Source organism: Lontra canadensis, unplaced genomic scaffold, assembly GCF_010015895.1.
Source record: "Lontra canadensis isolate GAN:19392208 unplaced genomic scaffold, GSC_riverotter_1.0 scaffold3, whole genome shotgun sequence".
Lineage (NCBI taxonomy): Eukaryota > Metazoa > Chordata > Mammalia > Carnivora > Mustelidae > Lontra > Lontra canadensis.
The window spans coordinates 23,119,037-23,407,394 of record NW_022630997.1 but is presented as its reverse complement, the minus strand read 5'-3'; the positions used below and the strand labels follow the sequence as shown (position 1 = coordinate 23,407,394).

The following is a 288,358-nucleotide window of genomic DNA, read 5'->3' as shown; positions in this document are numbered from 1 at the left end:
ATGGTCTCCTTATTGGGTCAGATATCATTCCTGGTCCAATTAGTATATGTGCTGCTGAAGTGAGCACATTCCTGGTCCAATTAGTCATGGCTAAAGTCAGATGGCATCGAAGTGACTGTTGAGGGCTATCTTGAAGCCTTTGGGGGCCTGTTGGGAACAGCACTCCCAAAATGACAAATATGTTTGGAAAGCAGTCATCCAAGGTCATTTTTGCTGGCTATAATGGCGGCGGGAGGGGCGGTGGTCCTCTGGAACCAGAGGGAGCACACAGCTTTTCTTAAAGTTGGAGGTGTTCATACTCAAGATGAAACTGAATTCTGTCTAGGCAAGAGATGGGCTTATGTGTACAAAGCAAAGAACAACACAGTGACTCCTGGTGGCAAACTGAACAAAACCAGAGTAATCTGGGGAAAAGTAACTCATGTTCATGGAAACAGTGGTATGGTTTGTGCCAAATTCCAAAGCAACCTTCCTCCTAAAGCCACTGGGCACAGGATCCGTGTAATGCTGTGCCCTTCAAGGATTTAAACTTAGTGAAAAGTAAATAAAGGTGTAGATTTGTTCTTTTGTATTTTTGTTAAAAAGAAAGAGAAATGACTGTTGAGGGCAGCGGCACTGGTAAATGAAGCAGATTCATCCAGAAGGCAGTGTTTGTAAATAGGCACTCTGCAATCGTTTTAGTACTGTGGTAGTGTTTCTTTTCACATCAGAATCTTGGGGACACCCATGGCTGTTCCTGACCCCCATGGGTGTTGTGACCTACCCAAAGTCAGGGATGGAGGTTGGAGAAGCCAGAACTGGATACAGGAACCCAGTCTTTTGTGGTTGTTGTTGTTGTTGTTGTTGTTTTTAAATCCTAGTTGTCTGTGAACACAAATGAAAGTAAAACCAAGAAGGGAGAGCTCCCTCCTTTGGATTCCCTGGCATCCCTGCTCTGGAATCCGTGTGTAACCCCAGATATCTGGGTTCAGGGTAAGCTTGGGCCAGAGTGAACTCTTGGTGGTGATTAAAAGAAAAAGTGCTGGGGTGCCTGGGTGGCTCAGTGGGTTAAAGCCTCTGCCTTGGGCTCGGGTCATGATCCCAGGGTCTTGGGATCGAACCCCGCATCGGGCTCTCTGCTCAGCGGGGAGCCTGCTTCCCCTTCTCTCTGCCTGCCTCTCTCTGGCTACTTGTGATTTCTGTCTGTCAAATAAATAAACAAAATCTTAAAAAAGAAAAAAAAGAAAAAGTGCTCTATGTGAGTAATTTTCAGGCTGACTGTCATGGTGGAACGTGAGTCTGGGAAGACTTGTTGGCAGACTTCTGTTTAGAATGGGATCATGATCTGGATCCACGAAGAGCAGATAGATTTGGTTTAATCCTTCTAGAGAAGAGGGCTGGGGCCATAGAAAAATTGAAGAGGCCCCAAATTAAGCCCAGGGTGTTCTTTTCAGAGAGAGGTTAGCTGAGAATTACATCTTAGAAGCCCAGGTGCGTTTATGAGGAGATGGAACATTGAGTATTTGAGGAAAACCAGGAAAGCCATTGAAAGCCTGCTGTGTTTTGATCAGGTGGAATCACAGATGGCAGGTTTTGTAAGGCCAGTAACTGACAAGGCTGGTGCTGGCTGTGCAGGTGGGTGAACAAGAAGTTGAGTGTACAGACTTTGGGGTCAGACAGAACATTCTGGAACAGACATTCATTTTCTTCATCTGTAATATGCAGATAATATCTAATTCTCAGGGATGTTAGAGAACTAATATTTTATCTGTAAACTAGAAATGTTCACTGTTATTATACAGTCCTTGTCATCAGAATATTTGTTCATGACCATTGATAAAACACATTACCATGCAATATTTCACTTGGCTTTTGCCATTTGGAACTGCATTTTCTGACCATAGCAATGAGCAGAAGTTAGGGCAGAAGGAAATCGCTTTCACTACTTCCTTTGAAGTTACCTTTTTTTGGAATTCATTTTAATCCAAGCTCAGAGCTTCTGTGCTGGAGTTGAGGGCTGAAACCCCTGGGGAAGACAGGACTTGACTAGAAGTTCACACTAGAGCTCTGAATCTCTGATATAAAAGTTTTTCTTATGAGATATGTTTTTGGTGGGAAGGTTGGGGATGGTGGAAGCAGGGGTGAGGGGTAGAGGGAGAGAGAGAAGCAGACTCTGCGTTGAGTAGGGAGCCCAACGTGGGACTTGATCCCAGGATCCTGGGATCATGACCTGAGCCGAAGGCAGATGCTTAACCAACTGAGCTATGTGCCCCTCACAGGGCTCCTTTTTAGACAAAGATCTCATCAGCCTCTTAGGAAACTAGGGAATTCTGTTCTACATCTAGTCAAGGAAGGGTACATCCAATGCTAACTTCTGTTTTCTCCCCTTGACTTATCTAGACACCTTAGAGAAGACTGGGTTAGACAAAGAAGGTAATTATCTTCAAATGTGTGGAAGGCTGGCACTTTGGACAGTGGGATTTAGATTTGCTCTGTATAGCTCCAAAGAACAGAGCAGGGGTCAGTGGCTAGATTCTTGGACAGCAGATTTGACTTCTGAATGTGATGGAATTTTTTAAAATTGCCTTATTTTTTTAAAGAGAATTTATTTTTAAGTAATCTCCATATGAAATGTGGAGGTCAGACTTACAACCCCAAGATCAAGAGTCGCATGCTCTATTGACCAAGCCAGGCAGGTCCCTCCACAAAATTTGCCTTATCTTTTGGAAAAGGCATCATAAGCACATTGTATAAAATATAAAAGTGTTAATGCCAAGTAAGCATGTGAATCAGTAGAGATGGTTGCACATTGCTGGTGATCAGGAAAGGTACAGGTGCTCTTGGGAAAGGTGATCATTTCTGTACTCCTTGGCCTAGCCCTCCACCTTGAAGGATTTATCCCAGAGGAATTGTTATGCATCAGGAGAGGTACACAAGAATGTTCTGGGAAGGAACATCGTGAGAGCATCAAAGTGGAAATGACCATGTCCACCAACAGGGGAGTGGGTAAATATAGTATTTTCATAAAATGGAATAATATATAGTGATGGAAGTAAAAAACCTGATATATGCAACAATATGGAAAATCTTAGAGGCTTAATGTTGATATGAAAAGAGTAAGTTATAGAAGACGGCACAAAGCATGATGAAGTTTTTATAAACCCCAGATCAAGCCAAATGAAACAATATATTGCTTAAAGCTGTATCTGTATGGTAAAATTATTCTTAAAAGATAGTAAGAGACAGCATTGTTCATAATGACCAAAAGAGAGAAACAGCCCAACAGTCTTTCAGCTCTAATAAGTGATAAATATGGTATATCCTTTCAGCTGATAGGTAATAAAATATGGCACATCCATATGATGGAATATTATTTGGTAATAAAAGGAAGCAAAATAATTGATACATGCAGCAACATGGATGAATTTTGAAAACATCATGCCAAATAGAGGAAGCCAGTTGCAGGGATGCCATTTGTTTGAAATTAATGAATAAATCCAGAGAGAGGGGAAGTAGATTGCTGGTTGCCTAAGGGCTGGGGTGGGGGCTTTTGGAGGGAATGGGGAGTGACTGTTAATGGGTGTAGGGCTTTTTTGGGGAGTGATGAAAATGTTTTAAAATCAAGTCTAGGAATATACAAAAACCATCAATTTGTACACTTTAAATGGGTGAATTGTATGGTGTGTGAGTTATAGCTCAGTAAAGTTATAAAAAGTAGTAAGAGAATAATAGGCATGAAATTCAGGAAGGTGTTACTTGTGAGAAAAGAGGAAATATACATAAGAATGGGGTAGAGGAAGAGCCCACAGGCAGCCTTAATGGTGCTGAAAATGTTCTAGTGGCAAGGTCCGCTCTCTGGGGGTATTTGTCTGCATTTTTTATTTTAAAAAACTATACTACACCGCCTGCATGTACGTTGCACATATTCTTCTGTAGATGTCAAACAATCCATAATAAAATTTTAATCTAAAATGTACAGAAAGGCATCAGTAAAACTAGGTCTTACTTCGCTTGCTAGTTTGGAGGCAGCCACTATGGTCTGTTTCTTCTGTGTCCTTCCAGAAAATAGGTGTGTTTACACACACGACACATGGATACATCTCCAGAAGGGCCCGCATGCTCTTCACACTGCTCGCACAGTTTCAGAGAAAAACTTGCAGAACTTTCGAAACCTGCATACAGAGTGGCCTTTGTTGTGTGACTGGCTGGGAGGTGTTCAGTCCTACCGGGGAAACATGCATGTTCTGACTTTACACTAGCCCTGGTTAGCCTTGTAGCTGGGTCCTTTGTTGCGTTCAGGCCTGTGAAACAAAAAGTCTACCTCATCTAGAATGGTACCCCTCCATCATCCTGTATCCCCGACCCTCCATTACTTTACTTCCTAGCACAACCTGGCACAATATATATGCATTTGTTTTGTTGTTTGTCGTTCATCTCCCCCATTAAAAACCAAGCTCTATGACAGCAGGGACTTTGTTCCAATAGAGCTGGATTGCAAAACTTTGTATATAACGCTGCTCTGCATCTGGGCAAGTCTAGTGGTTGGATGAATTTCTACAAGTGGAATTTCCAACTCCAAGGGTCCATACATTTTTGATTTGGAGAGATAATGCCAGCTTGGAGGGATCAGTAATGATGAGCAAAACTGAGCACCGTGGAAGAGGCTGTTCTTGACACTAGTCATGCCTATTCAGTCCCTAGGCTTGTGTCTAGCTGTCAGTGTTGTGGCCACTGTTCCTTCTGCAAGTGGCAAACTGGGCTGTGTGACCTGCCGGGTCCTCGAAGATTCAGAACACAATGGTAGATGCAATCCTGTTCTTGGCTAAATGCCAGACATGTTTGCAACATGAAAATATAAACCTTAAAATGTTCCATCTTAGCTCTTATTTTTAAATTTTAAAAATTCATATTATAGTGTTTTGCGGAGACAGGAGGAAGGTTTGCTTTATATTTTTTGGAACTTTTTGAAGGTAGGTGGTATAAAACATTTTAAAAAGTGTCACAGTTGTACCTTTTTTAAAAATGTGTGGTCAATTATTTGAACTTAATTTACAGAAATTAGTTTTTATATAATGATTAGGGTGTGGGGGGTGGGTCAAGAAATATTGTATAACTTATTGTTTTAAACTTTATTGGCTTCTTTTTTCCCCTTGTTGAGTCTAGTCAATAATCCACATTCTACAGCCACTCAAATGTCAAAATGTTTCAAAAACATTAAAAAAAATCAAGAAATGAATAGAAGCGTCCTTGTTCTTTAAATTATTTCTGTGTTACCCTGAACTGTAAGTGAACCCTCCTTGCTTATAAAAGAAGCAGCTGTTCATGCAATTGAAACCATGGTTCATTACCAGCTGACCTCGGATTCAGGAGTAAAACTTCCTCTATTTTACTACGACTATTCAGACAGACACTGGAGATAAACAATAATCAAAATCAGGATGGAACTTGACTGGGAAACCCTCTATGTTCTTTGGCAGAATTATAGCAGCTCTTGGATTGCCAGGAGTGAGGCAATGTGAAATGACCCTCAAGCATTCCCTTCTGAAATGCAGTGGGTCCAGGCTGCGAGCTCCGAGCAGACAAAGGCTGATTGTAACGACTTCTTAAGCATATACTTATAGAAACATTAATTATCACCAACCCTATTTTAAACATTTATAGAGAGTCGAGATGAAAGGGCCCTTTTATATCCATTTTTATATTCCCCCTTACGAGAAAGTATGATTACAGAGTGTTGGTATTTTTTTTCCCCCCTCTCCTTGGAATTCTTATTTCTGGGTCTTATTCTTAAAATACTGAGTTTGGTTTGAGGCTTATGTGCTCACCACAGGAGACATGAGGAGATAGGAGGGAAAACCAGTGGGTAAGTGGATGGGATCATGGAGGAGACACGATATGGGATGGAAGGGGTGGGCACCTGCTGCGTGGAAATGACCCATTTTTGAAAGGTGGAATGCCAATCCTAGGCTGAAGTGGCTGAGGTCTAAAGCAGTGGTTCTCGAACATTAGAGCCCATCAGAGCTGGGGTAGGGCTGCTTTGACAATGAACCTTAAGGGGTCCCACCCCCAGGGAATTTGATTCAGTATATCTGAGTAGTATGTTAACCAGCGCTCCCGCTGATTTGGGTGCAAGGGGCTTGTGACCACACTTGGAGAGGAAACCGGCTTGAAGGTTAATTGTTCCCAGCATGTTCCTCAGAAGACCTGCAGTCATGGGTCTACTCAGCCTGCATTTGTATACTCTCTTTCTGGAATCCAGCCCTACTGTTTTCCTCCCCTATCTCCTCCATGGCATAGTGCATCATATGCTAAAAAGTTGGCTCCAAAAATGGTCTGCAGCAGGCTATGTGTAAGGGGTTCTTGGCTGAGGCCATCCATGAAGAATGCTTCGACCTCTTGAAGTCAGTCATAATTCTTTATTGTCATTAAAAAAGAGAGAGAAAGGGAAATTTCAGGCTGAACTATTCACTGACAGGGAGCAGATATCCTTGGCTGTGGAAGGCTGGACTGAACATGGTTGGGTAACAGAAGGACTGGGCTTGCCTGGCTGGGCTGGTAGTTCGGTAGGCACAGCGTGGAGAGGGGAGCCTATAGAACGAACCAGGCTGCTTGTCTGAAGAAGTCAGGAGGCTCCCCAAATTCCACTGAGCCTACAGAATGAGACTGAACTCCGCTCCAGTTTTGCAGTGCCCGCTCTGCCCCTCACCCTCCTCCTCCTCTGCTCCCATCACCAGGCCCGGAGCACGCATGGCTGTCAGTACTTCACCTTCTCATCCTCGGCTCTGGTCACGTGAACACGTATGACTGGAAATCCCAAACAGGGTGTCAAGAGCCCAGGAATTAGCCATCCGTTGGGTCTAGTCTCTCTTCTGTTCAGTTCCATAGTGTCTCAAAAGAGTCAGTGGACCAAGGCCCCAGACACTTGTTCTTCTCCCTCTTTCTGCCTCCAGCTTCCTGCTGCTGATGGGGGCTGTTCCACCAGATAGGAACCTGTGATCTTTACTCTGAAACAGAGTTCTTTCCTGACATTGCCAAAGCCGGTGGGGCTCCAACGGAGGACTGAGAGAGGGGACTGTTATTTGTTAGGTACCTACTGTGCGCCAGGCGTTTTGCATCTGTACCACATTGGCCCCTAACAGTAACCCTGAAGGGTAAGCAGCAGCATCTCTAGTTATAAGTGGGGATCCAGAGGCTGAGGATTCTATGGCTTGCCCAAGATTATATACATAGGGCTAGGATGTGTGAGGTAGAGAGAGGACTTCATGCTTTCTCTTTCTTGTTGCTTTGATGACTCATCTAACTCTGAAGAATTTACTGTAGCTGCATTTTATGTCCATTTAGGAGTCAGTGTAGTGGAGAGGCTAGGAATTGGGCTCTGGAGACTGGTTCATTAGGGTTCTGCCACTCATTAGCTGTGTTCTGTTTCTCAGTGTTCTTGGGATAATGAGAATAATGAAAATATACTACTTACCTCTTAGAGTTTCTCACCCTCCAAGAGGGGAATCATAATACCGCTTAGCTCACTTTATAGGGTGTGAAGCCCAGGAGTGATATCTTTGGACAAATAATTTGTAAACGATGTTTCTCTGTCCTCATCTGTGTATCCAGTATTTATTATGAGCCTGTCAGGCTGATCAATCATTATTACCATGTCTAAGGTTCTGTAGGGGAACACATTTTTTATCTATGCCCCAAAGGTATTTATTGTCCAAGAATAGTAAGAATAATATTACTTAATATCTGTTCTGTACCAGGCATTTTATGTTTATTATCTCACTGGATTAGTATAATAGTTGTAATGAAGTGACTTATCAGCCTATTTCATACTTTATAAACCTCCTCATGGAGGCCAAGTAGCTTGTTCTCCATCCAGGACAGACAGCTGTGGGTCAGTGCCAAAGCCAAGTCACACCCAGACTCTAATGCCAAAGCCATTGCTCTTGATTGCTGGTCAAGGAGAAGAATGTATTTATCTGTGAAAGATCACCCACTAATTGAAGGTGGATGTGGAGCCATTGCTCCAGCCGGAATGATTGAAGAGGACTTTGTGGGGGCGCCTGGGTGGCTCAGTTGGTAAAGCGTCTGCCTTTGGCTCAGATCACGATCCCAGGGTTCTAGGATCTAGCCCTGTGTTGTAGGGCTCTCTGCTAAGTGGGGAGCCTGCTACTCTCTCTCCCTCTGCCCCTAGTGCACCCCCATGCTCACTCACATGCTCTCTCTCGCTCTCAAATAAATAAATCTTTTTAAAAAAAGATGACTTTGTGGAGGGGCAGGATGTAGGAAGTTTCTGCAGACTGAGGGGAGAGGGAAGCAGTTCCTGGTGGGGAGGGGTTATCAGTGAGGAAGGTCAAGGACAAGGTAGACAGTGAGGACAGTCACAGATGCCACTACCACCCCTGATCTTCCCCACAGCTCCATGAAGGAGGAGAGACAGGGATGATCTTTTCCATTTTGAAACAAAGGAATCTGAGAGAGGTTATGTGACTTGCTCACTGTCACCCACTTACTAAGTGATAGAAATAGGTCCTTAGGCCCCTGGACTCCTTCCATTTTACAAGCAGCAGGGGAGCACAGAAGTTAGACGGGTAGAGTATGGGAGATGGGGCACAGACCCTCTTGTCTGAGGTATGTGTTATTTTCATTATTTGTTTAAGAGCAGCATTCTTAACCTTTCCATGTGCCACAAGCTCCTTTGGCAGTCTGGTAAAGTCTGTGGATTACTTTGTCAATGATTTAAAAAATTTTTAATTAGGGCAAATACACATAAGATAAAGTTTATCACCTTAACCATTTATAAGGGCACAGTACAGTGGCGTCATGTATGTTCACACTGCTGTGCAGCTATCCACAGAACTCTTTTTATCTTGCAAAACTGGAACTCTCTATATATTAAACACTAATTCCCCAATACCTCCTTTCCCAGCCCCCGATAACCACCATTCTACTTTCTATCTCTATGAATTTGTCTACTCTAGGTACCTCATATAAAGGGAAACATACAGTATTTGTCCTTTTGTGACTTTTTTTTTCACTTGGCATAATGTCCTCAGGGTTCACCCATGATGTAGTGTGTGTCAGACATTGCTTCTTTTTCAAGTCTGAATAGTATTTTGTTGTATGTATATACCGCGCTGTGTTTATTTATCTGTCAGTGGACACTTGGGCTACCTCTACCTTTTGACTATGGCAAATAATGTGCCAGATAATGTTTTAAAATGCACAAAATTATATATATGTGTGTGTGTGTGCGTATTAGATATCACATGATCACAAAGGAAACCAATTATATCGATATAAAATTATCAGTGTATATTTTAAAAGCAAATTGTGACATAAAAATGCATGAGCTCCTTTACTAATACAGTAAATAAGATATAGAAGCATAGCCAATAACTGCCTTAATTTTGAAATGGCTATGAGTGTAAATAATATTTTGATATATGTACAGTAACTAGAATATGATATGACAGTATCTGTGATTTTAGTTACAAAGTCCCAGGCTCTACCAACATTGACCATCAAAGGAAATGCTAAATCGCAGTTAGAGATTTGTGAAAAGGAAGAAGTGATTATTTCCTGTACAGGTCTGGGAGGCCCTGGAGTTCTCACAAGTCCTGGGAAGTGGGAGCAGCCTGGGGCCGAGAAGAGATCACAGCTTTGGGGGTTGGAGGAAAAGTTCTTTGGCCATCCTAGCCTGAATTGAGGACCCCACCTTCCAACTTCTTGGTTTGGGGCAATCTTTCCCTGGCTTAGCCGAGCTCTGTGAACTTGGTCAGGTTGTTTAGCCTCTCTGAGAGTCAGTTTCCCCAGTTGTGATTAGACACCAACACGCATCCCTCAGAAATGGAGGCTTGCTATGAGTCCTGGCGCTCCTTTAAAAAGATGGATAAAACCAGGTGAGCATCTTGGTCCAGGTTTATCTAAATCTCAAAATCCCGTCCTCCATCCATAATGGATGACAGGATGGCAGGCTCTTTACATCCATGCTTTCCAGAACCTCATTTTCTTCCTGCCAGCCAAGGTAAACAACACAAGGCCAGACCCTGACTTTTCCTACCATCCTAGCCTTTTGGGAGCCAAGATTGGCATCTGTTTTCACAGACCCTAAATTGTCTAAAACTTTTACATACCAAGGGGTGGTCTGGCATCCCACCAGGGGTCATAAAAGACCATAGCCGGCAAAGATAGGGGATCAGCAGGGTTATCCTTGAACAATTAACTAGAAAAAGGAAGCCACAAAGGGAAGTTTATATGCGGGTGTCCAGGCATTTCAGCAGTGTGCCTTAAGATAACCAAATCCCTGGCCAAGGATGATGGATGGGAATTCGCCAGATTTGTGGCTTGCTGCATTGGCGTGGCCTGTTTGATATTGAACATCTCTTACTATGATACTTTTCCACAGTCTGTGAAATGGAATAAAGTTAGCGAGTTCACAAGATTGCGGACTGTTTGAGACTATTGGTGAAAGTTGCTATCCACACTGAGCTGAGGTGTTCCTGGGAGGGGATGGGCTGGCTCTGCACCCCAAGGTCTGCTTGCATGAGTTGATGTGCATAGCATTTCCGTGGTTGGTTGAGGGAAGAGGGTGCAGGGTTTCTTTGTCATTGTTATTTCTGTCGGGAGTGCCTGGGGGAGGAGGAAGAACAGAGGAAGTGGTCACTGTTTTTGTCCCCCTGTCATAGAGATGGCCCTCTGCCAGGGAGACTTTTTGAGACTGTGCCCAAGTGCTGTTGGTTCAGAGCCCAAGGGACAAAATGTCACACTGAGCAGGGAGAGGACAAGTTGCCCCCACTCCCCTTCCATTCTGCCGAGACTGAACAGCAGCCCTGCAGGTCCAAGGGGACCACCGCAGAGTCCCTGCAGAGGGCAGTGGTGTAGTGGGGACAGGGCATGGTGCTTCTCGTGGGGAAGACCATGAGCAGAGTCCTTTGGGAATTCTGAAAAAATAAGTGTTGGGAGAGAGGGGACCTAAGGCCTAATTTGATGAGCAGGTGGGGCTGGGAGCTGGTAAGAGTGAACTATTAACTAACTCAACATTACCTCATTTGCACCACTTCTGCTTGGAGACTGGGACATAATAAGTAAAGCCCCAGCCTCATTTTAAAAAACAGAAAAAGAAAAAGAAGAAATTCCTCTTCTTTTTCTGAGTCTGGGGCATAATGAAGTATTACACGCATAACGGCTTACTAGTAATGCTGTGATTGTTGAGGGCTCGCTCTTCCATCAGCTGTGTCAGAGAAGGGTTAATAGGGTTAACTTGCTGCCTGTCAGAGAGCTGAGACTCAGGCAGGTTTCTCTGGTCTCAAAGCTCATACTGCCTATTCTAAGACAGCTCTTCCCTAGATTTGCCTTTGATAAGAAGAAAAGATCTTTAATAAAATAAACAGAACTACTGTATGCCCCAGAAATTTTACTGCTAGGTATATACCAAAAAGAACCAAAGACTGATGATCAAACAACAATGTGTACACAAATGTTCATAACGGCAGTGTTCACAATAGCCGGAATGTGGAAATAACCCACGTATCCACAAACCGATGAATGGGTAAGCAAAATGTCGTCTGTCCACACAATGGAATATTATTCAGTCATTAGAAGGAATGAAGTACTGATACATGATAGAATATGGATGAACTTTGGAAACATGGTGCTCAATTAAAGAAGCTGGTCATAAAAGACCACACATTACATGATTCCAAATATATGCTATGTCCAGAATAGGCAAATCCATGGAGACAAAAAGCAGGTTAGTGGCATAACACCCTCTAAGTCCATCCATATGATCACAAATGGCACTGTCTCACTCTTTTTATGGCTGTGTAATATTCCCGTACATAAACCACATATTCCTTATCCATTTGTCTATTGATGAACTCATAGGTTGCTTTCATATATTGGCTATTGTAAGTAATGCTGTAAGAAACATGTAAGTGTATATATCTTTTCAAATTACTGTTTTCATTTTCTTTGGGTAAATACCCACTAGTGAAATTATGGATCATGTGCAAAAAAAAAAAAAAAAAACAACAACAACAACAACAAAGAACAAAAAACAAACAAACAAAAAAAACCAAAATCGGACCTAGAAATACAGAGAATGAGCTGATGGTTGTCAGAGGGGAAGAGGGTGGGAGGATGGGAAAAATGAGTGAAGAGGAGTGGGAGGTACATGCTTTCAGTTATGGAATGAGTAAGTCATAGGAATAAAAGTATGGCATAAGGAATATAGTCGATGATCTTGTATATGGTGACAGATAATGGCTGCACTTGTGAGCATAGCATAATGCATAGACTTGTAGAATCACTGTGTTGTATACTTGAAACTAATGTAACATTGTGCTACAAGTAACTAATGTAATTGGGTTACTAATGTAACATTGCATTAACTATAGTACCACCCCCCCAGCTCAAAAAAAAAAAAAAAAAACACAACAGATTAGTTATTGCCATTGGCTGGGGGGTGGCAGATGGGAAGTGACTGCTAATGGGTACAGGGTTTCTTCTGGGGCATGGTGAAAATATTCTGGATTAGACAGCAGCAATAGCTGCACGACATTGTGAGTGTACTAAATGCCATGGAATTGCACACTTTAAAATGGTTCAAGTGGTGAATTTTATATTACATTTATTTTATCACAATGAAAAAGAGAAGAAAACAGCGAGGAGCAAATATTTCAATAGAAAATATTAAGCACATTTCAGAGGCTTTTTTCTCAACAGCCTATTTTCTCAATATTTAGTACAATAATGTGTCCCCCATCTTGGAACTGGTTAGGCAACCTGACCTCAACCGAGCGCTGGTGGGAATCAGGAAGAAAACGTGGCTTGGAGGGCTTCCTTCAGTGCTTGTGAAGGGAAGAGCTGGAGGGCTAGCTGGAGCTAAGTCCATTTGTGTATTATTGCATGCCTCGCTCCTCGAGATTCTCAAGAGTTATCATGACAAGGGTAATTCCACTCTGGGTCTCTAGAACACCAGTTTAGGCCTCTTGATTTGCTTTCTGCCTTGTTATGTTGCAAGTCACATGTTCCTTGATTCCTTCTTAGAACTTGGAAGATTTTAAAGGAGTTTTGGAGGGCAGACCCAGTTTCATGATATAAACTCACATTCTCCAATGTGCCTGCTTAAGACATGACTCTGAACCTAGGACCACGTGTTGAAGGACAAGGGATCCACCGAACAGCGACAACATCAGATATGGCCAGATAGGATGCTGGCCCTCAGGTTTTTCAACTGTAGCTATTATGAAAGTCAAATATAATAATGTGTAAAAAAGCATTTTATGAATGAAGATTTTCTGTGTAAATGTTAGCCACTAATTATTGTGTTGGCTGCAAGAATTCCTTGTGCTAGCTCATAATAGCAGCTAACATGTACTATACATACGCACCAGGGACTAGGCTGGCACTCCATACAATGTCCTTGTACACAGAGGAGGTCAGGTGTATTTTAGTCCCAACTAGCGAGGGAAGCCACTGAGGGACAGAGATAGTCAATAGCTTATCCACGTCCAAGGCCCTGGAGCCAGTACGTGATGGAGCCATGGTGTGACCCCAGCAGGCTGGTACAGTCTGCAGCACTGCCTCTTAGGTATGGTACATCTCATTCTTCGTCTAACGGCCGGGAATAAATCAAGCTGTAATCAACACTTTTGAAGTGAGTATCCTCAGATGAAATGACACCCACAATCACTGGCGTCAGTGGAAAGCTGGTTGTTAGCATCTCTTTACAAACTCACAGCCAATACCATCCATTTCAGTAGCTTAAAACCAACTGTAGTGGGACTATTTATACCAGGGACATTAGCAAATCTTTCCAATCAGGGTTTTCTCCTTTTCTTCCTCCTCCTCCCCTCTCCCCCTAACCCCCATCTTTTCCTCCTTCATTAGAGAGCCTGTTAACATTTACTAGTGTATTGCTGGCTGCAGTGTACTTCTTTTCTTTTTCCCTTCCCTTCGCTTCTCTTCCCTTTCCTTCCCTTCCCTTCCCTTCCCTTCCCTTCCCTTCCCTTCCCTTTCTTTCAAGAGAAAGGCAAGGGAGGGGCAGAGGGAGAGAGAAAAATCTTAAGCAGTCTCCTCATCCAGCGTGGAGCCTGATGTCGGGCTTGATCTTATGACTCTGAAATCATGACCTGAGCCGAAATCAAGAGTCACATGCTTAACTGATGGAGCCACCCAGGCCCCCCAGCAACATTTCTATTAGCAGATAGAATTACTAATCATATCTGACAATGATAATAAAAACATTTTTCCTTTATTTGCAACTTGCAAATGCAAAGGGATTTCTCTTGGTGAGTATCAGTTTTGGAAGGATTGAAGGAAAATCCTAACAGAAAGAAAACTGAGGGCAGCCCCTGGATTTGTGCTTTTCCTGGGCTGCTTCTGTGATCTCTGAACCAGACACAGGACATCTAAGTTGTGTTGTCTCATCCTTCAAACAAGGTAGGTAGTATGTAATATTCTTGTCTGAGTTTTAAGCCGAAGGAAACGGAGCCATAGAGAAGTAATCTGCCTGAGCTAGAAAGTGGCAGAGCCGGAATTGGAGTCCAGAACTCACCCTCTCAGCCACCAGGCTTTATGACGTCAGTATCTTTGTTTTCACTATTTCCCTTAAGTACTACTGTCAAGGATCTTCTCCAACATCCTGGCAAAAACTTAAGGTCGTGGGAAAAGCCACCGAAGCCAAACCATGTCAGTGATTTGCTCGCAGATTTAAAAAGCCCCCCTATGTTCAGTCTTGTCCTAAGATGTCAGGGACCCCCGAACTAGCAGGAGCTAAGAGAGGAACTGGCCCAGGGCAGGAGAAAAAATGGGACCAAGGACTCTTCGACCTATATTTTGAACACCTATTATGTGTCAGGCATCATTCATTCAGGGCACTGAGGATAAAGAAAAGCCAAAACGGTTAAGTCTTTGCACTGAGTGGAGCTTTTCCCCTACAACAGCAGTAATGCACATTTACTGAGTCACAGACATACTAAGCTAAGCACTCTGCTGATCATCAATACTCACCATTTCACCTTGTCCTTGAAGCAGGATGCTGGGCTAAGAGCATGACCAGCTGGTAGCCTTGACAAGTTACTTGATCACTCTGTGGTCATTTCTCAGGTGTGTCAAATGGGGATAGCATGATAACTACTTCACCAGTTGTTTGAGAATGAAATGAAATGATAATATGTTTAAAGGTGCTTAGCGTAGTTTTTCATATGTGATCAACCATCTGTGCTAGCTTTCATTGTTAATAAATTTATAAGATAAACACTATGATTAAAATTTTTTATTATTTCATACATTTTCTCAATGAATTTAAACTAAAAAAACAAAACAAAACAAAATAGTTCACGCATTTCTTCACCCCCTCATCCTCCAGCTGTGGCAGTTGCTAATCTATTCTCTATATTTATGAGCTTGGTTTTTTACATTTTATTGTATCTTTTAGATTCCACATATAAGTGAGATTATACAGTATTTGTCTTTCTCTTTCTGACTTATTTCATATAGCATGATATCCTCGAGGTCATCCAAGTTGCAAATGTCAAGATTTCATTCATTTTTATGGCTGAGTAATATGCTAGAATATGAATATATATATATATATATATATATATATATATATATATATATATAGGAATCCATTCGTTCATCAGTAGGTACTTAAGTTGTTTCCATATCTTGACTATCATAAATAATGCTGCGATGAACATGGAGCTGCAGGCATCTTTTTGAGTTAATGTTTTCATTTTCTTCAGATAAATACTTAGAAGTGGAATTGCTGGGTTATATGATAGCTCCATTTTTAATTCCCTCTGTACTACTTTCCATAGTGGCTGTACCACTTTGCATTCCCACCAACAATGCATTCTCCACATCCTCGACAACACTTGTTATTTCGAGTCTTTTTTTTTTTTAAGATTGTATTTATTTATTTATTTATTTGACAGAGAGAGAGAGAGAGAGAGAGAGAGAAAGATCACAAGTAGGCAGATCTGCAGGCAGAGAGAGAGAGGGAAGCAGGCTCCCCGCCGAGCAGAGAGCCCAATGTGGAGCTTGATCCCAGCACCCTGAAATCATGACCTGAGCCTAAGACAGAGGCTTAACCCACTGAGCCACCCAGGCGCCCCTCTAGTCTTTTTTATTTTATTCATTCTAACAAGTGTGAGGTGATATCTCACTGTGGTTTTGTCTTGCATTTCCCTGGTGATTAGTGATGTTGAGCATCTTTTCATGTACCTGTTAGCCATCTGTATTTTTGCTTGGGAAAAATGTCTATTCAAACCTTCAGCCCATTTCTTAATCAGATTTTTAACATGTTCTTTAAGATTTGGATAGTAGTCCCTTATCAGTCATATGTTTTGTAAATATTTTCTCCCCTTCAGTACGTTGTCTTTTCATGTTGTTGACGATTTCCTTTGCTGCACAGAAGCTTTTTAGTTTGATGTAGTCCCACTTGTTTATTTTTGTTTGTGTTGTTTGTGTTGCTTGGAAACCATGGTCAGTTCCATTTTACAGATGTGGAAACTAAGGTTCAAGTCTCACAATTAACACTGAACACCTAGCCACACTGTCCTGGGAGTATCCAAATGAGAAGCACAGAGGAACGAAGTGGAATAGGCTGGGTGTCTCTTGCTGAGCTGGGAGAGAAAGGAAGGGAAGGAGGAAGGCAGAGAGAGAAAGTCTTTTGCAGGACTATGGAATGTAAGGTGAAGCAGTCTGGGCACCGACTGCCAAGTATGAATGATCCTGGAAAGACCAGGCCTGATCTCTAATTGGCCTGAGCTCTGGGCCATCTCCTTTGAGAAACCTTTCTTCACTGCCCCCACTCCCGCCATCTCCACCTCCCATCCCCACTGTCCCCTGCCACCCTGGTTAGCTTGATCCTCAACCTCAAAACCCACATTCCCACAGCTTCATAAGGCTATCCCTTTCATAGTAGACACACACACTGCACTATGACTATCTGTTTGGGTCTCTTTGTGCCTTTGGATGCCAGAAATCCAGTCATCTCTCTAGTCCCAGCACTCAGCACTCCTGGTAGGGGCGCATTAGATGTCAGTTAATCTGGACAGAGCTGCATTTATAATCAGGAAGAGAGTAAAAGTCTGGTCTTTCACCTCTAGGAGAAGTTTATAGGCATACACACTTATTTACAGAAAGGAGTAGAGCATCATGGCCTTTCCCTACCAATATTTAAACGACATTAGTAGGAAGCTCATGTTTCTGCACTATACAGAGAAAATTGTTTTAGAGTTTAAGTCCTTTAATGGGACCTTTGAACAAGGTGTCCGAGTTGCTCAGTGTTCTAGAAACATCACGGAGCCCAAATGGACTGCCTGTTGCTTGGATGTACCATGATTTTTCTAACCTTCAGAGAGCACTTAGGTTGTTTCCATTCTGACCCTTCCAAGCAGTGCCCTGAGGGTCATTTCTGAACCTACAGCCTCACACTCTGGTGAAGTGCATTCCCAGAGGGGAATTGCGGGGTCAAAAGCATTCTCATAAAGGTTCTATTTTAAAAACTCAAATATTAGAAAGTGCTTATGTGAAACCTTGGCTACTGACAGTTACCTCAGAGGCAAATACCTCAAGTACCTTTTCCTCGGACGTGCTGTTTATCTGTTCTGACTCAACATCGGGGTTCACAACTCTTCACCTGGTTATCTCTGTGGTTGACATTGCAGCAAACAGCAGGAATGCCCAGGAGAATGTGTCAAGAGAAAGGAAAGACAAAGTCAATGGCAAGAACAATCACATTGAAGAAGCTGAAAGAGCAAACGTGGCTTGGGACCGAAGGGAATGTATGGCTGAGCCAAAGGAAGAGGGAGAATTAAGCTAGTTTCTACCTGAAATAAGGATCTTATAAGGGTTTTCCTCTGAAAAAGCCAGAATACTAGTAAATAGCAAGATTCTAGTGGGAAAAGCAAGGTTCTGAAGTAGGGAGAAATCCTGAGGATCCGTCTCCTTCTGTTGTAGGGGAAGAGATGAGGGTGGAGGGGTTCACCACCCTGCTGGAGGCTGTGTGGCTGGAGGGCAGTGTTGGGAGGCCGGGCTCATTGTGAGCACTCGTTTTGCCTTCTGGGCTGCGTCGTGGCCTCCAGCCTTCCTTCCATTGGTCTCCACTTATCCCTTTATAATGACTCTACTTAGGCAATATGGATTATTCATTCAGAGCTGGAACTTCATTTTCTCATTTCACTGAGTTTAAATAGAGATGACAGGGCCTATTCTTCATGTGTAACAATCAGAATCAATTATGACTCTTTTTTTCCCTCACACGAAAAAACACACCGTCCTTTTTAGAATGCAGTGTTTTCATTCTATGGCATAAACAGGCCAGTGAGAACAATAATATGGCAATAAAACCCCCAGAGAAGACATACGCTGAATGTAATCAAGTAAGCCCAGTTATTCAGGGTTGGAGAAATAATGCTATGGATACAAAATAAAGAATAAAAATAGCTCAGAGGACACTGAACTCATAGGTACGAGTCAGGGCACACTCATGTGTTTTCAGCCCAGTGGTATGATCAGCTCCAACAAGCTTGATATCTTTCTGTCTTTGGAGGTCCAGATAGCAAGTGCCTAGATAACTTCCTTGGTATTGAACCCAAATTTACAAAACTGCCCAAATTGTGCCTCACCAGACCAGAAAATTTTCCCACTTCTCCTCTCTAGCAGAGAAAACCCAAGTCAAGAGCTACTATAAGCATTCGTTCAATTAATTACTCACCCATCCGTCCATCCATCTGTTGAGTTCCTACTACGTAGGCATTCAGTTGGTGAGTTTGGAAATAGCTTCTTAATTGGAAATAATGGCCAAGTCCTGACTTCTGTCTTTATGATATCCCTGTATAATTTTTCCTTTTTATAGAGGAGATCCAGTCCTCTGAGGTGTTTGTCCATCTGTGGAATTAAAAAGTGATGTAGTTGCTCTAGAGGTTTGAAGCAAGAAACATAATCGAATATAGAAGGGAATCCCATTCTTCTTGTACTGCATCTTTAAAAAGCCCCTTTTTTCCCCTTTCCTTTTTTTTTTTTTTTTTTTTAAATCCAAGAAGGAATATTTGCCAGTAAGCCTTTCAGTGAAGCAGAAAGAATTCCAGTGGAGTGAACTGCCTAAGAACACAGTCCTTATTTAGGAAAGAAATACTCTCAGAGGGCCATTTCTCATGGATCGATGATCCTGGCTTGATTCTGTACTGGAGGCAGCTGACAGCAGTGCCACCGGGAAACGGTATCCTCAGACACCTCAGGTGCTCTGGCCACGGCCCTGCCGTTGACCTCTCTTGGCAAAACTGTGTTTCAGGTTTTAGAGACTAAGGAACCCAGACAGAGTGTTTACCTGAGATCCTAGAATGAGTTTAGAGCATGTCACTATCTGAAACTGAAAGAAAGAGAAATGACACAAAATGTGTAAGATTAACAACCTCCTTGGCTGTAAGATCTGCAAGGACAGGGATTGTGTTCATTGCTTTAGATCTAGTGACTACCAACATGAGGTTGAGGGCTCAACACCTATTTGTTTAATTAATAAATACTACTGCTGCAGTCTTCCCAGGAAATAACCCTAGCGTCGAAACCACTAAGCAATGACAACCACATCAGACTTGGAATGAGAAAGTCCAAGACTGATTTCTGGCATTTCTACTTAAAAGCTGCGAGCATCAGTTTTCACATCTGTAAAATGGGGTCAGTAGCATCTCGCTCACAGAGCAAACAGGAGGATTATATCATATAGCATATTCAAGAAGCCTGAGCACAATGCCTGGCACAGTGATGTGTGCTTCATAACTGTGGGGTCTGTTAAATAAAATTGGAGGACTGCATAAATCTTAGCAGGAGGCTACAGTGACTCTGAAAAGAAATCACCAATTCAAAATGTAACCATAGTGAGAGGACCTGGGTGGCTCAGTAAGTTCAGCATCTGACTCTTATTTCTGCTCGGCTCATAAGCTCAGGGTCATGAGATCAAGCCCCTTCTCAAGCTCCACGCCCAGCAGCGAGTCTGCTTGAGATTCTCTCCCCCTGCCCCTCCCTTTGCTCACACTCACAAATGCTCTCTCTAAAGTAATAAATAAATAAGTCTTTTAAAAATGAAGTAAAATAAAATGTAACCAGTGAAAGAGAAGCTAAAATCATGAAAATGCCAGCCTTTCCTAAGGAAGCATAATGGCAGACACATTTGGTAAGAATACAAAGACTATTTTAACAAGAGAATCCGTGGATAAAATTTGATAGTATTCATTTTGTCGGTTATCAGTGCAAACTTTTATTTTCATCTGAACAAAACAGCTTTTCTGAGTTATCAGATGATGGCTCGTGAAGATTTTCTTTCAAAGTTCTTGTTAAGAAAAATTTTCCAAAACTTAGAAATAAGACAAACAAGTTATTGCATGCTTTGTTTCAATGTCAGAGAACTGTCTGACAAAATAACTTTACGACTCTCTGATGCTCTAAGGAATTATCATTTTGTTTGACTTACTATTTATTATCTGCTGGAGTCTAAATGTATGTGTCTCTCCAAAATTCGTATGCTGAAGTCCTAACCCCATTGTAGCTATCTTTTGAGATGGGGTCTCTAAAGAAGGGCTTAAGGCTAATGAGAGTGAGGTCCTGATTCAACAGGCTTAGTGTCCTTATAAGAAGAGACACCAGAGATCTCTCTCTCCCCATCACCCCACATGCATGCATCCAAGAAGGTCATGTGAGGACATAACAAGAAAACGGGCATCTACAAGCCAGAAAGAGAGCCCTCACTGGAAACTGAAGTGTCCAGGGTCTTGATCTTGAACTTTAAGCCTCCAGACCTGTGAGAAAATAAATTTCTGTTGTTTCAGCCACCCATTTGTTGGTATTTTGTTATGTCAGCCTGAGCTGACTGAGACAACTGTTGCTTAAAGTCCAGACTCTGTAATTTTTGAATATTAACTTGTAGAAGACTGAAAAGTTGTTTTTTCAGTAGGGATGTAAATGATTTCTATTTATAGAAAGGAGAGCCCCCAGGGTTACAGTTTTATTAACTTGTAGGACATTAACCATTTTTATGTAATGTTGTAATCTGAGCCTCAATTTTCCTGCTCTGTAAAATGCCACTAATAGCTTCTCTTTCACAGTGTTGCTGTAGGATTAAATATAAGCACCTTGTATTTGTAGGCACTGCCTAGCACACAGTAAGCTCTCAGTTAAATTACTCTCACTATGATTGTTGAGATCAGAGGTCCACAGCCATTTTGTTAGGTTTGTTTAAAAATATTAGTGGCAGGGGGGCGCCTGGGTGGCTCAGCTGGTTAAGCAACTGCCTTCGGCTCAGGTCATGGTCGCAGAGTCCTGGGATCAAGTCCCACATTGGGCTCCCAGCTTCATGGGGAGTCTGCTTCTCCCTCTGACCTCCCCTCTCATGCTCTCTCTCACTCTGTCTCTCTCTCGCTCTCAAAATAAATAAATAAAAATCTTAAAAAAAAAAAAATAGTGGCAGGGCCGCCTGGGTGGTTCTGTTGGTTTAGCATCTGCCTCTTTGTTTCGACTCAGGTCATGATCTCAGGGTTGTGAGATCCAGCCCCATGTTGGGCTCCAGTGCTCAGTAGGGAGTCTGCTTGAGATTCTCTCTCTCCTTCTCCCTCTGCCCATCCCTTGCCTACTCTCCCACACCCCATATAAATAAATTAAAACAAAACCAGTGGCCACCAGGTAAAGGCCAGGATATCTCACATATTTCAGATTTTGACTCCTTGTAAAGGATCAGGCAGCACAAGGCTTAAATACCCACATGAAAGTCAATGACTTTAAGTGGGTGGCATCTTCCCTTTGGGTTGGGCAGGGATTGTTCCACTTGCCATAGGCCACACCCAAGTCTTTTGTTCCTTTGTGTTACCGGTCTTGACCTTAAGGTTTCAGTGTCTGGGTTAGAACATCATCCCCGTTAAAATAATTAATTAATAAATTAATAATTAATAAATTAATTAATTAAAATTAAATCGATTTAATTAATTAATTAATTAATCCCCTAATTAAAATAACCTTCACAGTTTCCAGAGGCTTCTGAATCTTGACTCCTACCCAGTAGAACTCTAATGGTACTTTAAGGAAGCTTATAAAGGCCTCATGGTTTAGACTGGTGGTATGGGAGGTTTTCATGGGACATTGCCCCCTTCTCATATGTTCCTCAGCCCTGCAGGAAGGGCATGGTATGCTTGAGCTGAGTGCTAGGATAGGACATCTTCCTGATGGTCTCTGAGATTGTCCTATCCTGGCCAGACATTCTCCATGACTTAACAGCTTGTACTTGAGCACTGGACCAGCTGCTGAGAACAGCTGACTTTAATATCGAGCTCCCACCTATGCCAGCCACTTGAGGGGGACCATCCTGTAGAACCCTTCAGACCATCTGAAGTAGGCATCACAGGTCCATAATCTGAAATTTCAGAGCTCTAGAAACCAAAATTCTTTTTATTAAAATTTCAGGTTAGCAGGTTAGCAAAGACTGACCTGAACCAGCACGAAACCATTTGCAGTCTTTATTTCTCCCACTAATGTAAACACTCACATTTTGCTATAGAAATACTGATGTGTTTGATACTGTGTTCTGCCCAATACCTGCTGGAGACTGGCATTCACATTGAACTAACTTACCTCCTTCCTTCCTTCCTTCCTTCCTTCCTTCCTTTTTAAGATTTTACTTATTTCAGAGGGGAGGTGGGGAGACGGAGAGAGAGAGAGTGATAGAACAGGGAGAGAAGCAGAAGGAGAGGGACAAGCAGATTCTGTGCTGAGCATAGAGCCCAACCTGGGGCTTGATCCCATGACCCTGAGCTCATGACACGAGTGGAAATCAAGAGTTTATGGATTAAGGGACTGAGCCATCCAGGCACCCCTCACATTAAACTTTCTAAGCTTAGAACACACCTGGCTCCAAGGTTTTGGATAAAGTATTGAGAATATATTTTAGTAAAACAAACCCGCACCACTTTACAGAAGAGGAAACCATTGAGAACATTTTTTTAAAAATTCAAATAACATCAGAATCCTAGAGGAGAACATAGGCAGTAACCTCTTTGATATCAGCCACAGCAACTTCTTTCAAGATATGTCTCCAAAGGCAAAGGAAACAAAAGCGAAAATGAACTTTTGGGCTTCATCAAGATCAAAAGCTTCTGCACAGCAAAGGAAACAGTCAACAAAACAAAGAGGCAACCCACGGAATGGGAGAAGATATTTGCAAATGACAGTACAGACAAAAGGTTGATATCCAGGATCTATAAAGAACTCCTCAAACTCAACACACACAAAACAGACAATCATATCAAAAAATGGGCAGAAGATATGAACAAACACTTCTCCAATGAAGACATACAAATGGCTATCAGACACATGAAAAAATGTTCATCATCACTAGCCATCAGGGAGATTCAAATTAAAATCACATTGAGATACCACCTTACACCACTTAGAATGGCCAAAATTAGCACGACAGGAAACAACATGTGTTGGAGAGGATGTGGAGAAAGGGGAACCCTCTTACACTGTTGGTGGGAATGCAAGTTGGTGCAGCCACTTTGGAGAACAGTGTGGAGATTCCTTGAGAAATTAAAAATAGAGCTTCCCTATGACCCTGCAATTGCACTACTGGGTATTTACCCCAAAGATACAGATGTAGTGAAAAGAAGGGCCATCTGTACCCCAATGTTTATAGCAGCAATGGCCACGGTCGCCAAACTGTGGAAAGAACCAAGATGCCCTTCAACGGACGAATGGATAAGGAAGATGTGGTCCATATACACTATGGAGTATTATGTCTCCATCAGAAAGGATAAATACCCAACTTTTGTAGCAACATGGACGGGACTGGAAGAAATTATGCTGAATGAAATAAGTCAAGCAGAGAGAGTCAATTATCATATGGTTTCACTTATTTGTGGAGCATAACAAATAACATGGAGGACATGGGGAGATGGAGAGGAGAAGGGAATTGAGGGAAATTGGAAGGGGAGGTGAACCATGAGAGACTATGGACTCTGAAAAACAACCTGAGGGTTTGAAGGGGCGGGGGGGGCGGGGGGGGAGGTTGGGGGAACCAGGTGGTGGGTATTAGGGAGGGCACGTATTGTATGGAGCACTGGGTGTGGTGCAAAAACAAGGAATACTGTTACGCTGAAAAGAAATTAAAAAAAAAAATCACACACAAAAAAATTCAAATAAGTGTTTTACTCTAATGATCACCCATCAGGCAGTCTGATCAGCCCCAGTCTGCATGACCTGGGGCATGTCATCTCTCAGAACCTCAGTGACTCCATTCATAAAAGGAAGGTAGAAATACTAACTGGCTGTTGCCATGCACTTCATATGCTTCAGGTTATTTCATTCTCTCTAAACCATCCTATAACATAGGCAACACTGTTGTCGCTCCACCCTATTTTGTTGATGAAAACCCAGAAGTTCAGAGACCCCATCTCACGGGGTTCAAGGGTCCTTGCAGCTCTAAAAGGAGTCTGTCTCTTTTGTATTCCTATTAGATTGCTTACTGAATAAAGTGTCTGGCCCATTGCACCTCTGGGTCCCCACATTCCAGCAGTCATCAGCTAGACAGGCTGGGATATCTTTGAAAAAGGTGTTTAGAGTTCCCTACCTCTCACCCCCCAGGGGAGCCTTCCAGCCATTCAGAGACGTCTACTTTTGAACTATTGCAGGCATTTTCTAAAACCTCATTTTCCAGGACTCAGAGGTCTGTCTCTCCTCCTTCCTGCTGTAAAGGTTTCTGCAAGTAGGTGCAACATTTCTCTAGGGGCTTTCAGCTCCAACAGGTCTGACCCAACAGGCCCAGTTCCTCAGCTCCTGTTAATGAGGTCTGTCCCTCCTCCTTCCTTCCATCTTTTCTAGGTGATTGCTCTTCCTCTCAGGATGCAAGAGAAATGATAAGAGCTTCAGGGTTGGCTTGGTGTGGGAACCCAAACCTCACTGAAAGAGTGTTGAGGGCCATGCTGGAGGAGCTATCACCCTCCAGCCAGTTGAAGTGACCAGGAAAGGTGTGGCTCATTCCCATAATGTCATGTTTTTCAGCCTCACTGCTGGAAGGAAATGTCTCTTGGCAAGAAATGCAGTGGTTTGATTTGAGAGGTCACCTGCCTGTAATCCACCAATGAACAGATGCTACATGGGGGAAAACAGCACCAGGGTTTGATGTCTCTCTTCCCATTCTGTACCTTTCTGACTTTGGGCAAGACAGTTGAACTCACAGAAACTGTTTTATTATCTGGAAAATGGTGATAAAAATCCCTAGTTCTGCCTATCTCAAAGGACTGTAGGGAGAATCACAGTAGTAATGGATGTGATAACCTTTGTGAACACCACATAACAATTACAAGGTAAGCCTGAGGGCAGTGGGTGGGTTAAAGCCAAGGATGAGGAAGAAAGATTGTAGGAAGTAAGCTTTTCAAGGAGTTGATATCAAAAGTTCAGTAGACTGAATTCCAACAGACAGGTGATCCTGGGCTTACACGTATATTTCCAACACATATCCCTTTTTCCTGCATCAAGATGATTGTGAATTATTGGGTTTAAGAATGATTGGGGGATTTTGTTTCTGTGTATCATTTAAAGTGTTTTCATCCCTGAAGATTATGGTTTGCACAAGAAATGCAACAGGAGTGAAAAACAATAGAAACAACAGATAGTAGAAACAAACCTGCACCTACCTTCAGTAGTGAAATTATCAGAGACAAATTATAAAACAAGTTTATTTATTACATAAGTTATAAACTTGAACATATTTGGAGGGAATAATAAGCTCTAAAAAAAATCTAGCAGATATGAGAAGAACCAAATAGAACTTCCAGAAGTAGAACATATAGGAACTAAAGTTAAAGACACCATAGGTTCATAGACAAGTTGGGGACTAATCTAGCTGGGAGAAGGTGAGCAGCAATGCCTGTCATGGAAGGAGACCCTAGGCTTGGTGTAATTGGAGCTGTAGGTGGTGGGGGAAGGGACATATAAAAGACCTCTGGAAACTGGACTTCTTAGAGCTTCAGGGATCTCAAAGGTGTTGGCTTCTTTGATAACTATGGTAACATCAGCATCAGAGCCAGATTCTCAGAAGCCAGAAGCCAGAATTTCTCTGGGCAAAATGGAAGAGAGGTAGCACAGGGAGGCATCACGAGCTCTCACTAAGTCATTGAGAAGTAGGGCACTGTCCATATGTCATAAATTGCAACTATGATGTGGAATAAGAAAGAATAATTAGCAAACTCAAGAATCACTCTTAAAAATCAGCTCTAATTAAATGAAGGCCATTTTGTGTTTTACAACTGCAGAGTCTTAAAATTTTTAAAGCTAGGAATTCAGATTCATGAAGTCTTTTCAGGAGGTGAGACTTCTTATCAAAAGGAAAGGCCTTGTGAAAAGAATGGAAACATATATCCAAGGCTGGAATCATACAACTTGGCACTTGGGAGAAACCACAGAATGACTGTAGGGCAACCCCTTCATTTACAAAAGAGGAAACCGACCAAGAAAGAGAAAGTATGGCAGATCACACGGGCGGTCTCCTAACCTCCACTCTGAGACTGAAGCAGTACAACCCACCAGAGCAGTTTCCCTTGGCTCAGATTGCCAACATAAAAAAATGTATAAACTGTGAATGGGGTTGGTAATGCTGGCCCATCTAGTCAATGATTGGTAAAAGCCAAAAAATAGAGAAATGAGGGCTTGTCTGAGTAAAGAGAAGTGAGTCTTCCAGGAAAGGCTTGGAGGAGATGAACTTTGAAGCAAGCCCTAAGCCTGGACACTGTGTATGGAAGGCAAGGGTGCTGCAGACAGGGAAAGTGTTATAAGCAAAGGTCAGGAGGGGGTGCAAGCACATCGGCTTAGTTGATTCATTTATTCAATAGATTGTTATGGGGAACCAGTCATGTGTTGGGCACAGCACAGAGACAGGAGATGGTCTCTGGTTCATGCACATTATGGTCCAGCTGGCTGGGAAGGAGAGGGAAGAGATTGTTGAAGAATTTGTAATATGTTTCCTGGGGAGAAAGAAGAAACCAGCAAAAGAGTTGATAGAAGAGTAAGGGCAGCAGCCTTTCCTGCAGGAAGTGAGCAGTGCCAGCGCCGTGGCCCCGCACTTGTGTCCTGGTGCACACCCGGAAACGGTTTAGCGCTGAGGACTGTGGGTGACGCTCTCTGCAGCACCCGGTTCCTGCTAGGGCTCACTTCCTACTTGCCATCAGTACTGGCACAGCAGGACCCCCCAGCTCCTTGGCTCTCGGGCCCTCCAGAAGCAGGCAAAGTGGGGAACTGTGGGTATTTCAGGGTGCTGGCATTGTGGGTCTTCTGTTTCCTTCTGTATGTGTCTGTGTGCTTTCCAAGTTTTCTCCCTTAAATAGGCACTGTCTGAGAGTCAGAAGAATAATGAAAACAACTTCTTATAAGGTATTTATTTAAATAACTGATACCAACCACAGGGGTCAAACGCGTTGATACAAAAGAGATAGCCGCAATATATTACTGAGTGGGAAAAAAGAGCAAGCCACAGGACAAAACCTAGAATGTGGTCTTATTACTGTAAAAGTTTCTCCATATGTACTTGATTATATATACATAGAAAGTTCTGGAAAAACCTACACTAAACTCTAGTCTGGAGAGGGGGAGTTTTGCTTTTATACTCTCCTATAATGTTTGAGTAAGTGTGTGTTACTCCTGCCATTTTTAAGCCAAAAAATACAGATATTGGGTATCATTTATTGGGTTGATCAGCTCTGGGTACCTCCCTAGCACGTTCCTCTGTTCTCTTGGTGGCTTCCTCTCAGTTGTCCTACTCTGGGCAACAGGGAACAAGACCCTTCAAGTCACTCAGGTCTGTGTGCAGCCCACCCAGACAGAGGACTTTAAGGATGGCACCTATCTTGGGCTCCTGGGAGGTCTGCACCTCCTTCAGGGGTGGTCAGATGGTTATTTCTTAGGTTCCTTTGTGGCTCTGCCCAGCTTTCCTAGTCTAGAGAAGTGCTCCTGAGAGATGGTGACGGGGAAGGGGAAGGGAGCCCCTCTGGCTAGTTCTGCTCCATGTGGGGAGGGGTGACTAGTGAGCCCCACCCCGCTGCAGCCAACCTCTGGGGCCTGTGTGAGGGGGGCACATGGGTGAGGGGGGGTCCACACAGGCTTCCTCCCCCACCCCCACTCCCTCCTTTTCCTCCTCACCTTCTGCCCAGCCCAGGAAGGAGGTGGAAATAATTAACACCTAAGTGGAAACTCTTTCACAAGGGTTTGTGAGCTCCTCCATGATTTTGCATTTTAAACCTTCTGTTGCTAATTGTGGAATGCAAGCCTTTGTCTTCTCGGACAGGAAGGGCTGACAATAGAAATCAGGTGAAGAGAGGTGGGGGTCCTGTTTGTGTCCAGGCCCCCCAAGTGTCTACCTTCCCAGCAAGCCTGGTGCAGATTAAAAAACAAAAAAACAAAAAAACGAGTTTGGGGTGTCACCCTTAACAGTTGGTTTCTGGAAGTGAGCCATGTAGACTGTCTGTGACCTGGGGTACAGCTGTCTCCTCCCTCAGCAGGCCCAGCCTGGCACTCCTGACCTTAAGACAGCTGGCCTGTGTGCGGCAGGGGCTGGGGGCCCGGAGGTGGGTCTGAATCCTTTAAAAGGGGCAGAGGACTTCAGAGAGCAATGAGCAGCATTTGTTGGGAGAAAGTTATAATTCTGTTTTCAAAAGTTTCAAAAGTGAAGAGCAAGTATCCCTCTTACTGCCTGTTCCCAAGTCCCCCCACCCCACATATCTGTGTGTGTGTGTGTGCGCGCGCGAGCTCGTGTACACACATTTAATGGTAGTCTGCAGGACACACTTGTTCATGGGTTTTTTCACAAAGCAATACTTTTCTGGCCTACTTCCTTGCTGTGAGACCTGTTAATGTCATTAATTTCCTTGTGCTCTGTCTCCTTCTCTGGAAAATGGGGGATAGTCGTGGAGATTAGATGAATCAGTTCGTGTGAAGTCCCGGGACCAGGGCCCAGCCTACAGATAGGGCAGCTGTTACATTATTGGGAGCATTGGAAACAAGTGAAGGATTTTAATGTGTGTTCGCCCAAGGAAAACCCCAAGATACAGAATCTTTGTTTGAAGGTGTGTAGGGAGGTTGAGGGTGTGGGTGGGATGGGTGACGGAAAAAAAGGGAGAGGAAGACTTATTGTTATAAGGAAAAATGATGATTGATTTTGAGACTCTGATTCCTGGAGACTGAGAAGTTGACCCAAAGAAAACACACAAGGACAATAACAACGAAGCTCCTGTTATTACCTCTCTGCCTTCTGCCAGGTGCCAGCAAGGCCCATGACACCATGACATGACACCTGATTGGAGGGTGGCCACAAAGCCTTGAGGGCAGGTGTTGTGAAGTCCAGTGTATAGTGGGTTAACTGGTCACAGGAAAACACTTAAGGTGACAAACTTGATCCTTGGAGTTTCCTGTTTATGCCGAACACGCCTCGTCCATTCCCGTGCAGGTCAAGGCTGTACGTTTCATTTGATTCCACACTGTTCTCTGTGGGCGGCTCCTTGGTTCTCACTTGCTCCCACCACACGGTCTGTGCTTAAAACAAAACCCAAGTAGGGGAGTTACTGACCTCCTGCCTCATCACTACCTCATTTATTGATGTTCCACAGGGATTTTAAGGCTGATTCTTTCTGGGGATAAAATGTTTTATTTCTCAGCTGGATGACACACTGCCTTGGCTTCTTAAACATGGCATGGCTAACTTCATTTGATCTCTTAATCTATCCGTGAGGCATCACCACTGCGCTGCCGCCCTCTTTCTGTGCCTTTGACCAGCCTTTCTGCCCTCTGTGGGTTTACTGTGGCAGGCTCCAGTCAATGTCCTTAACACGCCGCACTCTGAGATTTCGGCAGACGGCCAGCCTTGATGGAACTGTGCATAAAGCCAGAACTGACAAGGGAGGATGGATCCTCTGAGGGAAGGAGTGACTACTGTTAAGAGGCATTTTTTTTTTTTTTTTTTTAAGTTCAATTCTGGGTTCTTCGCACAGGTAGCTGGAGGTGCAGGAAACCTAAGCCCATGGTGAGTGTTAGCCATCCATTCTGCCCTTCTAGCTGGTTTGGGAGCAGCAGTGAGGCAGGTGTTAGCAGGAGGTGACATGAATGGCTGGTGACACCCAAAAGGTGTTTTGTTCCTTTCCTGGAACATCCAAAAGGGTTTTGTTCCTTTCCTGGAGGGCAGGAGGACAACATGGTACCTGCCCTGGAACCTGGCCTCCCTGCAGGAGGGTTGCTGGTGGTTTGGGGGCCTGGCAGGCAGGGAAGTTGGCCCCTGGGGATGTCCTGGCTCTGCCGGCTGTTCCCGAGACTCTTCCCGCTCCCTCCCAGAGCAGGCTCAGGGAGAACAAACGGACAGGGACGATCTTGAGCAAATACACAACTAAAAATTCCATGGATGGGTTTTCTGACGAAAATAAGCCATAGGAGAGATTGTTTAAGGAGTGGGAGTGGTGCCGTTGTAAATTTCACCCGGTTACCCTGGATCTTTTGTTCACCTCCTTTGCTTGCTGTTCTGTTGAGTTGTACTTGCAGATCTTGGTGAGTCACGTACACTCTGTAAAGCAGGAAAGTAACCTTTTTATTTTTATTTTTTTTTTTTAAGATTTTTATTTATATGACAGATCACAAGTAGGCAGAGAGGCAGGCAGAGAGAGAGGGGGAAGCAGGCTCCCTGCCGAGCAGAGAGCCCAATGTGGGGCTCGATCCCAGGACCCTGAGATCATGACCTGAGGTGAAGGCAGAGGCTTAACCCACTGAGCCACCCAGGCGCCCCAGAAACTAAACTTTTATGCTCACAAACGGCAAACACTTGCTTTGTTTCTCTCCTACTTAGTTGATGGCACTTATTTTGGCCCTACAGAAATTGTACATTTTTTTGTAGCCACATATATCAGTTGTTCCCTTTTGGTTTATGGGTTTCATAGTCTGCTTGGGGAGTTCTCCACTCTTAGATTATACATTTTGCATGTTTTCTTTGAGACATTATATGGCTTCCTTTTTACAGTTTAAATCCTGCCTCCAATTAAAATTTTTTTGGGGTGTGAAGGACCGAGGTAGGGGTCTGACTTCACGATTCTGCCCAGCTGATCGGCAATGACCCCAAATCATTGACTGAATGATCTGTCTTTGTTCACGGAACGAAAGTGCCACTTTTATCATAAACGAAACTTCCACATGTACGTCAGTCTATTTATGGTCCCTTCCTAATTTGTTATACTATTTTTTTCTCCGCCTTAAACTGTTTTAATTATTGTCGTTTCATGATGTGTTTTAATAACTAGTAGGACTAGTGCTGCCTCATTGTTCTTCTTTAGCTTTTCTGCAGATATTCTCCCATGTTTGTTTTTCCAGATAAATTTTAATACCACTTTAGAACCCCCCCACCCCTAATCCTTTTGGTATTCTAACTGGAAATGCATGGAGCATATACATTAATTTAGGGAGAATGACAACCATTTCCTCTGATTTTCTTTTATGAACCTCACTAGAACCATAAAGTTTTCTTCCAATAGATCTACAGACTCTGGTTAAATTTGTCCCTTTGAATTTTATTTTTTCAGCCACCATAGCAAATGAAATGTGCACTTTTCAGGTTTTCTAACTGGCTGTGTGACTTCAGACAAACCTCTCACCCTTGCTGGGCCTCAGTTTCCTTGTGCACAGAGATGGGAGCGTGTGTCTGGGATCCCGTAGTCTGAGGATCCCTTAGTCTGAGGCTGGTTGAGGGTGTGAAGTGGTCCTCCAGGCTCTGTGCAACATGCTGGTATTTTCAGGGGCAGCTCTGCCCTCATTGCATTTTCATGAGAAAGACCCAGGGTCAGTTCAGTTTCTCTGGTCCCAGCTGTGCAAACAAATACCTGGGTCAACCCTAATTGGAGCCTCTGTGAGTCCCCTGCCCCCTCCAGGGGTTCACCAAGACTCAACTGTGCCCCAACTACACTCTCCCTGCAGGCTGGGTATGCCAGGGGAGGGCCGGAGCTGTCCCCCACACTCAGCCACCCATTACTGGGCTAGACACAGTGCTAGCTTCTGGATGGGGCCATTGGCTGTTTATCTGATCGGGATGGACCACTGTGGATAATTCACACTTCCAAACACAATTTGTGTTTCGGGCTTGATTCTGAGTTTATATTGGCCTCCTGTGTTCCCTGAGCCAATGAACTGGCCAAGGGTCTTTTCTCCAGGGTGCCATAAGGGGACACAGCCAGGGTATGCGGCAGAGATGCTAAGTATTATTTGGAGAGAGAGGATGCTCAGAGAGGGCACTTCTTAGGGAGACAAAATTCTTCCAGAGACTCAGGTCAGGGCTGGCAGCCTGGGGAAAGCCTCCCACTGGGCAGAATGTTGTCCCCACTTTCCCGCCAGAGTGCACCCTGCTGAGCTGAGGGCTAGGTGACAGGCTCACACTCCTGGCTAATTCCGGGAGGGACACATTGACGCCATTTAGCCTAATTGTTTCTTTAATTGAAAGTCAGCAAGATAAGCACAGTTTTCTTTCCCATGCAAAAGAGGCTTGAACTAGAAGAAACAAGCCAGAGGCGTAAGAAAACAGATGCTAGCTTTAGCCTGGCTTTGGGGACGAAGAGCTTTGTGCCTCTGTACTCTTGCATCATAATGTATCTGAGTTAATTTGACTGGTGGGGTGCTTCGTTAGCCAAACACTTTAATAGGATTGAAGGAGGCTACTTTCAAGCCTTGCCTGGATAAGAATGGACAAGCTAAGCCCTCTTTTCTTTAAGGAAATAGCCCCCACACTTGTGCAGGCCAAAATAATTAAGTAATTAGCAAAGGCATTTGTCAAAATGCCCAGTGAGGCTGACGAAAATGACAGCTTTGAGAAGGATGAAGAGCTTGCAAATAGCATTTTCTCCCAGCTCCGGGCTGAGGTCAGGCCTGGAGCCTGCGAGAAAAAACGCTTGCCTGGGACTCCAGGGTCCCAGCTCAACCTTTAGGGTTCAAGTTCACTTCCCTGTGGCAAAAACCAAGGTCCTATTACTAAAGAGGCTTTCTTGAAAGAAATTTGGAACATCAAAGGGCTCTAACACCAGAAAGTGAGTGAAAAATAAGGGAGTTATTTTCCTTTTCAAAGGATTGAAACCGTTAAACAGCCAAGTCCGTGGTGGAAAAAGCATTTTGTGGTTTACTGAAATTGAAAGACTGGGGAAGTAGCTCAAGGTTATAAGGCAGTCATCACCATCTACAGGGAGCTTACTCTGCACCTACTGTGTGCAGGGTAGATTTCTGGGTTTTCTTAGGGCAGGAAGGATCTCTACCCCTCCCCCTTAAAGATCTTTATTTGTTTATTTTGACAGAAAGAGAGATAGCGGGAGAGGGAACACAAGCAGAGGGAACACAAGGAGAGGGAGAAGCAGGTTTCCGGCTGAACAGGGAGCCGGATGCAGATACGGGGTTCGATCCCAGGACCTTGGGATCGTGACCTGAGCCAAAAGCAGATCCTTAACCACTGAGCCACCCAGTGCCCCTGGATCTCTGCCTATGGCCAGGAGTCCATGGGACTTACGGTGTTTGCCGTTGTGGGGTAGCATAAAGATTGGTAAATCAAGGGAGATTCTCCCAACCTAAGAGAAAAGCAACACTGGTGGTAATAACCAGTTAGGGCCCCTTCAGCCTGTCATCACGTGGTCTCTCAGTCAGTGCCTACAGCAGCCCTGTGATGGTGGTGTTCATTTCCCTCTTTTAGTGGTTGGGAAACTGAGGCTCAGGGAAGTCAGGAAACAGAGCTGAAAGGTGATGTGAAGGAGAAGGCGAGAGCCATGGAGTCCCAAGGATCCAGGTTGACAGCAGATTCTGCTTCTCCAGAAATAAGCACTGAGGAAAGGTCATTGGATTTAGAGGCTGCAGTTGGCTGTGTCTGGAGGGCGGCACAGGGGGGAGTGACATGGATGCTCAGACCATGTCGCAAGAACAGGGTATGAAGAGTGGGTCTTCCAAACAAAGCCAAGGGGAGAAACCTCATCTCTGGTCCAGTTGTGGGTGTTTCCCAAGCCGGGGCTGAGGAGAGATGCATGAAGAGAGGAAGGGTTTGAAGACGTCAGAGGGAAGGAGATATTTGAGAAAGACAGGTCCTTGCTGGAGGAGGTAGTGCAGCTTAGAGTGGAAGTTGCCTTGCTGTGGTGGGAAGACAGGGAGGAAAAACTGAAGGAGGGACCATGTTAAGCTGCTGTGGTGTTTGAAGTTAGGAAGGAATCAATTTGGAGGTACTTTGAGGGGTGGCGAGGAGGAGGGCCGAGAGGACTTAGGTGCAGAGGAAGTGGCCGACATGGGTTCTGTCTGTGGAATAAGTCACGGTAGGCCAGGAGCGCATGGGGCTGGGTGAGGGAGGTGATGGTGTGTGGTTGTGGCTGGGAGCTTGGAGCTCAAGATCGTGAAGGCTGCGTATTGCCACAGGTATACTTGGCATCCAGGCCAGGGCTGGGGTGCCTAGACTGGGGACACGGGATCTGAGAAGGCCAGAGTCCAGGGGTCCTCTTCATGAGTACTGCCTGAATGATGGCGGGGCAAGAGCATGTCATCAGCTACTGGCGTCTCCCAGAAAAGAGACCAAGGCAGCTGGGAGAAGATGAAAGCAAAGACAAGGGGAGATCCGTGTAAGGGGGAATTCTCAGGGCAGTGGTGGTGGCCTAAGGACCCAGAGGACAAAGTGAAACTTTGCCTCTTCTTTTCAGAGGTGGTAAGAAATATCAGCACTTTCGGGTGTAGGCCAGCCTTGCTTCTAAATCCTGGTACTCAACTTACTAGTTGTGTGACCTTGGAAAATCACCTGGTATACCGTTGCGTTTTAAAACTCATCTACAAAATGGGAGTGCCACACTCACTCATGGGGTGTGCGTGAGGATTAAATAAGCTAATGATTGTAAGCATCTGGAGCAGCACCTGGGGCATAGGTGGTGCTCAGCAAATGGCAGCCATCAGAAATGTTTGAACTGGAAGAGATCTCGAGTCGTCTATCCAACAAATGAGGAAAAGGAGGCCCAGAAAGGTTAGGGAAGATGACGGAGTTCCCATGAGGTCACACAGTGCAGGACTCTAGTGGAAGCTACATGTGGGACTGGGTGCAGGTTGGGAAAGATTCCGGAATCTTCAAGGGCCCCAGCCAGGCACTGGCTCTGGGTACAGAGTTGGGGGGGGGTTGCACATTGGGGGGTGGAGGCAGCTCTTTCCAGGGTGACGAGTGCTCCCAGGGACATAAAGTTCTCCTTCTACGAGTCATTGAAGATGCCTTGTCTGTTTGCTCTTGATCTAAACCCCACGCATTGGCCTCCCTCTTTGGTGTGTTTGCCTCTGGTCTCCAACGTTGGACCCGTTGGGGCAGCACTTTCTCTGCATGGAGATCAGTCTGCGGGTGACAGTGCTTACTTATGTGTGCCTAGTGTCTGATACAAGTGAGTGCTCTGTAAATACTTACTGAATCGATGAATGAATAACCTCTTCCTTGTTTTCGGTGGCAGCTCATCTCTCTGTTCCCCTCTACACTTGGTTGGCTCTGCGTAGGCGAAGTATCCAGGTTCAGGAGTTCGACAAAAGAGGATTTAAATCCCACCTTTATCACTTAAGACTGGTGACTTTCTCCAAACTGCTTCACTTCTCAGAGCCTCAAATTCCTCATCTATAAATGAGGATGATAATATTTCACCTTCTCTGACGATTCAGGGAAGCGTGGCTGGAATGTCCTTAGCATCATGGCTGCAGGGCACTCTCCGTAATGCTGGCTATGTTTTGTTGTCATCATAGCACTGAGTATGGCAGCACACATAAATTTACCTTTTCTTCGTTTTTTCTTTTTAAACTCTAGAAAGTACTACAAAGAACTGAAGACACATCTGTCCCTGTTTCCCACCTCCAGGCCCGGCTTCACACCCACTTGGTTCAGTCCTGCAGTGAAAAGAGCCAAGCAGACCATCCCCTGATTACGCCCCGGAGGCTCTTCCTGCTCAGGCTGGGTTTGCCCTGGTCGGCCGGCCAGATAAAGGCTCGCCGCAGACAGCCCTGGGGTTTTGGGGTGCTCACCGCCAGCAGGAGAAACCCTCTGCATGGAAATTACTTTAATTTGCAGTTAACAAAAGGCAAATTGCTGGCATTTTTTTGCTCAGAGCCTGGAATGTAACCTTGTACAACTGCCCCAGACATTCCAGGTGACAGCTTCCATTAGCCTGGCCCAGATTTCTAGTTGAAAGAGGGGGGAAAAAAGAACATAAGTAATTTCACAGGGGGCAAAATCCCCAATCATGATTTCATCCTACCAACTTCTGTTACTTTGAATTCCCTCTCACCCTTGTCAGCATACAAAGCAGAGTCCCTGGAGGACTCCTAGCATGTGTGTGTTTTTCTTTGCTTGACCTCCAACGGTGTGTTGCCACACTTCACCAGCCTGTCTTTTTCGGCTTGATGGGAGACATCTTATGATCTACCCCGGTCTGATTTGTGTGTGATTGGCCAGGAGGTCGTGAGGCCGGGCCTTCTTGGCTATATTCCTTTGCACGATGTCTGGGATGTTGTAGGGTCTCCACATATTTGTTGAAGGAATGAAGGGGTAAATGAATGGACGGGTAGTTTCCAGTTTTTCCCAAGGCCAGAGCATCGCTGTCTGTCTAGTCAGACTTCTACAGCATTCCAGAAGGAAGGGCATCCTTTAGTTGCGGTGCTAGTCACCTTCCACTTAAAATATGTCCCAGGGATGCCTGTCTGGGGCGGGGTTCGGTGGAATGCAGCCTGAATGGAACGCCTTCTGGGCCAAGTGAGAACATGAGGCCGCTGCTGCCATCTTGGGGACAGTATGTGAAATACAGCAGTGACCCAAGTGGCCTTTGCACCCTTCCATTTCTCCCAAAGAAATCTTGGCTGATTTTCCGATGGAATATTCTCTTTTGCAATGCATTAGACCACATTTCCAGATGTATGATTAATCTATTTATATTCCTCTGTTGAAATTGTCATCATCATCATCATTATAATAATAATAACAACACATTTATTGAATTCTAAGCACTGTGCTAAGTGCTTTATTATCAAAAAACCTTCTTAAGGGGCACCTGGGTGGCTCGGTGGGTTAAAGCCTCTGCCTTCGGCTCGGGTCATGATCCCAGGGTCCTGAGATAGAGCCCCGCATCGGGCTCTCTGCTCAGCGGGGAGCCTGCTTCCCTTCCTCTCTCTCTGCCTGCCTCTCTGCCTACTTGTGATCTCTGTCTGTCAAATAAATAAATAAAATCTTTAAACAAAACAAAACAAAACCTTCTTAATACCTGAGCTATTATTACCATCTGTATGGCAGAGAAAGGAAATTGAGACTCAGAGTGGGTGCACGACTTGTACTTGGCTAGGAAGGGGGACGAGGGAACCAGAACTGGACCCCAGCCTGTCTGGCTCTGGACATCCAGTCATATCATGTTTTAATGGTTTGTTTGTGTGTTTGCTTCCCCAACAAGACACTGAGCACCATGAGAGCTGGCCAGAGCTATTGAGTGTGGGGATCTGATGTATCTCTGTGTACCAGCTATGCACCAGGACTGTGCTAGATGAGGAGAATGTAAAGATCTCTTTAACTGGGGGAAGGCATTCCTCGTCTGTTTGTGCCACAGGGTTGCAAAGCCACGGGAAAGACATGGATACTGTTCTTGGAGTATACTTTGTAATAAAGATTGACAGAGGTGGTGAGTGTGTGTGTATTGGGGGGATTAGCAGTTTAACTAGCTATTTACAACTTTATTTTTGTATGAACTCACCTTCCTAGCACTGCTCAGATAAACCATAATTGTTATTAAATCCACCCATCTATATGTTTCTTTGCTCCTTACCCTGGAGCACTTTACGCAGAGCCCGTGTGAGAAGCAGTTTACTGGCAGCTGGGGGTTGGAGAGGGGATAATGGTAGCCTCTCTCTTTGAGGTTCTCCAGGATGGAAGGGACCCACAGAGTCTATATTTAGAGTTGGACTACCCCAAGTAAGTCCTCGTGTTTGATGAAAATGTATAGGCATTGTGCACTGGTGTTATACTAGACAAAGCACCAAAATCTGATTAAAATAAAAAGATTGTGAAATGGAATGCCCAAATTGGAATAAATGTGTCAATTAAGGCAAGATCTTTACAGAGCTTCACACTTGCACGTAAATCCCAGGCTTTAAGTCTATTTCCATGTGTATTAAGGTCCTTGGGGTAAAAGTTCATCGCATGCCCATGCATCATTCCTTCCTACGGAGGCAGTGTCACACGGGGTGACTGAACTCAGCACAGCTGTCCTTCCTATTTTATTCAAGGACTTAGTAAGGAGCATTCATCGTGGGCCAGGCACAAGACCGGGTGCTTCAGGAACACAGAGATAGGAGGACAGGGGCTCTGTTCCTGTTGGCTGGCAGATGGCTCAGCTCTAAGTACCAGCCTCTGTGAAGTAACACCTGTAGGAGCTACAGACTAACATGGCAAGGCAGGAGAGGAAGAGAGGAAAGGAGAATGTAGGAAAGAGAAAGGGAGAGGGGAGAAGAGGAGGAGCAAAGAGAAGAGAGAGGCTCTAGGCAAGGTGATGGAGATGGCCCCCAGAGGCCTTGGAGGCCCCCCTGAAATGTCCATCCTAGGGGCTTGGACTCCACTTGAACAAGCAAGTGGCTTCTTTGGGTTCTTCCTAAATGCCTGGCGGTGGCCATCTCCCCACAAGTACCACAAAGATAGCCTGCCAGCTTCCTTGTGTCCCTGCACTGGTATCTTTGTCCTGAGGTCAAGACTGTTGGGAAGGAAGTATTATCACCATTATTAGTATTTTTATGCCATCATGGGCGCTGAATGTGCCAGTCTTCCCAGGCAGCAGGGGCTGGGCATGTAGCCAGATCTGGAGTGATAAAGCAGGTGCTGATGGTGGCATCCTTGGGTGAGAGAAAATGTCTGAAAGAGGTAAGACTGGGCAGTGTGGGGGGTGGGGTACTGACAGAGCACAGAACCATGGCATCGGCCTGGACCCACTCCTGTGCTGAGAAGACATGGCTTCCAACTAGCGTAAGGGGCTCCCAGATGCGTCCATCTGCAGGTGGGGCCCACGGGCTTGGTGCACCCCCAGTCTGTGAGGCCAGACCTCCCCCCAGAGCATCACCATTCAGCTGGTGATCAAACATCTGGTGGGTAGGAAAAATACCTGGGAAAGGATTTAAAAGCTGTACTCTTTCCTGAATAGTTACATGTGACAGATGTAACAACATAGTCCTTGAAAGGAACGTGCTTTCTCATCATGCTCTGACTTTTATTAAAAGCTGTTAAAAAGGTATTTCTCTACTTTATAAATAATAACACCACCACCAACTTAACATTTATTGTGGACTTAGCAAATGTGAGGAACTGGATGAAGATCCTGTGGAGACATTTTTATCACCTCTTGTTTTAAGAAATCACTTTGCTTTTTCTGAGGATCTGGCACGTTTTTTACCAACCAGCTAAGACCAGCCATATATTATTGTTTCCTTCACCTTAGCGTCCTGGACATTCCAAGTCACTTTTTACACCGAAATAAGAGCAACCACGCTGACTCTTAGAATTGATGTACTTGTCTTTCTTCTCTTACCCTTGTTTCAACATCATGAAAGCTCTGTCTTCTTCTAGGGATTCACTTACAGAAATAATGAGAAACTCTTTCATGTGTTCATCCATTCATGTATTCATCCAATGACGTTGGGCGAGCAGGGCAAACACCATCTTGCCTTTATAATGTTAACAGCTTAATACACCTAGAGGCCCCAGAATGCAGGCAAAGAACTTGGTGCATGGATGTTTAAAGCAGCATTACTTAAAATAGCAAAGAACTGGGAACAACACACATCCAGTGAGAGGGGATTAATTCAAGTACAGTAGATGTGTATGATGGAATTTTAAATGGGTTATAAATTAGTTTTGTGGGCGCCTGGGTGGCCCAGTGGGTTAAAGCCTCTGCCTTTGGCTCAGGTCATAATCCCAGGGGTCTGGGATGGAGCCCTGCATCGGGCTCTCTGCTCAGCAGGGAGCCTGCTTCCTACTCTCTCTGCCTGCCTCTCTGCTACTCTCTGTCAAATAAATATAATCTCTAAAAAAAAATTAGTTTTTTTTTTTTCGGATATGTGGAAAAATGTGTAAGGAATATAATTTTAAAAGGGGGAAGAACAGCAAACTATAAAATTAGAAAGTTGTGAAGGCAAGGGCAGGGAAGTTCTGGGGGCAGGATCCTAACTTTATATCTTAAAAAAAAGACTAGAAGGAAGTATTACATAATACTAACAGTAGTTCTCTCATAATCATGATGTAGATATATTTAATTTTCTTTTTTTTTCGCATTTTCCAATGCTTCTATCATGAATATGTATTAGTTTTAAAATCTTAAAAGCAATGATGAGAAAAAAGAGGAATTTCCTAGGCCATGTGTTTGGGCCTTGTAGGCTGTAGGTATAAAGGGAGCAGTGTCCCTTGGATTTCCCGTCTGCAGCACCCATCTTCCCCGTGCTCACTGTGAGCCGGTGGGAGCCGGGAGGGGAGGCTCACCGAGGCACACGTGGAATTAGTGTGACTAGGAAGGTCAGCTGGTTTTACTCTGGGAGCTTTATTCATTCCCCGAGACGAATGTAGCATAGGGTTGATTAAGCGTCCTGGAATGAAAATTACAGTACAAATGTGGCCCTGTGGGGAGAAAGACAGTCATTAAACAGTTGAATTTAATCCTTAAATTTTTGATCCCCCTCGTTGGTTTTGTTACTGTTTCATCTGACCTAAGCTATGTTGGCAGAGATGAGGAAGTGGCATCCGCCAATGGAGTGGCTCTGGGCTCAGATCATCCAGGTCTCAATCCTGACTCCGCTACTCAATTGCTTGACGGTCTTTGGCCTCTCTGAACCGTAGTCTTACCGAGAAGAGGACCGGCACAGAACCTACTCAGTTGAGGGGCCACGGCGATGAAATGATGAGAGAATGCAGGCCCAGGAGCCGGCCGCTGCAGCTCAGTGTTGTCCCCTGTCCCACCCGGCGCCTCCGCGTCGCTCCTCTGTAGGCACTATGCAAACTCTCATTTCTCAGGTTAGGGCTGGCCCACGCACGGGACGCCTTTCTGGGAGGCGGAGGGCAGGAGGAATAAAGAGACAGGGCACTTCTCCCTCTCTGGTTCTGCTTTGGGCGGTGTGGCTTGTAGTGCCTACACTCCCCGCGCCCAGGTCCCTGTTCCCCTGGGACAGTGCCCTGCCTCCTCGTCCCCCCTTCCTAGGGGAGGTACTTCACTAAAATCCCTGATGTGGACTCTGTTTCCTGACTAGACTCTGGTATTTTTCTCTCCTTTTTAAGATTAAAAAAAAAAATGTTTAAGTAATCTCTACACCCAGTGTGGGGCTCAAACCCACAACCCCAAGATCAAGAGTCACACGTTCTCCCTCCTGAGCCAGCCAAAAACCCCAGACTCTGACACTCTTTTGACCTTCTTTCTACCTGAGGTTTTGAATGACGGTGACAAACAGCTTTTAAACGACTTACTGTGTATGTTCCCAGACCCACCCTGCCATGAGTGTGAGGGCTTCAAAAAGCCACTCGTCATGTTTAACCCCAACAATGACCCGATCATTTCGGGAGAAGCAGCAACTTTTAAGATTTTTGAGAAATTACATATTGATTCCAAAAAAGTGTCTTTATAGGATGTACAAAATATAAATAAGAAATATAAATAATAATGATGCCACAAACAGGCATCTCTTTATCCACCACACAGTTAAAAGAAACATTTACCATTATCTTTGCCCCCCGCCTCCCGGGGGGGAGCCCCTCCCTGGTTCCATCTCTTCCCCTCCCCAAAGATCTCCATCTTCCGGGGCTGACAACCCTTTGCTTGTCTTTGTAGATTTACCATGTCTTAGCCCGCTAAACAATATGTTTGGTGTTACACATGTTTTTAAATTGTCTATAAAAGAAAGAATGCTCTAGGGATTCTTCTCTGACTTGTTCTCCCACCCAACATTGTTACTAAGCATGACCTGGGTGGCTGTGATTCATTCCCAGTTCATTCATTCAGAGCTTTGTAATAATGTTGTTATAGAACTAAAGCTCACTGCGTTACGCAATTGCTGTTAATGGATATGAGGGTCTCTCCAGGGTTCTGCTCTTTCAAACCTGGTATCTGTTTGCTGGTGCCTGGTGTCGATGTTTCTCTAGGGTAGAAGCTGAGGCGTGGAGTTGCTGGGTCACAGAGCAGAGAATGCCACTGTTAGCAGATAAGGCCACATTGTTTTCCACAGTGGTTTTAACCAATTTATACTCCACCAGCTGTGTAAAAAAATATATGTTGTTCAATCCCTCATGAGTCTTTGAAGTCAGACTTTTAAATTTTTCGCCCATCTGAGGGGTGAAGAAAGATACCTCATTGTGGCTTTACCTTTGTATTTTCCTCCTTAGTCATCAGAGTGAGCTTCTTTCCATATTGGCTGTCCACCTGTTCTTTTCTGATGGGAGTCTGTTTGAAAGACCCTAATTGTACTTCCCTGGAACCTGAGGTTGTGGCTGACTTGGGGCATCTGGGGAGGGTGAGAAGGGTCCAGGAGGGAGGGAGGTGCTGCCCTGAAGTCCAGAGCAGGGCAGGGTCATGGCTGTGATGGGGGAGACTGCGAGAGCTACCCAGCCTGGGAGATTCCAGATGATTTTTTTTTTTCATTGTGAAATATTAACAGGCCTTATAATTTCTTAAGAAAAGCTCAAAACATGATTTTTAATATAAATTTTTCTTATTTTTAAAGTGTGGACACCTAATTCAAAAAAGGCAGTTTGGGCCAAACAATTCTGATCTGTGAGTGCTGCATTTAGCTAATCAAAGACCCTTGTGTGACCTGCACTTGGCTTCTGAGACAGGATTCACTCCATGGTCAGTCAGCAAGTATTACTGGCCTCTTGGATCCACGGGGAGTTGGAGAAGAGGAGGCCCCTGAGTTCATGGAAGGGTCTGTCTGAAGGGACCTTTCATTCTCTGCCCGTTGTTTTTACGGCGGTAAAACAGACGTGACATAAACTTAGCATTTCTCGGTGCGCGGCTCAGCGGCACCAGGTGCGTTCCCGTGGCCGTGGCACCATCACTGTTCTCGCAGAGGCTTTTCATCTGGCAAAGCTGAAACCGTCCACATTAAACAAGAAGCTCCCTCCACCCCCTGTCGCCCCTCCTCAGCCCGCTGGTGACCATCAGTCTCCTCCTGTCTCCCGAGTTTGGTAGTCAGGGCACCCGTGTCGGTGGGATGGTACAGCATCTGGCTTACTCCACCGGGCACAGTGTCCTCCTGTGGGTCTCAAGGCATCTCAAGCCTCATGCGATCCTCAGCTAAGCTGCAGCATGGCTCACAGTTTCTTTCCTTTCGAAGGCTGGAGAATATCTCATGGTATCCCCATGCCCCATCTGCTTTACCCACTTGTCTTTTGGTGGACACTGGGCTGCTTTTACCTTTTGGCTGTGTGCATGCTGCCGCCCCAGGTTTCTCTGCTCAAGCAGGTTGGAGTCTCTGCTCTCAGTTCTGTGAGGGAATATGCCCAGAAGTGGAATTGCTGGAAAATACAGTCATTTTGTTGGATAAGCCAGGGGGACTGGCTTATTCCCTCAGCACTTTTGCCTGCTTTCTCTATTTAAGAACGTGCAGTTAGAATTTGGGGGGAAATCAGCATCATTTGGGATAGCGGTGATTTGCATCCTTTCTCAGGCTACACTTTTGAAAAGCAGAACACGGATGAAACCCTTGGGCCCATGTCTGTTTGGCTGTTTTTGTCCTGTGGCAATGAGGGCGATGATTAAGATACTTACTCAAATTCATTGCATGCTTGCTTTGTCCCAGCACCATTCTAAACACTTCTGGATATTTTAAATAACGTTATGTCTATAATCATTCTGCGAGGATTATCGTCCCAGTTTTACAGGTGAGGAAACCAAGCCCAGGGCAGTAGAACCATGAACTATGCTGGGACAGACAGGCTCATTGAATTCAGCATTTACTTTCACAGAGGAGGGAAAAGATGCTGAAGACAGTATACCCCAAGTCACAGTGTTATACTGTGATCGACTCGGCTGAGCTCACAGGCTTCCAGACGTCTGGAAACCCCTGGCCCCACACTCTCGCTGCCTTGAAGACAGGATTCCATCCATTCATTTTGTTTATCCTCTTGACCCAAGCGAAACCCCTTCGGAGAGGCTGCCGTGCGGCACTGGGATCCAGCTGGATATTCCTGGTCCTCTTCCTGATAATTACCGGGGCAGGACTTAGCTGAAATATGACGGGGAGAGGATTACGGGTTTGGCTCTAGGATTTTGTAAAAACACATGGAAGTAGCGCATTAATATTAGTCAGGGGCTGAATGGGCCTTTTTAAGAAGTTGAGATAAACTTTGGCAAAATCAGGTTGCCCTGAGAAACATTCAATTTAATGTGCTCAAAAAATTGTAATTTTTCTTTCTGTTAAGTTTATTTAGATAGTAAAAATCTGGAGTCTGTATCCCCTACGAAGTTGCTCCCCTGAAGTTATGAGTCTGACCATACACATGGCAGGCCTGTGTTTTTCATTACATTCCCTTACTCGTTAGGTCTTGTAGTTAGTCCGTGTTACACGTTTCTCTTGTGTTTTTCTTGAACTTCATGAACTCTTGCATTTCATTTCAGGGATGTATATCCAAGGGAAAAGCAGCCTTCCTTTGATCTTCCTTGGGACACCATTATGTTTAACCTAAGAAAGATTAGGGAGTTGCCATTCAACCCTGAACAAACACAAAACTCGGCTACAAAGATGGCGGGTGCTTAATCTATTTACAACGTCGACTCCATTATGAACTAATTCCACAGCAAGCAGACTCTGAAAAGCATTCTTTGGAATGGAATTCCCATCTGCTTTGGGAGGCTACGTGCATATGGTCCAGAGTACTGAACATATTGGCCTCACAAAGAAATGTATTTAGCATGAAATATTTAAACTGTAGAGGGTTTTTAAACTTTGAAATCATTGTCACTGTTGGTTCCCCACATGGCTGTCAAGTTGTACTTTCTCTGAACTGAACAGCAGTTTCTGGAAAGCACCCTTGCCTTCTACTTGTATTTGTAATAACATCTGCTCAACAGTGGTGAAACAAGTCCGTTCCAGTCTTTGGACAAACAATCCCCTGAGCCGGGGTGAACTCAGAGGGGCAAAAAGCTACCACTTGGCCAGCAGCTGGAAAACCAGACTGCTCAGCTCCCTTCCGCTCCTTTTCCAAAATAGGCTTCAGAACTCAGCCCACCTTTTAAATAGCTCTTTAGCAATGTGCAGGTCTAATTGTGACATATATATATTATATATGTAATATATATTATATATATAATTTATATATAAAGGTATTATATATATTTATACATATAAATATATATCGGTTTTTTCCCCTAGTCCTGAAATGAGAAAGGAAGAACAAAACAAAATCAAATGTTAGCCTGTCAGGATTTTCAGTTCCCTGTCACCCCCAAGACATTGATGGAGATTTATTTTCCTAATGAAGGCTCCAACAGTAATGGTGGCACTTGCTAGAATCAGTTAGGACTAAGTGGTATTTAATTCACAGCGAAGCGACAATCTGACTGGACTGTGATTAGTTCCAGCTTTTAGCTATCATTTATAGGTCACCAGGCGGCTAACGACCTCAAATGAGGGACCATTATCTTTTGACAAGATGAAGCATTTTTCTGGGGGGGATGAGAGGAGGGGGAGGGGTGCTACACAGAAAGCCAGCTTAATACTCTCCCTGGGAATTATTTCGTTCCTAGTAGAGCTCCATAGACAGTTACTCAAAGGAACCATGCTCGCGCATTCCAGTTAGGTCTGTGGAAGGCAAGGGAGGAAAAGACTTTCCTTACAGCCATCCGTTGACCTGCTCAGCAGGAGAGGTGAGGGTCTTCTTACTGCCCTCTGCTTTATTGCACTTCATGGGCATGCGTTCTTTACAAATTGAAGGTTTGTGGCAACCCTGCGTCGAGCAAGTCTGTTGGTACCATTTTTCCAACTTCATTTGTTCTCTTTGTGTCATCACATTTTGGTCATTTAAAACTTTTTCATTTTTATTATTCTATTTCTTACAGTAATCTACGATCAGGGTTCTTTGATGTTACTATTATAACTGGTTGGAGGTGCCATGATTTGCATCCATTTAAGACAACGAACTTAATAAATGCGTGTGTTGACTGCTCCACCGACTGGCTGTTCCCCCATCTCTGTCTCTCCTCAGGACTCCCTATTCCCTGACACACAATATTGAAATCAGGCCAGTTAATAACCCTATAGTGGCCTCCAAGTGGAAGGAAGAGTCGCACATCTCTCACTTTAAATCAACAGCCAGAAATGATCAAGCATAGTGCGGAAGACATGTCGAAAGCTGAGAGAGGCCGAAGGCTAGGCCTCTTGAGCCAGTCAGTCATGTTGTAAATGCAAAGGAAAAATTCCTGAAGGAAATTCAAAGTGCTACTCCAGTGAACACGTGATGAGAAAGCAGAACAGCCTTATTGCTGATACAGAGAAAGTTCTAGGAGTCTGGATAGAAGCTCCAACCAGCCACATTTCCTTAAGCTAAAGCCTAATCCAGAGCAAGGCCCTAGCTTTCTTTAATTCTGTGAAGGCTGGGAGAGGTGAGGAAGCTACAGAACAGAAGTGTGAAGCCAGCAGAGGTTGTGTCATGAGTTTAAGAAGCCATCTCCATGATAAGATTAGCCAAGACAGTGAAGGTAGCTGCATTCAACAACAGATTTTTCCATGTAGAGGAAACAGTCTTATGTCAGAAGAAGATGCCATCTAGGACTTTCACAGCTAGAGTGAAGTTAGTGCCTGGCTCCACATCTTCCAAGGACAGGTTCCCTCTCTCGTTAGACTAATGCTGCTGGTGACTTGAAGGTGAAGCCCATTTACTCTACCCCAAATCCTAGCGCTCTTAAGAATTATGCTAGATCTGTATTCACCAAGCCCTCGGTATCTCCGAGGTATGCCTATATTCCTTGGGGGAGGCACTATGGGAGAGTGTATTGGTGGGGTTCCCTGGAAGGAAGGCTAACATTCAGCCTGCATGTACTGGTGTGGCAGTTCTAGGTTGGTAATAGCCATTCTCCACTGTGATGGGGTAAAGCCTCTGCTCTGATTGGCTCGTGTCAGGGCCGTACTGATAGTTAAATATTCAAAATAACAACCTTGCCTGGAGAAAGCTCTTTTGGGGAGTCTGTTTTTTTTCCCTCTAAGAAAATCTGCTTAAAGTGAAATTGTCTGTCTCCCTTTCATCATTAGTCTCCCCTAAATTAGCTGAAAGCTGTCGGCAGCTTTATTAATTACAAGTTTGTTAATTATAAGCAAGATGATGTAATGTTCTAAGAAAGTAGTGGTTTGAGGGTAGGTCCGGTGTGACTCCAGAGGGTTAGGAGTCGAGCTTGTCAATGCTGAGGCCATGATGACACTTGTCAACCCTGTGACAGGGAGGGCCCGGAGTCCCTAAACTGGAGCCGTCGGAAAGCACTAGAAGCAAGCAGGTGTTGCTGCCACCAGCCACACATACCAGCTTTGACACTTGCTGCCTGAAATGGTAGGAATGAACCTGTTTTCCTCCCTCCTGATTTTGAGACCCCCACCTTCTTTCTCGGTCTTGAGGAGTTGGAAGGCAGTCTTCTAGCTTGCTTTTCTCCTATTTAGTGAGTCTTAGAAGGAAAAGAGTCTGCTTTTATTGCTTTTTGGAACCAGAACTTCAGATGTACCAGTGTGATGTAATACTGGAAGCTTCCCTGAGTTGAGTACCAGCCAGGCCTCAGATATATAAAGGAGCTCTCCATACACGATTCCATTCAGCCCTCACCTTAATCCAGTGAGGAGGGCATTATTGTTCCCAGGATGCGGATGAGTTTGAGGCATGACCAGGGATACAGATCCAGGCCTGCCGCTCTCCGGCACCCTGGGGTGATCTCACAGGTGTTACCTCTGTCCTAAAGGAGCTTACAGTCTGTTGTGAAAACAAGCCACGCCTAGATCGTTACAAGGTGAAACTAAGTATAGCATATTCCTCAAACTCAATCTCTCAGTTTATTGTTATGAACCCCCAGTGTTGGTTTATTTTTGTAAATTATTTCAATATGCATAAATACAAATCTTGTATAAGTTCCTTACACTGCTAATATTTTGGTGAATTTCTTTATAGACACCCATATATTTGGGGGCTTATTCTATATAGATTTGTATTATGATTTTTGGGGTTGTGTCTCACATATTAGCATTTTCTGATGTCAGTAACAAAATTTTAAAAATGGATATACTTTCATCCTTGCACCAATATAGGGATTTTACCATATATTTAACCATTCCCCTCTAGTTGGACATTTAGGTTGTCTCTGGTTTGTACCATTAAGAAGCATACTATCACATCCATTTTTGTACACGAACCTCTGGCTGCCTTTCTGGTCATTTCCTTGGAATTAATACTTAGGAGAGAAATTACTGGGTCAAAGGGCATAAACCTTTTTTAAAGGCTTTTAGTATATCTCTCCAGGAAGGTTGTATTAATATGTTTGCATGTGGCATTGTAGGATCACATTGGGACCTAAGGGGTGTCAGGAGAAAGTGGCATCTGAACCAGAACTTCAAGGGTGGGCAGGGCTGCTACCAGAGCAGGTAGGTGGAGGCATCTCGGATGGGTGATAACATGCCCAGACTCAGGGAGGAGAGTAGAAGGTGCCTGGGGGAAATGGCGAGCATTCTGATTGATTTAGTTATGCTGTGGCTCTCAACCATTTTATGTGTCGAGCCCACTTAGAATGTTAAAATTTGGGGGAGAACATAAAATGTTCAAAATAGGAAACAACTCGGCAATAATGCAAAGACAGTCACCGCTGTGGTATAATGTTATCTAAATGCCCAGAAGCATCACCATTATGGTATGATTTCTTGTTCCCCCTGGTTCTGTGTTTAGAATAGAACAGTTTGTTGATCTCACCATGGTCTCTTGTAGTATCAGGACAATGTTCTGGAAGGCACGCTGACTGGTTTGCTGTTGGCATGAAGCCATACTGGTTGCTACTGTCATTCTTTACTTGACCATTCAGCTCCATGCCCCTCTTGACAGTCTTCCCACCGGTGGCATAGTGTGGTGGTAAAGAGAAGAAGGAAAGAACCCAGACGGCCTGGGTTCAAATTCCAGCTTCTACCGTTTATTGGTCGTGTGGTCTTATGCAAATTACTTCACCTTTGTGCCTTCATTTCTCCAACTGTAAAATGGGGTTGATGTTACCTCCCTTTATAGGATTATCTTGAGGATTAAATGAGTTAATACACATAACGCATTTAAAACAATGCTGTGCATAGAATAAAAGTACTTTTAATAAGCATTAGCTTTTATTATTTATTGTATTTCTTCAGTATGGCCCACTGGCTAAGATTTGGCAGCACACATGAAAGCTGTATGGCCTAGTGGTACGCTGTGGCATTCCATCTCGGAGACCCAGAGGACGGGGAACTGCCTCCTTCCCGCTCAGCGCACAGCTACAATGAACGGCTATGTGTCAAAGGTGAGAGGTTTTTATTTGGGTTCATCACAGAGATTGAATAGAGTCTCATGACATTCATCCATATAAAATATCTTAAAAATAGTTGCAGGCATAAATAAGAATGACTATTTTATTTTATAATGCACAGTCTTTTTTGTTGATTACAAATAAGAAGTATATGAAGTTAAGATGCAGAAATTGTCTAATTTGATTTCGGCAATTTCTAAAAATTGAATTATAAAATTACAGACTCATAAAAAAGATGCTTTTTAAATGGAACCAGCCACCTTGAAAAATATCCTGAAAAATATGGTTAAAACTTAATACTTCAAAGATAGAGAACAAAATAAAAATGTTGCTTGTTGGCCTGACTTTTGAGGACCTGGACCCTCCAGGAACTCCCGGCCTTGGTGAAGGGACCTGACAAGCCTCTTGCTGGGATCCGTGTTAGATGCAAACAAAATCACTCTTGATTTTGGTCCATAAATGGAGACAGGATTCCCTCATTGCTGGATGACTTGAAAAGAAGCTTGCTTTCACTATGCATTTGGTCTCACAATCTTCATTGACAAATAATTCTAAAAAGAAAACAGAAAGAATGTTAAAAAAAAAATGAATATTTAAGTTAGGGATTCTCAGCCTAGGCACTACTGACATCTAGAACCACGTGACTTTTTGTCATCGGGGACTGGCCCGTGCACTGTGGTGTGTGCAGCATTCTTGGCCTCTACCTGCCCCCTGTCAGCTGCAGCCCCCAGCGTGCCAAACCAAATGTCTCCAGACATTGCCACCCATCCTTCTGAGTGCAAAACTGCCCCCAGTTGAGAACCACTGTTTTTTGTTTTTTTTTTTTTTTAATATTTATTTATTTATTTGACAGAGATCACAAGGAGGCAGAGAGGCAGGCAGAGAGAGAGGAGGAAGCAGGCTCCCCGGACCCCAGGATCATGACCTGAGCCGAAGGCAGAAGCTTTAACCCACTGAGCCACCCAGAGAACCACTGGTTTAAATCAAAAGAATCTAAATCAGTAAGAAGAGATTACTGTTATTTAAATGGTCAAGACCGAGGTCTTGGTCAGACTACTGGCAAGTAGAAGCCAGTGTGCGTGGGCATCAACAAAGTATGATACTGGGGACAAAGAGAACTTACATCTCTGCAGTTGTGGTTGTGACTCTGTTACCCTAACAAAAACAGCTGTTCTATTACCGATACGGGTCGAAGGAAGTCTTTAAGTGCCTGGAGTGTCCTTTCTCTGCTTGGCAAAATGGGCTTTACCTCCTTGGTGAAAACCATCCTCAGCCATAGGATCCTATGCTCACCTGTTCCTATCTCTATAAAAGCTTGGCTTTCATAATAATTTACTTATTCATATGTCTGTTGTCCCTAGGCCATGAACTGCTTGTGGGTAAGAAATCATGCCTCAGTCATCTCAACATCCCAATTCCTAGTGCGTAGTAGATGCTCAATAAATCCCCTGAATGAAAGAATGAAGGTATGAGTTCTGGACACACCAGCAAACCTCCCATCTAGACTCGCATTTATGACTGAGGTGACTGAGGAAAATTTAAGAGGGAGAGTATGTGATGCAGGCCGTAAAGAACAAAGTTTTGATAGACACAACATGGGCAAGGCAACAGCATTAGCAAAGGCATCCTGGCAGTTAAGGGCGATCCCTGTGGGGATCTGGGGGACTAGCTAGTTTGGGTGATGTTCAGGGTTAATGTAGACCTATACTGAGCCCAGATTTGGGGATCTGTGGATGCTAGGGTAAGGAGTTAGCTTGCAGGATGGTTTGGGACAAGAAAGTGTGAAGGCAGGGAGATTGGTCAGAAATGCTGGCTATTGTCCTGGCCCACATTGCTAAAAGTCTGAGGGATTTCTCCTAGAATTCCTGAAACCAATTTTTTTTTCCCCCAAACGAGGAAGTTCTGCCTGTAATCTGTGACACCCTAAGAATGCCATTTCCATCACAACACACATCACTAAATTTCCCACAGGCTGAAGGACTGCAACGCTGCAACTGCTAAGTAGGTCAGTCTACTGAACAGCTGGACAGCCGACCGTAGTTCACGAGGCTGAGGGCCTTACCGGTAGGGAGTACAGGAGCACGGCCACGAAGAGCAGCAGGATGAGCAGGATCAGCAGGCCGATGATGACCCACTTAAAGCGGCGCCACACGATGAACTTCATGGTCTTACACGGGTTGGTGAACCAGAGGAAGGAGGTTTCTGGTCGGCTGCATTGCAAAGAAATGGTTTTACCCACCCAACTTGGTATTCTACTTCAGAACCTAACACAGTTTGAAGAACACTTAATAACATTGATAAAGTCAAGAAAAGACATTATTCCCCTCAGTTGGCTGAGAAAGATTTTTTAACATTTTATGGCCCCCTAAGATGCGGAAGATACTCTGGACTTTGGTTTGTGGGAAAAGGGAGAAGTTAAAATGAAGCTAGATCCCCAAGCTCTCCACCTCCTGCCCCCCACCCCCATTAAGTGCAAAATTAAGACAACACTGAATCCATTCCATTAAGCGTATTGGAAGGGGGGGCTTTCAGACTGCAGGTGTTTGGGGATCAGACATCATGGAGAACAAAGAGGGCCTCTCACTTTGGTGGGTCCAGCTTGGGGTTCATGTTGGGTTCATCACGTCCCTTCCCGGCTGGCCTCTCGTCCGCCTCCTTCTCATTGAGGATTTCCAACGTCATCTCCACTTTCCCCTTCAGTAAAGCAGAACAGGTTAAACACATGACATCACGTTTCACAAATATTTTCATTTCAACCCAAGGAGTATTCCCTGAGCAATGATTTTTATTCTTGTAAAACAATCCTTAGATTGCCCTAAATTTTCCTCAAGAGATTTCATCGCATTTCCTCTTCCATGTGTTTCTGAAGCAACCCCATGTGGGAAACTGAGAGGACAAATTGCTTTCCCTCCCTCTGCTCCCTACTTTTCACTCTCTGTACCCCGTCCTCTAACTTTCTCATATCCATCTCTTTGCCTTCTCACGCACCATCCTTTGTAACTTTATTTGGAAAAGATTAACCTAAATCCTGCTAATGACAACATGCAGCTCCATACTTCCTGCTTAACCATGCTCGCCCTGCTGTACGGAGCGGGGAGGGCACTCCGTGGGTACTCGATGTACTAAGCTGAATATATGAATGAACGAATGAATGCTGCCTCTGTGTTCATACAGGTTCCTAAGTGACACACTGGACACCGTTTAAGGCTTCTACGTGGATAATCCCATGTGACGCTCAAAGCAACCCTATAAACCAGGTACTGTGATGACCCTCATGTGTACTTGAGGATGCTGAGGCCCAAAGAGGTCTAAAAGTTGCCCACTTTTATGGCCAGGCTTGTCACAGGCTTTCTGGACCCCGGAATGCCCACTAGGTCACCAACAGTCTGAGGACCCCACCCCTGACAGCTGCCTTAGTGGTGGAGCCAGAGGACGTCCTCTGCTGACGAGTCCGACAAAGTGAGGAGTCTGACAGTGGCAAATTGCTATATCTCTCCCAGTCTGTTTTGGGGGTTGGTTTTTTATTTTACCTAGTTCAGTAGTAGTTTTATTTTTTAAGTAAAAAGTTTATATGTTAAGTATGCTTCAGTTGAAGTATTTTTTAATGTTCTACCCCAGCCTGTTTCTTGAATCTACAAACTGGAGATAATGTCTCCTTTCTGGAATTGTCAGTACAACTAAATGAGATTATGTATAACTACTCTGTAGTGGTAGAAAACAGATAAATGGTTTCCTGGGTCAGGAGTGGAGAGAAGAGTAGACTGCAAGGGGCACAAAGAAACTTCTGGAGCAATGGGAATGTTCTGGATCTTGGTTCTGGTGGTGGTCTCAGGAGTGTATCAGTCAAAACTCATGGAATTGTGCACTTTAAGTAGATGCAGTTTATTCTGTGTAAATTATACCTCAAAGTTGTTTTCAAAACCATGATTACAAATGTGAGGCACTTAGCATGTTGCCGGGCTCCTAATGAGTGCTCTAGGATGTTAGCTTTTAGCAGTAGCAACAGTACATGATGAATGAGGTCCTCTTTTCTGACCTGGCATGGCGACCTGAGCTTCTGCTTCTCTAGCACAGTCTACCTGGGAGTTCTCTCAACTTGCTTATAAGTTTTGGCCTTTGTGTCCAGTGTCCAGTGGATGTCAGGGCTCCCTGCTTCCTCCACCTTCTTAAATTTATTGTTTTCAACAGGAAGAATTTGAAGTTCCTTTTTTCTGTACTGAATTGTACCAAAAGCTCAGGGTAACTCAGCCTTCCCGGTGACGGAGGGTCCTCAGGAAATACCATGTAGCGCCTGGGCTCCCAGCTTTTCCACCATTCCAATCTCTCCACCTTCCATACAAACCCACACAAATGCTCACGGCACCCGCCACCTTCCCCTGTGATCCCAGTACAAACCATTCCTGTAACTTAAGGTCTCTCCGATTTAACACTTCGTTATCTGGCATCAGCCGAGAGAGGGCAGAGCCTAAATGACAAAAGGAATGAATGACCTGAACTGGGAAACTGTCCTACCGCCATCACACGGGAGCCATCTTTATCTGCATAGCACGGCCACCAGCCTTTCATGGACTTCTGCTCAAATAGAGAGGCGGTTTTTGCCTTCAGGGGGTTCATGGCTTTGAGGTCTGGAATCATGTCCAAACTGCACTTCTCTGATGATTTTGCTGGAATGATGGTACGATGCAAGTCAAGTTCCAGGAAACCTAGCCAAGGAGACAGACCCAAATAAGCTTCAATGGATCAGCCATTGTTCACAAGTGAACAGAATGTTCTTGTCAGGGGAGAGGCAGACAGTGATTTCGAGCAGGTGATTGGTAAGTTAGAGAAAGGGATCCTGGTAGACATTTAAAATTCCTTCTGGATAGGATGGAAAGTGGTAGAAGAAATGTCTGTCCACTGCTCTGCGTCTCAGAGGGTGATGTGGTTTATTTCTCAAAGATACAAATATGAACAGAGCTCTTCTACAAGCTCAAAAGAATTAAACATCTATAGATTAGACGTCTGCCAAAGGCAGATTTGGAATGTGCTCAGAGCAGTCTCAAGCTACCCTGAACAGAGGTACTGTGGGCGCTCTGGCTACCTGTGCTCATTTAGGAGTCAAATCTTGCTGAGAGGTGAACAATGAAACTTTTTTACCTTCAACTGAGGAGGGCAGGAGACTGATGAGGGGGTGTGGGGGAGAGCCAGGGAACTCTAGGGAAGGCCTGCATTTAAAGAGTGGGAGGGAAAAACAGAGCAGGCCAATGAGGCAGACCTAGGGCCTGGGAGAGGGGAATTCAGAAGAGCATTATGTTATTGTGGTGGTCTTGGGTCATGCGTACCAAGAAAGGGAAGGGCCCAAGGTGGGGAGTGTTTAATAAGTGCCTTCGACCACCGAGGAGGATGGACTCCGGGGAAAGAACAAGGTCTGGTGACATTAGGGGATTGAGAGCAGCGCAGAGGAGGAGGAGGAGGAAGCCAATTCTGATGTGCTGAGGAGGCAGCATGGGTAGTCTGGCTGTGGAGTCAAGGCTGAGGCATTCCCTTGTGGATATAGACTTTGAGTGTTCAAGGCAAGACAGGAACTGGTGTAAGAGCCTCCTTGGGGGCCCTTAAATGCAGATGGGGCCTGCTGAAAAGAGTGACGTTCACTGTGCAGTTTTCAGAGGGCTTGAGACAGTGAGCAGGCAGGCCACACTGCCCAGAGGACATGGGGGCAGTGAGTGTAGCCCAACCCTTAATTACCCACGGTACTGGTGATTTAAATCACGGACTCAGATTTTAATTGATTTTACTAATTCCGAGTAAAATTTCTTAGAGAAAAGTATCCAAATGTAAGCCCTACCCAAATAGTCATCCAGAGAAAACTTGTCATTATCCCATATCTGAATGATGAGTCTGGGTGGGACCCGGAATTCGGTATGGTCAATACTCCAGAAATGCTCCTAAAATGACAAGAGAAAGAAAAACCAAGTGACACGGATTACTGGACTCTGAAACCTTACCCTCGGGTCCCTTGAAACCCTAGCATCAGGGCACGGGGCCTTCGATATCTTCCACAACCCCCCTCTAACAACCCCTCCCCCTTTCCCTCAACCCTCCAGCCCATGACATGGAGGGTAGCCAGGCTGCCCAGGAAATCTCAAGGCCACCAGCTGGGTGACAAAAAGGTTGTCCCAGGCAACTCCTAAACAGAAGGTTTCCGGCCTGCCATGTTCCTATCAGTGTGACTCCCTGCTGCCACTCCTGTGGTTTGGAGAGTTATATCTGTGGGTCCCCCACCCCGGACCACTAGGGCCAGCTCAGACTAACCTCCCAAAGCCAAGCTGTTCTAGGCCAGCCCACCCACACTAACACCTGCTGGGGTGTCACATTTGCTCAGTGACCTTCTATACCCCCTCCATGTTTGAGTACACTCCTTTCACATGGGGGTGAGGAGACTGGGGATCAGCTTTCACTCTTATCACACATTTAAAATGTCCTTATATTTTTGGCTTTTGAAAATATTGCTGTGTTTTACATGCTCTGGCCAGCCCAGACCCACCGATTCCTCATTCTGAAGTTAGGTGGAGGGAGGACTGGGTAAGGTCCTCCACAAGTTCTCACCTCTGGTCTCTGCCTCTGAACAATATTAGCCAAACAGAGTAACACCTCCACAGCCTAATTACTCCTGCATGCCTCAGGCCCCAGCAGAATGGGATTCCCCCAGTGTTTCATGAATTCAAAGAAGGATGGTTGGGTTGTTTCTTGTTTTTCTTTCTTTTTTTTTTTTGGAGGAGGGGGAGAGAGAATCCAAGCAGGCTCCATGCCCAGAGCAAGCCTGACTTGGGGCTCGATTTCACCACCCCGAGATCATGACCTGAGCCAAAATTGAGTCAGATGTTTAACCAACAGAGCCACCCAGGTGCTTTGTTTCTTGTTTTTCAGATGACATCCCAGAAATGTTGGCTCTGAGGGACTAGGTAGCCCATTCTGGTGTTGGTTGGCCTCATTGACTGTCCCGTGTGGGGTCACGCTCCTGCGGTGGCACACAGGGCACTGAGACATCCAACACTAAATGTGAGTAGATAGGAAAGGCCGTCCCCTTCTTGCCGGTCTGCCTCACCATCTGGAAGTGTGCGTGATTTGACATCAGGTTGGGCCTCTGTGTTCTAGAAAGTGCCCTTTGAAGGCATTTATCTCACTTGGCTCGGAAAAGCGCTCCCTACACCAGCAGCACTGAGTAGCGCCAGCAGAGGGTAGGGTCTAGCTAGGTGGGATATAAGGCGCGGTGAATTCTGATGAGGTCTAGGGAGAGGAGGTGAGCAGGCATAGCTAGGAAAGGTTTACAGAATGTGGGGAGCAGGAATGGGATAGAGGATCTATAAAAGGCATCTCTCATTATTGTCTGCTGAGATTCAGGCCCCCCCCTTTGGGGGAAAAAGCATCAGATTTTCCCTGGGGACTCTCCTCCTATGCACTTTGGGAAGAACTGACTCTGTTTCGAACTCTAGAGCTTGGCCAGTCCTAGCACTGCATCCCCAGGCCACGTTGGTTGGTTCCGGAATGGGAATGTGACCCCAAACAGAGAGAGACACAGAGGCCCAATTCCAGAACTCTGGTTGGCACCACTGGGGGTTGGTTCTTCTATTTCTGCTGAGGATGCTGGGAGGGCAAGAGGTGGGCTGGGCTGCGGGCAGCCATCTTGCCTCACCAGGGAATGAGGTCCATGGGAGAGGGCAGAGAGAGGGGTGGAGAAAATGAGAGCAATTCCTAAAGACGACAGTTCAATCTTAAACCTGCCAACCCTGGACTTCTTAGTAATGTGAACCAATAAATCACTTTTTTTTTGTATTAGCCAATTTCAGTCGAGTTCTGTAACTAGAGTCTTACTAATTAAGACCATGAGAGCCTTGACCCTTGATGAAAGTGCTTCTGAAGGAGGTAAAGGAGATGCTGAGGTTTAATAAAGGAGGTGAAAGGGAAATTTCACCTAAATATCTTGCCTCTATTTGGTTAATGAGTCAAACAGTGCTGCTTATGGGAAGAAATCAGTCTCCCTGTGACATAAAAACACTCGGGTATTTGCATATATGAACACAGGATCCTCAGGTCAACCGTTTACTCGGTCCTTTACCCTGCTGCCCACCTGTTAGGCAGGGGCGGTTGTGTTTCTGATCCTTCTGAATTGCACAAAGAGCTGTCTTAGCTTTGTGACCCTAGGCAAGTATCTGCACGTCTGTGGGTCTCAGATTCCTCATCTCCTCAAGGGGGAGCCGGGCTCATGACCTTGGAGGTGCTGGCAGCTCCTACTTTTCCCATATCTTTTAAGGCAGACCCATGACACCCACTTCCCCTGGGCATAGATCAGAACTCACTTTTTTAGCAACGATACAGAGTTGTTCCGCTGGGAGGTAGTCAAATGGGAAAACAAATCTCCAGTTAAAATTCCCTTCACCATCCAAGGACCTGTAATGGACATCTGTTTTCTGTTTGTTTTCTTCATTGCCAGGAATCCAGCTGAAAAGCAGAAGCAAACAGACTTTAGCTTCATGTGATTGACAAGTAATCTAGCCGCAAAATTGTACAGTGATTAGGGGAGTGAAGGGCAGGAGAATTAATGCACTTTTCTTGGGCAGGCTCCAGTTATGTAGGGAGCTGGGGGTGATTTATGAAGGGGGGTGCTCTGTTGCATCCAACACAGGCTGTAGCCAAATAAAATATAATTCCTCTAAAGCCAAAGGAGGAAACCCTTTAGACTTCAGTTAGCAGGGATAAGGTGACATTTTCTGGAAAATATCAACAACTTAGCTTCTATTCTGGGAACGCTGAAGCTTGCTGGCTACGATGCTAGTCTTCCTACCTATAACTCATCAGTGGCTGTCATCACTGCTGATAGGCTTAATGAATATGAGTTAGTTCAAAAATCTAGCATTTCCTCTTCCATGTTTTACTTAAGCAAACAAAACAGGCATGACTCAAGTCATCCTACGACTTCCTTTTTTTTGTTATTCTTAAATTCACTATGATCACATTAATGAGACTAGCAAGGGAGATGTAAGCTGTTATTTCCATGTGCGTATCAATGGAAATTCATTTCCATAAACAATTTAACATCTTAACTTTTGACATTTGAAAAGTTTCTTGTGGCTTGTGCCTGGCAGGTAGGAGGCCTGTTGAAGGAATGAATGAAAAAGCCGAACGTGTGGGGGAAGTGGCTGATGTCACATCTGCCTACTATTGGGAAGGGTTCTGTTTGGGAACTAGGAGATTGTTTGATTTTAGACTGGGCAGAGAGCATGAGAATCCCGCTGCAACCAACTGTGGTGGAGTTTTTAAAAAAGACTGATACCTGGACCCCCAACCCCCCCCCGCCCACCCACCACCACCAGAAAGAGATTCTCAGTAGGAGGCAGGCCTGGCTATGAACACACTCTGCCACTTACCATTCTGGGCTTCCTCTCCCACCTGTAGATGAAGTTAACAATATGCGCTCCCTTCCCCTCGTTAACATGAGGACAGAATGGAAGACTGTGGCTTAGAAGGGCCAGAATGGAAAGGGCAAAATCCCTGGCTGTGTTACTGATCATCTGCCATACTCAGCATGCCTTGTTTTATTCTTCCCAACAACTATATAACTTGCTCCATTTTACAGAGGTGGAAACGGAGGTCCAGACAGAATAACTTCCACAAGGGCACACAGCCATTAATGGACAGAATTAAGTATTAAGAATTCTGAAGCCCTGGTTGGTCTGACTCCAAAGTCCAGGCTATTCTTCTGCCTCAAGGGACCATAGAGAGTACCAGAAAGTCACATGCTACCATTAGATCCTATTGTTAATAGTGGTATTAATACCAATTAACTACAATAGTTGTCCTTGCTAGTTAATTAACTAATTAGCTAGCTTAGTTGAAAGATTCATCTATTCACTTTTAACCTTTTAAATTAACTCGAGGAAGAGAGTTTACACTCTTTGGGTAGGACCTTGGTGACTTCACCTCTTTGACAAGATCCCCAAAGAGCCACCATCCTCCTTCCCCAGACCGCTCACCCCATGAAGCTCTTCCCTCTCTTCTTCTCCTGAATCTTTTTTACTTAATTCTAAATATCAATCTTTTCACATTAAGACGAATTAACTTTCTGTATTTGCGTATGCACATGTAAAACTTTGTATACCTCCCACACGTGAAGTGTCCTAGCTGCCCATTACCCTATGGCAGACGGTAAGCACCGTGCGTATTAGGGTTAGGAATACATGGTGTGTATCAGCACGTGGTGGTGCTAGGGATACTACTGATGCGTGATTCATCTTTTCACATACAGCATTTAGGTTTTAATTCCAAACAGGACACGGTACTTTAGGTTGTGCTTTTATTCTTTAATTAGAGTTTTCTCTCAGTCCAGTATTCCTTGAGTTACTCTGATTTGAAAAAAAAAAATAATAATAATGCTTATGACACTCAAATAAATTTGCATATATATAATTAACTAGGATTCATTTTCCTTGGGGAATGGTAATAAGATCCTGAAATGAGAAAGAATAATGAAGAACTTGATGAAACATTCCCTGTTTACAGTGAACCCAAATGATAGTAATTTTGTCTTCAACAAAGTTTTGATTGAAGGCCACTTGGGATCAAAAGTGAAACTTTGTTATCACTTTATGAATATATTACATTTCAACAAATCTTATCTTTTACATATCAAAGAACCAAAGTTGGTCTCTGGAATAGTAATCCTACTAGCTAACACATACACAGTGGGATAGTTCATGTTCGGTGTTAGTGTGACTGGCCATAGGCTGCCCAGATGACACATTATTCTGAGTATGTCTGTGAGGTTGCTTCTAGATGAAATTAGAATCTGAACTGGTGGACCACGTGAAGTAGACTGCCCTCCCCAGTGTGGGTGGGCCTCATCCAATCTGTTGAAGGCCTGACTAGAACCAAAGGCAGAGGAAGGAGGAGTCAGCCTCCACTACACCTCTCACTTTCCTGAGCCTCCAGGTTCCGGAGGGCAGAACCAGGGACTTCTCAGCCTCCAGAATCATGTGCACCAAATCCTTAAAATACACTCTCTCTCTCTTGCTCTCTCGCTCTCCCTCTACACACACACACACTCTACTCGTTGTCTCCCTAGAGAACCCTGATACAAATAGTGTTTACTGTCTGCCAGGCACTGCCCCAAATGCTTTGAGTTACTCAATATTCTGAATATCCCAGAGTAGCAGTTACTATCTGCAGATGGGAAACTGCGAGCTCACTGGCCCACCTGGTAGGGAAAGTTACCAGGATTTCAACCCAGGTAGTGTGGCTCCAGAGACCGGCATTTTCATCGCTATGCCATTCTGGGGACAGAACGTGAAACTAACACCAACATCGATTACTGGTAATCAATGATACAAATAAGAGGATGATGAACAGCTCTGATGCTTCACATGTGGGATGCAGGCGTTCCATAAATGGTGGAATCAAAGTTTTTTTTTTTTTTTTTTTTTTTAAATATGCTCATGTTTCCTCTTTTCCATGGACATTAGCTGCTGGTAGTAAAATATACAGAAACTGAAATATTAAAAAGCCTTCCTTGTGTTTCTAGGGCTAGTTATTCAAGGTATCATAAAGGAATAAAATGAACTGCATGACTAAAAAGAAATAACAGGACTGATAATAAACTGAACCCACTTTACAAGAGATGTAGAAATATGTATCGGTGCTAATAGTCATTTGATACGTCTGCTTATAAACAAGATCCATACAGATTTCTCTGTATGTCGCTAGAGCTCCCTAAGCAGACGGCATGAAAGAAACAGCTTCCTCTGACCAAGGATCCTAGAGAGGATACCTTGAATAATGCTGCTGCCCATTCCTGTTCTGTCAATGGCAAGTGAGCATCTAACCTTACCCTTTGACATAGATGTCACTCATTTCCTCCCCTGTGATGCTCTTCTCGTCCAAGAGAACGTCCTTGGTATTCCAGATGATCACGCGCAGGTAGTATCTGCAAAGAGCATGTTTTGAAGGTGCTTTTTTTCTCTGGTCTTGCACCAAGGCCCCAGTCCAATGTAGCAGGCTCTCAAGACTACTTACTTTTTGGCTTTCCTGGGGGTGATGTTGAAAGGAGGGCCTGGCGGTCCCAAACTCTTAGGGAAAACATCTACCCACATCTGAAGTTTCCCCTGAATCGTTCAAAAATGAAAAAAGTTGTATTATGAGTAGCAGAGACTATAACTTTCTTTCAGATTTTCTAGGTGAAACTGTTTCTTCAGGCCTGCCTATGTCCTATCCATATGGAAAATGACAAAGGAGAGCAGAGGAACAAACCAAGCTAAATCATCTGTCTTCACTGTCCTTTACGCCACCCACTTCCCACTCTCACCAGGAGTCTCTGACGGCCGCGTGTGCCCACCTCTATCCTCGTCTGAATGTCCCATTGCTAACACAACCCCCAACACACACACATGCACCCTCTTATAATGACTTGAAACTTGGACCTTCACTCAGAACTCTATCCCATTGCCTACTTATTATCAGTCCTGGTTTTATGACAATGAAGGGTTTCTCCACTCACCTCCAGACAGGAAATCAAAATAATGTAAAATGCTATTTAATTTATAAAAGAAAGACTTACAGCATGGCACTTTCAAAGGAAAGACCCAAACAATGGCAAGACCCTCCCCCCTCACTATCCACGTGGCCCCTGTGATGAGCCACCTGGCGCACTATGGCCCAGCTTCCTCCCTGGCTCTGAGGTCTCAGTACCACCTCACCCAAGTGGGGCCAAGCACAGTGCTTCCCCACGCCGTGGACAGTTGGGCCAAGGTATCTGGAAGTAGATGGGGCTACACTGTGACATAAAAACCTTACAAATGCTCTATCACATTCTGATGCATAGAAAGGTGACCACAGGAAGAGCACAGACAGACAGAATGAGAGAGAGAAACAGACAAGAGAGGGGAGAGATCCTGGTCCAAGGTTGTTCTGAGCCATAGTCACCCTCCTGCCTGGATTTAGTGAATTACCTGGAAATTCTTACAATAATTCCCCTTTGGAATAAAGCTAATCTGAGTTGCCTTTCTATTTCTTGTCTATCTAAAAGTGTCTGAAAGAGAAGAGGCACATGTGGGTCAGCTCCTGCCACGGTGTTTGGGATGTGCACGATGGGTTTTCACAGGGAGAACGCTCTTACCTGGGAGATGTTGGGCTGGAAGGTGCTGTGCAAAGTCCTGGTTTCCACATGCTCAGGGACCAGTCCCTGAGTCCTGAGGATATGAAGGGCAAGACGCTCGTCAGGGGCCCCGAGGTGCTGGTGCAGGATTTTGTTGGCTTCTGGAATGGAAAATGGCATTGACACGGGGATGGGCATCTGCAAACCATTCAACCAGATTGCCTGGAGGGGCGTGCAACCCTTCATCCCAGAAGGGCGAAGTGGGCAAGCAGGGCTAGTGTGCGAACTTGGATCTGTGAAGGACTCATGGACAGAAACAGCTCTTGACTATGGGCCCTGCTCCAACCAGGCTCACGGCTGACTTGGGGGCTGCCAATAGCAAAGGGGCCAGAACACACTAGAATGTGTCCATGAGAGCAGCCTCTGTTTACTTTTCTGGCAGAGGCTCGCAGCCAGATTCTGTTTCCCAGCCGGATTCTGTTTCCCAGCCTCCCTTGCAGTTAGGTGTGGACACATGATCTAGTCGGGCTCGAAAGTAACACAGAAGTGACACATGTATCACTTCCAGACCTGGCACATAAACCCTCTCATGAAAGATATTCTAGGTGCTGTTCCCTTTTGGATACAGAAGGAACAGCACCTTCAGGTGCCTGAGTTGAAGAGCAAAGCCGCAAGACGGAAGGGCCTGGGTCTGTGACGCACTGCTGCCTATTGGAATCCCGAGTGAATTTCAGAGAAATAAACTACTGTTTTAAGCCACTGACATGTGGATGTTTAGTTGTTATAGAGGCTAGCATTACTGTGACATTTTAAAATCAGCCCTTGAATTCTCGGACACTTCTCCCATGGAGAGGTGGAGTCTCTGTCCTCTTCCTTTGAATCTGGAGACCTATCTGAGCACTCAAGTGTGGAGGAAGAATGCCGTGTGACTTCTCAGGCAAGGCAGGCAAGTCCGCATAGCTTCTGCTTGGTCCTCTAAGGGAAGCCACCTGCCACATTCGGAGCATGAGTATCTGGAGACTGCCCTTCTGGAAGGGCCTGAGGGGATATTCTGATTGTTAGCCCCAGCCAAGAGCCAGCAGCAGCTGCCGGCCCTGCATACAGGCCATCCTCAACACCCAGCTTCGTCAAGTCTTGGGATGACTGCAGCCCCCCCAGCCCCCAACGTCTGATAGCAACGAACCACACGGCCCACTCAGGTGAGAAGTGCCCAGTGAGCCCTTCCTCCATTCCTGACCTGCAAAACTGAGCAAAATGAAATGGGTGTTTTTCAGCCGCTAAGTTTTGGGGTGATTTGTTAGGTAACAAGAGTAACTGGAATGAGCCTTGTGACTGAGACAGTTTTGGGGGCGTTATTTGGGGGCGCTCTTAACTATGAAGCCACGTGGCTTGCCAGTTAATTCCCAGTCCCTTTTGCAAGTTCTCATGTTGACTGCAACATCAACATCTCCTAAGCAGCTCATCATCCCTGGTACTAAGTCCTCCTCAAATGGAAGGGAAGGACAAAACATAGTTTCTTGCTGTGTCGAGAATAAAGAGCTGAGGATCGGGAAAGCAACTGTACTCCCAGGGGTCTGTATTCAGCCCTCCCTGGAGATCCTGCACGCCCTCCAAGGCAAGCCCCATGGCCGCCCGCTCTGGGAAGCCCCCCTCCCTACGCAACACTGAGTAACACCGCAGCTCTTACGCTGTTAAGCTTATTTCAAGCTTTGTTGTAGTGCAGCTAGCTGGCCATGTGTCAGGAGAGATTGTATTATAAATTATTGCTGGAGAAAGAGCAAGACCCCAAGCTCAGACGTGGGCCAGATGTGAACTCAGAAGATTCTTCAAACCACCCCCACCCCCCAATCCCTGGGCCTTCTCAGAGAAGGGCTGTAAGAACGATGGACTAAGCCTGGGAGAGAAAGGCTCTCACTACTGAGCACTTTTGAGCTAAATTATGAACTAATTATGCATTACATAGTTAATTACTAGAACTTTGTGTTCAAAGCTCGAATGGCTATGACCTAAAAAGGTCAAGTGAAACATAAGACAGACAAGAAAATGTGTATACTTTGACACTTGACAAGACAGCAGAGCTCGGCTATAATGGGGCTTTTGTTAGATAGTCATGTGTGCAGAGTCTCCTGTGGTTATAACTAGGGCACTGCTCTGCCCCTCCCCCCACCCCAAAGAGATGGGCTATTACACTTTGTAACCAGCTTGCTGGGCTATGGTTATGTACTTACCAAATTCATCCAAACTGTAGTCCCGCCCTCCATATCTGATTCTGCTTCCATCTTCGGAAAGGATGGGTGGTGGGAAGCCTTTGTATCTGGCTACATTTTGAAGCAACTGTGTTGGTCTCAACTGATCTCGCCAGGTGTTTACGCCAGAACTGTAAAGAACATTCCACACCCAGAGTTACTGCGGGGCACACAGGTCCTTCTTGGCTTCATACGCACATACTCCCAGTACTCACAGGCGTGCCCACATAACGAGGGAGCAGGGAATGTGCTCTACCCTCTGACTCTTGTCTAGAAATCTATTTCAGACCCCAAGTCCACAGTTACTTTGGCCTCAGCCAATGGATCCTTTCCCCGCTCCCCGCAATTTCCTCCTCCATAAAAATGAGGGGCTTGCTTACAGTAATCACAACAGACAAGCTCATAAACATATTATTTCAAGCTGTAGCTCATTAGACACTGTGCGAAGATGCCAAACAGTACTTAGGGGGCAAGACGGACACCATAAAACTGATCAGGGGTCGGGGGAGGGCACGGCAATGCTATGGCCCTGTTCTCCCGCAGATCATCCCGTTATTAAAAACACTCAGAGGAGCAGTGGTTCAGTGAAGACAGGCACTGTGTAGAGAACCAAGGCTTCCCCACGTACTGATGTCGATGGAGCAAACGATCTACATTTGTGGCCCAGGCAACTTACACACAGTACTGCTCAGGTATGCCGCAGTGGGACCCAAACCGGGAGAGGAATCGGTTTTCCAGATCAATGATGGTTTCTCCCACCTTTTCATCACGGGTAAAGGTGTCATAATCATAGACAGAGATTTTCAGATCTTTTTCTTGAGGTAAGTAGCAGCACAGTTCGTACATTCTAAATAAACAAATGCAAAGTTAGCATCTCCACAATTCTATGCAGGCCTCTCCAAAAAACCCCAGGGCTTTGTGCAAAGAATCCCCAGGTGGCAGCTGCGGCTGCTGGAGGAGAACTGTGGTGACTGGGACAGCCAGGTGGGGGCAGTGGCCGGCGGTACTGCGGAAGAGCATGGCTCTAAATACCTATGTTTGAATCCCAGCCGTGCTGCTTACTAGCTGTGGGACCACAGGCCAGTTAGGTCACCTCCCTGTGTCCGGTTTTCTCGTCTGTAAAATAGTGACAGGATACCTACCCTCCCGTGTTGGTGTAAGGGTCGAGTGAAGGACCGTTTAGAAAGCCTCTGGCATGGCTGCATCACTGAAAGCCCAGTCACTATGATAATATTAGTTACTCACTAGAGTATCACTAACATTATCATCACATGCCTATTAACTGGGGCACCCAGGCATCGCTGCCCAGCAGGGAGATCGGTGAGACACAGCACCCTGATTTACGGTGCCCTCTTCGGTGCCCCTGCTATCCCTCTGCCCCAAGAGAGACCACCACCCCAAGAACATCCCTGACCCCTGCGAGAGCAACAGGGTGGGGGGGGTGAGGGGTCTGCACCAACAAGGTGTGAAGGGCAAGGTGCCAAGAAGGCGGTGCCTCCACTCAGGCCCTCTGGTCCGCCATATGCTTTTCTGTAGATTCCATACTAAAATGCAAATGCATCTGAGACAAAGATATAGAGCCCTCCCGGGGGCAGGTGTGCAGCCTGCTGTAGGTTCTGAAAGGATGAGAAAGAGGAATGGCCCAAGCTCTGGATGGGCGAGGTTTGGTTCTATATTTGCACCATCCACATAGGTATGAGGCCTACAGTATGTGCTCAATAAATTTGGTTGTAGGAAAGCTGTCAGAGGCCTCTCCCTTCTCCTTGCACAGGGGTGTGTGGACTGGTTCCTGCCCCCAAAGCCAGGAATGTTAATCCATTTGAACAGAAGGGTGTGTGCCATTGCAGCCAGGAGGAAGGCTTCCAGGATGTCTCCTGGATAAATCTCAGCGCCTTCTCTAGATGGCTGCAGCCAGGCAGGGGCCTGCAGGAGGCAGGCAGCCACATGAGAAAAGGCACATGAATCGTGACCACACATGAAGCCCTGAATCCACACGTGCCCCATAATATCACATTTTTAGAACTGGATTCCAAGGGAGATAAAACATGTGTCCCTCGAGAAAAAGAATTCTTTCATCAAATATGGTTGAAAACCAGTTCTTTTGGAGTGTCTCCAGTCAAACTAAAGTCTCTGAGAAGTCCTGCAGTTACTATCTTTTTTAACCCAGGTGTCCCAGTTTGATGAAGGAGTACTTCTTTTCCTGGAACACCAATTAACATTCTGTAGAAGACATACATTCTGCTGAACTCGATCTGGATGTCACTACGGTGGGGTGGGAACATGCTGAACGACGGCTGAGCATGTAGGAAAGATTGCTTTCTGAATTCCTCAGAATCCCTGAGGGTCTCTGCTGAGAAGAAAGTCACCCCCGTAAGATTGGGGCCAACGACCAAGAGCTGTCCAAGGGGCTACAGAGCCAGCATCGCCTCGGGGAAGGCGAATCTGCCTATACAGCAGGCACGGGCTGGCCGCGCAGAGCCTGACAGCATCACTTCCTCCCCGGGTGCCTCCTTGCAAGACTTCCTGCCACTTAATTAAGCCTGTGCCTGGCTCCTCTGAGACGTGCAATTCAGACACGGCTGCCTTTCTCCCGTAAAAGCTGGCTTTTCCCTGCTTCCCTGCCTCCCTCACATGGAGCCCTCCTTCCTGCCCTGCGTGCCTTTTCCTGTCTAGACCTCAGGGCTGGATCAGCGGAAGAAAAGGAAAATGATCATATTGCCGTGCCAGAGGATTACTTCCATTCCCTGGCCCCGGCCTGCAGCTTTGGGGTGTGCAGCAGAGGTGTGTGTGTGTGTGTGTGTGTGTGTGTGTGTACAGGTTAGTACTGAGTGTGCCCAGGAGCTGAGTGAGCGTGAGGCCGTGTGTGTGTGTGTCACACGGTGTGACTGTGTGTGAGGGAGAATAGCATGTGTGAACCTGAGAGGCTCTGAGTGACAAAGACTTCGTGTGTGTGTGTTCATGTGCGCGCACACATACACACATGCACACAGGAGAGAAAGCAGAAGGACACAAACCAACGAACATGAGTAGAAAAGGAGAGGATGGGCAAGATAAGCCAGAAATGAAAATACAGGCCACACATCAAACAAGAACAAAGTATTCTCCCACTTGGCAAGGTTCTGGGAAAATAACACTGTTTTCACCAATATTTTGTACAATGAACATTTATGGAATGGCTCTGCCATGAATATGAAACATTGTGATGGCTTCATGTGAAGGTTTTGCCATGTGATTTGTCCTTGGCTCTAGCACATACCAGCTCTGTCGACAGAGCGCTGGCACGTGCTTCCCTCCCCTGTGACGGGGGGCTGCTGGCCTCGGCCCTGCCCTGCGGCGAGGCTGCAAACGGACGGGAAAATGAGATGGTGGTAGCCACAGAGCCCTAGTGTGGATACCACATGGCCACCGTGGTCAGATGGCCTGGGTTCGAATCCCAACTCTGCCTTTTACCAGCCAAACACACGCGGCATTGGTTCACTCTGTGCCTCAGTTTCTTCTGTTGTCAATCGGGGATGAACAAGAGCACTTCAGAGTTGTGACACTTCTGAGAGGTTTCATATCAGTGGCTCAGCAGAGGGCATGCACCCAGGGAAAGCTCGGCAAATATGAGCTACTGTTAAATGTGGATGCAGCTGACAGCTGAAGAATTTGGGTCCCTTTTAGAGGTGCTGTGGCTTTGCCACCCCCTGGAGAAGAGGCTCCTTCCCTGGAGAAGATCAGTGTCACAGCCCAGAAACAAGTCTCAAGATGAAGAAACCAGAGCTTTTTCAAGAGTTTTCAGGAACAGGAGACAGAGGGGCATTCTGACCCCATGACTTTCTGCCCCTTCCTCAGTTCTGCTAGCGGAGCTCATTAATTCATTCACTGGATCAAAATGTCCCAGAGGACAGAGCCCGGTCTGGATTCAGGGAGGGAGAACCAGCACGTTGCTACAGGTAAGTCATGCTGCCTGCCCTCCTTGTCTAGAACTCACAAACTTATTGGACTTCTGGACCTTGTGCTGCCCACTCCCGGGCCCCTTGCCCCCTCAGCCTCCTGGGCTCAGAGCGGCCCGGCTCACGACTCGGCTTTACTGTCTTCCTGGCACTTCTCACTCACATGTCTGTGCTCACACATTTACCACCTGCTCTGCTGCCCAGAAGGTTCGTCTAGTTTGTAGTCACAGTTTCAGGTCCTAGAACAGAGCTCGGCCCAGGTCACATCCTTACCACATAAGCCATGAAAAATGAACGACAGGAAAACGTTTAGAAAAGTTCGTTACCTGCCGAAAACCGGGTTGAGGGTGTTGGGGATGTAGTGGTCTCGATCTTCGATTACCTTTTTGCCCAGTGTTATTTTTATATAAGGGTCACACTGCAGGGACAAAACAGAAGGTAAGGTGTGTCACCAAGGGGTATAGGTTCAAGGCAGTTTCTGGGGCCGACTCAGGGGAGCCTCCACACCCCTCCCACCCTGAGGGAAAGCTGGTGGCTGGGGCACACGGCTGAGGTGTGAGCGGCACACAGCCAGCCACCTGCAGAGAAGTGGTGTGGGGTAAAGAGGCGGTGGCAGCGGGGAGCGACCCAGCAAATCTCCTCCAGGTCGCATCTGTAAAATGAGAAGCATGAACCAGAGGATCCAAAGCCCCTTCAAGCTCTGGGATAAATCCCCGCTGGGACAATCCTCCTCAATACCTTGTTTGGATAGAGTATCTTTCCCCCTAGTGAGATAACAGACGCCCCAAAAGAAAGAACATGACAATTATTGTGGCTGATGACTGTAATTATCTTGCTACAGGAGAAGGCCCCACACCCAAACTCTTACCAGACCATTGTTGTCCTGGGGCTGGAGTTGTAAGCCTCGAACAATGTAAATCCTAACCGTGCATTCCTGTGGGACGCTGTCAGGTAATTCCCGAAACTGCCTGGGAGGGGCCGGCACGCTGGGGTCATCCGAGAGGGGGTAGATTCTGAAGGAGCCCTAAGAAAGAGACACACAGACGTCCTCACAAGGGCCCGAAGAAAGAGACACACAGATGTCCTCCCAAGGGCTGTGGCGGCCTGGGCAGAGGGCTCCTGCCCTCCACACTGTGCACGCTCTGGGCCAGCCCCTGGGGTTGGTGGCGAACGCTGCCTTTTCGGAAAGAAACGATGCCGATTACACTTTGCCTCATTCCAGTGGGGAATGTAAAATGGTGATAAAGTACTGAACTGATCACAGGGGAGAAGGGCAGGGCCAAGCAGGGAGACCAGGAGCACACCTAGGCAAGAGTTGGGTCAGTGTGGTGGGAAACTGCATATACTTTGAAGATAGGAATAAAAGTGATTATTTTTTAAACCCAGTCAAGTACAAAGGATGATTTCCCTTTTCTGGCATCACCCCTGTAAGCCCTCCAGCCCCCAGGCAAGCTCCTGTTCATCCTCAGGTCTTATCTAAAAAGTATCACCTCTTCCAGGAAATCTCCCGGACTGTCTCCTACACTGGCTCTTCCAACCCACACTCACCCCTGCTGTAGCCCTGACCCCCGCCCTGTACTTGTCTTTTACTGTCTACATTCAAGCCCGGGAGCTTCCTGAGGGTAGGAACTATGTCTTGTTCATCACTCTAAAACCCAACATAGGGCTGGATAGGTCACCGGGGTGCAAGAAAGGTTTTTGGAATGAGTGAGCTGGCAGGCCAGCTTGACAGGCCATAACCCTTATCCGTGAAGCCTGCTCTTAAGCACAAGAGAGAGCAGTCCAGTTGGATTCAGACCCTGTGGGTCTTGGCTCCAGTTCCACTCGTTCCACAAAGCAGTCTGAAGTGAGCACTTACTATGCTCTGTGCCAGGTCCTGGGGACCCAAACGTGAACTCAGGAAACCCAGCCTGGCACAGGAATGTGAAATAGGCTTGCCTCTCAGGCCTTCTTGGATTGCTTGCTGGGACGCCGCAGGGACAAATATGGGGACAGGGACGTGGATGGGGGGGGTAGGGTAGAATGTTCCGATGGATTAGCAACGTCTGCTCTTGGGAAGGATTAGAAGTAGCAGCACAGCTGTCTGGGACTTGCCCCTTGCAGTCGGAGGGAGGGACAGTCACAAAAGCCGATACCTGGCCTGTGAAAGGTGCTTTAATGGTGACTGACGCCAGACCTGTGGGAGCCCACGGCAGCAGTGAGTCACTCCACCGGAAGCGACTAGGGGACACTTCACAAAGAAGGTGACACCTGAGCTGGCTGTGAAAGGGGAGAGTAGGAGTTTGTTAGACCACAAAGAGGAAGAGGCTGTCCCAAGGCTCCCAGCTGAGAGGACAGTTGTGCCCGGGGCTGGGGAGAGGTCCTGAGTGGCAGGGCCAGGCGGCCAGGGAGCCAAGTGGCTTGGGAAAGGCCAGCTCTGTCTGAGGAAGGAGTTGAGACTTGAGCCATGGAAGCCCAACATCTTTTGGTAGTCTAGAAACACAGTCACATTGGGCTGCGTGGGGCAGGGACTGGAGCAGGACGGAAAGGTGGCAAGGACCATCAGATGAGAAGCTGTGGCAGGGCGCCCACAGAAAGCCTGGGAGGAGGCAGTGGGGAGAGGATGGGGAGACAAGGGCTTGGAGATGCCAGATCTAAAGGACCCAGGCTTCAACAGCGTGGGCGGGGTGAAAGGAAGGTACGGAGAATGGCCTGGAGAGTTCTATCCCAGGGTCCTGTGACCCTTTTCCTTGTCATCAGCTTCCAGCTTCCTTCAGACGTCAGAGGACATGTCCCTGCCCCAGAGGCTGGTCATCCTTTATCCCAGTTCTATAAAGAAACCAAAGGTGGATTTGAAACAGCACGACACCCCACATCTTACTCACCTTAAACTCTCCTACCACAGAAGGGTCTTCATTTTCATCTGATTTGCCTCGGTACAGCTTGAAAGTATCTGAGAAGTCTGTCAGGCCCTCAAATTCTGTTACATCCTCTAGTTCACAGTCGTATACCTGAAAAATGTCCACAGAGTCTTAACTTCTCACTGGAATACAGGTGGCGTCGAGAATCGAAAGCCTGACAGTACCAAGTGGGCCTGGGCAGGGGCTGGGGCCGCCGGGACCCTCTTGTGGCCGGCAGGAGGGCAGAAAGCTACAATCACTTGGGGAAGACATCTGGCACTTTCTTCTCGAGCTCAGCAGCCAGCTCTTCCATGATGCAGAGACCGCATCCCTAAGGACTGACCCAGGAAAAATGGAAACGTGTCCACATGGCAGGAGGAGGTCTGAAGCGACTTCCCTGTCAGGAGAACGGGGACCCACAGGGCGGCGTACCCACACAGTGAACCAGCGCTAGGCAATAAGGAGGGACAAGCAGCTGGTGCCTAGGATGGCGGGATGGATCTCAGAATGACAGGGTTGGGCTAGAAAAGCCAAACACACACAAAAAGCCAAACACACACAAAAAGCCACACCGCATGAGCCCATTTCTACAGAGTATAAAAATAGGCGAAAGCAATCCATGGTGAGGAAAGCAGATCAGTGGCCTCGCAGAGGGACGGGAAGTGGTGGATGATTGGCTGGAAGGGGGTGCCCAGGAGTTCTCTGTGGTGACGGAAGTGTTCTCTGCCTTGTTTCAGGGGGGTGGTTCACAGAGGTGTATACCATTATCACAACCCACGGAATGGAGTTGTTTATTGTACATAAATTTTACCTCCATAAAAAAACCAGAAGAAGAGGAAGAACAAGAATGGGAAGGAGGGAAGGAAGGCAGGAGGGAGCGAGGGTGGATTTCGGATTCATCTACTCCACCAGCTTGATCATTTTTCTAAATTAGTGGTTCTTTACGTGCTGGTATTTCTTAAGCTGCACTGAGATGTTATGATGACAACATGGAACCATGTGGGGTTTTTCTACTTTGATGGGGAAAATCATTTTAATGGCTAGATATTTCTCATTTTAAAGATCTTTTCTCCCATGCAGTATTCTGAAAACGTTAGCATTTGCTTCTAGTTAAGCGAATTACAGATTAAAAACCGGAATGAGGAATTGGAAACTCCAAACACTAACCCAGGAGATCACGGGTAGCCAGGTCTGCCTAGCTCAACAGTTCGCCTTCTTCCTGGACACATGCACCCACGGTTGTGATGGAACGTTACACCCATGTAACAGAATCAACTTTTCAGCTAGTGAAATGGATCCCTGATTGGTGGACAGAATAAAGCATGTTGGCATTTCATGCTGTTCTGCAAGAGCATGACTTCTGGGATTCCCTGGGTCGAACTGGATCATTGTTGGCCTCATCAGTGGTGTCAATTCCCAGCCCTCTATCAGTTGCCCCCAGGCCCCAAAGTGGCAGTCACATAACCACAAATCAACAGCTGTCCTCAGGCTCCTGGCAAAGCCATAGCCCATCACAAGAGGGGCTCCTGGCCCTTCCTCATCAGTCCCTCCACTGGACCTTTTGGTCAGTTTTCATGGATGCCAATCCCTCACCACGGCAGTATAGGCCCAGGTACCTTGAGTCTGGAATAGCCTTTTTGAATATATTGTCCACATTTTTCATGTTCTCCTGTGGAAGCATAAAATTTACTCCACCAGTCAACGATTTCTTCCTCCTAATGAAAGACACATCGAAATGGAAAAATCTTTAGTGTTGACATGGATTTGCAATCAAGGAAAACCCACATGTAATAGGTTAAGAGAAATCAGTACTTCTGAACCTGACACAGAGGACAGTATAGGACTTTTACTGACATGTACCATGGATTCAGGATTCGGGATTCTTCCACCCAGAAGCTGCAGGGGAAATGACCATTGTCGGCGGCCAGTGAAATGTGTTTGGCTCTAATGCCCACAGCGATCCTAGATGTTTTTGCTTACATGCTACAGATACAACCTACTCATTAGTCTGATTTTAGTTTTTCATCCTGTTGACTTGATATTAAATATACAAACAAAACTCCCATATGTTTTCTACTATTTCATTTCTTTTTAGCCAGCGGTGCATTATAAAACAAAGCTAAGCTGAGCCGTGGAAAAACTGGTTCTAATTCAAGTCCCATCCTTTACAATATAAGCCATACCCTCATGGTACAAGCCATACCGGCTTGGGCGAGTTGTCCCATAGCTCTGAGTCTCAATTTCTTCGTCCACTGAGTGGGGTAATAACACTGCCTGCCTCCATCTACTCCAGAGAGTTGTTTTGGGAATCAGATAAGATTATCAGGAGAAAGAGCTTTAAAAAATGACAAAATGTGGGGCACCTGGATGGTTCAGTTGTTTAAACCTCTGACTTTTGGTTTCGGCTCAGGTCATGGTGTTAGGGTCCTGGGATCGAGCCCCACGTCCCGCTCCCCACTCAATGGTGTGTCTGCTTGTTTCCCTCTCTGTCCCCCCACCATGCTCTCTCTCAAATCAGTAAATCTTAAAAAATATATTTAAAAATGATAAAATATGAAATAAAAATAGGGAGGTATTCTGGGTCCTTTAGACCAGTGGCTCCCAACCCATCCTTGGGTGAGTCCTGGGCATCCAATATGCCTTCAAAAATTCGTCAGGCGATTCCAACACACGGCCAATGTTCAGAACCTCTGGTTTCGCTGGGTGGCTCTTGGTTGTACAGAGGGGACAGCATATGAGTCACTTGTAAAACATTTTTGAACTGTTAGAAGCCTGTAGTTTATAAAATGCTGCCAAAAATTCCACTCAAATTTCTGACAAGAATAGAGCCTCATCAGACCCACTCATTGCTTACTCAGTCTGGGTGGGGGCGAGGGGGAGAAGGAACACTCAAGAAAAGCTATTTCTTAACTGTGTACCGTATGCATGTACACACACACACACACACACACACACACACTTCTTTCCCCTTTATAGTCAGTAACCCAACGCTGGATTTAAAATAAGTTTCTTTACATATCAGCTACAGACAGAAAATCTAAAATGAATCTTAAATCTCGCAAAACGTGTAACAGTTACCTTTTCTGTCAGCTGTTTCTCACGTGATTCACAGGAAGAGGGCAAACCATAGAAGGTCACACGGACATGGAGACCCCACGAGCATTAGGTTTGAAGAGAAAGAGAGAAGGAGAAATTAGTTTTCATGCATGCTTTGTATTATCAACATTTTTGATGGATTATTTAGAATATCTAAGATGAGCTCATAATTAAACACACCTTATTGGTTTTTTCTCTGAAAATGTGCAAATGAGTTACGAATAGTATTAAAATGAAAAGGATGGAGGTAGCCACCCACATTCCATGGTTTCGAGAGTCAGCTAATCTCACTGCCAGCACAGCGGTCACAAGACGGGAGGGTTTGGGGGTGTTGGGCGCCTGGTAGTCCAGCTGCTCATCTCCCTGCCCAGAACTTTCCATTTCATTTAGCTCCTACAGTATTCCTCAGCTGGGCCTAATTCTTATCCCTTCACAGACTCGTGTTATGGGATGTTCGTGTCCAGCCTGGCTGCAATTTCATCATGTAGGAACCTTTCCTTGCTTTCTCTCCATGCCTGCACCAAATACAGATCCGTCCGCCATAGCTGTTCTAAGATGTCAAGTCTCTCACGGTCAAATGCTTCTGTTTGAGCTTCTGTGAGGAGAATCCATCCCTCATCTCAGGGCACATCTGAGAGATGAGCGAACGGTGAGCTAGGATGTGGAGCCTGAGTTTTTGCTTGGAGCCTGCTGGTACATCACCCAAATTCACCTCAGTCTGAGGGACGCTAGCTAGAACCCTTGCTGAAATTCTAACTTTGAGTTCATGTCTCGTGTGAGGAGAGAACAGCTCACTACAGGCACTCCCTACAGCTGTTGTATGAGGGGGCCACGGGCTTCCTCTGTAAGCAGCCTCACTGGTTTCTGATGGACATTTCTCCAGCACACAGAATTGCCAAGAGAGGCAGAGAGACCGACAGATACCACGATTCCTTAGATTAGATTCGTCCCAAAGCAGGATTAAGGGCTAAATCACAGCCAAATGGAGATTTTGGAGAGAGGCATTTTACGTCAAAAGGGCATTCACATTCCAAACGGTTCCTGAATTTTTAAAAAAGATTTTTAAAGTCCATGTATTCACATCTATTTTCAGTGATTTGAAATCATTTCGAAGAAAAGAAGAGCTCGTGAGTTAAAAAGCACAACTCAAAACAAATGCCTGATTTTAAACATGAGGATTAACACGGGAGAATCTATTCACACTCGTCTGCTCATTAGTTCATGCAGCAAAGTTAACCGGAGTAACTTGCTTTATGCTCTCTGCATGGCAAGAGTCTCCCTTGGGCTTACAACAGTCACATTTGTTTAAAGATCGCCTTTCACTCCAAAATCTAGTATTAGAAGGAGTCTGAAAGGAGAAGTCCAGCGTGTAGCCCGAGGTCCCCGCGGTCCCAAGCAGCTTCATGCATTTCCTTCTCATGCATACATACATGCACTGTCCTTGGAGAAGCCATTTTGCCGAGTGCTGTAGACATACTGCTTAAGCACTGGAATTGGAAGGTAACTGTTGAAAACGGCCACATAGGAACGACCACGCTACCCAGCAAGCACTTCTCAGCTTGCCCCAAGTACTTATTTCTCACTTCTCTTGTGGTCGTGCTGAGCCCAACTTAACAACTCCCAAGGTGCTCACAGGGTAACGGTGTATGTTTCTGTGAGCACGAACGAGACTGTGCCCCGAAGCCCTCGCCTCCACTGGCGTCAACAGCACTGTGAGTTCTGACCTGCCCTCTCCATCTCCCCGGCCTGGGCCAGGGGGGGCAGACGTAAGCACATGTCAGAGGCACGAGGGAAGCAGCAGCAGCAGCTTGTTATGGGCGCTTCCGAAGCTCGCCCGGCCTCGTCTGACGCTGCATCCGTGCGTACTGTCTCCCTGGCAAACAGGCGGAATCCGATTTCTAGGGCCGATTCCAAACAGCCTTTTTTACGGACACAGAGTACGTCAGCAAGATGTTAGCAGAGCAAGCTGATTAAAGCCATTTACAGGGTGGCCGTCCCCCTTTATCTGCCAGACGTACATTCCAAGACCTTCAGCAGGTGCCTGAAACGGCGGATAGTACCGAACCGCAGATACACATGTTCTGTCCGAGACACACATACCTACGGTCAAGTTTAATTTACAAACTAGGCACAGTAAGAGACCAGTAATAACTAGTAATAAAACAGAACAACTGTAACAGTACTCGGTAGTGACTTATGTGGAATGTGGGGTCTCTCTCCGAATGTGCTGAACTCACCCTTCTCGTGAGGATGGGAGATGATAAAATGCTACGTGGTGAGAGGATAGGAGGCGGATGATGTGGGCACTGTGACGTGGTGTTAGGCTACAACTGACCTTCTGGTGATCTGACAGAAGGAGGACCATCGGCTTCCAGACCGCCAGGCCTGCCTCTGACCGTGGGTCATGGAAGTCACGGAAAGCGAAACTGCAGATAAAGGGGGACTCCTGCCTGAACGATGGTGTTCCAAATACTACCTACCTAACACTGCCCAATGCTACCTTCCACTCCCACCCCCGATCCTGTGAGACGGCAACTCAGATGCCACGATGTAAAGGAAACTTTCACAATGTATTGTTGCTAACCCAGTCATCTGTTAACTCTTATTAAGAAATGAGTGAGGGACGCCTGGGTGACTCAGTTGGTTGGACGACTGATTTCGGCTCAGGTCATGATCCTGGAGTCCTGAGATCGAGTCCCACATCAGGCTCCCAGCTCCATGGGGAGTCTGCTTCTTCTGACCTTCTCCTCTCTCATGCTCTCTCTCACTGCCTCTCTCTCGAATAAATAAATAAAATCTTAAAAAAAAAAAAAAAAGAAATGAGTGAGAAATTGGGGCGCCTGGGTGGCTTAAAGCCTCTGCCTTCGGCTCAGGTCGTGATCTCAGGGTCCTGGGATCGAGCCCCGCATCGGACTCTCTGCTCCGTGGGGAGCCTGCTTCCTCCCCTCTCTCTCTCTGCCTGCCTCTCTGCCTACTTGTGATCTCTCTCTCTCTCTGTCAAATAAATAAAATATTAAAAAAAAAAAAAAGAAATGAGTGAGAATACTGGCATAGATTGGCCTTACTCTTCTTGACCCCCCCCTACGCGGGGCTACTGAGGACACAGCAGGCATGAATAACAAGTGTTGGACAATGGGAAGCAGGAAAACTGGAGGCAGATTATAGAATAGGATCTAAAACCGCCTTGTTCCAGAGCGGTTGTGAAAATGTATATAAAGGGCCCTATGTATACAACCCTTAACTTCTCCCTGGGCCACTACTGTTTTGTTGGGAATACGTGAGGTCGCTTACAAAGTGAACGTGGTCATTGTGCAAATTTGGTGTTGTCATTTGCGACTGTGGAGGATTCCCAGGGTACAGCGTCAGATACACAGCTCCGCAGCGCCAGCTGTGGGGACCACATTTAATATGGTCCAGTTGTTAGTGAGCTTAATAAAGTGGGAAGGAAGTGAATTTTTTAAAAAGGCACTGTTTATGGACATAACATATTAAAGTGCAATCATGTGCATTTTTTTGGCCAGTTTGCACATTAAAACATGCTGTCAAAGTCTATCCTAAATGCCAACACAAACAGGGAGATATTTGATGTTTTCTTTTTTCTGGACTGAGCCCTTTTTTACATTTTTTCCCCCCTTTCCTTCTTGTAGAATTGGCTGGAATGGTTCTAAAATAGCGTCCTGAGTGAGCATTTCCACCAATTTCTTCACTTTGAAACCAGAGCATAAAAATCTAAGATACCCCATAACCTGGGCAAATTGGGTCATTAAAAATCCATGATGCTTCTCCTTCATGTAGGGAAAAAAACTCTCTGCTGCATGCATCCCTGTTATGAATGTTCGGTGCTATAAACTGTCTCCTGAAATTTCTCTTTCTAGCACGTGGTATCATTCAGCCTGTCCACACCAATGTTTCTGAGACCCGCCAGCACGTCAGAGACATGTGGAGAGATTTTTAGATACACTGATGTCTACTAGGCCCTCTTCCTCTTGGAGGGTAGGGCCTGGTCCTGTTTTAAGTCTCCTGGGTGGCCCAGGGGAGAGGACACCAGTCTACACAACGTCGTCTTAACTACTGAAGAGTGTAAGCTTTGGATTCTTTATTCTACCTCTATAAACTGGCTTGGTTATTATTATTTTAATTGCACTGAACGGTTGATTGACTGAATTCGCCCAATACCTCGCCACCTGGAAAATAAAACGGACATTATCGAACGGTCAGTTCTGAAACCTACCTTTGAAGCCAGTAATGGTTTGGTGTCTTCTATTTCGATGACCACATCCCGGCAGGGCGGGGCCGACAGAAGGGAGGCTGAAAGGCAAACAGTTTCTCACCTAAGATGCTTGGAAAAATACAGGAGTGAACATTCTAGTCCAAGTTCAAGTTCAGCAGTCACAGGGGAAGGTAGAGTTTCCTCATGGGTGGGGACTTCCTGAGTAGAGGCCCACACCCGAATGGAGAAGGTGACCCGGTAACTCATCACTTTTCCCAAAGAGTGATGTAGGGTTAGACATCTTTAAGGAATGATATGGCCCATTTTTCTCTTGTCTTGGACAATGAGCCCAGTGCCTGTACACAGGAAGGACTCCAAAAAGAATGGTGTCAATTGTGTCAATACATGTCTTCAGGATGCCGGTGGGGGGGACGGGAACCTACATCTACAGGAGCCTCAGTTTCCTGGAATCTGTTCCCAAGACACAGAAGGGCCAAGCAGGGCGAATAGTTGCCCACGTCAGGTCTGCAGGCGCAAGGGCTCACTCCACCCCTGTTCCCGCAGTGTGTGCACTGGGGGGAGGCATCACCCTGGCTGTAGGCATTTCACAGAAGACAGCTGACCTTTGAACAACACGGGTTTGAACACTGTGTGGGTCCACTTATATGTGGATTTTTCTTCAATACAGTACAGTACTGTAAGTGTATTTTCTCTTCCTTGTGATTTTCTTGATGTTTTCTCCTCTCTAGCTTACTGTATGTAAGAATACAGCATATAATACATACAACATACAAAATATGCGTTGATGGGACTGTTTATGTTATTGGTGTTTAAGGCTTCCGGTCAGCAGGAAGCCAGTGGAAGTTAAGCTTTAGGGGACTCAAAGCTGTACGTGGATTTCTGACTGCGTGAGGGTCAGTGCCCCTAACCCCCCGTGTTGTTCAAGGATCAACTGTATTTGTGGATCTGGGTTTTGGGACTAGAACAAGGGCTCAAGGGTAGCCCCTGGACTAGCCAGGTTTGTTTTCATCGAAGCCTCAATCTGGGCTAGGAGTGTGGTGAGGGGTATGTCTACCCCTTCTGGAAGATGGCACTGGGCAGTCAGTCACCAGGAGGCCAGCACCCGGACAGAATGAACTGTCAAGCCAAAAGAAGTTTCTGTTTAACCCACCCATGTAGGACATAAGACGGGAGGAAAGACACATTCTTTAGGTAGGTACTATGTGCCAGGCAGTGGATTAAGCCTCTTTCATACTTTATCTCATTTAACCCCTCAATAATCCTGCAGAATATGGGGGCACCTCAGTGTGGCTCAATTGGTTAAGTGGCTGCCTTCGGCTCAGGTCACAATCCCAGGGTACTGGGATCGAGCCCCACATTGTGCTCCTTACCCAGAGGGGAGCCTGCTTATCCCTCTCCCTAGGCCCTCTCCCCTTATTTGTGTTCTTGCTCACTCTGCTCTCTCTCATAAACAGATAAATAAATAAATAAACAAAATTAAATCTTAAAAAAAAGTCCTGCAGAATATGCACCATTATTCCCATTACAAAGACTAAAAAACAAATGGAGGCTAAGGGAATGCAAGTTACGTGCTTCAAGTTAAACACTTAGAAGTGGAAGTAGATGACCTAGGGCTGTGTGACCCCAAAGTCTGTGTTTTAACGTACCAGAGCCCAGAGCAGAGTAGGTGTTCAGTGAATGCTGGAAATGACCAGGGGGACCCTGGGGAGGCTAGGGAGACTGACATTTACTGATCATCTATGAAACCCCAGTTGCTCTGTGAGGTCATTTTACACCCACACAGAACCCCTGCATCTATCAGCAGTCTCTGCATTTGCAAGATAGTCTCCCCCAAAACTCCACACACACACACACACACACACACACACACACACACACACTCACACCTCAGAATGTGACAGCTAGTCGGGCAGGCAAGTGGGAACACAACTGTATTTGAGTTCCTTCTTACCAGCTCTCTGCTTTACCAGCCTCACAGCAACAAAGCCTCAAGAACAGGAGGAAAAAGTTACTCTGTAGGCTTCAACATTAATCCAGCCAAATACATTCCTCAATTCTTACCCTATTTCTAGTTTTAAGAAAGGACCAGATTGATCTAAAATAATAGATTCTGGTCTTGGGAACATTATGTTCTTCCCACCCCATACTCCTTAAGGATTTCCCTCTTCCAAGACTTCTCTGAAACCCTGACCACACTTCACGTTAATTACATACAGTCACTAACCAGGAGACCTCTGCCCGAGGCCCAACCCACCCAGCCCCCGACCAATAGACACCAACAGGTCGACACTCAGAGGCCAGAGAAAGATTGCAGATTTGTGATTTCACACATTTGGATCAAAGAACTTGGTCTCATGAAAGCACTAGGAAAAATGCTAGGACAACAGTGTCTCTCCCATTTAGTAACCCCAAACACAACAATGCTGCAGTGACAATAATCCTTGTTGTTAAAAAATGTTGCGATTTTAGGTATTATCAATTTAACACAAAATGCTCGGCATGGGAAATATCTGGGTAAACTCATGTAGGTTTTTTTTGTTTTGTTTTGTTTTGTTTTGCCTAAGTGTGATTGTGGATTTTATTTTTTCCCCTTCCCTTAATCAGGGACATAGGTTACTCAGACCCATGTAACAGATGAGTTTCAGATATCTGCTCTGTAAAATGAATTCTAAACCTTCTAGAAGATTAAACAGAACTGGTTAGCACTGCAACTGCTTAAACAGAAGACCTCTGTTTCAGTCTTGAGGCAGCCACGCTCAACTGAGTGAGTGTGTCTGGATTCTCCACGGGGCCTAATCTCATGATGTCAGGGGCCCTGGGACCTTGTTCCCTGTTGTGTCCCAGTCCCCAGCCCCTAACACGGGCCCTGTACCTAGTAAGCTACAAACGAGTCATTACTGAATGGGCAATAACAAAATGCTATTCACTAGCTATTATTTCTTGGGCACCTAACCTAAGTATTGTGCCTGCTCTATCATCTACTAATCCCATGACCTAAGGCAAGCCATTTAAACTCAGCACACGTCAGGTTTTCCTCCATGGGTAACCATGAAAGAACATTTTTCCAGTTACATCACAATCATGGGACGTATTCCCTAGGCCGACAGGTGGAAAGCTATAAAACCCCTCCCCCCTACTTCAGTGCTCACGAGGGGACCCCTGGATTTCCACATCAAAACATTTGTCACGTTGGACGGCGACCTCACTTCCTTATTTGTCTTCTCTGCTTGATACATGACAACCTGAGGAAGCCCTTGACATTTCCGCACACACCGAATGTGCGGCCAGGGACAGGTTCGTTCAGAAGGTAGTAGTCTGAGCACTGGATTCCCCCCAAAACAAGGTGGGAACTGAAACCCACCTCTGCCACTTACTACCTATATTACCTTGGGGAGGTTACACAGCCCACTGTAAATCAAACTGTTTGCTCATCCACATGTGCATTTTCATCTTGAGGAGGCTGGGAAAGATTAAATCAGGTCACCCACAAGAAGCCCCAAATGGTATTTATAGACTCGCCTCTTACCTTTCAGCTGAGGCACGAGGTCCTCCTTTCCCGCGTAAGGGTCACAGCGAAAGCGGTCCAGACGATCGATGGTGCACTGGCCGACGACAGGCTTCCGCCCAAACTGCCTGTGGTCGATGACCTTGATCACCAGCGGGGGCATGTACAGCTCCTCCTTGGGCAAGAACTGGGGGGGGGGGTGTCACAGAACCAGGTGTCACTCATCCGTACCCTACCAAAGGGACTGACCCAGACTCTGTTGGCCCTTTGATGTAGCTCCGGGGACTCACAGTAGGAGCTCAGGAATGTGTGTATAGGCACGCGGTGTCATACCTAGGACATGAGCCTCGAGCCAGACTGCCTGGGGTCAAACCCTCCCTCTGCCCCTAGGAGCTGCATGACCTCAGCTCTTCAAGGCCCCAGTCACGTCCTCAGTCACAGAAGGTCACACCGCTGCGTGTGATCCACTTAGCCTAGTGCATTAGGACCTGGCTGTGCTCTGGGACACTGTGCAGTTCGCGTGTCATCAGAATGAGCTCAGAGTTAGACGGAACTGAGGTAAGACTCCAAGTTCCTTTCCCCGATTCCTCCTGTTCCTCCACGTGGAACTTGGTGGCCTCGGTGGCCTCAGTGACCTTGTCTGATTAGGGAATCGTGGGCTGGTCCTGGGTGTGCCTGGTAGGGGCTCCAGAGAAAGCTTCATCTCTGGCCTTGCACAGGAGGAGAAGCTGGGGCGGGCGGAGCAGCTCTCGTCACTCCCGCTGAGACTAGATTCAGACCGGAACTTGGGGCAGCGGGCACGGCTGGAGGGAGTGGCCTGAGGCCATCACTTTGGGATTCTGGCTTGGAGCGTCCAGGCGCACCCCACCTGCAGCACTGTAGGGGAAAGCGCATGGACTTTGGAGTTGAAGGAACCCAAGTTCAGATTCTGGCCACCTGCTTGCCAGCTGTGTCCCTGCGTAAATGAGTTAACTTCTGGGTTTCCTCCAAAGGGGGTATATGAGGACTGAAAGCCACATGCCCAGCTGGGCAAGACCAAAGGCGACATGTGGCTGGCTCAGGGCTGTCCAGTCGTCACCTCCAGCACAAGGGCCGCAGCCTGAAGGGTATGGTCTGACACTCACTGTGGGACTTGGATAAGGTGCCCCCCTCTCTAGCCCTCAGTTTCTTCATCTGTAAGAGCAGGCGTTAAACCCCATGACCCTAGAGTTTGAGAAGGGTGTGTTAGTGACACCACATGACTAGGGAGGGAAACAGAATGTGCAGGTGCTGGGCCTCTGCTCCATCACGCTAAGGTAATGCCTTGATTTTCCCTCTTTTATATAGTACAGTGAGAAGGGAAGACTTTTCTTAAAAACAAAACAAAACAAAACAAGGGACGCCTGGGTGGCTCAGTTGGTTAAGCCGCTGCCTTCGGCTCAGGTCGTGATCCCAGGGTCCTGGGATCGAGTCCTGCATTGGGCTCCTTGTTCAGGGGAGAGCCTGCTTCTCTCTCTGCCTCTGCCGGCCACTTTGCCTGCTTGTGCTCTCTCTCTGACAAATAAATAAATAAAATCTTTAAAAAACAAAATGAAACACTAAGGATGTAACTGCTTTCAAAGCGGAAGGACCGGGTGATCTCTTCTGGCTGCAAAGCCCTGTGGGATCTATGACAGAGGGCCGTGAGCCGGATCTGACTCTGTCCCTTCCTAACAACCAGCGGGGGACCTCCACGGAGCCAAGTGCGTGCCCTCCACTGGAGGTGGGGCACGTCAAGGGCCCCATCACCCCAAGCGGGCTCTACAGCTGTCCCTTGCCCAGCCAGCCAATCCCCGTCTGGATGCTTCCAGTCCACGTACACCTGCAGGGGCAGGACTGAGGGTCCGTGTTCCACCCTCCAGGGCAGGGACCAAAAGCCTGTACATGAGAGCTGACTAGATGGGAAGTTTATTTGAGAAAGACATAAGTATTCTTCACAAATATTTCTATATCACTGGAGATGTGTGAAGCTTCAAGAAACCATTACCTACAGTGTGAGAATCTGAGGGAGAAAAGTCACTGGAGGCTGAATCCAAGGCAGGGTTTTTCTAGTTGCTGTCAGAGTTTAGAAATAAATAAATAATATGTGTGTGGCATGGGGGGGGGGATGTGATCTCTATATATCCACATGTTGAATACAATTCAGCTACTCAACACACATGTGCTATTAGAATACTGTACCACTTTCATGAAGAGAACAGAACTCGGGAAGTTGGGCGTCTTCTTTAGGTTTTTGATCACGACTGATTCTACCCTTTCCCCTCCACACTCCACAACGAGGCTGGGGGAGGTGATCGAAGCCATCTGGTAGTTTTTCATGTTTCTTAAGCCCCAAGCTAGAATCTAAGAAAGCCATATAAAGAGAGAGGAAGAAAAGTCAGTGAATTACAAATGATATTCAAAGGAAAAATTCTTCCTTTATAACTGGTAAATTCTTTAAGACTGACTTGTACAGATTTGCCTAAAATCTCTGAGACTCTTATCCTAGAAAGCCTGTAGGTCATGCAGAGAAAGCAGTTTTGTCCCTCTTCTTCGGCCTGAGCTGCTAAAATGCAGAGCAGTGAGGGGTACAAGAATCGAATCCTGGCTGGGAACCCTGACAAGTGTGGAAGCTCTCCATCCCATCTGCCAACAGGACTGACGGGTCTTATCTACCACAGGGTCATTCTGTGGATCAAGTGTAAACTCCTTAACATGGTGTCTGATGTACAGCATTCAAAAACGAAGGCTGTTATTTAAAGCTATTTGCTTTGGTCTTCAGGATCTCTGAGCAAGACAGCCTAAGAAGGGAAATCTCAGCATATCGGCAGCTTGACTGCACAAAGGGGAGACTAGAGGGCAGACCGGACACTATCCACGAAGGTACCCATTAGCTCCAGCAGCCTGTGTCTGCTCTGCCCGACACGTCACCATGTCCCATTGCTCCCACCCCTCTCTTCACCTTCGGCCCCCTGCGCGGGTGCCCTGCTCTCTGGACACCCGCGTGCACGCATGCACACGTGCACGCACACGCGCACACAGGCACGCTGCTCTCAGTCTGCCTTCCCTCTCCCAGCTCTCCAGCTGACACGGCAAACTCCGCAATCTCCAGCTCCTAGTAAATGAGAACTCTAGATTCCCTCAGGAACGCTGGAACAGACCAGTTCTTATTGCGACAAGCTGTTTCCATGCGTTATTTCAGATTTTTGGACAAATTCTCTAGGAAGTTGGAGACAGCAAGAGAATATGTAGCAAGATTCCATTTCCTCTGAGAGAGGCCGGTTCTGTAGCTATGTCATTTGACTTGATCAGTAAAACTGAGGGAAAGCCGCGTACCTCAATAGCAGTGAGCTGAACCACAGGCCGGATCCCCTGGGGGACCATGTATAGATTTGGCGCCCTTTGTGAGGGAAGGATGGGGAGGTTGGAGCCATCCTGTAAAACAAACATGGGAACATCAATGCCTCACGTTAGTTCAAGTAAATGGTGTCGTGGAATATTAGCATGCATCTTAAACAGCTACAAGGAAAGATGTATGCGTGCAAGTTCGGTAAGTACCTTTTGCCTCAGAATCAACTCTGCAGTTATGAGGACATCCCCAAAGGCTTTGTCTCCGTTCATTACGGGGTGCCAGAGAAGTTTGGGTGTGACATCCGTTTCTGAGTTTAGTTTTACAAGAGGAGAGCACATGCTTCGTCCTAAAAATTCATCCTTGCCCTAAAGAAACAAGCAATCCTTAAAATCTTCAGCAAATATCCCAATAGACCTCCATCATTCCCCAAGCCATCTTAGAAATTCTAAATTACCTACCACTTGGTCATTGTCAAAAAGTTCGATGATAACTTTGGGTGGGTTCTGTAGAACTGTCTGCGGCTCCCCGTAGATTTCAATTTCATCAAATATAATGGTCTGGTCCCATGTGGGATTCAGAGTTGAGTGGATGATCTCAGTGGTTTTGCTTCGATGGAGGAAGGAGACGTGAGCGTATGGATCTAAAACAGGAAAAGAGAGTAACCATGTGGCCATGGCTAAAGTCTAGCTCCCCAGAACCCCTCATTTCAATCGCACACTCATCCTCCACTTGTACTGATTACAGACCCTCTCCACCACCTGGGAGATAGACTGCCAAAGCAACCTTGGGAAAGAACAAAGCTGGAGGCACCATGCTTGGCTGGTTTCAAACTATATTAAAAAATTATAGTATCAAAACTGTATGATATTAGCATAAAAACAGAAACATGGGCCAATAGAACAGAACAAAGAACTCAGACATAAATGCATGCATAGGTGATCAACTAATTTCCAAAACAGGTGCCAAGTGTACACAGTGGAGAAAGGACAGAACGAATTTTTGATAAGGGCACCAAGAATGCACAATGAAGAAAGGATAGTCTCTTTGAGAAATGGTGATTCAGCCACAGGCAGAATAATGAAACCAGAGTCCCATTCTACACCATACACAGAAACCAACTCAAAACAGACTAAATACTTGAGCATAAGACTCAAGACCACAAGACTCCTAGAAGAATATATAAGGGGTAAGCTTCTTGACATTAGTCTTGGCAATGACTTTTTTGGATCTGACACCAAAAACACAAGCAGCAGAAGCAAAAATGAACAAGTAGAGCTTGTTCCAAAAAAAAAAAAAAAAAAAAAAGTTTTTGCACAGCACAGGAAACAATCAACAAAATGGAAACCCATGGAATGGGAGAAAGTATTTACAAACCACACATCTGATAAGCAGTTAATATCCAAAATATGCAAGGAACTTATACAAAATGGCAAAAAGCCCAAATAACCCAATTAAAAAATGGGCAAAGGACCCGAAGAGATGAAGAAGGCCTACAAATGGCCAAAAGGTCCGTGAAAAGGTGTTCAACATCACCAGTCATCCGGGAAGTGTGAATCAAAACCAGAATGATATGTCATCTCACACCTGTTAGGATGTCTATTATCAAAAAGACAGGAGATAACCAGTGTTGGCGAGGATGCAGAGGAAAGGAGAGGCTCGTGTGCTGTTGGTGGGAACGCAAACAGGCGAGCCACTGTGGAAAACAGTACGGAAGTTCCTTAAGAAATGAAAAACAGCACTGTCCTATGATCTAGCAGTCCCACGTCTGGGTACTTAACCAAAGCAAATGAAATAATGATCTCAAAGAGCCACCCAGGCTCCCATGTTCACTGCAGCATTATTCACAATAGCCACGGCATGGGAGGAACTAAGTATACACTGACAGATGAGGAAATGAAGAAAATGTGGTATGTATGTATGTATGTATGTATGTATATGGGTACATATAATTCAGCCTTGTAAAAAGAAGGAAATCCTGTCATTTGTGCCAACATGGATGAACCTGGAGGGTCCTCTACTAGGTGAAATAAGCCGGCTTGAGAAAGACAAATACGTTATCACTTCTGTGTGGAGGTCCCCCCACACCTCTGCAAAAACCGATCTAACAGAAACAGAGTAGAATGAATGGTGCTTGCCAGGGGCTGGGGGATGGGGGAAGTGGGGAGTGGTGCGTAGAGCGGTACAAATTTCAGCTGTAAGATGAGTACGGCCTGAGGACCTAATGTCTAACACAAGGACGACAGCTGCCAAAGGTATCGCAAAACTGCAGTTTGCTTAGAGAGGAGAAGCTGAATGTCTGTCTCCCATTCACAGAAGTAACTCTGTGAGGTGACCGGTGTGTAGTTGTGGGAACTTTTCATAAGGTAGATCAAACTGTCACGTTGTATACTTTCATTAAACAACTTTGTCTATGATACCTCAGTGAAGCTGAAGAAAAGATAAGTAAAAGAAAAGTAAAAAAGAAGCTTCTGTCTGCTTCTCTCCCATGCTAAAGAACCTCCCAGAAGTTCTGCAATTGCCTGGGAGCTGACCTATCTGAGCAATAGCCTAACATCTAACCTGAAAGCGTTGCATCATCTAAGAGGCTGCTTTGTTTCTAGCACCGCAGCCCCACTCGAATGGGACCCTTTGCTTTTGCATCGATCATCTATCTTGTGTCTTAAACAGCAAGGTACCTGCCTGAGTTGTAGGCAACTTTAGTCAAGATTTGGGATTAAGATTCTAACTTTGACTTTCGGTGATTGAGTGCCCCCTGGTGGTGAATATTCAAAAAGGCCTTCAAACCCGGTTTGGAGATGTGTATGAAGAGAGTAACTTGGAATCTGCTCTAACTGGTAAGAAAAGGAAGCCATTCACAAACTGGTTACATTACATGCATAACATTGATTACATCCCATACTCGGAACACAGCTCGCAAGTGACGTGAGCATGCTAGAGTGCCAGGCAACTGCTTTACGAGTTGTTTCCATCAAAGCTCAGCTGGCCTTTGAGTCCTGAAGTGGAAATCTCCCCAGGACGCCAGGATGGCCTCCGAACCATTCACCATCCCCCCAGCAATAGCACAGACCCTCATCAGCAGCCCCCTGGCCTTCTCCCTGCCCTGCCCACAGCCTTCCCCTTGGAACCAGTCCAAAGGCCACGAAACGAGCTGGGTTTCGTGGCTTTATGGTGCAGGGAATTTGGAGAACAGGCCACAGCAAGGTCAAAATGGACTCCACACTGCCTCAAGCCTGGTGTTGCAGGCAAATGGGGGAACTCGTGGTCTTTCTGTCAACTCAAGGGAGCTACAAAAAATATATAAAGGGTCTTAACTTACCGATCAGCCCAAGAGCCCAGGGTGTGTGTATATGTATGTGTATGTATATCTGTTGCATAAGCAGAGAGCAGAAACTGCTTTTCTTCTTGGTGCTTTTTATTAGTCAATCAATTAATGATTATTAATCTTAAAAGACTGTCTTCTGGGTATCTTCTGGTACCCCCCGCACCCAGCAACAGGACTCAACACACTGAGTGACTAGTTAATGACTGAGCAGTTCATGTCACACAAATCATAACTCATCTCAATATGGAAGTCCTTTCTGATGGGAGAAATTACTAAAAGCACGCACTTGATGAACAGCAGAATCAAGCTAGCCGGCTGCGCAAATAACGTGTAAGATGGAGATTTTTGCCCCTTTACCTGAAAAACTATCCTTGTCTAGAGCCATGAGGTTCCTGGCTTGATAGATATAGCAGCGCAGATGGTAAATGTAGACTCCTAGAAAGAACAGGATGGAGGTTACTCACAAGAAACATAACACTGTCAACTGCAAATTTTCTGGAATATTTGGAGATGATCCATGTTTCAGATACATGGGTCATTCAAATCTACTTCTCCACACTAAAAAGCATAGGTACTGGTGATGACATGTGTTCCCAAAGGAGTTCTGTTTCCTATAAAATAAAACTAACTTTAAAAAATACTACAGTAAGTTCAGTGCAAGTGTATCACTCAAGAGAATATTACTCCTGTTGTAAAACCTGGATTTAGGCCACTGCTTGTCATCACAGACCTCGGCAATGAAACTTGGTTTCCAAGAGTTATAGAAATAGGGCTTCCTACATTATTCCAGCCCCAGATCTAGGAAGCAGCTATCTGTTAAAAGTTCCTTTGATACTTCAAAATCTTTATACTCCTGATCCTTATATTAATGTACATATGCTCCTCCCCCCCCCCCCCCGCCCCTGGGCCCCACTATTCTGGGAGTCAGACTGCTTGAAATCTTGTCTATAGTGCTCTAAGATGAGGACAACAATAACACCACCTTCTAGGGTGGTTATGAAGATTAAATGAGTTAATATATGCACAGTGTGTGGTACATGACAAACCCTAGATAAGCATTTGCTATCTAGGTTTGCCTAGATAGTAGGTATGCCTCATTCCAAAATTCCTAAAGATTATCACTGGAACCAACTTTAACTTTTTGAACCTCTTTTTCTAATCAAAACAATCTTTTGGGGAGCTTAATAGACAGAATGAGTACATATTGGACACACGTCAAAGTCAATGACTTGATGACCCTCCACCCCAAATATGATTTTTAAAAGTATATCTGAAAAAATCCTCTTCATCAAGTGATGGAAATAAAAGTCATATTTGCATAAAGACATTTTAATCCTATTTGGTGATTCAGAGAGTTTTCTTGAGATAAGTCACAGCAGCGGAATGCACAAATCCATTTAAAACTTACTGTCAAAGTTACAGGAAACAATGGGAGTGTTTGCCCCAAACACAGTGGTGGCACTGTACTTCTGCTTGTCCATGCTCTTCTCCTCTCCATCCTCAGTCGTGTCTGCACCCTAAAGAGGCAGAAAGGTCTGTTACCAATGCTTCAAAACCAAGAGGCAAGAATTACAAAGAAACAGAATGGTAGTTTTATTTTTTTTTTAAGATTTTATTTATTTGACACAGAGAGATCACAAGTAGGCAGAGAGGCAGGCAGAGAGAGAGAGAGAGAATGAAACAGGCTCCCTGCTGAGCAGAGAGCCCAACTCAGGACTCGATCCCAGGACCCTGAGATCATGATCTGAGCCAAAGACAGAGGCTTTAACACACTGAGCCAACCAGGCGCCCCAGAATGGCAGCTTTTAAAAGAGACCTTCCTCATCCAATCACTCCATTTTTAAATAAAGATGAATAAAGCCCAACACAACAAGTGTCTCGCCCAAGGTCACTTAGCTGGGAAGCCACAGAGCAAGAAGCTGAAGCCAGTCTTTTGCCTCAAGTCCTGGCTTATCAAAACCTGATGCTGAAAATTTAAAAGAGGAAAAGCATAAAGGATAAATAAGGGGACTAAAAGGGTGAGAGGAGGAGGAGGAGAATAAGCAACAGAAAAACATAGCAGGGTCATTGTGCAGAAATAGAAAAATAGGCTGCATCTGGAAATGGTTCCCAACCACCATGTTGTTTTAGATGGACCACTGCCATTTCCTTATTCATTCCTTCTACTTTTAGGCTCGCCCCTGCCCGCTGTCTTTATTATGCTTCCATATGAATTATTCTCTAATTCCCTGAGCCATCCTTCTGTTTTTCTCCCCCTCACATCTGTACATTTAACTTTCTTGGTTGGTTGAACAGTTGTAGTTTCCAAGGTGTAACGTAAAGAACCTGTGCCTGGGATGTTAACAGGTGTTATCTGCAGCAAGGGTTTTAAGAGAGATATCTTTGGAAAATGTTGGGTGAAACAACACTAAACAGGTGTTGTCTTCAGTAGAACTTCTTAGAACCTTTCCTGTGTTCATGGCGTATTCATGCAACAAAGGTTACTGAGCACCTAGGGTGTATAGCTTTCTCCCAAAATATCTGCAGTCCTGAAGCACTGGAGGGGTCCCTGTGGAGTCAGTGTGTTTCCTGGAGTCAGTGTGTTTCCAACACTCATCTATTTTCCCTACACCAATGTTATCGGAGCTTTGAGTACTGTTACTTACCAGGGCACCTTCAAGTTTAAAGATGGCAGCTGCACCATGTGTTTCTGAAGGAGCCATTTTTCTTCTCCAGCGTCGGCGGCGAAAGGTATCTGAACTACGTTGTTTCCAGTGAAATTTCCAGCCAATTAAAGAAGCATATTCCCAGCCCTCCCGATCTTCATATTCTTCCATGGCCTAGAACAGAAGTAAACCTTTAAATGCTAATGATAATCATCATCATAACAATAACTGTATTATCCCTTAATTGATAAGCACATTATTTGGTCAATCAACAAGCAGGTATTGAAAATCTCCTCCATTCCAAGCACTGTGTTTCGAGTGATACAGCAAAGAACCAAGTGGGCGGGCTGTCTGCCCTGGCACAGCTGACGGGACTGTGGGAACATGGACAGATAACCAGGCAACTGACACGGAATGAGACATTGAGAAGGTAATGCCTATCCCGTCAGGAGAGGCACCTTATTCAGACTTGGGGAGGGTTAAGGAAAATGGATTCTTTCCCAAATTGCTTTCCTCACTTCATTAGCTCATAAGACATTGTTATTGTGATATAGTTTGGAAAAAAATGACACCACTCTCCCCAGGATTTAAATGTCTCATCTAAGCTAGTAGCTGGCATTAGCTCACTAAGAAGTAAGTGACAGATCAGAGTATATTACTTCTGTAGTAACTAATAACTTATGAAGATAGGACTTTCTATCCTAAAAACTGTTCGTATATAAATGCCCTCCATTTCCAACGTTTCAGGCAATTCAATAAATACGAGTGTCTAGCGTATGACAGGGATTGTGTTAAGGGCTGAGGAAGCAGGTGAAGAACAAGACAAGACCAGGTCCTGGCCTTCATGCAGTTGACACTGACTGGTAGAAACTGTATGGAAATATCTTAAAAGTATGATTAGATTTAACAAATGCAAAATAATACTGAATAATATTTATGATCTCAGAAGTAAGAGCTCTACATGGGTTATTATCATTGTAGGATATTTTTTTCAATTTTGAATAAACACAATTCCATAATACCCTAATTAAAACATGGTATTATACCCATTTTGCAGATGAGAAAGGAAATGAGGCCAAGATTTGAGTCCTTGATATCTCATTCCGTGTACTGAACTCTTGCCACTCCTTCATTGTGCTACCAAGATCATTTCTATGGCTGCTCAGTAGCGGTTCTCATCATCTCGCCTACTTCAGATCGCCTGGAAGACCTGGTGAAAGAGACTGCTGGGCCCCTCCCCTGGAATTCTTCTATCAGTAGGTTTGGGGTGAGGCGTTTCTAACACATTCCCAGGTAATGTGTTATTGCTGGTTGGGGTGGGGAGCTCTTTTTGAGAACCACTGAGCAGGGAGGGCCTCGGGCCCGTGACTGGCGGCCCCCTCCCCCTCCATGCCAGCTCTCACCCTTGCAGTGCTTGAAGCGCTTTGTGTTAAATCCTTCTTGCGTTTTCGGACCAGCCTTCGCCGTCTATGAGTATGATACATTTTCTCAGCTGCAACCCAGGATTTGGGCTTATTGTCGGGAGGGATGGTAATTCCATACTCCCAGCCTGGAAGAGAGTTTGCAAACGGTTATCCCAAAGAGATGCATTTGCTAGATTGCCAGATAAACTTCTGGGAAACATCCAGTCACACTCTCTGCTCCCGCAATATTCTCTCCTGTGCCAGTGACTGTCCCTGCTCTTTTCACTTTGCTGCAATTCAGCCCAACGGAATGTAGCTCTGTTCCCCTGGATCGCTCTGCAAATACCTTCCTTTGCGGCCTGGCCTCGGGTTCTCCTCTCCTTTCATCCCAATTACCCTTACTCATGGTAATTAAGTGCATCTAAGCACAGTGCAAGAGGCAGCTGGGGACAGCTGGGGACAGATGTGGCCTGTGTGGTTACACAGCAGGTTTTATTATTATTTTTTTTAATTTAATTTTTTAAAAGATTTTATTTATTTATTTGACAGACAGAGATCACAAGTAGGCAGAGAGAGAGAGAGAGAGGAGGAAGCAGGCTCCGCGCAGAGCAGAGAGCCCGATGCGGGGCTCAATCCCAGGACCTTGGGATCATGATCTGAGCCAAAGGCAGAGCCTTTAACCCACTGAGCCACCCAGGTGCCCCTACACAGCAGGTTTTAAATCCCAGCATCACCACACGCTGGCTACTTACTAAAAAAGTTTCTTGCAGATTAGTAAACCCGTCTATGGCCCAGTTTCTCCAGCATAAAGGTAAAGTACACTTTTTAAAAAAGAATTTATCAAGGAAATGCCTGCAAATCACTAGGACTATGCTTAGCACATAGTTTGTGCTCAATCAATGCTAACTATTATTATAAGGCTTGGTGTGTGCATCAAGATCAGCAAAGAATCCATAATCTACTTGAAACCTTCTTTATCCAGGCTTGTTCTTTCATAAGGAAAAAGAATCAGATTTTCTCTTTTGGTATTTCCATATGTTATAGTTCATTTAACTTCAGATTACTGTTATAGGAAAGGATAAGCACCATTAATGGAAGCTATGTCAATAATCTACATTACTTTGTGTCATTTATACTTCAAAAAAAAAAAAAGCCACAAAACAATCTGTATTATTGAATAGGGTGACTTTTTTTTAATTCTTATTATTTATTCATGAGAGACACAGAGAGAGGCAGAGGGACAAGCAGACTCCCCAATGAGCAGGGAGCCCGATGGGGGACTCGATCCCAGGACCCTGAGATCATGATCTGAGCTGAAGGCAGCCACTTAACTGACTGGGCCACCCCAGCGCCCCTGAACAGGATGACTTTCAAGGCATTTTACAGTCCTTCTTCCTGAGCCCCAGTCCTTACAACCCCCTTCCTGAGTGTGATGTTCCCAGAGGGCCTCTGGGGTGTGATGAGAACAGAGAGCACCCACATTCCACTTCCTTCCCAGATTCACATTCTGGATCCCCAGCCTCTCAACGTGCAGACACCGGGCTCACTGTGATCTTGTATTTTTCACTCTTGCTGCCCCGACCTGCACCTGTCCAAGTCCTTCCTTGTCCTTGGATTTTGCATCTGAATAGTAACAGGTACTATCCAAGACTGGACTGTCACAGCCCAACAGAAGTAGGACTCCTCCCCCTAAGGAAACTTCGCTCTGGTTAACCGGGGCCTTGCTGCTGAGAACCCACCAGGTATTAGATCTAAACTGTTACCTTTCTCATCCACGGCACGATTTATATCATATACCCATGCATCATCTTCCCACTCCCAACCTGGAGGGCATGTCAACTCGCCAGGTGATGCTGCTTTATCACCGTTCTGTAGAAAGTCAAAACAAAACAAAACAAAAAAATGAAGAAAAGTAAGCCAGAGTGTCAGGTGAGATGCAAAGGGGAGAGACCCCTCACACTCAACAATGGGTATTCACATGCTAACTTATGAATCTCTGATCTCTATGCACAATCGCTACAAAAAAGTTGCTTTTTAGAATACCCTGTTTCCACTATTGGGGGTATTGTTGGGTCGAGCCATGGGAAATTGTTGCTGTAGATAAAAAATGGTCAAATATCAGCAATTTCATAAGGTTCAACTTAATATTATGAAATGGCACACCTCTCTTTATGAGGAGTTATATTGGAAAGAAACCATCAGAGATGGATAAAGCATGAAAAACACATGTTTTCAAGCACAAGGTAATGTCACTGGAAGTTCTAGATGCTCATCATGTAAGACCGAGCAAGGTTTAGGTTAAATACTTACTACATTAAAACTGACATTTGTGAAAAAAAAGTTCCTAAGAACAGAAATAAAGGTGGTCCATAAACATATGGAAAATGCTCAGTCTAACTTTATTTTTTCAAATTTATTTTCAAATTATTTATTAATTTTTAGGTTGGGTGGGGGGCGCAGTGTAGAGGGAGAGTCAGAATCTTAAGCAGGCTCTTGCCCCTCACTGAACCCGACATGAGGCTCGATCTCATGACCTGAGCTAAAATCAAGACTCAGATGCATAACTGACTGAGCCACCCAGATGCCCCCAGCTGCACTTAAATTAAGAGTAGTGGGGTGGGGGCTGGATGGCTCAGGTGGTTAAGCATCTGCCTTCGGCTCAGGTTGCGATCTCCAGGTCCTGAGATCAAGCCCCACATCGGGCTCCTGGCTCAGCGGGAAGTCTGCTTCTCCCTCTCCCTCTGCCTCTCCCCTGCTTGTGCTCTGTCTCTCTCTCAAATGAATAAATAAAATCTTTTAAAAAAATTAAGAGTGAGAAAATGGAAAGGACATCAGGGCACTGACAAAGTTGTTGGAGTAGAGGTAGTGAGTGTTTAGGAAAACAGCCCTTGCATACGCTGTTGCTGGAAATACAAACTTACACAATCTATTTGAAAGTGGTGTGGCAGTATTTACTAAAATGCGCACGCACTGAAATCTGACCAGACCCATCCAGGGATCTCTCCTGGGGATAAACTTTCACAAGTGAAAAAAAATGAAGTGAATAAGTATGTTTACCACTGCACGGCTTGAGAAAACCAAAGACCGGAAAAAAAATCAAAATGTCCACAAGGAGAGGATATTTAAATAAGTTATAGAGGGTGCACATAATAAGACACCCTGCAAGCATTTTTAAAGAAAGCTCACCGATCCATACGTATTGGTATGAAAGGACGCCCAGATATACTGTTGTATGAAAAATACAAGTTGCTGATTCTATTTAGGTGCGGGGGGAAAAAGAAGTTAGATAGTTGGTTTTAACAGAAACACGATTTCAGTGATTATCACTGCGGGATGGAATGTAAGTATGGGAGAAGAATTACTTTTCATTTCCTCTGTGCTGTTTGTACATTTTGAAAGACATACACGTTCCGTTTGTTGTGATTTAAAAAATACATAAATATATACAATAAAAAACATTGCACGACTCAAACGTTACCGTGTACTAACATCTAGTTCAGCAGACCCCATGTCTTTTCTAGAGAAAACCATCAGAGGTGCACTGGTGTGGCTTCAACCCAAGGCAAGGCTATTCAGGACACGAGACAGAGCAGAAGAGAAGGGGAGGCCGTGCCTTATGGTCCGTGGATTCGGAGGTCACGGTTCCCAAGAGTCAGGGTTTGAGGCTGTCTGGGGTCGGGGGCAGGCCACTCACCGCATCGGTGTAGGTGTCCTCGGCTGGCTTCCACTCGCCCCCGGGGTAGCGACTCTCGTTCTGGTACACTTCATCTGTGAACTCCGTGTGACCCGCATCCGCCTCGGTCAGCAAGCTGCGGGCCAAGCTCGCGTTACCAAAGGAGCAATGGTAGCCAACAATCCCAGCTCTGCCCTGTGGTCGGGAAACATCTACTCGGGTTCCCTCCTGACACTAGCCCTTGGGTTCTCCACCAAACCCTTCCTGCTAATAATTTCTGACATTCTTTTGAAGAAGGGGCCTGCGGGAACAATGAGACCTAAATCACAGAGGACCCCTCAAGTTAGCAGTAATCGGGGTGGGGACTGGGAAAACAGTCTTGTGGGCAGCTCCTTATACAGACCTCATGTTCTGTAATTTGGTTTCAGTTCAGGGCCGTTCAGCTTTTTTGCAGCAAAAAGCCTGGCTAACAGTTCAAAAGAATAGGATGTTGTCCATCCTCATTCCCCCTATTTTAAAAAATGGAGTGGAGACAGTCTCATGAGGCCAGGTGTGGAAATTTTTATTCATGACTTGCATGATCTACGTAACACAAGCTGAAGGGAGGAGTTTAAATTTTCTGGATAATTCCTAGGTTGACGGCCAAACCAGGTCATTTAAGACTCCAAACTCCATTTAGGTACTTAAGAACCCATACCGACTCTCTGCCATGCCAGCTTTGCTCTTGGATTTGGAACTATTTTGACAACCCATAAAGGAAAGTATAGAGGCTCCAACTCTGATTTAAGTCTTCTGCCAGGGACCCACTCAAGTGAGCTTTCTTTTTCTTTTCCCTGTCCCGACATCTTTTCCCTGCTGAATCCTCCCCAAGAATCAAGCACTGGAAAGAAATCAGAATAGAAGTGGCCCCAACTATTTGTATAAATTTGTATAAATTTAGCTCATCCCATCATTTTCTGGGCCCCAGAGGAGGAGAACAGAAGATCTGGCTGCCGCCTCTGGGGTCCCATTGAGCCCTGACATGCTCTGACCCTCCGCTTTTCCAAACACAATGCCTCCGCCTTTCCCTGTCCTCACTAACCTTCCTTCCTTCTCTCCCATTCAAATCCTATTTCCCCTCTCCTCACCAGCAACCCCAACTCTATCCAAAGCAAGCTGTCGTGGGTTTAAAGCAATCATGAGCAATCATCAGGGCTTAACATACCAGACCAGACCCAGCACGCTCATTTCCCTCCTTCCCTAATGCCTGTGATCACAGGAAACAAATGTGGACAGAGAGGAAGAACTGTAGTTTGAGGCCTTGAAATCCAACTTCACAAACTTGTTTCCTTCAAACTCAAGAATGCTGTCGTGAGGTGGAGAAGAGGGAGCTCTGACTCTGATGCTGTTGGCAACATTCAGGGACCCAAACTCCAGGGGACGTATACTTGCCTCCTCTCTACTGTTCCTTTCTTTTAATAATACGCTTTTGAGACACAGTTCACATATGATACAGTCCACCCATTAAAAGTGTACCCTCTACTGTTTCTCTGTTTCTTACAGACACACCAGCATAATAGTTGAGTGCTGGTTTTGGTGCCCAGGCTGGACTGGTAGCACCTACAACCTACGTGTTTTGGACATGTTACTTAATCTCTGTCAGTCTCCATTTCCTCACCTATTAAGTGGAGATAATGCTACTATTTGTCAGGAGGTAAGTCTATATGAGTTTCTGCAGTGTCAAGGATATTTATAGGAGGAATAATTTTGGAAGACAGAGAGACAGTGTCTCTCATTCTCTCTCAAGCAAAGGGCCAGCATGCTTGCTTGCTATCCATTATAAAAGATTCAGGCTCCCTAAGCTCTGGTTCCTCTCTGGTCATACAACCACTTCATGGTTAAGTGTCTGACCATCTCCTTGTCGCCCTGTGGGAACTGGGGCTGTGAGAACCAGAGCAGATGTGAATACTGATACTGCTATAGCTGTTGGCAGCAAAGTCCTTTGTCTCTGACCCAGGAATCCTGTGTCTCCTGCCAGTATCCATGAAGTATGGCAGGTAACCTTGTTAACTTGCAAGTAAGCTAAAAATCTCAGACCCTTTCTAGTTTTTGACAACCACCTACCCTGTAGGGTTAGAGGCCAGATTCAATAAAGTGATTAGTACATTGGTGCTTAGCTTACTGCTTGACACATTCAGGCAAAATAAGTTAATAAATGTTAGTACCATGTGCTTTTTATATTCCTTGTTTTATTATGGGGCACCAATAACATATTTTAAGTTTCTGTGGACTTATTTTGCTCAGTGGATGTTATATGAATATTACCAAGAATAATGATGGACAAGATTCATTAAACAATTTCTAGGGAAAGGCTTCATTGTCATCCTTTTTTCTAAAAAAATGGAAAAACTTACCTTCTTTCAGGATCAACTATCCAGTCTCCTTCCCATTCCCAGCCTTTTGGAGGCAAAAAGAATTCCCTCTTGAGTTTTATTTTTCCTGTGACATCAGAAAATTTATGACGACCCACTAATCCAGAAGTGCCCCATTTTCCAAACACAAGAGCTTGGTTTTCATACTGTTAAAAACAAATTAGAGAGAAACCGTCAGAGAGAAGGAAATAAAGCCCACTCATAAATTTTTAAGCCCATTTTAGCTAAACCGTGATAGAAAGTGAAAAAAATTTATACCCAGAAGGCACGGACCTAACTTGGGCTGCTACTAATTATGTAACTTTGGTTAAATCACTCATCCTTCTTGACTCAGTATTCCCATCTCTTCACTGGGGATAATACCACGGTTCCCATAGAATTGTTCAAATGTGCAGCTGAAAGTACTTTGTAAATAGTGATGTATCACACTAATTGCTTCTATTATTATACTGAATGGCTCCAAATGGTTCTCTGAAGCCAATTTTTGAATACCCATAAATCCTCAATGTGCAGGCTTCTAAGAGTTTATTTGTAAACAGTCTACTGCCTAGAACCTGGGGCACATTTCCACACAGAATCAACATTATAATTGATGGTGCATTTCCCAGGCACTCTATAAGGAACCTGTGTGACATATGAAGGTCCTTTAAGGGCCTAACCTTTATGGCACCTAAAAGTTCTGTGCCTTCATCCCCTCTGGAATATAGTGGGGATGAAGACCAAGATCATTCTAGAAACAGGTTTAGTGGCAAAGACAGAGTCTTGTTTACAGAACATTTCTAAGTTAGAAGTTATAAATCTACAATGGTCTGCTCTTGACTCTGTCAACCACCAAAAGGGCTGAGATTTGCCAGTGGTGAGTGTCCCTGTTTGGGTGTCAGCTGAAACTTCCATTTTTCTGCAGATGAGCCCACTGAAAAGATGATTTGCAAGTGACAGAGAAGTCTGAGGTTGAAGAAGGAAAAAGTATGAGTAGAGGTTTGATGGGGAAATTGGGTTCAAGCAGACACAACAGTACCTGTCTCAGATAGACGTTCTGAGCCTTGAAAGGAGATAAGCTCGAGGAATCAGCTAAAGAAGCTAGACCTGGGGACATGTGCATGGCTCCTTTGGTTTCTAAGTGACAAGGACACAGAATGGAGGAGCAGGGTGTTTCCACTACTTCTGCTTGGAAGCCAGCATGGATATAGTAGAATCTAGACAAGAAGTTGGCAAGACTGTTAGCACATGTGAAGCACCTCAGAGACTTCCAGAAATGTGGTAGGGGAGGGCGGTGCTGGGGGATTCTGCAGAGAACCGAGGTCTAGTATTGGCGCAGGAAGGCAAGATCCAGTGAAATGTCCACTATTGTTATTAACGTGCCCCTAATGGTACTCCTAGGTTGTGAGAATCTAAAGAAACTAGAGTCAAGCAACTGAAACGCACGGATCGTCTCTTTAACATGAGTTGGAGCCAGAGTCTGAGCTATGCAGGGAAGGGTCTAGAAATGGGAAAGGAGGAAAGAGGGCCCTGGACTGGTTGATCCTTGCTCAGTACTAGCACCTTCCAGCTTAGCTCTAGCTTCAGAGCTGGAGGGCAGGCTGATGCCAAGAAACCCTCCACAAATGCTGGAATGAGTGTCTCCTATATGTGCACTGATGCCCACTCCACACTGCCCAGCTAACCTCACATAAATGCCCGTGGTCCAGGGCCTCCCCTGTGGCTTCCAGCCCTCCCTCTATTTATCTCCAATGGTGCTTCCAAGCCCACGCTGTAAGGGCCTTGTGTAGCTCCCATGTATTTCATTGTTTTTCCAAGTGGTCCACTGAGGCCCCATGTGCACCCACAAGGGAATCCTTGCTGCTGTTAATCCCTCTCTCAGTGACACAATCGGAATCTCTAGGGTGGCCCCGGCAGTCGGAACCTTCAACAGGATACACAGTTTTACAATCACTTAGGGAAGATTTCCCTACATGAGGAATGCGTCCTCTGCCTTCCAAAGACCCCCAGCTCCAAGCACGACTCTCCACGTCTGCACATCCCCAGCACCCTGCTTACTGGGTTGTCTACGTGTGAATCACTCCGGTGGGTCCTGATGTGGACAAGAAAACCTCCTGTCAGTCCTTCCCCGTCCCCCCAGATGAAGGTCCCTCGGATGGGATTTTAGGTAGTACTGAAGGCCGGGTGCTGAAGGATGAATGCTTTCTCTAAGGCCAAGTAACAGGAACACCCCCACCCCACCACCAAGAGGAAAAGCCACTGATGTCACTGAAGGTACCATTTCAGCAAAGACGGTGAACGTTCCTTCTGCAAAGCTATTGAACTTCTTCTCCACAGCACTCAAGCCCAGCCAGATGTTCACTCGCAGCTCCACGGGCACCTTCGGTCCGTGGGTTTTCTCCTGCGGGTACTGTGAGACACACAATAACGCGCTCTGTGAGTTGAGGGCAGCACAGGTTATGACACTGCGTTCCAGCCCAAAGCAGACTGAACATACAAGCATCCCTCTCCCCAGTCCTATTTTATGTTTGCGTAGTTCGAGCATTCCCAAATGACCCTACAAGCACAGATTATAATAACAGTAAGAGCAAGGGTTCTCCAAATGTGAGTCATGGACCCCCATGTGTCCTTGAGACTTTTCTAGGAGGTTCTTGGAGTTAAACTGCTTTCCTAATAATAATACCAAGATGTTCCTTGTCTTTTTTGCTGCATTGATGGTGCAAAAGCCTATAGATGAGACTCTGGGCATTGCAGCGGCAATCAGGGCAGTAGCACCAAACTCCACCCGTGGTCATAATCTTCTTCCTCACTCAGTGAAGAAAAGAAATAACTAGTTCTACTTATGAATTCCCTCCATAAAACAGTAAAAATTACTAATCTTATCAAATCATGATTCCTGAGTACGTCTTTTTAAGTTTTTTCATTTTTTATTTTTTAAGTAAGCTCCACGTAGGACTCTGAGATCAAGAGTCATGTGCTCTATGGACTGAGCCAGCCAGGAGCCCAGTGAGTACATCTTAGTATTTTGTGTAATGAAAGGGAAAGTAGGCACAAGCCTCTTCTGCTGCATATTAATGTGTATCTTGAGAAAAAGCTCTTGTGCAATTGCTTGAAATGTGAATTGAATTAGCCTTTTCTTTTAATGGAAATCTTTTTTACTTGAAACAGCAACTGACAGACAAATATGATTATTCAGACTTGAGTATGGGGCAGAGGTTTCCTTGAACATAAAACAGGCCTGCTGCTTCAGGTATAATAACTGACTGCATTCTGTTGCCAATAATAAAATTCAGGCTTTCAAGTAAAAGTGAGAATTTTGGAAAACATATCTGTCACGGTGAGCCTGATAGCATCCTGATACACAAAGACTTTTTGGATGAGTGATATTAATTAAAGTGATTTTCGTTCAACGTTGTAAGATCAAATGTGTCAACATTAGGAAGATCTGCATAACTCAATGAACTGATATTTTCTAAATGATCAATGCTAAATGTTACAAAATCATGCATGGACAATAGAATCATTCAAAGTTCAAAATAAACCAACGGATTTCAATGCAGCTGAGAATGAAAAGTTCACTGGTATGGTTTCAAATTCCATATTGCAATCACCTTTTAGAGGTTACTACTTGAGTCTGGTGTTATACCAAAAATGTGTATCCACAATTATCTGAAAAGGATATTAGAATACTCTTCCCTTGTCCAATTACATATCTATGTGAGGCCCAATTCTCTTCATAGACTTCTTTTATTTTTTAGAATTTTTATAAAAGATTTTATTTATTTGAGAGAGAGCACAAGCAGGGGAAGTGGCAGTCAGCAGGGAGAAGCAGGCCCCCTGCTGAGAAATGGGGGTGGGTGGGGGCACTTTCTATCCTAGGACCCTGGGATCATGACTGGAAGATACTTAACCGACTGAGCCACCCAGGCGCCCCCTCTTCATATACTTCAGCCAAACAACTTATTCTATCAGATCAACTGTAGAAGCAGATATGGGAATCCAGTTATATTTCTGTGAAGCCAGGCATTAAAGAGGTTTGCAAAAATGTAAAACACCCTTCTAATTTTGTAAAGAGAATGCAGTTACATTTTATTAAAAATATGTAATTTATATTAACATATAATGGGTTTAATTACTGTTATTTTAAAATGAAGTAATAAATATTTTTAAAATTTCTCATTTTAATTTCTATTATAGTAAATATTGATAGCTATAGCCCACACAGACAAAAGCTCTCTGGGTTCTTCAATAATTTTTTGAGCAAAAAACCCCTATGAATTCAACATCTCCCTAAACTGGATAATGAGTGTTAACAAAATCAATAAATACAGACAACATCGTCTTGAAAGCATTTTGCTCTTTATCCACCAGGTTCTAAAACCTAGCACGGAGAATACCATGTTGCCTCCTCCCCCACCCACTGTGAAATTTTATTTATTAACCAGTTTGCTTCCACTGACCGCTTACAGACACAACTGTAACTGTGGTTCTACCTGAAGTAAAATTTATTCCACCCAGAGATATGTGAAGGAAGATAATCACTCTGGTTCTATTTTCATTCTCCTGATTAAAGAACAATGAGTACATTTATTAAAAATTAGGAGATATCTCCATGTTTTAAAAGAACACTGTCCCCTGGCTGCTTTTTCTCTTTTTGATTTTTCTTTTTTTCTCCCAAATCCAAAGAACTGGGCTGGGGCTGGCCGGGGACAGGGATGCCAAACCATGCCCACGGGACTGTTTTGGATTTCTCGGTTTTCAGCCCTGGGCCCTCCCTTGGTTCTCCATAAGCACACACAGAGCAATTTTTAATGCAGGGTCCTGGGGTGGGCTTACGGGGTCTACGAAACTCCTGAATCACGTATTAAACATTGGTTGCATGTGAGATGTGCACGCTTCTGGAAGAGAGGGCTGGTAGCTTCCACCAGGTTCTTAAAGGAGCCCATGACTCTAAAAATGTTCAGAACTACTGCTCTAAAGCAGCAAACTCTGTTCTCAATCCGAAGACCAGTTCACGAGGGCACAGGCTGCACAGACTATCTCTATTACTTCTTTTTTTCCTACTTCCCGAACGCTCACTACAAGGGAAGGGAAGGAGGCCTTGCTTAGCACAAGCCATTAGAAATAAGAGGAAAATTCCTGCCAGAAAGCACGGCATTCACAATGGCACGTTAATATTAGCGTCACAGAGATCTCTCCAGAAGTGTCCTTGACTGAATGCCAGCAGACGCCCGGCCACTCTCTGGGAATTACCGCCCCGGGGGAAGGTGCCCGAAAATGGGTTGGAATTGATCACGATGGCCCTAGTCACCCCGTGATCAGCAAATAAAGCAGCCCCTTCCCGGGAATGCGGGTTGTGCGTGGAAGCAGTTCACAGTACACGGGGGTGAGGCTGTACCTTCAGCAAGATGGTCTGGGTTTTCCCGCAGTACTTGCCAGACGCAGTCTCGCCACTGGTGGAGTAGAGAACCTGATGGGCGGGAATGCGTGCATAGGCCAGTCTTTTCTCTCCCCGGATCATCCAGATGATAACGTCCGGCATGCTGTTCTGCGGCTGGTCACGCGGGCGGATGGAGACGGAGCAGAGCTGGAGTTAGTCTGCGAGCGGAGGGACCCGACGCCCTGCCCGCCGGCTCCTCAGGGCTCCCCTTAGCCCAGAAACTCTGTGGGTGGGGATCTGTCTGAATTCCGGAGTCACCCACCTTCTGGGACCACCCGGAGCCTGCGGGGCTGGGAGGCAGACCGCGGCTGGCCAGAGGGAACAGGGCGAAGCAGAGGGGAGCTTCGCCGCCCAAACCCTGCCCTCCACAGCTCTGAGAGGTATTTGACGAAACACCCCCTCTTCTCTCACCCACCATCTGAAGAAAGCCCTTGACAGCAGTCAAGGGTTACAGGATTCACACAGGTCATGGGACACAGACAAAGCATCCCCAGCTCACAATCCTGTGTTTGCCCAATTGGAGATATTCATTTAGGATTTTTTTTTTTAAAGATTTTATTTATTTATTTGACAGACAAGTAGGCAGAGAGGCAGGCAGGCAGAGAGAGAGGAGGAAGCAGGCTCCCCACTGAGCAGAGAACTAGATGCAGGGCTTGATCCCAGGACCCCGGGATCACGACCTGGGCGGAAGGCAGAGGCTTTAACCCACTGAGCCACCCAGGCGCCCCTCATTTAGTTTTTTTTAAAACCTCCTTTTTTCTGATTATAAAGGGGATATACGTTCACCATAAGGGAACTTTGGAAGTACCAAAACATAGAAAGCAGAAAATAAAAATTACTAACAATCCATGTTTTTGCACATGTATTTCTACCCACAACTATAGGACAATTCCCCTCCAACTGAACCTCTGAAGCCTAGGCGGAGGGGTGTCCTACGCTCTTGGATTTCCAGTCCCCAGAGGTTAATGGCAGCCAGCATTCGCCCAGCACCACTGTGTGCCCCGCACTGTGCTAAGCCCTTTAGTCATCATCTCCTTGAATCTTCACAATACAGTGCTGTGAAGGTCTCCGTTTTATACATGGGGACACTGAAGCTTACAGAGGCTGCCCAAGTTTACACATGGTAGATTCAGAATTTGTAAGCAGGTCTTCCCAATCCCAAGCAAAGAGGGCACGTCCATCCTCTGTGCCACAGATCTAACATTATCCCTCAACTTGATGTATTCTCTGCTTAAATCATGATAATGACAATGATTTATCGACCGTGAAGACCTTTCCAGGACCCCCAACTCAATGTTCGTCTCCCGTCCCCATTTCAGTGATGCTCAGCCCATTACCCATGAGCATCCCAGCCCAGTAACTCCTCAGTTGCCTGCTCTGTCAGATCTGCTCAATATCCCAGATACTAGATTCTCCAACCGCCTTCTCTAGCCGTGGTGCCATTCCACAGAATCCCTCTTCCGTACCAACTGACCTTTGAGAAGTTTAAAAGTCCTACCTCTTCAGTCAGTTGGAGCAATTTTTCAAGCCAGTCCTCAATTTCCGCCAGTGTAGACTTCACCTCCGTGGCCTCAGACCTCATCCTCACAGCTGCCTCGTGGATTTGGGAGAGAGATCGGGACCGCAGCTTTTGGATCTGAGTGTCGAGAATTGTGACATTGGCTTTTCCTTCCAGAAGAGGCAATGTGTACCTAAAGAAGGAAAAGAAATGAAACAGATATTCTGCAGAACAGCTTTCTGGGCGTCAGAGCTGTCAAATCCATTTCTGTTTGACTTCCATCTTGGGAGCTGCGTCTGTGGTGTTGGCAGAGCAGACCTGCTTGACAGATTCTGAGCATTGCGGGGGGATTAACATTCCAAAGCAATTTCTTGGGTTTAACTCTAGACCCCGTGGAGTCACTGGAGAGAAGATGGAAACAGCTGCAGCATTTGGGAGGAACACGTCTTCCTTTCTTTTGCTTCTTACAACCGGAGTACAGACCCACACGACGAAGGCAGATCACAGAGCATTTGGCAGAAGGGTTCCCAAGGACCACACCCCTAGGCAGTGCGTGGAGGAAGGCAGGGGTCTCGGCAGGTCTGCAAACTCCTGTAACTTATTTTAAAATCTGTTGTCTGTGTTGGCAGGCAGTGCGACGTATGACAAAGACCCCATGCTTTGGAGCCAACCATCTGGGTACAAATCCTGACCCACCATTTACTAGTTCTGGGATTCTGAGCAGTTAATCTTTGTTTTTCTATCTTCAAAGCAGGGACAAGAGCATCTAACTGCTAGGGCCGCTATGAGAATAAATGAATTCATATATGGAGAGCACCTAGAACAATGCTGACTGCTGAGTAAAGTCTGAATGATGTGGCCTTCGTCGTTAAGCTTTGTCTTCCTCGTTATCCGTCTCATTAGATATTTGAAGGGGCCCATTAGTTCCCCAAAAGGTTAAGAACCACTTGTGGAGGCAAAGCTCCCATTAAAATGAGAAGTCTAGAACAGCTGAGCTGGGGCCAGAATTCACCTTCTTCTGCAGTCTTCCTCTCACCACGGCAGCTGGTGGGGCCTCTGGGTGAGCCTGTCACCAATTCCAGGAAGTTCTACTCACATTGTTTCTACCTAGAAATTCCATTGATTTGAATGTCCTCTAGCTGCTGCTGCTGCTTTTTTTTTTTTTTTTTTTTGGTTCCCAAGCTACTTAAATGAAGGAAATCCCAGCATGACTTCCTTTAAACACAAATTTCCTGTTACATCACATTAAAAAGATTCCATTTGATCCTTCAAAAACAGTTCATATCCATTTTGTTCAAAATCTGTGTCAATAGATGGTTCTGTGTTTTGCTCAGCAAACCCTGAAATTCACAGAATTTTCCACATGAAGGTATTACCAAATGTTTCTGTTTGGTTGGATTAGTAATTGTGGTAATAGGCTGGAAAGGTTAAATCCCTGGGATAATTCCTCCAGGCACAAAATGCATATGGAAGCCGCTAGCTCCAAAGTCACACAGGAGACCTTCGATGAAGAGATGTTGCCTGTGTGACGCATGTCGTGGGAAAAGTTGTGTGGAAAAACCCAGCTCTGGTTATCAAATGCACCACTTCACCTCCTTGGGCCTCTCTTTGCTCACCCCTAAATAAGGAGACTGGGAGAGATGACCTCTTAAGACCCAGATTTAAATCCTCTGAATTGAAATGCCAGCAGGGCTCTGATCTCAGCTGGGCTTCAATGACCTAGCGAAACCACTAGAAGGCACAAGAAGACAGGGAGACTGAGGGTGTGAGTCCCGAGTTGGGGGTGGGGGTGGGGAACCATCCCTGGTTTTTGCTGCTTAGGAGAAGTTTTCAATAGGCTTTTCTTTTGTAACTTCCCTGTCCACTGCACTATTAGTCAATATTTAAAATGAGTTTGGGATGAATCACTTCCCCCTTTGATTTCCAAATGCCCAGGGATCTGAGCTGTTTCCCCAAGTCACAGTCCTAAAAGGGTTTCCTGCTCAACTCAAATTTACTGGCTTTGTGAAGGGAGACTTAGCCACAGTTCAACAGGCATTCAGTTAAAAAGGCAACTAAAAAGGCTGTTTCTGAAAACATGTTTGTGAACTAGGACTGTTATTCTGAATGGCAAAGTCAATGCCCCACCCTAAGGCCCCATTCTCTGTGGGAGCCAAGAGTCCCCTTTCTCCTGGCAGTGGGCACACAGGGATTGATGGGAGGGAGTCAGGCCTAGGCCTGCTCCCTCCTTCCGTCTCCCCACCGCTTGCCTGGGGCTGCCCTGGGAGGTGCTTCCAGGAGAGGCCTCCAGCCTCCTGGCCTCCCCTCCTGGAAGCTGCCTTAGAACTGGCCGGGAATCCGAAAGTGGAGCTTTTCCAGGTGGTGATTCAGAGACTCCTCCCAGTGACTAGGGCCTTTTGAGAACCTCGACTTTTTTTCAGGCAAACAATGGAAACAATTCTAGAGGGTCTTTGAGTCTTACAGTTCTAGGAAGGAAAGCATGACTGGGAATTCTGAGACAGGAACAAGGTCACTGTACCTTGTATCTTCTATAACTTCATCGATCAGCTTCAACCATATTTCGGCCAGCTGGTTTGCAGGAACTTTACCTTGCATCCCTGATTTCAGAGCCTCAAGATTCAATTGCTGGAGAGTTTGGAAAGAGGAAATAATTGGTCATTGTGCATTATGCTATTAAACTCAGTAAAGGTTGAACGTTTATCTTTAAGAAAAAAATGCACAAAAGGCTTAACAGAAAAACCAGAGCATTTCATTTTTTACATTTAAAAATGCTCACCATAGCTTAGCACTATTCCCTTGTCTTCAAAATTTAATCAATGCTGACATGTACAAGTAATAGGACAATCTCTCCTATACCTTTGGCCTTTGAAACCATGTAAATATTTTATGTATTCAAAAAGGAAATAAAATAAAACCAATAAAGAGGGGGGAAGGAACCCCAACACGGAACATAGAACAGAAGCAAATGACCGATATTGCAGATGAATGGCATAACTACCCCAAACGAACCTAAAGAACTTTTGAACATAATATTTTGATGATACACCCTCAGTTTGAAGAAAAGAAAGAACCACGAACATATCAAACTCTAAACTGATTTGCTTTTCACAGTGGTTTATCTGTGGATTTTAGGATTTACCAAATGAACAAACGAGGTTTCTCACTCTTGGAGAAAGGAGTTATAACTGTAGAAATCGGGAAGACTAGAATAAACCTGTGATATTAGAATGGAGTGGGAATTATCCTTATAAATTCATTGCTTTTCATATATTGGTAGGTCTAGAAATAAACTGACATGTGAAAACGTGTGTGCGTGCTCACGTTTAAACCTCCCCACTGAGAAGACCTCAAAGCAATGACATCTAAATGGTAGCGAGCTTTCTAGTACCCCGATGTTGGTTTTTACATGCTGTTCCACTAAAAGGAAATAGAATCCCCCTGGAAGATGGTGATTTGGGCTGGGCAGGTAAGTACAAGATGAGCCCAGAACATACGTTCTGTCACTGTGAGCACCTGCTAACAGATGGAGGGCTCTCCGTGATTATCGAAATCCTGATCATGGGCAAACACCATCCTGTCCAGCTGAGCATGGAGTATGGACAGCCTGGTCAATGTTGATGAATAAGGCTGAAGAACACCCAAAACATCATCAGAATAGAGGGGTGACCAATTCTTTACTAAACTCCTCAAGACGGAGGACTGGAAGTTCATACCACAACTACACTGTATATCACTTGCAGCTTTGTTATGGGAACGATTATGCTTCAGTTGATTTAAACCTACAATTCTCCTTCAATATTGTCTTCATAACATAAAACAGTATTTTCAGGTTTTGCCATGGACTCTTTGTTCAGGTATATTCCAGGACCCCCACACATGTTGGTCCCACCCTGACAGAGGTTGAAGCTAGAAAAAATTAACACTAATGTAATCTGGAAATCAAAACACTAATAACAGATGGATTTTATCAGTACCTGATAGAAGTAATGTAGTATCTTTGACTTAAGACATATCCCAACCATGAGCCCCTTCTCATCGATGTCAACTAGATGGAAAATTACAGATACTGCATCTATGCAGTTTTAACCAGAAAGTACCCCCAACCTCCAAACAAGGTCCTCTAGTTTACAAAGAGAATATAACATGTCAGGCTCTGGTTCCTTGAGCCCAACTCTTCCCACAGTGGAGATTTTTACCCCATTAACAGTAAAGCTCTAAGGGCTACATGTTTCAACTGGAATGAACCATTCTCCACGCCACACCTCATTGTGGCAGAAACTGTGGGTTGTCCTCCTACTTCAATACCCACCCCCTCCTTCCTCAGTAAGAGGGCTTTTATCTGGTCATCTGCTAACCCAAGCAGTAGTAACTCAACCCATCCAAAGAAGGATGTGGCTGTGTGACTGGATTCTGGCCAATGGAGAATGAGCAGAAGTCAAGTATGTGACTTCTGGGTCTTTCCCTTCAAGGGAAGGCCTGTGTCCTCTACTTCCCCATTCCCCTCCCTCAGGCTGGAGGGCAGGTGTAGCAGTAAGCCGCCTCAACTGTGCAGACAATGACAACTCCTTAGTGATGGGAGAGCAACAACGGGGAAGGAGTTTGGGTCCTCATTACCACCGAACCTCTGTACCAGCCTTAGAACACCTACCTCAACTGTACAAAAGAACATTTATCTTATCATTGTATTCTGAGGTCTTGTGTTAGAGGGATCTAGCCTAAAACTAACACATAATTTACTGTTTGGTGGAAAGGAAATGTAGGAAAGATAAACTTACCAACCGTTCTGCCATGGCTAGGAGAATGTTTACCGCATCCAGGCGATGACTAATGTCCTCCCAGTAAGAAGTCAGGGTAACAACTGGCTTTGTGTGGGCCCAAGGCAGGTAATAATAGTAGTTCCCTGGTGTAGAACATTGAGAGTTGATGAACACCGGACACTTAAACAATGCATTTATGCAAACTGGGCTACTGATCGATCTCTACCTGGAATGGTTTGGGGTGATCTGGGTTTTAAGTTTTATTTGAAGGAATTGAGGGATAGTTGTTTTGGAAATCTCTCTAAAATACCCTAGTAAACTGAATACAACAATTTTAGGATCTTGTAGTGGTTCAGGTTCATATGTCTGAACATCACTGATGATTCCACAACATGGCAGCAGAAAATACACAGCATAGGGGGTTAGACTGTAGGTGTCTGCACCTGAAAAGTGCTATTCTAAGTAAATATTTTTGTTGGAATTGGGGCAAAAAAAAAAAAAGTTTTTTTCTCTTTGCTAAAGCCTTAGCTGGATACATGGGTTTGGTATTACTGAGAGCCTTATGATGGTTAAGAATTATCAGCCAACATTTTCTAGCACATTTGATATTTTAACACTGTTTGTACAGAATTTAATTAAAAACTATGGCAATACTGTTGGAACATTGGATCAGCATTTCTCTCTCCTTTCTTTATACTCTTAAACCATTTGTTGAAACCTTCGCTAGAGCATTCTCATACTCTACTTCCTATTATGACTTATTTTACACACTAGAATGTAAACTTAAAAGCGGGGGCTGTTTCTCATCCACCTTTGTTCAAATACAGCCATTCAATCCTCACAGCAACTCTAGAGAAGTGGCTGAAACTGAAGTTTACAATTAAGTGATATGGCTAAGGTCACAATGCTGGCGAGTCACAGAATGAAGACCAGAAGCTAGATTTTCCAGGGCCTGAGCCAGAGTCCCGTCCACTTCAACTACTCAATCTAAGAGTAGCTTATGGCTTGGTTGGGTGGAGCTGGGCAGAGCAGGAGCTGATTTAGGGGAGCTCAGAGTTCAGCAAGTTGCCATCTCGTGATTTTACAAAGCAGAGCCAGTGTGAAAGTTGGACATGGGAGGGGGAACTAGGGTTCAGACCCTGGCAAAGGGCCTATGACTTCTTGGGTTTGACCAGTCTTGAAGGTGCTTGAACTCCAGACACCTCTCTTCCCCATTCAACCTTTTCTTGCCACAAAGCAAGGAAGGAGAGATGGTTAGAGTGACTCTTACCATCAAATACGGCACGGCTGTATTGAGTGGTTGATGCCAAAGGCTTACAAGTCGTGTCAAACTTGTTGCCATAGTTCCCAATGCTGACTTCAAACTGAATGGCCTCGCCAACATCTTGCAACATGGTGGCTGAATGGAACACGGCAGACAGGCTATACTTCCGCCTTCGCTGGTATTTCTATAAAGTACAAGCAGACATGAGGCTCAGTGAAACTTGTTTTACTCTTATTTACATGTAGGTTTCTAGGAGGTGTAATTTTAAACCTAATAATTTGTGTTGAATTAAATGCCAGTAGAAAATGTTCTTAGATCTAGCATTTTCTCTTGGACTCATTCGAGTGGGTAAAGATAGAAGTGCCAGGATGTTTGCTGCAATGTTGACTGAAACAGAGAAAAAAATGAGAACGATACAAATGTCTATCAATAAGTCACTGGTTAAATAAACTATGTTACATTCATACAGTGGAATAAAATTAATAAAAATAGAGGTAGATCCATATGTGCAAACATGGAAAAAAGGCATTTTTAGGCGAACCCACTGAATATATAGTTTAATATTGGCATATGCATGAAGGAAGTCTGGAAGAATAGGAATAAAACTGTTAACAGTTACACTGGGGAAGGTAGAGAGATTCTGGCTAACCTTACTTTCTACCTTTTTAATTGTCTGAATTATTTAAGTATTAATTTTCTAATCAAAAACAACGATTTTTTTAACAAGAAAGATTTTTAATGTAAGATTTTAAAAACAAGTGAATTTAGTTGAACTTATCTGTTTTCCAAAATAGAAATCAAATGTTTTTTTTTTTCTCTTTTTTTAAAAGATTTTATTTGACAGAGAGAGAAATCACAAGCAGGCAGAGAGATGGTGGGGAAGCAGGCTCCCCGCTGAGCAAAGAGCCTGATGCGGGGCTCAATCCCAGGACTCTGGGATCATGACCCAAGCCGAAGGCAGAGGCTTAACCCACTGAGCCACCCGGGCGCCCCATCTCTCTCTCTCTCTCTCTCTCTCTCTCTCTTTTTTTTAAATTGCCGGCTGACTGAGTGTTAGTGTGTGTGAAAGAGCTGAACAGAGGGACAACAATGACCACACTGAGAAACCTTCAGCCTAGCAGACACGATCATGAGCCCTTCTGGCCTTCCTACATTTAGGCACATAAAGTCTCTTGAATCCACCTCCTTGCTCAGATGGCATCTCTCCTTTTTTGTGGATCATGTCCCCGCTGATCACTGGGTACCTTGCCTTCTTTAGTCAAACAGAGCCATGCGATGGTTTAAATTGCTGTATTTCATTATGTCCTAGGCATTCTGTCCCTTAATATTGTCCACATCTAGAGCCTTTCCAGGTCCATGTTGGCAGCCAGTCTCTGTAGATGCTTGCCCAGCTTGGGGTTGAGACTATAATGGTTATTATGGTGTGACCACATTGGCTACATGCTTCACAAACTTGTGGAGACCCATGAGAGATAATACTCAAATCGTTTGACAAATTCTCACCATAGCAAGTTTAGTTTGAAAGGCCCTAGAGAAGGAGCTCCCAGATCTGCAGTCCTTCCATGTGAGGTCTGGAGGCCACACTGCTATCAAACTTTGGCATATGATGACCCTTGCTGTTGTTGATTTGCTTTTTTGCATTCCTACCTTGCTACCAATTAGTGTACCGTAATCTAAGTGGCAAAGTAATGACACTTTTCACCTCTAGGAAGCTAATAAAAATTACTTGATCCTGGTAGGATATTTATTAACTGATTTCCCTTTGTTATTCATTCATACCATGGCCTTCATTCTTCTATTAAATGAATCACAATCATGGGTAGGTCTTCTGTCCTGGATAAAAATGTGTTCTTTCAAATCTCCAATGGAAAAAAGACAGTCTCTTCAACAAATGGTATTGGGAAAACTGGACAGCCACATGCAGGAGAATGAAACTGGACTGTTTCCTTACACCACACACAAAAATAGACTCAAAATGGATGAAAGACCTAAATGTGAGATAGGAATCCATCGAAATCCTTAACGAGAACATAGCCAGCAACCTCTTCAACCTTACCCACAGCAACTTCTTCCTAGAAACATCACCAAAGGCAAGGGAAGCAAGGGCAAAAATGAACTACTGGGGCTTCATCAAGATCAAAAGCTTTGCACAGCAAAGGAAACAGGCAACAAAACCAAATGACAACTGGCAGAATGGGAGAAGATATTTGCAAATGACATATCAGATAAAGGGCTAGTAACCAAAATCTGCAAAGAACTTATCAATCTCAACACCCAAAGAACAAATAACCCGATCAAGAAATGGGCAGAAGACATGAACAGACATTTCAGTAAAGAAGACATCCAGGTGGCCAACAGACACATGAAAAAGTGCTAAACATCACTCGGCATCAGGGAAATACAAATCAAAACCACAGTGAGATACCACCTCACACCAGTCGGAATGGCTAAAATTAATAAGTCAGGAAACAACAGATGTTGGCAAGGATGTGGAGAAAAGGGAACCCTCCTACACTGTTGGTGGGAATGCAACCTGGTGCAGTCACTCTGGAAAATAGTATGGATGTTCCTCAGAAAGTTGAAAATAGAGCCTATGACCCAGCAATTGCAATACTGGGTATTTACCCTAAAGATACAAATGTAGTGATCTGAAGGGGCACGTGCACCTGAATGTTTATAGCAGCAATGTCCACAATAGCCAAACTATAGAAAGAACCTAGATGTCCATCAACAGATGAATGGATAAAGAAGAGGTGATACACACACACACACACACACACACACACACACACACACACACACATACACACAATGGAATACTATGTAGCCATCAAAAGAAATCTTGCCCTTTACAACAACGTGGATGGAACTAGAGGGTATTATGCTCAGTGAAATAAGTCAATCAGAGAAAGACAACTATAGTATGATCTCTCTGATATGAGGAATTTGAGAGGCAGGGCAGGGGATTGTGGGGAGAAGGGAGAGAAAAATGAAACAAGATGGGGCCGGGGAGAGAGAAAAACCGTAAGAAACCCTTAATCTCATGAAACAAATGGAGGGTTACTGGGGGGTTGGGAGGGTAGGGATAGGGTGGCTGGGTTATGGACATCGGGGAGGGTATGTGCTATGGTGAGTGCTGTGAATTGTGTAAGCCTGATGATTCTCGACCTGTGCCCCTCGAGCAAATAATACATTATATGTTAATTTTTAAAAAGTGTGTTCTTTCATTTACAGAAGTACTTAGACAACAGTTTCAAAAACTTCTTAAATTGTGGTAAAATACACAGAACATAAAATTCACCATCTAAACCATGTGTCCAGTTGGTGGCGTCGGGGACATTCCCATTGTTGTGCAACCATCACCACCATCCATCCACAGAAGTCATTCTAGCCTACAAAATTGAAATCCTGTACCCATTAAACCCCAACTCCCCATTCCCACCTATTTTCTGTTTCTAGGAGTTTGACTACTCTGGATATCTCACGTAAGTGGAATCAAACAATACGTGTCCTTGAGTGACTGGCATACTCTACTTAGTGTAATGTCCTCAGGATTTAGTCCCATTGCAGCCTGTGTCAGAGTTCCCTTCCTCTTTAAGACCTACTAATTCTGGGGCGCCTGGGTGGCTCAGTGGGTTAAGCCGCTGCCTTCGGCTCAGGTCATGATCCCAGGGTCCTGGGATCGAGCCCGCGTCGGCTCTCTGCACAGCAGGGAGCCTGCTTCCCTTCCTCTCTCTGCCTGCCTCTCTGCCTACTTGTGATCTCTGCCTGTCAAACAAATAAATAAATAAATAATCTTTATTAAAAAAAAAAAAAAGACCTACTAATTCTGTACTGCATTGCCGAAAGACAAATGGAAGTATATTAAAATTTTTAATATTTTATTTGAGCAAACATATATTTGACTGGGCAGTGACAAAGCAGAAGCAATTAAGAGTGCTCCACCTGCAAGAGCCAGAGGAAAAGACTTTTAGAGAACAAATGTGGAAGGAAAACAAAGAAATTATTTGATTGGCTAGAACTTAAGTGGTTGCATTATTTGGGAAAGCCTAGTGGGTTCATTGCTATTTCTTGCCTTTTGGTTTTGATTTTTTCTTTTCTTTTCTTTTTTTTTTTTTTAAGATTTTATTTATTTGAGAGAGAGAGAGAGAGAGCGCGCGCGCACGTGCACAAGCAGGGGCCGGGGAGGGGGTGGAAGGTTAGAGCGATAGGGAGAAGCAGACTCTCCGCTGGTCAGGGAGCCCAATGCGGGACTCAGTTTGATTTCTTAACCTTGAGACATTCATAGGCTTATGTTCTGGTTTGCTTGTATAGGCTGCCAAGGCACGAGAGTCACTTCTAATGGTGTCCTTTTGTAATAAATTCAGCAGTGTGTATATATTACATTTGTTTATCCATTCATCTATTGATGGACAGCTATCAATGGACTGCTTCTACCTTTTGGTTATTGTGAATAATGCTGTTATGAGCATGGCTGCACAAATATCCATTTGGGTCCTTGCCTTCGATTCTTTTGTGTATATACACAGCAGTGGATTTCTGGATCACATGGTAATTCTATTTTTAACTTCTTGAGGACTGTTTTAAAAACATCTGACACTGACTGTAGCTTGCTGTCTTGAAGAACCCCAGGACATTCCGTTATTACAAAATCTCCATTTTGGTTAAAGGAATTTTTGACATGGTATAATAGAAACCTCCACTAGGATTTCCAGAAATCCCTCGGAGTCTCAATCTTTTTTGAAAGTCTTTTCAAAACATTGGTTTGAAACCTTAGCTGCATATTGAATTACCTGAGAGGCGTTCAAATATACTTAGAGCTGCGCCCCACATCCCAGAGACTCTGCCTAGCACTCTGAACTCAAAAACTTCCCTTCATTAGTCCACTGTCATTCTGATAGAATGGGTTTCAGAGACTTTTGTCATTTGTCAGGAGTCCCCTTCACTACCCACTAAGTAGTAAGCTTAATCCTCCAGAACTGTCCACGGTTCAGTACTGCTATGGTAACTCTGGGTTTGGTTTAAACCGTGTGAACATTAGAAAGTAGGAAGTCACTTGTATTAGTCAAGAACTTGGGGATACAGCACAACTTCTTCTTTGTAAACCAACTGGGATGAAAGAAGAGAAGCGGAAGAGCAAAAATATGAAACATAACTGGGGCCCAAGTCCGGGCCCAGAAACGGTGATGAGCATTGAAGCTGGAGCTATCTGCTAATGCCGGGGCTGCTGAGAAGAGAGGTGGTCGGTGCCTGGGAAGGCTCTGGAAGGGGTGGAGATGCTACCTCTGGCTGGGCTGGCTCTGCCTTGCACACCTCCACGTGGCCATGATTCCATTAGATCACCCTGGATTTTCCTGAGCATAGCTTGCAGTCACCTGCAGAAGCCCTGGTAGGACCCTCTCCCTGGTGAGTTTGAGCTCTAAGACAGTAATCTGGGTTCTGGCCATCACCACGACTCCCAGCAGATCCAGCACACACTGGGAGCCACCACTCGAGATGGAGCAGCTCCAGCTCCACAAGGGGCAGGCCATCCAAAGTATGCTCACCCGCCCCAAAGCCAGGCTCTGGACTGTTGCAGCTGAGAATTCCTGCCCTCCCCCAGCCCTTTCCCACTTCCTCTGTGCCTTCCGGGCTCAAAGAGGTGGAGAGAAGAAGGAACAACCAACATAGTTCAGATAAGTCTGGAGCCTCAACTTTTGTTCCCTGAGTAGACTTGGGGCAAAACTGCCCATAACAGGGCAAGTTAAAAAATGTAAATTATGATCTACTGAACACTGATGGATGTTTCTCTGACTCTGTAGGGCCTTGGAGCTCTCTTTCTAATCATCAAAGACCAGTGCGTGTTGTAGATGGAGGTGGTATAGGGTAGAGTTTCAGGAGTAAATTTGGGGAAGGGGGTTATTTTTGTCAAGCAGAATACTGAGAAGGGGTAACAAGTCAACAGCTCTTAAAAGTGGTTGTGGGACCACTAGGCATGGGACATTCGGGGTCAGTGACAAGGAGACTGTGCCAAAGAAAACTGCCTAATTTGCCACCTTTGGTCTGTTTACCAAAGACGGCTGGCCACTGGTGGAGCTGGTGGAAGAAGGGAATGTTCTACTTCAAGCAAGATCTATTGAGCACTTATGTAGGCCAGACTGATGGGAGAACTCAAGGAGGCTCTAACTGAATAGCAGACAGACTGCATGTTCATAAAATGCTCCTGCAGTATGTTAGGTCCCACATGAAAAGACTGAGAAGGAGTAGAGGAGTAGAAGAATCTGGTCTAGGAACAGATTCCAGATGGTAGAGACAAAACAATAGGGTCCTTCAGGGGCCAGGCTGAGGTTCCAGAAGCCAGCAGGTGTCTGAATAGGGATGGGATTGCAACACTTGATCTTTTACCTGCCTGATCCCTTAGGGAAGTGACAGGTTGAGCCCGGCTACATCTCTCAAAGGATCTCTTGACTGGGGCAACAGGAGGTGGCACAGCTTGGGGCTTTTTGGCAACCACATAGGAAAAATTCACTCTCCCTCCGTGTTCCTCCTTTACTATCAGAGGACTACCACACTCTCAACACTATACAGACGTGTGGGGGATTTTCCCACACCAAGCAATTCTGCAACATCAGCTGGGCGTCCAACAATTTAACTCAATCCTGACACTATCTACCTGAGGACACATTAAGGACTCAGTCCCACAAGACTGCCCCTCCCCTACTTTAGATGCCAGTCGAAAGTCCTGGTTCTGAGCTGTTGGCTATAAGGTGGAGGTTCCCATGACTTTCTCCTTGGGTTTGATTACCTGGCTAGAGCAGCTCACAGAACTCAGGGAAACAGTTTGTTTACTGTTTACTAGTTCATCATAAGAGGATATGATAAAGGTTACAGATGGATGTCCAGACGGAAGAGCTGTGTTGGGCAAGGTATGTGGAAGGGACAAGAGGTCTTGGGCACAACACTCTCCCAACACCTCCCAACACTCACCAACCCAGAAGCTCTCTGAATCCTGTAGTTTGGGGATTTCTACGGAGGCTTCATCACATAAATATGATCAATCATTAGCTCAACTTCTAGCCCCCCTCCTGAGAACAGGAGATGGAGCAGAAAGTTCCAAGCTTTGAATCACGGCTTGGTCTTTCTCAAGAGTAGCCTCAATCTAGGAGCCCATGAGTCACCTCATTAGAACAAAAGACTCTCCTACTACCCAGGAAATCCCAAGAGATTTAGGAGCTCAGTGTCAGGAACCATGGCCAAAGAGCAAATACTAGTACTATTATCTTACAGCAAGGAAGTTGCCCTCTTCAATGTTACCAGAAATTTCATTACTTGCGTATGACCCAGAATACGGGATTTTTGAAAATGGGGAAAGGGTCAGGATCAACCTTCTAGGCTGACGGCTTTCATTACTCCTCCTAGCGCTCATGCAAATCTGCTCATCTCACCCTCTTACGAGGCTCCTGGTCCCCTGAACTGTGGCTAAGTCTTCAGAATCTTAGGTCCTCTCCTGTTTTTTTAATGTTACTGGGGTTTTGGTGTAGAGATTTCATTTCTGCTTTTATTAAATTTATGACATAAGCCATTTTTCTGTCTGGGTTTAATTATTTGGATCAAAGAAAATTGTTTTCTATTTCAGTTTTTAAAAAGCTGTTCTCTTACATGATTGACAAATACTGTGGACACTATATATTGTTGACTTTTTGTTTTTGGTTTGGTTTTTGAGTTTTGTTTTTTTTTTTTGCTTTTATTTTTACTAAATTTATGACCTATGCTTCTTTGTTTATATGTGTTGAATCATTTGGAGTAAAAAATCTAATTGGGTTTTGCATTCTAGTTGCCATACTTTGTTGAGCCTCTCCCTACCCCTCCTTCCTCTCCCACCTCCATTATGAGTGCTTAAAATCAAAAGAAGGATCATGGACTTAAATTGTGTTCTGGTGACAGAACATAGCAAAACAGACACTGTATATGCCAAGAACCCATGACAGCATTTCTGCCCAAGCCCAAGGTCCAGCTGTCATCCTCAAGAGCTGATCTGTAATGACTCAAGTACAGAACCACCCATGCCACACCAGCTGTCTCCACGGAGGCTTTTGGGTGGTTTCTAGCCATTTTCTGTCATGATCCTCACAGTAAATGGCATGTAAGCTGCTCCATTTTACCTCCCACCCTTTCTTTTATACCCCCACCCCCATTTCCTAGATTTGTTCTTAAGATCTGTTACAATTCCTGGGCTTCTGAGTTGATCATCATCAACTGTGGGGTGGAGAGAAAGACTCTGACCAGAACCTTACTGACTGGGGAAACCTGCTGCTTTTGGCCCTGTGTCTTTTTTAATGAGTAAAAGGAGTAAAAAGCCAAAAGAAAATAAGTTTACATTGCATGATCCTGCAGCATACACTTCATCTACAGACACTTCCTGATTTATGACTGATTCTCCAGAAGTAAGATTTGAAAAGTCAGAGTAAGTCCAGAACTCAAGGTCTTCAATGGTCCCCTTTTGCTATGTGCTATGGCGGATTTATCATTTGCAAGGATGATGTTCCTGAGATCAGAGCAAGCCCTAAAATTCAAGAGCATCACAGTATTTTATCATTACCTCCATGGAATGTAACAAAGTAACTGAAAACATGTGGGGGGTGAAGACGGACTCCTTCAGACCTAAGTAAGAGTTGCACACCAGTGTCAGGAATAGAGAAGCACCTAGACTCAATCTCAGGGATGTGCTGGGTGGTTGGCTAGGTGCACTCACCAGCTCGTGCCTTTCTGCACAGCTGATTCAAATCCTTGCCTCAGCAAAATCATTCCTGACTACACATCAAAAACTTTGGGATAACTCGAGAGTAGTCAAAATCATTAGTTAACTCTAAGAATGGCACTGTAGCACCATTGATATTTTAAGTCACAAATGGTATTATTTATGTGTCTGTACATCAGTGGGGATAGGTAGAGGGATAAGGAGTAGAGTGATGGAGAGAGACTTGATAATTTCTCAAAGACTTCTCTCCCAAGAGTTAATGTAATAACCTGTCCTTTATAGCCACTTGTTTGGGAGGCTGATAAACAAAATAAAAATCTGCCCTAAATTTTTTATAAGGTAAATTAATAAAAACTGGGAAAACTAGGTCTTAAAAATTCTAGGCAGTTTCCGATTCTAGAAGTAGAGAGATGAATTCACATTCAAGGCAGACCACTGCTTTGCTTTAGGAAAACTGCTTGGATAGACCTTTGACTATATTATAAAACGAATACCTACCAGGGTTCTTTCACAACTTAAATAACCTAAATTCAACTGTCCTATTTGGTAACATGAAATATGAAGCATATGTTTTGGCCAGGACTATGTTCTAATCTGTGCTCATGTAAGGGGAGCAGCATTATTTTCTCTGTGTGAAGCTAGACTGATGCCCCACGGCTTGCTGATGGTTGTGTAAGTTCCTTCCTGAGCCTGAGGGTTGCAGACAGAGGTACCTATGAAAGGATGTGTGGCACAATCTTCTCTTTCAGGGGAACACAAAGGCACTGCATTAAAATCTGTGTGGCTCATGAATGGACTACCAATGTTCTAAACATGCCAGGCCTGGAAAATCCAGAATATACTGCTTTGGACTCTAACCTTCTAATATTGTCTTCTTGGGAGTCAATGAACAAGGCCACAGTGCTCTGGGGTGGTGGGAGTGGGGGAGGGGGTAGGGAATGGGGAGGGAGAGTTTCCTCTAAAGGGAGAGGATATTCTCTGGGTCATTCATCCTGAAAGGCACAAATCTCAGGCAGATAAGAGACTATTTTTTTTTTTTTTTAAAGATTTTATTTATTTATTTGACAGACACAGATCACAAGTAGACGGAGAGGCAGAGAGAGAGAGAGAGAGGAGGAAGCAGGCTCCCTGCTGAGCAGAGAGCCCGATGTGGGGCTCGATCCCAGGACCCTGAGATCATGACCTGAGCCGAAGGCAGCGGCTTAACCCACTGAGCCACCCAGGCGCCCCAGATAAGAGACTATTAGAAGGAAGGAGAAAGCCTTGCTTGGTTGGGAACTCTTGGCAGCTGGACATGGACCCTGAGGTGGCCATGTGTACATGGTGGTGCTGGGGGTAGAGATCGATGGGGAGCTGAGTCCTGCTGCAAGGAAGCAGGTTGAAGAGAGACAGGGAACCCAACTGTGAGAGACCCAGAGAGCTGCTGTGAGCCCAGAGGCTTTGAGATGAGGCACCTTTAGCAGCTTCTTAAAGTTTTTCATTTCACTGTGTATCCCTACTCTTGTCCCAGACTGGAGGTAAAAGCTTTTCTAAAGTTGCAGTTTTGGGGCACCTGGGTGGCTCAGCGGGTTAAAGCCTCTGCCTTCGGCTCAGGTCATGATCCCAGGATCCTGGGATCGAGCCCCGCGTCGGCTCTCTGCTTGGCGGGGAGCCTGCTTCCTCCTCTCTCTGCCTGCCTCTCTGCCTACTCATTACCTCTGTCTGTCAAATAAATAAATAAAATCTAAAAAAAAAAAATAAAAAAAAAAAGTTGCAGTTTTGTTTCCGATGTAATGTAGGGAAATAAGAGAAGCGTCTATCCCGTGCTTGGAATGGAAGGAAAGGGGAGAGAAGCAGCCGGAAGAAGTTTGTTGGGTGTGTGTGTGGGGGGGGTGGGATCCAGCAAGGAGTGGCCTTGGGCAGAGGGGCCCCAGTGAGCCGGCTGCTCTGACCAAAAATTCAAATTTCTGGAACAGGTAAGCATCAACCTGGGATTCTCAGAAATAGATGGGGGAAGATGGGGTACACATACATAAAATGGAGTATTATTTAGCCACGAAAAAGGAAATTTTGTCACTTGTGACAACACGGATGGACACTGAGGGCATTATGCTAAGTGAAATAAGTCAGAAAGACAAAGACAAATACTCTGTGATATCATGTATATGTGGAATCTGAAAAAGCCAAACTCATAAAAAGAGAGTAGAAGGGTGGTTACCAGGGGTTGGGAGAGTTGGAAGATGTTGGTCAATGTGTATAAACTTGCAGTTAGAAGAGAAATAAATTCTGGAGATCTAATGCAGAGCACAGTGATTACAGTCAGTGATACTGTATTACATACTTCAAAGTTGCTCAGAGACTATATCTGGAAAGTTCCCACCATGGAAAGAAATTACAATTATGTGATGTGATGGACTTGTTGACTAACACAACTAGTGGTAATCATATTGCTAGTATATAAATATACCACATCAACATACTGGGCACCTTCAACTTATACAGTGCTATGTGTTAATTGTTTCTTGAAATTAAAAAATAAAAATATAAAAAACTAGCATAATTTATTTTTAAAACCCATAATAATGGTATACGATGTGTTGGAAATCATTTCATGAGCAACAGAAACAGGGCTAATTTAATACTGACCTATCTATCCCATATGTTAACAAATCTGTACTGTAGATGTCAATTAATAGACCAGGAAAAATGGGGCATTTAACAATTTCATGATAATAATATTCTTTTGGTGTTTATTGCCTTGAGTTAATAACACTGACAAAGTAACTAGGAAAAAAAATACATCTGTAGCTCTCTACAGATCTACCGTATGGATCATGGGTGTTACGCAAAAGTTGTTTCCCCAGAGGGGAAAGAGATGATTAAAAAAGAAGAAGAACAAGAAGAAATGGTTGGGAAGATGGATTTGGAGGACTTCCTGTCTTTACAGAAGACTGGGGCTCTGAGCTGTTGTAACGTGGGCATTAATATAAACATTCCCTCACATGCTGGGATCCTGAGATATGCCTCCTTCTGAAAGTGGTAATTATTAGCAGTGGCACCTAAGCCATTTGGGTTGGTTCTTATGGCTATCTCCCCACGAATACACAATCCCAATTGGTAAACAGGCCATTCAGTTTTGGGGTATCATCACTCTTGCCAGATTTTGGTAGGGTATTAACTGCACAAAAGATGAAGAAAGTCTCATTACCCCCATGGGGCCATTTTAGATAGATCAAGAGGGCATCAAATAGATCAAGAAGTCCTTGTTATGACTCATGTCTCTCTCTAACTCTGTCAGAGCTGACCCTTCAGTTCCTGGAGGTCCCAACGAGCCACCAATCCTCTAACATACCCTTTTCCATTCTAAGCATCATCCACAATCCAACAATTACCTCCACAACCAGCAGGTCATCATTTGAAATGGGCTCCAACTTTTTGTCTGGTGGTGTCTTTTCAAGAAAAGTGCTTAATTCAACCAAGATTCTGCCTCTGTAGGCAACTCCTTCCCCCTGAAAGGCAATAACACAGGATTATTCCTCTAGGTGTGAACACCAGCAAAAAGAATTCCTTCTCTAGTCAGACTCAGCCAGCTACAACTGTGTTTCCTTCCCATGGCCCTAACGTCCAAAATCAGTCAGTCAGTAGCTCTCTCAGTTGGATTCAGGTCTTTGGTATCTGAAAGAAAAGTCAGTGACTTGAGGAAGGATCCCAAAGAGAGCCAGGGGAGCCAGGGCCGAAAGGGATCTTAGCCATGACTGAGGTCTGAATCCTGAAGGGGTTTCGGGAGGCCGGGGATGGAAGTGGAAGGTACTCAAAGTCCCCCTCACCCTACTTTAGTAGAGTGTCTCTGAGTTTATCCGCGTCAACTTGGTTCCTTCTCTCCTCTTTTCAGGAAGGAAAGGCTGCCATGTTGGCAGCCAGGGCAAGTCTCAGAGTAGCCAGGAAATAAAAGAGGAAGATGTTCTGGGTGTGGCTGAGCATGAGGATGAAGAGCGGATACTTCCTCCATACCTAGCAGTGCTGGCAATAGAACTTTCTGGAGAGGAAGGGAAGGCTTTCACCTCCACAGCCAGTCCTTTAGCCCTGCCCCCTCAGGGTTTTCTCTCTACCACAGTCCCTTTCTTGGGCCTTCAGTTGCGGACTCCAAGACATTACTTCTAATGTGCTGGAAAGAGCATTTCCCATCTCTGGGCCTCTGTATCCTCATCTATAAAATGAAGATGTTGGATTGGATCTGGCATGGTGAATGGTTTCTTCAGGCATGTCACCTCCAATCATGTGGTACATTCCTAGAACACAGTAGTGAACAGAATTCTGAGGCAACACATTTGCTTTGTAGGAAAGAGCCAGCACTGATCACGGGAATCTGCTCTAAGTGCGGGCCCAGGGGAATGGCCATGCTGTGCATTCGTCATTGCCAAATTAGATGGTCTCCAGGATCTTCTTCTAACCTTGCATTCAAAGATTTGAGGAACGTGGGACATCTGTCCTTTGACCCCTGATCAGTCACGTATCAGGTCTATTTGTGTATGTGTATGTATGAGTCCTCTAGATAGGAGACTTAATTATAACCATTATAAGAAAGAATCACATTAATCAGTGTTCATTAATAACAAACCTTAATTGAGAAACTCACCTTTCCGTTATTTAGCTCATCATAGGGGTCTGGGAATCCTGTGTACTCTCTGGGGCTTCCATAAAGGTTCAGGTAACAAGGTCCAAATGTTGGAACAAAGCCCACTTCTGTTTCTCCTGTATTCACTGAGGGATAACATCATTATTAGACTCGGGGTTTTTAACACTCAATCTATTGAAATAAATATTAGTTATTAGTTAGCTGAGTGAGAATATTTTCCTCTAATTTGTGAGTTAGTTGTATTAGCACAAATTATAAGCACTTGTGAGACTTGCCATATTTCCCTTTTCTTATTGCTATAAGACATTAAATAAAAAACATTTTTGGGGTAGTTCAGGTAAACTTATTATTATAGAAAAATACTGCTATTCAAATGAAAGAATAGTAAGGCTTACAAGTTGATCTTCACATTTTTTGCAAGTTTATAAGTGGCATTGTATTAAATGTGTCATTGGTGATTGGGATAAAAGATCATACTGTTTGGGGAAGTCACTTAACTGATGTTTAACAGGTTAACTCTATTTGTTCCCCAAAAATGCCACTTAGTCTAAAGTAGCTAGTATAAATAAGGCATATGCTATTAAAAATACATTTAAATTTTTCATAAATAACAATGAACTGTTTGCCTATGGCTATGACATAGGATATTTATAAGCAACATAAAGTTCCCATTCATAACATTCTCTGATGAGCACCCAATATGCTCCACATTTCTGCTACTTTGTCTTACTTAGCAAGACTGCTCCCCAGTGTAATGAGGGGAACTGAGGGCAAAGTAAAGAAATAGTGGAGTCAAAGGGAGATGGTGAGTGAAGTCAGGGAAATGTAAGGGCTGCCTCCAACCACCTGAATGCCCCCATATGGAAGCAGGATAAACTTGTTTCCAAGAGCAAAGCTAAGGACCACTGATGGGTGCTGCGAGGATGCATTCTTTGTTTCACTCAATATAAGGAAGATCTTTCTATGAATTAGATGTGTCAAACAATGGGACTGGGGACAGAGGAAATGTTGAGGCCAAGACTTTCAGGATTATCATCAAGACAATTCCCCTACGGATGAGAAATTAACTACCTCACCTCTATGGCCCTTTCCAACTCTATGCTTAAATGTAAGGGAGAAAGGTAAATGTGGAATGACAGGTGAACGGAAGGCCCATTAATGAACAGTTGATGAAACTGTATTTAAGTACACTTTTTTTTTTTTTTTATTTTAAACCACTTCTACCTGTTTCAATGGGCTTGGGTTTTTTTTTTTTTTTTTTTTAAGATTTTATTTATTTATTTGACAGACAGAGGTCACAAGTAGGCAGAGAGGCAGGCAGAGAGAGAGGAGGAAGCAGGCTCCCCGCTGAGCAGAGAGCCTGATGTAGGGCTTGATCCCAGGGTCCTGGGATCAAGCTCAGCATCGAGCTCAGCATCGGGCTCCCTGCTCAGCAGGGAGCCTACTTCCCTTCCTCTGCCTTCTTGTGATCTCTGTCAAGTAAATTAAAAAAAAAAAAAAAAAGATGAGGTAGGAACCATGAACCTCCACAGGAATTAGCTGAACGGCAATCTCAGTGAAGAAAGCAAGAGAAAAGAAAAAATTAAACTAAGATGTAGGAAAATGATATCTGACAGCCTAGGAGTGAGATTTGGTAACACCCTAGGAGGCCATATTTCATGCCTGTGTCTGCAAATTTCTTGTGAAACCCAAATAGGGACCAAGAATTTTTCCAACAGAGATTTCTCTGGATTGTGCTACCACGTTACCAAATGAGCAGGATGAAATAAATGACTATTGTATCTGGACATACGAATTAGTTTGGTTTTATCTACTCTGCCACATGGAACATGACAAAGTTGACTAATTTTTTATTAATAAGCAGGGTTTAGATTTCTTTCCTTGTGCTAGAATATCTGTTGTGAGGAACTAAAGTAGAAGACTAAAGCAGAGATCCACAGTGAGAAAAGGCAGTCACTTCCAGAAGTTGAATCACAGAATGTTCAAGAAAGAATGGACATTAAAACTCTTGCACCACAGTCCTGCCACATTATGGACGGGCAAACTGAAGCCCACTGAAGTGACATGATTTGTCAAAGGTCCCTCAAGAAGACAGATTTAAGCCCAGATCTTGAGTTTCACAGTTCAAACAAGGGTGCCTTCCAGTACATCACCCACCCCTCTGGTGGAGCCCCACCCCACCCCCAGCCAGTTCACATGGGTGATGACTTATGTTGTTTGTCATGAGTATTTGCTTTTCATTAAGAATTTCCAGGGATGGAGACACACGTTGTCAATAACGATCTCCTGCATGTTGTTATGATATCAATCACTTAATTCATTTTGTCCAAGCAACTCTCTTTTCAGGTATTTTAAACCCTGTGACTTGGTTATGTAGTAACATGGAGAGCCCTCCTTCGATGTGCTCACACCTCAGAACTGTCTCCTGAGAAAGCCGAGAGTCTGACAAACTAAGTCTCTTCCTGCCCCCAAACTTTCCTAACCCACTTTACGCACAACTGTCACATCAAACTTCCAACGAACAAAAATTCCTTAGCCTGGCCATCAACCTTTTCCTCTGACTCACTATTCAAACAATATTTTCCTCACTTTGTTCACCTCTCTGAGACCTCTTTGCATTTTCAATTTCTGTAAGGTATCACTTTATATTTTAAGTTTTGAGCTTCAACATAGCTGCTTATTTTGGACAACATTATAAATTTCCTTGGTGGGTAGGGAAGGATTCAAACGTATTTTATTTTGATTCCCTAAACACTGAAGACTGGTTCTACCATGGGGAGCTACCACATAAATATTCTTTATTGGCTGAACAAATGCATGAAGGAATGAAGTGTTACCAAATCTGCCGAGTTCGTTATAAACCTCAGGACTACTGAATGTTCATATAAAGTCTGATGATGAGATAATAAGATGGATTTTTTTGAAAATGAATATGAATGGGGCATCATGCCAATAACACAAAGGCAGACAATAATGCTTTAAATGTGCAAAACTTTCTCATTTCCAGTATCTCTTTTCCCTCTCACCATGATCCTGGGTAATTAGCATGGCAGGAATTACCACGTTTACAAACTTCTGTAAACCTAAGAGTTCTCACGTATTTGAGGAACCATAATTATAGGAGTTGTGATGGTCAAAGGTGAGACCACTGAGCAAACTTGCAAAGAATGGCCAGTGCTGTACAAACCAAAAGACATGTCATGATCCCCCCAATTTGGAAGATGAAGACCTTCACGGTACAATCGTTCAACATCTTCCAACCAGAGATCCATGTTCAAAGTGAGGAGCATTTACTGCACACATTTTGAACAACTGATTTAGTGCCCCACATCTCTACGTACTGAACATAAACAACAATGGCAGACGAGGTTCTCGCTCACAAACGATTATTCACAGTGACACCAAATAGGCTGGTGTGCATCTAGGTGAAAACGTGAGATGGTAGTAAAGCCTGATGAGCGCGTTTGTGTTAAGCTCAGCCACGTGCAGGGCAAGCACACGGCACAAGTACAAAAATTAATACTCTAGCAAAACTATTTTTGAGACTGCAAAATGTCAAAAAAAGAAAGTTTAAAGACAGTCAGTTGACACGTTCTTAATAAGACAACACTGAATAGGAAAATCTAGAAGATAGCAAAATCACAAAGCATAAACCTGTATACGATGCAGCCCCAGATCCCGAAGATGAGAAATCTATATAGTAAAAATATGACTGGTTAAACAACAAGAGAAACATGGGCATTATAACAGAGACATTCAACAAGTTAATTAAATCCAGCATAGGTGAGTGGTTTAGCAACACCAGGAAAACCCCAAATTCAGACCCAAGTGACATGACCCTTCTGTAATTGATATAAAACTCATCAGTGAAATGCAAAATGGCTCAAACCTTTGGGACAATCTCCACACATTAAATAACTCAAATCTCTCCAGCCCTATGGGAAGGGTGAGCTCCTCGCCACCAAAAGAGGCCTGGTGAAGTCACCAACATTTCGTGTTTTTTATAAAAGATGCACTTGTCTTGTGTCTGACTTAATTGGGACCAAGGCCAGAAAATCCAAGTTAATTTAGTCTGAGGCTTCCCAGGTAAGGGCTTATAGTTTAGATACATTATTTGTTTCAGGGAATGCCTGCTGCCTTTTGTTATTTTGAGCGCTTTACCAGACAGTCTGCAGGGCCTGCAAGGAGACAGAAGGCCTCAGAGACAAGGCTGAAGCCTGCATGTAGCAATTTCTGGTTTTTAGTGCTTTTGGATGTTCCTGCCATATCACTAAGAAAAATGCTTATATAAATACGTCTTGAATAATTACCTCCAAATAATTATTGAATGACTTCTTGCCAATGATAAACAGATTTAACTCATTTTGACTCTCCCCACCCACATAGTTTTGGTATGATTTTTTAAGTACTCTACCGGTTACCATTATGATTTAAACTAGCCTTTCTGTCTGGATTCCTTACTTGATAAAGAAGAGGCTGCCAGCAGGTCTACCCTTCCTCCCCTCCCCTTCCTTCCTCCACTTCTAATCTCTGTCTTCTGTATTTTTACATCAAAACGGGCAATAACATTAATATTCTGTTCAGAGCTTTGGCTTTAGGGTAAAAGAAAGAAATCAAAAAATAATTAGTAGTGCTAACAGTATAGCTACCATACAAATAATGTCTCTGGAGAGGAAAGAGTTGTGATTACATTTCTTTTGTTACAGCTCCAGTCATATGGTCCTCTTAGCAACTCAGCAGAGGATGTACAGATGGGATCTTTCTTAGCTTTTAACATTTGGCTAAAATAATGGCTACATGTGACTATATTTGTATTTGAACCATATCTTTTTTTTTTTCTTCTTGAGAGAGGAAATCTCTATTTTCTTCATATCTCTAATATCTTCCAGGTTCTTATTCATGCTATATATTGCTTGGATTAATATATATATTTTAAGAACCTATAAAGTTCCCTCTTAAACAAAATGAGGATGAGAGGAAACCCAAGTTTCTCAAGACAGTATTTTGTCTTAGATTCTCTCACATAATTTACTCAATATGTTTACTATGTTGGCAATTACAAGAATTTTTGTTAGTTTTGTTTTGATAACAAAAAATCAGCTGTTGAGATTATTGATATGTTAACATTACATTTATTTTCCTCTTACCGTCCTCATTTTTCTCCTTCATTTCCTATTATAATTTCTGGTATATGCACAGAATCCTAATGCCAGGTATAAGCAAATAGTTCTCAGGATGGAGAACAACGAAAAGAAAAGTCCATTCGTTATCCATGCTTGTTAGCAAAGTGGAGATTATATGGTTCATTGCTACCTGACATCCTTGTTCCTGCTGAAGAAGTCAGTGGAGAAGGAAATATTCTTTTACATTTGGATGGACTGGGGTCAATGCCTCTCTAAAAAATAGGGTGCTAGCACTCTGCATGGACACTCAAAAATTTATAAAAAAGCTATTGGGAATTGTTTTTGGATGGGAGCAAGAAAACAAGGTTTTCAAACTGTTAGTTGCCTCAATTATCGACTACTAATTAACTGTTCTGGTCATCACCAAAACAGTTCACTAGGCTCATCACCTTTGGCTTTTAAGAAACTAAGTCCATTGCCAAGTGGCTACTCCAGTTCATTCTGCTTCAGAAATTCTGCACCCTGTCCTATCTCAGCTCTGCTGAGTGACTTACCTTCCACTTCCCCACCAGAGGCAGCAATCCTAGAGAGGTGTAGGTATGTTGTTCCAACGACATCATTTTTAGTAAGACGGTCCCTGTGTGAAAGAACAGGTGAAGGCCTCTATCCGGGAACATATACCCTCACTTCAACAACAATCAGGTGGAGCTGGAAAAGTCCCTAGACCTCAGAAATCATCCTGTCCCCGTGGGCCTTAAGCTCTACTGTATGTTAAAAATCACCTGGAAACCCCAGCTCTCCTCTCCTCTCCAAGCTTTGGATTTAATAAAAGCAGGAGTGGAGAACAGGAATCTGCATTTACACAAGTATATATCGCAACTGATTCTGATACAGATGGCCCTCCAACCACCCACTGAGAAACATGACTCGGACAAGTCATTCCAGCTATGGAAACTAAGGTTTGTACATAGAGGTCAAGGGATTTGCCTCTAGCCACTCGACACAGTTGCCATAAAATGAGTGAATCAGGGTGCCTGGCTGGTTCAGCTGGTTAAGCATCTGCCTTTGGCTCAGGTCATGATCCCAGGGTCCTGGGATTGAGTCCCACATCGGGCTCCCTGCTTGGTGGGAAACCTGCTTCTCCCTCTCCCACTCCCCCTGCTTGTTTCCCTCTTTCACTGCCTCTCTGTCAAATGAATAAATAAAATCTTTGAAAAAAATTTAAAAATTAAAAAAAAATAAAACCTCTACAAAAATGAATGAATCAATTACACACACATTATACAACAAGTGTAATATCACATTACATAGGATAAGGGCATGTATCTTATTTTATCATGTTCACATGAATTACCCGGATGGTTTAATGACTACAACGGCCTGTATCTAAGGGTCCGTCAGAGGGAGAAAATCTCTTTCTAATTCAAGCACGGACTGTGTAACAGAGTCTGCGCAGCTGAGGGCAGCTGCTTCCCTAGAACCTAAATCTTATCTGTGTAGTAGAGACAAGTATTCCTGCTACAAGTATACGCAACCGTATTCATCTTTCCACGGATATCACAGTTTGCAAGGCTAACCCATGAAGTGGTTTCTGGCTGGGCAAATGGTAGGTATAAAAAAATAAGGTTTCTATTAATAACATCTCTCTGCTTAACTCATCCTTTTCTTTATTCTGTAGAGTGGGATACCCACTCTGAAATCACAGACCCTGTGGGAGAGAGGAAAAGATTCAGTATTTGGGGGAAAGGTTATCCTACAGTGTATTATTATACTGTATTATAGGAATATCCTATGTTCCCTATGATATTATACAATGTATAGTATAATAAGATTATAGAAAGTGACTAACAAAAGAGTGTGCATGAGAAAAAATTATTATTTAAGGATATTAAGCCACACGCATGGGTCCTGAGTCTTTTCTGTTCATCCAAAAGGATCTAGATTACATTTAAAGAGTTCTTAGCTTCCCGTCAGTTGTGCAAATACCCTGCAGATGTAACCTAAGATCTGGATCCAAGGATTCCTTAAACAGGGCCCCTCTATGTCTCCTAGTCCACACTATTGCTTCGGAGAGGGCAGACTGGATCAGAAGGTGACCACATGTGTAGTGACCACAAGCAAGTCTGGGATGGCTCCATCCACAATCAACTCACTGCAAAGCTAAGCCAGAGTTGTCACCTCAACTAGACAGGCCCACACGCACTTTCCTGAGCACTCCTAAGGTCCATGGAGAACCTTCTGAATGTTGCCTGAGAGTCTCAAGTGCTTAGATCAAGCTAATGCTCACCAGAAGGGTTTTTTTTGCCCTCAAAACCCCTCCATGACCCTCAATAAATGGTGACGCTAACAAAACGAGACTTCCTGCCTTCCTCCCAAAGTGCCCCATTGCCATAGTACCAAGAGGGTGCTAACACAAGAGCCAGATAGGTCTTGCTAAAGGAAAAACCCTGGAGACAGGCAGACTGGATGGAGGCCCAACTCTGTCTCTAACCATCTGGGTGACTGAGTGAGTCACCTGACCTCTCGGGGCCTTGATATCTTCATCTGTAAAATGAACAAATAGTAGTCTCCAACCCATAGTGATACTAAGTGGGATACTGCAGTTAAAGCATGTGGCACAGCACTGAGTAGTGCTCCAAAAATGGAAGCCAAAGCCAGAAGAAATGCTGGTGATAAACAGGAGGATGGCATTTGCCATTTCCACTCTCAAGGAGGTAAGGACTGATGACTGAATGCCTCCTCCAACTAGAACGTTACACAAGGATGTCCTTACTATGGTCATCCTCACTAGGAGGATGGTCTAGTTAGAATTCCATCCCAAAGTTTCAATGAATGTTCTTTGCATCCAATCAAATAGGTAGCTTTGTCTATTTTCCTTTCTAAACATAACAGAATAGCTGATGGAATGTTCTGGTGATTCTTCTCAGGAAATGGTTTGCTCCATTTCTGAAGTCTGTTTTGGACAGCCTAAAATGCTATTTAAATCCTCGATTTCTTATCTTGGGGCATTTTCAGATCATTTTCTCTTTTGTTTATGAGCGATTGAACCAAGATACACAAAGGTTTTCTGCAACAGTACCATTATCTTTTTTTTTTTTTTTTAAAAGAAAAACACCCAATTCCAGGAGCCATTTATCACCTCCCTCTGGAAGAAAAAGAAACAGACTGAAAAGTAAGAGTCAGTCTACCTAGAGTAATACTCCTCAACATGTAAACATTCAATTCTTTAATTTTGAGTTAGACACAAGTTTATTTTTTTAACTCACCAGTCATATATCGTTAGTTTTATTTTTTCACACACTGAAGGAAACTGTTAAAAAGAAACAGAACAAAGCAGTTATTTCTCAGCTTATTCAGTAACTATTAAAGTATGCAGTCTTACTTTTTCTGAAAGGAAAAAAACAAGTCAAACCTTGATCTGAAGATTAATGACTTGATTCCACTCGGGGTTTGCATTTTTCTCAATTATATTTGTGCAAACCTGTAAAATCATGAGAACAGAATAGGAGGTAGTCACGAGTCTAATTTCCATAGAGTCACAACATAAGCGTCCTAGATTAAGACTCGAACAGTTTACTTCCCAGCTACATACTTCGTAGCCTGGTTGAAGCTTAATTCACTTCCAACTATTTGGTAAGTAGAACATGGCTTTAGTGTTAATCTTCGCTCCTTCTGTGCACTAAAAGTTAGTTATCAATTGCCAGGTTTCTAACTTTGGATTCACAAAACGATGAAAGAGTTGTTTCTTGAGCACTTTTTTTTTTTTAAAGATTTTATTTGACAGAGAGAGACACAGCAAGAAAGGGAACACAAGCAGGGGGAGAGGGAGAAGCAGGCTTCCTGCTGAGCAGGGAGCCCGATACGGGGCTCGATCCCAAGAACCTAGGATCATGACCTGAGCTGAAGTAAGTAACTGAGTAACCCCCAGGCACCCCTCTTGAGCACTTATTAAAGACTAAGAAGCACTTCTTCGTTAGCGTGTGCACATGGGTCTTTTGATCCTGCCCACCAGCCCTGTTCCCCAAACCAGCTCCTGTCAAGACCAGTCAGCCACATCTTTCTCCCTCACATCTGCTAGTAATGGCACCCAATCTGCTAGTAAATCCTGACACCCCAACTTCCTACAGAGGCTGATCCTCCCCACCCCGTCCTAGCTGACACCTGCCCTTGGCTCCTGTCTGACGCAGGTGTCCTCTCTGGCCTCTTTGCGTTCATGGCACTCCCCGTGTAGCAGTCTCCGTGAGCTCTCTAAGCATGCTCAGGCTAAAGTCCAGACCCTACTCTGGCTGATAAAACCCTACCTGCCCATCTCCCCCCACCCTGAATCTGACTTCATCTCTTTGATTCCCCTGGCTTGTTGCCCTACAGCCGCACTATCACTCCAAATGTGTCTTCTCCTTGGGGCCTTTACATTTTGCCCTTCTCTCCCTCCCTGCCTCCCTCCCCCAGACCTCACATCATCCAGGCCTCTGCTCCAATGTCCCTTCCTCAAAGGTGTCCCAGCTGACAACCTAGTGAAAACCCACCCCTCCAACCCTTTGTAGCAATCACGCCTTGCCTCCCGCTCTGTTTTCTGCGTCGGACTGAGCATCATCTGAAATCATTAAACCCCTTGTCTGCTTGTTAACTGCTGTCCCTTCTACTACACAGAAAGCCCCAGGAAAGCAATGACTGTCTTGCTGACTTCTCTAACCCCAGCCTATGGGGCAGTATTGGTATTTAGTAAGCTCCCAATAATTACTTCTCTAATTAATTAACCCTTATCACAATCCTATGAGAGTATCACTATCCTGATTTAGAGTTCAGGAAATTGACATTGAGAGGCTGAAGAATTTGTCTTAACTGCCTCTGGAGAGGGCTAAAGTCTGAATTTAAATCTCCCTCCAGAACTGAAGGCTTCTCCATCCCTCCCCCGCCACCGACTCCCCTAGGAAATGAAACCTTGCTTTTGTAACTAAATGGTTCAACTATACAGAAGATGCTACCTCTTCACCTATAGCTGTCCACGATGCGGTGCTCTTCTACTACAGAAGCCCGCTCTCCTATTTTTGAGCATCTTTGTAGGTAAAAGTGGGGTTTACAGAAGTGCCTCACCAAGAGTCCCCTGGCACTTCCCAGGGGACAGAGATGGGGCTCCCCTGCCTGCTGTCTGGTTTCGGCAGCTCACTGGGACCCCAGAAGTGAGAAACCTGAAGGGAGTGGGCGGTGGGCAGTGGAGGGCCATATCCTCCAATTATTTACTAGGGATCATTGTTGCCAGACAGAGAGCTCGCCTTAGATTAAGACAACGCTTGGACCTGACAAATAATCCAAATAATTCAGTGATCGTTTTCATGTTCTTTCTTGCCAAAGATCAAATGTTCTCACTGGAGTCCTGTATACTTCCCACTCCAAAATAAACCCGTGGAGAAGTCTGCATGTTCTGACTCAGATAATCTACACTTGTGCAGACTTCCCAAATCATCAGGGGGCTACTTTAATGAAGAGTAAACAGGAATTCACTCCAAGGAAAGCATGGTGGTTTAAATATTTATTCCTAGAGGGGTCTGCGTTTCGATCACATACAAACCTTTTTTCCAGCGAAGGAAACTTCTACAAAAGGGTCCACTAGGTTTTTTTTATCTGCATTGCCTCCAAATATTTCCTTTACCGTCTGTGAGAAGGCATCATCCACTAGAAAGCAACGTGTCACACAGCAGAAATTAAATTCGATTTTCTTAAAAGGATAGAAATCACTCAGCAAAATTAACGTTTTCCTCCTGTACACGAAGACAGTTGTAACAAGAATCGTTCTCAAAAGTGGCAAGAGCTAAGAGCATTGTCCTGCGGAAATCTTGTCCTCTGAGCTGAGAAAGAAAGGTGTTCTCCCCACAAAGCAGAAACAAAATAAAACAAAACAAAAAAACCCAGGAGCTTCTTGAAAAATAAACCAGTAAATTATTGTATTGAAAATCAGTCACTTGTTGAGGGGAAAACTAGAATAAAAACAGTCCATCCAGATAGGGTAAGAGGCGATTCAAAAACTCAGCCTGGTTTCAACTCGGAAAAGGCACTTTAGGTCAAAATGAAGTAAGCCTAGTCTGATTTTTTCAGAGACATTCAAGGAACTCTGGCATCATCACAAATAACATAACCAGAAATAATGCATTTAAGCAACTATAAACAGCATATCTCTCTGTTTTAACAAACTCAGAAGTGAGCTGGAATTAACAAACAGGTTGTATAATGTGAGATTTAATGTATTTACTTCATTCAAGATATTCCTGAGGAGAGATGAGGGAAGCGTTATAGGGTGTTAAACAAGAGAGGGAGCTGGTTCCCAGGGAAAGGGGCAAATCCTGAAGAGATCCACGGCCCCTAGACCGAGTGCTGCCTCCTGGGGTCTGGGGGAGGGGGCCCATGTCCCAGGGCCCAGCAGGAAGCAGATAGGCTGGCAGGGCAGAAGGACGCTGGGTCCCTAGCAATGACACAGCAGCGTCTGGACCAGTCTCTAAGTAAAACCACTGTAACTAATTCTCTTAAATGCATCCAATCTTGTTATCTGTACCTCATAACAGAATATTGACAGAGGACTAGTTATTGGCACTCGATGACTCTTGGCTCACCCATTTTTAAGAATTCAATAACAAACACAAACACTTGTTGTTCCCCAAATTTCCTATTTTCCCTTGGGATGAAAGAAGTTGGAAGTGCTGCCTGCTAGCCTCTCTTCAGTGTCCTCCAGAATAAGGAGATGTACAACACTGAAGAGGGAAGAGACAGAGCAAGATGGGCCAAAGGCTTAATAAGGAATGTGGATCAGTGACCAGCTGGCTGCCCCATTAACCTGGCCATGAAGCTTCCACGGGGCCAGAATGAAAGAAGAGAAGTCCATGAAGGCCTTCAAAAAGAAAAACGTATGACAGGCAGCACACATCACTATTCGGACTATGACGTTGACACATGTAGTCATGCAGATAACTGGTCATCGGGGGGAGGGTGAAGTCCATACGTACTCTGGGGGATGTCCTCTGCTCGGTAGATTTTAAGCAAGAAGGTCACCCACCGGAGGGCGACGCCAGCAGGGAGTAACAAATTACTCTCCACATCGTCGCTGTCATTATCACGCTCTCGCTTCTCGCTCTGTTGGGGAGACACGATTACAAATGAGACACAGAGAAAAGCAGCAAACTGTTGCTTATAAAATGAAATCGACTGGAATTGTTTCCATTAGGATTTCCTGTGCTTCAGGCTTAAGAGTTCAGGCATCGATGTGACCTTGAAATTGGTCTGCAAAATCTAAGCTCCTAAATTTCTTCAATTGATACACCACAAGAAAATAACGTGACCTTTTGTAATATTATAAACACTAAATAGGACAGAGCTAGTTCCTAGAGTTTTTTCCATTTCTCCTGGGCACTTCTATTCTCCCAGTCTGCTGACTGGGAGAAGGCCGACTGTCCCTCTTGGTAGCAATGCCTGATTCTGCAAGTGAGGCACACTCTGTAGGTGAAAGGATGCAAAGGAGGCTTGAAAACACATACGTCTTTACTGAATAAAAACGCACTCATGGACACCAGGAAGGAGTCCAAGTGAGCTACAATAGCTCTGTCATGAAGAAAACAACAGCTTCCAAAAAGTAGGAGAAGCTGGAAGGTTGGAGTTATTGATAGGAAGCTGTGTCGCTTTTCACAACTACCGACGCCCACTTGCATATTTACTCTTGGTCCCCTTTCTTAGGGAGAAAATGTACAAGGTCAAGAACACAGGGGCTCACAGGAGGCTCATCTCCGGTTCCCAGGACGAACATGCTGACTTTCATGTAACCTTTAGCACCTGAGCTGGAATCTTCGGGGTCATTGAGAAGAAGCCATTTTCTCATGACAGCATGACCTAAAATAAGGATTAAAAGGACAGGGACACTCTGAAGATAAGCTGACAGGTCTGTGATTTCCTCTGCTGTAAGATAAACAATCATTTCCTCTGAAGCATCATAATGACACTAAGCTTGCCAGATGAGTCTCTATATCAGTGTCCTCTGCTTTGCACTAACCTTCCCGCCCACCCTAATCCTGCCCTGGGGTCACTCAAACAAGGCTCTCTAAGCTCTACTCATTAGACTTATTAATTTTATTTTGGTAAGGTCAAAATATCAACACATAACAGAGAAGTTATCTACTTGTGAACGTTACAATAATTACCATTAGATTAAAAAAAGATATCCATATTAACCTACTATTATTCATTCCTGCTAAGTATCCTTCCCCCTCCTCAATCAAAGGAAAAAAAATTTTATTCCTTTTTGGATTCCATCAGATTTTCTTGATTCCCAGATTCTTCAAGTTCATGGGGAGAAAGAACATTACTTACCAGGTTCGTCATAGATGAATCCAACATCGATCTGGGAAAAGATAATTTAAAATAGCTCAAACAGATTTTAAAATCAGTGTAGTCACTTCAAAAAAAAACCATCATTCCATTTAAATATAAGACACTTAACAACACTTCAATTTCTTTGAGAACAACACTTCCATCTTACCCTCTCTGTATCCCCAATGCCCTGCCTGACGTGTGGCACACAGAAGCCCCTCAATCAATCATTTCGAATGAATGAACTAACTAGTCTTAGAGCTGGGAGGGACCATGGAAGTAGGATGACCAGTGTGTCCCTGTTTGTTTGGAACTTTCCCCCTGAGAACAGAAAGCCTCAGAATCTGTGAAATCCCTTAGTCCTGGGCAAACTTGGACTTTGGTCACCCTATGAGAATTCACCTGGCCCAATTTCCTATCCCATATTCCTCGTCCTTCTCCTCCAGCTAATGCTAGTGTTAATAAAGCCATCGAATGGACAATTCGATGTGCCAAGCCCTGTACCAGATATTTTATATACTCTATCCCACTTCATCTTCACAAGGACTTCATTCTGAAGAAGAAACTAAGGATCAGCGGGTATGTGTCTAGGTGGAGGCAGACAGGGTATGAACACACGTGTGCCTGATCCAGATCCTTCTCTAGGACTTCTAGTGACTGGGAACCCCTTCCTTTGAGAGGCAGCCCATTCCACGTAGAATTGCTGGGAAGCACCTACCAAGAGTTTGTCTTTGATTCCAACGTGAGTTACTTGGAAAAGCACCCTGATTCTCTTTCCTGTTTTGACTTGATTTTCCTAGTGCAGATTTACAATAATTGGCTTTGTAGATAGGGGAGGGGGGGCTGTTGGTAAGTGGAGCTGGGGGACGGGCTTCTTGCCACTGTCGCAGGGCACTGGCTTCCATCCACAGCTGGAACACTGCAAGCGCCCTGATGTGACAGCTTCCAGGCATTTGCTTTAAGGCCCAGTAAATGGTGTACTTTAGAGGCTGACTAGATGCAGGCCAGAGGACACTTGACTGGTTTCTGGCCCCCGGGGCATTCATGTCCTTCTGGCACCCCAGCAAAGACCATGATGTGAACCCCTTACATGTAGCTTTGGGATGTCATCAAGGTTGGACAGGCTGATAGCTGGCCAGGAACCTGACTCCTCATTATGAAAGTGCCCATCTAAGGTGAATGAAACAGACAGCTGGCACCCACCTTAAATTCCGCCATCAGACAATCGGCCCGCAGGGAGTGGGAATTATAAACCTGGAAGGAAGAAAAGCCGTGAGAAGGTTACTGGCTTTAGCTGGTGGTTAGAGAGCATGCCCTTTCCACCCTGCAGCCCCCTTACCCGAATGCTGATGATCTCATCCATCAGTTCAGAAGGGGTCATGTGGACGTTGTAGAAAAATAACTGTCAAAGCGGGGGAGAAGAATAATTGAATGTTAGCCGGGGTGGGCTCAGGTTTAGCGTGATCTAACGCTACAGTGTGGGAACCCTCCTAAAAAATGACAAAAAACAACCCCAAAAGGAGGTTTGATCATAAAAACACATTGCAGGGCCCTCAAAAAGGCCCCAAAGCTTAAGCTGCTTTGAGCTTCCTGGCAAACTCATCTTCGCATATTGAAAAAGCAGTTATGTAACAACTATAGTGTTTGTGTAATGAAATAGAACTGTTCATTTGTGGCCAGAAATACGCTAGCTAACCCACTTAAAAACCTAAGCTTATTTCATGCTTCAAGTCTCACTAAAACGGGGGCTTGGTTCTTGCATGCCTGGAAAGTTCAGTTGAATTCCTTACGATTGTCCTGAAAAAATTTTTTTAGCTTTTTTAAAAACACCTAGGATCCGCTCAAAGATCTTACTACATTTGGTTGTTGTGTCTCTTTAGTGTCCTTCTTTTTTTAATTTTAGAGGGAAAAAGAGAGTGACAGCAGGGCGGTGGGGGAGAGGGAAGGGGACAAAGAGCCCAAGCCGACTCCCTGCTGTGTGCAGAGCCCACAGTCACAGGGCTCCGTTTCAGGACCCTGAGATCATGACCTGAGCTGAAACCAAGAGTTGGACACCTAACCTACTGTGCCACCCATGCACCCCAGCTTTAGTTTCCTTTTTTTTCTTAATATTTTATTTATTTATTTGACAGACAGAGATCACAAGTAGGCAGAGAGGCAGGCAGAGAGAGAATGGAAGGGAAGCAGGCTCGCTGCTGAGCAGAGAGCCCGATGAGGGGCTCAATCCCAGGACCCTGGGATCATGACCTGAGCCGAAGGCAGAGGCTTAACCCACTGAGCCATCCAGGCACCCCTTTAGTTTCCTTTTATACAGAGCTGTGCTCCTGCCTATTTTTATTATCTATTCATTTTCTCCTATCAAGACCTGTTGTCTTCTAGAATACCCTACAATTTTGATTTGTGTTGAGTATTTCCTCACCATTAGATTCATACTGGCCATGTGATAAGAAATGACACAGAGGATATTAATTCTTCTGTTATATCACATCAGGACACACACATCAGTTTGTCCTGTCACTGATACTAACAAGTTCAATCACTTGGTTAAGAAGATGTAGTAAACTCGGAATTTTTTTTTTTTTTTTTAGTAAATTCTTTTATTGATTCCTGAATTGATCTGCTTAGTCTCAGGTATTTGATTCTTCCCTTTTTCCCAGAGATCTAATCTCAAAAATAATTCATTATGATGGGAAAATTCAAAGGTGGAGATTCTCCCCAAGCTCCTCAGAATGTAGCTGAGTAAATATTCCTCCCATATGATAAATGCATCACACCTTAGGTGTCAAATCGCCCAGGAGCTTGTCCTCCTTGCAGTCTCGTCTTCTCCTCCTCAGCGAACCCCTCCTCAGGCTCTCCCAAAATCTACTTCAAGTGCCCTCCCCACTCCCAGCGCACACCCATGTCCCAGATCTGCTTTGACACGACCTAGCGACATGCTGTTGTCTGCAGCTCACCCAAGGAGGAGAAGTGAGAAGAAGGCCCTTCTGTGAAGCTAGGCCAGGTTGAACAAAGGGGGAGAAACTGGGACACCAGAGAGAAGAAACCTGTTCTTCTGATGCACAAAAATAGGAAAAATAATGAAAAGCTGGAGCCGGGGCTGAGAACTCAGAGGAACGGTGACAGGAAACCATGGTAGGGAAGGCCTGGGCTCAGAGAACAGGACATGGGATTCACGCCTGAGGAATCTCAGAAATGCGTCTCCTCAGCAGAGCAAGGCTGGGCTTGGAAACCTCCCCAAACCTCATTTCTCCTCACAGCCCTGATGGTGGGGTCCTGTGGTACCTGAATGACTACCAAGGTATTCAGAGCTTTTGAGGAGTGTTGGAGAAAAGGTCAGCGGAAGGACTGCATTCTCAGCGTGGGAGGGAAAAGAAAACCCTTTTCGGCTCCCAGTTGCTTTCCTTTTACATATATTATTTTTATAGTCAGGTAGGTTTTGACCCCTTTAAAAAGCCAGCCACTGTTGTCCCTGTGAAAACTGTAACATCTGCTTTAGAGCTGTGACTGAACCTTGGTATTTTTTTTTTCTTTCATGAGGGTCCAGCATCAACTGGTCTTAATTGTGAAAATATGCTGGCTGTGCTTTTTTAAAAAGTAGCAAAGCAACCACAGAAACGACTTAGGCATCCCTCAGAGACATCCTGCTGATCAGAAGGAGCAAAGACAGAAGTGGGGGACCTCACGTGCCCCATCATTAGGGGTGCAAGGATCCATCGGGACAGGCAACATGAGGGGATTGTTGTAAAAACACCAGAAAGACCCGGCAACTCTGAGAACCAGGCTGCGTGATTTTAAGACTCAGTGGTTCTTAAGATGTTGAACACTGGGACTTTGCCTTGTCTTTACCAGACATTGGCACTCGAGTTCCCCTCGCACGTGGGACAGGGGAGAGGAGGGTGGAAGACAGGAAGGTGCATACAAATAGAACAGACCCCCTGAGCAGGAATCTGTATGATGCCCATTTACCTCATCATAAAATGGGTTGTTCCCTCTCTTGATCCTCGTTCGGTGTGTCTGGCCACAGACATGGACCTTGACCACAGGCCTGATGTTGTTGCCACTTAACTGGCGGCCCTCGATCACTCGGACACGGATCTGCAAGCACAGGAGAGGGGGTCATTACTGATCCTTTCCCAGCGACGGGTCAGCTCCTCTGCCTGTAAGGATCGCTGAAACCCAGCCAGGGCAGGGGCACAGGGACTGCCTGCACCCCTGCCCTGGCCGGGTTTCAGCGACTGGAGGTGGCCCGCCCTGCTCATCCCCAAGGTGAAGCAGGGGTTGGGTTGGAGAAAGCAAGCATGGTGGTGGGGTTGAAACAGTCCAGAGCTGGTCAGGGAAGAGTCAGAGGAGAGCAGGGGGCGGGGTGTGGGGTGTGGATAGGGGGAGGAGCTGCTCTGATCCCAGCCTCCCACCTGGTCTTCCTGAGCCTGGGATGTAATAATGCACTCCACCACTGTCTGTCAAGGAAGCGCCCAGAGCTATGAGGACGCACTACTGTGCTTCTGTCCTTTCCTCCCATAGTAGGGAAGGAGGGGTACAGTTTTATTTCTCAGAAGAGCCTCATCTGGCTTGACTCCATCTACCCCTGACAAGCAGAAAAGAGAGGGGCAGCTCTTCTTGGGTTCACTCCCTGATGCCCATTTTGCTAGCTGGGCTGCGGCTCAGAGCAAAGGTCCTTCCCCGCAGCACTGCAATTGCTAGAAGCTGGACCAGATGGTGGTAAAACCAAAATGGAGGGTCCACGGGCTGTGCCCACCTGGAAGTCCTGAGGCTTGCTGGACAGTATCCGCCGGCTCTTCCGTCCTTTTGTGAGCCTCCGGGCAAGGTGGGCCTCCGATGCCATCCCACCTGTCCCCCTGGGCCCGGGGCCCCGGACTGTACCGTCCAACCTGTCTTCATCACCTCCGTCTTCCTCCTCGTCTCCTAGAACACCAGCAAAGAACCCTGTCAGAGAAGGCCCTCCTCCTGTAAATGTCTGAACTTAGCTTTCCTGGACTGTTTTTAGTGTTCCTGAGGTGGCCCGTGAAGGAGCTGCTCCTTGGGGACACTGACTTGGGATGTGCTGCGGCTCTGATATGGTTTCTTTAGGAAAACGTGTTTGTGGTGCACCAGGGTGCTCCTTCAGGCTGTATTCGAAGTGACCAAGAGAGCACCAGTGACGAAGGGGAGAGCAATTGGAGAAGGCTCAGTCAGATGCCACCCGAAGTCACCTGGTTCTGATCTGGGGACCCAAGCTGAGGTCAAGGGGCCTTTCTGCAGTTAGGATGGAGAGGACAGAAAACCCCGGAGGAGCTTGGCAGAGATGACTTCCACTCCACCATCCCCAGGGCTGGTCTTTTCTCTCATTTACTCATGAGGTTTCTACACCCGCCTCCTTTCTGCTTGAGCTCCTGGTTCCCAAATGCCCTCTCCGCCCTGTGGCAGATGAGAAATGCATCTCCAGTTTCCTTGCCAAGTAGACCAAATGGTCTAATGCTCTCCCTTTGCCCACCTCGTCTGTCACTTCCACACACATCTGTCTCCTCCTGGTTTATCCTCCTAGCTTTCCTTCATCCTTGGGGGGTAGGGGAGGTGTTTTCTGATTGACAGAGGGAAACCCCTCCCAATACCTGAGAGCCTACTTCCCTTCTGATTCTCTGGAAACACCCCAAGCGTCCCCCCTGCCCTCTTGAGCACCTCCGGTAGATCCTTCCCCACAGGGTCTCCCCTCTACCTTCACATAGGCACAGATTTTTTTTCTCCTTAAAAAAGCAAAGCAAAACAAAACAAAAAAACAACTCAATTCTGCCTATGATGTCTCCCCTTTCTTTTATTCACGAACTCGTTTAAACTCACTGACCAACTTCAGCTTTTCTTGGCTTAATAGACAAAAAGTGTGAACTCTTGATAATCTGTACAGTATAATTGAAGAGATTCTAGAAGACTAACTACCTCATCCAAAAAATAACAGCATTTGCATTCCCTACCTTTGGATTCTGAAACTCCTCCTTTACAATGCAAGATCATGTAAGAGATCGAACCCATGTGGACACATTTGTCACTCACACCGTAGTATGAGTTAGTTCAGTCAGACTGCTGTGTAGCACAGCTCTTAAAGCCTGGGCTCTGGAATCATGTGGCCTAGGTTCAAATCCCATTTTTAAGCTGTGTGAGTCTAAGTTTTCAATTTCTGCTTCAGTTTTCTCATTTGTAAGAAGGGAAAAATAATAGTATTTACCTCGGCATTATTGTAAAGATAAAATTAATCCACATGCAAGCCTTCAGTATGGTGCCTTGCACAGAGAAACACCCAATAAATTAATCTTTTTTTTTTTTTTTTTAACTTTTGTTAAGGGATCAGTTTTGGTGGGAGCACAGACTACCACAACACTTCCCAGAGAGCAGGCATGAGGTAGGGTGGGGACTGGAGCAGTCAGTGGGCAGCACGGGGGAAGGGAGCACAGAGCGAGAAAGGGGCAACCACAAGGAAGTAAAAGTCCCCCCACCTCCCACTATGTACTGCTTCAGAGTTCCGCCCAGGGTGAACCCTCCCTTTGCCATCCCTCATTCACGCTCCGCTTACCCAACCACTTCTATCTGTAAAAGTCAACTATGAACTCTCCTTGTTAAGCTCAAGGCCCTTTTCTGAGTCTTTCCACCCCACCAAACATAGCCTCAGGCACTGGACACTCACACAAACTTCTTTGAGTCCTGCAATGTCTGCCTGGCACTCTGACTAAACCTTCTCGGGTTCTTCATGGGCTCCTTCCACGTCCTATTCCCCAGGTGTGACTTCCCACACTGTTCCTCAGCCTCTGCTCCTCTGACCTGAAGCCATCTGCATCTACACTGTGGAGTCATAGACCCACAGAGTGTTAGGCTAGAGGGCACTCCGAGGTCCCCTGGTCAGACATGCCCCTCACCACAGCGTCCAGACAAGGTCACCGAGGGCCAGAAAGCTCAGGTGACCTGTTAGGTTATTGGGAGCTAAGCTGAAATGAGGACCAGATCTTCACCCTACCTCACCCTAGGCTCCAGCCTGGGTCTAAAACCAGGCTGTGGGGGAAAGAGGGGCTGTCCACCTGGTTCTTCAGCATCTTTGTCAGGAGACCAGGAAACCCCAGAGAGGTCAAAGGCAGGAGGGGCTACCTTTGCTCTCTGTAAGATAATCTGGGTCTCATCTACCCCATTCTTGAAGAGCCTTCAAAAGCAAGGCTTGCCTGTCACCCATCTCAGGGTGCCAGGGCCTTAGAATGTCCCTCTTCCCATCCTTGACTGGGTGAATTCTTCAATTCCCTCAAGCTCCAGGTGAAACAGATGGTCTCTGGACAGCACCACACATGATCCTACCCAGGGGCTTGGCGCATGCAGAACAAACGAGGGGACACGGCCCTGCCTTCTTGAGTTCTTCAGTTCTGTGTGCACTACTGTGGCACAGCTCTCGACAGAGAGTACCCGGACGCTGCGGGGTGCTCCTCTGACCTCCGCCTCAGGGAAACACAGAAGGTCAAGAGCTCCCCTGCTGCAAATCTGTTCTGAATTGGGTAGGGGCTAGTCTGGATGCCTCTAGGGTCCCGACAACTAAGAAACTCCCTTCACTCCTCCGGGGCCAAAGCAAGGCTTTCCTCCCCACTGCGGACTGTTCCATTTGGGGTTGGTGGTTATGGAGGGCAGCAAGCAGAAGGAGGGGTAGATTGTACCCCTTTGTGGTGCCGGAATACAAGTCCTCATGAAACTCTTCACGGATGCTCCAGAAAGACTGCAGGCACCAAAGACCCAGTTTCTTCTAGGAAATACCTTCCACTATTCAGACTTGAGGCTGAGATGGGTCAGAGGAAACCAGCCTGAGTCACGGCAACTGCCAGCATCTTTGTACAGCCACAGCAGGATATTTGGGCAGGAAATCATCCTTTATGTGGCAGGAAGCTGCACAGCATTCAACGGTGCCACCCTAAGCGGTCCACAAGGAGCAAGTGGGCCCTCTAGACCCTAACGCACATACCCCTCTGCAAGCTGTCTCGCTCCCAGAGGCGGGTGGTTGTGTGTTCATGCCCTGTGGTGGAGACCCAGGACCTGAGCCATAGCCAGGGGGATCTGCAAGGATGACTCTCTATGACCACAGAGGGCGACATTATGTTGAAAGCCACCGACTACACAGAAAGTTGCTGGTTGTGTTTGCTTCCTTGTAGTTCTGACTGCAACAAAGAACCACCAACCGCGTGGCTTACAACAATCGAGATTTATTCTCTGAGAGTTCCCAGCCTGGAAGGAGGGTGATGGCAGGGCTGTGCTCCCTCAGGGCCACCATCTCATCTGATCCTCTTTCATTCCTTGATGGAGAGTCTTTTCTGGAATTTTTTTTTTAGTAGGCTCCCCACCCAGCAAGGACCCCAATGTGGATCCTGAGATCAAGACCTGAGTGGAAGTCAAGAGTCAGATGCTTAACCACTGAGTCACCCAAGCACCCCCTTTCTGGAATATTTTATGCTTTTTTTGGGCGGGGGGGGAGGTGTCACAGCACTCTGTTTTTCTAGACTCCTAGAATGTCCTTCTCTGCCTGTGATATTCTGTAATATTACTTTTAGAGAAAAAACCTTCTTGCCTCTTACTACCTGGTGGCTCCTGGCTTCCTTGGCTTGTGGCTGTATCCTTCCCATCTCTGCCTCCATCATCATGTGGCCTCCTCCCCTGTATATCTGTGTATCATCATCTCTTTGTATAAGGATACCAGACACTAGATTTAGGGCCTGCCCTAATCCAGTATGATTTCATCTTAGCTAATTACATCTGGAAAGATCCCATTTCCAAACAAGGTCACCGTCTGAGGTTCTGTGTAGGAATCTGGAGGGGACATTATTCAACTCCCTACAGAAGCCATCTTCTATATCTTTCCAGCATGTTCCATCTATTACTCCAGTCCACAGTCTGCAGCCACACTAGGTTCCCCCAAACTATCAACCATACTACCTCCCTGTACCCTCCCCACCCCCACCACTGCCTTTCACATCCTTTTCTGTTGACCTGTGCCAGAGTCTGTGCTCTCACACTGCCATGCTCCTCTTCACCCCTCAACTCCTTCCCTTCTCTGGTATATTGTACTCACCTGGTTCATTCCACCTCCACTCCCTCCACCGCTTCATCCAGGAGCTGAACTTGGCTAAACACTCACCTTCCTGACTTGTCTCACTTTCATTTCATGATCACACCCCTGAAGTGGGCTTGTAGGACTCCCTGGCCATCTACCGTATTTCCAAGGCATCTATTCAAAGTTTCCCCAGATCCTGGTCTGAGAAGGCCATTAATTAGCCAACAAAGTCAAATCACTTCACCTTTCTGAGCTTCCTCATTTTTAAAACCTTGAACGCTTCTGATACCCTCTCTATCCTTCTCATTGCCAGCTAATGAACTTGCTTCTTATTTCATTGAGAAAACACGCAATCAGAAGAGAACATCGCCATCCTCCCAACTCCAAGTCAACCTTCCTACCTGCACCCATTGTCTGCCTTCCCTCCTGCTACAATCACTGAACTGTCTGTGCTCTCAACCTGGGTTCAATCCTTCTGTAGGTGCACAGATCTCATCTTCTCTCCCTACTCACGGATTTTGCTTCTACATTTTCTCCCTCTGTATCTGCTCATCAGTTTTCCTTTCTTGGCTGGATCATTCAGATGTGCTGAAATAAAGCCCACAATAAAAAGCAAAAAACCAACAAAACAAAACAAAAACAAAACAACTTTCCTTGACTCCATAGCGCCCCCTATAGTTACTGCTCTACTTTTCTGCTCCTCTTAAGGGTCATTTGGGCCATGACAAGTTCTTCACAATTCCCTTACAAGAATGCTATCCCTGCTCTCCAACAATTACCATGCCACTCGGTCAAACCCTACCAAGCTTCTGACTGCAGCCAACACGGACCTGTCGCCTTTCTGACAGTCAGTAACCCTCTATGTGATCCACATTTGGTTCTAAGTGATGCCTCAGTTAACACTTAGCAATGGCTCTCCATCATAACTCCAGCTACTTAACAAAATAAGTCTTCACATTTCCTGAGATGTACTGTTGATTTCTTTCTAGAAGCTCAACAGCAATATTCCTGAAAACAGCCCCTGCGTGTCATCACTGGTGACAGTGATGGCTGTCTGTTTGTTCACCCAGTGCTGAAGAGTTGGCAGCCCCTAGGGGACCTTAGGATGCAGTCAAGCATGCCTCTGGCATGCCCAACTGTGCCCTTCCCCAGTGGGATGAAACTCCCTCCTTCAGGATACCGTACTCTCTTACTGTAGCAGAAGAGAATGAGCTATCAGTCACTCAGATGTCACCAGAACTGCAGGCCAGCCTTTCCCTGCCCTCACATTCATTCTGTGAGAGCTTCCCCATGAAGGCAACTCCTAGGAGTGGCTGAAGAAGACAGACACTTGCCCAGTCACCACCTGGATTCCTCCTGGCCTGTAATACACACCCTCTCCCCAGCCAGCAGCACCAACACTGTTCTATGCCTCTCATCTTTCCACCCAGGCTTGAATTGGGCTAGCATTCCATCTAATTTTCTTCCATTCCTTGATGGAGAGTTCTTTCTGGAATATTTTATGCCTTTTCTTTTCCCCCTGGTCACAGCAACTCTGTTTTTCTAGAGTCCTAGAATACCAACCTCTGCCTAGGATATTAATTTTGCTTCTCATGACAAAGTTTCATTAAGTGGTTATGGCAAAAGTCACTGCTAAATCAGAACAAAGGGCTGGTATCATATCAGTGTAAGTCAAAAAGTGCAAAGCAGAATGGGAGAGAGGAAGTTTCTAAGCATGAAAACATTTTGGAGATAACATACTGATTTGGCTGTAATGTTGAATAATAACTTTTCTGGGTTTCTAATATGTGAGAGAATATATAAGTTCATATCTGCATTCAACCATATGCAATTCATTACCCTCCACCCCAATTCTTGGGTAAATAGCACTATATGTGCACTAAGAATTTTCTGGAATGGTTCTATACATAGACAAGAGCAAAGGTATCATGGAAGAGCCTCTAACCCAACAGTGATGCAAACACAGGCTTGCAGGGAAATCTTGGCAGCATCTGCCTTAGATCAACTGAGCTGTGATCCAGTCTAGGAAATGTTGCCCAAAGAGCACTGACTGAGTCTGGGCAAGATAATGTTAACCAGGTAAAATGCTCAACTCCAGAGCTTCTTAAAGTCAACTCCAAATTCTGCTCTCATCAGGATCTCCTGGAAGTTCCTATTAACCACAGAGATTGGGGAGGTCCCCTTCAGTCCAGCTAAGACATACTCTCTGGAGGTAGGTGATGGAAATCAGCACATTTAAAGATCCCCCTTGAGGATTTTTACTGTGTTTAAAATTTAAGAACTGCTGTGTTGTTATGACCACTTTTGTATTCTGAAATAACTTGGGAAAATATTGGCCTAATAGAATCAATTTGCAGAACAAGGTCAGAGGCCCAATCCTGGATTGGGTTTCCCAGCAATTTTCTAGCACACTGGTAATTTTCCAGTTCAGTTCTCACCAACTCCATCCCTTCTTCGACGTGTTCCGTGGATCCCCACGGTCTATCCAAGAATAAATGTCTCAGTCTGGCATTTCCAATCGCTGGGAACACGCTTCCCTATTACTACACCCATGAATGAATCAGTCACTTTCATCAGTTCACCAGTGTTCCCCCAAATTCCCTTCTTAAAAAGAAACATTTAAACAATATACACTGCCCATGCATCATTCACTTAATTCATTCAACCAATAGAGCATTTATTGAACAATTATGACCTAGTGCTAGGCACTAAGAATACATAGTTGAAATAGATAGCTGAAAAAGTACTTTCTCTAAAAATATTGTGTCCCATGTAACAGTCTGATTAGTTCTCTGTTGAGGAATTTATTATATTCAGCTTTGACCTATACTTATTCATGTTTCTATGCTTATATCTTACCTTTCTATGAAATGCAAGCACCTTGGTGGCAAACAATGCCTTTCTCACCTCTCTATGCCCCAGGTATCAATAAATGTTTTCTAAACTGAATTTTATTTTATTTAAATTCAATATAAACTGGACTGAATTTAACTTTAAGTATGGTGACTTTAGTGTTCATGGAATTAAATAAATTTGAAGTGGCAATGTCTAATTGTGAATGAGTTATTGTATTTCTGTTGTTAATGCACAAATTCAACAGATGGTTCTTCAAAAATAGATGTGAGATTTTAAAAACAGTTCATTCTGGCTACAGGAATGTAAACTCCAGTCAAGCTAACCGATATCTGGTGAATCAAGTTGGCAAAGTAACAGGTTTTCAGGAAGTCAAGTCTGTCATCTGGGTCATCCCACCCTTCTGTCATGGGAACAGTCTTGGAGGTGGGTCAATGAAAGAGGTATTTTTGACACCACACACGTGCAGTCAAACCACCAATTCCCAGGGTCTGTAATTTTTGTCATCCTGATATACGAGCTCTACAAAAAGCATTCCTTAAAAACAAACCCCTTAGATACAACACCAAAGACACAGTCCTCGAAAGAAAGAATCGATAAGCTGGACTTCATTAAAATTAAAAGCTCCTGATCTGCAAAAGATAATGTCAAGGTAATGAGAAGACAAGCCAAAGACTGGGAGAAAATATTTGTAAAAGATACAATTGATAAAGGACAGTTATCCTTTATATATATAAAATATACTAAGAACTCTTAAAACTCAACAAGAAAACAAACAACTTGATTAATAAGTGGACCAAAGACCTGACAACTCACCAAAGACAAAGATACACAGGCGGAAGGCAAGAATATGAAAAGATGCTCCAAAATCCTATGTTATCATGGAAATACAAATTAAAACAATGAGATACACCTATCAGGATGACCAAAATCTAGAAGACTGACAACGCCAAATGCTGGCGAGGTTATAGAGCAACAGGAACTCTCGTACATGGCTGGTATGAAGGCAAAATGGTACAGCCACTTTGTAAGACTATTTGGCAGCTTCTTACAAAACTAAGCATACTCTTACCATGTGATCCAGTAATCATGCTCCTTGGTATTTAGCCAAAGAGGCTGAAACTATCTCCACACAAAATCCACACATGGATGTTTATAGGAGCTTTACTCATAACTGCCAAACTTGAAAGCCACCAAGATGTCCTTCAGGAGGTGAATGGATAAATAAACTATGGTACATACAGACAATAGAAAATTATTCAGTGCTTAAAAGTGAGCTACCTCATCATGAAAAGACATGGGAAAATCTTAAATGCATACTACTAACTCAAAGCCAATCTGAAAAGACTGCATACTATAGGGTTCCAACACAAGGACATTCTGGAAAAGGCAAAACTATGGGGACAAGAAAGAGATTGGGGGTCACCAAAGATTAGGTGGTGGGAACAATATGCAAAGCACAGCGGATTTTAGGGCAGTGAAAATACTCTGTATGATGTTCAAATCATGGATATAGGTCATTATACACTTGTCCAAACCCTAAAATATACACCACCAAGAGTGAACTCTAAGGGAAACTAGGACTTTGGGTGACTATGATGTGTCAACATAGGTTCATCCTTTGTAAAAAAAATGTATCATTCTGATAAGGAACACTGATGCCAGGGAAGGCTATGTAGTGTGGGGCAGGGTGTATATCTGAAATCTGTTATCTTCCTCTCAATATTGTGTGAAATCTAAAACTGCTCTAAAAGAAAACAAAGCCCTCGGGGAGCCTGGGTGGCTCAGTGGGTTAAAACCTCTGCCTTAGACTCAGGTCATTATCCCAGGGGCCTGGGATGGAGCCCCACATTGGGTTCTCTGCTCAGCAGGGAGCCTGCTTCCCCCTCTCTCTCTGCCTGCCTCTCTGCCTACTTATGCTGTCTGTCAAATAAATAAATAAAATCTTTTTTAAAAAATTAAAAAAAGAAAAGAAAATAAAGCCCTCAAATACATACACCGACACACACAAGCCCCTCAGGTATCCAGTTCCTGGGTTCTATGGTCAAATTAGCTTGCTTCAATTTCCAGGGGTAAATTTTCCTAAATATCTTCACTTTTGTGTTCTATCATTAATAGTTCAGATTTCTTCTATGCAGGACCCACTATGTGGATGGTAATCTTTAAAACAGGTATTGGTGGGCACCTGGGTGGCTCAGTGGGTTAAAGCCTCTGCCTTCGGCTCAGGTCGTGATCCCAGGGTCCTGGGATCAAGCCCCGCATCAAGCTCTCTGCTCAGCAGGGAGCCTGCTTCCTCCTCTCTCTCTGCCTGCTTCTCTGCCTAGTTGTGATCTCTGTCAAATAAATAAATAAAATCTTTAAAAAAAAATAAAAATAAAATGGGTATTGGTAATCATGAACAGTGGTTATCTCCAGAGGATGGGACTACAGAAGATTTGCACATTCTGTGTTTTTATATTTCTGTAATGTTTAATTTTTATAAGCAGGTATTGCTTTTGTACTCAGAAAGAAGATCAACAAGTTCAAATTTTTAAAAAAATTTTGTCAAGATTTGTATAAATGAGAAGAAGCAGACTCCTTACATAGAAAGGTAAAGTGTTTAAAAGAGTCAATTGAAAGGTAGGGGGAATAAAAGAAATTCTGGGCCAAATGTTCTGTTTAGGTTATTAAAGTATGTGATAGCAACAGGTGTGGCTGTCTTGCTGTTATTTCTCAGCCACGTACTTGTTGGTCTGATCTTCCCTTAAGACTTCCCTTAAGACAGGTTTTTTGGTTTTTTTCCCTAGTCTTCCCTAGCATGGAGTTGGAGTGAGTATCCAAAGATATCTTTGCTTAGTTGAATTGAATTGTCTTATTAAGACAAAAAAGGTTTTCCCTTGGGATATCCAACTAACCAAGAATATTCAAAGTTTTTTTTAAATGCTGAAGAAGCTGGACTACAAAGCCTACATTCAAAATGTCACCCTTGACCCAGCTTTGGTGAACAGTCATCTAATGGAGCAAAGACAGCACTTCCAGATCAAAGAACCCTGTTCATTTTTTAAAATCAAGAAATTTCATTTTGTCATCTCACACTTAAAAATGAAATTGACCTGCAGACACAGTTCCTTTCCTCACCCGCCCCTGGTAAAACTCTTTGTTTCAAATCCAAATAAAAGGAGCCCAGGTTCTGGTTAATTTCCTGTCTCCATCCAGCAGTATCAGGGATTCTAGAGAACTTCTGGGAAAGACCTTGGCCAACTGCCATCGCAGAGCCTGCTGGGAGTGAGCTTGCAAAGAAAATGGGTGAACTCCCAGTCCATGAACACCGCTGGACCATTAGTGCTGCTGACACAGTCTCGGAGGGGACAAACAGGAGCCTCAAGCAACGGGAGCCTAGATGGCAAAGATTTTCTTGGGTTTAAATGTTTAGAGTTGGCACTGTTCTCATTTCTAAGAACACTCCTTCCCTCCCCACCAAAGCCCCCCCCCCCCCCCCCCCCCCAGCTTTTTCCCATGTTTCCTTTTGCTCCAGGGAAATCGTATGGTTTCTGAGCTTGGCCTGCCCTTGGTCCATCTCAGGAGAGGGGACCTCCCCCTACACTCTCAAATATCTTGATAAGTTGCTTATTCTCAAAGTCTCTCTGGCTCACTAGGACACCACCTTTTCCTTTTTTTTTTCTTTTTTTCCCCCAAGATATTTAAAAATAAGCATTAAGTCATCCCAACGTGACTTTGAGCCAAGCCAGATCATTCTTTTCCAATAGATCTGATATTTAGAGGAAACAATTTGAATGTTCATACACAGTGTGCCACCCAACTGAGCTCATGACTACACGTCACCTGGAATTGTTTTTGCAAAAACAGTAATAATGATAATAGTAACAACAGCCACCATTAAGGTAGGCACTGAGTAGAAGGCATAGTAGGCACTGAGCTGAGTACTTTATATGCCTTACCTCATTGAACTCCTGCAACAACTTTCTGATTTAAGTGCCACTATCATCCCTACTTTAACGTAAAGAAAGTTGAGATTCAGAGAGGCTAAGTGACTTGCCCAAGGTTACATGGCAAATTAACAACAGACGCAGACAGAATCCAGCCTAGGCCAGTCTGACCCCCAAGCCCTCGTTCTTATGTTACACTTTCAGGCTCAAAAAAAAAAAAAATTTTTTTTTTCTCTAAACCTGGACTGAACATGCCTGGAAGGCAGGATCTTTACCCCAAAGCATTATCACTCCTCACTGCAGCATCTGGCGATAGGTAGGTGGAGAAACCCAGCAACCACTTTATTTCCTAAATATTAAGAAATGGTGTGGCGCCAGTTTACTGTAAACTATGAGTTTACTTCTTTTACTTGAATTATCCATAGCATTATTTCTTCCCCAGAGCCCTGGCTGAAGCAGTAAACAAAGGGCTCATTTAATGTTTTAGCTCTTGAAATGAACACAATGATACTGTCTTTTATCTACCAGTACACCGGCATAAGAGCGCCTCCCAGAAGCCACGCCCATCTCTAACCTCAGAATGTGACCTTATCTGGAAATACAGCCTTTGAGGATGTAATCAAGCTAAAACTGAGATTACACTGGATGAAGGTGGCCTAATCCAATGACTGGGGTCCTGACAAGAGGGAAGAAATTTGGACACACCCAGGGCACACACCCCTGGGAAGACAGAGGCAGAGACTGGGTGGTCAGTCTAGGAGCCTAGGAACACAAAAGATTACCAGCAATCACCAGAAGCGAGGACAGAGGCCTAGAACAAAATTTCCCTCGGGTCCCCAGAAGGAACCAACCCAGTCAACATCTTGATTTCTAGCCTCCAGACTGGAAGGGAATCAGTTTCTATTGTTGAAGCCAGCCAGTGGATGGGGCTCCATTACCGCAGCTCTAGAAAACCAATAAACAGGCTCTGGCTAGAAAAAAATGTCAGTGTGAGAAAAGGTACCCAGATCCTCCCAATTCAGAGGCAATTCCAGATATCCTGCCAGCTGGGGCTACCTTTTACAGGCCAGAAAGTACCTACTGTCCTTCCAAGCAGGCTGATGTTAAATCCCAGTGACAGTGGGCTTTGAAGACGGGGTGAGAAAGAAATGGGTAGGACCCGTCACTTCAGCCCCTGACAGTGTGCTATGCTGGACTGGACTGCTGCCCCTGGGTTTTACTTGTCACGACAGCCATGACAGCAAAAGGACCATGACTATTCTCCTAGGGCTGAGAGCGTCTGAGCAGCACGCAGTGTGCCCACAGTGCTGCCGGAAGGAGGGCTGCCGGCGTGCTGGGACAGTTCCAACCGTCCCCATGGGAGGCGGCACCAGACGACCCATTTTAAACCCTTACAAGTACTTGGCCAAGAAGTGAGCCAGAACCTCAATTAACAGGCCACCTGCGGGATGTGGGTGAGCAGGGACAGTGGCTGGGATCAGGGAGGCAGGGAGGAGGCACTGGAGGGGCCAAGGAACCCACTTGGGCTGTGGAGAGTGGAGTTCAGAACCACGAGAAATGAAGAGACAGGCGCTGAGGAGCCAAGGCTGTTAGGAACGAGTGCCGAGGTGTGCTCCAGGGAAGAACTTCTGGGCAGCAGGTAAGTGTGGCAGGAACGGGAGCCCTTCTTTGCTGAGGCACATGCCAGGGCCAGGGAAACACGGGTATTCGGTGAGACATCTCAGAGAAGAGGACGGGGCAGAGACACTGTTAGCATCACATTATCTTGGGAAACCACTAACAGGAGGTCAAACTTGGTTGCCTGAAAGGCCTGTCTCGCAGACTTCCCTCCACTTAAGGCCCAAAGCTCTCCCCAGAGCCAGCAGCCCCAACCCCATCCAGAGCAGCCTCAGTGCCCTGAATGGCCAATAATCCCTGCCAGAGAACAGGGAGCAGGAGATGAGTCATGCTGAGAGAAACAAGGGACTGCTCAGGGGCTGGGGCAGAGTCAAGGCCAAGGGAGAGAAAGAGGCTCCAATCCAAAGGCACTGGCCATGAGGCTGGCGACAGAGAGCACAGCCTGCACACCGCACATTTAGGATGTGAAGAGACACACGAACAGACTAGAGGCCGCTCCTGTAGCTTATCAATCAGGGCCACTCCAGCCATGGGCAGAAGCTACAAACCCGAAGCAAAGCCTTGCTTGGGATCTTTCTCTGGAGCCTGTGTGTTGGACGAGCCCACAGTGAGGCTGGTCAGTAAGGGGCTGTCTCACCCTTCTTTCCTCTGAAGGGCATCTCACATACAACTGTAATGTCCCAGTTTGGGGCCAGCTCCCCCTGCCTCGTGGGGCACTGTCCAGGTGGGCAGGGCGTTACAGACAGTAGAATGAATGACAAAGAAGGCTCTCTTGGAGATTCTTGGAGACTCCTTGTATGTCTTGAACAGATCACCCCAGCACAGGCTGGGCTTCCAAAGGGTCAGCTTACCTTCTGTGACAGACACACTGGTCCCACTGGGGTCATTTGGATGTGGAGCGGAAGGTGGGTCATAGCCAATCACCAGGTCAATGGTGGCCTAGGTAGAAATAATTCATTGCAGAGAGAATGAGTACAGGGTAATGGACTCAATGCAAACCAAATCAGCAGGAGTAAAAGGTTCTGGAAGGGGCAAGAAGAGTAAGGGAAAAAGATCACACACGCTCCATTGTTTCTATCCTCCCTCTTGTGAGCCAGGTGGGCGCGGAAGCCTGGGAAAGGAGTTACCTGTTACAGGTTGCCAAGTGTACCATTGCTAAAGGGCAACCTCACAAACTGGAGCAAAGTTGTAACACGTAAGCATGACCTTGTGATTGGCCTCCATCCTAGCCTTGAGACGGCCTCCAGTCAAAGAAGCTCATTTTACATGGCTCAGTTAGCTGTTTGCACTTGACTTCTTTATTCACCGCTGAGATTTATTTTAATTTTTCTCTTCTCTAAAAATAAGTTGAGTGACTAACAAAAAATATATAACAATGTGATTCATAAAACAGGATAAAAAAGGGAAGCAAGTCTGATGATAGAGAAAACAAATACGCAAACCAAGATTATTCCATCTTGTGTCAAAGGTGACTCCAAGATGGCTAGGAACCAAGGCAAGAAGAACAGAAAATGTTATGTAACTTTCATTTTCAGAAAGGAAGAAACATGCTAGTTCCTTACAGGAAATACAATTGTTTCCATTTTTAAAATCTGTGACAACTTTGTCACATAGGGCGTTACCCTAGGGCAGAATTTCCTATACTTAGGTATTTCATGAACCTACAAAATTTCAAAAAAACTTCTGGGGGCATCCACATAGGGATGCTAACCCAAGCCCACAACTATATCTACTGTTATGGTAATTTCACAAAAGAAATTAATTTTAACAGCAAAAATGAGGAAGACCAAACCGCAGAATAAACGCAATCCTTTGCAACTAAGGATGGCACATGGGCGCGCGCAAACACCCACACGCCTGCATGGACACACCCAAGTCACCGGTTAAAATACAGAGGTAATATTTAGAACATAGTCATACTGAAAAATCATTGTTTATCGGAAATTCAAATTTAAATGGGCATCTCGTACTTCCACCTGCCACTCCTGCTACACCTGGTAAAATCTAGTATGTGCACGCATGCGCTGGTGCACACACACGCCACATTACCTTTTTTTCATCTGTCTGTTCATCCATGAATATTCCCTCATGGATCAGCACATTCCTGAACTACAGATCCGGGAGATACTTAGCAGAACGATAAATGAAGCCCCCAACAAGAGTTTCGTGGCGAAAAAAGAATCCTAAGAGCAGCATCCCATGGCTACCTCTGCCAAAGCCCCAGGCCACAAGCTGAAGGCGGAGTGCAAGGAGCACTGAGGGGCTCAATTGCCAAACTTTAGTATCAAATTTTCAGAACTTAGAAGAGGCCATGGATGGCTCAACCTCTGGATCAGTGATTTCCGGATAATGTCAGGATTCCCAGAAGTGCCCCAGTTCTATGTGTGCTTGCTTCTGTGCTTAAAAAACAAAAACCAAAAACAAAACCAGCCAGAAACATCACTGACTTGGACCGTCTTTCCTAAATATCAGTTCTCTCAGCTGGGTTTTGGAAAAATAGATGAAAGAGGACATCCTGAGTTTATGTTTTAGTATTAGAATGCGGATTCCCAGCAAACCAATAAGTTTTGGAGCCTAGACCAACACAGTGACATTCCGAATAGGGCTTTGAGAAGCCTAACTGTATTCTGGCTTATGGGGATGGCCTGTTTTAGTACAAAATTTTCTTCCTTTGTCCAGGCTCCCAAACAAAATAAACTGATTGAAAGGTAAAGGAGTTAGAGGTTAATGGAGCAAGCATGGTAGCTTTACAAGCACTGTTAGCAATCAGAAATCTGAGAGCTATGAGCTTTGAGTCCATATATTTCTTTTAAGTGCCCTCGAGAAAGAGAATTCTGGGTTCGCATCAGACAGTATCAGTATGCACTTATTTAGAGAGGCTGTGGTCAGAAAATAGTGAGCTGCCGATCACTGATAAACACCATGATATTCACATCTTGATGTTCCAAGGTAATATCAATGAAATACCTTCTACAGAATGTTTCAGAGTGTGTCTGAGCCACAGAGCTATGCTCACCACACGAATGTAAACACCCAAGGGGATATGCACAGAGCTATACCAAGAGAGGGTCCCACTCACTCCACACCATTTTCTTCTATCAAAGAAAATCAAGTTTACCTAATCTATTAGCTCTGTGATTCCAAGGACAGGATGAGGCCATATCATTTGCAAGTGGACCTGTTATCTCAAAAACCATAGGGGTGTGTGTGTGTGTGTGTGCGTGTGGTGAACTGATTATCATTTCACTCTTCTTTTTTTTTTTTTTTAAGATTTTATTTATTTATTTGACAGAGATCACAAGTAGGCAGAGAGGCAGGCAGAGAGAAAGGAAGAAGCAGGCTTCCCGCTGAGCAGAGAGCCCGATGTGGGGCTCAATCCCAGGACCCTGGGATCATGACCTGAGCCAAAGGCAGAGGCTTAACCCACTGAGCCACCCAGGTGCCCCTCATTTCATGCTTCTTAATGAACTTTTTGCTTATCTCACTTCAAAGCCATTCAACAAAAGAGAAAGTGCTCACCCCAGTATCTTGCCCCTTTTCGTTCAGCAGGGGGATGAGTTTGTATGGCAGTGATCTGCTCTGGTCACCTATCAGGTCCTTCAGGGCGACAGTGGCCGTGCCAATTAACCTGCGGGAGAAACGAGAGTGTGCATGGGAACCTAAGTGAGAGGCACGCTTCTGCTGACTCAGTGGACCTCCCCATTCCCTTTGAATTCATCTGTTAGTGTTAACATCACTCATCGTGAAATGATTTTGGGAATTTTGGCAATAAACATCACTTTTCCAGAACAAGTAGTCATTTCGAGAGTCTAACTGTGGTGCCTATGAAATTTCAAGTCATGAATGAGATGACCCATGAATGGGTGACAGAGACCGAACAGCATCCCTCAGGGTCCAAGGAGAGAGAAAAGTAGGACAAAATCCAAGCATTCCTCTTGCAGTGTAAACTTGTAAGAAGACCCATCAAACATTGCCCACTGTAAAAATGCCCCTCCGCTCTCCAGGGAGACCTTCTGCTAATGTAAATAGGTTGCTAGTTTACCGATGAGGCCAACTTACTAACCTGTATACTATGGAGAATTCAGAAGCCAGGTATGTGTCCTTCTCCGTGTTCCTGGACCCGGAGGGGTTATGTTCAGCCTCAAGCCCTTACCCAGCTCCCTGTCAGTGCACATAACCTAGTGGTTCAGAGGCACACATGTCCCTGCTCACCATAGTCAGGCCCCTAAAGGCACAGATTATTGCTTTCTCTTTTCTTTTTTTTTAATTGTTTTTTCTGTTCAGTGCTCTCACCCCACTGGTTGGAACAGAGTTCATTTATTTATATATATTTACTGAGTGAAGGAAAGAATAAATAAGTCTATATACATTAAGAAAGAACACCCAAAACATGTTTTGTAGTTAGGGCCCATGGTCAAAAAATTTACTGAACACACAACCCCTAAGAGTTAGTGAATATAAAAATGTGACCCGCAGAATATAGTCTGTACACTGGGGGTTTGTAATGGACAACATGGTATGAGATTGGGTAAACTGAAGACGTTCCCTTCGTGAAAGGCGATGAAAAAGCAAAGAAAGCCCAGAGATGTGCTCTCAGTATGGACACCACAAAAAGGAAAAGAGAAACCGGGAGAATTTAAAAATATTATTTACTTACACCCTACCTACATTTGCAGTGACGGATACTAATAAATGGCAGATATGATAGCATGATAATTAGCATAAAAACAGAAAACTAAGCATCAAATCCTCAAAGTGATAGAAGAGATTCTTTATATCAAAAAACCCAGGATGAAGAAACCATAGTTGAGCATAAAACGTAACTCTGGGCTTTTGGGCAAAAGTAATACTCAGGAGAGTATATTTGTAGTGAAGTATTCCTTTCATTTTTCACATGTTCACAGTTTCTTTAAAAATCAGAAGTGAACAACAGATGAATGCATAAAGAAGATGTGGTATATATATACAATGGAATACTACGCAGCCATCAAAAAACTGAAACCTTGCCATTTGCAATGATGTGTTTGGAACTAGAGGGTATTATGCAGAGCAAAATAAGTCAACTAGAGAAAGACAATTATCATATGATCTCTCGGATATGAGAAATTTGAGAGGCAGGGCCGGGGGGGCGGTGATCATGGTGGGTAGGAAGGGGGAAAAAATGAAACAAGATGGAATCAGGAGGGAGACAAACCATAAGAGACTCTTAATCTCAGGAAACAAACTGAGGGTTGCTGGGGGGCGGGAGGGGAGGGATAGGTTGCTAGGTGATGGACACTGGGGAGGCTATGTGCTATGGGGAGTGCTGTGAAATGTGTAAGCCTGATGATTCACAGACCTGTATCCCTGGGACAAATAATACATTATATGTTAATTTTTTTTTAAAAAAAGAACAGTGTTAATCATTAAAAAAAAAAATCAGGGGTGAAAACGGATATTAAGTATGAACATCTATTTTGAATTGATGTATATCTGTATTCTCCTGTCCTGCCCAGACAGCAGAAATGGAACTAGACTGTAGATCTGGGGTCAGTCACTCAACCACATATATCCACAGACTCGACTATATGAATAAGTGACTTCATTTTCTGTGAACAGGCATATTATATTGCATAAGACCAGAAAATTGCTATGGTACCCCGTTTCACCTAATCTACCCAATGGCATGAAGTACTATACTTGGTTTCTTGGAAGAATGCACGTTCTTGGACAGAACATCACATAAGACAGCCAACGATTGTGATGGTTTCTCAGCTCTTCTCATATCCCAAGTAGCATCCATTACTGGCAATGGAAAGGACAGATTCTGCCTCCAGAGGGTCAAGAGTGAACATTTCAGCCCTTTTAGGTCAATACAAGAATTAGGTCTCACAGTCAAAGTAGACAATTGATGGAACCTTTATAGTTTCTCAGATGAGTAGGTGTGCTAAGTTTGCTAGATTTTTAAAAACTGGGTATGTTTTCTCCTCACTTAGATTTTAATTCCCCTAACATATTGAGGACAAGAGTCTACACATGACTCTATCGCCACCAGATGAAACAAACACACCTCCCACACAGAGCGAGAGTCCCTGGCAAAATCTCGTCCATGTCTCCCTCAGCCCCACATGATATGAGCCAGAGCGAGAGTCCCTGGCAAAATCTCGTCCATGTCTCCCTCAGCCCCACATGATATGAGCCTGATGAGCATTTCTTCCCAAGTTTTAAAAATAGCATAATGAGCCATGAGGTTGGCTAATTGAGTTTTCAGGATGAAATGGGGAAACTACAATTTCAGAGGTCATCTGGTATTAAATGTCTGAATGAGGTACTCGCCTTGAAAGACATGGAAACACACTGGATTTTATTCCTCATGGTTCCAGGATTCATAACTATACGATTAAGATAATAACACTGTACACTGGGACACTTACAGATTTGCTTCTGCTGAAGCCAGGGTGACCTGTAACTATCAGCAATAAATAGTTCTTAGGAGAAAACAAAGTATAGCATCCTGGGTCAAAACCTTTCAGTACTGACGGCTGGCCTGGGGGCAGACCAGCATTTATCAACCATGGTACTACTGACATTTTGAACCGGACAATTCTTTGTTTTGGGGGGGCTGCCCTGGGCTTTGAAAGACATTCAGCAGCATCCTTGACATCAACACATGGTCATGTCTACATGTTGCCCACCGGACCCCAGTGGGCAAAATCACCCCAGGTTGAGAAGTTCTGGGTTAGACAATTTGTTTTTGTGTTAAGTCGGTGTCCCAACTTCCTTCAAGCCTTGGCTATGTCGCCCAACTCTCTGAGCCCACTTCACCATCTGAAAATGAGTGGCTTGAGGTAAATAATTTCTCAGACCCTTCTCAGCTATTAAAGTCTGTAGCTAGACTCATACATGTGATATTTTCTATGTAGATCTATTTAGGAAACCATCTCACGTTAAATATTTCTTTTCTCTTAAAGTCCTTGTTCATTGATTTAGGAAAAATAGATCTTAAAATACATCCACGTTGGACAATCCAGAATACTAGGCAGGATTTCTGCTTTCAAGCGAATTGGCCCTATAATCTCCTGGGTCAAGCTTAAACTCATATGGTGTCAGGGGAAAGGTTAGGCCAATAACAGAATTGTGGACTATAGTGTAAGACAGTATGGAGTGGTGCCTTGTGCTAACTGGAGAGAACAGGCTCACCTGAGACACGAAGCCCATCCACTGGCCCTTCCTGACCCCAAATGGTTTCACAGCCTCCATTCTGACTCAACCACTGTCTGTAGGTTTCCTTTCCCGCCCAAACACTATGAGAGGGTGGTAACAGACACCAACCAGGAATAGAGTAAAAGAAAAGCAACCCATTCTAACTCAAACCTCACTTCCTTCTTTCAGAAACCCTTAGTCCCATTTCTTAAGATTTATTTTTTGCATCATAAAATTCTGATGCTTTGCTGTTTATATGTGGGGGAGATGGTTTAAAGAAAATTTCACTTTCTTTTTTCTGAAGTAAAGATATGGTGTTTAGAAGAAAGCCTGGAAAGATTTTAACCGCCCCCCCCCCCAATATTTTTAACAGCTGGGTTGAGTTGAAGAAAATGCAAGCAGCTACAATGACTAAGTGCTTTCACTGTAAATTGGAGGAAACGCCCCCTATGGGCAAGTCTGAGCTCTGCAGGACTCCGAGGGTCCAGTCAGCCTGGTGTGGGCTGTTTTGTGATGTTGACTGGACACGGATTACTGTGAGAGGCTGGGAAATGATGACCTGGCCTCCTACACAGGGGACAAGAACAGTGCAGCCGGACCACAAGCCAGTTTCCTTTAAAGGAGGGGACACTAAACCAAGAAACCCTTTTTCTTTCACATTACTAATGCCATAAATATGCTAACACGTACAGTGGGACAGTACTGCACACGCTTTGCCCTGAATCTTCATAGAAAAATAAGAGTCTCCCCATGGACTCCACCCAACACTAAAACAAATGGACCACGTCTCAAAAGGAAACTTTACAGTGAAAGAATCTCAAGTCCCTTTAGCTCTCCAGCTTTGTTTGCAGAATTAATAAGCTGCAGATGTATTCTGAAGTGAAGAAAAAGCCAAACCCGCTCTCATCCCTTACATTGCTTGAACATCTAGATGGTGCTGAGTAGGGTCTCTGCGCAACTTGGAACTAATTCTGAGCAGCGGAGCTGGGAGCCAGTCAACTTAGTCATGCAAAGCCTGGTTAAGAACTTCTTTAACTTGTTAAAACAGAGTCTAGTTTGTTTAAAAAGGAGAAAAGGGAAATGTTGTCCCCCTTAGTATAGACACAAATGTTAACAGCCACATGCCACTGTGGTGAGTAAGGGCTTTGCTGGCCGAGTTCTTAATCATGAGAGCTCACATCTATCAAGCTGTCTGTAAAGCAGGGACACAGCCCACATGGATTACTGGAGGAGGGATTACTGGAAATTCCTTCACAAAGGGAAGGAAAAATATGCTGGACTCTGGAAAGTGAATCACATGCTGAACCATGTTTGCCCCTATAGACTGCAGTGTGCCTCAGCTTTCCATCCTCAGCAGAGGAATAACAATCCCCAGCTGGGCTGAAGACAAATACTTCTCCAAGCTGCTCCCAGGACCTTCTAGAAACCCTGAAAGGGCCAGTCATGCCTACCCTTTGAAGCCCTGGGCTCTCAGCCAGCTGAGCTTGTCATTTTGACTGGACCAAGCCGGTGTGGCCTTGGGGTTCCCTGGCTGGGCCCCCTCACCCGTCCCCACACTTCTTCCCCAGGGCCAGTATGGGTCAAGCTCCTCCCCTGCCCTACCCCCACGGGAGAGCTGGGCTTATACCTTGCTTATGACTGGATGGGTGGAAGAAGCAGGGGCGACCACGACAACAAGTCCTATCACAGGAAGCTGTCTATAAGCCAAACCCCCCTCAAAGGGCATCTTCTGGGAGTCCCATCCACTTCACCAGTGGGGAACCCTCCTGAGTCTCCCAGGCAGCCCACCCTTGCCCTTTGGATTGGCTCATTCACCGTTTCTGAGACTGTGGTTCCCTAGACCTCCCCTCAGCAGAATCACTAGGACAGTCGCTGATTCCCAGGACCCTGAGTCAGACTTTGTCTTTAGCTCATTCTTATACCCAGGAAGTTCGAGAAACAGTCACGAGAACAGTGATTCTCAGTGGCAGCGGGAAAGTAGAGGGTTGGGGTGGGGGTGTGGTGTAGGAAAGGCAGCTGGCCAAGCTAGATCTGGAGAGAGGGAGACGTGTAGTTTTTAAAAGTACATTCAATAGGATAACACAGGTTCACATTTGAGAAACGGGCATAGAAATCCAATTATATGATAGCACAAAGTAGTAAACAAAACTCGAGTAAAATCTACTCCGAGAGCCTAGCTGTCTGCACCTTTCCTGGGGCTTTGCCTCCTCACTCCACCCTAGGATTGTCAGAGAGCCTTGGGGCCTTTGTCCGGCTCATCAAATTGTGGCTCCCAAGCTTGGCTGTGTACCAGCCCCCCCCCCGGGGTAGGACTGTGCACTGTACTTTTCACAAACCCCTTTCCTGGGTTTTGGAATCACTGACCTGGTCTGGAGGCTGTGGCAGGTCTTTGCAGCATTCAGAGCCGGCAACAACTTCTTTTTTCCCAGACCCTTCCAACCCTGCTGCCTGCGGCAAATGGGGTCACTTCAACCAGAGAAGGAGCAGAGTGGAAGCCAAGGCCGACGCACCAAAAGCTTTCCAGATGATGGGGGCACCCAGGCTGGAGTCAGGCACTTTATGGCTTCGAGGAGCAGGTTACCTAGCCTATTACCTGGCATGCACGTGAAACTTGGGAATTACTTCTAATTGGCTATAACCTGCTATCTAGTTATTTCCACCTGACCAATTCTCCTGTTCTTTCAGTCCTCAAGGCCCTGAATCTGTGCTTGCCTGCTTGTCCAGTATAAAGGGAACACCCGGGGTCTGTCTCTGCCTAATCCCCTCAGCCACTAGGATCAAGGTAGTAGTTTTCATTCATTCATCATTCATTCATTCATCAAGAGCTTGGACCCAACAAGGTAAGAGAGATAGAATATCAGTGATTGAGAACTTGGAGTTAGGCAGAGCTGACCAATTCAGACTCATCCTTGTAGGAGAGGCCGGATACAGGTTTTACTTCTCTGAGTCTCAGTTTCCTTGTCTGTAAAATGGGGATTACAGCAGCTACTGCCTAACAGTATTGTAAGGACGATGTGGTACGTGCTTAACAGTCACTTTTTATTATTTCAGAAATAACTCTAGAAAAAGGGCTCCAAAACAAGCATGTGACACCAGGCCAGTACCTACAGGGAAAGCTGGTATGTTACATGCACAGCCTGAAACACAGGACAGGAGGGTGTCTATGAAGGGTTACGGGTACGCAGGCAGGAATGAACAGATAAGAACCATTTCAACTACCCACATCCATTTCTGTTATGCAAAGTTCTTAAAACAAGTCCTTTCTCTTACATGCATGAAACAGCTCCCCCTGCAATTCCAATGCTGTGTATACCAAGAGTCTGTTTGGAAGATAATTTTCATTTTCAGGGTTAGACCAGAAGTAAATTTCAGCTGTAACTGAATTCTCATAAAACTCAATTAGTGGAATCTGAATAAAACTTTTAAAGCTACAGGTTCCATAAGATATTTCACTACAAAACAGACCCCAAACAACTCCTTATACAAAAACCCTATCTCAACCAGCATGCACACACACACACACACACACACACACACACACACCCCTTGTCATTTTCTCCTTTCCCCTGCTTTATTTTTCTTCATCAGTACTGACCACCATCTGATACACTGTATGTTCCCTCCACTCAGACGTAAGCCCTGTGAAAGGCACATAGTTCTCCCTGTGCCTAGAGCAGAGTCTGGCACACATAGGCATTGGTACTTATTTGTTAAATGAACACGTTAACTGATACATCACTGAAGATAGTCCAATAACCCTGCAAATGACTTGCAAGTTGTAAAGTTTCCTCTCCTAAGAGATGGTCCTCCAAGTGCAATTTCAAGACACTTATAGCTCTTGTCATTATGAAGTGCCTTTCTCTCTCAAGTCTCTCTGGGTCTTTCTCCAGGGCTGTGGGCCACCTTTACGTACTCATGAGACGTTAATGGAGGTCTGTGGTGGCTTCTTAACTGGCCTCCCCACACACTGGGGTTCAGCCTTTCCAGCAACCGGAGTCCGCCAGCCCAAGCCAGTTTTGATCTTTCCATAGTTCTGCTGCTCTGTTGAAAATATGGAACTAAAGAGAACTGCACCAAGAACCCTGTGCCACAGTAACATTGGCTTCTAGTCAGTTGTCCACACAGCCCAAGAAGTTTCTCCGGTGGGCTGTGCATCCCTCCTCACCCACCACAGCAGGGGAAGGAAAGGTGGTGATCCACCTCCACAAATCCCACTATCTTGTTTACATGTGGCAGTGACAGAAGTGTCTCATCGCTGGGAAAATCCAAGTATTAAAAGACTGAAGCCAAGTTCTTTTGTATGTCAGGAAATGAAAATTTCTCATAAGCCATATCATATCTCTCCACCAAATTAATTTCATTCCAGACCACAGTTTCTGTTTTCTCTAATAAAAAAGAAAAACAAACAAACAAAAACCCAAAAGCCACAAACCTTTGCTCAGGGAGTTAGTATATTTCACAACCCAAGCTTGTCTTTTTTCTCCTTCGAATTCTGTAGCCCCAGTACCATCTGAGTGTATGTGTATGGGAAGCTCTAGACTCCCACCTAAATGTCCCCAACTCTGGAAGATGAGTGGGATCTGCCTGACTTCCCTCTCCCTGAACTGCGGCCTAGAAACAGTCTCTAGGCATTAAGTTGGGGGATCAAAAGGCTCGTTTCATTTACCTCCCCTTTCTCGGCAGTCACCGACCCATGTTGTTCATGTTCACTGTCTGAAAGCATGGTTACGTATGTTTTCTGTAGTTTTTTGGTGTATCAGGTGAGTGAGTAGATCTGGTTCCTGATATGTTATCTTAGTGCAAGCAGAACGTGCAAACTATGGTCACATTAAGGCTTGGAGGGGTTAAGTCACTTGCATGAGGTCACCACTAGTCACCAGTAGAGCTGAGTCTCGAGGCAGTCCCTGTCTGCCTCCGAAATCTCAGCTTTCAAGCACTATGATCTGCTTGCTGTCTTCCTGTGAGCTTCCTCCCCTTAAGGTCCGTATCTCTCTACAAAAAGGCAGGAACTCTGGGACAGGTGTTTGTTTCCCTTGTGATCTGAACCCTTTGTGTTCTGACTCCTTTGCAGCTTAAACCCAAGCTGGAACCAGAGGGCTGTCCAGAGAACTGGGCTGGACAGAGTCCACATCAATGGGCCATTACTAGGTGGGCTAACTGTTCAACGTTAAGATACTTTAGATTTCGTTCATGTATTAGTATCATGAACTTGTTAATTCATTCAACAAACACTTACTGAGAGCTTATTATGTGCTAGGCACTGTGCTAAGCGCTGGTGTTACAGGAGCAAACAAGATAGATGTGGGGCTTAGTGTCTAGTAGGGGAAGGCCAAGAGAATAACCAAATAGATAAGAACATGTCAGATAGATAGTGATGAACTAGATAAAGCAGGAATGTGGACCAGCCATATTTCTTGAGTACTTATCTAAAACCCAACACAAATGTCCACATGCCCAGCTGGACCACCTCCACCACTCCCACACCCATAGGAGCTCCCTAACAAGAAAGACTCTGGAGAAACAAGGCAAGCACAGTAGGGGCTGCTCCAGAGTGGGTGGTCCCAGATGCTGAGACCGAATGATAGCACTTCACATCGACTGCAGTTAGAAGGAAAGAGTACTCCATGCAGAGGGAGCAGTGAATACAAAAACCCTAACTGGTAACTCTTCTTCCTCCTTAGCATGCATCCATGCCCAAGCATGCACACCACACACATGCGTGTGCACACACACACACTAACCTGAAAACTTGTAAACACCTTTCCTTCCTACATTGCCAGGCTCCTAAAGTGGATTCTTCTTTAGGAACTCAGGTGGAGGGACAGCAGGACCAGGAGGCCCAAGGGGTCAGGGTCCCAGCCTCATATCTCATCTTTGCTTCTCAAGGTCATTGGGAAGATCGCATGAGACAAGATACACTTTCCAAATGTATCTTGTCGGTTGGAGAACATGAGTGTAAGTGACTTACTCTTCAAGAGTATACAAATGACTGCTTAAAACTGTTAAGGAGGGAGGAATTACCAATACTCTGATGACTGTTCTTAATTTTTTTTTTTTCAAAATTAGAAAGAAAAGTGACTTCCATTCTAGAGTACAATCAGTAATTCCACCTACATTCTGGTTCCTCCAGGTGGTTTGAGGTTTTCAGTATAATGCAAAAGTCAAGAACACAGGCCTGGACATAAATGCTGACTCTGACACATATGACTGTGTGACCTTGAGCAGAATACTAAGCCTGTCTGGGCAACAACAGGACCTGCTTCAGAGCGTGTCTGCGAGGATTAAGGAGGATAATGCATTCAAAGGGCTGGGTCTGGTCCTCCACGGAGAGAACTCTTACCCTCCAGTGGCTGGGAAAATCCTTCCACTCTGACATTTCAGCTAAAAATACTTGTTTTCATCACATGACCAAGAGGCACTTCTGGCTCTTTTCTCACCCTCATTCGGCCTGGCTGGCTGGCTGGAGGCCTGTGAAGTGGGCAGAATGGACCAGCCAGCTCCCAGCACCCGAGGAGGGATCTTACTGACACACCAGGCCACTGCTCACACGGACTGACCCCGGCAGCCCCCTGGTGTGGGCATGGCTGCACAGGCAAACCTGTTTGTTTCTAGGCCCGGAGCAGCAGATGCACAGTGAGAGCTGTGTTTGCACAACCGGTTTCCATGGCAACAGGAACATCAGCAGGCAAGACATTCCTCAAGCCCCGTAGGAAAACCCTCTGCCTCCACCCTGTACTTCCAGGTGAAAAGAAAATTCCCACACTGAGCAGTGAGCAGATCCCTGAAGGCCAACTCTTCAGTAAAAAAGCCAAGGAAAAAAGTCTGGGGCCAAAGTACACAAATAGTTTGGACAAACATACACCGTATTCCCAGGTGGATTTAAAATTTTTTTTCTGCAATGTACTTACAGACAAATTCGACCAAGGTGTACACATTGTTTACTTGGTGACAACAAGGTCAAAGTTCATAATTCCTGAGGAGAAGGAATTGTGGCTTATGCCGTCAGCGCACAGACAACAAAGGGCCATTATCATCTGCACATCATGCCAAAGCTGACTCAGGGTCAGCTTTCACCGGGAGATGGTGACCAACGACGCAGGGACAATCGTAGGACACAGAACTAATCTCCCAATTAAAAAGACCTCCCCTGGGGACCCTGCCATAAGGGCCTAAAATCTCCATTTTGTTCACTTCCTCAAATGAGTCACCAGTGGCCTCAGTCTCCAGATCGCTGTTCTTGGGAGGTTAACACGGGATCAACTATTAATGTTCATCCCACAGTCCCCTGGAGCAGTTTCTCAGAAAGCTCCTTTCAACCAGCGAGCCCCTGAAGGACAGAGACATGGGAGAGTAAGTGCTGTTGGACAGTAAGACTTGGCCTAAGGTGCAGATATGCAGAGGGCAGGCCAGAGTGAGTATGTAGAAGGGAGCCCTGGGACATAAATACGGACACTGGGTGCCTGTGAGAGGTCGGAAGGAGGGGGATGCCCCCCCAAGAAAAAGGGAAGGGAAAGCTGAAAGAGTAATGAATACCAGCTTCATATTTTGCCTGGAATTTACCTTTTTCTGGCCTAAAAATTCCCGTCATAATAATGCCACAGTACAGCTGTCTCCTTTGGTCACTATGCTCAGCAGACAGCATAACAGCAAGTACAACGTATCTCAGCAAGATGCATGGAACCCCCAACTTTGGAAGGATCCTCTTCTATCAGGACCCACCATATTTTCTTGGTTCAACTCTGTCTCTGGAAAAGCATACCGACCACCCAAAATGAGTGTCAAGTTAAGCCGCTGGGTGGGGAATTGCCCTCTTCCCATGATTGCTGTCATCGGAGGGCCCCACTGTGTTTTCAAGAGGTGTCAAATGAATATGTAATGGTCTCCCAGTATTGTTTCCCAACTTCCTGTTACTACATCCAATCTCTACACACAAAGCCTGATTGATTCTTTTAAAATACAGGTTAGATCATCCTCAATCCCTCCCTTAAGGGATTCCCATTCTACTAGGAATCACATCCAAAGCCTGTGCTGTGGCTCATGCCATACATGCTGGGGCTTTCCTGATCTCTCCGACCCCATCCCAGCTTCTCCTGCCCTTTGTGCTCCAGCCTCCCTGGCCTCCTTGGTGTTTCTCTGATGCCCCACATACACTCTGGGCTTCTCTCTGCCCGAAATATTCTTTCCCCCAGAGAGCTGCATGGCCTATTCCTTCACTTTATTTAGGTCTCTGCTCAACTGCCGTCTCATCACCGCCTCATATAACACTGGATCATCCCCCCCATCATCAGTCACTCTCTATCCTTTTACTCTGCTTTACTTTTCTTCATGGGCTATACCATATAACACTTTCCTCCATATCTTAGATCACTCCCTAGCGCCTGACCCATTATACAGTTCTTCATGTATTTGCTTGTTTTCTGAATCTACTCAAGCATATTTCCTTCAGGAAAGCAAGGATTTTGTGGGAAACAGACAAGAGCTACAAGGCCAAACCTTGCCGCCACGTTGAAATAAAAGAATCATAAAATGATAAAGGCTTGAACCAGGCTGGTGGCTGTGGCCAAGAATAAGAAGCACGTGGCACAAACAACGGAAAGAAAGAAAAAGTAAGATTTGGCAAAAGGTTGGAGAGGTTGTGAAAAGAAGGAGATCCAGAGAACCTGACGTTCTGAGCCCCAGCGGTCTGGAACTATGCTGTCCAATATGGTGGCCCCCAGCGACATGTGGCAAGGGAGCACTGGAAATGTGGCTCGTCTGGATTGACATGTGCTGTCAGTGGGAAAGACACATGGGATTTCAAAGACTGTAAGAAAAAAATGCATGTAAAATGTCTCAATGATTTTAAAAATATTGATTACATATTGAAATGATAATTTATATATACACTGAGTTAAAAAGAATATATTATTAAAAAACTAATTCACCTGTCTCTTTTTGTTTTTTAATGTGGCTACCAGAAAAATTTAAATTACATATGTCGTCTGCATTATATTTCTATTGGAGAGAGTGGTCCAGAATATAAATAGTGACATCACTGATAGAAAGAAGGGAGCAACAAAGAAAAGGGTCTATTTATTTTTTAATTTAAATTCAATGAATTAACATATAATGTATTATTAGTTTGATGTAGAGGTTAGTAATTCATCAGTCTTCTGTAACACCCAGTGCTCATTAAATCACATGCCCACCTTAATGTCTATCACCCAGTTGTCCTATCCCCCCACCTCCCATGCCTCCAGCAACCCTCAGTTTGTTTCCTATGATTAAGAGTCCCCTATGGTTTATTTCCCTCTCTGATTTCGTCTTCTTTTATTTTTTCCTCTCTTCCCCTATGATCTTCTTTTGTTTCTTAAATTCCATATATGAGTGGGATCATATAATAATTCTTTCTCTGATTGACTCATTTCTCTAGGCATAATACCCTCTACTTCCACCCATGTCACTGCAAATGGCAAGATTTCATTTTTTGAAGGCTGAGTACTATTCCATCATATATATACACACACACACCACATCTTCTTTATCCATTCATCTATTGATGGATAACTGAGCTGAGCTCCTTCCACAGTTGGGCTATAGTGGACATGGCTGCTATAAACATTAGGTGTAGGTGCCCCTATGGATCACTGCATTTGTATCTTGGGATAAATACCCAGTAGTGCAATTGCTGGGTCACAGGTTAGCTCTATTTTCAACTTTTTGAGGAACCTCCTTACTGTTTTCCAAAGTGGACACACCAGCTTGCACTCCTAACAACAGTGCAAGAGGGCTCCTCTTTCTCCACATTCTTGCCAACATCTGTTGTTTCCTGACTTATTAATTTTAGTCATTCTGACTGGTGTAAGGTGGTATCTTATTGTGGTTTTGATTTTATATTTCCCTGATGTCAAGTGATGTTGAGACTTTTTTCTTTCTTTCTTTCTTTCTTTCTTTCTTTCTTTCTTTCTTTTAAGATTTATTTATTTATTTGACAGACAGAGATCACAAGTAGGCAGAGGTGGGGGGTGGGAATCAGAGAGCCTGATGTGGGGCTCGATCCCAGGACCCTGAGGTCGTGACCTGAGCCGAAAGCAGAGGCTTAACCCACTGAGTCACCCAGATGTCCCGATGTTGAGACTTTTTTCATGTGTCTGTGGTCTTCCTTGAAGAAAGGTCTGCTCATGTCTTCTGTCCATGTCCTGATTGGATTTAATCATAGACTGTTGAGTTTGATAAATTCTTTATAGATTTTGGATACCAGTCCTTTATCTGATAAGACATTTGCAAATATCTTTTCCCGTTCTGCCAGTTGTCTTTTGGTTCTGTCGACTGTTTCCTTTGCTGTGCAAAAGCTTCTTATCTTGATGAAGTATCAATAATTCATATTTTGCCTTACTTTCCCTTGCCTTTGGAGACATGTCTAGCAAGAATTTGCTGCGGCCGAGGTCACAGAGGTTGCTGCCTGTGTTCTCTTCTAAGATTTTGATGGAGTCCTGTCTCACATTTAGGTCTTTTATCCATTTTGAGTGTCTTTTTGTGTATGGTGTAACGAAATATTCCAGTTTCATGCTTCTGCATGTGGCTGTCCAATTTTCCCAACACCATTTGCAGAAGAGACTGTCTTTTTTCCACTGGATATTCTTTCCTGATTTGTTGAAGATCAGTTGACTGTACAGTTGAGGGTCCATTTCTGGGTTCTCTATTCTGTTCCATTGATCTATGTGTCTGTTTTTGTGTCAGTACCATACTGTCTTGATGATCACAGTTTTGTAACAGAGCTTGAAGTCTGGAATTGTGATAGCACCAGCTTCGGTTTTCTTTTTCAACATTCCTTTGGCTATTTGGGGTCTTTTCTGGTTCCATACAAATTTTAGGATTATTCGTTCCAGTTCTGTTAAAAAAAGTTGGTGGTATTTTGATAGGGATTGCACTGAATGTGTAGATTACTCTAAATAAGAATAGACATTTTCACAATATTTGTTCTTCCAATCCATGAGCATGGAACGTTTTTCCATTTCTTTGTGTCCTCCTCAGTTTCTTTCATGAGTGTTCTGTAGTTCTCTGAGTACAGATTCTTTGCCTCTTCGGTTAGGTTTATTCCTAGGTATCTTATGGTTTTGGGTGCAGTTGTAAATGGGATTGACTCCTTAATTTCTCTTTTCTCTGTCTCATTGTTCGTGTATACAAATGCAACTGATTTTTGTGCATTGATTTTATATCCTGCCACCTTACTGAATTCCTGTATGAGTTCTAGCAATTTTGGGATAGAGTCTTTTGGGTTTTCCACACAGAGTATCATGTCATCTGAGAAGAATGAGAGTTTGACTTCTTTGCCAATTTGGATGCCTTTTATTTCTTTTTATTGTCTGACTGCTGAGGCTAGGACTTCTAGTACTACGTTGAACAACAGTGGTGATAATAGACATCCTTGCCATGTTCCTGATCTTAGGGGAAAAATTCTCAGTTTTCCCCATTGAGAATGATATATTTGCTGTAGGTTTTTCATAGATGGCTCTCATGACATTGAGATCTGTTCTCTCTCTCCCTACACTGTGAGGAGTTTTAATCAAAAAAGGATGCTCTATTCTGTAAGATGCTTTTTCTGCAACTATTGAGAGGATCATATGGTTCTTGTCACTTATTTTATTAATGTAGTGTATCACATTTATTTGTGGATGCTGAACCACCCTTGTGGCCCAGGAGTAAATCCCACATGGTCATGGTGAATAATCCTTATACTGTATGGTTGGATCCTATTGGCTAATATCTTGGTGAGAATTTTTGCATCCATGTTCATCAGATATACTGTCTGTAATTCTCCTTTTTGGGGGGGTTCTTTGTCTGGTTTTGGGATCAAGCTAATGCTGGCCTCTTTCATAGAAAGAGTTTGGAAGTTTTCCTTCCATTTCTATTTTTTTAAACAGCTTCAGAAGAATAGGTATTAGTTCTTCTTTAAATGTTTGGTAGAATTCCCCTAGGAAGCCATCTGGCCCTTGACTCATTTGTTGGGAGATTGATTTGTGCTGCAATTTCCTTGCTGGTTATGGGTCTGTTCAGGCTTTCTATTTCTTCCTGGTTCAGTTTTGGTGGTTTACACATCTCTAGGAATGCATCCATTTCTTCCAGATTGACTAATTTGTTGGCATATAGTTGCTCATAGTATGTTCTTATAATTGTTTGTATTTCTCCCATGCTGGTTGTGATCTCTGCTCTTTCATTCATGATTTTATTTATTTGGGTCTGCTCTCTGTTCTTTTTGGTAAGTCTGGCCAGGGATTTATCAATCTTATTAAGTCTTTCAAAGAACCAGCTCCTAGTTTTATTGATCTATTCTATTGTTCTTCTGGTTTCTATTTTGTTGATTTCTGCTCTAATCTTTATTAATTCTCTTCTCCTGCTGAGTTTAGGCTTTTATTTGCTGTTCTTTCTCCAGCTCCTTCAAATGTAAAGTTAGGTTGTATATTTAAGATATTTCTTGTTTCTTGAGAAGGGCCAGAATTACTTCCCTCTTAGGACTGCCTTTGCTACGTCCCAACAGTTTTGAACAGTTGTGTTTTCATTTTCATTGGTTTCCATGAATTTTTAAAATTCTTCTTTAATTTCCTGGTTGACCCATTCATTCTTTAGTAGGATGCCCTTTAGCCTCCATGTATTTGAGTTCTTGCCAAATTTCCTCTTGTGACTGAGTTCCATTTCAAAACACTGTGTTCTGATAATATGCAGGAAATGATCCCATTCTCTTGGTACTGGTTGAGACCTGATTTTTTTACCTAAAATGCGATCTATTCTGGACAATGTTCCATGTGCACTCAAGAAGAATGTATATTCTGCTAACTTTAGGATGAAATGCTCTGAATATATTTGTGAAGTCCATCTGGTCCAATGTGTCATTCAAAGCCCTTTTCTTTCCTTGTTGATTTTCTGCTTAGATGATCTTTCCATTGTAGTGAGTGGGATGTTGAAGTCCCCTACTATTACTGTATTATTATCACTGTTTCTTTAATTTGGTTATTAATTGGCTTATATAATTGGCTGCTCCTATGTTAGGGGTATAGATATTTAAAAGTGTTAGATCTTCTTGTTGGATAGACCCTTTAATTATGATATAGTGTCCTTCCTCATTTCTTATTACAGTCTTTGGTTTAAAATCTAATTTGTCTGATATAAGGATTGCCACCCCAGCTTTCTCCTGATGTCCATTAGTATAATAAATGGTTTTCCACCCCATCACTTTAAATATGGAGTCTTCTTTCGGTCTAAAATGAGTCTCTTGCAGGTAGCATATCGATGGGTCTTGCTTTTTTTTATCTGATCTGATACCCTGTGTGTTTCGATTGGGGCATTTAGCCCATTTACATTCAGAGTAACTACTGAAAGATATGAATTAATGCCATTGTATTACCTATAAAGTTACTGTTTCCATATATTGTGACTGTTGCTTTCTGGTTTATGTTACCTTTGGGCTCTCTCTTCACTTAAAGGATTCCTTTTAATATTTCTTGCAGGGCTTGTGATCACAAATTCTTTTAGTTTCTGTTTGTCCTAGAAGATTTTTTTTATCTCTTCTTCTATTCTGAATGACATCTTAGCTAGATAAAGTATTCTTGGCTGCATATTTTCTCATTGAGCACCCTAAATATATCATGCCAGTCCTTTCTGGTCTGTGGATAGGTTTGCTGCCAGTGTAATGTTTCTACCCTTGTAGGTTACGGACCTTTTGTCCTGAGTTGCTTTCAGGATTTTCTCTTTGTTGCTGAGATTTGCAAATTTCAGTGTTATATGTCGGGGTGTTGATCTATTTTTGTTGATTTTGAGGGGGGTTCTCTGTGCCTCCTGGACTTGAATGTCTGTTTCTTTCCCCAGATTAGGGAAGTTCTCAGCTATAATTTTCTCATACATACCTTCTCCCCACCTTCCCCTTCTTCCAGGATCCCAATTATTCTAATATTGTTTTGCTTTATGCTATTACTTATCTCTCAAATTCTCCCCTCATGATCCAGTAGTTGTTTATCTCTCTTTTTCTCAGCCTCTTTATTCTCCATCATTTTGTCTTCTATGTCACTAATTCTCTCTTCTGCCTCATTTGTCGTAGCAGGTAGAGCCTCCATTTTTTATTGCATCTCATTAATAACCTTTTTTATTTCAACTTGATTAGACTTAAGTTCTCTTATTTCTCCAGAAAGGGGTATTCCCTGCTGTCTTCTACACTTTTTTCAAGCCCAGCACTTAGTATCTTTATAATCATTATTCTGAACTCTACTTCAACATCTTACTTTTAACCCTGCTGTTTAGGTCCCTGGCAGTTAGTACTGCCTCTTGTTTTCTTTTTTGAAGTGAGTTTTTCTGTCTTGTCATTCTTGCAGAAAGTGGTCACTTTTCTGTTTGTAGAGTTGCAGCTATTTTCTTAGATCTCTAGCTGAGTTCACAGGTATTCAGAATGATTTGATAGTTATTTAGCTAAATTCCTGAATTCCTGAAACTAAGATCTATCTACTCCTCTGCCACCTTGGACTATCCTCGAAAAGGGACTATTATTAGTAACATATTACAGGCTACAGTGAGTTTTGACCACCCACTTCCTCCAAATTTTGTGATATGGAAGATGGGAACAGATAAACATATCATTGGTTCAAAGCTGAGATACACAAATAACCTTTAAAGTTACAATGGTTTTCAGTCCAATATAGTGGGATCAGAACCAACCAGAGTAGATTTAAATAGCTTAAGAAGAAAATGCATCAGTCACAAGGGGCACTGGTCAGCAATGGAATATGGGAAAAAAGATCTCAACAAGGTAAACATGCACAGTACCTATCAAATCCTATCAAATCACTGTCCAGGAGGTTAATATCTGTCCAGGTTCTCTTAGCCTTACACCATTAAGTAGAAGACCCCAGCCACAGGGGTGACCATCTAATTTACTGTCCACACCAATCCACTGTTGATAGCAAAAGAGTTACTGTTAGTTATTGTGTTGGGACAATAAACCAAGACTGTCCCAAGCAAATCAGAGGATATGGTCACTGTACCTCAACTAATTCTTTCTAGTTTATTCCTCTCATTGCAGCCTTCTGATTATACCAAATGTACCTAAGGCTAAGACATACATTTTAAAAACGTATGACATTACTAAAAACTTGGATGCTTCTTACATTGATATAGACATTTAATACCAGGTGTATTCCTCACCCCCAAACTTGTTACTAATTTAATAATACATCTTATGGTCAATGACATCTTATAATCAAGTATACAGAGTAATCTGCAGTATGACACAAAGAAGAATTCACTGATCAGGATGCCCTCCCACCAGACATTTGTTTCCCCTGCAAAATAATAAGTAAGTAACCTGGCTTTAAGCATCAGTTTCTTGCAAGCTTGGTTAGTTTGAACTGGTAACCTAAGACTGGCTTCTGAGTCTATAAGGCCAATGTCCAGATCAAGGACTGGGGTGAATTTACTGAGGTCATTTGTCCCATAGAAACCGTTTCAGATGTCCCCAACCCTCAGTGCCACCATGGGCACCATCATGACCCTTCTCCATTTGAAATTGGTAGAGGTGACAGAGACCTGGCTTAGGTCTGTCAAGTTTAAAAGGCCAATAAGACGTTAAAATGAAAGTGGGGCTGCAAGCAGATCTTGAATGAGATGTGTATGGTCACACATAATCAGAAGAAGAAATTATTTTGCTTGTGTCTAATACAGCTACAGTTCAGATAAACCATCAAAGGTAGGAAGTGACTATATGCAATTAACAAAGATATATATAGGTAGATATAGATACAGATATAGATAGATATAGATATATCAGGAATATAACATAGGTTTCACAGGAAGAGCCAAATTGGATTCACTAATGGTGGATTGCTGTTTGCAGTCTCTTAGGAATATAGTAGCCCCTCCTTTATCCACAGGGATATGTGCCAAGACACCTAGTGGATGCCTAAAACCACAGATAGTACCAAACCCTACATATATTGTGTTTTTTTCCCCATATACACATACATATCTATGATAAAGTGTAATTTGTAAATCAGACATAGTAAGAGATTAACAACAACTAATAAGAAAATAGAACAACTATAACAATATACTATAATAAGTCATGTGAATACGGTTTCTCTCCATACAAAATACCTTATTGTAAGTCACCTTCTTGATGATATGACAAAATGCCTACATGATGAGATGAAGTGAGGTGAATGATACAAGCACTGTGACGTAGTGCTGGGCTACTGACCTTCTGACAATATTTCAAAAGGAGGATCATCTGCTTCTGGACCTCAGTTGACCATGGGTCACTGAAACCGCAGGTAAGAGGGGTCTACTCTATAGAACTTTGGGAAAAGGCCCTGTGAGAAATTAATCACATCTGATATTGGCTCAGAAGGTCGTGGTGGGGGGGGGGAGGGTGGAGCATGGAAATGAACTACACTTATATAGGAAATATTCCAAAAATGTTATTGACAATATGTTCCTTCAACAAAATAAACAGTAGTGAGATAATATGTAAAATGAGAAAAATAGTTGAAATCAACTTACTTATTTTGTCCAATTGTCTCAAAATCTTTCACAACAATAGTAAGGGAAGATGAAAAGTCCAGTGGTACACCCCTCAAGTCAAACTCCAAAATCTGTCCACAGAAAGTTTATAAGAAAAGTTGTTAAAAGAATGGGGGAATATAATAAGATGTACCGACACTAAATGTTGGGTCATTATCTTTGCCACTGACAATCTTTTGAATTACTCAATTCTATAGTTAGATAGAAGGGACCAAATTCCAAACCTGAAGGCTGCTGAGGGCTGTGGGAAAGCAAACCAGACTTAGCCTCAGAGGACCTGCTGGTGACTTCTGGCTTCCCGTTTTCTAGGCTCTGTGACTATGGACAAGCCACCAAACCCATCTCATAGTCAGAGAATTTACTTAGTGCCCACCACAATGGGTTAGAAGAATAAAACAAAATGAATGCTTTTTTCACTGTTTGTTTTTAAATTACTTGCTCTTCCCAATCATGTTACTATCAAAGAGATAAACAATCTAAAAAAACATTTTCTAAAATGCATCAGCCTTTTATTTTAAGTCCCACCACGATCAGTTTGTAGTAGACGAGACTGTCATCTTCATGAAATAAACTGCTGTCTAGCGGCAAACATAAAAAAAAAAAAAATCAACATAACATCAGAGATGCCTTTTATTGATTATGTAACATATGAATTAAATAAAGCGGCATCTACTGATGATTTGATTCTCCTTGTAATGGGTTTAGAGTAGATGGAGAATGTGTCAGATCTCATTTTAGAATGCTAACCCCAACAGGTCTCTGGTTGCTATTTCATTTGGGTTAGAGTTCAGTTATAAAACTACAGTTGGGAAGTTTACTTGATAAATACATTTGCAATTTAAAAATTACATGTTGGAAATAAAGTGGGGTGAGATGGGTGATGTCCTGCGTGTCTGCTCACATGACCATATATCTCTCTGCCATTGGCCACATGAATTGACCAGATATAAAGAAGCATGTTACGATTACTCAAAACCTGAAACATTAGATGTACACATATAGATTTTTTTCAATTTGCTTTATTCTTGGAGCTCTGTACACAGTGCTAGGATCCAGAGCATCCACAGGGACCAACCAGACTGGCCTCTTGCTTTCATGGAGCTGGCAGACCAGATGGCCGTGTTCTGGGTTCCAGTGAAATCGCAAAGAAGTAGAATTACCTCTCAACATTCTGCTTCTCAGAAAGGCATTAAAAAGGTGTTCTGTCTTCACCTCATTCAATGAAAAAGTAAAGTCTTTATCCTACAGAGATGTCGAAACTAGTCGTGGGGGTGGGGGGAACTTTACAGTTGGCAGAAGGGAAGTCTACACAGCCCGGTGACTCAGTGAAAATAACAAAGACATTTATCACTGTGCTTATCCAGGAAGGTTTCAATGGATTTTGGAAAAAACAATGGGGCTAATGATCATCTTTTTAAAAAATTAGTCAGCATAGGAAAATCTACTCAGTGGAAAGAATTAAAATTTTCACATATCTATAAATATATTCAACACTGAACCATTTACAAAATAGATACAAAGTCAACAGTGAGGGAAGTAAATAAATGATATTATATTCCTTCTACAGAATACTGCATAGTATTAAAATACTTCTGAATGGAATAATATGGTATATGCTCAGGATAAAATAGTAAGAAAACATAGGATAGAAAGCCGTATGTGCTATATGATGCTACTTTGCTAATCTCAACACATCATATTTTATTAATATATTTATTCAATAAACATTTATTGATATATCCCAGATATTAATAGCAGTTGCTTCTGGATAGTGGGTGGGTGCAAAGGTAAATTTTTTTATGTTGCTCTGAAACTTTCAAAATGTCTTCATTAAGGATATACTAGTTTATCAAAAGAGAAAAAACAATAAAGGTCATTACTCAGCCAGAGTCATGGCTCTTGACTAGTGACATGCAGACAGGTTTTTAAATATGGAGCTTTCCTCCTGGGACTCTGGAGATGATCTAATCCCACCCCCAGCCCTACATATGCACCTCCAACATGCAACCTAACGGGACCAACATCACTCAGCAAACGCAGGGCTGCTCCAGGTTAGAACCCAGCCCTCTCACTCCCTGTCCAGGCCTCGCTCACTGCACTATTCTACCGGAGACATCATTGCGGTACGTGTCCTTGAACAGTTCTGCTGTCTCCAGGGCCACAAAGGGAGACGGAGGGGTGAGGGTACAATGCAGACATTCTTCTTCCAAAGGGAAAAGCTAACCCTTGACCAAAGATAGGACAATCAGATGTAGCTCATCCACTGAAACAATGTTAAGAAAAATGAACTTACCTCGTTCCAGAATGGGTTGAGTTCATTGTCAACTTTCTTTGTTTTCTTTTTCTCATCTGCAAATAAAAATAGGAGATATCAATTAATTAAAAATACTCCTAGAACATGTACCATTCATTCATTCATTCATTCAAACTGTGTGCCCACATTTTCCCACTCATTTGCCTAGAGTTGGGGCTGCCTGAATCCAAGTTTTCCAAACTGAATGGCTTGTTTTTTTCTGGCTTAAAATGTTTCTCCCATGCCCAGATCTACAAGATGTTAGGGGATGAGGGACTCAAAATCATGGAAATGCTGTGATCCCTTGTCTTTTTACCAGCTTCCACAGACCAAGGTTACCCAGGGCCTCTGGGTCTCCACGTTGTTGCAGAAAGAAGCCAACAAAGCTAACCTTTGACAAGCAGGTGTCACCATTTTAGAGATGTGGCTACTGAAATTCAAAGGAGCTAAGAAATTTTCAGCTAATTCTTCTGAGCTCCTACCTGGCACTGGATCCTATATAACCTGCAATTTCCACTCTGAAGCCCATGCCACCTCTGCATATGGTAACACCCCACAGCTTCAAGATTGAGCTGGACTCCCTCCCAGAGGCCTTGGCACAAGGTAGTTAGTAAACAAACACTTTCTAGGACCTGCAGAGAAACGTAGGGTCTCCCTTACTCCAGGCTCACCTTTCCTGAAGATACAAGTTTTCTTTCTCTGTATCTGAGATTGGATGAATAACTGTTATTTATGTTATTTATTTTATTTATGATGAATAAATGTTAGGTCACCTTCCTAAATGAAATAAATGTCAATCCAGCTAGTGCTTAAAGTTTCCTTAGAGAAGTCCAAAGAGCAGGGGCATCTGTTGGGTCTCTAAGTTCCCCAATAGTTATCAAAATAAAAGCTAGTGTTTGAGTACAAAATGCTTTGTAAGCAAGAGCTCCTCTGTTTTCAGGGCCAAAAATAACCAAACCAAACCAAAACAGTTTTCCCTCTGTGTGTCTCGTTTACCATCACAAAGAACATTCACAACACTTGTGACACCAGATGTACGGTGGGGGTTCCCCCACCAAAAGTGATTTTCTGTGATTCCAGATGGGTGTTTTACAATTTAACTCCATGCCGACACCACCTATCTGGAGACATCGTCAGATCCCACAAGTTACAGGTTAAGATGACAACAGTAAGTCCAAGTGCTTCTGACCTAGCAGGCTACAGATCTATGCTTCCCATAACTCCCTCATCGGGTTCAATTTATTTGCTAGAGCGGCTCACAGAATTCAAGAAAAACAGTTATTTATGTTCACGAGTTTATTAAAGGCAGTGATAGAGGGTACAGCCAGGTGAAGGGATACCTCATGTAAGGTCTGGGAGGGTCCTGGGCACAGGAGCCTCTGTCCCCATGGAGTTGGAATGCCTCAACCTGCTAGTACATGGATGGGTTCTCCCATCTGGAAGCTCTCAGAACCACATACTTTTAGGATTTTCATGGTGGCTTCCTCACACATGTAAGATCAATTACTAACTCTATTTCCAGCCCCTTTCTCCAGTCTAGAGGAGTGGTGGGCGGGACCGAAATTCTAAGCTTCTCATCAAGGCTTGGTCTTCTGGGAGACCAGTCTCCATCCAGGAGCCATCCAGGAGGCCACCCAGAGTCACCTCATTAGAACAAAAGATGCTCCTATCACTTAGGAATTTATAGGGGTTTTAGCTCAGTGCCAGGAAATGGTGGGGGAAGGGGGCGGAGACCAATGTATATATTTTCTATGATCTCACATCATCTCATTTCTTTAAAAACCCAGGAGACATGTATAATTTTCATCCCCCTTTTGGAGCTCAGGAAACTGAGAAGTGACATACTCAAAAGTGACCCAGTTAGTAAGTAGCAGGGATGGCTTTTAAACCCACCAGACAGCCTCTCATTGGCCACACTTGGAACCGTCCCCAGTTTCCCCTCTACTGCATGGCAATGTAGAAGGTAGTGGTAGTTTTGTTCAGCTGAATGTCATACTGCTAAGGATTCCAGCACACACCAGTTGTGGGACTAACCACCTCATTTTTCCAAGATCTCAGCATAGTAAAGCCATGAATCACCACCCTCATTATGCTAAGCATTAACTTTTCCACTTGAGTAGCTCCCAGAACCCAGCCGGCTTCCCTTTCTAGACTTCAGAATGACTCTGCTCAGCGGCTCATGCCTGGACCTGTGCTGGTTAGTTCTAACTGTGGTCTCTCTAGGTGGTCCACAGAGCCCCTCCGTGGATCTGTTTCCAGTACCACGGAGAAGCTGGACTGTCCCCTCCCACATGGCCATTTGGCCCCACTCACCAACCTCCTGCCCTCTGATGGAACCCTCTCAATTTTCCTCTCTGGTTACAGTATAAGCAAGTACTCTTAAGAGAAAGAGGAGCCAAGAGAAGTTTAAACTGACAGAACTGGACAAATGGCTTCTTTCCACAATGGTAGCAGCTCCCTCTAAACAGCCATCTACAGGGGCCTGGATGTGCCTTCTACTGCAGCATCTCTAAATTCTTACAGCAACCTTGCACAGTTAACATTCTCATCCCCATTTCACAGACAAAGAATTGAGAGAAGCCAGTTAACTTGCCTCAGGCTGCACAGCTAATAACAAAAAAGAACCTATGTCCCCTTGGCTCCAAAACCCAGCGGTGTGTGTTCACCGCCACACAAGAGCATCTCATTGGAAGCTGTCGGAAGCACCGGATAAAGAAAACGCATAAACATAAGAAGTGTGATGGGCTTGGCATCCTGAGCAATGGCCACAGGAAAGCCCAAGTTCAGGTTTGAGAGTACCCTGGAGCCTCTCTAAGACTATTTGCTCCAACACACAAAATGTGACATCTGTGAGTTTTTCTGGGGAGCCGGTTTACTGAGCTCATCAGATTGTCAAATGAGTTTGTAACCTTCACAAAAGTTAGGAATTGCTGCCTATCCTTCCTATCCTTCCAGATCACCACCGCCCTTGCTGCTACAACCAGGGCTGTGTGGTTGGAGAACTGAGTCAGGAAAGAGCAAAGCTGCACACTGGGACCACAGCAGACCTTCGAGAGAAAAGACGGGAAATTGCAAGAGGTCACAGCAAGTTAGTAAAGCAAGGAGAAAACAGCAAGTCATTTACAGGAATTGGGCACAGGGGCTTGAGGCAGGACTTGGGTCACTGAAGGATGGTACTGAAGCAAAACTTCGGTCTCCCAAGTCCCCAGGATTCCAGGGAGGGAGCTAAGGCAAGGCCAAGGGCTCCAGGGAGGCCGGGGAATGAGCTAGTACTTGCTCACCTGAATTGAATCCCCAGCCTGATTACCGACCTGGGAATCAGCATATGAGAAGAAATGCTGCATGGGAAAAAGCCATTTGCCGAGCAGCTACTACAGATCCCCTCCCCTTCCCCAACAGAAGCAGGATTGTTCCAGAGTCAGCAGTTGAGGGGTGTGAAAAAAGGGAGAGTCACTTGTTCATTTACTCAACTTTAAGCATTTACGAAGCACCTACTATGTGCTGGGAACTAGGGAAACCGAAGAGCACAAGATGGTTCTTGGTCTCCAAATGTTCCACATACGGAGTTCACGGGCTATTGAACAGAAACGAATCCCGATGCATGTTTTCAGCAAACAGTGAAAAGCCCACCATGTTCTTGCCTGCTTCACCCTCGTGGTGGAACTTCCTCCTGTCAGATGGGAATAACGGGAATAACCTGCCCAGGTCAGGCTTAGGGAACTCGTAGCTCAGCCCATGGAAATGGTCCACTAACTGAGCGCTCCCACAAACATCAGTGAGTTTTCTCATTCTTCTACCCAGTATACATATCTGAAGTATCACTGGGCAGGCACTGAGCTGGACGCTGTGGGAGACACAAAGATACCCAAGACACAGTTCCTGCCCACAGGTGCACCAGCAGGAAGGTGGCCCCAGGTGACTGAGACAGGATAAGCCTGCAGTCGCCATCAGAAGGGGTACACATGAAAAGGGGAGGTGACGTCAAGCTGAGGGCACCAGATAAGGACTCACAGAAGAAGGAGAGGCAGGCCTGGGGGATTCAAAGACAAGGATGAACTGAAAATGTGAAGTTGGGATGAAAAGGTCACTCCAGGTGGGGGCAATAGGGAGGGTGGGTCATCCATAGGGGAGAGAGAACAGGTCATGTCTGGGGACACTCCACAGCCCAAGTGGCTGGAACCAAGGGGATATGGAAGAGAGGAGAGGCAACCAGGCTGTGTGGAAAGGTCATGGTCACTGGGGGAAGCCATGCAAGCCATGCTAAGCCAAGCTTCATTTGGCTGACACAAGCCACTTAGTAAAGAGGGTGTTACACATTGGGCTTTACAACTTCAAGAGGTTCATAATCCCATAAGGAAGACCAAGTTGTGTAATAACTCTTGTCGTACTGTTCTGAACACACGATTCTGTTGTGTATTGAGAACAAAGGAACCGGCAGAGTGCCTGCAGATGTCTGGTGACCACAGACCAGGTGGGACCGCTCCAGTGGAACCTGTGGCTGTCAGCAGGGCTTGTACTGGTACGGATGGTGTTCCCCTCTAGGGAGTCACTCTCTCTCAGTCAGGCCTGGGCTAACCCCTTCACATACGTCATTTCATTGAACCTTGCCAGCCAGCCCAAGAGGTAAGTTACCCCCAATATGCTGATAAGCAAAATGAGCCCAGAATGGTTAGGTGGTTTGCCTAAGATCACAGAGCCAGGCAGAAAGGCTCTAACTCAGAACCAGTCTGATTCTACAGCCCATGCATTCAACCACTGGGCCTCCTAGCTCCCTAGTTCGTAAGTAAAGATTACATCGCCAACATTAGCTCCTCCCCTTCTGGAGAAACCTGGCTCAACTCCTTCTAAAAAGGAGGCTCTCATTTTTATCCAACGGTGTGTACATTACATGCTATTGAAAGTCTATCCTCACACAAATACGTCAGCCACAAAACAGAAGTCAATAAATATTTTTCTTAGCAGCAACCAGTCACATATTTGTATTACTCAATTATTCAATTCCACCACTTTAGAAAACAAAAGGTCTAAACTGCAGGTGCTAAACCCCAGACGAAATCAGGGGAAAGCTCTTTTTCCCTTCTCCATATCACCGACCTCCCCCTGCTCTCATCTCTAATTTTACTAAGATGACTGTTTCCTCCTATGGACAGGAATTAAATGATTTCAACCCAGAACAGAGCAACTGACTCAAATGCCAAGTCCACTCGAGATCATGACTCAAGGCATTCTTTGGGACATTTCCTGTTTTTTGATAAGTCAAGCCTGCTTGCTTCTCTCTCCATTCACCGAAGGTCAACACCGCAGTAATTAACCTGCATGCCAACCTCTGAATAAAGTTTCCAGAGAAGTGAACAAACATTCCTTGCCCAGCCACCACGCCCTCTTGCACAGAGCCATTTCCTTTGCTGTGCACCTACCACACAATGTGATGGACCCTTAGGGACAAGGCTCTAGAGATCACCAGACCTCCTAGGACTGGTCTGGCTACCTCTGTGCTGAGAGGGCTGTGTGGTGGCTCGTTTTATGTGTCACTTGGCAAGGCAACATGCCACCTGTTTGCTCAAACTCGAGTCTAGATGTTGCTGTGAAGGTATTTTATAGATGTGATTAACATTTGCAATCCATCATCTTTAAATAAAAGAGATTATGCTCTTTAATGTGGATGTGTTTCATCTGAAACATGAAAAAGTGAGGTTTCCTAGGGAAGATGGGGATTCTGCCTCAAGATTGTGACACAGGGGCACCTGGGTGTCTCAGTGGATTAAACCTCTGCCTTCGGCTCAGGTCACATTCTCAGGATCCTGGGATCAAGCTCCGCATTGGGCTCTCTGCTCAGCGGGAGCCTGCTTCCCCCTCCCCCTCTGCCTGCCTCTCTGCCTACTTATGATCTCCCTCCCTCCCTCTCTCTCTCTCCCTCTCTGTCAAATAAATAAATAAATAAAATCTTTAAAAAAAAAAAGTGACTGTGACACAGAAATCTTGCCCGAGTTTCTAACCTACTGGCCTGCCCCCCAAATTTTAGACTTGCCAGCCCTTATAATCACATGAGCCAATTCCTTATAAGTCTCTCAATGTCTCGGTCTCAACACAAACACACACACACATACACACACACACACACACACCCTACGGGTTCCATTTCTCTGGAGAACCCTAATACAATAAGCAATGCCAGATGTTTCTGGAAGTAATAGCATCTACAATGGTAACACTTTTTCAGTATTTCCAAAGACACCCCATCTCAGTGACCCTCACTGCAGGAAAAAGCACAGGGCTGGCCCAGCTCTTCCAACTGGACTTTCAAATCAGTGAACTCTGATTCTCTGAGCTGTTATCTCAGAGAAACGCAGGCTCAATCACTGAGCTCAGAGTCCCTCTTGTGTACCCTGCGGAATTTAGACTAGATGGTCTCTAAGTCTTCTTCCAGGTCTAGTGGAATAGGCCTTATGAAGGACCCCCAAGTCCTCACTGGCCAGATGTCTGTATCTTCCTGACATGGCCCCAAAAGAAGGGGGAGTCCCATTTACAAAGCTCCCCTAAGTAACTTAGCTCTTTGGTACGCAAAGTAGAGATCTCTAGGTCCATCTAAACTTGACCTCCCATTTAGAAATACTTCCTCATTGGGACGCCTGGGTGGCTCAGTTGGTCTGACGACTGCCTTCGGCTCAGGTCATGATCCTGGAGTTCCGGGATCGAGTCCCGCATCGTGCTCCCAGCTCCAAGGGGAGTCTGCTTCTCCCTCTGACCTTCTCCTTGCTCATGCTCTCTCTCAAATAAATAAATAAAATCTTAAAAAAAAAAAAAAAGAAATACTTCCTCATCTTCTCTGGGTCCCGAGTTATGGCCCCTTTGTCTGAAGAAACAGTCACAGACGTATACAAAGTCACCCGCTATTTGGCCTAGAATATCACAGACCCCCTGAAGCCATCCATGCCTGGCTAATAGTTACTGAATGCTCCGAACTAGTCACTATTCCCAGTGCTTTCACAGAGCATCTCATTAATCTTCCCAACTACCCTAAAAGGTAAATTCTATTACCATCATCCCCAATTACACAAGGAGAAACCAAGACACAGAGAAGTGAAGCAATTTATCCGAGGTCACACAGCTAGGAAGTGCTGGAGCTGGGAGTCAGATTCTGGCAGACAGAGACACAGAAGTCAGAGGATTAAGACCAGACAGTGACTCCCTGAAGGCTGGGACTGTATTCTACTAATACGGTTACTCCCCTCAGAGTCACTTCTCCAGGATTTGAGTGGACTGAACTTCATAAGCTCATGGAATTATTATTACTGGGGTTGCTTTAATGATTAAGTGAGAAAATGAAAACCAAGTGCTCAGCATGGGACCCAGCATACAGGAAACACTGGGCTAACAGGGGCTATCGTTCTTTGTGGGTTTTTTTTTTTTAGTTGGGCCCCTGCACACCGCCCCTTGTGCACCCCCGGGGGGGCGGGGGTCCTCCCCTGGGCCTTGGACCCCCCCCCGCCCGGGCGGCCCCCCCCGCCCCCCCCCCCCCCCCCGCCCGCCCGCCAGGGCAGGGCCCAGTCACTGGAGCAGGAGCCCAGTTAGGCTTGGCTCAGCCCTGCTGGAGCAACTCTGCCTGCCCTGGTTCCGTGCCAGGCCTCCAGGGCCTGCCTGGGGCGGCAGGCTTCTGGGCGGTGTCTGCCCCTCCCTGGCAGCCTCCAGCATCTTGGAGAATTTCCACCAGAACCAGAGGACGGCGAAGGCCAGGGCAGCGCCCACGGGTGACTCCTCCACCCTCAGGACTCCGAGGCACCTGCGGGAGCGCAGAGGCAGGTGGTCCATGCAGTCCCACCCCGGCTAAAGGTGGGTCTCGGACTTCTTGCTTTCCGACCCTGGCTGCCCTACCTAGGCTCCAGGATATGTTGTCAAACGGGTTCTGGGGAAGGCGTTTCTGCCAAACGGCAGCTGCGGTACAAAGCAAGGGTGTTATGTACGTTTCTGAGAGACTCACCGATAGCTCTGATAAACAGAAATGCCCAGAGAAAAAGGCACACAAGGGTGACTGCTTTGCTTTCCATACCCCGGGCTGCCCCCTTCCCCCACCCAGAGTCTGGAGATGCTCTTACAGGCAAACAGGTTCTCGAATCAAAAACGAAATCTTCCCAAGGAACTTCGGGGAAGCCCAGTCAATCTGAACCAATGCCCGCAGGATCTCCTTCCCAACAGCTGACCCTGGGTGGGGGTGGGGGTGTCCCAGCTCCGCCAGTGGTCAGGGGTGCCGCGGGAGGGATACCAGGTAGGACCCGCGCCTGGACCAGCTGCCTGGGTGGAGAACTCGATCACATGACTCTTGGGCTTCTGCATTTATTTTGCATGTGAGCATATGCTCCCTGCCAGCCGCTTATTTTGTTCCTTTTTTTTTTTTTTAAGATTTATCCATCTGTTGAGGGAGAGAGCAGAGAGAGAATGTCAAGCAGACTCCCCCGCCAAGAGCAGAGCCCATGACCCATGAGATCATGACCTGAGCGGAAACCAAGAGTTAGCGCTCAACCCACAGCGCCACGCAGGCACCCAAAATGCCAGACACTTTAGACACATTCACGTCTAATCCTTCCAATGGAGGCATCAGTGCTGCCATTTCACCCTGAGAAAACTGGGTTTCAGTGATGTGAGGTGACTTGCCCGGGATCACACAGCCAGTAAGTGGCAGAGCGGCGCTGCGTCCCCACATCCATCTCATTTCCAAACCTGTGCTCTTAACCTCCACCGAGGGCTGAGGATGCCAGTGACCTGCTACGTTTCCCCCACTTCCCAACTGTGTGACTCTGAGCCCGTTATCCAACTCTGTATGTACATTTCTTCATTAATAAATATTGGTACCTAATATTCAGGAATAAGAGCTACCATTCATAGGGCTCACAGTATAGCAGGCACTCTTCGGAGGGCTTGGTCTATGTTACTATTCGTTATCTCATGTTATGGTCACTATTATTATTCTGATTTTGAAGCACAGTAAAACTAAGTAGCTTGTTCAAGGTCACCTCCTAATAGGAAACAAAGCCAGAATTTGAATGCTGGCTTTCTGGCTCCTAGCCTTTTAACCTCTCCTTCCTCTGCCTGGTTATGTTTCTGGGACAATTCGCTAGAGAATGAATGAAGGCTGGTATTTGACAAATTCACCTACAACCCAGCTGAGGAAATGGAAAGTTCCTAGAGCTCCAGAAGGGCCTCTCAAGGCCTGAGAACCCTATAGAAGAGGATGAAGAACTCACCCTGCCCGGCTGTATTGAGAATCAGACGAGAATTCTAAGAGTGTCAAGGACACAGGGGACAAAGGGGTGTTGGATCAGAATCAGAATCATAAACTACCTCCAACAGACAACATGAAGAGGATTCATTCCTCTGGCCTCCCTGATTCCAAGAGATAGTATCAACAGAAAACGAAATAGTCCCAGAAAAGAATTTTGAAAATCAGCACAAAGCACTGAGTCAAAATCTTGATAATTCAATTCCATCCCTTCTAAGCAAGAAACTTCCAGCTGAACCACGCTGAGCCTCAGATCCTAGTGTCCCACAGTAAATAATCTCTTTCAGTGGGATTCTTGCCATCACCAGCGGTTTATCCACCATCCCCAATCCTCCTGCCTGTACTGGGGATGGCTTTGACCTTGGGGTTCTTTAGCAAGCTCAGCTGCTCAGCAGCTGCAGGTATGAGGCAGAGCGGGGAACTGGGAGTGTCCGGGATGGGGATGGCAAGTAGACTTAACGAGGAGAGATGTCAAGCACAGAGAAAGCCAGACGCGTGCATAGCAGTGGGAAAGGGCACGGTTCTTCCTCTCAGGACTGGGGTTCTAGCCTCTCCTCGCCTCGTCCTGGCTGCCCAGCTCTGGCTGCTCCTGACCTCTCTGAAGCTCTATCTTCTCATCTGATAAATGAGTCTAAACAATCCATGCCCTGGGCCCCCACCAGACTTGTTGTGAAGGACAAATGACCAAGCCCAGGAAAGGGCTTTTCGTACTGTAAGTGCCCTGGAGGGAGGCCCCTTCCTCAAGCCATGTCACACAGGGGAAGGCATCCTAACGTGTCCGTCCCACTGGGACAAACCAGAGGACATCTGGAGCCCCAGACGAGGCCTCTGAGGCCAAAAGTGTCAGGTCCACAAATACCAATGGCCCAGGACCTGGCATTGCTCTGGCTAGATGTCCCCAGGGCTGAATTTGCCCAAGGAAATACAATGGGAAGGAGATAGAGCCTGGAAGTCAGCCACAGGGGTCTGAGCCCTGAGCCTGTGTGTGTGCATTACCCTAGGTGGGATGAAAGTACCCGTGGCTGAGGCCCAGCCCCCAAACACGGGGGCGTTCCACTCCCAGCAGTGGGCAGGGGGTCCCAGCTCTGCCTGACACCTGCTGCAGGACCCTGACCAAGGCACTCCACCCTCCCCAATCCCACAAAAAGAGGGACTCCAACCATAATAAGGAGGACTTCATTTTTCGTGAGAATTAAGTGAATAAATATTTATATGAAGCACTTGGTGCACTTACTAGCTCTCATCATCAATATAATCTGCGAATAATGAGATTTTCTTAAAAAGTTCAAGCTTTCCAGGAGTTTAAACTCCGTGAACTCTGAATTCATGGAACCCTCACTGGGTTGACAGCTGGACGGCGATCTGCATACGGGCAGGGACAAGTCTCGCTGGTTCCTGACCTGATATCACTACAGGGCTGAGCGCACAGCCTGGCAGAGTCCACTCCTGATCAAAATTTGTTGAATGAGGGGCGCCTGGGTGGCTCAGTGGGTTAAGCCTCTGCCTTCAGCTCAGGTCATTGATCTCAGAGTCCTGGGATCAAGCCCCGCATCGGGCTCTCTGCTCAGCAGGAAACCTGCTTCCCTCCCTCTCTCTCTCTGCCTGCCACTTGCCTACTTGTGATCTCTCTGTGTCAAATAAATAAATAAAATCTTCAAAATTTGTTGAATGAATTTATGCTTGAGAGAAGCAGTAGGGAGACATGACAGCAAATGAGAGAAGGGAGGGAGACAGGGACCATCCAGGCAGTGATTTCTGCCCAGGAGGAAAGGTAAGCAAAAAGAATTTTTAAAAGTTTTTAATCATGAAGGACATAAGGAAAAGGATTTTTTTTTTTAATTTGTAAGTTGTGCTATGGGGATGGAAACAATGATGAGGGTAATAAACTGGAGGGAACACAGAGGTGAGGTAATGGAGACCCCCCCCCCGCCACTCAAATATTAGAGCTTTAATGTTTTTCATGCAGTATGTTAGAGTTTCAGTCTCCACTAATAAAATGGCTCCGACTCCATTACCAGAGGAATGATTCACCACTGAGCGATGTCAGCTCTGAGCTTCTGAGTCACGGCAAGTCATAAAGGCTTTCATTACCCTGTGGAAACTCACCCCTGGAAGGCTGCATTTTGTTTTTCTTTTCTTTTTTTTTTTTTTCCTTTTCTTTTTTAAGTTCTTGTGTTCCTGGTACATGTTCTTCCTCTCTCAGCCTGGGTCCCCGTGATCCCCTTCCATGCTGAGCAACTCGATCCACTCAGAGCAGAAAGAGAGCATAATCTGACTTGGTTGTTTTGGGCAGAGGTTGGGTGTTACCTCCTTACCCGTGCTGACCTCAGGGAATGCACGTGGAGATTCTGGAATCAGACAGGCCCGAGCTGAATCGGACTGGTCCCTGCCTCAGTTTCTCATGTGTAAAATGAAGATGATTGTTTAAGACCTACTCCCTAAAAATGCCCATGAGGATTAAACAAGGCAATAGGCACAGGTGTGGGCATAGTGCCAGGGTTTAATAAATAGCGTGGTGGTACAGCAAGTGGATGGTACTCAGGCCGTCTGCACCCCTGCCCCCCAAGTCAGAGTCTCCGGAAGACCTAAGCAGCAATGAATGCTTACAGCATTTCCTACGTATGTGCTTTCTATTTACTCATGCTGGTCATCACAACTACCCTCTGGGGTGGAGACTGTTACCATGCCCATTTTGTAGATGGGACAACTGAGGCACAGAGACGCTGAGCAGCAGTGAGTGAGAGGAAGTCCTGGACTCCTCATGGCTGTGGCTGTCCTCCCGCTCTCTGTGCTGTGTAATAACCACCTGCGGCAGTGTACATCTAAATCAAGGAAAACTAGAAGATATTAAAAACTCAGTTCCTTGAGTCATACTGGCCACATTTCAGTGTTCAGCAGCCACATGTGACTTGCGGCTACCATCGCATGCAAGGCAGATCTCGAACATCTCCACCATCCTAGAACGTTTTAAGAGAGAGCTCTGATCACACAAATAAGTGACTGCCAAATGAAGTAAGTAAAATGAGTAAAACCCTGTCTTATTATCACCACATGGACTAGTTGTTTTGACAAAATATGCACCCTACCTAGACTGGGTTTCTGGATTCATAGCTTCACCTTGGGAAAGGAGAGCATAAAAGCCTGGCATCAGCTGTCCTCACCTGATTTGGAAACTTCTTACTTCCTTAGTCCCTAACCTAGACCACTGATTTTTTTTTAAAGATTTTATTTATTTATTTGACAGACAGAGATCACAAGCAGGCAGAGAAAGAGGAGGAAGCAGGCTCCCCGCTGAGCAGAGAGGTCGATATTGGGCTCGATCCCAGGACCCTGGGATCATGACCTGAGCTGAAGGCAGAGGCTTTAAGCCACTTAGCCACCCAGGTGCCCCTAGACCACTGATTTTTTTACTTTGCCACATGCAAAGAGAGCCAAACTTCAAGAGATGTGCAGAGTAAACACCTATTTTTTTAAGTTTACTGATTTTTTTTCATAATCTCTACACCCAATGTGGAGCTCAAACTCAACAATCCCAAGATCAAGAGTTGCACATTCTTCCAACTAAGTCAGCCAGGTGCCCCCAGTAAACACCCATTTTTAATCCAAGTACCTTAAATACATCATCTTGTTTGACTTTTACAACTTTTAGAAGTAGGTCTTATACCCACTTTTCAGCTGGGAAGACTGAGATTCAGAGAAGTTCCTTGCCATTAATAAGACCAAAGCCCTCCTATGATGGTCAGAGGTTGGCTGGGGCTCCCCTGCCTTCCAGCTTCCTTTGTGGTACAGCTTAATGGATCCCAAACAGCCTGTGGAAACTCTGAAGTCTTAAGGACTCAAGATCAGTTCTGTAGTTTGCAGGCAGAGGGATCTGGTTCCATATGGTCCCATCTGGTCCCTCTGGCCTGTGAGACTGTGATTGTCACCGGTTAGACTCCTTGATCCCTGAATTCACCAATGACCCCATGAACTCAGGACTGACTTCCGGAACTCAGGAAACTCCCAAAAGTTTCTACCTGTCAATTTCATCTTTAGAAGCTAAGGAACGAATTGCTGAAACAGGAAGAGAAACGTCTGAGGATCTCTATGCAGATGAACCAGAAAGTATAGACAGTTACCTCAGCTGCACTCTAACCTTAAAACCCCCTCCAAATAGTCATCCTGATCCCTAATAAAAGGAGCCTCCCATGCCATTGGAATCATTCCCACGATCTCCTTGTTTGTATGGATGCAGAGGACACTGAGAGGCAACGCCACATGGTGTAGTCTAACTCTCGACGGAGGGGACCTCCTTTGGTCTGGTAATGTGACCAGAGTGAATCAGGTGAGGAGCTGGAGTCATTGATTCAATCACTACTTACTGCTCATCTGCTACCTGCCAAGCACTAAGTTAGGTGCTGGGGAAAGAGATAGTCCCTGACCTCATGAAGCTTACTGTCCGATGGAGGAGGCTGACAGAAATCAACTAAGCCGGCAAATACATAACTGTGTGTTCTGACAGGAGCCATGAAGGAGTACAGGATGCTGGAGAGACAAATATGGAGGGATCCCGTGAGGACCTCTGGCTCCAGCCCTGCCCTGGGGAGCCCAGACCAACCAGAAGGCCCGGCACTGCAGGGGACCAAGACTACTGCTCATCTGCCTTCAGCGCTGCTATGGTTTTTGGCATGACCTCGGCCACACAGACATCACAGGGCCAGGGCTCCACAGCCAACAGGCCATCGGCCTCTCTCAGGCTGCTGCCGGGCTCCCCCCTCATCACAGAAGGGCTTGCCTTGCTGCTGGCCATTGCGGCTGCCAACTACACTACAGAGAGCCTCCCTCTGAGATCCTGAGGTAAGCGTGAGTTGAAAATCCAAGTCAACAGAGAGTTGCTAAGAATCTACTATGTTCACATCCATTAGGATGACCATTATGGAATTAAAACAAAACCAGAAAACAAGTGTTTGGCGAGGATGGGGAGAAACTGGAACCCTGTACACTGCCGGTGGGAACGTTAGTAAAATCGGGCTGTCAGTATGGAAAACAGTGTCGTGGTGGCTCAAAACCTTAAACACAGAATTACCGCATGACCCAGAGATTCCACGTTGGGCTTTATGCCCCAAAGAACTGAGAACAGGAACTCAAAACCAGTTATTTGTATCCCCATGTTCCGAGCTACCGTACGCACAGTAGCCAAAAGGTGAAGCAACCCAAGTGTCCATTGATGGAGGAACGGATAAACAAAAATGTGGTCTTACCAGGAGGAAATGTTCTGACACCTCCTACAACACGGAGGACCCTGACGACCTTGGGCCCAGTGAAATAAGCCAGCCACAAACGGACAAATAGCGAATAATTTCCTTCAAATGAGGTACCCAGATAGTCAAGTTCACAGAGACAGAAAATAGAATGGTAGTTGCCAGGGGCTGGGGGGTGGGGGTGGGGTGGGGTGGGGGTGTGAGGGTGTGAGGAATTATTATTTAATGAGTACAGAGTTTCAGTTTGGGAAGACGAAAAAGTTCTGGGGACTAAAGATGATAGTACAAGGGCAGGAATGTACTTAATGCTACTAAACTGTATAGTTAAAAATGGTTACAATGGTAATGGTTATGCTATATACAGTTAACTACAGTTAAAAGAACAGCAACAATAAAGAACCAATCACCTGCCTGGTCAAGAAGTTACAAGGCGCTCTCACAGAATCAGACATTGGCTCTGCCTTCCACCTGCTTGCACACCACAGTTGCCAAGCATCCCATTTTTTCATCTAAGCCTGGGCCACCCCTCAGATGGTCCCCAGGGGTTTGTATGCCCTGCCCCAGCAGTGGGAGAAGGAATGGGGACATAGAAAGCGGAGGAATCGAGTGTTTGCCACAGAACTACAGACGGTCCCTGCCTTGGGATGGTACAACTTAATTTTTCAACTTTATGATGGTGCAAAAGCAATCTGCATTCAATGGAAATGTACTTTGAAATTTGAATGCAGATGTTTTTCTGGGCTAGTGCTCTGCTGTGTGATACCCCCCTGGTGCTGCGGCGGGGGCAGGAACAGGAACAGCTGCCACTCACCCATACAATCACAAGGGCACACGACTGATATAGTCACAACCATTCTGCACCCAGATGGCCACTCTGTTTTTCACTTTCAGTACAGTATTCAATAAATTACACAAGATATTTGATACCTGATTATAAAACAGGCCTTGTGGTAGATGATTTTTGTCCAGATGATGTAAACTAATGTAAGTGTTCTAGTATGTTCAAGGTGGGCTTGGCTACGCTATGATGTTCTGTAAGTGAGGTGTATTGAATGCATTTTTAACTTAAGATGGGTTTATTGCGATGTAACCCCATCATAAGTCAAGAAAGATCTGTGTTATGTGCCAGACACTATGATAGTGTTGTAAATATTTTACCATTGTTGATCCTTACAATGTCCCTGTGAGGTATGTATCATTCTCCTCATTTTACAGATGAAGAAATAATTGCTCAGAAATATAGTTAATCAAAAATATTTAGCTCCCAATGACATACCAGAGTGAAACTTAGTCTGCCTAGTCCAAAGTGCATCGCTTTACATGTATTGTGCTGATTACAAAAAGGAGGAGGCTCTTTTAGGGGATGGAGTGGGGTTGGGCAGAGGATGGCAAAGCAGACAATGCCCCAGCTGGAGCGAGGTGGGCCAGGTAGTTCAGGGTCCAGGCCAAAAAGCTCAGCTTGTGTAGTAGGGGCACCTGGGATACCTGTCTGGGGTGTCTGTGTCTCTTGGCACAGCTGATTAGACCAGGGGCGAACACCTGACCAAAACTGAGCCAGCTGTGTCTTTCTCTCAAAGAAGAGACACCAAGGCTGTAGGAGACAGGGAATCTGGACCAAGTCACCTTCATAGTAACTCAAAGCCCCGTGCACAGGGCAAATTGCAGAGAAGCAGGAGTGAGAGGCTCCATGAACACAGCCACTGTGCAGAGAGAAAATGGATGTCATGCGCAGGGAGGAAGAGAGGCATGGGGGCCCATAGTCCTTGGGGGAGCGAGAGTGAACGCCACCCTGCTTGACACAATTCTGGCTCCTGTGAAGACCATCATTTCAATTCTGGGAGATTTCTCTTTAGCTTTGGGGAAAAAAACCAAAAAGACGAAACTACATTTTATTTGAGCAAGCTTGCGGGTGTGGGTTCCTTGCATGAGCAGCTGTTGGCCATGACATCTTCTCTGTCAGGCAGGCCAACCGGGTAGGGAGAGAAGGACCTTAAGTGAATGAACCCGCAGCTCGGCTTGGTTAGCTTCCCACTGGCCTCTGGGAAAACAGTAAAATTTGTCTTCCCTGTCACTTTTTATTTCTATGCCTTTCTTCTCTCTCTAGCTCCAGTGATCATGCTGGCCTCCTGCGGAGCCGCCCCACCCAGCCCTGTGCTCACCGGCAGGGTGAACACCCCAGGCGTGGGGGGGGCGGGGGGGGGGTAGAGCGAGTCCCACTTCACTGAAGAGTGTGAGGAAGGGTGGCCCCATGAGCCTGACCAGTGTGGTTTCGGTACTCATTTAATTCAGTCAGATTGCTTTCTCAGTATCTTTTATGTTAGTTCCTCCTTCCCATTCTGGCCCTGGGATGAATGGCCTCTGCCCTGGGAAAGCATTCGCCCCAACCTGCGCTTTAATCACCCTCTCTAGTACTCATGTATTCTTCGCAATGCTGCCTAGCACTTCCCCACTGCGTTATGAGTAAAACACAATCCCTAACCACACTGGATTACCCTCTGTCAACCTCACCACACAAGCCATGGCTCCCAGGCCTTTCTGCGCTGTTCTGAAGCCCGACATGTCTTCCTTCTCGTTACTTCTGTCCCATTTCCTCAACCTTTAAGACCCAGTCAAGGGAGACTTCCCCACAAAGGTTATTCCTCTTCTGTCTGCTCATACATTGTAATTCCATATGTTTGTTCTGGTCTGTAGCTCATTCCTGTGTTCTAACAAGTTGATTTCCTAGGCCTAGGAGACCAAAACATACTATGTATATTTTTCTACACTTACCCTTCACATACTTTCTGGTGCTTGTAGATCTTCATAAAAGCAAATGTTATCGAATAGGAAGAGAAGTTGAGGGGTTCCCATGTGCAATTTCACATGTATATTCATTTAATCCTCCAACAACCCTGTCAGGTAAAGATGTTACTAAAAACACTGAAGCTGGTATCTTATGATCTCACTGATACAAGGACTTTGAGAAACAAGACAGAGGATCATAGGGGAAGGGAAGGAAAAATGGAACAAGATGAAACCAGAGAAGAGAAACCATAAGAAACTCCTAATCTCAGGAAACAAACTGAGGGTTGCTGGAGAGGAGGCAGGTGGGAGGGATAGGCTGGCTGGGTGATGGACACTGGGGAGGGTATGTGCTATGGTGAGGGCTGTGAATTGTGTAAGACTGAGGAATCACAGACCTGTAACCCTAAAACAAACAATACATTATCTGTTAATTCAAAAAAAAAAAAAAGAAGAAGAAGAAGAAGAAGAAGAAGAACACCGAAGCCAAAAATCTTAATTCATTTGCCCATGAACACACAGGAGGTAAAGGGGATGGGAAATGGGATTTTTATTCAGGCCTCTCTGGCTCCAAAGCCCAGGGCCTTTGCACCCCAATGCCCAATAGTCTTTGCAACTAATGCCCAATAGTCTTTGCAACCAAACACCTAATGCTAGGTTAGCTGATAAAGTTGAAGGTGACAGTTGTCCACACAGCTGTTTCTGAATGTTCGGAGCCACTCACAGCACACCCCTACTCAAAAGGACAGTTGTTCAACAGAAATTACACCACGGATAGGCAATCACTGCCATCTCATGGCATATGCATTATGTATTATAGGCCAATGAACAGTTCATCTATGAATTCTCACCATAGAATCTCATCAACTTCAGCAGCATCAAGAATGCAAAAAGTACTGTAACACCAATTTGCGCCTGGGTAACACGTGCTAGGAAATGATGATGCTCAGTGTTCAGGAATGCGCAGGGCACCTGGCTGGCTCAGTTAGAAGAGCATGTGACTCTTGATCTCAGGGTCATGAGTTTGAGCCCCATGTTGGGTGTAGACCTTACTTAAATAAATAAGCCTTAAAAAAAAAAAAAAAAGGAATGTGTGAAGTGACACTTTGCCAAGCTTCATCCACAAAGCCCCTTAGGGAATAGTAAGTTTAATTCTTTCTGAAAGGGAGAATGGCAGACTTCTGATAGTCCCTTTCAGGACCGAGAATCAATGACTTTATTGCACTAAGCTGTCTCAAATCTCCTGCCGGCTCTTGCTTTCGTGGCCAACATCTAAAATGTATATTCAACATCGGTGATATGCTAGGGGTTGCAGAGGATATAAAAATCTCATTTCTTTCTGGCAGGGCGAAATCCCATGGGGATGGAGAAACTCACCAGCAAACCCAAACTAGCAAATACCAGCAACTTTGGGCATGCCTTGAGGGCATGCATGCAAGTAAGAGATGTTGTGGGAGAGGGGAAGAAAAACAAACCATTTAATCCGTTTTTTAAAAGGCATTGTGGATTTGTAAATGACTGAAAGCCTGTAAAACCTGCCTTTAGGAAGTATACCTCTGAGAGTTCCCATGCTTCATTCAATAAAGTGGAGCCACTTTCCTTAGGTGGTGATTTTCCAAGCTCATACTCCCGGAAGTGAGGGAAATGACTCAGTAGATTAACACTTCTGCTTTCTTGAGTGTTTTTTAAACGTAGGACAGTAATTCTGTGGGAGCACCAGCATGGCAGAATTGTCAGTTGAGCCTGTGGGAATCTTCTCCGCTAGTCCCATGGTGTATCTGGGTAAATCGAGTCACCATGTGGGCTGCTCCCCAGGCGCCTTCACAGATGACAGTGAATGAGACCCACTGGATCTTTCTCCCATCATGCTTCATCCTTCTTAAATGGAATTTCATAGCTTTTCTGCTTCTTTAAAAGGTTATTTTAAAAAATTTAACTGTAAATTTTCAAATAGCAAACTGCTTTTTCTTAAAATAGTCAGAAAAGTCTCTACTGCATATATCCCAGCCTTGTGGTTTCTCTACAGATCTAATCCCCTTTGGATAAGCCATTAAAACTCCATTTTTCAAAAGAGGAAAAAGAAAGGGTTCTCAGAGAGCTCAAGTGGTTTCATTAAGACTACAAAGTTGATAAGCTTTTTGAAAGGAGATCCTAGAAATATCTAGGATTTCACTCCAAAAACATGTCCAAATGAAATAACAGGTATCCAAAAAATAGGTAGTAATGTGACAATTATTTTGTGACCACCGGAATAATAGCTACTTCACAAGGCAATGATCTACACAAGACCAGAACAGAAAATTCTGGCTACTGAAATGGACAATATCATAAGGAAAGAATGAGAAAAATGTATTGTTGCAACAATTACACACCTAGGAGCTAGATGTTTCATATGAACACAATGTTGTCATGTTGTAAAAGCATAGCAATATTAAGGACTGCAAAAAAAATTTTCTCTCAGTCAATCTAATGCTAAGAGATTTGACACCAAAGCAAGAGATGAGCTAGAGGGAAAATGGAAATCTATGGCAATAACCAGCAAAACCATCTTTAAGAGAAAACAAAACAAAACAAAAACAAACCAGAAAACAATGCCACAACACAAAAAGGCAACAAAAACAAAAAAGATAATCTGTCCTTCAGAAATGCACACATTCACAAAGACTGCACTGTAAGAGCGTCCACTGAAGCAGGAACACGGCTAACAGGGAGTTGTTGCAACAACTTTCATGTCGATAACAGATAGTGATGAAGAATTCAAATCGACCTGTTCTGACTCGTTATTCATAGGTAATAAGGGGGGACAGAAAGAAAGAATATGAGGCATGTGGGGAGTATTTTTACTTTTGAGTCATATAATCCCTTCCGGATGGTTTGTTTTATTTTTATCTTGTGTTATTTTCTTATTAATAATGTCTTAAATATTATTTTAAAACAAATTTTAAGCCTGTTATGTTGGGGGAATCATGAAGTCTTGGAGATGAGAGAAGTCGCAGGCATCTCAGCCCAATTCAGCTTCACAGCCTGGCTGTCTGCATGGAACTCAAGAGAGGATGGCCTCCTCTCGCTTGCAGGTGCTCTGGCCTTAAGATTCAGAGTAGCTTCCAGAAGCTGGTGCACCCCAACAATGTGAAATATCAAATAAGCTTCATGGTTTTCATTGTGTACTCCTGCACTGAGAAACATCCACGGCATTCTCTCAACAGCAACTCTGGTAACTCCCAAATCCTCCTGGCTCCTACCAGGTCCTAAGAAGTTTGGTTGTCAACCTCAGGAGAGGCTGGAACACAAATGATTGAGGTCAAGGCTAAACCATGTGGCTGGCAGTGCAGCACATTTCTTACTACAGGGGAACTACAGTCTCACAGGGCCTCGGGGTCTATACAGTCATCACCCTTAACACCCATCATTGGGACATCCTTCCTACCAGCCTGGAGTTGGAGGAGAATTGTTTTTTGCCTGTCCTTGCCATTTTATGTATTCAAGGTCAGCATTTTACATTTCAGTGAACACGGGGGCTTTCCTTGATCTTCCCTTAGGGCCTTTTACCTGTTACTCTCCATCCCCCACACACACACACCCCACACTGTGACACGCATCCCCACTCCCTAGGATGGACATATCTTCGTAAGAAGCATCCTTAGTTGTGTCAGCCCTTAATGTTACTTAATTATACCCAGTGTCAAAACCAGAGGTACACCTGGAAAGCGTTTGCCTTCACCACTGTTTAAAACTATTGAAAGAGGTTGAGAGGAAGAAATGGGCCATTTCTGTTACTATATCAGCTCCAGTACTCCACATCTTGGTGAGAGCAATACATGCAACTATAAAATGGCGGGATTTGACAACCAGAAGGAACCTAGGGGAGATCAGTTCCCATCATTCCACAGCTCAGAAACTGGAGGCCTGGGTGGTAAATCTGGGTCATTTAGGAACTATCAGCCAGAGGCCTGGCCTTCCTACTCTGAGCTCAGAATTGTTTCTGCTGTCAGGTTGCTTGTGAGATGAATGAATGACTGACTTCACCACCCAGTTTACACAACCAAAGGAGACTGGAAGAGAGACTCAAGTTTAAATGATCTAGTAAATATAATTGGAGAGACTACATTTGCCCAATTTAACTGACGTTTTCCACGTTCCACTGAGTGCTTATATGGATAGCTTCAGGCATATTTTTAGTCAATTAAAAGTTTTGACCAATGCTGCATATACATTGAAGACAAAATGTAAGTCAGATTTCAGTCCAGTGTTAAATTCTAATTCCGCTATAATCTGCAGGACTTGCCCCAAATAATGAAATCACCAGGGTGAACCCAATATATTTTTACATGTCTTTATGTGTCAATGGTGAACGTACAGACTTTTCATGTTATGTCCCTATTATGCAATCACTTCCAGGAAAACCAAAAGACTTAAAAGCAACTAATAGGTGCAAGGGAACATTGTCATAACCTGACTGTGTAATATTCACCAAAAAGTTTTTCAAATCACATTGTTTTTTAAGAATTGAACTTTTACCCTCTAATCTTTTTTTTTTCTCCTTTTTTTTTTAACTAAACAACCATTGAACAGCTTTGGGATTCATTTCTCTCATTTTCTTGCTCACCCTTACAGAGATAGGTTTGAGAAGGGAAATAGAGAGATAAAATAGACAAAAGAAAGGAGAAAGGCATAGATAAACCAGAAACTGAAGGGAGAAGTAGTTGGTTCCTGGAGGAAGAGAGAAATGTTTGAGGTGTGGTCAGAGGCGTGGTCAGGAACCCTGTGCCCAGCAAGGCTCCTACTTTCTCCGTCTTTCCCTTGGGTTCTCATCCCTCCTGCCAAGAAGTGAGCTGGCAATCTTACCAGTGACCTTGGACGAACAGAAAATGATAAAGCTCCTAAACTCAAATGAGGAAATCACCCCAGCCCAAACTGGGATCTCCAAGGCCTGCAAGTAAGCCATCACACTTGCCACTCTGTCCCGCTCCATGGCAATCCAGTCATAAAAGAATAAACTTCTGGAATTACAGTAGGCCTTGTAAAGATGATCTAATCTAAACCCTCCTCACTGTTTTTACAGAAAAGAGAACTGACATCCAGAGAAATGAGGTCACTTGCCCCAGGTTATTCCAGCAAGACCGAAGTAGATGCCCAAACCACAGGCTTGCTTTGTTCAGAGCTCTTTCCTCTGTGAGCAATTTAAAAGCTATGAACACAAACTCTCCAAGTCTGGAGAGATGAAGAACAATGACAAAACGGCACAAAACAACATGAAAACAAACTAATCTGAAATAATAACTTCACCCCAGCTCCCAGAAGTCCCGTGAGGAAAAGGCAGCAAGTGGGCTGTTTGATGGAGTAATGGTACGTGGAACAACGTAACTGCACTTTTTCCTCTGTGACCCACGTCTGGAAAGCAAAGACAATAAACATGCAACAAGACTGCCCAAACTTGCTTTGAACCAACACAGGCCTTTCTGAGACTTAAAACTTGAGGATCAACAAATTTTTCCCTACACAGTCTTACAGAAATCACATCAGTAGAGTTAAAACGTCCGGTCAATGGATGAGTCTCAAAACCCTGGGGGAAAATGAAATGCCGTCCAGGGAAACCGGTCCTCTCCCCTCACCTGCGCGCAGGTAACACACGAGCAAAAGCCAGAGAGGCTTTGCTTTATCAGTCGACTAAACGCAGAGTGTCAAAAGAGTGTGACCCAGGAGACTTCCCATTCCACAACAGGACCTGAGAAAAAGAAAAAAAGTTCCCTTACCCTTGAAAATCACAGACACGATAGGATCTGGTTTCCCAAATTTCGTTTTAGGAATATTGCTGGCAGATTCCACTACCACCCGAAGCATGGCTCTTCCCGGGCGGAAAGCAAGTTCCAGCGAAAGGAGTTGAGCCGAGTCTGCGCTGGGGCTCCGAGCGCGCGGCTCCGCGGAGGGAGGCGGACGAGGTGGAGGAGGAGGGAGGGGGGGAGAGAAGGCAGATCTCTCCAGTTCTCCAGTCCCGAGCGCAGGGGGAAAGGCAAGTGGGTGGATCTCTGATGGCTTGTGTACCAAACACTACGTGTAAACCAACACCCCAACTCCCGGGCCCCCGCAGTGCCGCAGGCACCCGCTTAGGAATTGGGAAATGTGGAAGCGAAAAGGACCAAACCTCAACTAAAAAAAAAATTATGTGCAACGTATGAAACCGAAGTGGGTTGGCGTTAATAAATGCCGCCAGGTCAGGAGACCTTCGCGACGCTGCTGCCTTCTAGCCAAAAATCATGAAGCCGAATTAATTGGTTTTCCGCCACCCCCTTTTCATTATTTTCTGAGCTTTTCATGGAGTTGTAAAACTTTCCTTTTTTTCTTTTTTATTTTTGCTGTTTTTTCTCTCATTCTGTTGGGCACACCCACTCAGCAACCACATGTGTTTAAAAAAAAAAAATTTAGTTAAAGGATGCCCCCTGTTGGATGGCAGGGGAATAACCGAGTTTATTGCAAGTAAACCCAATCTGGAGGCCTTAATATGGGTTTGCAAATTGGTGGATTGGGGGCTGTTTTTTCGCTTTACAAAAGGATTCAGCATGGGATTTCTTCAAAAGTCCTTAAGAGATGACAGCTGGGCACTTAGGTTTTCCTGGTCCATCCAAAGCTGCTAACAGTCTTCAATGGAAATGGAGAAGAGGCTCTCTACTTTTTCAGAGCTAAACCCCCGCAGTGTCTTCACTTCCTCTGCTAAAGAAAAAACAAAAAAATCCAGTGACACTTGTTAAAGGTAATGCTCTATTCAGGGGAAAGGGACCATCACAATAGATATAGGAACTACTGCAATGAATTTTGTAGTGGAGGAGAAAGACAGGGCCCAACTGGGAGGCCAGCACGGGCAAGTGGGAATTTATAGCCAGCATCGGCCAGCAGATGCAAAGTTACGAGGAAGCAACATTAGGGGGGAAAGGCAGTTTTGGCTAAACAAACCTAACAGGATTCTTGCTGAAGGTAGATCAGGATGACCAGACATCAGTGGTGATCGGGGAGGATGAGAAACCCCATTAGATATGAAGAGTGATCAGATACAGAGGGTGGGGGGTTCTGGTTAAACAGACTTTTACAAGGAAGGGCACAGATGGGCCCAGGGGGAAGGTTCAGAGGAGCCTGACTAGAGTTTGTTCAAATAAACAATCTCTGTGCCCCCGACGGGGTGTGGCAGTGTGGCCTAATGAGTAAGATCCCTGGAGGATGCCTGGGGTTAGTAGCCAGCCAGACCTGAGTGTGAGTCCCTGCTTCACCACTTCTGAGCTATGTCACCTTACAAGTTTCTAACCACTGCCCCTCTTCTGCAGTTATCTAATCTATGAGGTAAAGTTGAAGGTAAAGTTGTCATAAGATAAAGGTCTTAGAGTGGGGCCTGGGCACAGAGCACATAGTAAGGCACACACACGTACACAGCCAGAGGTGCATGCCGGCATGTGATTTCATAGCATTTCCTGTAATGCAAGTTGGCTTTAAATCAGGATCTCACTGTGTTTCAGAAGAAAACGCTAAAAACTTAGGGCAAAGGAGCACAGGGTTTCCTTCTACTTTTGAACATGCACCCAAAAAGACCATTTGTAAGCAAACACTTCAAGTGCATTGAAAAAGCTTGGTTCATCTACAGGAATTCTGTCTCAGTGAGCTTCTCAACTGCTTATATAAACAACCAATGAACAATGCTATATACATTATTGACTAAAAAGACTTTTTAGACTAAATATATTTAGACACAGAAACTAAATAATATTTTTGGTGGAATATAAGCAAAATTATGTTTATTTTGTTTGGCTGGTTTTTATTTCTCCTTTTCATGGTGAAACGTATTGCAGAAAATTCATAGACCATAAATGTGACCATTTAACAAACGAACATCTAGGTCAGGATCGAGAACATTGCCAGCCCTCCAAAAGCCCCTTGTTTATCCCATATGTCATATCCACCTCCTTCCCTCCAGAGATAACCACTATCTTGATTTTTATGGCGATAATTTCTGTTCTTTTCTTTATAGTGTTTACCCCTTTGATTGTGACCTGTATATGATAATATGAATTATATGTTACAAACTTTGTATACAAACAGATACAAGCGTATGTATATAATACACACATATGTATATTCATACAGAATGAATTCTTTGCTATATTATCACCTCTGTAGAAATGGAATCATATGAATTGTTTTGTGTTCAGCTTCTTTTTTTCAACGTTACATTTTTAGAACCGTCTGTGTATCTACTTTGTTTACTCTTTGCTATCTAGCATTTCATTGTGTGAGGGTACTGCATTTTATTAATCCACTCTACTTTTGATGGACATTGGGTTATCCAGAGTTTGGGGCTATTACAAAGGACTACTGTGAACACGCTTGTGCATATTTCCTGCTACAAATGTGCATTTTTTAGGATCCAACCTATGAGTGGAATTGTTGTGTCTAAGGGAGTATGCATTTCTACAGTACTAGTGGGTAATTCAAAAGTTATTTGCCCTGGATCTAACATTTAGGATCTAACCTATGAGTGGAATTGTTGTATCTAAGGGCATATGTATTTCTACAGAATTAGGGGGTAATTTAAAAATTTTTCGCCTTGGTGGTTGTACTATTTAAAGTTTTATCAGCAGCGTGTGAGAACTACTGCTCATATAGGTGGCCGTCTTGGATTTTTCCATGTTTGCCCATCTGGTGAGCATATAAATAGTATTTCACTGGAGTTTTAAGTTGCATTTTTCAGGTTACTAATGAGGATGGATACCTTTTCATATTTACCTGTCCTAATTTGTGAAGGGCTTGTTCAAATCTTTTGCTGATGTTCCTATCAAATTCTCTGTGTTTTTCTTACAAGTTTGCAGGAGCTGTTTATGTACTTAATACTAGTCCTTTGTGGGTTGTAATTTTAATACAATTGAATATATCAATAATTCCTTTATGACTCATATTTTTAATATTAATAAATCCTTTCTTACCCTGGGATCATGAAGATATTCTTCAATATTATCTGCTGGAAGCATTTTGTTTCATCTTGCACATTTTTAAAAAAGATTTATTTATTTATTTTGAGAAAGAGATGGAGGGGAGGGGAGGGACAGATGGAAAGAGATACTCCTTAAGCAGACTCTGCCGTGAGCACAGAGCCCAGTCTCATCACCCTGAGATCACAACCTGAGCCAAAACCAAGGGTTGGACACTTAATGGACTGTACCCCCCGGAGCTCCTCAATTGTGCACATTTAGATTTATATTCCACTTGTAACTGATTGTGTGTCATGTTCAAGGTCTGAGGTCACATTTCATTTATCATTTATTGAAAAGTTTGTCCTTTCTCCAAGTGTAGGTCATATATGAGATGTATAGATGTGTGTGGGTCTGTTACTATGTTTCAGGGGACTGGGGGGGGGTCTATGCTGAGGCTTCAGTGGAAAATAAGCCCAAGTTCTGACCTGACCGAGCTCCACAGCTACTGGGCACCACATGCCAGGTCTCACATGTCTATCATTTACTGCTTTTGGCAGAGAAAAAGAAATAGAAGAGAGGAGAGTCTTAGCGAAAAATCTAGATGTGAGGAGCAAAGTAATAGGATTGGAAAGAGGGGTTAGTGGAAGAGAAATGAAGATAAATTCATAATATCCTATTCCAATTCTAGTTTTGCGGAATCTTAGGTATTACCTAACAGCAATTTTCGAACTGGCATGAGCAGAGGGTCCATTGTTAAGATCTCTTTCCTGAAATACTTCTTTAAGAATTATTTCAGTTGATAACTAAAATAATTTTTAGAACAAAAATACTATTTTTGGTAGTTTAATTATAGGGTTTTGCATAGCAGTAGATATCACTTTTAAATAAATTAATATATAGTATATTTAAATTTTGTTTCTTTAAAAGAGCACCTGGTAGTGGGTAAGTCTACATGGGGGGCAGGAGGGAACAAGGTATTTTATAACACGTGGCACCATTATATTGTCATTACGAGGCAGCTGAGGAGCTAAACACAAAATAGGAATGAATCCAAACTGCTCCAACTCACTATGAACATATGCTAAAATAAACCTGGGGGTGGGGGGGAAGACCAGGGAAAAGTGGAATCGTTTTAAGCCTTGTGCTCACTTTTAGGTAAAACAATTCCTCATCAAAATGCTTGATAGATGAATGCTCCCAATCACCATTCAGTAAGAATCTCCATTCATTCATGGGCATGTGCCTTTTTCAGTTAACAGCTCATGGAAGTCTATTTGGTGCCAAGCACAATGCTAACTACAAAGATGAATACATGTCCTCTCTGCAAGAAGCTCACAGATAATTATAGCCCTTTCAGGTGTGTGCAGTGATGAGACAGAGAAGACAGGTGTCTAACAGGACCAGTGAGGGCAAGCAGGATAGGCTCCTGGAGGAGATGGCAGCTGGACTGAGTGCAGATCTTAACTCAATAAATCCATCCTAAGTTGAAAGTACCCTAAGTTGATATTTATATTTAATGCATTAAATATAATAAATGAATTTAATATACCTAGCCTACCAGACATCATAGCTTAGCTTAGCCCACCTTAAACATGCACCTTAAACACTTACATGAGCCTATAGTTGGGCAAAATCATTTAACACAAAGTGTTAGCTGTCTCATGAACTTTACTGGATAGTACTGCAGGTGAAAAATCGAATGGTTACACGGGAGCAGAATGGTTTTAAGTTGTATGGGTTGCTGGCCCTTGTGATCGTGTGGCTGACCGGGAGCTGCAGCTTACTACAGCTGCCCAGCATCATGAAAGACGACAGTACCAGATAGCACCAGCCTGGGGAAAGATCACAATTTGAAATATGGTTTTTACTGAATGCATATCGCTTTTGCACTAGCGTAAAATCAAAAAATTATTAAGTTGGGGATGTGCGTATTATGGTTGAATCGACATATGTAGGAAACAGAATTAAACAAATACACATGGTGAGCATTAGAAACTTCAAGCCATTCCATGTGGGCAGAACATCATGTGTGAGCTGAAACAGTTGAGCAGTGAGCCTAAGCAGGTGGCGGGGGTGGGGGGTGGCACCTGCCCAGAGAGACTTGTTTGCTTTGTTAGTAACAACTAACATCTAATGACTGGTCACTATGTGCCAGATGCTACCCTAAGCATTTTATTTTTTCTCATTCAATCTTTCCATTGCCCTATGCTATGAGGTAAGTATGATTTTATCATCCCCATTTTACAGATGGGGAAACTGAGGACTGGTTTGGTTAAGCAGTGCGCATGTTCTCACAGTGAGCGACTAGATCTAGTGATTAGCCTAGACTGCTTCTAGATTCCACGCTCTTCCCTCCATGCCTCAGTGGGGACTTGACTAGAGATGCATTCTTCAGCAGGGAAGCAAAATGATTGAATTCTATACCAATACTCTGGATACAAAGGAAACATTTTAACAACACCACAGACTAAAAATTAATTGAAAAGGAGCTGAAACACGTAGAGCAGTCAGTGCCCAACGAGCTGCTCTCTTCAAGCAGAATGCACCAGGAACTGAGAACCAACTCTCCTAAATGAGATTAGTCAGCAGGCACAATCTGCCCAACCTGGCCCGGAAATGGTTTTCAAACGTGTTACTTACTGATAGGGCCGCTTTGATCTCAGCTAAACGCTAACAGTGTCTCCCTATTTACCGATTTAGATTGCAGCCCTTCCTGGCTGACCATGTGTGAACTATTCTAACCCAGGAAAGAGCAGTGGGGTCAACCCTGAGAAGGTGCTGGGCTCTAAAATGATGCTTTTTGTGCCTGTTAATGAATACTGATTACCAAAAGGAGGAGAGTCAAGCATTTGTCTGTTTCTCTGCAGTAGTCTAGGGCAGAGAATGCCCAGATCAGTTCATTCATTCATTCACTGGGCAAATATTAACTTCCTAATTTGTTCAAGCACCGTGATGGTAGGTGTGGTGAGGGAAATCAGACAAATTCCTCAAGCAGTTTGCAGTCTAGTGAAGGAAAAGGACACCAATCAAAGAATCACTAACAGGGGTGCCTGGGTGGCTCACTTGGTTAAGCAGGTGCTTTCAGTTCAGGTCATGATCCCAGAGTCCAGGGATCAAGCCCAGCATGGGGGCTCCCTGCTCAACGGGGAGTCTGCTTCTCCCTCCCCCTCAGCCTGGTTGTGTTCTCTCTCTCCCTGTCAAATAAATACATAAAATCTTTAAAAAATAAATAAAATTCCTTTCAAAAATAGAATCAGAAGTGTGCAATTATAACTATAGTGAATGCTTTGAAGAAGTAGGGTGTAAAGGGAGGAAATTCCCCTGCTAGGAAGCAGGAAAGCATTCCCTGAGGCAGTGAGGATGGAGCAGAGATCTGAAAGGGAAAAGAGATAACAGTGCGAGCACAGGAGAACATCCCTGCGGCAGGAAGAATGCCGCCTGGTCAAGGAATCAAAGGTGTCTAGAGTGGCTGGTTTGAGACCAGACTGGGAAGGTCAGCCTAGCCCTGCTAAGCCTGACAGAAAAAAATCAGGGATTTGCTATTTTATGCCAAGAACAAAGGTGGGTCAATAAAATGTTTTCAGTGTTTCTTGGGGAATGTGTGCCATGATTAGATCTGCATTATTCCAGAAAAACCCCTACTGAAAGGAAATTGGATTGGAAGGAGGTAAGAGTTTATTTAGTCCTTCTCTTCCTGCATTTAAAGAACATTTATTGTATGTATACTGATGCTGTCCAATAGGAATATAACCAAAGCCACATTTATCATTTTGAATTTTCTAGAAGTCACAGTAAAGAAAGTAAATAACAGTCCTAGCGAGATTAATTTTAGTATATTTTATTTTGCCCGATATATCTATAATATTACCATCTCAGCATGTAGTAACATAAAAGAAGTACTAGTGAAGTATACTTTTTCATACTCAGTCTTTGAAATCTGCTGTGTATTTCACACAGCTCAACTCAGAAACAAAATTTTCAATAGAAATACATCTGTATTTCAATTTAATAAAATTACACTTAAAAAAAAAGTTTGCATAGCCAAGTTGTTCCAAACATACTTAAAAGCTTGATAACTGAATCAACTACCAGTTTTTAAATTAAAATTGAGTAATATTAAAAATCCAGTTACACCATCACAGCTGCCACATTTCAAACACTCAACAGCCATATAAGGCTAGTGCTACATATTGGACAGAGCAGAAGGAAATTTTCCATCACTGCAGAAAGCTGTATTGGCAAACACAGATGTATCTGCTGAGGCGGCCCTGGGCACTCATCAGCATCCTTTTGGAAGTCCTAGTCTTTCAAATATTCATATTTGAATATTCATATTCATCTAGAACAACTCCACTATTTCATTTTTTTTTTTAATTTTATTTATTTATTTGACAGACAGAGATCACAAGTCGGCAGAGAGGCAGGCAGAGAGAGAGGAAGGGAAGCAGGCTCCCCGATGAGCAGAGAGCCCGACACGGGGCTTGGGGCTCGATTCCAGGAGCCCGGGATCAAGACCTGAGCCAAAGGCAGAGGCTTTAACCCACTGAGCCACCTAGGCGCCCCCAACGATTTCCTTTTATGAGGGCTGAACACATTCAGCAGGCTTTTGGTAGTCTTTTTTGTTTCTCAGGAAGATTTTCCTACTGGGAGGAAAATGAACTAATCTGTTGAACTAAAGATCCAGTCTGCTTGGCTGTTCATTTCTTTTTTGAATCCTTGCCCTAGGATCCCTCCGAGTAAACCAAGTAAGCCGAGCCAACAACATCAAAGTACTAGCACTTTTGTGAGGCCTTATGCAAACTACAGCTCCTCACACTTCATGCCTGGCAGCACCTATCTGCAAAGAGCAAACATTGATTTTTCAGGTCTCATAATGATAATTACAAAATTCAACAAGCCACAGGACCAATGAGCTTCCTACGGGCTCTTCTTCCTCTGGGGTCCACAGTCAAAGGGGGAGTTCCCACCAGAAGAGAGGGACCTGGGAGCAGAGGCATCATTGAGAGGTGTCTGGCCCAGCAGGCCCAGGTACCAGGGCCCCAGCTGCTGGTCTGATCTGCCAGGTGCCCACCCTCTTCTCACAGTACCCCCCACCCCTGGCTCCCCTTCTTCTTTACTCCCCATTTGGCTCAAAACTGAGGAGGGCGATTTCTTTCTCTGTCACTCTAAGAATTATTGCAAATTTCTATAGAAACTAATTTTGCCCTTGCTCTCAACTGTGGGCAATGCATAACATTCACACCCACCTTTGTCTTTTGCCACAACTTCCTCCCACCCCAATCCCATCTGATACTTTAACACAACAGATGTGAAAGAGCCCAATTCTATTCACTTTTCCACCAGAAATGTGAGCTCCTTGGAAGCAGAGACCAAACGTTATCTTCTTGTGTTTTTAAAAAAAAATCCTGAAAATTCTCTACCCAGCTTCTCATCCATTTTACTTAGTTACATGAGTGATTGTTGCTTCTTGTGTAATAATACCTAATGTCAGTTGAGCATTAAATGGCAAGCCCTTTATACAGATTCTCCCATTTAATTCTTATATCCATTCTATAGGGTAGATATTATTTTAGGGAACCGAGGCTCCGGGAGATTAAATAACATTTAAAATCACACATCCAGTGAGAGGCAGTCAGGAACTAAAAGCAGTTCTAATCCGGAGTTTACTGCTATGTGACACTGCTTTCCTAGGACGTTTTGCTACTGTATCCTTTTATTAAGTTTCTGGCGAGTTTACACTTGGTCTGAGAGAGAAAGGTTAGGCTCTGTCAAACACTCTTTGTGCCTCTTCCTTTCAGCAATAAGGCCCCTAAAGAGGCTAAGCATGACCCAGACTTGACCTACAGACATCAAGCCAGACGACAGCAATCTGGAGCAAACGCCTGCCTCCTCTCCTCTAGGGCTCGTAATCTCTGAGCTCAGTCTGGGGGTGCTTATCAATTCTCCCACCTGCTACACTCCCCAGTACTCCACCCCTGACTTTTGGCATAAGAAAGTTTCAGCCCAATGGGAAGACAGGCTGTCCGCCCTTAGGGAATGCAGTTCTCTCATTCTATAACGGGCAAAACTGGTACCTGGAAGGGCAAATTATGCTCAAGGATACAGAACGAGTTAGTCGCAGTTGAGTTACTGGGTTTTGCTCACTGAACACAGTAATTTTCTTCATCCCCAAAGCAGACAAACGCAAACCAGCTCCTCACAAGGGAACACCAAGCCTTAGGTCGGAGTCTTCAGAAAAGCCCAGGGAAAGCCCCAGAATAGGGCTGCGGACCCAGGGACAGGACTTCGATCCTCCGTCCCGCCTCTGCCCCGGCACTCTCAGACTCACCTCAGTCCCACCTCGCGTCTTAGTTCTAGGCCCCGCCCCCCTTGGGGGCCGCAGCCAATCGGGGAGCCACGAGCCCGCCGCTTGTGGCACGCCCCCTTCCTGCCAGCCCCGCCCCCGCCGGCAGTGACGTGCCCCGCCCCGCAGCCGCGGGATTCAAACTCCCGGAAGCGGCGCCCGTGCCGCAGGGTGTGACTGGGCCGACGCGAACGCCGGCACTGGCCTCAGGTGCCGGCTGGCGGTGGGGAGGCGACAGCCGAGGGTGACAAGGGCGACCAGGGCCCGCAGCCCCGAGGCAGATCTGACGGCGAGGGAGGCGGGATCAGCGGGCGGACAGCGTCGGCTTCGACTCAATCTCTGCCCGTCCTGATATATGTCCCTTTTCCCTGGCGCTTGCCTGGCACCGGGTTGGGAGGCTCACGATCGTCGGCGTGTCGAACCTTCCTTACAGCTTTGCGGTGGGTACTACCATCCTCTTTCCCCCCCCCCCTTTTTTTTGGTCACGGAGAGGCCAAGCGACTTGGCTAGGGTCTTGCGTGAAAACATCAATTTACCCATTACCAAGCACATTCATGTCTGTTCTACAAACATCTTCATTTTAGAGGTGAAAAAAAAAAAAAAGTGCCTCATTTTGCAGGTTTCCTTTGCCTCCCTGTTTGCCCACACAGCTCCCGTGTGAGGGTTTTTGTAAGATTTTTAAAAGATTTATTTATTTTGCGAGAGAGGGTGAGCCGATGCACAAGAGGGAGGGCAGAAGGAAAAGCAGAGAGACTCTTACGCAGCCCTGCCAGCAGGGATCCGACCTGGGGCTCCATCTCAGCACCCTGAGATCACCACCTAAGCTAAAAACACCGACTGTGCCACCCAGGCGTCACGTTTTTGTAAGATTTGCCTCCGCTTGGAAAGAATGTGGCCTGTAGCCCATGCCTTGTGGAGGTTGTTGGATCGCGGTTTGTTCCGTCACCTCCTGTCCAGCATTTCTAAGATCTCTTCAGCCAAGCAATAAATATGTATTGAGCAGCTGCTGTTAGGTGCTGTGAGTGACAAAAATAATTCAAAGTTCGGCCCCTGAAACAACTGTTGAACAAATTTAAAAAGCAGATGTAGGGTGGGAGTAAACAAAGTGTGCTATGGCATATTAGTTTATACAGAGAGAAGGCTTCCTGAAGAAGGGACAGTGGGTCAAAGCTTGAGAAGTGTGAGCCCTGTGAGTATCAGCCTGCGGGGCATAGAAGAAACAGGGAAGGGAGGTTGGTAGGACTAAGTGGTGGGGCGCTGTGAGATCCCAGCAGGGTCCAGTCCAGAAGCTAGAAACAGGAGAGCGTTTCATTGCAAGAGTTCTGTCCAGAGGTCAGGAACTAATGTCCATAGGTTCCTTCCAGTTCTACTGACCTATATAGTTCCACCATTCTGTGTTTCAGTGATTTGGTTGAAAAATAGTTTTCTGTCTTATCAACTCATTAAACCACGTCAACAATGTGTTATTAACAGAACCCTACAGGGAAGAACTTCCTGTGGCAGCAGGTTCTCAAGATACCATAATCTTGCATTAGCCTTAATTGATTTACGAGTTATCTTAGTCTGTCACCTTGGGCAAAAATCCAGTACTAACTTTCGCTAGATGGTCTGTTCAACTCAGTTTACAAAGCTCTAGTGTTTTCAGGCTCTCTGATTTCATACAGGATGACCCCAAAAGTCAATTTTACAGAGAGGCCTAGGTCTCCTCAATTTTTACTGGAAACACTTCTCACTACTTTTAATTTTCTATGTAGTGTTAACTTTACAACTCAAGAAACTTTACTACTTGAGAATTTGTGTCTTTGTTATTTCTTGTCTTCTTTACTGGATTGACAATTCCATTTTGTAAGGGAACATGTCTTTTTCTTTTGTTTCTTCCTCTCTCTCTCTCTTTCTTTTTCCAATTTATGCTGCCTGGTAAATCAGATTTTCTTATATTTTTTGAATGCATGAATGGTGCCATATTCCTCTAAATTTCTCAGTCACCATCACTATTTTATCTTAGGACCATAAGGTGGCAAATGCTTTTTAATCTGCCTAATTAAAGCTACTGTTACTATATCCACAGTATTTTTCACTATAGATTTTGCTCTAGAGTTAATATACACTTCTCCTAAACTGTTAACTAATACTGTTAGCAGATTCTAAGCTTCTTCTTACTTAATTTGGCCTCTTATTCTTAATTCTTGAGTATTGTGCCTCTTTTTCCTGATCTTGGATTCTCCTCACTTTTGCCTACTGTACTCTCTCAGCGGACTATTTACATAGATTTGAACTAGATCTGTCTTCTAAAATAGGACATATCATTATGTCAAGTAATGCCATTTCAGTGCTATGTTCTCAGAATTATATCATTTACCACCAGCTTTTTATTCCTGGGTAAAATATTTGTTTGTGATCCATTTTGTTCAGCGTCCACTTAATGGTTTAATCATTGATTCCCTTTTTTAAACAAAACTTTCTCACTGAAGCATGATACACATACAGAATCCTGCATAAAACATAAGCATCCAAGTTGACATACTTTAAAAATTTTTTGGTTTTAAGACCAGTATGGTTAACATATGGTGTTATGTTAGTTTTAGGTGTACAATATAGTAATTCAACAATTTGGTACATTACTCAGTGTGCATCAAGATAAGTTGACATATTTTTAAGAGGTGAATGCTCCCCATGCATCTACCACCTAGATTAAAAAATAAATATTGATACTAGCAAGCCAGAAGCCTTTCCCAGTCCCTCTCCCATATCCCACTGGTTTGGCTCTGTCACTTCTATGGAGAGAGAAATGTTCTTCTATTTAGCAAATAGGTTATTAGACCTTTTCAAACTTCAGACTTGACCTTTTAAACTTAGAATTATTTAAAAATATAATTGTATTTTTATTTTTTTTACAGTTAGTTTCAGGGATGTCTTCCAGAAGTCCCAAAGGTTTAATTAAAGGTAAATGGGGATCAAAGCCTAGTAACTCCAAATCAGAAACTGCATTAGAAAAATTTAGGGGAGAAATTGCGGCCTTAAAAACATCGGTGGATGAAATCACAAGTGGAAAAGGAAAGTTGACTGATAAAGACAGACACAGACTTTTGGAGGTGAGTGGCCTTAAAAACCTTTTCAAATTGTAATAAGCTTTACTGTTAGAGGTGAGAAAGTATTTTCCCAATAACGTTGTAATTTAGTTTTTCTTCTCATTCACTAAATGTAAAAAATCAAATTTTAACAATTTCTAAGTGTTCAATGGAGTTCAGATTTTAACGTGAGTGCTTAAAAACCCATTTTATCATATATACTGGCTGCTTTCCAAGTAATCTTTGTTTTCAGATTTTTTGAGATAAAATCATCACCTATATTGTTAAACTGTATACTGTTAAATTCTATTTCAGATTCTCTAATTTACAATTTGTTATGGCATAATCAATAAAGCAGTTAGGAACTTACTAGATTTAAAAATTTATGCTGAAAAAGCATTTGACAAAGTACAGCATCCTTTCATGATCAAAACTCTTAAAAGTGTACGGATAGAGGTACATATCTCAATATCATCAAAGCCATTTATGAAAACCCACAGCGAATATCATTCTCAATGGGGGAAAAACTGACAGCTTTTCCCCTCAGGTCAGGAACACGGTAGGGTTGTCCGCTATCACCACTGCTATTCAACATAGTATTAGAAGTCCTAGTGTCAGCAATCAGACAACAAAAAGAAATTAAAGGCATCCGAATTGGCAAAGAAGAAGTCAAATTCTCACTCTTTGCAGATGGTATGATACTTTATGTGGAAAACAGAAGACTCCACTCCAAAACTGCTACAACTCATACAGGAATTCAGTAAAGTGTCAGGATATAAAATCAATGCACAGAAATCAGTTGCATTTCTTTACACCAACAACAAGATAGAAGAAAGAGAAATTGGGGAATTGATCCCATTTACAATTGCACCCAAAACCATAAGATACCTAGGAATAAACCTAACCAAAGAGGCCAAGAATCTGTACTCAGAAAACTATAAAGTACTAGTGAAAGAAATCGAGGAAGACACAAAGAAATGGTAAAACGTTCCACACTCATGGATTAGAAGAACAAATATTGTGAAAATGTCTACGCTACCTAAAGCAATCTACACATTTAATGCAATCCCTATCAAAATACCATCAGTTTTTTTTTCAAAGAAATGGAACAAATAATTCTAAAATTTATATAGAATCAGAAAAGACCCCAAATAGCCAGAGGAATGTTGAAAAAGAAAGTCAAAGTTGGTGACATCACGATTCCAGACTTCAGGCTTTATTACAAAACTGTAATCATCAAGACAGTATGGTACTGGCACAAAAACAGATACACAGATCAGTGGAACAGAATAGAGAGCCCAGAAATAGACCCTCAACTCCATGGTCAACTAATCTTTGACAAAGCAGAAAAGCATGTCCAATGGAAAAAAGACAGCCTCTTCAACAAATGGTGTTGGGAAAATTGGATAGCCACATGCAGAATGAAACTGGACCATTTCCTTACACCACACACAAAAACAGACTCATGAAAGACCTAAATATGAGACAGGAACCCATCAAAATCCTTGAGGAGAACACAGGCAGCAACCTCTTTGACCTCAGCCGCAGCAACTTCTTCCTAGAAACATCACCAAAGGCAAGGGAAGCAAAGGCAAAAATGAACTATTGGGACTTCATCAAGATCAAAAGCTTTTGCACAGCAAAGGAAACAGTCAACAAAACCAAAAGACAACTGACAGAATGGGAGAAGATATTCGCAAGTGACATATCAGATAAAGGGCTAGTAACCAGAATCTATAAAGAACTTATCAAACTCAACACCCAAAGAACAAATAACCCGATCAAGAAATGGGCAGAAGACATGAACAGACATTTCAGCAAAGAAGACATCCAGGTGGCCAACAGACACATGAAAAAGTGCTCAACATCACTCGGCATCAGGGAAATACAAATCAAAACCACAATGAGATACCACCTCACACCAGTCGGAATGGCTAAAATTAACAAGTCAGGAAATGACAGATGCTGGCGAGGATGCGGAGAAAGGGGAACCCTCCTACACTGTTGGTGGGAATGCAAGCTGGTGCAACCACTCTGGAAAACTGTACGGAGGTTCCTCAGAAAGTTGAAAATAGAGCTACTCTATGACCCACCAATCGTACTACTTGGTATTTACCCTAAAGATAAAAATGTAGTGATCTGAAGGGGCACATGCACCTGAATGTTTATAGCAGCAATGTCCACAATAACCAAACTATGAAAAGAACCTAGATGTCCATCAACAGATGAATGGATAAAGAAGATGTGGTATATATATACAATGGCATACTATGCAGCCATCAAAAGAAATGAAATCTTGCCATTTGCAACAACGTGGATGGAGCTAGAGGGTATTATGCTGAGCGAAATAAGTCAATTAGAGAAAGACAATTATCATATGACCTCCCTGATATGAGGAATTTGAGAGGCAGAGTGGGGGGTTTGGGGAGTAGGGAAGGAAAAAATGAAACAAGATGGGATCAGGAGGGAGACAAGCCATAAGAGACTCTTAATCTCACAAAACAAACTGAGGGTTATTGTCAGGGGGAATAGGGAGAGGGTGGTTGGGTTATGGACATTGGGGAGGGTATGTGATATGGTGAGTGCTGTGAAATGTGTAAGCCTGATGATTCACAGACCTGTACCGCTGGGGCTAAATAATACATTATATGTTAATAAAAATAATAAAGTGTTAAAAAAGATAAAAGGTAAAAAAATTAATCTTTTATTTTATTTTGTAAAAGTTTTTATTGTTCATAGTTAAAAAATAAATGACCTGTATTAAATAGTATCATTGGATTTCTTTAAAATCTTTTTATAGGCACATTATAAAACTGAATGATTTATTATTCTTTTTAATACCACATATTGAGGTAAATACTTATTTGAGCATTGAAAAATGATCTATCAAAGATTATTTTGCATTCTGGTGATGGAATCTATTAACTTCCCTGAGGGATCTCTTTCCAGTTCTTTCCACTTTTGACAAGCACTGGTTGTCAAAACTTCATTCCTGTATAATCAATTAAAATTAAACTTCCTCTAACTTCTACCCATTTGTTCTAATTGTACCTTTTACAGCTGCATAGAACAAGTTTATTTTTTACCCATATGGCAACTTTTCAGATATTTGAGGAAATCTTGCTTTCTTTTACTTTTCTGTAGACCAACCCCCTATTCTTCAGAGTTTCTAACTTCTTAACATCCTGGTTACTTTCCTGAACACTTTGTGATGTGTTCATTTTCCTTCTGAACTTTGCACCCAGTATTGTGCACAGTGGCAAACACAAGTTGAAATTGCACTATTTCCAGTAATCTGGATGCTATACTCTTCAAAAGCCTAAAATTATATGGGCTTTTTAAAAAAATTATATCATACTACTGCCTTATCTTAGGCTTAAGGCAACTAAAATCCCCTCATCATTTTCACAGGGTCATCTAACTCAGTTTCCCCATTTTATATTTGAACAACTGCTTCTCCCTTCCACGCCCAAGCAAGTTTGTAGTTTTATGTTGTTTTTACCGTGTTAGCATGTGAAGTCATTCTGTTGACTTGTAACCGGCTCTCCAGAGGTGCTTTGTCCCTTCTGTCCGCAGCAGCTTAACTACCTGCCTTCTTTATCTTTTAAATGCTTGAAAATGTGAACCCTCCTTCAAAGCTCATCTTTTACATCTGATACCAAATCATTTGTTAACAAAAACAAGTTAATGAATGCATTTTTATCCATTTGTAAGGTTCTGTAATTTTTAAGTTCTGTTGTTTCAAGTTCATTAATGAGCATGTAGCTCTTGTATGACTACTTTTAGCCTTTAAGATGATTAAAACTGGTAGATGAAAGGATGATTATCAGATATTCTTGTGAGAGCCAGCTTTTCTTTAGCTTTCTCTGACCGCTCTTGACAGAGTTGGTTTCTCCTTTCTGTGTCTGTGTCGCATTTATTTTATATATATCCCTTAACTGTAGCACTTACCACACTGCATTCATGTGTTGGTTTACCTCTCAGTGAGGTCTCTGAGCATAGGACCTTGGCTTCATTTTCTTTTTGGCCCTGGTGTCTAGCATAATGCTGACTTGATGTATGATAAATCCTTCATAAATGTTTATTTTCATGTTTGACCTGGCTTTGTTCTAAGATTTTTCTTAGTTTATATCTAGAAAATTCGAGTCCTGGAAGCTGAGAGGGAAAAGAATGCTTATCACCTCACAGAGAAAGACAAAGAAATACAGCACCTCAGAGAGCAGCTGAAAGCCAGGTATAGCAACACTGCGTTGCTTGAACAGCTGGAGGAGAAAACAAAGGAAGGCGAGAGAAGAGAACAGCTGTTGAAATCCTTGTCTGAAGAGACAGATGTATTGAAAAAACAGTTGTCTGCTACCACTGCAAGGCTGGCTGAACTTGAAAGCAAAGCCAGTACACTTCGCTTATCACAGGTACTCGCCATTTCTTTAAACCCAGATTTTTTTCCTTTCTGATATAATTTGTAATTCTAGTGAAGAGTGGTTTTATTAAAACACCCTTATCAAGTGATGAAACAGAATAGTATACTAACAGGTTATTTTTTATTCATAGCCTGGTTCCCTCTCCATAAGCAAAAATAGTTAATATGGCTGCCTCCTCTCCCCAGACAATTGTTTTGCGCAAGAGAATATTCAGAATATAAAATCCACTATGTCTCCACAACATCTAAGAAGGTTCTCCTCAGATTTCATTCCTGTAGTTTCTATCCTGAGGACAATAGGCTTCATTTTGTTGTTGTTTTCAAATTTGAAATACACAATTACAATATCAAGTATACTCTTTTGAGCTACAAGTGCTTTTGCTCCCTCTCTTTTGTTTAAACTAGTGTAGCAGAACAAGGAAAGCTTTGTCTGTGATTTCAGATTTTGGTTCTGCCACTTGCTAATTGTGTGACTGAACAAATTTCTTACCCTTTCTAGCCTTATAGACAATTCTAGAATTCGCCAGACCCTTCTTCTAAACTTCAGTTTACACATTGGTAAAATTGGATAAGAATACTGGAGATTAAAATAGGTTAAGGAGATAAAGAGGTACCAAAAAAAAAAAAAAAGAGAGAGAGAGAGAGAGAAACAATACTGGAGATCAAATGTTGTAATATATGTAAATCTCCTTGCATAGTACTTGGCATTCAGTGCTCAGTAAATGGTTTCTTACTGATCAGATCCTTGATTCTTTTGTAATTTTGAAGTTTGGATAATGCTAACACTACAACTATTAATACCACCTATAAAAGAAAATCTGTAGCTTTCAGATATAATATCTCAATGTTATTAAAGGTCTTTGCACTGTCTCTCCCATTTAGAGGAGTCAGAATGATTAAATCAATACATTTATATGTACTCTCATTGATGGGCAGTTGAGTATTTTTATAGGCGAATTTAAAGAGGTTAAGTTTTTCTAGAGAATTTTCACACAGCTAAAATTTGTGAAAATTATAGATTCAAAGTGGTTGCCTAAAATTTTCCTTAAAGCTCAAGGACTGGTTTCTCCACTTTTGGATATGGAAACACAAATCCTGGTAGAAATGAGAACTTTAGAAAATATACTCTTATAATAATTGGGGGGCTATCCACACTAATTTCTGTATTAGTCGGCCTATTTTATTGCTGTAACAACCAACCTCCAAATCTCATGGTCTTATATACAAAAAATGTTAATTTTTCCCTCATGTCACAGTCTAGTGCCTGTGGGAGTGAAGGAGGCTTTGCTCTGCAGAGTCACTCAGATCCAGCTTCCTCCCTTTCAGCGGCTCCCTTGTCCTTGTACCAGATCCTCTGTGTACAGCTGTGAGCTAGAGGGAGCATGTGGAGCATGAGGGCAGCGTCTGGGGGCCAGGCCTGGCATTGGCATATTTCACTTTTGCCCACATCCCATTGGACAGAATTCAGTCTCGTGGTCTCACTCACCGCAGGGAAGGCTGGGACATATAGTCCACAATGTGCTCAGGGGGAAACTTGGTGAACTGTCTCTGTCCAAGTTTTTAACCAAGAGGACTAAATCAAGAGGGATAAAGGGCTACTAGGTGAGTGTCTAGAGTATCTTTGGAGAAAAATATTTTGTGATTTCTTGCCAGTGTTCACACAAGTCTGCTTCTTTAAAGCTGTTAGAAGACCGAAATATAGCTTATTATGAGTTTTGTTGGTTAGTCTGGATACCTAACCATCCAACCATCCAACCTCTATTTCTTCTATGAGAAAATTTTTAAAAAAGAGAGAAATTATGTTTTGAGTTCTGTATAATCTGTATGAGCTAATACTAATACCACTAATAAAATATAATTCTAGAAGACAACTTTTATCTTTTATTTGACAATTTAATATTTTCCAGATTTCATTTTAAACAGCCCGACTCTTTTGTTTTGTCTCATTTTGGTGAGAACCACTGGGCAGTTCTTATGCACTGAGGTTATGCTAGTGATCCAGAGAACCTCAGAAGTCAAATTAGGTATGAAATCTGCTGAGAGAGTTTCCAGGAGATCTTCATTCTCCTCTGGTACTAATCACCTGGCATGATGGTTCGTCAGCATGTACTAGATCTGGATTTTGAGATGCCCTTGTGAAGTATACTGTGTTATCCTAGAACCAGATATAATGAGGAAACTTCTCTTGTTAAATTTATGATATTAACTAATATTGGTTTATTTCAGACTGTGGCTACAAGCTGCTTCAACTCATCGATGAATGATATTCATGAAATGGAAATACAGTTGAAAGATGTAAGCTCATTTCCTTTTATTTATTTATTATTTATTTTTTAAGATTTTATGTATTTATTTGAGAGAGAGAGCATGAGGAGGAGCAGAGGGAGAGGGACAAGCAGACTCCACGCTCAGTGTGGAGCTCAATGTGGGGCTTGATCTCCTGACCCTGTGATCATGACCCAGCCACCCCTCGTTTTCCTTTTATAAAGTTATGGGAAGAGAGGATTAATTCATTCATTCTTAAATTTCATGGAAACTGACAGAGTTGATGGTGTGACTTGAAAACAGTCTATCTCCCTAGGTTACCACCTATAAGTCTCTTTCTAGACATTCTAGAGGACCACTTCCTCTAGCCATGGTCTCATTAGGTGAGAAAGTCCTAGAAATCACCTCAGTAGTTTTAAAATTTTCCTTCTTTGCCTAAATCTTATTGTATTATTATGGTGTATCTTAATTTATAATTTCTTCTCTTGTTTATCCATGAAAGATGTACTCATTCATTTGAAATTCTTCCCTTGGAACCAGGATGTGCTTTTGTAGTTTGAAAAGGGAACATGTTCTTTGTATACTCAGTGCTTCATTTCTATAGAATTTGATATGAGGTCATTCTAGATATTTGGTAAAGCTTTATTATTTCAGAGTTATGTCTTAAATAGATTGATGTGTTTCATTGAGAATTGAATAAGTACTATTATTCACAGTGTATTTTTTCAAGTTTCAGTACCAGATACCCAAAGTATAAAATTCTTGAGTTAAATATTAGGTAGGTATTTTGATTCCAGAAATATTAACTGGCAAGTCTACCCTCCTCTAAGTTCCTCTTAAGATTCCTGTTTTATTTCATCTAGCAAGTGTCCTTGAGGTCTATTTGATCTTCAAAAGAATTTAAATCCCTTGAGTATCTGTATGGTGGGGTACTATAGTAACCTTATCAAAGTAATTCACCTACAGTTAGATAAAGAAGAAACATAATTTTTAAAGACCTTTCAAAAGAAGTTCTTTGTGGGGCGCCTGGGTGGCTCAGTCATTAAGCCTCTGGCTTTGGCTCAGGTCATGATCCCAGGGCCCTGGGATGGAGCCCAACATCAGGCTCCCTGCTCAGCAGGAAGCCTGCCTTTCCATCTCCCACTCCCCCTGCTTGTGTTCCCTCTCTCACTGTGTCTCTCTCTGTCAAGTAAATAAATAAAATCTTTAAAAAAGTGAAATAAAGAGAAGTTCTTTGTGTTGTATGTTATACTGAACTTTATCATTTTGTGGATATCAGTACCTACCAGATGCATGTACGTAGGAATAAATCTACACACCTCCTGCTTTCCCCCTTTATTTACTCCAACCGTGCAGGCTTTCTAGCTTTTCCTTCAATACACTGCTTTTTCTTTCTGTTCCCTCTGCCTGCCACCCACGCTCTTCCCCCCAGATATCTTCATGACCCGTTTCCCCACTTCATCGTATAATACTCAGTTGTTATTTTCTTGGGTGGGAGAGGTGGTGGGAGTGGGGCCTGAGCCAGAGAGTTGCCTAGCCACCTTTTCTAATAATATAGCTCCAAGACAATTCCTGTTACCTTTCCCTGCTTTTGTAACTTTCCCCCTCGTCACACATTACTGTTAAACTTGTTTATTTACTTTATTATATGAGTCTTACATTGGTATATGTTTAATGAGGGAAGTGTGTCTGTGGTGTTTTCACTGCTATATGGCCAGTGTCTAGAACATTTGAATTTTATTAGTATCTGAAAATATATGCTGTTGTCTGAAACTTATATATAATTTTAGGTTTCTCAGCATCAACTGCTTCAAATACCAGTTAAAGTTATTCTCAGATAATGACAGTTCTTTGTATGAAAGTAACTTTGAAATGTTACCCGTGTATACCCAAGCTTTTTGTTCTGTTTTATCTTTTCAGCTTAAGGATCACATTGTGCTCCTCTGCTCTGTTTACTTTAGAGAGGCTTTTAGATAAGTGGAGTAAAATTTAACCCAACTCACGTTCAAATGGTCTAGACTGAGCAGGGCCTCCCAGACTCACATGTGACTATGAGACTAGGGGATCTTCATCAAATGCATGTTCTAATTTCACTGGTCGGGTAGGGCCTGAGATTCTGCATTTCCAATAAGCTCCCAGCTACTGCTGCATTAACTTACACATCTGAGAAGCAAGAGATGGTTTAGCTGTGGCTGTCTGTGAGCGCAGGGAGAGCAACCTGGCCCTCTGCTAAGCACAGTGGCTGCCCCATGATCCTGCTTTGGGAGCTCAGCAGTTCCAGGCCCTCACCCCTGCTCTAAGCTCCCACAAATCGGCCTGGAACACTTTGTCCACCTATTTTAAGAATCAGCATTTGCGGGCGCCTGGGTGGCTCAGTGGGTTAAAGCTTCTACCTTCAGCTCAGGTCATGATCTCAGGATCCTAGGATCGAGCCCCGCATCGGGCTCTCTGCTCAGCAGGGAGCCTGCTTCCCCCAACCCCCTGCCCTCTGCCTACTTGTGATCTCTGTCAAATAAATAAATAAAATCTTTAAAAAAAAAAAAAAGAATCAGTATTTGCTATGCTAAAATGAGCTCTAGAAACCCATGTTCACCTTTCTTAAGGCCTAGCTGTGTCATTCCTCAGCTACCATTTTGGTCTGACTGACATTCTGAAATAATTACATGGAGTTGGTACTGTAAACACTGTACAGTGTCATTAACTTGCAAACCAGATAGGCTAAGAGGCAGCTGAAATAGGCATTTCCTGCTTTTAATTTTTAAAATCTGATTTTTAGGGGTGCCTGGGTGGCTCAGTGGGTTAAGCCAATGCCTTTGGCTCAGATCATGGTCCCTGGGTCCTGAGATCAAGCCCCACATAGGGCTCTCTGCTCAGCGGAGAGCCTGCTTTCCCCTCTCTGCTTGCCTCTCTGCCTACTTGTGATCTCTCGCTCTGTCAAATAAATAAATAAATAAAATCTTTAAAAAAAAAAAAAATCTGGGGTACCTGAGTGGCTCAGTGGGTTAAAGCCTCTGCCTTCAGCTCAGGTCATGAACCCTGGGTCCTGGGATTGAGCTTCACATCAAGCTCTCTGCTCAGCATGGAGCCTGCTTCCTCCTCTCTCTGCCAGCCTCTCTGCCTACTTGTGATCTCTGTCAAATAAATAAATAAAATCTTTTAAAAATAATAATAATAATAATAAAATCTGATTTTTAAGCAGAATGTAGGAAAGATAAATAATTATTAGTTTTTTATTTAGAAAAAATTCAAATTTATAGAAAAGTTGTAAGAATGAAAATGGTACGTAGAGCACACATAAACTCTTTACTAAAATTCAAACATTGTTAACATTTTGCTCCATTTTATACCTCTTTCAGTCCCCACCCTACCCTCCCCGACACATATTTTTTTTTGTGAACTATTTGAGAGTGAGATGCATAGATTATGGCCCTTAAAACCCTTATACTTCAGTATCTATTCCTCAGAATGAGATGTTCTCTTATGTGACTACAGTACAGATAACAACTTTATTTTTTTTTTTAAAGATTTTATTTATTTATTTGACAGAGAGAGAGAGAGATCACAAGTAGGCAGAGAGGCAGGCAGAGAGAGAGGGGGAAGCAGGCTTCCCGCTGAGCAGGGAGCCCGATGCGATGCTCAATCCCAGGATCCTGAGACCATGACCTGAGCCGAAGGCAGAGGCTTAATCTACTGAGCCACCCAGGCGCCCCAACAATTTTATTTTTTAAAAAGATTTTATTATTTGAGGCAGAGAGAGAGCACAAGTGGGGGTAGGAGCAGAGGGAGAAGCATGCGGGAGAGAGCTTGGTCCTGAGATCACGACCTGAGCCGAAGGCAGATGCTTAATCGACTGAGCCACCCAGGCGCCCCCAGATAGCAACTTCAATACATTTAATACTTCTGTGTAATCTACCATCCATATTCCAGTTTCGTCAATTTTGCCCACTTCTGTTCCATATTTTTACTGATAACTTAAGAGGAAATGTTAAATGCATGCCTAACAGATACGGAGAGGACACAAAGCTGCAAGAGATAATAATTCAATGGTAACTCTAAAGATGCAAAACTAATATCAGCATTTATTGATGACCATCAAATCCACTTATTATTGATACTATTTAGAGAAGAAAGCAAAAGCCGAAGTTGGTGAGAAGAGGCCAGGGGAAAAGAAATGTTGACTCCTTTACTGAAGTAACATCGCCATCACCTGGCCTTTCAAAATATTGCACCTCAAATCTTCATCCCATAGTTCTGTTTTTCCTACTTAAATAATGTATGGACAGGTTCATTTAAAAGAAGAAAATTTCATTACCATCCAATGCTGATTTGTATTACTTATATTGAAATGTTTCTTAATGATGGACAATTTTAAAATTCGATATAAAATTAGGTATCTTTAGCATCTAACACATATGATTTATAAATATTTGGATACATGCATGCTTTTTGAGTCCTATAACATTACCTCTTTTGTCAGTTAGATTTGAGAATGTAATACAGAGCAGATGTACATTATCTCTACTTTACAAATGAATCCTTAAGCTCTGCGAGGAAGACTCATGTTATAACTGCCTGACAGGTGCAGAGAGAAAAGTGTGTGGCCAAGTGACTGGAGGTCCCTGGACTAAGTCTTTGATCCCAGAGGCTGCCTCTGTCTCTCTAATCCATTTCTTAGTTCTACAGAAAACAGACACGGAAAATTCTTTAAGCCCCATGTCTAGATGCTCACGAGTCTGTACAATGCTCATGGAAGGAGCCTACCAAAGGTTAGAGGAACTCTCTAGATTTTAAGAGTTTTTATATAGACAGATCTTTTCAGACTTGAAGCTCAGCCATTTTTATCTTAAACGGAGAGAAAATCTTACCCTGAAAGAAGATGCCCTGATGCACAACTGAGAATGTCCAGTATGTTCCTTACCACTTTCCCACCTCACCCCCTAGGGTGAGAGGCCAGCATGTGGGGGAGGGGAGTCCCTCCTTTTTCAGTACATTTACAACAAATGCAGGGTGATTCAAAAAGAATTGAGCACTTCTGGAAATGCATTCCAGTATGTATGTTTTACTTCAGTCCGCTTTGACTGGGCAAATTTTTGGCAAGAAATTTATGTTTGTACTATCTTTTTTTGGCCCCCCCGAAGGATATGAAATGATATGTCCCGGCTGCCACTTCCACCATTGGTGATAATAGATTCCAACAGGTCTGGGATGAATTAAGGCACAAGGGGTACATATGAGGCACTTGTTAGAATCATAGAAATAGCTATGGTAGTTCTGTTACAAAGGGGTTTGAAATTCATTTTCATAGATTCCTTGCTTTATAGAGTGATAGTTTTTTGAAAGTGTTCGATTCTTTTTGAATCATTCTAAATGGATTGTTCTTCTGTGTATAAGGAACTTCTAGATTCTTTCATGCCTTTTCCTCCCTTCCTGAATACTGTCAAACTTCTTTTTGGACTAGAGACCTGCAAGGGTGCTTGCTGGTTCTTGGGAACCACTGTTCCTCCAACTCCATGTCATCACCATCGTTTATCAAGTACATGAATGGAACGGTACAAATTCTAAACAAACCTGGGCCCAACTGTCCTGGGGCTCATGATCTAGTTCAGCTAAGAACTACCATCAGGACAGGTACAATCAAGGTCATGAGTGTAAAATGTCAAATATACTGAATGGACATTAAAATCAGTGTTGGCTTACACAGGAAAGGGAGCTTGGTGAGGCCACTTATGGTGAGGAGCCTTGAAAGCCGGGCTTGGATGCACGGGAACTTGATGAAAACGTGGGATTTAAGTGGGTAGGTGATCTAGGGAGGAGTTTTAGGGCATTCTGGGCTCAGAGGGTGTGCGTAGTTGTGTGGACAGCAAGGTGGCAGTGGAGGCCAGAAATGAATGGCCAGGCTGTAACCTGAAGAGATGGGAAGAGGCAGATTATGGACCATTTTAATGTTAGCCTAAGGGAACACAGCTTCGTTTTAGCAAGTGGCGTCATGAAGCTTTCAAAAATTCTGAATTTTCAGAAATTCAAAAAAAAAATAATTAAAATGATTTAGCACTTTGGGGGAAAAGGGGAAAGGTTGAACTGAACTTATTAAGAGTAGTTCTTTTTCCCCTCAAAATAGTGTTTTAATTAACTGAAAGCTTTTGGTGATAGCCTGTGTCTCCTCTTAATCTTGTAATGGGGAAATCACCTTCCAAATGAGACTCTGCATTGTTGAGCAAAAAATGGAGACTTTTTTCCTTTTTTCTCTTAATCCAAAAACAGGATTTACCAAGATCCAACAGCAAATCATTGCTTAAGTAGGCATCCCTGTGGGGGCAGACGGGTCATAGCACAGGCACCAGGGCCCAAGGACTCAGCAAAAATGAGCTTGCCTGTCGTGAAGGGGCATTCACATCATTATGTGGGCCTCCTTCTGGGATACTTTGTAACATTTTACACGTGTGACATCAGGCTTAGATGTACTGGCCTCTCTACCAAATGGTCATTGGGACTTACTTTCCCAGCCTCTCAGGAACTAAGAGAGAAAAATGGACAGTCCCATCTCCTTAGACTGAACTTACAGGTTAGAAAGGAGAGAACAGTTATAATCTCGTTGCCATGGTGATGCTGTATAAGAATTTCTAGGCTTCCCCCCAGCCCCAGCACCACCAGACAGTTGTCTTTTTTGCTAGCTTTCAACTTGAATCTGTGCCCCACTTTCAATAACAAAACTAGGGTAGGGGACGGAGGGGGAAGGTTGTGTGTGATTGCTGGAGATAGTGGGCTGGCCTGGCAGACTCCTTTGGTTTTGCCTTTGACTGATTTTTCCAGGATCAAGATGTTAAGAACAGTGAGAGCTAGATTCAGAAGGTATATGAATTTGTCCTAGTTGATAATAATTCACCACCTCATGAATCTTCATGCCCTTGTCCCTATATACCACCTCATCTTACCCACTTAACGTAGTTTATTCTGTGAGGCTTTGCCAGTGTCTTGCCACAGATCAGGTGGCATGAGGTTTTCAAACTCAGGCTAGGTGGCCAGGTAAGCCGATCAGAGCCTGTCTAGTTTCTTGAGGGAAAGATTCAACTAAAATGAAAAACCGATGTTAGCAGTGACAGTAAAGTGAATCAGTTTCCCTGTTACCAGCTAACTTAAACAGACACTGCCTGCTTTATTAGTATTATCCTATCATCAAGTGATTTCTGGAGTACATATTATACACAAAGCCAGGAATCCTCCCAGAAGAGCATGGTCTGCCACTTCAAGGAACTTACTATTTGAAAGACATAGTAACCACAGATAAAAAGCTGAAGATGTTTAGTCAAATGATTTATTGTTTGATAAAATATAAAATTTAAAACTATGTAGCCATATATTTATATAACAACTGAGTTCTTAAGCCCCCGTGCAAACCGCGTGAGTGATCGCAGTGTGGGCTTTTTACTTGTGTTGTAAGAGACGTAAAGGATGAGAATTGGTGATAAAGAGGGTAGCAGCTCTTTACGTTTGATTCTCTGAGAAGTAGCCGTGAGATGGAGTTCAGAGTTCAGGTTACTGGACAGCAGCGTCTGTGAAGGAGAAAGGGGTAGCAAGATTGGGCAGGGGACACCAGCAGACCAGGCTGCTGGGTCTGACTGTGCCTCTGTCCGCATGGGGAGCTCCTGAGCGGAGTTGTGTAGGGTGGAAGTCTCTGGAGCAGGGCTTGTCTACCTCGGCCACAGAGGCGTTCTAGTTTATGGAGAAAGACATGGACAGATGCAAAGCAAATTGTGTATAGGAGACAGCAGACAAATGAACTTGGCCCCATGGAAACATGGCTTCTCTGTGGTGTAAGGTGCTCCGAAGGAGCCTGAAGTCACAACGGATCTCCAGGTTGCGAACCATGTAGTGGTGTAGATTTCTACTACATGAACCATGACAATTTCTTTGTACTCGGAAAGGCTACATCACTGGGGCTCTCTTATCCATTTTAAGGTTTTAATTTTTTTTATTTTATTAATGATTTGCTTTCATTTTCATTTTGAGGCTCTGGAGAAAAATCAGCAGTGGCTTGTGTATGATCAACAGCGGGAGGCCTACGTAAAAGGACTTTTAGCCAAGATCTTCGAGTTGGAACAGAAATCAGAAACAGCTGCTCATTCACTCCCACAGCAGACCAAAAAGGCTGAATCAGAAGGTACTGGTATAGAAATGTTCTTTCGGGGTAGGCCTGCCTGACATTTTCCAAAAGAAGAGATTCGTCAAATTTAGATTTTTATAAATGTGTTAGAAAGTGAATTAAGCAAGTCTTATAACTCTGAAGTAAGAAAGACCATGTTAGCAAGTCTGTTTTCTCATTGTTTTCTGAAGAAAAGGGACAGAGGGGGCGCCTGGGTGGCTCAGTGGGTTGAGTCTCTGCCTTCAGCTCGAGTCGTAATCTCGGGGTCCTGGGATCGAGCCCCGCATCGGGCTCTCTGCTCGGCAGGGAGCCTGCTTCCCCATCTCTCTCTGCCTGCCTCTCTGCATACTTGTGATCTCTGTCTGTCAAATAAATAAATAAAAACTTAAAAAAAAAAAAAAAGAAAGAAAGAAAAGGGACAGAGGCACAGGGTCATGGATTTCTGGCAGTTCTGAAGGCACATGAAATTTTCTCCTTCATCCACGTCCTTCCCCACCTTCAAAGATCTTCTCCAACTTCATTTCTCCTGGAGTTGGCCTTGTCACTGATTGCCTTTTTTACTCTGCTTCCTTTCACACATTCATATCACTCCCAGGAAAAGGAATACATCTTATAGCTGATTCTTCAGTCTTTTGAGTCTCCCACAGAATTGAAATGAACGCTCCTAGGGAGAATGCAGGCTTTTTGCCAAGCGCTTTGCAGCTTCCTTTGCATGGAGTTTCACAAGAACCCTATGAGGTGGGGCAAGAGGGCTCATTTTACAGACGGGGAAATCGGTTCAGCAGTTCTCGATGATGAGCCTAGAAAAGAAGAGAAACCCCCATGCAAAGCATTTGTTAGAAGACTGACAGCCCTAATGGGACTGAAGTTTGAATTTTGAATTATGTAAAGAGAAGGCTAAAGAAAGGCAGGCAATACGAAGATCAGTGGCAATAATTGAAGCCAAGATATTGTTATTTTGTATTTCCAAAAAGGCTTCTTCAAATGTATAATGAAGATGAGAGGAGAACATTTAAAAAAAAAAAAAAAAAAAGAAAGAAAGGCAGGCAAGGCTCCTAATCTTGGAGCTTCATGTTTGAATATTTAAAATGAAGATAATGGTAAAAAAGAAAATACAAAAAGAATTAGGGACAAAATTACTTTAATGTAATGCCATTATAAGAATATTACACATAAGGGCACCTGGCTCAGTCGCTAAGCCTCTGCCTTTGGCTCAGGTCATGATCCCATGGTCCTGGGATGGAGCCCCGAATCAAATCAGGCTCCCTGCTCAGTGGAAGCCTGCTTCTCTCTCTCCCACTCCCCCTGCTTGTGTTCCCTCTCTCACTATGTCTCTGTCAAATAAATAAATAAAATCTTAAAAAAAAAATATTAAAGTAAGATTTTAGTGGTGGGCTAAGTCTAATTTCTTTCTTTCGTGATATAGTGTTCTCTGTGTGTACGTGTTTTATCAAAGTAATAGAAGCTCTTGTTAAAGTAATTTGATAGTAATATAGAAGGGCCTGCCCCTCTCTTTCCTTCCCATCCCAATTGCTCTTTCTCCCTCCCATCAGGGCAGCTGCTTTTAACATTTTTGTTTTTAATTTTGGTAATTATATATATAAATAATGAGCATATGTCTCCATTTGTTGATTTATCTTCTTTAGACATTAGTTACTTTCCCTTCCCATAGAATAGCTATATTACTGTTTCCAGTTCTACTGTTTTTTAGGTTTACTTCAAATAATGAACCTGAATTCTTTCTTGTTCCGTCAGCAACCCTATCTCTTCATTTTGTAAGATCTGATTTATAGAAATGTGTGTAGTTTTAACTTCTCAGGAATATTATTTATTGTATAAAGTGTGTTGTGCCTGATGTGTTTGTCAAAGGTTATCTTCAAGAAGAAAAGCAAAAATATTACAACCATCTTTTGGCAAATGCAAAAAAAGATCTCGAGGTTGAACGACAGACCATAACTCAGTTGAGTTTTGAACTTAGTGAATTTCGAAGAAAATATGAAGAAACCCAAAAAGAAGTTCAAGACTTAAATCAACTGTTGTCTTCACAAAGAAAGGCAGATGTACAACATCTGGAAGACAGTAGGCATAAAACAGAGAAAATACAAAAGCTCAAGGAAGAGAATGATATTGCTAGGGAAAAACTTGAAGAAGAGAAGAAGAGATCGGAAGAGCTCTTATCTCAGGTGAGCCTAAGTAAGACTTTCCATGCTCCCGAATTCAAAATTGTCATGGTACCTACCAGTGTCAGGGACTATTTTAACCACTAGGGAACCAGCAAGGAACAAAACAAGTTCCTGCCTTGCATGGGATTCTTCTTTAGAATGGAAACAGACCATAAGCAAGCACCAAAATTACCAAATAAATTCAAGAATATAAAGCAGGACAACGTGACACGGAGAAATTAGGGGCCAGAGATGGTATTTGGATAAATGCCTTTTGGCAAGAAGGAACCAGTCAGTTGAGCGACTGGGAATTCCCTCCTGTACACAGAGGCTCTCTGTGAGAAGGAGGTAGGGGTGTATGAGAAGCCAGAAGGTGTGAAGCAAAGAGGGGAATCGGCACTGGTTCCCAGGCTGGCCCTTTGATCATGATGACAGTGTGCTCAAGTGAGTTTTCACAGTACCTTCCATGTTCTTATACTCACCACCTTCTGCCAGGATGTCTGTGTCAGTGACAGTGGAGTTGCTAAGTTAGGATGATTAGAACTGCATACTACTGCAGCAGAAACCATGCATTTAAATCTTGTTGGGCAGCATGGAATAGTGGAAAAAAACATTATTCAGGGTCCATACCTGGTCTGTAGTTCAGGACGTGTGGCCTTGGGAAAATCAGCTACCTTCTCTGACTTGCAGATCTCTGATGTGTCAGATTAGATACAACAATCTCTTTGTGCTTCCTGGGACTTTTGTGAAGGTCAGCTGGGAGAATGTGAAAGTGCTTTGTAAAACCAAGGGGCTGGGCAGATGTTCATTTTTGCTACTATTAGAATAGGAAGTCATTTTTAAACATTATCTGGAACTTGAGAGAGGGATTAAAACACAGTCTGTAACATTTGCCTTCTTAGTCTTTACCACCCTGGCTTCTGCCTACAGGCGCGAGCAGTGATATTTACAAAAGATGAAGCAGAAATGGTCGGGAATTTTATTCCACCTCTGCGGGCAAGGAGGGCAAGGCACTGCCAGCTTTGTTATCCTACTCAGAAATACTAGTGGATGTTAGAACTTCCAGGGAAGTGGGTGTGTGTACTGCAGAGTTGGGCGCTTTTCCTTGACGTCGTCGAGCAGTCTGCCCCAGGGATCTCCCAGCCAGGGCGGGACTGCTCAGCTGCTTCAGTCGATAGCCACCCGACAGGCAGCGGCAGTGACTCAGCGCCGCGAGCAGGTGAGGTCCCCAGTAGAGATGTGAGATTTGTGAGCCTCTCCTGCATCCCAGCTCATGCAGTAAAAGATCGGATAGGACAGTGTTGGCTCTGTTTACATCTGACAGGTCCAGTTTCTTTACACGTCTCTGCTAAGGCATCAAGAGGAACAAACAAGGGTCGCTCTGCTGGAACAACAGGTACTTCTCGGGGTTGCAGCTATATTTGACTAAACTTGTTAGGAAATGGGATGTTTCCTCACATTTACACTGTTCTGTGAAGAGCCATTTGAAAGTCATGAGGTTTTTTTTTTTTAGAGTGGAACCAATTGAGCAGGGGGTAGGGGGTAGGGGCAAAGGCATGGGGAGAGAGAATCTTAAGCGCGTTCCATGCCCATGCTCCATGCGGGGCTCAATCTCACAAACCCAAGATCATGACCTGAGCCAAAGTCAAGAGTTGGACACTTAACCAACTGAGCAAGCCAGGTGTCCCTGCAAGATGTTTTTAATAAACTCTAATAACAGCAAAAAATTAAGTGACTATCTGATAGTCATGTATTCCTGTCTTTAAGATAAGCCAAATTGGCTGAGATGGCAATTGTTTGACAGGGTGATGTTGGCCTGGGAAAATTTTATTCTTCCCCACGTGGCTTCTGTAGTCCCTACTCTCGCCTAATGGGATCTCCCCGAGAGGGCTACCTTATAACTTCCAGAGAACTCAGAGAGATACCATTTATTCTCAGAACAGAGAGCAGAGGTTTTCAGTGTATTCCAAACCAGGGAAAAGCCATTGCTTTCCCTTCTTCCCCTTCCCCACAAAAGGGGGGTGGTGGGTGGGGAGAAAGTCCAACCAGCAACTTCTGAAGCTCCTCCTCACTCACCTACACTTCAAGCATGGGCTTTGCTCCTTGGATAAACCGAAAACTGAACTGAACTGAACTGTAGCTGGAGCTTCTTCATTTAGCAATATCTCATTGTCCTTAGATGAATTCTTGCTGGGAGGGCACACGCTTGCCTCTAATAAAAATGTTCAAGCTTCTAGTCAGGGGAACTGGACAGTATATATTAACCTGTGATTTTCTTGTCCCGGGCCTTTGTTCCAGATGCAGGCATGTACTTTAGACTTTGAAAATGAAAAACTTGACCGTCAAAATATGCGGCATCAACTGCACGTCATTCTTAAGGAGCTCCGAAAAGCAAGAAATCAAATAACACAGCTGGAATCCTTGGTGAGTCTGGAATGGTTAAACTAAAACTCATTTTCTTCTTTCTCTTTCTTTTTCTTTCTCTTGCTACCATTTTCCCATTTTCCCATTGATTTATCAGACCGGTTCCCAAACTAGGAGGATATAGCTTAAGAGTGGCTATTTCTCAAATTGTAGGCAAAACCCCTGCTTCATCTGAAGCCACTGCCTTTTGAGCATCAATTCAGAGCCCTGGAAAGGGACATTATGTGCCTCTGCATCGTGCCAGCCTTGGCGGTACCTGGGATCGTGTCTGTCCCCCAACTCCCGCCACCCCCCAGCGTGGCATGTGGATTCTAGAGGCAGGACACAGGGGCTGCCCTGGGGGAGTGTGGGGGGAAGGGAGCGCAGTTGTAAATCCTCAACTGAAACTATGTTTTTCTATTTAAAAAGAAAGGAAGAAATGCCATTTTTAGTGATAATGGATTGTTCCTGTTAATACACTGTTTTAGGCATGTTGAGCTAAGCACATTTTGTGGGTTACATTGAACACATAATCATTTAAAACATAAACCTTTTAAATAAGACTTTTTTCTATGAGAAAGTAATTTTTGACTTACTGTTTTCATCTTACTAATAAACTTTTCGACCAAGCCTGTTGGGATCCATGTTTGTTTGTGTTTATATCCCATTAGCACATATTTCATACATGATCCTAGTAGGGCAGAATATTTGCAGATGGTGAAATGTTATGAATAGAATTCCTCAGTTTTTGAAGGAGGAAAAAAACCCAGTTGTTAAAAAAAAATCATTTGTAGCTTCTTTATGAATAAAAGACAAAATACGTTTTGACTGTTTTTTAGTACATAATTGATTTTGACCATTTATATTATTTGAAGTTGAAATTTATAATTAATTTCTGTTACTGTTTTTCAAAGTATAGGAAGCTGGAGGGTATACAAAAGAATCCATAGTTTTCCTGTGCTTTTCTTTGTGTCCCTGCTGTCATTTCATCTTTAGAGTATACTGTATGTTATTCCTTTTTAGACTATCAACTAGTCTAAGTTCCTCAAAAAAAAAAAAAAAACAAAAAAAAAACAAAAAGGAAAGTCATGAAGGTATTATGCAATACTTCCATCATTTCTGTGTGTAACCTGTTTGATCAGCTAACATTTTTTGCTACTGTTAATTCTATGTTTTTTTTTTTTTTTAAGATTTTATTTATTTGACAAAGAGAGACTCAGCAAGAGAGGGAACACAAGCAGGGGGAGTGGGAGAGGGAGAAGCAGGCTTCCACTGAGCAGGGAGCCCGATGAGGGGCTCCATCCTAGGACCCTGGAATCATGACCTGAGCAGCAGGCAGACACTTAAAGGCTGAGCCACCCAGGCGCCCCTATGTTATTATTATTATTTTTTTTTATGGCTGAACTTGCCCCTTTAAAAAAAAAAAAACTAGCAAATTTTGTCAGCCTCGTTACATGGGTCTACATTTACGTTTGGCTCTAAGTATTTTAATAAAACCTATCCACGTAGACACCTAATCCTAGTACTTTGTGGGTCATCTGGGTAATTTATAACCACCTCCAATCATTTATTTTTCAGAAGCAGCTTCGGGAACTTGCCTTCACAGAGCCACTAGTCACTTTCCAAGGAGAGTCTGAAAACAGAGTAAAAGTTGCCTCACCAAAAAGTCCCTCTGCTGCACTCAATGAAAGCCTGGTGGAATGTCCCAAGTGCAATATACAGTATCCAGCCACCGAACACCGGGATCTCCTCGTCCATGTTGAATACTGTTCCAAATAGCAATATAATTATTGTTTCTGTGTCAAAAGGTTCAATACTGTATCTTATGTTCGCTTATGGACATTTTGAATTACTTGTTTCACGTCTCCTATAAGAAACTGCCTCTCTCCCTTTGAGAGTCTGGCACAGGAGAGAATCATTGTATTTTGGGGGCTGCTTTGCATTTTCCTTGGCAATGATACCTCCCTGAGATAGGTCATCTTCAGGTTTCGGAGACCGTATGTGTGAGCTGAGACAGCTGATACTTTGCACTGTTAAAGTACTTGGTGAGGAAAAGATATTTCAGGTGATTGCTTGTGCGCTAGATCTGTTGTACCAGCAAGCAAATATTTTATGTTTTGTAGATTTTTAAAAATCAAAGTTAACCAAGAATCTTACTGTGTTAGCTTTTGTTATCTGAGATTTGTAAACCTACAACTCTGATTTTCACGGCCATTATAAGGTGGTAATACTTCCTATAGCTTTCCCTTTCTTTTATAAGGCGGTTATTAGAAAAGTTGGAAATATTCTTGATCTTTTTTGCTGCTCCCTGTTGAAACCGAGCTACGTTCCAAGCACAAAGCAGATTCTGCTTAAGGAATACTCAGTGGCCACACAGTGTTCTCTTTCACGCTAACCAGCTATAACTTCAACTTGAATTTCATTAGCACATGTTGGTCAGTTAAAGATGTTAAAATGAATTTTAGCAAAACCATCTAGCCCTCTCATTTGATTGGCAGGTATTTATTTATTTTTGGCACTCAAGGTTGGGCAATGTAATGAGCAGATATTTGCTTATCTGAATATATATTTTTATACATGTGAGTGTAAACCCCTAATTTTTTTTATTCAGGTTTTCTAAAATGCTGGACACTGGGCTACTGTTAGTAATATAAAGGAGAAAAGAATAAAATTATTTAATAAGTTTTAATATGTCTAGTGTATATCTGCATAGATAGGTATTCTCAGATTTCTACCCTGAGAGGTGTGCCTGTGTAAGGACTCACAGTGTAAAATGATAAGGTAGTTAAAAATCCATTGGAAGCAAAAACTATAGGAGGCTCAGAAATGTTAAGCAGAATCCCCACAATCACTTAAAAAAGAAACACACGCATTCTTGGATTCCAAACTCTGAAGTCAGCTCCAAAGCCAATCTTCTCTCTACCCTGCCAGAAAACCTTTGTGAATTCTCCAAACTCCATATACTTAGGTGATACTATAACCAGAGTAGTGGAATGTTCCTTAAGTCAGAGAGGACAAGAGCAGAACAGACTAACTGATCCCTTCCATCTGTCTGGTCTGAGAAGTTCTGCCATGTCCAACCTCTGCTCTGCCTGTTCCGTGGATCCCTGCTATGCTAGGTGCTATTCAACACCTCTAATCCCATTCTCCAAACACCTGTTGAATGCCCACTGCACGCAAGTCCCTGGGCTAGGTATCAGTGACACAGTGATACTAAAATCCAGCTCCATCTTCATCCTCTAGTAGGGGAGGCCAGTATCTAACAGATAAGTATAACACATTCTAGGAGGTTCTACAGTCAAGGTATATGGAGGGGACAGAAACTGCCTTATTCCAACAACGACTGAAGGTCTTACTCTCGAAAGATGCAAACCTTATACTAAGATAAAAGTAAGAAAAAGAGTAAAACAAGACTAAGAAGTAAAATGGAGCCACTCTTAAGGGTAGCCTGCACGGCAGGCCATGGAGTGCTTCTGCGAGGAGAGCCCGGGCTGAGCACAGGGAAACAGCCCTGCTCGCCACTCCCGTGGTTCACACGGACAGGGAACCCTCTAGGGACACCGCACCGGGGCGCTGGGGTGCGGAGGCTGTGGAGAGCTCTCTCCCCTGTGCCTCCCTGGAGAGGAAATCGTGTAACGCAGGGGGCCGCCGCCTCCGCAGGGCCTTACCGTGAGCGCGGCGGCGGTTCCTCTGCCGGTTCCTTGCCCTGCGCTTCGGCGTGGTGAGCGATGTCCCCGCCGGCGGCCTTCCCGTAATCCTCGGCGGCACGTGATGTCATACCCTCTCAATACGGAGCTTTCTGCTGCTCTCGCTGATCCCAGAGCAAACGTGGGAGTCAGGGGCTCCCACTCAGAAGCTCCCTGGGACGCGAGCTGCGTGTGGGAGCGAGGCAGCCGGCCAGCTGGGACCCATGGTGGCTGGAAATGGTGCCTTTGCTTTAAGGAGGTGCAGCTGCTCGGCGCCAGCCCGTGTCCTACGCCCAGGAGCCACGTGCGGCCCATCTTTCAGATTTTCCAAGAGAAATCTGGAGTATTTAAATGTGAAATCCTCCAATTTCTAAGTGTTGGAAAATTAAAAACAACACTGAGTGGGCCACGTTCCCCATTTATAACCTTTGTTTAGAGGATCTGAATGGGCCAACAGCAGCGGTGGTTGGCTTAGTCTGAGGCAGGCAGGCAGGGAGCTAAGGCTCTTGGTCCTGCCTGCAGTCTTGGGACTGAAGTGTCCCCAAGTCCAGTCCAATCACACTTAGACTGTCTGGGGGACACAGTGAATGTGGCCCTCCCTGGCCATTCCCTCCCACCTGGCCTCTGGCTTTCTTTTTGTGGCTACATGTCCCAAACAGAACTGGCTGGCTGCCAGCACTTCCTCCCTACCCAGTGCTTCCCAAACCTGACACCTGAGGGAAACTGTGGCCTGGAAGGGAACTAGGAGATCATTTACTTGAGTGTTTTGGGTCCAGGAAATCACCTCATCCTTGGAGCGTGTTGCAAATGTTGGTTTCTTGGCCTCCCCTGGATCTCCTAAATCAGAATGTCAGAGGGGACGGAGCGTGGAATGTGCGTTATTGACAAGTTCTCCAGGGCAATCTGGTGTTTTACTCAAGGCTGAGAACCGCCCATCTAGTCCAACCTTTACTTTCTGATGCAAAACGGTCCCAGAGAAGGAGGGTGCTTTGTGGGTCGGCAAGAAAGCGAAGGAGGGGGGCCCCTGGGTGGCTCAGTGGGTTAAGCCTCTGCCTTTCGCTCGGGTCATGGCGATCTCAGGGTCCTGGGATAGAGCCCTGCTTCGGAGGCTCTGCTCAGCAGGAAGCCTGCTTCTCCCTCTCCCACTCCTCCTGCTTGTGTTCCCTCTCTCTCTGTCTCCCTCTGTCAAGTAAATAAAATCTTCAAAAAAAAAAAAAAAAAAAAGAAAGAAAGAAAGAAAGAAAGTGAGGGGGGAGGCCCAGGCTTTCAAAGGCAGTGGTCATGAAAGCGCCTGCCCCTTTGGCTTGTGTTCCATGATTCCAGCCAAACTACCCTTTCCAAGATTCTCAATGTTCTGTCTTCCTAAGGCAAATCCAGTGGTCTGTTGGCCTGGATTCTTTATTTTTCCTTATCCTCTGTGCTGTGCTCTCTGCCTTGAACCTAATGATATGTTGGCTTTGGAAATTAAGTGGGAAATACTAGCAAGACCTCCAAGGGGACAACAGTGGTGGCATCCAAACCAAGGTGACAGATCAGGGATTTGCTCAGAAGAGATGAAGAAAGGATCAAAGACAGCCTTGGAGAGCATTCTGTAGTCCAGAAGTAGGGGGGAGCACTCAGAGAATCTAATTAATGTTGCATCTCCCAAACCAAGAAACCAGTGAAAGAAGGAATGGCATACCCCTTAGAGAATGAGTTAGTATCTCATAATAACCTTCACCTTCTTGTATATTCATTCATTCAGGCTCAGTATATTCATTTTAACCCCAGGATCAGCACACCTTCCTCGACAATGTTTTAACGGTTATTTACAGGTAAGTCTCCTGAAGAAATCTTCCCCATTTCAGAGGACGTACCAGGCACTGACCTCTTTATTTGATTCAGCCAATACTTAGCCCGTCTGCAATAGGCGTGGTGCCGTGCAAGACCCTAGAGATATAGAAGAGTAGCACAGGGCCCAGGGTTAGCAGAGCCAAGGCGATGGATGCAGGTCAGTGACAGCCCAGTGAGGTCAGTCACCCCACCGTGGAGAGAGGAGAGGCTTTCTGAAGGAGGTGATGACTGAGCTAGGTCTAAGAAAACAAATAAGATTCAAGTATTAATGTTGTTTGTTCCCGGACTTATGGCGAAGGTAAATCATTAAGCAGAACTTAAAGAAAACGGCCTGGGTTATACAGATCATTTTCTGATGACAAAGGGTGAGGGTGTAGATGAAGGGCAGTAGCGCGGAACCAGATCCCGACACAGCGGAAGGCGTTTCTTCATATCCTCCTAACTTGCCGTCAAGAGTCACGTAGCCACAAAGATACAGAAAGCAGACTGTTTTGAATGCAAAAATACAAAGGAGATATAACAGAGGTTTTAATTAAAATTTTAAAAAAGATTTAATAAAGTTATTTATTTATCAGAGAGAGAAACAGAGAGAGCACAAGCAGGGGGAGTGATGGGCAGAGGGAGAAGCAGGCTCCCTGCTGAACAAGGAGCCTGATGCAGGACTCAACCCCACGACCCCGGGATCACGACCTGAGCTGAAGGCAGATGCTTAACTGGCTGAGCCACCCAGGGGCTCCTAAATGGAGGTTTTTTGTTTTTTTAAGATTTTATTTATTTATTTGACACAGAGAGAGAGAGCACAAGTAGGCAGAGAGGCAGGCAGAGAGAGAGGGGGAAGCAGGCTCCCCCCTGAGCAGAGAGCCCGATGCGGGGCTTGATCTCAGGACCCTGAGATCACGACCTGAGCCAAAGGCAGAGGTTTAACCCCCTGAGCCACCCAGGCGCCCCTAAATGGAGATTTTAATGAAGGAGAAGAAAAATGTCAGCTTTGCTGTTTGCTTCACAGCTACTGCAGACAGCGCCCGTGCCACCGTGCACAGACGTATGAAACTGCATTTTCCCTTGAGTTTTATAAGGTAGGGGTAAGCGGTGGGGGAGCTGATCCTGGAGGATGAAAGAAAAGCTCCCAGAATATATTCTTTTCCATACAAATTTAACAATCACTCACATTCACACATATGCGATAGTACAAATTCCCTTCTCCTGAAGAGTCAATTTAGTGGAAATGAGTCTGTTTACTGGAGATCAAAAATAAAGCATCAGGAAATTTAAACTTTATTTTGTTTTACGTCCTGGGCAATGTCACAGAAGCGTGTTACTCTGGAAAGACAGGAGATGAAAGTGACATTCCCTGCCCACCCACCCACCCACCCCCCCACCCCCCAGAGCCTCCATTCATTATAACCAACTCCTCACCTTCATTTGTAACTGGCATCATTGCGGATGTTTTCTGATGCAAACACAGGTCCCCCTCCCCCCCATTCAAGAGCAGAGTGGTCCCATGAAACCTTTCCTAAGCCAAAATGGTGTAAAGCGAAGAAGCAATTACCACTGATTTATATGGAAAAAAATTTTTTGAGCATTTCCAGACCCAAAAAATAACCTTTCTTAGACTCTTCTGATACCTGAGGGCACATCTTGCTAACCGTGCACAAAATAAATTGAGACAAAGCACAGGTGTTCCCAGACACAAAGTTTTGACAGACTGATGCCAAGATGCTGAGTGTAGTTTCTGAGGAAGGAACTTGGGCATTCTCACTGCCCAAGGGGCGCATTACCTCTCTAATGGCTTTCTTTCTGTCATTGAACACATTGGTCTTTTGTGAAAGCAAAGTGGCTGTAATATGAACTTTCAAAAAGCAGGGGATATTTATAACAAAAGGCTGACACCATTGGGACATTTGTTTTTTGTTTAAAAAGAAGTATGGAATCAGACGATCCCAGTTTCACAATGTTAAGGCTCTGGCCTGTCATCTAGATAATTCCTTTGGTTCCATCCTCATGCTCACAAAATGGCTGCTGCAGTTTCAAGCACCACAATCTAGTGAGTAATTTTTTGAAAAACCAAGAAGCAAACAGCTAGCATGGGTAATAAACAAGTGCTCCTATGAGCCTATCCTCTTTTCCCCATCAAACAAGACGTATTGGAAAGGAACATATCCATCCAGAAACCTGCCTACCTCAAATTGCATTGACTAGCATGGGATTACGTTGTGTATTAGAATGGGTGGGGCTAAGCTTTGGTGTTTGTTAAATAAACCCTAAAGTGGCTCAACACAACACAGGTTTATTTCTTGTTCTCCTCACGACTTTTGTGAGCTGGTGACCCTCCTTTATCTTGTAGCTCTACCCCCTGGGGCCATGAGACCATTAATGTCACCGTGTCGCAGGGAAAGAGCGAGAAAGGTGAGGGCCCCGGCTCTTGATCGCATAAAACTGTGGCAGATTCTGTTTGCATCCCCGTTGGTTGCACTCAATCCAGTAGCCCACCTCCTGCAAGGCGGCTGGGATGGACAATCATCCCCACAAAGGACACCGTATGAAGAACACACAACTCTGTGTCCCACTGAAGGCCGCCCCAGATGTCAGAGAGGGAGGGACTTGGGAACAGCTGCTGGGTGGGAATCTGCCACCAGGTCTCTTGTCCATCTGCTCCCTCCCCAGGCCAGGAGGTCTGGTTAAAGACACAACAGGGAATGTTCTCTGGGCTTCCATCATCCCCACCCACAACCAACCGTAAGCTTCTGGAGGTTGGAGGTTGGGTCCTCTTCCCTTCCCATCACTCTGTGCCCAGACTAGGTCTGGCACAGAGTAGGTACTCAGTGGATGTTTTTAGAACAAGTGAATTAAAGGTCTTTTAGGAACAACGATATCAACCATTTGACTATCTTTAAGAAACACCTGGCTTATACCTAAACGCCTAAGCTTTAGCATTTCCAGGAAATCACAGAGGAACGAGAAGTATGATTCAGCCCTTAAACAAACATGGGTGCGAAAGAGACTGCACAGCAGACTTCAAGAATGTGGCCATAAATTGAGCAAATATTTGATCAATGACATCAACAAATGTAAAACATTTCTTTAAGGAAACTGACTTTTGGAAACTCACTTGGAATGCCTTCAGTCTGACCTTGGCATTTTAACCCTAACTACATTTCCAAGGTTGGAAGTGTTGAAAATCTCTCAAATGCCCAGAGAAGTTGTCACAGGGATGGTGGTCGAGGTGGGGGCTAAAAATAAAAGGTAGTTTGATACATACAATTTAAGAAACTTAATTAAGGAAGCCAGAGAAGTGAGGTCTCATTGTCCCTTCATCAGCAGGGATTATCACCACCATTATGGTTGAAATGTACGAGGACTGTGTGCCAGCTACTGGGCTCAGGACTTTATGTGCATTATCTGCTCTGATCATGTCAACAGTGCCGTGAGGCGAGTCCTGTTATCATGCCCATTTTACTGATTGGTATAATAAGGCTGAGAGAGTTTAATAATTTACCTGAGCTGATGTAGCTGCAGAGAGAGAGTCGTGGCAAAAATTGAGAACCAGGCTGTCTGGTTCCAAAAACAACACCTTTCAACTGTTGAGCTTTGGACTTACTCCAGATTCAAGGTACTGGAAGAAAATTTGGCAGGTGTTTTACTCATCCATTATTGTGTGACAACACAACCCAAACCTAGGGGCTTAAAACAAAAATGTATTACTACCTCTCCTGGTTTTGTGGATTGATTTGGCCAGCGGGGTGGTTCTCTCTTGGAGTCTCTTTTATGATTTCAGATAATCTTCTGGCCACCTTCAGAAATCACAGTGTCCCATCTAGTCGGTCTACCACTTAGAAATGGGACATAGGACCAACCTAGACTTGAGGGGAAAGACCTTCCCACAAGGGAACGAAGGCCAGAAGCATCCTTCAGTGGGGCCATCTGGTAGACTGACTACCATGGTGGACAAACGCCCAAATGTGAAGCATTCTGGGCAGCTGTGCAGGAGCTGAATTCTTAGAAAGGACTTTCACACACACTTCTTGTTTGATCCTTCCTAGCCTGGGAGGCAAACAGGCTAGGGCAGGACTTGATTTCTATCTCATAGATGTGGACACTGTTGCTTAGTGAAAGTAAGTAACTTAACAGAAGTCACACAGCTTCTAAATGCGGAAGTGAATTTTGATCTTCTGAGGTGTCACCAGCAGAAAGTAATCAAGGGGAAGTAATTATGGATCTAAATTCCAAATGAAAAAGGTTTATCAAAATGGTAAGATTTTTAAAAAAGATATTTATTTATTTGAGAGACAGAGCACAAGCAGGGGGAGAGGCCAAGGGAGAAGCAGACTCCTTGTTAAGAAGGGAACCTCAACATGGAGCTTGATCCCAGGATCCTGGGATCATGACCTGAGCCGAAGGCAGTCACTTAACCAACTGAACCACCAAGCACCCCTCAAAGTTGTAAGAGTTTTAAAACGTGACAACACCTACTCTCATAGCTGTTGCAGGAGTAGATGTGTGTCTCTTCTTCATGGGAGTATAAATAGGTGCAATGTTTTGGATATGCAATAGATACCAAAGCCTTAGAAGGTTACAAAATATTTGAACGAGAAATTCCCCATCTGGAAAATTTTCTTAGGAAATAGTCATGAATATGGACAAGTAGTTATTAGGATGTGTCCCATAGTATTTTTGCTAATAGGGAACAATTAGAAATAATCCAAATGGCTAATAAGAGGGATTTTGTTAAACAATTAGAAATAATCCAAATGGCTAATAAGAGGGGTTTCATTAAACAGTGGAAGACTGTTCTGCCATTAAACTGATGTTGTAGGAAAATATTTAATGCCACATAAAATGTGTGGGGAAATTTATGGGAAAAAGCAGATTTCAAAAGAGTATTATGTCACTCTTATTTTAATAAAACATAGTATGTTCATACACACAGGAAAAAAAAAGATATAATACCAAAATGTTCCTAGTAGTTATTTAAGGACAGTGGGATTATAAATCATTTTTCCTTTATTTTATTTTTTTCTTCTCTATATTTAAAAATGCTTATAGTATAGGTTACTTTTGTAATGAGTTTTTAAAAAGGAACATATAAAAGGGAGTTAGGAAAATATGGAGGGTTTTAAGCTCATTTTCAACCAACAAATTGGAAGATATACATAGGAATAATATGATCTTTCATTCTTAACTCTTCGAAGGGGTTTTCTTTTTTAAAGATTTTATTTATTTATTTGACAGAGGGAGATAAAGCTAGAGAGGGAACACAAGCAGGGGGAGTGGGAGAGGGAGAAGTAGGCTTCCTGCTGAGCAGGGAGCCAAATGCGGGGCTCCATCCCAAGACACTGGGATCATGACCTGAGCCGAAGGCAGAGGCTTAACTGACTCAATCACCTGGGTCCCCTTCAAAGAGCTTTTTAATTCAAGGTTTAACTTGATATTTACAACAACTCATCAAGGGAGGTTGGAGATGCATTATTACTTTCATTTGCAAATGAAAACTTTTCTATTTGCAAATAGAAAAGTGAGGCTCTAAATGCTGAAGTTGAAAGGTAACCCAGCTGGTGACCCAGCTAGTGACAAGTAGAGTCCAGTTTCATGAACTCCATGATGTTACAGCAGCAGACGCCTGCGCACACTTTGTCCCCTGCTGCGCACCCCTGTTGTTCGCCTGCCCAGCATCCCTTTCCCCATCTCTGGTCTCAGCTCTCTGACTCCACTGAGGACTCTCCCCTCCCTCAGTCTCAGGCCAGATCCCAGGGATGGGCATGCGACCACAACCCAGCCCGTGACAGCCATCCTTGAGGATTCTGCCAAAAGTACGAGGAAAGAGTTCGCAGAGTTGGTAGGAAGTAGGAAGGGCTGCTGGGGCATCTGTGCTCCTGCTAGGGGACTGACCGGCTGCCTAAAATAAGACCAACCAGAAAAACAGAGTCAGGAGGCACAAACAGACACCCAAACCCATCTGTTGGGTGCCTGGACCCCGGTGTGCCTCACTCGAGATCTACCTGCTCGACTTTTGTGTACCTGAGCCAGGACATTCCTTTTTCTTCTCTTTCTTTCCCTCCACCTCTTTCCTCTTCTCTCCTCCCCCCACCTCCTCCTTACTTTTCTTCTTTTTGTTCAAATTGAGTTGAATTCCTCAATTCAAGGTTTAGTTGACTTGAGAAGCTTTAAAAGACTCCTGATGCTCTCCCATCTCAGTTTCCTCACCTGTCAAGTGAAGGCGCTAACGGTACCGGTCCCCTGCCACACGGAATCGCTGTGAGAGTTACATCAGCGGGTGCCTGTGAATGCTGGTCACACAGGGAGCATCAGCAGATGCTACCTATTTTTTTTTTTAAAGGAGTTAGAAAAAACTGATCCAGAAGATCTCATCCCCCGTCCCAAAAAGAAAGAAAGAGACCAAGACTGCCCCATGCACAAACCTATAGAGAAAACAGCTGAGAAAAGAGAGAGCACCACGTCAACGACTTCCTCCGGGAGATGTTCTTTCCTCACTTCTGGTGAGGCAGAGACTGGGCCAGTAGTGGGGTTGTCCCCATCTCCCTGGATGGGAACCAGCCACCCCACCTTCCTCACATGCTCCCTCATACACTCCCTCACACTCCTTCCCTCCCACAGGTCCTCTCATCCATCAGTGCTGTGTGATACTGGGCCTCATTCTGTTGGCAATTGCTAGAAATAGCAAGCATTGCCAGAGAGGAGGAGAACGGGGAGGTGAAGTAGTTGGCAAGACAGAAATGGCTGATTTTGCAACGCGGCCTGGGGAGAAAGAAAGTAAACTGGGAGAAAGTTAGCCAGGCCTCCTAGCCTCATTCCTGCATTGGTTGTAGGAAGAAAGGGCATGGTGTCTGCACTCAGAGAATGCTTGGTTAAGGCTGCTCATTTTCCCAGGCGGTTGGGACTCTGATGAAGCCGGGCCAGAGGGTTCTGGGGCTGAGCAAAGTGTTAGCACAAGAGGAGCAACGTTGCCACACGAATCCAGTCTGCTGGATTAATCAGCAAAGGTATTACTCAGCTCGAGGGGTCTCTGAGGGGAGGGCAAGAGATCAGATCTCAGAGAGTTCCAGTCCGGAACAATGTCCTCAAGATGGGGGCTACCCCAGATCATGGGCACCATGAATGGCTCATACTACTGATAATGGCCACTGGATTCTAGGAACCCCACAACTGTGCCCTAAACCCTTATCCCAAAATGAGCAGCCTCAAGTTCCTCATGTCCTCTTCTGGAGACCAAGCCTGTCATGGTGTCTGAATGGCTAGGCCTTGGGTTTATGCCTTGTTGTGAACCAGCATTAGCCTTTGACCTTGGGGAGGTGGGACTCATAATGTGGGAAACTTCCCAATCACGGGTGGGGTTTGAAAGGACAACCGTTAGGGATGTGTCCATCACCTCACAGTATTTCTACAGGTGTGTGGGTGCTCATATGATCCGTGACTCCACCTCCCCTTTCTGATGTGCTTTATCCTTAAAAATGCATTCAAGCCCCCACCAGCAACAGGGGCCCAGACTGCTCATTTGAGGTCACTCAGCACCTCCGAGTTCTAAATGCAGCCCCAAGTACCACCGGGTCACCCCTTCTTTCTTGTGGCTCTGCTCCTTTAAGTCATTATTGCCTGCCAGACATGGGCACAGACCTCTTTCTACCCCTACCCTCTGATATGGAGAGCTGAAACATTTTTCAGAGATGTACCAGGCCCTTGGGGAAGACCCTTTCCCTAACGCAACAGAGCAGTTGGCTCTGACTTGTCACATCCTCCTCCTAGGACTCACCTCTGGTTTTCCCTCTGCAGAAATAAAGGCCTTTGAAAGTGTCCTAAAAAATGAATTCGGCCACCAAGCCTAAAATGCAAGGATAGAAGTAATGTTTTTTAGACGCTGGGTTTTGGTTGGTCCCAGATGAAACCCCATTTGGGGGGACAGAGTTGTAAAACTGCTCGAATACTTTTCTCCTTTAGAAAAGCCTAGAAAGCAGATTAATGGCAGTGTGCCAGAGTGGCCCCCACCTCCCACATCCAGGTGACCATGCCTGTCAGGACCCCCACAGACCTCACAAGAGGAGGCAAAACTGGGTAGAGGATCCTTCCCGGGTCTGCTCTTCACCTTCTGGTGATGTTCACGTGCTGCCTGCCTTTGCACTTGCCCTGCCCCCGCCCTGCCCCCCAACCTGGGCACTTCTGTCTGGCACTCAGTGCTTCTCTGTTGAACAACCAACCAGCTCCTCTGTGAATTCTGCTTGAGCCCCCAGGAGAGACACCTACTAACCCCAGCTATCTTACTCTAAGAACCCTGTGAGTTACTCGGTTTTATATTTATCTGTGTTTTCCTTTGAGGACAAAGACAATATATCATTCGTTGTGGGGTCCCCAATAACTGGCAGAGTTTTTGAGTGGAAAGGAGGAAAAATGGTTGGATGGATGGACGACACTCACAGACTGTCAGACCGACACCTGAGTTTTGAGGAACAGTGGTTGCTGCAGCGAACCGCCACGAGGGGGCAATGTGGAGCAGCTTTTCAAGGTCTTCTGAGAGTCTTCCCCAGACCCTGGCTGGTGAGGTTTCTAGAACTTATTTGGTTCAGCATTTTCTTTTTTTCTTTAAAGATTTTATTTTTTTACTTATTAGACACAGAGAGAGGGAACACGAGCAGGGGGAGTGGGAGAGGGAGAAGGAGGCCTCCCACTGAGCAGGAAGCCGATGTGGGGCTCCATCCCAGGACCCTGAGATCAGAGCCTGAGCCAAAGGCAGACGCTGAACCGATTGAGCCACCCAAATGCCCCTCAACATTTTCATTTGAGAGAGAAGAAGCTGAGGCCTGAGAGGGTGAAGGCTGTGCCCAGGGACACACAGCTCCTGAGCTGGCCTCATGAGTGGGTCCAGCATCTTTCCATTATGAAAGCCTGTGCGCCCAGCTCCCTGGGCTCCAATGGCCCGAAGCTGCCAGGCGTCCGGCAGCCAGCTCCAGTTTCTCTGCAGCCCTTGCCCGATCTGGCTGGCTGCCGGCCGCTGGTGGTGACCCTGTGCCGCACGGAGGAGACAAACCACTGAGTATGCCATTCAGGGCGGGCCTACCGTGTCCTCCGGCCCCTCCGTGGGGACCCTACTAAACTCCCTCTTTCCTTGACATGTCTCTTCTGTCCTTTTGGGCCTACATCACCTGGGCTTATATTTCCCAAGAAAGGAAGGTCCCCATACTCAGAACATGTCCTGTACCATGCTTCCTTCAAAATGTACTTCTTTTGTGTACCACGTCCTCTAGCCCCACTGTTTAATTCCCTCTGTCTCTTTGGGGAGGGGGTAGGTGTTTGGAAGAATGCTAGCATGGTGATGAAGCTCCCTCCCTCCCTTCCTGGCCATCCACACACTGTCGCAGCAGGCTCCTGAGGTCCGAGTTTTAGATGGCAGAGGGAAATATCCAGAGTGCACATGAAACCTCAAAATTTACTTTCCATTCATTTGCTCATTCACCTATTTAATTATTCAATTATTAAAAATGTTTTTAAGCATCCGCTATCTGTTAGGTGATGAAAAGAAATTCAATCTTACATTTATTATGCCCCTGGGCATTTAAGTGCCAGGCACTGTGCTGAAGGCCTGACATTCACTATCTTTACACATGCCTGTGAGGGTTAGGGTTATTATTCCCATTTTACAGATGAGGCTACAAAGCTCTAGAGAAATGATGTCACTTGACCAAGTGAACTACAGAACTAGGAGTCAAGCTGGTTGGAGGCTGTCACCCGAAGGGTCAGGCATTTCTGTTGAAGTTCACTGTTGGGCTTATGGTTGCTCGTGCCCAGAACTCTGGCAGAGTCTGCACCCTCCACAGGCAGGTGTGAAGTGGTTAAGCACAGAGCCTGAAGGGATGAGCGAGAGCTGCAGAGACCCGCCCTGGGCCTGGGTCTCTGTTTAGTTAAGTATATTGTAGCTTTCTGTCTCCTAGAGTGGAATTCCAGAATGTTCCATCAAGTTCAATTCTGCAATTGTATATTAATATTCTGTATGGGACCCAGGATCGCCTCAGAGATGTGGCTCAGAGAAAGGCCCCTCGAGGGTCACTGGGATGGGAGTCAGAAACTTGGGTCTGCTTGACTGGGGCCTACCGAGCCATGTGAGCTGGACCCTTTCCTGCTTCCTTGTAAACTGGGAGACTGTAGTACCCCCATGCAAACTCTACCATGTGCTTCAGAGCTGTCCTCAAAACAAGATAAGAGCACGTGTGTGGAACAAGGTCTTCTCTTGTATGACCCAAGCGTCCTTATTATCTCCTTGAGCTGGGCTGCGGTGCTTTGACTGGACCCCCAGAAGCCTAGAGCAGTAGTTCCCGGCTTAATGACTGAACAGGTCAGTTTTCTTGTTTTATATTTTCTTGTTATAAATATAAAGAATATAAATATAAAGAAAACCATATTTTCTTGTTATAAATCTCCATGAGTCCCATAGGATTGTTTCTTTTTAAAAATGGCTGCCACAAACACTCTGTTCTAAAAGAAAAAGAAGTTTAACAAAAAAGTAGGCAGGACATAACCTCCAATAAAAAGTGGATGTATTTAGCTTTGCAAAAGAAACTACACAGTCTCTATTTTTCTCATTTCGCTTTAGGTCAGTAGAAACTGAAGCAAGGACTGGTCCCCGGGAGCTGATGCCAGAGAGTGTGTGTGGTTTACGGGGTGTCCTTCGACCTCGCAGCCGAGCCTTCCCCGAGCAGTGAGAGGTACACTAACTGCGTCACGGAGCAGTCATGTGTGTCTAGGACCTAAAGGACAGCATAAAAAAATAATGTTCCAGGAAATGTTTTTAATGGGTATTACAGAATAGTGTGTGCAGCAGGACCCCCAACTTGTGACATACCTGATCGCCTACAAGCAACCTCCATCGCACAGGAAAAAACCGCCAGAAAGATATACAGCAAAATCCCATGGGGTTCTCTCTACATGGAAGAAGGACAGCGGGTTTATTTTCTCTGAGTGGTTTCTTGCATTTTCCAAATCTTACTGTTTTGTAATCAGAAACATAGAACGAATAAAGTAGCCAAAGGGGAAAAAGTGGCGCAAGATGGGTTATGCCACACGCTGTGTGAGACGCTGGCCTCCCCGGGACCTGGAGAGCTCCGTGAAGCCACATCCTGGACTGTGCTGGGACCACTTACCTCCTGTCTTTGCTTCTCTCTGGCTGGGCCTCGTGTCTGGTTTGTGGGGAGCGTCCCGTCTGTGCAAGCTGAGCGGGCTGCTTTCCTTACCAGGCTGGCCAGTGTGGCTCCTGGCCAAGAGGGGCCACAGAGACAAGCTGTCACTTAGGTGGAGATGGGCCATTCCTAAACTGTTGTCCTTTCTGTTGCAGACATTTCTGTTTGAAGCTTTGATGGCTTTTGTCTCTCCTCAGGATGTTGGAACAAGGCAACCACCAACAATCCTTTTAGAAGTTTAAGCTCCTGTCTTAGAGGCAATCTGGCCATTAAATGAAGACAGGGTTTGGGAGGATCTCTTCCCCTCTTCCCCTTGATTAGGCTTCTTGCTGATGAGTGACAGGAGTTACTTCTGGCTAATCTGAGCAAGCAAGAAGTACATTGGAAAGGCTTCTGGTAACTCCCAGTTTAGGCTGGAAGATGAGAGCCCACTGATAAAATGGGCAGGACCCAAGCCATGAGGAACACTGCTAAGGGTCCTGAGCCTTGTCTCTTATACTCATGATTCTGAGTCTGGACAGGTTCACGGAGAGGGTTCAGAGCATGAGCCCTGGAGCCAGACTGCCTGGTTTCAGATCACGTTTACCAGGACCTAAAGCAAATTCCATGACTTTTCTATGCTTCCGTTTCCACATCTGTAAAATAGAGATAAGAACCAGCTGGCATTCGTTATCTCTTGCTGTGAAACAAATTACCCCCAAACCTAGTGGCTTATAACAACAATAAACATTTATTGCCTCAGTTTCTGTGGGTCAGGTATTCAAGAGCAGCTTAGCTGGGTGACTCTGTCGCAAATTCTCATGAGGTTCAGTCGCGCATGGGTTGCGACTGTCATATCTGAAGGCTCAGCTGGGGCTGGAAGGTCTGTTTCCAAGGGGGCTCGCTCCTTCGGCTGGCAGGCTGGTGCTGGCTGTCGGCAGGAGGTTTTCCTTCCTCCCGAACCTGACTGCTTAAGGACCCTCACAACATGGTGGGGGCCTCCCCCCACAGCAAGTGATACTGGAGAGAGAGCTGGACAGAAGGTATGTTCTCTGTATGACCTCACCTGTGAAGTCACGTCACATCACTTCTGCTCTAGTGACTCATTAGAAGAAAGTAAGTCCAGCCAGTGTGTGAGGGGAAGAAAAGTAGGCCCCATTTTTTGAAGGGAAGTGTGTGAGAAAACTTGTAGCCATATTTTCTAACCACCACAGTACCTCATAGGATTGTTATAAAGATGAAATGAGTTAATACTAGCTACTGTTTAAAACAGTGCCTGGGGGCGCTTGGGTGGCTCAGTGGGTTAAAGCCTCTGCCTTTGGCTCCAGTCATGATCTCAGGGTCCTGGGATAGAGTCCCGCATCGGGCTCTCTGCTCAGCAGGGAGCCTGCTTCCCCCTCTCTCTGCCGGCTTCTCTGCCTACTTGTGATCTCTCTCTCTGTGTCAAATAAATAAAATCTTTAAAAAATATAAAAAAAACCCCGGTGCCTGGAATATTGTAATTACTACATAGGTGTTTGATTGCTACTACTACAACTACTACTACTAGAAAGTACCAGCCCTTTCCCAGGACTGGCTTGCTCTCGGATGTCTGCCCTGTGCGCAGTGCCTTGTCTCCCTGGGAACTCTTGGGCCTCCTGGAAAAAGGGAAGGAAGAGCCTTTCTCAGAAATGATCACCACTGTAAGTCTCTCCCTCCCGCCCACCCCCCATCTACCCCACAGCCTGGCTGAGGCAATTACTCAGCTGTGAATGTTCAGAGCCATTGGGTCTGGGGTGTGGTGGGAACCCTCCTTGGCCGGATGGCAACAACAGAGGCAGGAGGAAGACTTACAACCTCTACTCAGGGATAAGTGCCCTTTGCATCCTTCTGTAGAATCGATGCCAGTTTTGCAGGAGATACGCTGAGCTCGGCAAGGACTTGTGTCTCACACTGGCCAGGTACAGGCAGGTAAACAAGCAGGTGACAGATGGTGGATAGACTACTCACAGGGAGGTTGGCAGAGGAAGCCATGGGCCAGTAAGCGTTTTTAGACAAACTTTATAAAATCTTTCCAAAGGAAAATTTAAAAAACCACATGCAGAAAAAGTCCTTTCCTCCTGTCTGGTTAAAAATATAAAATAAACAGGCACAGAAGTCATCCCTCAATGCGGTCTTCCCTTTAGCTCAAAAACTACACTGTTCATATTCACAATTGCCGGATCCTTGTCTCCCCTTCTATCATTTTTATCTAGAGTGGGAGAAGCAAAGGAGCGTGATAATAATAGTATTTTTTAGCTTAATACTAATTTTATTATATTTTTTATTATAGTAACATTGACTTATAACATGTTATTAGTTTCAGGTGTCCAACATAATGATTTGATATTTGCATACTTGGCAAAAATGATCACCACTGTAAGTCTGTTAACATCCATCACCATACAGTTACAGTCTTTTTTTCTTGTGGTGAGAACTTTCAAGCTCTGCTCTCTTAGCAACTCTCAAATATGCAATACAATATTGGTGACTCTAGTCACCAATGTTGTCCATGATATCCCTATGATTTACTTATTTTATAACCGGAAGTTTGTACCTCTTGATTTTCTTCACTCATTTTACCCACTCCACAAACTCCCTTCCATCTGTTCTCTGAGAGTTTTGTTTTGTTCTGCTCATTTGTCTTATTTTTTTAGCTTCCACACATAAGTGAACTCAGATGGTATTTTTCTTTCTCTATCTGGCTAATTTCACTTAGTGTAATACCCTCAAGGTCCAGCCATGTTGTTGCAAATGGTAAGATTTCATTCTTTATGGCTGAGAAGTACTCTTGGCTATTGTAAATAATGCTGCAGTGAACATAGGGGTGCATATATTTTTACAAATTAGCATTTTAATTTTCTTCAGATAAATCCCCAAAAGTGGAATTGTGAGATTATATGGTAGCTAGACTCACTAAGAAAAAGAGAGAGAGGTCTCAAATAAACAAAATCAGAAATGAAAGAGAAGTTATGGGGCGCCTGGGTGGCTCAGTGGGTTAAAGCCTCTGCCTTCTGCTCAGGTCGTGATCTCAGGGTCCTGGGATCAAGCCCTGCATCGGGCTCTCCGCTCAGCGGGGAGCCTGCTTCCTCCTCTCTCTCTGCCTGCCTCTCTGCCTACCTGTGATCTCTGTCTGTCAAATAAATAAAATCTTTAAAAAAAAAAAGAAAGAGAAGTTACAACTGATATATAAAAAAACAAAGGATCATAGGAGATGACTATAAACAATTATGTCAATGTATTGGACAATCTAGAAAAAAATGGATAAATTCCTAGAAATACGATTGTCTAAGACTGAATCATGAAGGAGTAGGAAATCTGAACGTATCAATTACTAGTAAGGGGATTGAATCAGTAATTTAAAACCACCTAACAAACAAAAGTCCAGGAGCAGAAATTTCACCGGTGATTTCTACCAAACATTCAAAGATTTAATAGCTATCCTTCTTAAACTCTTCCAAAAAATTGAAGGTGGGGAGGGAAGCTTCCAAACTCATTTTATAAAACCAGCATTATCTTGATACCAAAACCAGAGAAGGACACACAAAAAGAGAAAATTGCAGGACATTATTCTGACGAACATAGATGCAAAAATCCTCAATAAAATATTACCAAACCAAATTCAACAATACATAAAAAGTGGCATTTATTCCAGGGATGCAAGGATGGGTCAATATCCATAAATCAATCAATATGACACACCACATTAACAAAATGAAGGATAAAAATGATATGATCCTCTCAATAGTGCAGAAAAAGCACTTGACAAAATCCAACATCCTTATGATAAAAAAGAAAAAACTGTCAACAAAGTGGGTATAGAAGGAATGTCCCTCAACATAATAAAGGCCACATATGACAAGCCTACAGCTAACATCATCCTCAATGGTGAAGAGCTGAAATCTTTTCCTGTAATATCAAGAGCAAGACCTCTTTTATTCAACATAGTATTGGAAGCCCTGGCCAGAAAAAAGGAAATAAAAGGCATCCAAATAGAAAAGGAAGAAGTAAAACTGTTCCTATTTGCATAAGACATTATTTTATATAAACACTAAAGACTTCACCAAAAATAACTGATGGAACGAATAAACAAATGTAGTAAAGTTGCAGGATACAAAATCAATATAAAATAATCTCTTGTGTTTTTATGTATTAACAATGAAATATCAGAGAAATTAAGAAAACAATCCCATTAACAGTTGCATCAAAAAGAATAAATTATCTAGGAATAACTTTAACCAAGGAGTGGAAAAACCTATACACACTGAAAACTACAAGACATTCATGATGTAAATTGAAGGAGACAGAAATAAATGGAAAGATATCTTGTGTTTGCCATCAAAAGAAACGAAATCCTGCCGTTTGCAACGACGTGGATGGAACTAGAAGGTATTATACCGAGTGAAATAAGTCAATCAGAGAAAGAAAATTATCATATGATCTCTCTGATAGGAGGAATTTGAGAGGCAGGGTGGGGGGTTGTAGGGGTTAGGGAGGGAAAAATGAAAACAAGATGGCATCCGGAGGGAGATAAACCATAAGAGACTCTTAATCTCACAAAACAAACTGAGGGTTGCTGGGGGGAGGGGTGGGTAGGGAGAGGGTGGTTAGGTGATGGACATTGGGGAGGGCATGTGCTATGGTGAGTGCTGTGAAATGTGTAAGCCTAAGGATTCACAGACCTCTACCCCTGGGGTACATAATAAAAACAAAAGATATTCTGGAATGGAAGAATTAATATTGTTAAAATGTCCATATTACTCAAAGAGATCTACAGATTCAATATACTCTCTATCAAAATTCCAATGATGAACTACAGAGAAATAGAATAAATAATCCTAAAATGTGTATGAAACCACAAAGGATCCAAATAGCTAAAGTAATCTTGAGAAAAAAGGTCAAAACTGGGGTCATCATGATTTCAAACTATCTCACCAAGTCACAGTAATAATCGTAACTAACAACCATGAGCAATAAATACCTCTCTCACAACGAGGGCCCAGCTGCAGGCGCCGGCTGTCTTGATTCCCAGGAACTATTGAGGTTAGTCCACCCTGATGACTTCACACCCTGTCCCGTGTACCGAGGATATTTTACAGCTTTGTGCACCTGGGGCCAGAGCCCCAAGCCAGGTCTCACCTGTGGTTTGGTCCAAGGGATTTCAGAGTTTCCGTGAACTCCCTACCAGGAAAATAATACCAGTTCTGACTGTTGCCACCAGGTGGGACTTTACAACAGACATCAACAGCAGGAGGTCCCTCCTGGTAAGCCAACACCTCTGCTACAGGGGTCTTTAATCTCAACACTACTGGCATTTGGGGGCTAGACGATTCTTTATTGTGGGGCTGTCCGGTGCTTTGGACAAGGTCCAGCAGCAGCTCTGGCCTCTCCCTGACCCACTGAATGCCAGCAGCAACCCCTGAGTTGTGACAACCAAAAAGGTCTCCTGATGTCTCTGCAGCTGCAGGTGTGTGTGTGTGTGTGTGTGTGTGTGTGTGTGTGTGTGTGTATGTTGGTGGTTAAGAGCAGGGGCCCTGAGGTCAGACCACTTAAATTTAAATCCCAGCTCTGTGGCGACTTGATGAGCACCCCATGGTAAACATAAATGTAGGATGGCCACAGAATGTATCCTTAAACCAGGGCAATTTGAGAGGAAAAGAGTGTTCTAATAATAATTTCATAACCAGAGACTGTCTCAGCAAACAAGGATGTGTGGTCAGTCCTTAAGTCCACAAACATCGTTTAGCCCTGGATGACTAGTGTGCTAAGTACTTTATGTGTAGAAACTTCATTTAATCCTCTCAAGACCCAAAGAGATCAATACTTATTATTATACCCTTTCTAGATACGGAAGACTGAGACACAAGAAGATAGTGAGTTATATAGTCGGCATTCTTTAAAAAAAAAAAAAAAGTTTTTATTTAATTATTTATTTGAGAGAGAGAGAGAGTGAGAGAAGGAGCATGAGCAGGGGGAGGGGGCAAGGGCAGAGGAGGAGGGAGAAGCCAACTCCCCCTGAGCAGGGAGCCAGAACCCAGGACCCCTGGGATCAGAACCTGAACTGAAGGCAGACGCTTAACCGACTGACTCACCCACGCACCCCAGTCAGGATTCTGATCTTGGCAGGCAAGTTTCCAAGCCTGTGTTCTTCACCACATGCCTGCTGATGCTTGGGCGCACGGGGAAACACAGGGCTACCTGATATCCACTGGACGCCGCAAGAACTACCAGCTCTAGGTTGTTCACAGTTTCAGCCTGGAGCCCACTTACAAAGCCAGTTTTCAGGGGTTACTGTGATAAAAAGCAGACACATGAAAATCATTGTGGAGCAGGAAATGAGAGCAGTGTCCAGAATGATTCCCAGTTCTGTGGCGCTCAACCGGTGCGCCCATCCCATTAGGAAGTCACTATGTCTATTTAAGAATGAAACAGAAAATTATTTTTTTCATTTATGTTTATTTTCCCAGATGGCTACTAAGCTCTTAGGACATAAAGTCTTAGTAAGTCTTTTGGACCGAGCTGCTTAGTAAATGAAACTGTCGGATATTTCTTTTGGCCTGGGGGTACCATGAAGGCAATGTAAAAGTAGAAAATTCGGGAAACTTTGCACTCACTATTTTGCCATTGGAACAACCTGGAGGGTAATGATGGAGAAGGCCTTCTGGCCCAGCCATCCCACCTTGGTCGCTCACTCTGGGGAAACCCGTCCTGTCCCCGTGGCACATGAGCCCTTGCTAATGGAATCCACCCCCTGCCCCCACCAACGCTCTCTGCCCTCCTCCCACACACCCAGCTCTCTTTTCCCTCACACAAAGAAAGAATAGACCCTGACCCCAGACAGTTGCTAAATCCCATATGAGTCCCTTTCTTTCAATCTCTTGCCCCGTTTCAACAGCGTCAGGAAGCAAACTGGTTGTTTTACAACTTGACTTTCCTCAAGTTTCCAGTTGAACATCTTCCACGGACATGAAATCTGCTCTTCAGGTCAGAGGTCACACTGTCAACACAGGACACAGTGATAAGCAGACTGCATCCCCTCCTCAGGCAGCACCTCAGGCTAGTGTGCCAAGCCCTGAATAAATACACAGACCTAAGGTGCCGCTGGGAGAGGCCTGGGAGTATGGCAAAGGGGAGGGGTGTGGTGGGGGAGGTGGCCGGCCAGGGAAGTTGTCACTGGGTCTAGGGCCACAAGCACATTTTTCTTTCTCATACTGCCTAACTGACTATAAGGGAAAACTAGACACTGTGGGGGTGGTGGAAAGATACAGGGTAGGGGATGGCACTGCTCTTATCACTACTCAGGGGCCAGCTTGGACAAGCGGCTTCTCCCTATGCCTGTTTCCTTATCTATAAGGGGACTGGATTGCCCAGTGGTTCTCAAATCAGGGTGTCTCAGACACATTCACAGCCTGTGTGTCGGTCTGAAAAGTGTGGAATGTCTGTCTTTCTGGGGTGCCAAGCTTATTCAAGATTTTTGGGACTTCACTCTTTTTATGTGAAAGCATTTTTGCATCCTTGCTCATTGCTCAGAATGCAAAATGTATGTACATTTTTATTATAGTAACTAATAATTGTTGATATTTCAGGAGCAATTACTATGTGCGCAGTGTTCATCTCTTTATTTGATCCTTGCAATTACCAATGAGATATTTTATTCCCATTTTATAGATGGAAAAAAAAAAAACCTGGTGAAAGGAGAAATAAAATAATCTAGCCAAGGTCACATGTTACTAAGCAATGATAAACGATTCCCTCTCCCCCCAAAAGATCTGGGCCCATTGCAAAGTGCTTTGGAATCTACCCCCAGTCCCCTAGATAGGGCTTCTTTGATAAGTCAGAACAACACGGATCTCCCAAATGATCTCCAAAGTCCATCTCTGACACTCCTAAATCAATTTTACTTCAATGCATTAAGGATTTCACACACACAGGGTACCCTTGGAGGACGACAAAAACTGGGGAGGCCCTGCAGGGTCTCCAGGGGTTTCTCTAGGTGGGGATTCCCGGCCCCTCCAGCTCTCCCCCACGAGTCCCAGGGCGTGAGGCCACCGCCTTGCCCCGGTGTTTCCAGCGCGACGCCTGGCACTTCCTCGTTCCCGCGCGCCCCGGGCTCAGTGCGCAACGCCCAGCGCCGGCGCTCCTGCGGCGGGAGGGGGCCAGAGGGGAGATGTCGCAACCGCCTCCCTCCCTCTTTCCCCGCCTTGGCGCTCAGTCGCCTCCCAGATGAGCGCGCTCGCAGACGGCTGCGGGCCGCCCGGGCGCCCGGCATGTCCCCTGAGTGCGCGCAGGCGGCGGGCACCGGATCCCCGCGCAGCCTGGAACGGGCCAACCGCACCCGCTTCCCATTCTTCTCCGACGTCAAGGGCGACCACCGGCTGGTGCTGACCGCTGTGGAGACGGTCGTGCTGGCGCTCATCTTTGCGGTGTCGCTGTTGGGCAACGTGTGCGCCTTGGTGTTGGTGGCGCGCCGACGGCGCCGCGGCAACACCGCCTGCCTCGTGCTCAACCTTTTCTGCGCCGACCTGCTGTTCACTAGCGCCATCCCGCCCGTGCTGGCCGTGCGATGGACCGAGGCCTGGCTGCTGGGCCCGGTCGCCTGCCACCTGCTCTTCTACGTGATGAGCTTGAGCGGCAGCGTCACCATCCTCACCCTGGCGGCGGTCAGCCTGGAGCGCATGGTGTGCATCGTTCGCCTGCAGCGCGGCATGCGGGGTCTGGGGCGGCGGGCGAGGGCCGCGCTGCTGGCGCTCATCTGGGGCTTCTCGGCGCTGTCTGCTCTACCCCTCTGCGTCTTCTTCCGCGTGGTCCCCCAGCGGCCCTCCGGCCAGGACCAGGTGAGCGCCGGGCGGTGCGCGCCAGGCAGGTGTGTGGGGCGGGCTGGCGAGCGCGGATCCCACGGAAGCGATGACCTGGGGCAATGAGTAACCAAAAACAACAGAACGAGAACAGGCAATTTGTTGCGTTTAATCGTTGTGTCTCTGTGCCCAGTGCTCTGAAGTTTTAGCTCTTGAATTTCACTGCAGCGTAAAGGTCAGGTCCCGTAAGGGCCCTTCAAAGCCTTGTAAATAGAGTCCCCCAAATGCCTGCAAAGTGCGCTCTTTATGTTGAGGTTAGTGCAATAGGGGGGAGTGTAGGAGCCAACCAGAGGGAACTTCGAGGGTCCGGAATGGCTAATGGCACTCGTGTATATTGAAATCTGCTCTCTCGCAGGGTGGGCGCTAGCGTGCTCGGACTAGCACATCCACTTGATGTATGAGGAAGCTCATAATGATTTGCTCGGGACATCTCACCCTAAGTGCGAGGAGGAGCTGAGAGCTGCTCTGCACATTCAGCCTTGGCTGGGTGAGGGTCCTGCTTTGAGAACCCCGGAGCAGAGCCAGGGAGAAAGGGCAGCAGAGACCCAGGGGCCCCAGACCTGATGCTGCCACTAGGGGTGTTGTAATACTTTCCCGGGGGCTCAGCTTTTCCAACTGCGAGATAGAAGGATTGGACTACATCACTGGATCTTGCCTGGAGCCTTGCACGGTGGGTGGCTTCAGAGCATCCTGAGCGCCCAAATGTTCGGCAGATTCCGGAGGCTGGGAGATGAGCTTTCTTCTGAGCTGTGTTTTCAGAGTTGTCATTAGGATCTTTGTGGGGGTCCATGACCTTAAAAAAAAAAGTTTTCCGGGCAGTGCATGACATTGGCTTGGGTCCACTCGGGTTGGGCAGTCCAGAATCACGGTCCAAAATTGTGGTCCCCGTCTGTTCCTGCTGCTGCCCCACTGCGCTGTTGCAGAGTTTGTGTGCCGAGATTCAGTCCCAGATGCGGCACCTCAGGGCCGGCCCGGTGGACAGTGGCCGGGAGGACAGTGGCCAGGGTTCTGGCTGTCTTCCCAGTGGGCTAGGTTTTCTGTGCCTCATAGGGAGGGACAGAGAAAGAACATAAGTCTGTGCGCCCTTTATAAAGACAGGTGTGAGTCCTGCTCTGGGCTCAGCCTCTCCAGGGGTTGCCCCTAATCGGGTTTTCCCACCCCTCCCTTTCTCTACAACTCACTGGTTTTCTGGCCTGAGCAAAACTGTCACAAACCACGGTTCCAAAGACAGGCCTGCGCAGTGACCAGAAGGAAGTGAGAAGGTAGGAAGGTAGGAAGGGAGGTGAGATGTGACCTGGAGGAAGATTTCCTGCTGCGGAGGTGGGTGTAGTCTGAGCATAGGATGCCTTCCTGGGTATGAGCTCTGGGGCACTGATGTAGATGTGAGCTTCTCTGGGGGTCTCCCAGACCCGTCTCTTACACAAGCCTTTTAATGGCATGTGAGGAGAAGTCTGCATCCCATGTAAGCGGTCTCTCTCTCTTCTCTCTCTTTTTAACACAAATCAGACCTAAAAGCCTCTTTCCTAATTGTTTACTTTTTGCATGGAATGCATTGTGGGGTTTTTGTTTGATTGTTTTGTTTTGTTTTGTTTTAAGGCCTTGAATGACTAATAGGCAGGAACCATGTCAGGCCTGTGGCACTTGATCAAAGAACATGGACGCCTGTGGCCATGCCCCCTCAAGTGGGGGCCAGGATGGCGGGGTTCAGCTGAGCATGCCCATTGCCAAGCTTGCCCATCAGGGTGCCATCAGCATAGCAGACCAAGGACCCTAACCTAGTGGGCAATCCTGTCCTCCTCAGCCCAGATGTACTCGAGAATCAAAGTGGATCACTCAGATGCTTCAAAAATAAATGTAAGACCAGGCCTCACCCCAGACCCACTGGATCAGCTGGAGGCTAGGTTTTGCCATCAGTCTTTTGATTTTTTAAGTTATTCTTTCACTGAATAACAGCGTTTCTGTATTTTTCACAGAACTTGAGGGACTTTTCCCCGTTTTTTTTTCTTTCCTTACAGAAAAAAAAAAAAAGGACACTCAGGAAATTAAAGATCAAATAGAATATATCTTCAGGGTATCTTAGGTTCCCAGACATGTACCTTGCGCTTCTCCCTTTTACAACTGTTTTAGTTTAGGTACCCTTAGACTTAACTGGCAAATAGCAGTAAAAAGTGAGGCCCTTGTCCCCTCCCAGACTAACACTGCTTGCCTACGTGGACACAGGTAGTGGTTTGAGTGAGAAGGCCTTCTCTCAGATGGAGGAACTGCCCTGTTTTGTGACTCTGTATTTTACCTCTGGTAGGGTGTCTGCATGGTCGGAGTCCCCGACGGCGCTCCCCGGATGACCAGAACTGAGCTGTGAGGGCCTTCCATGGAGACTTATGTCATGGTTCTCCCTTGCAGCGGGCATGCAGACCCCTCTTGTATTAATGCAGAAACATCTTCTTGGTCATAGAGCCTTTGGGGAGGGATTGGGCAAAGCCACTGGGAGAGCACTTCAGAAGCACCTCAGGAGACTGAGAGCTAGGTGAGTTGGCCGCAATCCGTTGGCCCTGAAATTAGTAGAGATGGAGCAAGGGAGCTTGTCATGAAAAAAACCAGATGGTCCTTTTGAACTCTTCATCCTCTTTGTCTTTTCCCAACACATGCACCTGCCAATAAGCCAAGAAACGGAAAAACTGCCCAGTTCCTCGAGGGCTGTGACCTGAACGTGGAGGAAACAATTCATTTTATAGGTGAGCAAACTGAGGCTCAGGGATTGAAGAAATAAGTTGAAAAGAATGAGAAACAGGGAAAGAAAAAAAAAAGTGTGGCCATTAAAAAAAGAGAGAGACAGAAGGATCTAGGCTAGACTGAAGAGAGTCTCACATTTAAAATTAGCAAAAGCTTGTTTTCTTAATCCTCTATTCCCAGCTTCCTGTCTGTAGATTCTGCCCGCCCCTTCCTACTTGGACACTAAATACGGAGGTTTTTTGATGGGGGACTCTTTCCGACTCAAACCACCGGCTGAGGGAACTCTGTAACCTCAAGCACACACTGGCCGCCTCCTCTTGAGGAGCGTGGGCTAGGGAAACAGTGCCTCACAGAGCTTTCTGCCAGTTTAGTGCCCCAGCTCCCCAAAACGGGAACATGAGTACCTTCGTCCATTTGGGCAGTGGGTGCCTCCCAGTCCAGGGTGACCAGCCTCCCTCAATCTTCCCTGTAGGGAGGATGAAATGATAGACATGCTAAAAATGCTAGCTAATTCCGTATTCAGAGTGTGGGCTTTGGAGTCCAGCATTCTGAGTCTAAATCCCATCTCTGGCATTTAGGAGCTGTGTGACAGAGACGAGTGCTCCCCACCTCTGTATCTTCCTTTCCTTGTTTGCAGAATGGGCATGATGACAGTAGAGCCTTATAGAATTGCCGTGGGGACCAGGGTTCAGTGAGTGGGCCAACGCCTGGCACATACAGAGTTAAGCACTCAAGAATTGGTAGCTATTATTAGTTTCCTTATCTTCGGTTATAAATATTTTAAACATTCTTTAAATGGTGTAATTCTTCCGACTGCCGTAAAATAATAGACTGCCATTTTAAGAGGGTGGGCACATGCTAGCAACAGAGACATCCCAGCCAGCTCCTGTTCCAACAGGATTCCTGCCTCTGTGTGCTGTGGCTCTGCTAGGGCACTGACCCTCATTGCCAGGTTGGGGGGATTGTCCACCCTGGCCAGAATGTGCTGCCTGTTCACTGCATAAACATTTACCGAGCACCCCTCCCCGCTGCCCGCACCACGAGTCACGTGACCAAGATGGCATCCTGTTCAAGGAGGTTCACGGGTCGACAATGTTGGTGGTCTCAGACCCTGGCCCAGTTTGGTTCTCACAGAAGCCCTATGAATAGGTGTTGGTATGTTCGTTTTCCGAAGAGGGAAATGCCTGAAGTCACAGAGCAGGCAAGAGACGGAACTAGAATTTAGCCTGGAGCTGCCTTTCTCGCGGTGACTTTTCCCGCAAGTTCACACTTCCTTAGGAGCCCTCTGTCTTACAGCTCTGCCTGCCCCAATTTAATACCAGGCCGGAACGCCATCGTGTCTCTGCTGAGTGTGAATTGGCTGAGGAGAGAAACACAGTTTGCTTGCCTTTGGTATTATTAGAGGATACCTTTAAGACACAGGAAAGTTCCTCTCTTGCATTGATAAATTCTTCCATTTCTGTTGGGAAGCTGGTAGGCAAGGGGATATTCCCTGGGTTTCCCACTTCCTTAAAGTGATCTTGAAGTCCTCCGTTTTGTTCAAAGAGGTGGAACAGGGAGAATGATTTACAAAGGGATCCTCAGGATTACTCCGAGAAGCATCATTAGAGGAGCTGACAGGAAACAGCTGGCATCAGGTGGCATTTCAAATAAGTCAGCCAGGGTGGAGAGGGGTCTGCATTTGAGCAGTGCCTAGAGATAGATGCCCCATCCACAGGGGAGTCTTCTTAGAAGAGAATGAGTGATATCTTAGCTGCGGGTGAAGATGAAAGGCAGTTGGCTATCCCCATGGATGTCGGGAATTGGAGGGACATTGCAGGCATGACAACCCATGTGTTGGCAAAACATGGTGCTGGAAGGGTGGTGGGGCCAGATGGAGAAGGCCAGGTATGCCCCTTGAAGGAGTTTGGACTTATGAGGTGAGAGACGGCCTGGCCTGGGAGGGGTACGCCAGCGAGACTGAGATACAGGGGTCTGTTGGATAACTAGTAGGGCAGAACTTAAAGGTTCCCTCTGAGTGGGGAGGGAGGAAGGAGACAACAGAAAGCCCACACTCAGGTTGCTGGCAGCATAGGGAATGGTGACTCCATGCCCCGAGTCAGTGATGGTGGGAGACGGAGCCTTCTGGGGTGGGACATCAGAGCTTGACATGCCTGTGAGGCTTCCTTCAGAGATGTCCTCAGGGCACAGGGGCCAGTCTGGGGTTCAGGAGAAGACAGGGCTGGAAAAAGCAGCAGCGTCTTGGAAAAGAAGCCATGGAAATGGATGAGATTGCCAGGAGGAGGTGGAGGTTGGGCTGGGGATACAAGTCACCCTTAACCACACTTCACCCTTGTATGTGGCCTCCTGCCTTCCTCCCTCCTGGTCCCAACGCTGAGCTCCAGCCTTCTTGTTCTTCTGACTGAAGCGCCATCCCTCCAGGCACAGCGGACACAACCCCTGCGGATTGGTGCTGTCCTCTGTGACTGTGCTCACCTGTCCCCGGTAGCTCTGGGCACTGGGGCTCGCTGCCCTATATTGAAGTTTCTTACGATTCTCTCTCTCCCTGAGCACATCAGGGCCCCCTTGAGGGCAGGTGCCTCACCTTGCCCATTCTCACTGTGGCCTCACAGCGGTGCAGACACCAGGGCTCGAGTCAGGAGTGGTTGAACAAACCAATTAAAGGACAGCCATTTAGTTGGCTAGCCCTGCTTCTGTAGCTCAGCAACAAAGCAGGCCTCGCCCTTTGGGTTTCAAATTTCCTTTTTTAAAATCAGGAAGCATTTCAAATGTGCAGGAAAAGTATAGAGAATATTATAAGATTCACGTCTCCACCTTCCAGAGCCGACTTATGGCCATGCTACCTCCTAAGTTACAGCTCAGGAGAGAATACGTAGGATCAAAATAACATAAGTCAGATTTTCCCACAAAAACAGAATTATAATACCAGGCCAGCTCTCTGACTGTGGGCCTGGTGCCTATTGTTAGATTTTCTAATGAGAATAAACACTGCAGTTCATATCATATATAGCTTTCTAAAGAGCCTATAAACCCGTCATTCAAGTCCACACGGGCCAGCCACACCGTCTCTTCCGTCACGCACGGGGGTGCTGTGCAAAATTCGTATCTTACTTCCTTCTCACACTCTGTGCCTGGAGTGAGCTCCATGACGGTAAAGGAGCGTCTTCATCAGTCATGAAACTGGGGGAACTTCCTGGATGAGTTCCTTGTTTTTCTTGAAAGAATAGCTGGTTAGGTTTGCTAAACTAGCATGGTAATCTGTGTTTAACGTTTGATCCTCATTTCTTTTAAAAATGGACTTTTACCGCCATTTTCTTTTCTAAGTTAATATGGGCACATTCTAGAAAATTCAGATAAGCCAAAAGGGCAAAAATAATGAGTCCCACCTAGAAACGGACACTTCATTTTCCAGAATGTATCCTTTCAGTCTTGTCTACCCATACGTGTGTGGGCGTGGGCAGGGATGTGTGTAGAGATGTCTGTCCATTCACACCTACGCATTTTCCTCAGCAGCACGGGGCTAATCCAGGCAGATTGTTTGGGGATCGACTTCTTTGTTCCTACCTTAGGGAGAACATCTGGCTCTATTGTTACACATTCTACAAAATCCTGTTAAGCCTGGAGAGATTTCAGCAGACATTTTGAAGAAGGCTTTTGGAAAGAGGTGGAAGCCTTTGGGGGTTTTAAGACACGGTTCTGGGGTCTGTTTTTCTGCCCTCCCTGTACATTTTCCTAGCTCCAGTATAGAAATCAGAGACCGAGGCGCATTCAGGGCTGGCATCCGTCTCTTCTGACCGCTGCTTCAGTGTATTTGCTGGTCCGTGTTGCCCACCAGCGTAGTAGACGGAGGGCATGGTGGGCAGAGATCATCTCGAGATAATCACCACACTGCCAGTACTCAGAAGTTCCTTGAGAGACACACATTTCTTTCCGGTCACCACAATGGGGAGAGATCTAATGCACTTTGTCCCCTCAGGCATGGACAGTGGGGATGGGGATGGAGGAACAAGTTTTTGGAATTACTAGTACATTTTTGAATCATCTAAATGAGATAGGAAAAGGAAGCAACATTCTCACCCCCCTTTCAAGGTACAAATACGATTAAAGCATTCTTCCCGCCTTGACTTGCCTTAAGAGTTTTCTTGGTAGGTCCCTGGATTTCTTTTATAACCACTTAACTCTCTGGGGAAGATATTATATGATTAAAAAGAACTACACCTTTAGTGTCTTAGGCTCTTGGTTTAGGAAGAGGTTTCTAAGCCTTAGTTTTCTCCTCTGTGTAATGGGAAAAATAATAACATGCATTTCAATATGGTTGTTGTGAACCTTCAATGAGATAATGTATGTAAAGTGCTTCCTAGCATAGAATAAACGCTCGGTGAATATCAGACTTACTATTTTCTGTTAATACCGTACCGGAAAAGAAGAGCCTCTTCGTTTGTTTTTGAGTTTGAGCACCCAGTTATGATGTCTCTGACAAAAGTTCTTTGCCCTTGCTTAGGGCTCAACACATGTTGGCTGAATGAATGAGTAAATCCCACGACTACAATTCATTAAGATGCCTTGTCCACCAGAAGTCAATAATGTGCTCTTTTTACACAGGATGTGCTCTTGAAAGCCTGTTCCATGTGTTAGACATGTTTAGGACAACTTGATTTCTATATAGTTTTATTCCTACAGTCAAGCCGACATGGGAAATTTGTGTTTGGGAGGAGAGACAGACAGACAGATCTCTTTTGGTTGACCTATTTGTTCTTTGGAGGAAATTGTTGTGGCGGCTCCTGATAATTATGTAATAAGGTCCTCACATGTTTTGAGGTTGGTAATTAGTGTCAAACTCTTAAATTCACAACATACTGACAGCAGCAAGATCACCAACCAGGACTTTCGGCCCCATTCTGGTAGTTTTCCATCTTGAATGCCGGAGACCTGTGTGGGGCTGTACTGTGACACTTTGTTTGGGAGAGACCCGTGAGGATAGAGCTTCCAAGTCTGGGCCTCAGTATTGTCTTGGGATGAGCCGCGGCTTTCTTTGATGCAGCTAGACACATTTTAGACATTTCCACGTCCCTTAAATGAACCTTTGTGCCTTAACATCGTTTCTGGTGCCTTCGGCAGTCGCAGTGGACTGCATTGCAACCTCGTGCCTGTTTCTCTATGCTTGTGCGCAGCATGTCACTTCCAATCTATGTAACCTCTTAGGGCTCAGGTTGTGATTTGTAAAGAGAAGGCTTTGTGATTTGTGCAGAGAAGGCTCAAGGGCTCTTGGCCCCTTAGTCCAAGCAAGTGGAAAGAGCACTGGGGCTGGAGTCCTGCCCAGGAATTAACTTGAGCTGTTACCAGTGTGTGACTCCGGGATCCAGCTGCATCTCCTGGAGAATGGGCATAATGACCGTGGTTATTCTGAGGGTTGGAGGGAAGTGATTCGTAGCTTGTTTGTGTGGGCAGGGGAGGGGATGCTGAGCTGTGCTGTCATCCTAGCTGCATCGTGCTAACACCAGTGTAATGGTGTCAGGTACCCTCCTACTGGGACTGAGCTAAAACCAAATAAGTAGCCACCATGGAAATAACATTCTCCTCCTTCTTGTGACAGGAGATTTTGATTTGCACACTGGTTTGGCCCAGCATTGCCGGAGAAATCTCCTGGGATGTGTCCTTTGCAACTTTGAACTTTTTGGTGCCAGGATTGCTCATTGTGATCAGCTACTCCAAAATTTTACAGGTATGTGTGTTTCGAGCACCACAGCTGAACTCTGCTGAGGCTGGGATGTTTTAGACAGAACCGGCCTGCCAGGTCGGAAGTTACCTTAGGGTTCACGCCAGTCCAGTCCTGGCTTCCTGCCCAGGTCCACCCCTCTGCAACACTGTGGGGCAAGAGTTTTTTTGTGTGTGTGTTTTTTTTAAGTGATATTTTTGTGACTGCTATTAAGATTTTTATTATTTTGCTGACCACTAGAGTAATACAAAGCTCATTATAAAAAATTAAAGACATAGAGAAATGTATAATGCAGAAAGTAAACATCTACTCCCACTGTTAACAGTTCAAAGTACATTTTCAGGTTATTTTTCTTACAAACTTACCTATATACATGCTTTGATGCCATGTGTGTATATATGTTACATATATATGATAAACCATATAAAATGGTCAAATAGCAACCATATGTCATGGTTCAAAACAATGTTTGTTTGTTTCAGAGTTGAGATAACACTATTTGTAATTTCCTTTTCCGGCTTAACACCAGATTGCAATATCTGTCCATATTTGTTTTTATATCTCTGCCTCATTATTTTTAATGGCTTCATGGTGTTCCACTGTACGGATGTGACATTATTTTATGGGCTTTGCGTTGAGTCCCTTGATATCCCATTACAAACAGCAGTATAGTGATGGAGAATGTACGTGTCTAAAAACTTTTCACTGCAGTATAACATACATCCAGGAAAGCATACCCAGCATACAGGCACAGCTCACAAACTGACCTCACTCCTAGAAGCAGCTCCCAGAAACAAAATGAGAAACAGAACATTACCAGAAGCTCCTTCCCAATTGCTACCCCACACTTCCAGAAAAGGCGCTTTTCCAAAGTACGCTGAACCAGGAAGTGATCTCTACCTTTGAAGAGTATGTCCAGAGACAATGGAGGGGACCTTGCCGGCCTGGCTCCCACCTCTGGATGCAGCCCATTCACACGGCGCAGGCAAACGGCGTGTGTTCATGCTCATCTCAGAAGGTTTAATGCAAAACCTTGAGTCCTCTTAGAGGTTTATAGTTGTTGAATCTCGGTTTTTATCGCATATTACAGGTCATCAGGCAAATGAACTTATTGAAGTGGGGCCTTGTAGGTCTTGTCTTGCTCTCTGGGCACTTTTATGGCCCTTTCTTTGTAGCTGAGGATCTGTAAGCTTCTTAAATGCTCAGAACCCAAAACTAGGCCAAGCTCCATCCAGGTCTGCTGATTCTGGGTCCTGTGGGAGATGGCCTGCCATGCTCTTCTCTAGACTCTTCCCCACCCGTTGACTTGTGATCCGCTTCAGTGACACTGAGCCTGGGGCTTGCTGCTCAAGGGTATGAGGCAGATTCAGGCCTGCAGTTAAGGTCTGTAACATGCCTGCAATGGGGACCCAACATGTGTGAATCCTATGTCAGTATGAGCTGTCATTACCTTAAAAGAAAAGGAGTAAGGGGAAGAGGAAGATAGAATTTAGAATGAATTCTTTAAAAATTATTTAACAAATATTTATGAAATACTTACAATGTGTCAGGAACAAATTCATTTAATCCTGTTAAGAATTATAGATGAGGAAACAAATGCGCAGAGAGGCTAAGTAACTTGCCCAAGATCACACAGCGTAAAAGCAGCAGGATCAGGATTTACCCTCGAGCAGTCTGGCCCCAGGGTCCAATACTTTAATTCCGCAGATGTTTGCTAAGGAGCTGTTCTATTCAGCGTGTTGGTGGGGAGCGGAGATTGGTCAAAAGTGAGCAGGTCACATTCTTGATCCAGAAGGAGCTTTAACCCGGGAAGGGGAGGGGCAGATAGACAATGGCGCTGTTGCTCAATGCTATGCACCCCTGGTACTCAGAAGGGAGTGGCGCTGGAACTCAGCGTGAAAACACACAGCAAACGGTTGAGTGCCCTGCAGAGGTAGGAAGTGAATGAGGGGAAGGAGAGGGAAGAGGAAAGGGCCACAAAAGGCAGACAAGGAGACAAGAAAGGGCTCTTTTAATACCTGGGTTTTTGAGTCCTTGCTCTGTGGCCTTTGGCAAGATACTTACTTTCTGTGAACCTCAGCTCCCTCATCTGCAGAATGGCGATGGCTCGGACAGTGCAGGATTGTTGGGAGACAGGTCAGAGACACTGCTCTTCCTCATATATGCCAACACATGACTACTTCAGGACATTTGCACCTGTGATTTCCTCTCTTGGATCTCTATTCCCCAATTTCTGTGTGGGCCACTCCCCTGCTCTAGAAGGTCTCTGCTCAAAAGGCTCTTCCCCAGAGACCCTCCTTATCACTCTCTAGTCCTTTACTACCTGGATTTATTTCTCTTCAGTGGACTTAAACCCCTGTTGTATTCCATTTATGTGTATTTATTTGTAAAGCATCCGTTTTGCTCATTAGGCTACAACTCCATGAGGACCGAGACTTTGTTTTGTTTCCTGCTGTAGCTCCGTGACTAGCACAGAACCTGGCTTATTCATTGTAGACACTCTGTAAACACTCGCTGAATGAGGAAGACGCAGACTTTGGGTCACACTGAAAGGGCCTACGGTACTGTCTCTTTTTGCGCAGAGGGAAGATCACTGAACAAAAAGTCCTAAGACCCTGATCCTAGTCCAAGCTTTATCAGTGTGTGACCTTAGGCAAGTCATTTAACTACTGTGGGCGTCAGTTTTGTCGAGCTAGATAGGCCTCAGTGGATTGTTTAACACAATAAAATGAGGGTGTAGATATGATAAAAATTTGAACAGGCTGCTAGCCTTTAATTGGAAAGAGATCTAGCACTGTGATTTTGAAAGTCACACCAATGCAAATAGAAGACTTAAAAAAAATTTTCCTTCCACCCCACCAGCCAAACTTACTATCGCCTGTTTCCCGGGGGGACTGCGCTGTTTGTCCCGGCTTTGGCCTTGTGGGTTTCCCAGGCAGGGAACTTGGAAGCAGGTAAGCTGCCAGATGGATGGAGTGTCTGCACGGGCCCTCATCGCTCCCATCTTTCTCCCACTGAAGATACTCATAACTCAGAAACATCGGATCAGCTTTTCAGCTGAGATTCTTCTGTCAAGATCATAACTCTGTAAAATGAATTGAACATCAGTGTTAATCAGCTGTTTTCCTAGAGACACAACTAGCAAATCATCAGAAGCCAAAGGACACGTAACTCCACCCGCCACCCCTTTCCCTCCTCTCACCTGTCAGTATGGCCTCTGACTCGGTTTCCATGTATGGGCCTGAGTAGTGCCTTTTTAAAGTCACCCTGATCTTTTATTCCTCTAAAGCAGCATCTCCCCGAAAGCCCTCTCTAGAGTGCCATGGGCCACTGGATGTTTAAAAAGGGGTCCATGACCCCGTGAGTTTGGGAAATGCTGATCGATCAGGGCTAAGTGGGTTTCTTCACTGCAGGACTTCTGAAGGGCTCCATGAGGCTCACGTACTTTGAGAGTCTCCAACACAGGAATAGAGGAGGCAGCGCTGCCAAATCCGACCACGGACCCCCTTTCCCCACAGAGCATCTCGCTGCACTGATGGCCTGTGGATCTCCTTTGGGGAACACTGCCCTAACGTCCCTGCCCCGGGGGGCTGCTTCTGCCCGATGCAAGGACTGAGAGCAGGCCTCAGCAGGGCTCCTCCTTCCGGAGCTGCTCCACCGGCTCAGGGCCGCGTTACCCACCCTTCTGCCTTCCCTCCTTCCTCTTTCCTCATGACTCAAGTGTGCTATACAACCTTTGGTGGATTTTTCCAATCAATACTTTCCCAGAGTACTAGTCTCCTGGTCACTCCCAAGTGCCTTCAGTGAGGTGGTCCCTGCTAGCTCTTGGAGCTTGGTTTATATCGTCCCCCAGCAACCAACCGCCGCCATGGCGAGATGAGATGCTTCTAGCCCTGGGCCGTTTGTACAATTCTTGTTCCCCCTCCTCATTCTCCATGTATACCCTAGAATGGAAAGCAGGGTGGACAGGGCTCCCTACTTTCTTGTTGACTGTGCAGCTCCTGTAAGAGTACGTGACACATGGTAGGGGCTCAGTAAATGTTTGCCAAGTGAGTGTCTGGCTTGAAGCGGACAACCCTCCCCATCTCAGTGCTCACCTGGGAAAGGAACTCCATTTTAGCAAAACATGAAGGTGTTAGGTTGTGAACATGCAGCCCCTTCTCCACATCCGGCCCTCACACAGGAGCCCCCGAAGGAGGGCCGACCCCCTGGGCCTGAGCCGTGTTAGTGGGGACCCACGTCTCCCTGCACCCACTCGTTGGCAACCATGGTGTGGAGGCACGGAGTGGCAGAGATGTGAGGTGGAGAGAAGTTTCCCTTTGGACCCTCACATGGGTGTGAAGGCAGTGTGTCTCAAAAGGACAGTTTACAAAGTGACACTTCAAAGAACTGAAGAAAATCCCAAATCTGTCGTCCTAAATTGTTTTAGTCGGCAGGACCACCTGGGAGTTTGTGAGAAGTGCAGTTTTCAGGCCCACTCAGACCCACAAAAGTGAGCATCTGACAGGGGCCCAGGCACTTGCCTGGTGACTTGGACATGGTGGCCACGGACCACATTCCTGGGAACACTGTCCTCTCTCCCCACAGCCCCACAGAGAAGAGCTCACACACCACCCCCTGAGGTGTGCTTCCCCGCCCCACTCTTGACCATGAGCCCTCACATCTCAGAGCCTCCATCTCTTGTCTCCAAAATGGGGCAATGACAGAACCTACCCCATAGGCCTGTTTTAAGGATTAAAGTTAACCCTCAAGTTAGTCGAACATTGAATTTCTCCTAAAACACATGAAGCGTTCTGTGCAATGACAAGACATTTTAAAGCCTGGGTAAAAGTTAACTAGTCTCGTCATCAAATGTGGGGAGGGGAGCAGCAAGGAGCCACACCGGATTATAATAAGCCCATTTTCTTCTCACTCCCTGAAAGCTGTGGGAATCACAGGCAGAGGAAATGGAAGCATCAATCATCTCTAAAAACAGACCCAACCACTTACCCACTCAGACCGTGAGTCAGCCCGTTTCTCTGTCTGCTCGCAGTCACTGTCAGGCACTTGCTGGAGCCCCGGGTCGCAGAAGCCCCAAGGTGGCCTAGCTCCCAGGGAGCCTGTAGTCTGCTGGTGGTCAGAGGTAGCCATGACGTGGCAGTGTCGACCACATGACACAGGTCACGTGGCAAGGGCCACGTGAGTACATGAAACAAAGCATGGCGGGATGCCACGTGGGAGTTGAACCAGGAAGCCTTCTTGGTCTTGCTGGCATTAAAGCTTGGAGCTGTAGGTCAGGCAGGAGGATTTCCATTGGCAGAAATAGTAGAGGGTAGGAAGGAGCTAGTTTAAGATTAAGAGCATGGGCTGGAGTCAGACGGCCCAGCTTTGTGACTGCTTCGCTCGGTACGGCTGGGCAGGTTCCTCAACCTCTTTGAGGCTCTGTTTTCTCCTCTGTAAAATCAGGATCATCAAAGCACCTCTGTCACAGAACTGATATGTACAGGGCCTGGCACATAGTAAGTGCTCGATAAATAGGAATTTACATCAACATCACCCCCCAAAATATGTCTAAAACACTGTATGAGGAACTCTAGTCTTTTGGCCAAGCCATGTGGACAGCACAAATGATGAAGCTGCTGTTGGAATCATCCCTTACGTGACCACCCCTGTGAGGGGACAGTCCCCTTCTGTGGGTCGATCTCCATGTAGCTGGGGGTGGTGCCAACAGATCCCACTGATCAGGTGATCATTCCCAAATGGCCCACACCCCAGGCATCGTTTTCAGGCTGATTCCTGGCCACAGCTGTCTTAGCAAATGAGCAACCTCCTATCTCCATCAGCCTTCCATTGCCCACACGTCGAGGGCCTGTGACAAGACTAGGATCCATTTCAATTTTTCCTGTAAAGGAGAAGAACCAAATGTGGGGGTTCAGTGCACACTTTCTGCCCGACTGGCCATACCCTCATGCCATCTCCACTGCCCCTGTGCCACCCGACAATCCAGAGGGGAGGGGAAATGGACAGGGGTGTGTGCTGCCATTTCATCCAGTACCTCTTCCCCTAAAAAAGGCAAAATAAATAAAATGCCCATCAGTAGGGGTCTGGATAAATCCTGGTACAGCCAGACTCTGGAACCTCTGTAACCACTGACAAGATAACAGGAATGAGGGGCCTTCTCTCTGGTCAGATATGGAAGGAGCACCAATGTACGCTGATGAGTGAACAAGAAGGGTTAAGAATTGGGTGCGTGGCTTGGTCCCATGAGTGTGCAAAGCAGAAGTGCAGACATGGGTGTTCCCATGGCCAGGCATGTGTTTGAGAGCAGATCACTTCCAGAAGGACATCTAGGACCCTGGTCACCGGTCTTTTCCAGCCAGTGGAAATGAAGTGTACAGGAAGCCACAGACCTAACATTTTTATTTTTATTTTTATTTAAAGACTTATTTATTTATTTATTTGACAGACAGAGATCACAAGTAGGCAGAGAGGCAGGCAGAGAGGCCGGGGGTGGGGGGCGATGGGAAGCAGGCTCCCTGCTGAGCAGAGAGCCCGATGCGGGGCTCGATCCCAGGACCCTGAGATCATGACCTGAGCTGAAGGCAGAGGCTTTAACCCACTGAGCCACCCAGGCGCCCCCAGACCTAACATTTTTAATTTGACCTGTGTCGGTATCATATTGGTTGAGTTTGTACTGCTTTTGTTCATACTGCTTTTATACATTTACTTGCTCATCTTTTTCAAAAAGAAAAGAAAAGAAATACAAGGGAAGATGTGCGTCTTACTGGTCTGGACCGCCATCCCAAAATACCACGGGGGGATGCATTCAGACCATAGCAATGTGCTTCTGTTCACTTATTTCCCTTCTAGACGTCCAGTTCAGCCTTTTCACTTCTCTGCATCAACTCTATTTACCATATGGATGACTTCCTGCCTTCTTTCCGGGGAAAGGGGGTCGGTCAGTTCCCCCACTTCCCTAGAGCATCCTGAGCGCAGGCAGCTGCCAGGCCACTGAGACACGTGCTCCCTACCCAAAGTCCCAAAACCAAATTGTCCCAGGGCAGCAAGGATGGCAGATTCCAAGGATGGATACTTTGCTTCTCCAAAATCGAACCCCCAACATCCTTCAGTAAATGGTGGTCTGGCTCTGTTTTATGTCGCTGCAGATCACGAAGGCGTCAAGGAAGAGGCTCACGGTGAACCTAGCTTACTCGGAGAACCACCACATCCGCGTGTCCCAGCAGGACTTCCGGCTCTTCCGTACCCTCTTCCTGCTCATGATCTCCTTCTTCATCATGTGGAGCCCCATCATCATCACCATCCTCCTCATCTTGATCCAGAACTTCAAGCAAGACCTGGTCATCTGGCCTTCCCTCTTCTTCTGGGTGGTGGCCTTCACATTTGCCAACTCAGCCCTGAACCCCATTCTCTATAACATGTCACTGTTTAGGAATGAATGGAGGAGAATTTTTCACTGCTTCTTCTACCCGGAAAAGGGAGCCATGTTTACAGATACGTCTGTCAGAAGAAACGATCTGTCTATTATTTCCAACTAATTAAATTTTCTCCATAGGCAGAGTTGATCACCCTCTGGAAGACCATAATATGTTTTCAAAGGGAGTTAATTTCCAGGACTGTCACATCCATGTAGCCTGCTTCAAGAAAGTGTAACCTATGCAAACACACATTTATAGCACCCGTCAATTAAGGGGTGATCGTTCAGTATAACAGTTTTGCCCTTTATAAAAACGTTTTGCTGTGGCTCCTTTTAAATAGGAACTTTTTTCAGTATGTTTGTAATATGATTGAGTTTAATGAATTTTTATTTATAACTTCAGCAATCCCATCTCTTATGTGTAAAGCTGGTTTCTGGAATGAGTCTTGGAAATGATCCAGGGCCCAGATTTCTCCTTGAAGGGGTCACGGCCATCTAGGTACTCCCCTCCCCAGACGTGCAAGGCCTCAAGACCATTCACTAATGTCAAAAGCACTTGAGGAATTTCTAAGGAATAATTAAAGGTGACTTTAGTTTTTCACTTATAAGAAATGCCACGGACCCCTTTAGGAAAAGCCATGTCATGAAATCAGAGAGGAGATAGGATGATTCAAAACATTGAATGTGAAAGCACGAGAGATTCCCTTCACGAATCCCCCTGCGAGGTCCTCTTAAGTGCATGCTGTGGTCGGACAGCCATAGCCCCTACCCTTATGGAGCTTACTTACCTTCTATTCGGTGGGGGGAGAAGCCCTAAACAGAAGTCCGTAGATAATGGATAATGGATGTTGGGGGTTCGATTTTGGAGAAGTAAATAAATAGAATAAATAGAATAAATAGAAGTCCATAGAGTGTGGAGTAACGTCATGAAGAAAATAGGACGATGATGGCTATTTGGATGGGGTGGGGAGGGGTCTAGGAAGACCTTTCTGGGGGATGATATTTGGGCCAAAAGGTAAACCACAAGAAAGAGCCAACCATCTGAATCCAGGGGAGTGGGGCTTTGCAGACCTCGCAGGCACTGGTCCTGGTGCAAAGGGGCTGGTGTACTTGTGGGAGAGAAAGACGTTTGGTGTAGGGGAAGCAAACTATTGACTGAGCTACAAACTGTCCTTTGTGCCAGGATAGAGGGGTTCTTGGCTGGAGCCCATTGATTAAAACCAGAGAAGGTACAAAGCTGGACTGAGTAGGGTCTGGGAGGCCACATAGGGAGTTTGTTGTGTTCAGTGGACAACCACTGGAAGTCTGCAACAGGAGACTGTTAGGACACAACCTGTATCTTTAAATGTGACTCTGGCTGCTGTGCAGGAAATGGACTTCAAGGGGCAAGAATTTATTTATTTTTTTTTTATAATTTTTTTTTAGATTTTATTTATTTATTTTACAGATAGAGATCACAAGTAGGCAGAGAGGCAGGCAGAGAGAGAGAGAGGAGGAAGCAGGCTCCCTGCTGAGTAGAGAGCCCGATGCGGGGCTCGATCCCAGGACCCTGGGATCATGGCCTGAGCCGAAAGCAGAGGCTTTAGCCCACTGAGCCACCCAGGTACCCTGAGGGGCAAGAATTAAAAAAAGAAAACAAAAACAAAAACAAAAAACCATTTAGGCGGCTGCTGAAGTGGAACAAGAGGGAAGTCAGAGGGGGAGGTGGCCTTCATGGGCCTTTGTGGGGGTTTTTGAGAAAGGATCTCAGGACTACTTTGGGGAGCAAGCACGATTTACTGATGGAGAGGATGTAGAACGTGGGGAAAAGAGAAGATTCGATTGGTGACTCCTGACAGTGGTTGGATGGTGGGCCAGGCCATAAAAATGGGAACGACTAGAAGAATGGCAGGTGGGAGAACCAAGAGTTTTGTTTAGGGGTTATAAATTTGAGATCCCAAGGAGATGCCAATGGAAAGTAGGCCGTTGGACACAGGGATGTGGGACTTGGACCAAAGATACGATATTAGAAGTCATCGGGTAGTGTTTATAGGTCTTTGGTTTTATGAAATATCCCTGAGACGAAGAAACCAGAGCCAAAGAGGAGCTGTCACTTGGAGGCGGGTCAGTGACTGGCATGTGCAGCAGCTTAGGGCCTGGTACATGGTAGGGGGTCAACGAGTCTTTGTTGTAGAGTCAATCAGCGCGGGTTGCTGTCACTCACAAGGTTTCTTGAACAGCTTGTTTCTGAAGTGAGATTTATGGGGATCACAAGCTTGAGAACAAGAAGACAGAGATCTTTTGTTCATCTTGGTGCATTAAAGCTGTTTTGTGAAGTGAGGTGTGGCTATGTTAATAGGCGTCTGGGATGGTCGAACTGAGGCTGGAGAGTCTGACCCAGAGACCCTGCTGTCCAGTGTGAACGGCGGGAAGAGCATTCCCCATATCCAGATGCCTGTCTCCCCGCTTTGCTGCTGGGAGAACAAAGCACATCGAAGCGGGGGGACCCAGGGTGCCCTTGGCTCTTTGATATGCCAGCTTGCAGGCAGCGATCTCTCCACACACGCGCCCTGCCCTGCTTCCCGATACCTTTCCTAGCTGTCAGCCTGGCCTCATCGCCGGGGTTGCACGGCCTCTCAGTGCTCTCACCGAACCCTTACCACACCCCATCAGGCAGGTACCATTTCCCCATATTTCACAAGAGTGAGGCTCAGAGAAGCCAATAAGCAGCTCCAAATCACACAGCTAATATGTATCTGAGCTAGATTTTGACTTAAAATCAAGACTGGTACCAAAACCTTGATGCCTTTTCCAGATAAAAACCCGAGGCTCCTGGGGGCTCCCGAGGAATGAGGGCAAATGGCTTTGCATGCGGTGACATACTGAGTTCATGGTGCCACCGATGGTGTGGACACAGGTGATATCCCCAGCCCCGATACTTCTATCCCCAGCTGGCCTCTTTCCTGCCCATGATCTTCCCCCGGATCTGGTTTCCAGGGCCCCGTCTCCTAACTCGTCCAGGGAAGCGCCCAGCCACCTCTCCCTCAACATTTTGGCCACACCTGAACTAAGAAGTGAATTAAGTGCTAGAGACCATGATGGGCTGGAGGTGAGCCCACCATCCCACCTTCCTCATGGACCTAGGGTAAACTGAGGCCTTGAGCTCACTGGCCTGGCCTAGTTGACACTCACCTCCTCTTTTGGCCTCCAGTGTCTTGGCCAGGCTTGTAGTTAAGGCCTTCCTCAGTTAACGGGGAAGCTCCCTTTTTGGGAAGTCAGGAGAAGCCACAGTCATTAATAATGGAGATTGGGCACCAGAACAGGCCAAAAATCATAAAGAGCAGGGAGAGACTTCCTAGTCTATAAAAAGCGCACCCCATCCAACCATCTATGGACACAGACTCAGCACAAATAAAAACCCAGGATCACAGGAAATGGGTGACTATATTTTAATAAATCAAAGTTTGGAATCCGAAGCCTTAAACAATTCCTTGGAAAATTCCAGGAAAGACAGTCATTTGAGTGCAGGTTCACTTATCCCCATGTATACTATTATGCGTGCTGAGGTTCTGTGTTTGTGGAGGGGAAGGGAGCACAGCAGGGCAAGCTAAACTCCTAAAAAAAGACCAAGTTGAGGGTGGCGTGAATTAACGGGAACTTCTCGAATGAAACTCCATGTTGCTACAAAATATTGTGTTCTGATTTGCCGTTACAGTAACCTGAAACAGAGAAGACAGTCATTGAGTACAGAAAGCTGGCCCCCGTGTTCAGTGTACACAGTGAATATCGTGATGGCCTTACGGCTTTGCTGTGTTCAAATTGTTTGTTGTAAGGTCACAGCTAGAGGTGGCTGTGATTCAACGGCACCCTCCAGGCTCTTCCTGAACTCTCTGGGGGCTAGAGAGGGGTGGAGAGCATAGGATCTGCTGTCTGAAAATCTGCCTTTGCCTTGTCTTAAACTCGCCTCACTGTATTTCAAAGGATCAGGGACACATCCTCCTATTTCGGGAATTGGGGGCCTGATTTGCCTGGCCTCAGCAGCTGTGTGGGTGGCTTTATGGAATGTTCACCGTGTCGTGTGTCAGGTGTTACCAGGCAGTGCCACAGGGGGCTTCGGGTCACAGAACAACCTTGGTTTACCTCCAGCTCAGCTGCCTGTGGGAGACCTTGGGCAGCCTGTGTGATCTTGCTTTGCCTGTGTTTTCTCATCGGTAGAACATGGATGTGAGAGTACGTCCCAAGGTGCTCTGAGGGCTGGGGGGTGGTAATGCAGGTAAATGGCATGGCGTGGGGCCTGGCTGTGGTGAGATCCTTCCCCCGCCCTACATTTAGGCTGCGCCCGGGATGAAGCATCAAAAGCTTGCTTTTTTTTAATGTTTTTGTTTTGGGTTCCTATCTGTTGTGTGTCGTGTGGGCCAGCTAATTAGATGACCAACAGAAAAGTTCAGTTTTGCTCCTTTTCTGCATTTTAGCAGTACCGATTTGGACTTCGAAACTCGGTTTCCTATGAGAATGAGGGAGTGTCGTTTCAAAACAGACTGCGCACTTCCTCCAGAACGTTGTTGGTTTTTAAATCAAGATCCGACAAAGGTAACATCTATGAAAAGATTCAATGATTGTTCCAGGGAATCTCAAAAAAAGTAAGTGAGGAAGTCCAGTGAGGCAATTTCACGGTAATTTAGTTCCATGTGAGAAAAAGAACATTTGTTGAAATGGTTCTATTTTGAACTTTGCTATGGTGATGTCTCTCTTTCACTTTTTACGCCAAAGGCCACGTTAGCTGCCCGGCCCTTCACTGGCATCACTGAATCTCTGGATAATGTGAATTCAGTCAAATGGTTTTTTGGGGCAGTGGAGCCAGGGATAAAATCAAGTGGCCACAGGTCAGGGCTAGGGGAGCAGATAAAAAGGAAGCGCCTGTCTTCCGCAGCTTTACCTCATTAAAAATGCCCGGCTTTACCCCCACTCCTTCTGGAACAGTACCATGAAAAATCTGGTCAAGAAGGACCAAGATGGGACCCCTGGGTGGCTCAGTCGGTTAAGCATCTGCCTTCGGCTCAGGTCATGATCCTGGGGTCCTGGGATCGAGTCCCACATCGGGCTCCCTGATCAGCAGGAAGTCTGCTTCTTCCTCTACCTTGCCACCCCCCACCACCACTCATGCTCTCTCTCTCTCTCTCACTCTCAAATAAATAAAACCTTAGAAAATTTTAAAAGAAGGAGCAAGCTAGGTCCCATGGGGCTTCTCAGACTCCCTGTTTTCTCCTGCACGCAGGCCCAAATGCACTGCCCACTGACCCCACAGGAAGAGTCAGCAGCGCCCTGCTCCCCGCCGCCCACTCACCGTTGTGGACAATCAGCCTGTACTGTCTGGCCAGGCAGAGCTCCTCCTGCCTCTGCCGCACGATCCTCTGCACTTGCGGGGGAAGGCCGTGGGGGTCGCGGGAAAACACGAAGGAGTAGCTGTCAGCACAGGTGCCGTCCAGGTTCAGGAGGCGGCAGGAGTACTGCACGGCGTAGGTGTCGTAGTCCGTGTCAATGACCCAGTGGTCATCGTCTGCAAGCCAGAAAGCCACAGATCCAGTGTCTCTCCCCTGGCAGGCTCAGGGGCCAGGGAAATACCCCCCTCGAGAAACCAGCACCTTCCTGAAACTGGTTTCATTTCTTTAGGAAGCAGGAGGCTACAGAGAATTCTGATGGCTTTCATCAAATTGGGAGGACATAGAAAAGAACCCTAGGGTCGGGAGGTAGTGGGGGGGGGGGCTCGTTCACTTAAATGATCATCTCTCACCCTGACAATAAATATGCTATATCTGTCCAAAGAACAACTGAGAATGTGAGCCCACTGAAACCATAAAACAGACCTTCTTACTGCGGTCTTCCCCATCTAGTCTCCAACAACATCTGTGCTTTTGTGGCTGACGTCTGATGGCCGCCAGCTTCTGTCTCGCTGCCTTCCTGCCCCTCCATCCACAGGAGGATGCTTCACAGCTACCCTGCTCCAGCCTAATTCTGCTTGGTGACCTCATTCCCTTCTCCTCGCTGGCAAAAGAGAGTGGTTTTTGTGTCCAGGGTACAAGAGGCCCACCCTCCGACACCACAGAGTCTTTCTCAGAGCTTGTACTTTTCGGATCTCCCCAGGTAGAGGCAGAGCTGAGCCCCCGAAGAATTCAGGTTCCATTCATTCCTGAGGTCACAGCTAGATGTGGTTGTAAGACAGGAAGAAGTGTACGCAGAGGTGGTATAAGCGTCAGCAAAGGCAGGATGAGAAATAACGTTAATAAGAACGTACGCTGGAGAGATTGGCGCTGGAGAAGCAGCAATGCTCAAGTGTATCCAGACACCTTAGACGGGGTGAAAAGTGGTACATCTCTACTTAATTTAACGTTCTCATTGACACAGAACTACGGCGGGGACTTTATGAGCTCTTAATTATTTATCTGTCACCGTGTAGACAGATTCCGTGTTTTCTCAATTATCCCTCACGCCTACCCAGAAGTGCACGCTGTTATTTCTATTTTACCGATGGGGAATCTGAGGCACAGAGAAAGTAAGTAAGTTACTCAAGATCACAAAGAGCAGGACAGAACCGGAGCCCACATGCCTAATGTCTCCATTATACTGTCTCCAGGCAGTAGGTAAGTTATGGGGAGAGGGGACAAGACAAAAGAAACAAATGCCTCTATGCTTCTGTCTCACGCCCAGGCCATGAAGCAGGAGATGGTCTCTGCTCTATGTTGGTTCCACGTGGGAGGAATGCAGAGGAACCCGGGTCCCCCAGCATCCAAGACCATAAGGGAGGCCTCTCTTGCCCACCTTAAGTCACCTCTTGGCTCTGAGAACCCCTGGAGTACCAGCCTAGGAGGGGCTGGGCCTGAACTCAGACCTGCGGGACAGCTGCCCAGGAGTTGGTCCTGGAGCCCCCCGTTTGGCTCCCTTCAGGCTCCCCAGGAGGAAGAATGAGCCACCACTGTACCTCCCAGGCCTTCCCACAGGACAGTGTCAGAGGCCAGAGCTGGCGGTGGGGGGGCTGACACACGACCGTTCTGTTATTCATCGGACAGGCCAGGAACAGAAGCCATGGGGCCGCCTGCTGGGCCTCACCCAAACCACGGGCTCCCCTCACAGGCTCCTGAGCCTCTGGGCCGTCTTCCTCCTCAGCAAATGAAGCCATTTCTTCCTTGATGGTGGGGCTCAGTGTGTCAGCCGGAGGCGCCCCAGCAGCCTGCCCCTCAGACACACATGCACTCTTCTTTGAAATGTCACCCCTATTCATGTCGAGGCAGCTATAAGCTCAGCCAATCGGCAGCTTAATTTCCTTTTTCCAAGATTGTTGCTAGGAGTGAATTCTGACATAGGAACTAAGTAACTTCTAATGCTTGGTTTTAAGAAAATGGACTACTGTTCTTCACTTTAAAAGAAAGGCCTAAGTTTGGTTTGGTTTATCTCCAGGCTCTTTTTGGTTAAATAGTTCAAAGACAACGAAGAATTCAAATCCTAATGATCTTTACTAGACTCTCTCTCCTGGGATGGGAGATGAGCTGCCTGAGTGCGCCGTGAAAGAATGAACTTGGTCCTCCCAACCCCAAATTCTTTGGATTGAATTATCTAGAGCAGTTTCTTAAGCTTCATTGTGCAGAAGGAGCATTCCTAAGGACCACAGGAAACCTAAAGACTCTGGGGCTCCACCCCTAAGACTTTCCGCTTCAGTAAGTCTGGGTTTGGGCTCACAAATCTACACTTTTCACAAGCAACCAGCTGATCTATCTAGAAGTAGGTGGTCGAGGGACCCCGGCTTCGAGAAACTGCTATAGACAAGCAGGCCCATGTTATTTAGCCTGCAAAGGTCTCTTTACCAGCAGAGGAACAGGCTTTATCCAGAAAACAAAGGACAGTCTTTGTCCAGGTCTTTCAGGAGAGGCCCAAAACAATGATGATCAAAGCTGATATTTTCTGAACACTTATTATGCACCAACTTAAGTGTTTTTCATGCATTACCTTAATGTGTCCTCCCAACAATCTTAGGAAACAGGGGCTATTCTCTATCTCCATTCCACAGATCAGGAGGTCAAAGTTCAGAGAGGCTAGTCAGTGATGAAACCTGTGTTCAACCAAGACCGGTTGACGGCGGCACTCCATAACCCCCGAGACGTCCTGCTTGCTGCTGGTAGAGCAGGGGCAGAAGGAGGCCAGTACAGAACACGCCCCAGGCTGAGGCAGCAAGCCAGGTCTGAGTCTGCCGACACTGAAATTTAATAATGAACTGCGGAAATCTATTTACACTTAATTTTCAAATGATATGACTTAGGGATTTAGATTAAGGGAGCATTTGTGCCCAAGTTATTTTCTCTGCTAAAGCACACCTCATTTTAAACACACCTGTTTGGTGAAAGGCAGCACATGTAGAAGACGAGAGACCGAGAATGCAGGCCACTCTCTGAGGCCTCAGGCCCTCCCAAGCAAGTCAGGGTTTAATGCCAGACCAAGGTCAAGGAAGAAAAAATTCGGCACAAGGAGAGAAAGCAGGAGTTTGTAGAAGCCCCACCCACACACCCCCAAAGCATGGAAAACACAGGAAGTTTGAAGCATCAAATCATACAGTTTGTGGGCTACTTAGAAAACAGAGGGACGGCTCATGCCCTTTCTCATGCCTTGGGCAAAGAGATGTCACACAGGGCCACTAAGTAGCCACGTGGCCCTGGGCCAGTGACTTGGCTAATAGAGACCTCAGTTTCTTCACTTGGAAAATGAGAGGCTTAAACGCCGGGTCTCTGTGGGACTTCTCATCCTGTGCTCAGAAGATAAAATACGATTTTTACCCAAAGCCCGGGTACTATACACTTACAGAGGACACATGTCTCAGACCCCACTCTGACTCTCTACAGGTTACCTCACTGCATCCACCTAAGGCAGCAACATGAGGCAGGCACTACGATCACCTCCTCTGCAGAGGGGGAGACTGAGGCACAGAGAGGACAAGGAACACCCAAGTTCTCACAGGTGGCGGGTGGAGTTAGGATCTGCACTTGAGCTGTCTGACTTGAGACCCACGTGCGTGGCCACGCACAGCCCTGCTGCTTTCTGAAAGGGGTCCTCGCGAGGAATTAAGTTCTGAGCCTTCCCTGTTGTAGTCGCCCCACTGAATATCTGCGGCCATCACTTTCCAGATTTCAATAATTTGGGTTTTTTTTTTTCCCTCCAAATGAAATCCTGGATTGAATCTCGATCTACCAGAGGTAAGAGCAAAACGAATCTGGTTTGGTAGGAAGAGGGGGAAAAAAGAGGCAAACCTCACCTCCTCATTGGGGCAACGTCCCACCTTCCCAAATGCA

General features: G+C 44.8%; 4 protein-coding genes across 7 annotated transcripts in view; 2 read left to right on the top strand and 2 right to left on the bottom strand.

Moving 5' to 3' along the window:
* Window positions 1-49,523: 49,523 nt before the first annotated feature.
* Window positions 49,524-205,795, bottom strand: MYOF (myoferlin). 4 transcript variants are annotated; one of them, XM_032836238.1, is made up of 55 exons: window positions 205,641-205,795; window positions 182,593-182,648; window positions 180,279-180,370; window positions 160,095-160,203; window positions 157,427-157,514; window positions 143,872-144,038; window positions 143,082-143,210; window positions 140,455-140,517; window positions 140,319-140,369; window positions 139,116-139,146; window positions 138,523-138,638; window positions 137,762-137,888; window positions 136,336-136,439; window positions 134,179-134,247; window positions 134,033-134,076; window positions 131,321-131,403; window positions 129,298-129,336; window positions 125,644-125,768; window positions 124,400-124,516; window positions 112,298-112,475; window positions 111,046-111,170; window positions 108,789-108,895; window positions 106,271-106,463; window positions 104,731-104,886; window positions 101,611-101,742; window positions 99,336-99,499; window positions 96,964-97,078; window positions 95,033-95,138; window positions 93,270-93,415; window positions 91,867-92,040; window positions 90,630-90,738; window positions 89,579-89,656; window positions 86,358-86,539; window positions 86,106-86,264; window positions 85,884-85,982; window positions 84,750-84,911; window positions 82,572-82,737; window positions 79,046-79,122; window positions 76,245-76,301; window positions 74,797-74,808; window positions 73,335-73,433; window positions 71,704-71,829; window positions 69,708-69,863; window positions 69,166-69,257; window positions 65,581-65,751; window positions 64,887-65,035; window positions 62,680-62,819; window positions 61,581-61,669; window positions 61,396-61,491; window positions 57,872-58,013; window positions 55,360-55,459; window positions 54,048-54,238; window positions 52,120-52,229; window positions 51,598-51,745; window positions 49,524-50,086 (listed from the first exon to the last, which is right to left on the bottom strand). In XM_032836238.1, exons 1-55 carry the CDS (start codon window positions 205,726-205,728, stop codon window positions 50,048-50,050), a joined length of 6,243 nt encoding a protein of 2,080 aa, XP_032692129.1. In that variant the 5' UTR covers window positions 205,729-205,795; the 3' UTR covers window positions 49,524-50,047. The 4 variants fall into 4 exon arrangements, with proteins under 4 accessions (XP_032692129.1, XP_032692149.1, XP_032692140.1 ...); XM_032836258.1 differs by lacking the exon at window positions 76,245-76,301; XM_032836249.1 differs by lacking the exon at window positions 129,298-129,336.
* A 9,543-nt stretch (window positions 205,796-215,338) lies between these two features.
* On the top strand, window positions 215,339-239,794 carry CEP55 (centrosomal protein 55). Its single transcript, XM_032836224.1, has 9 exons — window positions 215,339-215,621; window positions 218,079-218,273; window positions 222,386-222,661; window positions 224,896-224,964; window positions 232,942-233,092; window positions 234,944-235,257; window positions 236,561-236,632; window positions 237,535-237,660; window positions 239,218-239,794. Exons 2-9 carry the CDS (start codon window positions 218,091-218,093, stop codon window positions 239,416-239,418), a joined length of 1,392 nt encoding a protein of 463 aa, XP_032692115.1. The 5' UTR covers window positions 215,339-215,621; window positions 218,079-218,090; the 3' UTR covers window positions 239,419-239,794.
* Window positions 239,795-262,448: 22,654 nt separating this feature from the next.
* Window positions 262,449-279,449, top strand: FFAR4 (free fatty acid receptor 4). The gene is made up of 3 exons (XM_032836213.1): window positions 262,449-263,166; window positions 271,511-271,639; window positions 278,779-279,449. The coding sequence occupies exons 1-3, from the start codon at window positions 262,600-262,602 to the stop codon at window positions 279,166-279,168; spliced, it is 1,086 nt and encodes a 361-aa protein (XP_032692104.1). The 5' UTR covers window positions 262,449-262,599; the 3' UTR covers window positions 279,169-279,449.
* Window positions 279,450-282,461: 3,012 nt separating this feature from the next.
* Window positions 282,462-288,358, bottom strand: part of RBP4 (retinol binding protein 4) — a 7,785-nt gene continuing 1,888 nt past the window's right edge. Inside the window, exons 5-6 of the mRNA XM_032836184.1 lie at window positions 284,371-284,583; window positions 282,462-282,745 (exon numbers count right to left, since the gene is read on the bottom strand). Of these exons, the coding sequence (XP_032692075.1) occupies window positions 282,708-282,745; window positions 284,371-284,583 (251 nt within the window). The 3' untranslated portion in view covers window positions 282,462-282,707. The remainder of the gene's footprint in view (window positions 282,746-284,370; window positions 284,584-288,358) is intronic.

Bases quoted from the DNA above. Each gene is read 5' to 3' on its own strand.
- MYOF (XM_032836238.1), bottom strand. From the start codon at position 205,728: ATGCTTCGGGTGGTAGTGGAATCTGCCAGCAATATTCCTAAAACGAAA. The intron at 134,248-136,335 runs GTTTGTATGTGA...ATGATTTTACAG, and splicing joins TTTCCTTCGCTGGAAAAAAG to GTTTGCACAAATATAATTGA. The intron at 61,670-62,679 runs GTAAGAGCGTTC...TGAACGATTCAG, and splicing joins TCCAGCCCAACATCTCCCAG to GGGAAACTTCAGATGTGGGT.
- CEP55 (XM_032836224.1), top strand. From the start codon at position 218,091: ATGTCTTCCAGAAGTCCCAAAGGTTTAATTAAAGGTAAATGGGGATCA. The intron at 222,662-224,895 runs GTACTCGCCATT...GGTTTATTTCAG, and splicing joins GTACACTTCGCTTATCACAG to ACTGTGGCTACAAGCTGCTT. The intron at 224,965-232,941 runs GTAAGCTCATTT...TTTCATTTTGAG, and splicing joins TGGAAATACAGTTGAAAGAT to GCTCTGGAGAAAAATCAGCA.
- FFAR4 (XM_032836213.1), top strand. From the start codon at position 262,600: ATGTCCCCTGAGTGCGCGCAGGCGGCGGGCACCGGATCCCCGCGCAGC. The intron at 263,167-271,510 runs GTGAGCGCCGGG...TTCTTGTGACAG, and splicing joins GGCCCTCCGGCCAGGACCAG to GAGATTTTGATTTGCACACT. The intron at 271,640-278,778 runs GTATGTGTGTTT...ATGTCGCTGCAG, and splicing joins GCTACTCCAAAATTTTACAG to ATCACGAAGGCGTCAAGGAA.